At 40.5% G+C, this 222,605-nt stretch overlaps 6 protein-coding genes and 2 long non-coding RNA genes across 15 annotated transcripts in view; 3 read left to right on the forward strand and 5 right to left on the reverse strand.

Annotated features, from left to right (window-relative positions):
* The window catches only part of acanb (aggrecan b), a 17,396-nt gene extending 7,833 nt beyond the window's left edge, over positions 1-9,563 (reverse strand). Inside the window, exons 1-10 of the mRNA XM_034588946.1 lie at positions 9,425-9,563; positions 4,241-4,319; positions 3,004-3,387; positions 2,430-2,604; positions 2,049-2,176; positions 1,659-1,952; positions 1,290-1,544; positions 668-842; positions 398-525; positions 1-279 (exon numbers count right to left, since the gene is read on the reverse strand). The exon at positions 1-279 is cut by the window's left edge and continues 15 nt beyond it. Coding sequence (XP_034444837.1) covers positions 1-279; positions 398-525; positions 668-842; positions 1,290-1,544; positions 1,659-1,952; positions 2,049-2,176; positions 2,430-2,604; positions 3,004-3,387; positions 4,241-4,313 — 1,891 coding nt within the window. The 5' untranslated portion in view covers positions 4,314-4,319; positions 9,425-9,563. The remainder of the gene's footprint in view (positions 280-397; positions 526-667; positions 843-1,289; positions 1,545-1,658; positions 1,953-2,048; positions 2,177-2,429; positions 2,605-3,003; positions 3,388-4,240; positions 4,320-9,424) is intronic.
* Positions 9,564-20,554: 10,991 nt separating this feature from the next.
* Positions 20,555-73,945, forward strand: ppip5k1b (diphosphoinositol pentakisphosphate kinase 1b). Of its 3 annotated transcripts, XM_034588949.1 has the most exons (30): positions 20,625-20,849; positions 28,836-29,404; positions 30,735-30,930; positions 32,596-32,686; positions 33,447-33,532; positions 33,669-33,823; positions 34,121-34,222; positions 35,253-35,414; positions 35,986-36,107; positions 37,408-37,509; positions 38,626-38,712; positions 38,964-39,039; positions 39,330-39,439; positions 41,991-42,076; positions 42,412-42,537; positions 46,083-46,204; positions 47,216-47,398; positions 47,667-47,808; positions 47,950-48,173; positions 48,366-48,493; positions 48,610-48,724; positions 49,528-49,635; positions 49,746-49,862; positions 50,541-50,681; positions 51,403-51,511; positions 54,317-54,466; positions 56,762-56,824; positions 64,959-65,096; positions 65,958-66,071; positions 71,564-73,945. In XM_034588949.1, the coding sequence occupies exons 2-30, from the start codon at positions 29,222-29,224 to the stop codon at positions 71,653-71,655; spliced, it is 3,630 nt and encodes a 1,209-aa protein (XP_034444840.1). In that variant the 5' UTR covers positions 20,625-20,849; positions 28,836-29,221; the 3' UTR covers positions 71,656-73,945. The 3 variants fall into 3 exon arrangements, with proteins under 3 accessions (XP_034444841.1, XP_034444840.1, XP_034444843.1); XM_034588950.1 differs by lacking the exon at positions 56,762-56,824 and having other exon boundaries at positions 20,555-20,849; positions 71,564-73,055; XM_034588952.1 differs by lacking the exons at positions 20,625-20,849; positions 28,836-29,404; positions 33,447-33,532 and having other exon boundaries at positions 30,795-30,930.
* Positions 73,946-80,965: 7,020 nt separating this feature from the next.
* On the reverse strand, positions 80,966-162,179 carry LOC117763640 (microtubule-associated protein 1A-like). Of its 4 annotated transcripts, XM_034588912.1 has the most exons (9): positions 161,874-162,179; positions 152,499-152,600; positions 98,597-98,679; positions 97,991-98,128; positions 92,598-96,501; positions 90,646-92,567; positions 84,921-90,597; positions 84,050-84,282; positions 80,966-83,566 (listed from the first exon to the last, which is right to left on the reverse strand). In XM_034588912.1, the coding sequence occupies exons 1-9, from the start codon at positions 162,139-162,141 to the stop codon at positions 83,411-83,413; spliced, it is 12,483 nt and encodes a 4,160-aa protein (XP_034444803.1). In that variant the 5' UTR covers positions 162,142-162,179; the 3' UTR covers positions 80,966-83,410. The 4 variants fall into 4 exon arrangements, with proteins under 4 accessions (XP_034444803.1, XP_034444801.1, XP_034444802.1 ...); XM_034588910.1 differs by having other exon boundaries at positions 90,646-96,501; XM_034588911.1 differs by having other exon boundaries at positions 84,050-84,277; positions 84,919-90,597; positions 90,646-96,501.
* LOC117763708 lies at positions 143,824-147,209 on the reverse strand. Its single transcript, XR_004614204.1, has 3 exons — positions 147,199-147,209; positions 145,222-145,251; positions 143,824-144,038 (listed from the first exon to the last, which is right to left on the reverse strand). It is a non-coding gene; the product is annotated as an uncharacterized LOC117763708 (long non-coding RNA).
* LOC117763709 lies at positions 154,852-175,632 on the forward strand. Its single transcript, XR_004614205.1, has 3 exons — positions 154,852-154,862; positions 163,021-163,028; positions 175,480-175,632. It is a non-coding gene; the product is annotated as an uncharacterized LOC117763709 (long non-coding RNA).
* On the reverse strand, positions 170,955-184,615 carry scamp2 (secretory carrier membrane protein 2). Of its 2 annotated transcripts, none has more exons than XM_034589023.1 (9): positions 184,335-184,615; positions 181,643-181,720; positions 181,182-181,268; positions 179,752-179,863; positions 177,879-178,007; positions 176,965-177,124; positions 175,641-175,742; positions 173,699-173,816; positions 170,955-172,822 (listed from the first exon to the last, which is right to left on the reverse strand). In XM_034589023.1, exons 1-9 carry the CDS (start codon positions 184,596-184,598, stop codon positions 172,673-172,675), a joined length of 1,200 nt encoding a protein of 399 aa, XP_034444914.1. In that variant the 5' UTR covers positions 184,599-184,615; the 3' UTR covers positions 170,955-172,672. The 2 variants fall into 2 exon arrangements, with proteins under 2 accessions (XP_034444914.1, XP_034444915.1); XM_034589024.1 differs by lacking the exon at positions 170,955-172,822 and adding an exon at positions 175,083-175,135 and having other exon boundaries at positions 173,697-173,816.
* Positions 184,616-185,930: 1,315 nt separating this feature from the next.
* On the forward strand, positions 185,931-195,110 carry mpi (mannose phosphate isomerase). The gene is made up of 8 exons (XM_034589017.1): positions 185,931-185,998; positions 187,361-187,488; positions 189,265-189,465; positions 190,244-190,385; positions 190,543-190,722; positions 191,252-191,425; positions 192,226-192,434; positions 193,876-195,110. Exons 1-8 carry the CDS (start codon positions 185,983-185,985, stop codon positions 194,092-194,094), a joined length of 1,269 nt encoding a protein of 422 aa, XP_034444908.1. The 5' UTR covers positions 185,931-185,982; the 3' UTR covers positions 194,095-195,110.
* Positions 195,111-199,475: 4,365 nt separating this feature from the next.
* Positions 199,476-212,563, reverse strand: trex4 (three prime repair exonuclease 4). 2 transcript variants are annotated; one of them, XM_034589042.1, is made up of 2 exons: positions 212,370-212,563; positions 199,476-200,556 (listed from the first exon to the last, which is right to left on the reverse strand). In XM_034589042.1, the coding sequence occupies exons 1-2, from the start codon at positions 212,419-212,421 to the stop codon at positions 199,877-199,879; spliced, it is 732 nt and encodes a 243-aa protein (XP_034444933.1). In that variant the 5' UTR covers positions 212,422-212,563; the 3' UTR covers positions 199,476-199,876. The 2 variants fall into 2 exon arrangements, with proteins under 2 accessions (XP_034444933.1, XP_034444932.1); XM_034589041.1 differs by lacking the exon at positions 212,370-212,563 and adding an exon at positions 201,910-202,105.
* Between the last annotated feature and the right edge of the window lie 10,042 nt (positions 212,564-222,605).

Genomic DNA, 222,605 nt, shown 5'->3' on the forward strand with positions numbered 1-222,605 from the left:
CGTCATAACGCGAGTGCTCATCAGGGAATCCTGTCTGGTTGGGGTAGGCGTAGATGATCTGAACCCCCACATGTCCGCCTCCACAGTGGGACCTGGGGGTTGTGATGGGATAACGGACACTGCGGTCCATCAGCCAGCCGGGACGGCACTTGTCAAGTCCTTGGTTCCAGGCGGCATACAGCTGCCCGGTGGTGGCCAGACTGGTGTTCAGTTTCTGACAGTGCTGCACGGCCTCATCATAGGAGAAGCTGTCATAGTCACTGGTGAAGAAGACCTCACCTGAGAGAGAATGAGCATTTAGCACCATCCATAAGAGTCCAAACAGGTCAGATACGACACATATTAAAATAAAAGTTGACAGTTGCTGTAGGGTGTGAGAATGGTTAATGCTGCTCACCTTGCAAACGTTCCACGTAACAAAATACATCATAATGTTCGTTGGCCGGCGTCAGGCCATAGGACCTTACTCCTGGAAGATGTGGCAGATTACCTGCACAGTTATCTCTGGGTGACACAATTGGATACCTGGTAATGAAAGAAGATACATCATGTTAAGGCTTTGTGTTGTTGTATATTCCTTTAGGGATTGACTTTAATATGCAAAATGGAACCATTTCCAGTTCCGTGTTCTAGATGTTATTCCCTGCAGTCTATTGATCTGTCGCACCTGACAGTCTGATCACGGAGCCAGCCTGCATCACATTGGTGAAGGCCTTTCTCGAATGCTGCCTGCAGCTGCAGAGGACTGGCAATGACCGCACCAATACTCTTGCAAGCCTGGTGAGCATCCAAAAAGGTCAAAGTGTACCGACCAGTGATGGGCCGATAGTGGAACACCACACCTGGGAAAATCGATGGAGAGAAATAAGAAAGTTGGTGGTGACTTACAGACATGTTGTCTTGTTTTATCTGACTGTATTTTATTTCTTTTTTTTTACTAAGCTTTACCAGTTTACTAACATATTTATGCATATTTCCTGATGCAGATTGTGGTCATTTATTCAACAGAAATAATGGATCTGGCAATAAACGGGCTGTATGCGTGCATTTGATTTTTATTCTCCTATTTTGGTAACCAAGTACCTTGAATGGTTTAACTTGGCAGTCTCAATCCAAAAGCCCATTTTAAGGATAAAGTATCAACAAATCTACTCTAATACCAGAGCCAAATTTCCATATACTCTTTTCGCTGTTGTGAACTTTTTCTTGTGCTGCTCAATTTTTTTCTTATGTTAAAGAAACAGAAATATATCACAACGATTTTGTTATCGACCACAAAACCCGCTCACCTGTGGGAGCCATGGCAGCATCTATTCCTGTCAGCTCAAGTCCAGTCACACGCACAACAGGAGTCACTTTGGTGTATGTGTCTGTCACACTGGGGGGGATGGGCAGTGGGGAGAGCGTGTCCACTCCTGCGCCCCTGATCTCTTCACCCCCAGGGGAGGGAGACAGACCTGGGTACACCCCAGGGGTGGGTGTCATTCGGATGATGTCTGGAAAAGGCGTGGTCCTTAAAGGCATGACATCTTCATCCTCACCATCTGAAGAAACCAGATTGTAATGACTCACACGTTTTCTCGCCTCATTAGTCAGAAACTTAATCGAGAAATTCAATATAGCCATGACCAAATACCTATTTCCCCTAAAGGATTTACCTTGGAAGCAGATGGCATCAAAACGAGAGTCTGGGTAGGGGTATCCAGTCTGGTTGGGGAAAAGGTAGACAGTTCTCACACCCAGAAGCCCCCCTCCACACTGAGGCCTGGCGATGTTAATTGGGTAGCGCACGCTCCTGTCGGCCAGCCAGCCAGCGTTACACACATCCATGCCAGCTTTCCAAGCCAGGTACAGTTCTCCAGTGGTAGCGAGCCGAGCGCCAAGTTTGGCACACTGATCTCCTGCTTCATAGAAAGTAAACTTCTCCACAGACATTGAGTAGAAGACTCTGCCTGGGAGGAGAGACGTGCAGACAAACACATTTACATGACAGGGAGCAGTGGTGAGTACAGTATAGAGGTTTCACGTGGGCCTTGTTTGATGAGTACCTGATATCTTCTCAGCAAAACAATACACGTCATAGGTCTCGTTGACATCTCTCACTCCATAGGTTCTCACACCTGGGAAGTTCTCCTTGTCTCCAAAGCAACGTTCGCGGGGCTCATGGATTGGGTATCTTGAAAAATTAAGAGGCGGGGTTAGCTAAACCTAACTCAAAGACATAACACTTTTTACATTAAAAGTCTGCAATCGCATTAATTATTTTATTCTTTTTCCATTTCCTCTTGTGTTTGTGAGGCTTTTCTCTCACCAGGTCAGCTGGAAAGTCTAAATTTCCCCCTATGTGAGTGTGAATTTCTTTGACTGCAAACTGTCCACAGTGACCCTGAATGAATAAGTAGTTTAGTAGCTGGAGGGGTGAAAATTACCTAACAGTTTGATCAGAGAGCCATCCAGCATCACACTGGTGGTATCCATCATCGTAGGCAGCCAAGAGCTGGGCTGGAGTGGCGATGGTGGCACCGTTTTGGATACAGGCTGCCTTGGCCTTCTCAAACGTCAGGGTATAGCGGGTGGAGATGGCTCGGTAGTGGAACACAATACCTGTGAGATACAGAGAGTGAGCAGAGGACAGAAGAACTGTATTAAAATATTTGCCATTTTGCCAACTCTTTCCAGAGGTGGGGGGTTTGAATTTACATCCAGTTGAACTCGATGGATGGAATTTAGAAAATTCAAAGGTTTCTTTAACCTTATCTTTTTGTCAGAGGTTTTCTACAGATTCTCTTAATCAATAGAGAAACATATGGCTGTGTAAGATTACAGATTATGTTGTACATGTGCATAAAGATAGAATTGGTCGAAATAGTTTGCAATACTTGAACTGGAAAACACACTGGAATTTAGCTTACTTTCAGTTTGGACAAAAAGTGATGAAACATACTACTTTAATTTTGTTTGTAAACTAAAGTGAATAACATTGTTTATCTTCCTGTAGCCTACCCTGAACCAGGATGTCCACAGAGTCGTAGTTATCCTCGATACCGTGCATCACCTCGCAGCGGTAAGTGCCAGAGTCTTTGGACCTCAGCTCTGTTATCTCCAGAGAGGCATCAGTAGGCACCAGGGGATAGTTGACCATCGTCACTCTGTCCAAATACTCTGTCTCCACCTGAAGCTTTCCCTCTGATGCCACCAGAATGGTGGTGACTTTCTCCTTGGTGACATAGGACCACTTGATGCGGTGGGAGAGTGGGGTAATGGTTGGGGCTCCAGGGTCACTGATGGTGTTGTCCTGGAAGTAGCACGGTATCACTACCTTCGCTCCCATCAGAGGACGGAGAGGCACCTCCATCGGGATGCTGACACGCAATGTGCCGTCCATGTCTGTGAAAATGGTATTTCAAGGTTTATTTCTTATTTTTTTAATTCATGGTGAAGATGTATGTTTTGGCAAAATCTCAGTCACATGGGCCGTAGCACAGTCTATATAAAAATGGTAAATTCTTTGGTTGGACTTCTCAGCCTTAGTATGACAAAGCATGATTTTAGTGTGACCTACACACACATTCACACACTAATGATTGCAGAACTTACAAATGAGGCAGGAGCAAACAGGGGTTAAGGGTTTTTGCTTAAAGACAGGCCAGGGATTGATCCACCAGCTATATCTACTATATATGGATGATTTGTTCTACCAACCGAAGAAAACTTAAATAATTATTTCAAACATCTACTTCTTCCCAGCTTATACTGCTTGCTACTTTTTTGGGAGGGGAAGTATTTCTTATGACTTTGAATATGCTAAAATTTAAAAAAGGAACAAAAAAGACAAAAGCCCCAAGAGACTGATACATCAGTCAATACATCTGCTGCACATTTAATTACTTTTATCAGATAGTAGGTTTCATAAGACACAACTTTTATCTTTAATAATAATAATATTGTATGGAGTTTTTCTATTTTCAACTTATTTGTTCTATATTCTGTCTTTATGCTTATTATAATTTCTTAGTACATTTCCCCTTGCGCTGCTACTTCCTTGTGTTGCTCTGTCAATTTTGAATTTCCCCTATGGACGATCAATAAAGGTACATCTCATCTTTATCTTATCTTATCATCTTGTTTCCAAGGCATCTGGAGAGAAGTTGGTAATTTTTACAAACAGATGATAAGGCAAAGACTTAGTTTAATAATAAAATCAAATGCAATGAGTGCTCATTTGATTTTTCAAACTTACCATCATGATTGTCAAATGATATTGTTGCCTGGATGAGGGGCAGGGACACACACAGCAGAAGCAAGGGGGTCATCGTTACCTAAAAAAACAGTGGAATCAAGTAAAACTTTTTTTTAAACTGAAACAAACTTTCTAACCTATCTTCACCAGAAATGCTCATTGAATGAACACTGAAGCGAATGTTTGAATGAATGAATGAATGAATGATTTATTTATCCCTAAGTTCTCTACCTCCAAGTTTTTTAACATTCATTATCTGTGGTTTCCAGCGCATTTGGTGATTACGTCAACCTCGTTAGCTAAAACAAATAGGACGTCAAGGGTCTCTTGTATCATTTGGAAATATCATAGATGCTTGGAGAGGAATGAAAGCCCCTCTCTGTCTCTGGGCACAGGAAATGTCTTTATTGCTAAAATAAGTTCAGGCAGAGAAAGGGCGAAGTATGATTCATTCACCTGAAATGCTTTTTTCCGTTTGTTAATGCAAAATGACTGTTGAAGTGAGGTTTAGTTTTTCCAGCGTACTAACTGTCCTAGTGTTTTTTGTTTGTGTGTGTGTGTGTGTGTGTGTGTGTGGGTGTGGGTATGGGTGTTTGTTTGAGTGGGCACAGTGTGTCTTTGTTTCTTTGTTGACAGTATATTTACACTGCGTGTATACAGGGTAATGCTATATGCTGCTGTCAAATATAATACGATTTGTATAAATTTAAATACACCATACAGGGTGGCCTGTGCCATCCACTCTGACTGAGACTGAGGATCCTTCCCAAAAATAGTAAAAACCTGCGCTGAAGTTGAAATGTCATTGTCTGTCGTGTTGGGTCTGTCAGTCCACAGCTTTTATGTACAATGAAATATTTTCAGAGCTATTGTGTTAATTTTAGTGCAGTCTTGTACAGGTATCCATGGTACCCACCCAGAGTATGAATCCTCATGACTTTGTGATCCCCTCACTTTTCTTTCATTTTCTCCAGGTCAGAATTAAAATTTGCTGAATGCATTAGTTTGTGACCAAATAACGGCAAAACCAAAAACATTCCCATCAGCCAGTTGTGCTCTATCCTACTATCCATTATCTGGGTCTGGAGCCAATTCCTGCTGCCATTGGGAGAGAGTGGCGTAGAACACCCTGGACAGGTCAGCAGCGTATCACAGGTCTAACATACAGAGACAGTTCACACTTGTACGATTGTGCTTTATGTTTAGTGCAAATTACTAAACTAAGATGGTCAAAAAGCTAAGCATTATGCCTGCATTGTCATAAGTCATTGTCAGACATGTCAGAGGCAGGAGGTAACGTAATAATTCTGCTGCGGAAATCACGTGTTTTTGTTTACAGCACATCAACAATGGCATCAGCTCTAGTCACCACAAACTCTCTTGACATCTTCGTCGGAATCTTCTACGTGTGTACCACCACTGTTTCGCTCGAAGATATTTGTTTTCTTTTGTTGTTGTTTTTTCATTTTGCCGTTGTAAAGGACACATTGGAAGAACGTGGGCAGTGATGGTTACATCATTTGAAATGGTCATGTGTCTTTTCGTCCTTGCAGCATAAATGAGCCTTAAGCAGCCTATTGCTGCTGACAGTGTCACAGAGCTGCTAACGTGGTTGCAAGCACCAAAAAAAGTGTAATTGATTAAGCTTCAATAGTCCAAATGCTGCCTCTGAAGGATTTGTTTGTCAAAAAAAGTTTCTTCCTCAAACTATAATCAGAGACTGGCAACTTCAAACCAAAAAGTTTCAATATCACAAACCCACATCTGTCAAACCCTGATAACCACATTGCTTATTTTCTCTCAACTTTCCACTGCTGTGACGTGCAGAACAGTCAAACACACCAAACCTTTGCTGAAGTCCCAACTGAACACTCATTGTGAGGCGTTCACAAGACCTGGGGCGGGCTGCAGTTCATTCCTAACAGCCACAGAGAGACCTTTTGAACCAATAAACCTGAAGCTCACAGTTGTAGAGCGTTTGCAGTTGCTGAACTGAGGTTGGCAGCCCACGGTGGTGAAGGTCCAAAGGAGCTATTCACTAACCCCTCAAATTCAGCATTAAAAAACACCATTATGTGTATATTTTGTATTTAACACACAATCAAGCATTCAAGCTTTATTTGTATGTTATCTTTCATACAGCTTAGTGTAATTCAGACAAGCTGATAATATGGATACAAACTGTTTCCACATGGCTAACTTTTTATAGTCACATTCATGTGTGTGTGTGTGTGTGTCTGTGTGTGTGTGTGTGTGTGTGTGTGTCTGTGGGCTGCTAGCATTCTTAGAGTTCCACAGATCCAGCACACAGTACAGTAGGACTGATATTTGCGCTGCTGTCTAAGATGTGCCTGAGAGTGAATGTTGGCCCAGTTTAAGCGGAAACATAAAATACCGCAAAGTATGTGTAGACAGAGAGAGAAATCCACTTCCTGTAATATGTTTATTATCACACTGTAATGTTCAGTGCAGCATTGCAATGCCATTGTTGTAACTTGCTGATGATTCCTGATTTCCTAGCCTTTTCTGGATTACTCTGTGAAAAATGTCTTGACATAATGTGTTTCGGAGGTAGAAGCAATCAATATTTAAATGTGCAGCCAACAAAAGGAATATATAAAGTTTATCTTCACTGAATAGCAACTGGATATAATTTTATGCAATCCTGATTTTACTTGAACACTGACCACACCCAACCAGCCATCAGTCAATCATGCTGGGTGTGGTCAGATTTTAAAATTTCAACTAGAAAGTGCATTGAAACTGTGCTTTTCAGCCAAATATGACTTTTAATAATAATATAATAATAGGTTAAATTAGAATATATCATTGTTTATGAAAAGGTGATTCATTCATATATTTTCTTGCCGTGACTTTGCCTAAAAAGCCCTATTTTCACTGGGCCTCACCAAAAAGGGATAAAGACGGTAAAAATCAGGCAGTCAATCAAACTCTGCTCACACAGTCCTGATACACACAGAATGCCAGCAAAAGCTTCCCCCATTTCTCCAACCAAGCCAACCAAAACCTCCACGTCGCTCTCTATCCAATCATTGAGCAGATCCTCGGCTCTCTTTAATGCATCATTTAAACTGCGGCCACTTCGTGATGTGCACCAGCATTCGTGAGCAAGCCACGCCAGGGCAGGTCAATCAGCCCTTGCTCCACAGTGCGCCCATTTAGTTCAGTGGGATGGCTGCAGCTCCCCTGTTCGGTCGCTGTGGTATGTTCCACTCCCAGCTGAGGAGGACAGCAATAAGGCCTTGGTCTGTTCCAGCAACGGACAGGGGCAGGGTCTTGGAGGGGTGCAACCCTGCCAAGGTAAACACAAGGCAGGCATCCAGGGGAGCCCCCTCCACCCTTTACCACCACCACCACCTCACTAACTCCCCCCTCCACCCACTCTCCTGCAACCCTCCAAAGTCCCTGAGCAGCAGAACAGAGTCGACATTGATACACACACACACACAGGAACACAGACCAACACTCATGGATCACCAAGGGGATGTGTGGGAGCGCACGTCTGATGCCCCTGGTAAAGAGAGAGTGTGTGTACATATATGAGCACTGACACACACTGTAAGGCCTGTGTTTGAGAACACACACGGACGACACTTGTACAGTCAGATGGGTGGAGAGAAAAAATCATATTCATAGATGCTAATGGGATCATTAGTGCAGTACATGTCTTCTTACTTACTCAGCAGACTACGACCGAAGACATCCATGATCAGCATTACTCAGTTAAATGTATCAAACACATGCACAAGTAGACACACACACACACACACACACACACACACACACACACACACGCTCACACACACACACACACACTGATGGATGCAACAAGTCTATTTAAGCTCTCGCTTGAGAGTTAATTCTCAAAGATAGTTTAGTTATTTGCTTTGACTGACACCTGAGAATTGTAATTATCATGTGCTCACACAGCCTGATGTTACCATAGTTACGGGATGTCACTTTTTGAAAGTAGTTGCCTATTTAACATTGTTTTCCCAAAATTAAAACGCCGCTTTGTACCGCTCAGGTGCTCCACTCAGAATCTGAATTCAAAATTATTTTCCCTCCTTTTCAATTTAGGAAGGATGCCAGATCTCTCTCCAACGTGGCAATGGTGTATGTTAGAGCTTGTGTGACAATATATTGATTCTCTATACTGATCAGAAAAGCAGTGACTGAGCTGTATTACTCATGTTTAGCTCAGTCATATGTCATGCAGGGTCTACTAAGTGCCGTGAGATCAATCTAACAGGGTTGTTAGATGATTATGTTGTAAGAAAGTAGAACAAACATATTCTGTCATACAAAATAAAACATTTTTTAAACATTGCTGGATAATTTGACCTTTCCACGCCTCAAAAGATCATTCAGAAAAAAGATTAAAACCCCTCGCTGTTTGGTTTGAGTGGACAAAATAATTAGACATGAATGCAACCACTGACAAGTAGACGTTGCCTAATTTTACGGTTTTACTAATCAAAAATATTGTGAACATACGATCGATAAATGGGAGTTCATTGAGTACTGTCATTATCTGATCAGTTGTCTTGTACAAACACATTGAATTCAGACACTGAGTGATCATTTGTATTGTCATGCAGTGCCATTCATGCCACTCTTCATCCAGAGAAGCCATCCAGAAAAACTGACCTTGTAAATATGGATTCATTTCCATGTATTACCTCTACTCCTCTTATTTTAGACTCATTATACTGCACATTTGAAATCACCAAGGATACTCTCCCTGGCATAGTTATAGTGTTCTGAAATTTGACCAACAATTCAAACACTGACAATTAGTTGCAAACAAAGTGGATTATATTCATAAAATCAACGCTGCCATACTTAGAAACCAAGTGAGCTTCCTGCAAGTAAATCTCCTATACGATAAAATGTCCACAAAAATGGACTTAAAGTTGTTAACAGTCAGAATCAAATCACATTTCCTTAGTCTTACATCAAACCTGACTTCCATTTGTTAACAGGTAACTTCCCAGGGAACAGAACTGCTTGATATTGCAGAAGAATTTTCCAAAAGTTACCTTTAGTTTGACAAAGTACCTGAATCAATACCTATCCACCAAAGCAAAGGCTGAAGAAGAGTCAGAGTTTCCCCCTGAAACCCACTCACAGTATTCCTTCAGTGGTGAGTCGTAAACGTACCGTTAATGCTCCAAAGCTCCCAGTGCCAGCGACTCCAGGGGCCTCTCACTCCTGCCTGTGTAGGAGAGCAGAAAGAAGCTTTATTCAAACTCCGCTGCACATTTAGATGTTGGACAGAGACACGGAGAGGGAGGGAAAGGGAGAGAGAGAGAGAGAGAGAGAGAGAGAGAGAGAGAGAGAGAGAGAGAGAGAGAGAGAGAGAGAGTGTTCCTCTCCTGCCAGTTGGTGAGGTCATACAAACAGCCTCCAATATCAGAATGCAGAACCAGAGAAAATCTGAAGGGGGAAGAAAGGATCTAATTATCCCAGTGTTTCTACAGTTATTGGTCACTCTGGTTTAAATTATGGTTGATGTTGCTACACACGCAGAGCAGAGTGTGGTAACTACAAAAACTGTAGTCGAATGTCGAAGTCCAAAACCTTCATGGGTGGGTGTGCATGTTTAAAATAAGCTGACAGATATCATTTATTTCAGATTTATTATCAGTGAAACCATTTAAAAGTATTATTAACTCGTACAAGTGGGTTTAACATTTCGAGAAAAGGCATTTTTCAAAGTTTTCAATAAGACATTATCTTGAGATAGCAGATACTGTAGATAATGTTTTGCATCTGCACTGATAGAACAAAGGCGGTCCTCCTTCTCTACTGTTCTACATCATCAAGTTGAAATATGTATACGTTTACAGTGCTGCAGTAAAGAAAGTGGATACTAACTGAATGGGGAAAAAAACAGCAAATTTGAAAATAATATTAGAGAAAAATTAAATGTGTTGATCATATTGTCAAATATCATATCTCAAGTATGTGTATGTATTTGTGTGTGTGTGAACACTGTGCTTGTATGTTCAACTGCAACATGTGTCTGCTGCTAGTGTCTGTGCATTCATTTAAACATGCTAATGTTGACCTGAGGTTGAGGAAAGGCGTGTCTCCTGTTCGTCTCCCACCAAACTCCATTCAGACCCGTAAATACTGGCTGTGTGCTCCGTGCACTCACTGACGCACAGTCATCGTCCACGTCTTCAAAGGGAAAAGTATTAAGAGACGATTTACTCTAATTTTGTGCTTATTTGCAGACCTGCTGTTTGTTCAGCAGCTGCACACAGATGAAATAGAAACACCAGGTTTACTCACCATCATTCATGGCAGTCAGCTGTTGCTGGGTAACGTATCTCAAAGAGCGGCACAGAAAGTTAGACGCCAGATTATTTTTAAACCTCGCCACCTCCAAACATCTATTTTATAGATTTATGCTGCAGCTTATTTTACACAGGGAAAGTTTGCCTGGTAGCACATGCCCTTTATTATCGACATTCTTGTGCACATTCATAGTTATACGGCCTCTACAAGCACAGATTTCTATTGTTTGTGGCTGAGCAGCTCCACTGGAAAGCTGCAAGGCGAAGGCAAGTCAGAGTTTCCCACTGTTCAAGCCAAAAGGTGTGGAGATTTAAACCAGTGATCTGCATTTTAGGTCAAAACCTTTGACATATGAGTCAAAACTCCAAGAAACAATGTCTCTCTGAGAAATGTGTGACATTCACAGTTTTCCTACTTGCAGAATCTATTAATAATCACAGAGAACCTCACATTTGATGTTGCTGTGATCTCAGACAAGCATGTTTTAATTTGTTTCATTTGTCTCTCTCAAGGTATAGCCAAGACTTGTGTTGAGTCAAACCCTGCAGCCACTCTGTGACACAAGAAACTGAATGTCATACAAAGGAAAAATATCAAGGCTCCTTCTACGCAACCATTTTCCATTTCCACTTCACACATCGTGGAAAAACTAAGTCCATAAGTTTCTCTGAAACAGGGAGAGCTATTCAGCTTCTCAAAATCTGACTCAGATGGTCAAAATATCAGTAACAAGGTTGTGTCTATGTAAGAATTTCTTTCACTGTCTGTTGGAGTATAGTCAAAACAATTCCATAAAACAAAAGGACCAATTCAAGCCGACTCCTCAGAGTATGATTTGGACTTTATTGAGTCATTAAGTGCACGGTTCTGCTCACAATCTTACAGCAGGGTTTTGATATAGACCGAAATTATTCAAATCAATGTAGCAGAATGAAAGGTTACCTGTCTTCTTCCAACCGTAAAACTATTGTGCAGTCCACCTTCATGTCCACCCTTGACTACAGAGATATTCTGTGTTGTCATGATGCCCCATCAACACTTCAGTACTGTGTATCACAGTGCATCACGCTTAATAACTAATGACAAATTTGGTACTAACCCTTGTTCTCTGTACCAGAAGGTTGTAAGAATACATTGCCACCTAATGTTATTCATTTATAAAGCTCTACTGTTGCAGCTTCCAAGCTACTTCACATTTAGTTTTACAGTACACGATCCAGTTATGATCTAACCCTAGATAATATGCGCACAAAGATTGGCAGATTGGGTTTCAGGTATTGTTCTCGGTTTAAATGTAATGAGCTACAATCCACCCTCCAAACAGAGTCTCCCATTCCTCTTGGCTTTTTTCTTATTAGATGTATTACTATACATTTTTTTCTTCCTGTCTGTGGTGCTGTTTTTGTTGCTGTACTGCCTCATAAAATGAAAAATAAATAAGATGTCAACCTAAATCCAAAAGTGAGATGCTAAACCTTTATATTTTTATGAATGATAGCTTTGCACAAGTGTTATCTCTGAGTTAGAATCACTGTTGCGACCTCTCACACTCTGCTTATACACTCTGTCACGGGAGCCGTTGACCCACAAGACTTAAAGGCATTTGAGGAACTCACCGCTTACTGCTGGCGTAATAAATGGTATTTAGTTTGAAAATGTTTAAACTTAAGTTTTTTTATTTCACTTGGACATTGTGTAAACCTTAAGTGTACTTTTGTTTTTTTCCCTTGTTAGTGCTAAGGCCTTAGGACAGGACGAGATTATAAGCATGTGTGGACAGCTGCTGGTCAGAAAACCTGCTACAGACAGTCACAGAGGAGTCCTCCCCTTTTGTCCTGTGATCAACACATTTATTATATATTCTGTACATGACATTTGACAGTGACTATTTCAGATCTGCCATGAAATTTACTTCTTTTGTTGCCCGGACAATGAAAGCCTGTTGGCTGTTATCGTTCCATGGCCTGTTACCACCCACAGAACAAAGTTTAACATCTAATGCGGCAGTAGGAACAAAAAATTGCTCAGTATACTTGCTAATTTATGTATTTCTATGAAACTTTTGTTTAAGTGTAAGGAACATCACCGCCTCTAACTGTCATTTAAGCTGTTTTCACACATGTCCTCCGGAGGAACTCTGAAGAATTGGATCTAAACTTCTCCACAGTTTGCCTTTCACACATGAACAGCACAGCGGGAGATTCTCCACTCAGAGTTCACAATAGCAACAAATCCACTGGAAGATTCAGGGGAGGGGTCTTGCAGCAAGCAGAAGCAGGATGTAACATAATCATTCTGCTGCAGAGATCACATGATTTTATTTACAGCACATCGACACCCGTGTTTGCTCTTATCACCACAAACTCTCTTGACATCTTCATCTGTGTCTCTTATACGTGCATGGCACTGCTTTTTTATCCTAAGATATTCGTTTTGTAGTTTTTTTGTTCATTTTTGCATCTGTCGCGTGCTGTGAATCCAGCGGAGGATCTCCTGCTGTATTCTCACACTTTCTGCAGATTTTATACTCGGGGGCAAGAAACTCAGAAGGCTCTCACTCGGACATTTGCGTTAAAAAAAATTTTGTCCATTAAAAAATCTGTTCTCAACGTGATAATGGCTCAACATTACTCTGTTTTTCACCTGAAACATACAGTGCAATTTAAGATTAAACTTCTCCTCCAGTTTGGTTTTTGATATGACCATTACTAAAGCAACAAATTTGAAGAACTGAACCGCTCTTTTGTTCTGTCTGTGGCGGCAGGAAAAACCCCTCCTGTATATGTTATAGTGTCATTGGCCTGAAATTGCACAGAGGTTGTTAAAAGTGTTGAGTGTCCAAGCTCTATGTGTTGGCCGAACTATATATTCAAGCACACAAGGAGTCTCTAGAAAATGTGTTTTCACAGTCTGGGTCGTAAAGTGATTGTGTGTATGGATACAGAGTAAAGCTGACTCGCAAAATCAATAATATTCCCTTTTAAATGGCTCCTGTTACTCACTGGTTTATATATAACGTATTAGATTGACCATGAATAACCCTTTGTTGGAAAAAAATGACATCACACTATTGAGTTAAGTTCATCTAAAATAGTTAATTCTGTATTTGTGTGTTTATCTGTGTCTTTGTGGACACACCTGAACCGTTGCTTGTAGGAACTGGATTCAGCTCATTAACAGTCTCTGTGAGCACAGACCTAACTTGCAACTGGAAGCATTACTCAGTGTGCAGCGCGCCTGAAAGACCTCTCAGAGTGGACGAGGGAGGTCAGCACACAGAGACACTTGTTTTCTCTCCTCTCAGGCTCAAATTATCCAAATATGAGCAGCCACAGGGTGGAAAGCTGCTGAAATATTGCTGACACAGGGAGCTGGAAGGGAACTGGAACCACACTGACGCTTTTTTCTTGCAGGGTGACAAATTTCAAGCTCTGAAAAAGTGCTGAGGTGTCTCTGTCAGTGGATGGGTTGATGCACTGTCCGTTCACACAAAGACGTCACACACACTTGCACGTTCTATCCAGTGTGCAGAGATAAACGCATGGCAGCGACGGAATCAGTTATTGACCAAGGAATCTGACTTGGCTGCTCAGTCATTTATCCAGTGGCTGATCTGGGATTTTTCTTTAAAAAATTACACAGAGGGGCCAATGTTATGTTCAACATCCGTGCACAATTCCTGATTCAGCATGTTGCACATTTACATCATTCTATAGCTTTGTGCAAAGCCACACATCATTGAATATATTTTGAAAATTCTTCAAGCACATCGTGTAATTCAAAACAAAAACGTAGAAGATAAACATTCTTAATAAATTATCATTAATTGTTAGAATTATTTGAAAGGAACAAGTTTATAAAAGTAAAAATGACTGCTGACAGGACTGGGGCATTCTAGAGGCCAATCAGTTCTCAGTTGGGCCCTGTGCACCCCCTTGACCCCACCTCTACGTCCGCCCCTACATATGTCACAGTAGTCAAACCACAATACAACATAAAAAATTGTATTCATGCAACATTGTCCAAGGGATGTCAATGTTGCTCTTTCCATCTGTTTGCTGGTCCCTTCACCACTTTGGTTCACACTGAAATATCACAACAACTTGGTGCTCATGGTCCCAAGAGGATGAATCCTACAGTCTAAAGTGAACCCTTGACCTGGCATCACCAGCAGTTTGACTTTTTTTGTGAAATGTCTGAACTACTTTTTGACAAATTGCCATGATCTTTAGTACAAATGTTAATTTCCCCACAGGATGAAAACTGTTAACGGGTTAAAACTTTTGATTAACTAATTTTCGACATTTTCATCATCCTCAGCTGCAGTTTGTGTTGTGTTAGACCCAATTAAAAAGTGTGTCGTGTGCTATAATACTAAACTAAGATGGGTCAGCATTTAGCTCAAAGCACCACTGTGCCACTGTGCAGCCTCACAGAGCTGACTCTTATTTATTATCTGAAAATAGAATTCTTTCTGATGTAATTTAACACAAAGTTTCTCAGTGATAACTTGGCAGCGCCAATGAGGATGGAAGTCAGGAAATGTAAAGACATACTTTTAAAAAAGCAGACTTACTCTTACAGATTTAGAAACTACTGGAAAGTAGTATGTATAAACATATTATTTTAATATACACAACCAGTATCTAGTAGAAATGCACATGTATATGTGTACACATACACTAAATTTGCATTTGCAAATATTCTGTCATTGAATATATGACTTCATAAATGTCAGTGGTCTGTACATCAAAACTTGTGACGCCTCCACTGCTTGCAGAATCAAATTTGTAGAACCTGATTCTGCACACGCTGTAAACTATAAATCAGTGCGCAAACACACACACACACACACACACACACACACACACGCACGCACGCACGCACGCACACACACACACACGCACACACACACACACACACACACTCACTCACACACACACACACACACACACACACACACACACACACACACACACACACACACACACACACACACACACACACACACAGTCATGTCTCCATAACTTCAGAGGACGTTACATTGACTTGAATTGATTTCCTGGAGACCAACTCTAACCTTAACCATAATTGCTACTTACCTAACCCTAACCTTAACCAAACCTTAACCTAAACTTAATACATGTCTTTACCTTAAAATTGAATGATTTACTTTATGGGGACTTTCTTTTTGTCCCCATAATGTGACTGTGTTAAGAGATTTATGTCTGCACAACTTGAGTAATAATTGGACCACACACACACATACACAGGCACACACATATACGCACACACGCAAGCACAGAGAGAGAGAGACAGATAGACAGAGAGCGAGAGAGCGAGAGAGCGAGAGAGAGATGACACATGTACTTACTGTAGCCGCAGTTTAAATCCTTTAACATGTCAGGTCTCAGTAAAATACAGATACAGGCTTGAGAAACATAAACATACTGTAGATGCCAGAAAATGATAACACTGTGTTTAAAATGTGCCTGAAATAGACAGTCTCACTTTTGCATTTTGTAGCTGCTTGATCACAGTGATTTGGAGTTTCTGCTCACTAACCTAATATCTGTAAGTGCATATTTAGTTACCCCCACAATAACGCATGGTTCCAAAATCTTCCCCAAGCCTTCAGCTGAGTTGAGATGCGGTGACTGTAAAGGTCATAAAAGGTATGATTCACATAATTTTCATGTACTAATCACCAGTCACTGACCTCTTATCATAAAGACATCTGTATTTGTTCTTTGTGATATCTTATTGAAACAAGAGCCCAGAAAAAAATACAAAGCACTTACATACAAAACTAGGAATTCAAATGCATCTTCACTTCTATTAACATTCTTTAGCCATAACTATGTATCCTGTAAACAATTTTGTAGTCAATCCTGCAACTTCTACCCTTGACCTGAAGATGGCCCCACCTCAAAAATATAAGGTGGTATAAGGTTTTCCCTTTCTTCACAGCCAGGGCGGAGGTAACAGAAGTTATTTATATGAAAATGAGTTCTGCTTGTCATGTAATGCGTGTGGGTGCACATGGTTGTGTGTGCATGTGTGTGTCGTGTCATAAGGTGTTCTTTCAACCAGTCCTGGCTCGGCATCTCCTCCTGCTATCCATTAAGGAAGGGAAGTTGAGTGTGTGTGTGTGAGTGTGCGTGTGTGTTGACACAGCCTCTCGCAGTCTATCCTAAGTGGGGAGGCTGCACTGAAGTGAATAGCTGCTTTATGGCCCACTAATTATAAATGTGTATATGTGAAAAATGTAAGCGATTTACAGAAGATCGCCTTCTCATCTTTCTGTGATTGTCTAACTGTAGTTGATGATGTTTTATCTATACTTGGGAGAAGACATACAAACTGATGACTCACTCGTTTGCAAAGCAGGTAAACATGTCAACCGGGTGGCTTTATATACAAATATTTACTGTGTGTGTGTGTGTGTGTGTGTGTGTGTGTGTGTGTGTGTGTGTGTGTGTGTGTGTGTGTGTGTGTGTGTGTGTGTGTTTATTAACAAAGATTCATTGTACAATCGAAGCTGCAGGTTCTTTATCCAACAGTGAATTACTATACGGAGCTCTACTGTTTGTAATAGAAAAGTCCATTTTTATTTTCAAAAGCCACAAAAATGGTCTTGACTCTTTTGACTTGTGACCCTTGTTAACTATTCAAAAGTAAGTTCCACCAAAGAGTAAATTCTCCTCTAAACTTCTCAGAAGGTTTCATTTAATTGTAGGCCTAAATTGTCAAACCAACAAATATCCCAACAAAAAATGAAAAATGAAAAAAGTCCAATGAATCCTACTCTTTTTCTTCTTTCGTCTCCCAGCAGCCCATTGGAGCGGCCTGTCCCACATGTTGGAAAGTTAAACTGCATTGACACATCCCCCATGCATGTTTTGTTCGTCTGTTATTTAACAGGATTATTCAAAACTACAGGCAGACCTGGATCAGTTGATGGATCCAGGACTTTTTTTCTTTCACTTTCACAAACTTTGTTTTTCAACATTTTTGTTGATTTCTCAGACAATAATTCAGGGCTCTTGATGAAGAAAACCAGGCATGTTTAGGGGACTGATATTCATGAGTGTGTGGAACTTGGTGCAGATCCAAATAAAAATCAGAGTCTAGTGAATCTAAATTTGGTTTGTACATATATGAAGTAAATGTGGACTGCTGTATGTATGTGCTTTCTTTGTGCCATTCTAGTTATTATAATGATGATGATAATGATTTTTTTTCTGACTTCGATAAATGGTAGACGATACTTAAGATAATTGTTCTGTATCTCTGTCATGCAGCAGCTATTCTCTGCCATGAGAAATATCAGTGTGATCTCGTATAACAATCAATCTTAGTGTCAGTAAGTGTGGCAGAGTTGATGATCCATAATAACAGCAAAACCTCTGGAAGAAAGTTAGAAGAGGAGGTAACACAGAAACACATTTGAAGAACCCGTTCACCTCATTAGTGGATGTACACATATTTCAGCTATGGAAACTATATGCAGGAAAAGTTTCCTGTTTTGATATTTAGCTAAGGAGCTAAACTGGTCACTGCAGACTCGTTTTAACGACGTCCTCTCCATAGGTATCTACAGTAATGTGACTGTTGATAATCTTGTTTGTCTAATGCACACTTTCCACCCTGTTTCGTCTCTGTTTCTGTACAAGCTGAATGTGACTTATAGGTAATATAAGGGCCTGTTTGTCAGCAGCCGTTAGAATTCCAAAATGGCCGTCTATGATAGTGTTCCCATTGAATCGGTGAAGACAGGATGCTTCTGGGAGCATTTCAATTTATTTTTTAAATGTATTACATAATTTCAGGTGTTTGAAAAAAAAAGATTTTTGGATGCTGCGTAGGTGGTGAGAGGGAGGAGATGAGGAGAGGGAGGGAAGGGGTGGTTACTGGTTTAACGCGAACACTACTTTCTTATACTGCAGCACAGACTGGCTTCTCATGTCCTGCTGCATGATGGGACAGAGAGCCGCTCCACACTCTCTTGACAGGTTGCCAGACTCTCAGCCACACCGGGCAGGTCTGATGCTGGGAATGGCTCAAAGGGAAGCAAAGGGAACTGTGGGAATATGGAAATCCATGTGAGGCTTGTTTTTATAACTGCGATGACTGTGTGTGGTTTCTGTGTGAGACAGCAGGGCTGATGAATAAATTCAGCTAATGAAAGAAAAAGGTTGCATGTGTTATATTCTTCAAATGAAAGAAATTTGATTAACATTTGATGCTATATATATATATGAAGTATTTGGTAGAAGCCCCTATATTAAGCTTACATTAAATGCAATCAGAGGCAATCATTAATTATAGAATCAATATGTTTCAAATCACAGCGTGTAACTTGACAGTTTTCACTTATTGTCAAAACTGTAAACAATCATCAACCTGACTCTATAGTTATTCTTATGTCAACAGAGCATTTTTAGGGTTTTTGAGCCTAGTGTTTTGGTTCCATGGCTCCAACTTTACTGTTTTGTTTTACTTTCAACATCATTTCCAGCAGCAGCAGACAGTAAAAAAAACCTCCCCCAAATCCTCTGGGTGGCAGCACTGAGCAGCACACATAAAGCAACTACTAGGTGAGGGGTATTAAGCTGCAACATGCAACTTTACCACTAGAGGTCACTAAATTCTACACACTGAACCTTTAAGGGGAACAGAGCAGGTTCGCTGAGTTCTGAGCTGTTTACATGCCGAAAAGAGCAACACTGTTTTCACAATTGATTGAAAATGTAAAAACTATCAAACTAAAGTTGACGTCTGTTTTCCACAAAATAATGTTCAAATAAATAAAATCATGTTCAAAATCCTATTGTGCCTCACAGAATATATAGACCTACTGCCCCATTTTAAAGACATTTGTCTAGAAACTTTAATTCAATATATTTCTTAAATTCTTTATTTTAACACACTTTGTTGCTTAACACACAGTTGTTGCCCTCTTACAGCCTTCCCCTCACACACCCACTGGCAGCCACAGAGACCATAGCTACTTTATTGAACAGAGAGTGTGTGTGGGAGGTCTACAGTCTGCAGCCTTTAGATTTCACCCAAGGGAAAGATTGTAAAATAGAACTGAACCAACAGTATTGCATCATAGGCCCCAATCACATCAACCTCTTCTTATAGATTATGAACTAAAAAAATGTAAAGGGCTTGTGTACAGTCTGTGGTCAAGTCTGCATCCTGCAAAAAAAGCAATAACTTTTATTTATTTATTTTTTGCAGCCAAAGAAACAGTCTCCCCACTGCTTAGTAGCTTAGTATAACAGGGCGGAACATCAGAGGTGGCAATTAAACCTCAGCATATATAGAAAGAGTTGTGCTACAGGGATTAATAAATAAACACACGTTATTTCAGAAATAATAAATTATGGTTTGACACTAAAGTATTTCCATTTTATGAAACTTTTTATTTTATTAACACATATGTTCATCTATAGTCTCTGATTTTACAGGGGCCCAGCTTACAAAACAGCAGCATCATTGATTGTGTTATTTTATAGTACACAGGTAAGCTGTAAGAAGTTTTACAATCAAATTATTCAGATGACACGTGTGTTTGTGTGTGTGTATGAGAGAGAGAGAGCGAGAGAGAGAGAGAAAGAGAGAAAGAGAGAGAGAGAGAGTGTGTGTGTGTGTGTGTGTGTGTGTGTGTGTGTGTGTGTGTGTGTGTGTGCGTGCGTGTGTGTGTGTGTGTTCCCGTACTTATATCTTTGTGAGGACAATTTTAAGGGTTAGGGTTAGGGGCTAGGGAATGTATTGTCCTCATTGACATAATTCTATCCTCACTAAGATAGAAGTACAAACATGTGTGTGTGTCTGTTTGTGGTTTGTACATAGTGTCAATGGAAGGGCAAAAAAGTAAGTGAGCGTCCTGTAACATATAAACCTGCAGTATTTATAACAATCTATCTATCTATCCTGCAATGCACGATCTTGACCGCTAGATGGCAGTAACGACGTGGCTGTGAAACAAACGTGTTTGAAAAAAACAACAAAAGAGTAGAAGAGAAAGGAAAAGGAAGGAAGCCGTAGCAGCAGCCGCAGCAGAAGCAGCAGTAGCAGTAGTACTACTACTACTACTAGTAGTACTACTGGTACTAGTACTTGGACCTTTAGCTGTTGCGTCACAACTTTACTGTTACACACAACCACAAGAAGAAGAAAACTAAGTGCAGCAACGAGCAGCAGCTTCTCTACAGAGCAGAGTCCAGCTCAGGAAGTGAACAGCTGAGGGACTTCACTTTGTTTTCCGCCGGTAAGTCTCCTCCATTTGTGGACATGTTGTCTCGTCACCGCGTGGATCTGAGTGCTGAGGCTCAGCTGTGGAGTCTGTGGAAGCTTTTAACGTGTTCTAACTCACCTGCGTGTCTCTGTGTGCGTGCGTGTGTGTGTGTGTCTGTGGGTCTGTGGGTGTGTGTGTGTCTGTGTGTTTCTCACTGGAGCCGTGTGTTCCTACCAGACCTCCGTTTGACTCATTCATTGTGTGTCAGTGATTTGATGCGGTCGTTCTGTTTGTATTAGTCACCAAGAGAACAGGAGGTCAATCATCACGTTGTTGTCAAAGCTCTGAACTAAACTTTCTGATTTTAAGATGAAACTTTACTGTGTGTGTGTGTAAGTGTGTGTAGCTGCTGTGAGTAAGACTATATGTGCCCCCTTGCTCCAGAGCTAACAACTTTGAATATCTCAGACTTACAGTCATTAGAGCTGAAACATTAATCCCAGTTTATCGATACACAAATTAATGGTCAACTATTTCGATAATCACTTATTCGTTTCAGACATTTTATCAATCGAAAGTAGTGAAATGATGTCAGAAGGTTCTCTGTTTCCAGCCTCTAAAATCACTGGATTTTCTCCCCTTCTTTAACTTCAATGTAAACTGAACATTTTAGTTTTTCTACTTGGACTTAAGGTCAAGTACAAGACGCGGACCGATTACACTAACGATCAACTGAAAAATAACCAGCATATTATTGGATAATGAAAACAATCTTAAATTGCTGCCCTTATTGTCATTATGTATTAATCTGATTTATTTCATCCAATAATCGCACCAATGGTCAAACTAAAATGAAAATTGCTTCGCACATTTTCCTAAATGTTAAAGTGAAGTCTTCAAATCACTTATTTTGTCTAGTTCAAAAGTTCCCAAAACAAGAAAATGTTAAGTAATGTGCAAATTAAGGAAGTTGCCTAACCAGAGATGATCTTACAAAAGGCTCAGTGTCTGTTGTTTTAATATGTTATGTCTAAAATAAGGAATGAAATACTAAGGAATGAGGAATAAGGAATAATGAAATACTGTAAACATTAAGACATTTTGCAGAAGAAAAGACAAAATAATAGATCACAAATGGTATAAGTGAGTCACAGACAGATAGAGTTCCATGTTATGTCTGCACTTCTGGATAAATAGAAGAACCCTAGTTGCAGTACAGAGAGTCTGAACAAAAACTACAGACAATATAGTTGAAATGAGAGAAAATGAAAGAAAGTGAAAAAGTGATCAATGGTTGATGTATCATTTAATTTTCAGACTACACATCACATGCTATGATTTACAATGGCATGATTTCTTAAAAATTACTATAATCACATTAAAAAAATCAAACAATCACTAATGTAATTTAATGACATGCAGCTTTTGTTGAAGTTGAATGCACTTATTGTAACAAACTTAACGTAAAGCAACGTGGTCAGTGCACACAGGCCAGTTGGATCCAGCTGGTAACATGATGAGACAGGGTGTGTTTCATCACTTTCGTTGATTGTTCAGATTAAATAATTGATCTTGATGAAAAAAATTTGAGTTTTCAAGGGAACTGATATTTGTAAATGTATGCGATCCAAGTAAAAATCTTGATCTAGGGAAATTAAATGTGATTTTTTAAATAAGGGACTGTTGGGCCTTGTTGGAGGTATGCACTCTACTGAGTTCCACTCTAGTTAATTTATACATAAACTGCTATTATCTATTCTTTTCTGCGCTTTCAAAAATTGTAATTACAACATTCAGGTGCTGAAATTGTCCCCTTTGCACTATATTCATATATAAACTCAACAAAGTTGTATCCTTGTTTGTATTCCACTTTATCCTGGTTATCCTCTGTTTTGTTACTGCTGTGATTGTGTATTATCTGCTGCTGCTGCACCTTAGCCATTCTGAAGGCAACCATTCAAGGAATAGTTCACCCAAAAATGAAAATTCATTATCTGCTCACCACTATGCTGATGGAGGGGTGGGTGAAGTTTTCGACTCGAAAAGGCTAAAGAAAAATTGTGTAAATGATGCTGTTTCGAGTCAAAATTGAAGTTTGAAGAAGTGGTCCCCAGTTACTTCAATTAAATTGGATTTGGCTGCAACACTGTTTACCCCTGAAACTTAAAGTGTTTTGTGGACTCAAACACTTCACCCACCCCTCCATCCGCATAGTGGTGAGTAAATAATGAATTCATTTTCATTTTTGGGTGAACTATCCCTTTAAAGTTTAAATTGATTGTAACCCTGAAAGCTGTGTGCTTGATTAAAGTTATTAGACGCTCAGAGTCAGGAAATTAAAGTTGTGTATCTTTACACAATCCATAAACCATCTTGTTAACCTCACAGAGGTCTCGTCTTCTACAGGGAGAGCTGTTTGCATTGATGAATGAGAAGAGGTAGTGGGCCTGTGGTCGACCAGCAGGCTGATTATGGCCTGTTTTCTGTTGTATTTGCAAACAAAGCTCATTTCTTGAGTGCTCAGTCCATAATGAATCTATAATCTTGTAGAACCAGCTGTAGCTGTTGTCCCACCGGTAGTTCTACCCCGATAACATCACCAGCATGTTATCTGATAATTTATAGTCATGGCTACTGTTTGTGTCCATCCTCGATAACTTTGCTCACTGTAGGATTACGTTTTATTGCTCACAATAAATGTAATAATGATTTAATCTCAAACTCTTCATTCCAATAGAACAGATAGGAACCAAAATAATCAAAACGTCTTGGTGGAATTTCTATCACAAGCACATCATAATATCACTCATTATTTATTTTTCTTATTCAGTCCACCCACAAAGTGTGAATCCATAACAGAAACTCTGACCGTTTTCCCACCGCGTGTCGTCTAGGGTCTCATTTAGCATTTAATCAGGTAAAGGGTGATGGTGAAAAGGATCTAATTACTGACTACCCCCTTCAAAAAGGCGCAGCAGGCCTCCCGTGGCAAACAGTCTCAAAGGTTAAAAGCTTTTTTATTAGTGTTGTGTTGTTGATCTCTGGCTCTGCTGTGATGACCGAGGTGACTCATCGTGGACGAGGGACTGCAGATGAAGATTCTTAAATCAGCCTGCTGACTTATTCATGGTGGACAGAGGGTTTTATTCTGGAGGGTAACACTCTAGATTTAGCCTTGCACAATCATTTAATGTTTGGTTACTCTGTTTCTCTTCTTTCTATTGTCCTCAGTGAAAGGGACATTTAGTAATTTATGACATTAGTCAACATTTGGTGACATACACTAAATGCAACATCACTACTCAGCCCTGGGCACAGCTCATGTTCACGTATAATGGACAGAAATGTGAAAGTCATGCTTTCATTATAGTACTTTGACATAAAACTTTGTAGACAACCATTAGCAATAGTGGGAATGTGGAATTTTAATTTGAGAAGCTTGACCTATATATTTTTAAGGCCAATACATATATTTTACAGTTAAAAAAATCTGAGAATATTATGGCAGATACTAATGTTTTTCATTAATACCTATCATTACCAACATTCCTGATGAGGATCCCTTAGAGTAAATCCATGTAAATTTTACTGCAGCCACATGTGGTAGTTAATTCTATTGGGCTCCATGACCGAACAATTACGTTTTCATGTCGAGAAAAAACTAAGTTTCGATGTTTTGACCAGAGCTCTGACTGAGTAGTCCCACCCACTGAACTGAAAAGTATTTTTTAACTGATCTAAAAGCTCGATATTACTCTTTATCTTGCCAGGCCTGATTGTGTAAATTCAAGCTGCGACTATTAGTCAGTTACACACTTCTCACAGTACCCACTCACCAAAGTTACATAGAGTAAGAAGAACAGACATACGGGTGAGAAGTGGGAATGAATACAGCACCATTGACTATTACAAGTCAGTGTTGGATTTTTCAGATATGTTCTGAACAGTTGAAAATCAACTTGTCAGTGCTTTCTAGTGGACTACATGGCGACACAGCTCCTCAATAACAACAAACGGATCTATAGTGTTTCTGTCGTCTACATGTTGGGACAAATATTCACATAATACCAATATGCATCTGCAGCTCATCTACAATTAATTTGTCTCAGTGCACTAGTGTTTAATGCTATTTCGCCACAAGCCGCTGTATAAGAGCTATGTCAATATGAAATATCTAATTAGAGGAGTACTTCGAGGCCGTGAATGTGACTGAGGCTTCATTGTTAAGATATATGACAATTATTAACATGATTATATGGAAACATTTTTGCTGAAACCTTCATCCTTCACAAGCAGCAGACTCTTCAGTCATTTTAAATTCTATTGGAGATCTGTAGTTTACACTGTGACCGTTGTTCTCTGCGTGAAGAGACTGTCTCTCCACCCAGATACATATTCCATATGTACGGGGAATGACTCCGTACATGTGGATTATGTATCTTGGTGGAGAGATCGTCTCAAGACGATAGAGAACCCAAAGTTTCCAAAGATGCCAAATATGTTATGGCTGCGTTTTGGTCGGGGTGTGTCTTAAATAAATGAACATGACATGTAGAATTTTTCTGTTTGATTTAAATACCAGGAAATATTGATGAAATGCAAAGATGAGCCATGGGCAATTATAAGGCTGAGTATATTGCCTCTCTAGCCAATCATGGCACTGTTTCCTTTTCGTGCAGTGTCAGCTTATCCTGTCTGGAGAGTAAAGGTCATGTCTGCGTAGTAACGACTGAATAAACGTAGGCTTGCAGCAGTTACAGGTGTTTTTTTTCACGAGTTTATCTCTTTTAAGTGTTCTTCAACCCCCGGGCGGTGCAGCCTGTCATCGCCTCAGGGGTTAGTAATGATAAGTTGTATTTGTCATCCAACACTTGTGGCCTGGCTCCACCCCATCCCCTAACATAGCAGAGGGCACAGTTATTTCTGGGTACCAAGGTTAATCTGGGTCGTGTGTGAGCTTTGGTTAAGGGCATGTCCTGGCAGAAAGTCGCAAGATGGCCTTGTCTGCTCTTTAGCTGCCACAAAGTTTTATGGGGCCATTGAAATAATCTGAGCTGGGTGTGAGTGTAAGTGACTTTGACTACGTTCTTGCGGTCCTTCAAAGGTGGCGCGGAGAGCACGGTTGCCTTGTGGGCCGTCTTTGAAAGGTGATATGATCTGCCCATCTGTTTCTGGAGCCTTTTCCCCTTTAGTCAGCTGTCGTGTGTATGTGCTGGTGGAAGTGTTTTTTGGAGGGGGTGTTGGACTATACTGATGACAGACACATGAACAAGCTCTGGCTGAGTCTACTGTTTGAGGACATACTAGTTTACAGTAGCAAGTTGCTGATTATGTAGCCGGGCCCCATTTCACGCATCACTATTAGGCTTTGGCTCAGTTACAAGAGAATGACATAACAGCTTTGTTTCTTTATTTTGTGGTATCAGATAACAGATAAGCAGCGGCCAAACTCACCCATTATATTAAAGCACCGGGTTTGCAAATGCATGGTGAAATCTGAGCACACTTCAATTTAATTATCTCACCTTGGATTTTTGGCAGGCAAGCAATTTTAATCTATTGCTTTGGTGTGTGTGATTATTTACAGTGTTCTGTTAGGTAATCTTTTCACTGCTCGGGAAATTACGCCCCTCACTCAGAAGGCGGTGCAGGTTCTGGTCCAGGTCCTGGTCATCTCATGCCTAGACTATTGTAACTCCCTCCTGGCAGGTCTACCTGCTAGTGCCATCCAACCTCTGCAGCTCATTCAGAATGCAGCAGCTCGACTGGTTTTTAACCTACCTAAATTCACTCACACTACTCCGCTCCTCCGCTCCCTTCACTGGTTACCGGTGGCTGCCCGCATCCGTTTCAAAACATTAGTACTTGCGTACCGTGCTGCGAACGGATTGGGTCCAGTCTACATCCAGGACATGGTCAAACGTTACACCCCAGCCCGTTCACTCCGCTCTGCTTCGGCCAATCGGCTTGTTGCTCCCTCACTGCGAGCTAACCACTCATCAAAATCACGACTGTTTGCTGTCCTGGCTCCTAAATGGTGGAATGAGCTCCCCATGGACATCCGGACATCAGAAAGTTTACACATCTTCTGCCGCAAACTAAAAACACACCTCTTCCGACTATACCTTGAATAACATTTTTAAACTAACAATTTAGTAGCACTTAAATGGCACTTACTTATAGCACTTTGTAGTTTTGCTTTTTTGAAGAAATTGTACTTTCTCTATTCTTGTTGTTCTGGGTTTGTACCCTCATGGTTGAATGCACTTATTGTAAGTCGCTTTGGATAAAAGCGTCAGCTAAATGAAATGTAATGTAATGTCAAAAATTGATTCAAGGAACAGTGTGTTTGTAGTTTTCTAGAAAGCGGTAGCTGTATTTCAATGGTCTGTTAATTAGGCATGATATTTAACTGCTCACACAGTAATACAGCAGATGTATCACATAGCAACAAATTGTTTATGGTGTGCGATAACTGGAAAACCTAAGAGGATAAAGACAGTGAAAGAACAACAAAAATTACTTGTACAAGGACACAAAGATTATCAATATGTTTGGAGATAAAATTAATCAATAAATTGACTGTAAGCTAAACCCAGAGGCCAGCCCACTATGATATAATGATTATGTTTTTAAAAATATCATTAAGACTGTGTCATTCAAGGATGTTTCATAAGTGGAAATGCAAACCAGAGTAATGTGAACCTCTCTCATAAACATTCAGGACACAATAGATAGACAGACTGGCTCCTCTTCTGGTACAGTTTCCATGGCAACACCCAGCAGCGTGGACTCTTGCGAGAATTAAATGTGCTGAGTCAGCAGCAGGCTAACGAACTCGAGGAGGAGACGATGATGATATGTATAATAAAGCGGTTTAGTTGGCGATGATGAGGATTGATATTCATGTGAAAATGAAGTGTGGCTCGTCTTACCTGGAGGAGCTGCAACCTCAGACTAACCCAATTAATGTCCAGTCCTGTATTTATAAGTGACATATAAACCTACAATCCTTCACCTTTGCATCTACTGTCAGACTTATAAATAAAAGCTAATACCCGTGTTTCCTCAAGAAACACAAGTTTTACCTCTATTCTGTGGCTCATGTCACAAACCCTGACATTTATTTCACTCATGATGAATGAGGCACCACTGCACCAGCAGTGTGGTCATCCAGATATTTGTACCAGTGAGCTCACACAGCTTTAACTGTTTCATGTCTGTGCAACTGACAACTGTTGTTTATCTTGTAAACATTCAGACTTAAAAGGGATAGTTCACAGAAAAATCTAAATTCATTCATTATCTACTCACCACTATCTTGATGGAGAAAACACGAGATTCTAAAAATGTTTTGTGGACTCAAACAATTCCCCCACCCCCCCATCGGCATAGTGGAGAGTGGATAATGAGTGAATTTGAATTTTTCGGTATCCCTTTAAGTGCGTCTTATCACTGTGGGCCTGATCTACTAAGATCCCAAATAAAGAGTGCTAAATTGCGTTTGCATTATAACAGATTGCACGTTTAGTTGTTGGCCGTTTTGCGGGTGATCTGCTAAAAATAATTGCGCAAATGATAACAGGTGCAAGCATGGTAGAGGCAGTAGTATTTAAATGAGTGGCTGTGAATGCTCAGTTTTGTTTGGCTGCAGCCACAGATGGCGCTGTGCTGATTAGCACCAACCTTTCAAACGTATTAAATATAGACGCAGTCATAATCCCCGCAATTACTTTCAAATTAAAGTATTTGCATCTACTCCTCCCAGTATTTTCCGCACTTAGGTAAAAACGCCCGGTAATGCATATTCATTAAGGCAAACATACTAAATGAACAGCGTGTGTTATTCTGCACGCAATGCTCAGTGCGCACCGTTAGCAGATCAGCTTGCATGTTTTTTTGCAGGTGAAATCAAGTTTGCACACGTTTGTACCTGCCCAAACCTTTCGGAGATCAGGCCCTGTGAGTTCAGATCAGGCCGCTGAACCTCCATGTTTTCTTTGTACCATTTCTTCGCAGGGCAAGAAAAAGGAGTTTGCTGAGTGAAGAAGCGTTTCCAGACTGGGACATGTCATACCTCATAGCCTTACCTCCTCCGTCCTGACAAACAGGATCCTGACAGTCTACCTCAACACATGTGTCATCCACCCTCTCTCTTCTACCTCTTAGCACATCCCCTACTCCTTCTCTACCTCAGCATGTACTGTAAATGCACATAGCTCTTATCAACCGCGTCAGAAAGTCCAACTGACCCTTCACGTTATCACCGGTGCTCTCGGGTTTCAGTCATCCAGCGATAGTGGAACAGTTGACTGGGTTTCTTCCTGCTTTGCAGCACATAATCACTATCTGACACTGTGTCGGGAGGTGCCTCCTGGAGCAGCCATGTTGGGCGTGGGTTTGTGATGTCTGAGCCCTGCGACGGACCAGCACCAGGAGCTTGGGAAGGACGTGGGCGGAGTGACAGGAACGCTCCTCTGTTCGTGGTTGGCGGTGAAGATGATGAGCAGGACATGGGTCAAGTGGAGACAGGCATGAGGAACGAGATGTTTCGAGAGGAAGAAATGGAGGATGATGAAGATGAGTCGGTAAGTTACAGGTGTTTATTCATGTGTGCAGCATGTGTGTCAAAGGTTTCCTATCTTAAAGGTGTATAATGAGGTGTACCTTGTACCTCAGTTTTTTTTTTACGGTATTAAGATTGATCTTTGTTCTGATATTATTAGTTATACTGTAACTATTAAATCGTTTTTTTTTTTATCATTTGCAGTTTAGGTGGTGAAAAGTCTCAAACAAGTTACAAACTAGTTTATGGTTTCTTCTCTTCTAAATTAGATTTTTATTTTAACATATAATAGTGTTATAGTAACACTATTTAAGCAGTTGGAAGTGAACAGACCTGGACATTTTAATGTTTTATTTGGAATTTGATTGTGGAAATAAATATACAAAGGTTGTCATTTACAGTAGCTGATTCAGATCTAGACACTCAGTAACATTGAATGAAGAGGTAAATGTTCAGTTCATGAAGTGGTCACTGCAACCATGCCACAGCAGCAGAGACTTCTCATATGTGAAAAAAAGAAGACAAAAACAACTAAGTGTAATTCTATGAATGAGATTATTGTGTTCTTCTTCTGAAGATATATAACGTATTTATTGTTTTTAATAAAGTGCTACATTTACAGGTTTTAAAAACTAGAAGCTGAATCATTGATCTGATATGAATTAACAATCAATAATGCTGTCAACAACATTCATAAATCTTTTTTTAGGCTTTAAAGTTTTTATTATTTCTTTCCCCAAATAGTCAACTTGCATCTATATGACTTATGAATGACTTACACTTTTAAATTTGTACTACTGCTACTCCTACTACTACTGCTGATAGTACTACAACTAATAACAATAATTCAATAATAATAATGAATACTAATATAATTATGATCTTTCTAAATATACAAAAGGGAAGGACAAGGAAACAAAACAAACCCACAAAAATCACACGAAACAGACGGACAGTAACAGCTGTACAGTTCATCACGAACCAGATATGAAATTGAAGTATGGGTGAAAAGTGGATAATCCTGGCAACCACATAGGGAAGGTGATGCTGTGATGCCTAAATCAAAAGTTTTTGTTTTCCTATAGTGTCCATTTTTAGATATTTCAGCCTCAGTTTGTCAGGTTCACTGTAAACAGTGTGTGCTGTATGTTAGCATTCAACTCAAAGTCCAGGCTTTGGATTTAACCAAGATCACAGGGATGGTGTTGGGCTGTGCCACTACTTAGTGTAGTGGTCACTGTTGAAACGGCAGTTCAAATGATGCTGTAGGATCTATAAATGTTTATCTGTGTTGACTCATTTTTGGGTCCTTATGTCATGTCCCCCCCCCCCCCCCGCGTCCTCTCCACCAGCCACCGGAGCGACAGATTGTGGTCGGCATTTGTGCCATGATGAAGAAGTCCAAATCCAAGCCCATGACTCAGATCCTGGAGCGCCTTTGTAAGTTTGACTACATCGACATGGTCATCTTTCCTGAGGAGGTGATCCTGGAGGAACCTGTGGAGAAATGGCCCCTCTGCGACTGCCTCATCTCCTTCCACTCCAAAGGTAAGATCATAAGGAATATCTTGCTGTGTGATGACAAATGGTGACAGGGGGCAGGGAAACTGGTCCTGGTATCTTAACTCTGCATAGAGGTGTTGGAGGATGTCGATTTTTGGGGCTACACCTGTGTTTGAGAAATAGTTTTTCATTTCCTCTATGAAGTTTTAATTGGTTTAAGCTTTTCATTTGTACTCTGTACTACTGTGCAAATGCATCTTATTTTATTGAAATAAAAAATCCACCTATAATGAAACAAACTAATTATAAATCAACACTCTTTGCTTAGTATTATCAAACCTCTGTTTTGAAATTCATTTTTATGTTGGTGGAAACAAAAGGGAAATGATGCTTCCCTGTTCCAGTAACCAGTTGGGACTAAGTTGGGTCAGACTAAGATGGGAATCAGATTTCCACAGAAATTAAATGTCATTTCCTGCAACATTGTATGAATCTGTTCAATAAGTTAAATAGAAATATGCAAGTACCTCAAAAGCCTTTCCATATTTTAGAGGAGGGGTGAGGGACAGCTAGCCTTTTTGTGTGTGTGCGATCACTTCCAAAGTTGATATGAGGAATAATGGCAAGTGCAGCTGGGAAAGGAGCAAACACTTTTCTCCTCTGTAAGAAACCAGACGAAATGTGCCTGTGGGAAACAAAAGCTGTTTTCACATATAAAGTATGGACAAGATCATTTGTGTGAGATACATTCACACCTAGTGGAAACTGAGAAATGATGCAGGAGGCAGGACGTCATTAACATGCACCAGTTGCTCACTGTGAATTCTCTGGACATTGACCAGAATGAATCCCACATCATCTTAATTGGACATCACAGAATTTTTTCTTGGGAGCTGGCTAAGTAAAGTCTGTTTAATGTCTGGTTCAATGATCCAGACATTTACATTCAAATATACAGCTCCTCCAGGTTATCTTTGGCACGTAGTTCTTGTGCTGCATGAAAGCAGCTTAAGAGAAATGTCAGACCGGAAACAACTATTTAATGTTTGTAACTATTTGTACACCTCAGCCTACAATATAATGTACTCCATCTTAAGTGATACTTAACACATGTCACTGCACACACATTTACTATGAAGGTTCAAATATTATGCTCTATTTATGTTTTCATCTGGCAGTTAACTGAAAAAGAAAAGGATGAAACCACTGAACAGCATCTTTATAAATGTACATACTGGACATTCATACACTATTCAACTGCCTACTGTTTCTGTGGGTATTTGAGTCAGATAGCACATGGGACTACTATTGTGTTTGTTTATAGAATATCATTTTTTGAGTGTTGGTATGAGTCGTGTTGTTGGAAAGAAGGAAAATAATGTTCCTAAACTGTTTCCGACAGACGTGGATTTTTGTTACTCACTTGCAGAGGAACTTGTTCATGTGGAACATGTGTTTTTAGGCATTAAAGGAACTTGAACATATCATTTCTCAATAGCCCTAGTGGTTGGCTAATTATATTGAAGTAACTTATCCTGCACATGGGGCTGCAAGCCTGTTCAAATAAATGAACTATTGTTGCTGCACTGGTGGGATACAACGTCATCAGCACACTCAATTTTAGTTGTTGGTTGGGCTTGGATTGTTAAACATACTGGACTAAGGTATAAGGGCTGACACAGTTTTTATAAATTTTAATGCATTTTTCAGGATTCCCTCTTGACAAAGCTGTGGAGTATGCCAAGCTCAGGAATCCACTGCTCATCAATGACCTCAATATGCAGTATTTCATACAGGACAGGTACGTTTTACACACGCACACGCACAGACACACACAGATAGTCCCTGCCAGGCTCATAACCATGACTAACAGAGGGGAAAACATTACTCTGGTGTTAAAGTAATTTCACTGGTTCCCAGTCAAGTTGTAAAGTGGGAATTTACATTTTAAAGTTAAACTCCTGATCCTGCTCCAGCCCGAATGCAATCTGAGACCTTGTAATAATTACCAGTCATTCCGGAGCATACCTTAAAACCAAAGGTGTTAGGGCAGCTAAGGTTTTGTAGTCAGACGTTTTCCAAGCTCCTCTGAAAGGTCAGTAATGACCTGATAGAGGAGATCAGGGAAAGAAGCTCACTGAACTCTGGGAATGACAGTGACCTTATTGCTATTTTCACACAGATTTATACACAAATCAGCCACAACATTAAAACATGTAAATGGTTTATATGTTGTGGTTGATCAGAAAAGAACAGAACTTTATTGTCCACCAAAGTGTAAAATTATCTTTGGCTCACTAATAAAAGTGTGTAACCCTTTCCTGCTTTACCACCCAATCCTATCAACACCCACAAACTGACACTTAAAAATTAAAATTCACTCATTATCTACTCACCACTATGTTGATAGAGGGAAGGGTGAAGTGTTGGGGTCCACAAAACACTTTAGGAGGGAATTTAAATTTTTTGGTGAACTATCCCTTTAAAAGCTGCACATGTAGACTCAATATGTTTAATCCACATATGACGTTGTCAATAACAGTTGTTTGATTCCCTGTCAGGAGAGAAGTTTACCGGATCCTAAGAGAAGAGGGCATTGACCTACCTCGCTACGCTGTGTTAAACCGAGATCCCGACAATCCTGAGGGTGTGCAAGAGTTCTTTTTAAAAATATAATATGATTAATTGATAAAATATGAACCCCACAGTTTTATAGCAACAAACATATATCTGTACCATCACTGTTTGTTAAGAATTATCAAACAAAATGTGTCCATATGCAGAGTGTAACCTTGTGGAGGGGGAGGACCATGTGGAAGTGAATGGGGAGGTGTTCCCGAAACCCTTTGTGGAGAAACCTGTGTGTGCTGAAGACCACAACGTCTACATCTATTACCCAACATCTGCTGGAGGAGGCAGCCAGAGACTCTTCAGAAAGGTAACTCTTACCGAGCAAATTGGCAACAAAATGTTCAGTCATTGGCAGATACTTTCAGGAAGGAGTTCAGGAAGCTGCTTCAGGTCCCACAATTTCTAAACTTAGCCATTCATGGACAATCATAAGTTTTAAATGTTGACCAACACAAATATTCCCCATCTCTTTATGTTAATGAAGGTGATGTTGATTTGATGTCTCACTTTTTTTGTTTAAGGCTCATCCATTATTTGATGAGAAAAAGAAAATGTGGTAAACTTAAATTATTTTATTATTTAAAACTCTGTCTCTTTCCTATAGATTGGGAGTCGGAGTAGTGTATACTCACCAGAGAGCAGCGTACGAAAGACTGGATCCTACATCTACGAGGAGTTCATGCCCACAGATGGCACAGACGTGAAGGTAAAGTCAAAGTTCATTTTGCCATTGGTGGAGTTGTTTTATTGCTAGAGCTGACTTTCTCCGGACTTTTCCTTTCACATAAGAATAATTCAGCACAAGATTGTCTGCGTCAGACGTGTTCACAATAAAAGAAAAATCTCCGGAGTGTTCAGATGAGGAGCAGCGCCTGAGGCAGGACTTAATAATATAATAATAATACATTTTATTTATTTAGCACCTTTTTTTCATTTCATTTACCTTTCATACATAAAATGCAGCTCCAAGTGTTTTACAATAATATCAAAGACATGAAATAAGATGTATCAATAAGAACATGCTAGCAATAAAATAAAGACTTAGGATTTATAAAAACCATAAAACTACCAAAAGGTATAAAAAAAAATGGAATAAAGACGATGGTGTTAAAAAAGAAAGATCCAATTAATTAAAAGCAAGATCATAGAAAGGGGTCTTGAGTTGTTTCTTAAAACTATCAACAGAGTTGCTTGTCTGATGTGCGGTGGGAGTTTGTTCTAAACCTTTGATGCATAGCAACAGAAAGCTGCTTCCCCAAACATTTTGTGGTTCGTTTTTGGGATACTGAGCAAGCCCGTGTTAGAAGACCTCAGGGAACAGTTTTGAACTGATGCAAATGCATATTCGTCCACATTTTCTACGTGAGCTATTTGTGTTCTTTTTTTTTTTTTGCATCTGTCTTGTGTTAGAAACATCCTAAACACTTGCTCGTTGTGAATTTTTCAGACTTATTCCTGCTGTATTCTGAGATGGGCTCACTCTGACATTTTCATGACATTTTACTACAGGGCTGGCAGGAAAAGCTCTGGAAATTGTCCACAGCAACTGACTCAGACATTTGTGTCTTCACATACAGCCCCTTTGGATAAGTTCATGAGAATATTTGGTGTTCAGTGCAGATCTTATAGCAGTTTTAATGAAATATAGAAACCGTTATCATATGCTTGTTGACGTTGCCTGTGTTCGTGTGTCTTCTGTATGTGTTCTTATTATGTGTTGGTCCTGGAAATCTCAGGTTTACACGGTGGGTCCAGACTATGCCCACGCCGAGGCACGAAAGTCTCCTGCTCTGGACGGAAAGGTAGAGAGGGACAGTGAGGGGAAGGAGATCCGCTACCCCGTCATGCTTACTGCCATGGAGAAACTGGTGGCTCGCAAGGTCTGCCTGGCTTTCAAGGTAAATCTGCGTCATCATGCGGCGAAGTTCAGCACAGTGATCAAAGATAAAAGATAAGTGGTCATCCTTTTGACCTTTTTTACCTCCCTCACCCAATAGTGGTGGGAAAAACTCCACTGGGGACAATTTTAATGTGCCGTAATCCATTTGTACCCAACACAAACAATGCATCAACTTGCACAAGACCATAAGATTTTGTTCCATTACAAGCCTGATAAATATAAACCTGTGACTGAATAACAGATGTGTGCTATAGTTTTATTTAGCTGCTTTGAAAATATATAAATATGATAATAATTACTTCCATAAACAAAGTGCTGCAGTTACTGCTGACAAAATAGTTTATCCGCAAAATAGTTTATCCGCAATATAAGATAAAAGAACAGATAATCAAATACACAAACTCATTTTAAAAAGTACATACTGTATGGAGCGCTACTGTTTGTTCCTCAGTTGTGTTTTATATTCTTGTTTTATAATCATGTTACGTCTGTCTAATTAAAACATACTGTAAGTGTTTTCTATATATGTTATATGATGTACTTAAACAAATTTTCTTTTTCTTCTTTAGCAAACAGTTTGTGGATTTGATCTGCTCAGAGCCAATGGCCACTCCTTTGTCTGTGATGTTAACGGTTTCAGCTTCGTCAAAAATTCCATGAAGTACTACGACGACTGTGCCAAAGTCCTGGGGTAAGTGACTTTAGCTCACAGACCCACTACTAAATACTGATCTCTAAAGCTGCTTTCAGACATGCACTGAACTCTGGAGGATCTCTGGACATTCTCTGGAGGGACTGCACATGAGAATGCCAATGTCTGAGTTAGAGGCTCCAGACTTTCTCTGGCCAGGCTCCTAATAATATCTGCGGAGAATGTCCGAATGAACTGATGTGAAAAAACAGCAGGAGGTCCTCCGCAGGATTCACCACGAGCGAATGGGCGTGGTGATGCCGTTAGTTACGTACTATTAAAAAAAGTGGCGCCATACATTTAGAAGACACTGACAAAGGTGTCAAGAGAGCCTTTGGTGATAAGAGCCGACACTGTTGTAGATTTGCTGTAAACAAAAACATGTGATCTCCTGCCTCTGCCTGCTGTGTCACCCCTCACCTGAGGACTGCAGAGATTTCTGTTTTGTTGTGAACGCTTCTAAGCGGAGAATGTCCTGCTGCGTTGTTTGTGTGTGAAAGGCAAACTCCGGAGAAAGTCCACACCCAATTGTGCGGGCATCCTCTGGAGTTCATGTCTGAAAACGGCTTCTACTACGTCATTAGATCGCAGGACTTTTGAAGGAGAACTTTGTAATTGCATTTACTATCAGACTTTATTGCAAGAACGATATGCATCATTGTAGATCATGTAATGAAGAAGCAGGCTCTTTTTGTTTCTGATGTTGCCTGACTGTCTTTGAAGCATTGTCTTGCTGTGGCTGTGTGGCAGGTGTAGTTTATCCACAGCTCTCTACAGCTCCGAGGATGCTGTTGTCAGCTTTACATCGTAATTTGTTTCTTATTCATCACCTTCGAAGCTGAAGCTGCATGACTGAAGACTTAAAAATGTTACAAATATAAAGACGGAGGAAGCTTTCCCTCCAGTAATGATAATAGCATGAGCATAATTCCTCAAGGTCCAATTCTCAGGTCCAAGCAGCAAGTCTTCATTAGTTTCTTTAGGGCACAAAACAAGCACCAATAATATCAAAGCGTTAGCGTTTAATTTCATATACTGTGGTTTTTATGATCTGCACTGCAGTAGATTTTTTAATGATCTCAATGTGCCTGGTTTTTGTTGGTTGCATAAAACATCCTTCAGGTGAAATCTGAGACAGATTTAGACTTTGAATCAAGGTGTTGCAATGAAAGTGATTGGCGCAGGGAGGCATGTGCTGAATGAATAATACTTGTTTATTGTTTTTGTTTTATTTACCTATTTACCTGACTCAATTATGATTTCAAGTCATCGTTGTTATTTCTTTCCTCTGTTTCACCAGGAACATGGTAATGAGGGAGTTAGCCCCCCAGTTCCACATCCCCTGGTCCATTCCAATGGAGGCTGAAGACATCCCCATTGTCCCAACCACCTCAGGAACCATGTACGTACTGACAGGGACAATAGGGAAAATGTTCATGTTAATCCGAGGGATATTGCTCCTGTGCCTATGACACGTGATATGAGATGATAAGACCTCATACTGTACTGTCTTTTTTAAATATGTGGATTTAAGAGTTGTATGAAATCTTCAACGCTTTTTATAAGCTATTACTATTGAGCAAAATTTTTCAACCAAAATAAAATGATCAGTTTTAAAATATATTATTTTCTCCTGAATTACTAAACCTTAATTTTCAACAATCATGTGGCCTCACAGGCGTCATATTTCATACCTGACATGTCCTACACTTTTCCTTTGATGAATAAGGTGGGGGGAAATGAGCCCTCACACATGAACGCAGGGTTATTAGGGTTTACTGACCCACTGACCTCCACACACACTCAGACACTCACTGAGTCCTCACTGAAATCTCATCTCTGTCGCTGGTGTCAGTGAGCAATGTGGTTTTCAAGGCTGTAAAAGGTCATAGATCCCGTTGGATCCCCCTGGTATCAAAATTGTCCTGAGTGATCCAATCACAAGTGGTCAGTGGTAAGATCTGAATGCGATCTGAGGTCCGATCACTCAAACCACATTCAGAGGTGGTCTGGGACACGTGGCCACTTCATTTTCCCCATGTGAATGCAAAAAGCCTCTGGGCCACATATGAAGGACCACCTACTCAGCTGACACCTCTAACCTACTACAGTTAAAACATATTTTTGCGCTTCTCAGTGTCTGTACGTTGATTTGACAACCACATAATGACTGGAAAATGGTAAAATCTTTCTCCATAGCTGTGCACATTTATTCATTCAGCCCCTCTGGACTCCTCCAACATAATTTGGTCTTTTCAAACACAAATGACGTACGTGATTATTTGCTTATAGATCAGGAAAATTAGATCCCATCGCAAGTTGTCACAGGAGACCCATTCAGGACACATTTTTATACACACAGACAAACCTAACGCTGACAACTTGGGATCAGATCACTCAAGATGGATGTTAATACGGGGTCTGAACAAGGCCTTAGAGGAGATTTACCTAGATGAACAGTGAAATACCTGAGTTTCTGCTGCATTGTCATCTTGTTCCATCCGCTCCTCTTCCTCAGGATGGAGCTGCGCTGTGTTATTGCCATCATCCGTCATGGAGATCGCACACCAAAGCAGAAGATGAAAATGGAGGTCCGACATCCTCTGTAAGTCTGGATTGCATTCAGTTTTATGATTTGGTCTTCTTACTCTTCTCAGTCTGTTTTATTTTTATATAAAATACAGGTAGGAACTAAATTATCTTTCTGTATAAATGGCCTTGCCAATTGATGCTGCCCCACATTTTTAAGTTCATTTGGGAAATATTTTAACATGTCTCAATGCATTGAACTTCAAAAGCATTTCTCTTGTCTAATCTCCCTTAATCCTTCTACTTTATTCTGTTTGTCTGTCACAGGTTCTTCGAGTTGTTTGAGAAGCATGGAGGCTATAAATCAGGAAAGCTAAAGCTAAAAAAGCCAAAACAGCTACAAGTGAGTGAGATTAATTTAATCTTTTGTTTCCTCTTTTCCCACATGCTCTCCTCTTAGGATTATGAGTCAATCCTTACAGTACTGGGCTCTATAACAATTATGATCAATCTAATAGCTATCTCAAGTCCTGTATCATCTTTTTATAAAAAAAATATTTCTTCACTGTCAGTCTCGTTTTTCACATAATATTCAATCAGAACATTTGTACAGGACCTAGTGTTAGTGTGTGTTCAGTCTGGGTAGTGAAATTAAAGAGAAGTCAAATTGAGGATAGCTGCCTCTGTCTTCAGGAAGTGCTGGACATTGCCCGCCTGCTGCTGGTTGAACTGGGCCAGCATAACGACTGTGAGATCGAGGAGAAGAAATCTAAACTGGAACAGCTCAAGACCGTCCTGGAGATGTGAGTGACACGCACACATCAGACACACACTCTCTCACAAACGCACAACATCAGTCATTATCTTCCTGTTTTCTGCCATCACCATTCATCGACAGTCTTCCACTCTCATTCTCGATTCAAATCCAGCTCCATCTGTCAACACTTCACCAAGGTTCAATCATCTTCCTGATACTCACAGCCAGACACATGTTTACTGTGGTTCACTCCCTCCCTCTTGTCTCTAACTCTTTTCTTTATCTTTTCTTCCCTCCTCCATCCCTCCTCTCTCCTGCTCAACCATCCCTCTTTCTTTTTCTCCAAAAGGGAATCCAGCTTGAATGACACTCAGTACGCACCCTTTTCCCTTCTCATTTTAAAGGATGAGGTTTTATCACGTTCCTTTTCTTTAGTCTTCATAGACTATGTATAAAATATTAGGAATGCTTTGTCTCTTCCTGACACAGACCGAGAGGAATGTATGTTAAAACTGATTTTTCGCCAATGGTAACCATTAAAATTGTCGGAAAATGCGTATAAACTGGGTGAAGAAGGTAGTTTAAGCACTTGAGTTAATATTTGATATTCCTAATGTTTTGTACACAGAGTGAATCATTTCCATTAACATCCATTTGGACACATACACAGTCAAATGTCTCGGATTTCACTGTGTTTCTGTGTGTGCTGTGTCTGCATGCCGTCCTCACCACATATCAACTAGACTCTCAATGTCTTCCTTTCTCCTACCTTCCGTTTTAGCATTTATACTAATGATGGTTAGTTTCTGCTGCACTAGTCACCAAAACCAAAGGAAGGATGCAGCGAATTGTTTTTATCAATCAAGATACAAATCTAAGTCAAAGGAATAGTTGGTTTACTTTTAAAACAGCTGTACGGTCCTGTTCACACCTGGTATTAATATCCGTCCTGAGAGAACCAATCTCCAGACGCATTGAGGAAACATTTGGGTGCATTCAGACCTGAACTTAGGGCTGTGCCTTTGTTAGCATCACATAGCGCTGACCCCAGCAACACCAGGCTCCTGAGAATCTGTTTCTGAATAAGCTGCAGTGTCCATTCTATGTTAATGAAGAAACACTACACCTATCAATGTGTTTTTAATGGATTTGTTGGTTTTGTCCTTCATATTAAAGAAAATCACCAGCTGTAGTCTTAAAGATGTGGGCTCACCTCACTGCATGATCTATATTTATACTTTACATCTTGACAACTTGATTCTTGTGAACAGCTGGCAAAAATATTTTATCCCTTAAATCTATTTCCATAGGCATGTACACCTCAGAGACTTTAAAGCCCGTGACTGTGACCTGCCTGTAACCTGTGCTTTCCCTTGTGTCGACCCTTACTCTTAGTAAACCCGATCCTGAAAGTGTAAACGATCTGACTGATGCCCCCATAGATTCAATCAAATACATACCAAGCCACCACTTTTTTGTGTGATGTTGATTTTTTTCAAGATCGGCTCTGTGACAACAGTTTCAATTCTCTGGCTCCTTGCCAGAGTTGTTTATCGTGGTTCAGTGTCCATCATCATGTGGCTTTGTGAGTCGTCCGTTCAGCTGCCTTTCCTAATACAGAACACTATGCGGTCATTAGTCATGCAGGATGTTTATGACAACACGACATGCAGGGCAAGTAGAGGCCCTTGTTTCTGCATTTGATTTTTGAGAATCATAAGAGGAATATAATTGATGTTGAATTTCACCTTGCACTATTGCAAAAGAGTTCATTGTCATCTTCGTGAACGATGAACTGAACGAATCAGTTTTCATTTGATGAACATGAGTCACTCGTGTTTACGTACATTTTTAAAATCGTATCAGGCCATCATGTGAAATACCAGGAGCGAGAGAAAATGTGTGTGTGCTTCCAGACAACGCGCACACACAGGCCCCCGGGGCTCCGCCCCCTGCCCCCACTCACTTGCTCAGAGCTCGTTCACATGAAGCAGCCGGTCAGTGACTTTGTTGAAGAACAGTGGAAACAGTGAAAACACAGTTTCTCTCTGGTCACAGCTGCTCAGTGATCAGAGCAGAAGCTGCAGTTGATTTGTACCGAGCTGCAGTTGTTTGTGTCCTCCTCCACTCTGACCTGCTCTCACTTTAACTAAGAAACACTCATCACTAGTTTTTAGGACCTGATCAGTTCATGAAGTAATTTAGGGTCTGATTTACTAAAGGTTTGCGCGTGTAAAAACGTGGCAAAATGGCTCAAAAGAGCCATTTTGGTAAAGGTTGCCGACCCCTGACCTACACAAACTCACGCTGAAATAATAAGTGGAGATCTAGTAGAGCTACTGGTCTTTAGCTGCTTCAATCCTAAGTAACAACTGAGTGACTGAATTATCATTAAACCAACTGCTAATACGGTTACTGTGTTGTGTGTGTGTGGAAGAAGTTGTTGCCTTGTTCTGTTCTCTTTGTCAAGCTTTTGTTGGAATGGGTTCAGGTTAAGTCAGATGTGTGTTTGGTGTTAAAATAGTTGAGGATCGGATGACTTGTTTCTTTGTATCTATTTGTGATTTACTGTCTGTCTGTCTATTCCTGCCCACCAGGTACGGTCATTTCTCAGGTATCAACAGGAAAGTCCAGCTCACCTACCTACGTAACGGCCAACCTAAAGCCTCCAGCGAAGAAGAAGGTACAGACACACACACACACACACTCAAACACAAACACACTCACACAGGTAGTAAAACTATTGCAGTCTGGGAATATTTACAACAACGGCAAAACATTTAAAAAGCCAGAAACATATGATTCAAATAAAACATTTTAGCAAATGAAAGGTGCTAATTTATAAAAGGGAGTCCTAACTTGGTTGGAAGAAATAGAAGGTGTAGAGCCATTTCCACTGACATGGCTGAATGACAACTATGCTTTTGCAGTTGCCAAATACAACATTTTATGGTTATTTATGTATTTTTATGCAGTGATTTCTGATAAAAAATTGCAAATCTGCTGCGGTTTTTCCAGACTCTAAGAGGGACGGTCCTTCTCTGCTGCTGGTGTTGAAGTGGGGCGGGGAGCTTACGCCTGCAGGCCGGGTTCAGGCTGAGGAGCTGGGCAGGGCCTTTCGCTGCATGTATCCTGGAGGTCAAGGTACCAGTCTCTCTCTCACTCACTCACTCACTCACTCACTCACTCACTCAACGTGTGAAAAACGGGTTCTTCTATGGTGTCAAATATATATTTTTTTATTAGTCTATACATGGCCCCTCTTTAATTTTAGTTTTTTTTACAAATACAAATCTTTTCTACCCATGCACAAACTTGAATTTGTAATCCAGCTTTATTTTAAAGGTTTACAAATGTTGATTTATAATTTAACAATCTGCCATTTTTTTTAACCTAGTTTGAGCCCATATCCAGTCTTGATATTTTTGTCATGCTTTCTTTGCTTTCTTCAAAGTGATGTTTTATAATCACTGTCTTCACATAAACTTATTCATGATAATAACTTTGTTATGAGAAATGTTTTGTTTTGTTCTTTTTCAATGATACAGATATTCACACTCTGTAATCAAACTGCAAACAAAACCAACGTGGAACTGATAACTGATTGTCTACAAACACCTCGGTCTGAATTTATCTCAGTACACTGTGCTTGTATGTGGGAAAGACTATAAGTACCTACTGTATCTGCTTGCAGTTTGCAAGATCGGTAGTTATTCACTACAAGGCTACTTCTATTATGTTGAAGCGTAACTCTGGGACTCTGATATTCCTTCATCTGTTGTAATTGACATAGGTCATATCATTTATTCATTATGGTCTTAAAAAGGTCAAAAATGTCTGATAAAGAATCAAACTTGTTGAAACCTGCTGAAAACCCTGCTTGAATTAATTATTAATTAATTAATTATTGGACATTTATGTCCTGTAAAATGGTTTGAGAAACAAGACAAACTAGGATGACACTCAGTAAAGTGATATCTCTGCCAGGGCTCAACTGGGTCCATTGTTGTCATGCTTTACCACTCCACAAAATGTTATGTTAAATTGGTTGAGTAGTTTTTGCATAATCCTTCTAACAAACAAACAAACTGAAGCAGAAGAAAACATAACCTCCTCAGTGGATGTGTTACATTAAAATAAAAAAAGTTAACACATCGAATAACATTCTTTTAAAGGGGAACTATTCCCAGGTTGAAAGTACTGCTTGCTCTGCCAGCCAGTGGTTGGGACATACTATAGACTATATAGAAACTATAGACTCACTATAGAAAACACTCCATCCCAGTTGGGTGTGGACATAAGCACACCTAACCACACCCAGCTATGCTATTCTGTGTCTTTCAAAGTGCAATAGTACAAGAATGCATCAAAACCTCGTTCACCATTCAAAACTGTGGGTTTGCTCTTTAATGTATTAAAAGACAACACACAGCACAACTACCCTGACCCATTTAACTTAAAGGGATAGTTCATCCAAAAATTGAACTAAGAAAATTCATTCATTATCTTCTCACCACTATGCCGATACTGCTCTTGTGGTGTCATCCAAGTGTCCGGAAGCCTCGACATTCAATTCCTACTCGAAACCGCATCATTTACACCAAGTTTTAAGCCTAAAGGTCCTCTGATATCTTCCGGCGAGCTGCATTCAGGGACTGTCGGAAATGTTAACGTCCGCTAGCTTAGCCACTTTTGTTGGACTTTTAAGCTTAAAACACAGTGGAAATTACCTTGTTTCGAGTTGAATATGAATGTCTGGGCTTGTGGACACTTGGATGACACCACAGGAGCAGCATGAAGGTATGTCATGTTTTTTTCTGTTGTTTTATTACTTCTGAAGATAGGTCACTAATCGGCTACACTGTTTACCCCTCAAACTCCAAATGTGTTTTGTTGACTCAGACACTTCACCTACCCCCTACCAGCATAGTGAATTTTCATTTCTGGGTGAACTATTCCTTTAAGTCAAATACAGTGAGCGACTGTACAAGCCTGCTGGTTAAATGAAGGACTTTCTCCTCTCTATTTGGACAATTTCATTTGTCAACTTTACACGTTCTATTGGTTTGGGGATTGACGGACTTGTTGCACCAAAAAATCTAAGAGCAGAGTAGAAATCTGAGAGAAGGAAATTTGTCCAAGTTTAAGCTCACAGTTTGGGCACAAGCAGAGCAAGACTAAGCACAAGCAGGAGCCATTTGAGTGCAATCGCGGAGTGAAAGCATTATGAAATCTGAATGTGAAATCATTAAAGTCCTACCCTCCAACTGAAAGACCACACTCTTGAATGAAGATAAGAGTAAAAAAGCATATCTATATCCTCAATAGGATTTAACTGAAGTAACATCTTGATGCTGTCCATCAATCATTCTTTACAGGCTTTCTTTCTGTGTTGCTTTGTTTCATCATGCATGCAAACTGTGCAGAAAAACAACCTGAAGCTGCACTAAACGTATTGGTTAGTAGATGCAGTCTGTCCTTTGCTGCTTCTTTTCTCTAATGAAAAGAAGTCTATTTTCTTGCCGCAGCTACAGTTTTCATTCCTCTTCAACAGCAAAAGGTTTGTCTATTAACTCTGCTCTTCTCTTCTCACCTGTTGTTGCGCTGTCTAAACCACTAGCCGGTAACCGCGGGTCCCTTGGCTGCGAGTCCCCTATTGACTTCGGTAAGAGAAGGGTCGCCTGGATGTCACCGCTCCTCCACGCCTCTCTCCCCGTTCTGCGCGCTTGTCGCTTCGTCCACTAACGCGCTCTGATTTCTCCTCTCATTATGACCGTTTGATTAATTTAATGTAGCAACTAGTCCTGTGTGTCCTACGCTGAAATTGCTGTGTATTGTTTGTGTCGTCGTTGATTTGTTGTCACCCGAGGTGATCCAATGTCTTGCTGGTACATACACAGGCAGCCAAAGTGGCTGTTTGGTGTTGTAAGCTAACACAGGTCATCTCACACTAATCCTACAGCATTTTTTTGTCTTGTTGATTGTTTGAGCCAGTTTGTCTTAGCCTGTATTAGATCCTAGAACAGGGGTCAATCCCCAACATGCACCAGGTCTAACTTAAATAAGGCATGATAACCAAAGTCAACAATATAACGTCAGACTAATTGGCTATAGACTAAAGAAATGCATGATGCATCAGTGTGATTTAGTCTGTTGTTCATATGGAGCTACATGAATTTAAATATATTACAATTTTAAAAGATGCGAGGGATTTAAGAAATGCTTATTGTCTCTATTCAATTAGATAATCTAAAGTCTTTCATCTCATCTGCAGAAAAGCTGTTCACTGTTGGGTTTCACTTAACATCTATTCACTTAACCTTCACTTCATCTTATTGATACTTTAAAACAGACAGTCAGGTGAAATGAGCCATGTAAAAGCTTACATATGTTGAGGTCTATGTATTTGAACTGAAAATGATGTTGCACCTGCACAGGTGGTGTGATGTCTGTACTTTTAAATGGACATTTTTGGGTACAATTACATTTCATTTAGCTGACGCTTTTATCCAAAGCGACTTACAATAAGTGCATTCAACCATGCAATTAATATACTGTTGTACATTTTTTTCCTCTTTTTCTTTTCAACCACCTCACCTGTGACTCAGCTGTTTCTTCAATGAACAGAATCTCAGTGCTGTAAAAAGCTCAGTTAACTGTGATACTTCACTCGTTGTTCAATCTTCCAGGTGACTATGCTGGGTTTCCTGGGTGTGGCCTCCTGCGCCTGCACAGCACTTACCGCCACGACTTGAAGATCTACGCCTCTGACGAAGGCAGAGTGCAGATGACAGCTGCTGCGTTTGCCAAGGTAATTCTGCCTCTGTGCCTGAAAGACTAAACCTTTATGTGTAACTGAAGTTGTTTTTAACACTTAAGTAAGAATCTCTGGGACAGAATATCTCTTATGAGATAAACTCATTCATATTTCAGTAACAAATTAGTGAAAGACTTCGAGTCCCAGTATATCATGTGCACCTTTTGTAACAGGACATACTGGAGATCTGAAATGCTGTCTTTGTGAGGACAACTCTCATATTGTATTTTTTTTACACAATCCTGCTTATGGACAAACAGCAATGAAAGCATAAACTCCTTGGCAGAGATTATAAATGTCCAACCTGTGTACACAATATATATAGTGTATACATAATATTATGTATTATCATAGTGCATACATGTTTTGCTTTGGTATCAGCTGCAGTGGTTCTCCTGAAGTTACAGTATATTGCTTAGTGTCGGTTGAAGTTGTCAGTATCAATTAATATGATGACTATAAGCAGTTGAAAAGCAGTCAAATTTACCAAAATGTCTTCATATCGCTTGATTGGTCTAATCAACAGTCCAGAATCCAGTCTTTGACACAAAGAGAGACAGCAAATATTTACCTTGAGAAGCTGAATTGTCAATTGAATTGAACATTTTCAACAATTCATTGATAATCAAAATAGATACTGATTCATTTAATGTTGATGGACTGAACGTTTCCAGTCCTCCTAAGTGAATATACAGTCTGGGTATGTGAAGTTGTGCTAAATGCAAATAAATACAAAAGTACACCATGTTCAGCTTGAATTGTCGCAAAGGGTTATAAATACATATATATAAATACTTTTTTGAGTAAATAATCCTACAATTAATTTTATTACATCTTTTAAAATAATTAATGTGCCAAAGCTTTAAAAAAAAAACCTGATTCAGATTGACCCTAGCTTTAAACAGTTAAAGTTTATTCAGCAGGTTTATGTATTTTTCCCACAGGATATGGGATAAGTAGATGAGACACAATGGCATCAGTTCAGGTTCTCTGGTTTCTCTGCAGGGTCTGCTGGCTCTGGAAGGAGAGTTGACACCGATCCTGGTCCAGATGGTGAAGAGTGCCAACATGAATGGACTGCTGGACAGTGACAGCGACTCTCTGACTGACTGCCAGCAGAAGGTGAAGGCCAGGCTACATGAAATCATGCAGAAGGATCAGGACTTTGCAGCTGAAGCTTATGAGAAGGTATTTGTAAAACGTGAGATCCTGAAATGAAACTTTGCAGATGATTTGATAAGATGACGACTTGTGCATTGTCCTGTTTGCAAGTAACTTCTCTGAAACAGGGTGTGCTTCTCAATTCTCCATTGCTGAAGTATTAATATTTATCCAAATATAAATATATACTACCTATGCATGTATTGGCAGCAGGTTAACCAAAGTCCTTCCTGTCTGTCCTCTGATATCATGTAGAACATTTAATCAATTTCCTTCTGTTGTCACTGGTTTGCAGTTGGCCCCAACAGGTAGTCCTTCCCTGGTGAACTCCATGAAGATCATTCAGAATCCAGTCAACACTTGTGATAAGGTCTACACCCTCATCCAGAGTCTCACCAAACAGATCAGAAAGAGACTGGAGGACCCCAAGTCTGCAGGTAGTGTGAACCCTTAGTACCTGAATCTAGGCTTGTTCCAGACAGATGTAGCAAAAGTGCAATATGTCCTTATTGTGAAACATTAAACCAGACATTAATTCAGTGTTAAAGATCATAAAGATGCTTTGTGTTTTGCTCCAGACCTGCAGCTTTACCACAGCGAGACGTTGGAGCTGATGCTTCAGCGCTGGTCCAAATTAGAGAGAGATTTCCGCACAAAGAATGGGCGCTACGACATCAGCAAGATCCCCGACATCTACGACTGCATCAAATACGACTCACAGCACAATGCCTCCCTAGGACTGGAGGACACGCTGGAGCTGTTCAGACTGTCCCGCGCCCTGGCTGACATAGTTATACCACAGGTGAAAGCAAAACAGAGTAATTTCTACCAGGTTTTCAGAGAATGTGCCACTGAATACGCTCATTCATCCTGTAATGCTTTTGTTTCCTTGCCCCAAAATATGGTCCATCTCCTCAATGTCATGTACAAGTAGATTCAAAACATGTCAAAACTATTCAAATGGCTTTTTATTCCTCCCCATCATTCATATCAGGAGTATGGCATCAACAAAGCTGAGAAGCTGGACATTGCTCAGGCCTACTGTGTTCCTCTAATGAAGAAAATCCAGCTCGACCTTCAGAGGACCCATGAGGATGAGGCTGTTAACAAGCTGCACCCCCTGTGAGCATTCAAAACTACCACTGAAGCCCAAACATGTTCAAATGTATCTGTGTTTGTTTCTGTAGTAACTGCTGACCGATGATCTCTTGTGTCATTTCCTGTCCCCTGCTGTTCAGGTATTCTCGGGGTGTGATGTCTCCTGGTCGTCACGTCCGCACACGTCTCTACTTCACCAGCGAGAGCCACGTCCACTCCCTGCTCAGCGTCTTCCGCTACGGAGGCCTGCTGAATGTACGCTCTGGTTTTATCCTCTGAAAGATGGTGTTCTTTCTTCTATTTGTCTGATTATGATGCTGATTTGGCAGAAAAAGAGTAGATCTATAAACTTCTGTTTGGAGTTGAAGTCAGCTTGTTGTATATAATGAATATATCTGCAGTAGGATTAAAAAGAGACAGAATTTTTTTTTTTTTAAATGTTCTGAAAACTTAATTGCAGTTTCACTAAATGACCGAGAAAGATTTGTTTGATGAAGTTGCTTAAAGCAGATTTTGGGGACAGAAGCCTTCTGGTTTCTGTTTCTAGTTTGTCTTATTAAGTTTGAACCGGCTTTGGTTTCCCGCAGGTAAACAGTCAAAAGAGGCGGAACACATTAAGCGAAATGATCAGCTAACAGCTTTTTAATTTTCTGCATTCATGTGCAGATGGCTGCCAACAGAGATTTGCCAAAAATCGTCTGGACCTAAAACACTTGACTTGTGTGATAAAAGAAAGAAAGTCCGACTGTAAACGGTGATAGCCAATGGACTCTGAAATTGAATAGCATCTGCTCATTTGTCTTTTCTTACAAAGGTGACTCTCCTGAAATGTAATGCAGTCGTTCACAACTCATTTGATAGTAATGAGCTTTTTGATAATAACTGGTGATTCAGCAACAATTTTAACATAACTGTTCATTTTAAAGCATTACATAATTACTGTTTAATTCAGGCCGATGTCTCACAAATTGCATTTGTTTAATGTGTGTGTGTGTGTGTGTGTGTGTGTGTGTGCGCGTGTGTGCGTGTGTGCGTGCGTGCGTGCGTGCGCGCATCAGGAGGAGAAGGACCAGCAGTGGAAACAGGCAATGGACTACCTGAGTGCTGTGACTGAGCTTAACTACATGACACAGATAGTCATCATGCTGTATGAAGACAACAATAAGGTCAGGCTACACAGAGCTGCATCACTGTGTAGCAATGCTCTTTCTTACTTATATTGTACCAGATTTATCATTTATAAATCATTGTAATTTAAAATATGTGTGGCAAGCAGGACCCCTCCTCAGAAGAGCGTTTCCATGTCGAGCTTCATTTCAGCCCAGGAGTCAAAGGATGTGACGATGAGGAGAATGTACCTCTCGGCTTCGGCTTCCGCCCGGCCTCCTCTGAGGTATGTAAAGGTGTAGGGTGGTCTAGCAGGTTTGCCCACAGTCAACATCCTAAAGCTATACAGATTGTTAAATCTAAAGACAGTAATCAATTATATTCAAACAGACATTCAACGAACACCGTGTGCCTTATGACTGCATACTATGTCATAGTGTGTAGTATGTTTAGAGTACTTATTATGTTGCATACTTATATATTCTCTTCTTATGCCTCCGCACCGGTGACAGCCAGTGGCTGAAGGCATTATGTTTTCGGGTTGTCTGTCCGTCCGTACCATTCCTCTGAACGCGATATCTCAATAATACCTTTACAGAATTTCCTCAAATTTGACAAAAATATTCACTTGTACTCAAGGATGAACTGATTAGATCAAAGTCATGGTGACCTCACAAAGCCCATTTTTCGCCTTGTGAAGGTAATATCTCTGGAACGCCATCAAGGAAGGCATACAACCACAGTTTGGTAATTCTAGTTGTGTATTTATGTTAACTTCTGTCTGCTTTTATGTTTACACCGGGGATCAGAGAGAAACAGCATTTCAATCCTGTCTATGTCCTGTACATATGACAGGATTGACAATAAAGTGGACTTTGACTTTGAGGATAACATCTGGTGATTTCCATTGCATGCAGGCTCATAGTCAAAGTCCTTTCCCTCATGTTTTCTCTGACCACATCAGAACCAAGACAAACAGCCGAATCAGGGCAGTCTAGAGGACCTCTCCCAGGACCAGCCAGACCAGGCAGTTCTTATTTCTGAGCCGATCAACATCCAGCGAAGGTCTCCCATGATCCGCAACCGCAAGACGGGCTCCATGGAGGTACCAGACGGAAATGATCATTGATTAAACAACAGGCAATGTAATCTTAGGCTACATTCATACTACTATGTTTGAGTTAGAAAACTACCTCTGACACACAAGCATTTCAGCTCTGTATCAGATTGTATTCCGGAGTTGATGCTTTTTCAAACTAAAACGTAGTTGTATGGATGTCGCCTTAATAATGTGAAAACCTTGAGTGGATGTGATTGGGTCTTTTCTTCATTTTTAGTTTTTCACAGAGGAGGTTGCCTATGCTCTCTTTTATTTCATATCAAACTGTTTATGTTGTGTAAATTAATGGGAGCCATCAATTACCTGATAAACTGGGGTAACCATCTCAGTCTTACAGGTCACAGAAAAATGAAAATTCTCTCATTATCAACTAACCACTATAAGGATGGAGGGGTGGGTGAAGTTTAAAAACTCTGTGTAAATGAAGCCGTTTCGAGTCGAATATGAATGTCGGGGCTTACGGACACTTGGATGACACCACACGAGCAGTACGGAGGCATGTTGTGTTTTTTTTTCTGTTTTATTTCGTCTCAAGAAGGGGTCGCCTTGGGTTCAACACTGTTTACACCTAAGACTCCTTTAGTGTTATGTGGACTCAAACACTTCACCCACCCCTCCAACGGCATAGTGGTGGTTAGATAATGAGTGAATTTTCATTTTCCCGTGAACTATCCCATTAATCTCATGTCTCCATGACCCTACTCAGGTCCTCTCTGAGACCCCTCCCACCGCATCCTCCAAGGGCGGCACCTCCCATCGACTCTTCCCCTCCTGTTCACACCAGTCTCCTGAGATCAAACCAACCATTGGCCTAGGTGGGCACCTTGTTTGTTTGTATGTATGTATGTATGTATGTATGTACTGTATGTGTGTGTGTGTGTGTGTGTGTGTGTGTGTGTGTGTGTGTGTGTGTGTGTGTGTGTGTGTGTGTGTGTGTGTGTGTGTGTGTGTGTGTGTGTGTGTGTGTGTTTGAGAGTATGTGGGTGTTTGAGAGTAGGTGTGTTAGAGAACTTTTATGCCCACAGACACCGACCTCACAACACATTAATTACCAGCTGTCTTCACTGATCTTCCTCATCATTACAAACCCCCCTCCCACCCATTTTCATATCTCACTGTGTCTCATGCATTTCTTTGTCTGTTTTTCCTTTCCTCTTTTCTTTCCATCACACCCCGCCCCCCCCACCCCCCCCACGGGCTTTCTGTTGGTCACATAGCTTCCACCCAGCTTAGCTTAGCAGCAGCCAAACAGGATCAGACTCCAAACTATGTAGGCAAGAGGTCAGTGGGGAGAGCAGTGTTTGCAGCCAACTGCAGGATCTCTGCAGTGTTCAGAGAGGTACCGATACCCCCACTAGGTGATTAGGTGATAAGGTGACAACATGGGGAACATACTGTTGGTGTTTCCATCTGTTATTTTTTTTATGTCAACACAGGAACTGAACCAAGCTTCACATGATCACACTGAATCATTTGACTGGATTTTGATGACAGACTTTCTAACACTGCTCAGCAATAAATGAGTATTCATGAATATTCATAAAAAAAATATATCAACAAATCTTACTGATGTTTGAAGTTAAAAGTAATAAGTCAACAATAATTTAACAGATAGAATGAAACATTTTTCTACAAAGATTGAACACACAAGTTCAGTTTCTTTAACTTTATTTACTCGGGTCTGAATAGCTCCTCCAATTCCTTCTTAGATTAAAAAACATGTTTATATAGTAAACAATTCAAAACCTGAGGCAGTGTAAACAAATACATATTGTAGCTTTGTATTTGAAGGAACGTGTTAGCTCTCGCACACAAAGAGAGAAGTTACGTAATTGCAGTCTTTCACATGTAATATGCCCATTAGGTTGAGGTTAGATTTCTTGGGTGCTCCAAAGAGCAGGATGACTTATCAACAGTGTTGTTGTCCAGTAAATAAGCTGTTTCATTATGTAAGGATTTATTTAGTTACAGTATTTACTAAGTAACGTATGAAGGTCGCCGTATTTTTAACAGCAGTTTAGTACAGCATGTTCCATAGTCTAACAAGGTTGTGTCTGCTTTCTGATAAAATAATAATTTTAATGAATTGCGTGTAGAAAATGTTCTAAATCACCTGTATCCGAGAAGCTGAATCTGATATAACCTTCCCCCTGTGAAAACAGCACAACACAAGTCCGTCCAAGTTCCTTCGAAGGCTTCTTTTTTTGCTTTATGTACAGTTAACAAGGGCCTGAAACCTCCAACAACCTGCACCTTGACACTCACACGAGCATGAAAGGTCATTAGCTAAATCAAGACGTGTGGGGGAAACCATAAAACCATGAATGTGTGAACGGTCGGATCACTGGATGTTTGAAACAGATGTATCACACTGAGATGCTCGAAACAGCGTCATTGCATAGCTCCATATTACCAAAGCATATGTGATGAGCTTTAAAAGAAAATTATTTATTTGCTCAATAATAATCAAAAATCTGCAGCTCTTTAGCTCTCTTGTGCTTGAGGATTAAATAGTTTTAACAATATTGTATGTTATTTTACAGAAATATAACTGTGATTACAGTAACAGGACAATATAGTCCTTCTGGTTGTTTGATTTGTTTGCATTGGTATTCAATGCTGGTCATTTCCTTTTGTTTTCTCAATTTTGACCTAAAAGAAATATTTGCAAAAAGGAAAGAAGGCAATAATAAGCCTTTCCAAGTTTGAAACAATCTAATACAATCAAGTGTAATCATTAATGCCAGGCAGTCGAGACAGTGCAAATGAGAGCAGGTAAAAGTACAAAAGGGCAGTGAGGCTATAATGCTGCCTAATTATCACACGTCAGAATGTAGCTGTTGTTTCAGTGCGACGTCAAAATAGCTCCTTCTAAAGCCTCTGTTTCCTCTGAGTGGAGCCTGTCGGTTTGTTAGTTAGTGCGAGGCTGCAGAGTGATCCCTCCCTGTCCACGTCCAACACCGGCAACACTGACAGCTCAGGTCACGGACAAGAGCAGCTGGTGTCACGGACGACCTCTGTCAGCGAGCTGCTTCTCATACCGTCGGACTGTTTATAGAACAAAGGAATGAGCAGACTTAACATTGATGCACTTAAAAAATGTTTGTCTCTGTTGTTTCAAACAAAGTATTTCCTGTGTGGTTTAAAACTCAACATTGTTTTGAAATATTGCAATAAATCTATAATCTGTAAAAACATATGAGAATTTGGCAGCAATTACTGCAACTTCAGATGTTTTTTGCACAGTAACAATCCTACTTCCACACGACCTGTTCATCACCCCTATGCTGCTTTTTGCATACAAAACCAACACATTCTGTATACACATGTGCACACACTATTATCCTTGTGTACACACATACATACACCCACATAAACTTACACAGGTCATACAGATGCACTGTTGTGTAAACCATGTAGAAACTTGCAGCCTTGTTGTCAGATTTTACCATAAATATTACCATAAACTGTTTTATTTTGAAAGAAAAACTCCCCATAGCCACAGTTTGTTATGACAATAACGGCATGGTGTGTGATGAAAACTAATGCTAACCCTTCACATCTCCATCCATTTCTTCGCCCTGCACACCTCCCCCCCCCCCCGGCTCCTCCTCACACAGGCTCACTCTGCTCTGGGCTCTTCAGTGCCTCTGCCCTCGGGGTGTCCTGTAGCGCCCCCAACCTGCGGGACTACGTCCGCACGCACCACCACCACCACCGAAAGCCACCCCTGTCCCCCGGCAGCCTGCCATGCCAGATTGGAATGTTTGGTATGTTCACACCGCTGTCTCTCTTTCTCCACAAAGCGGGTCTTTTTTTCCTTTTTTATCAAACCTTCTTTTTCAAATTATTTTTTTTCTTCTTCTTTTTTCCTCTTTAGCTTCAGATACTTTGATCTTTTTTTATTTGGGACTTTCAGATCTGTCCCTGGTTTTTTGATCAAAGCTCCCTTTCCCGAAACAAATCAGCACTTTCAAACTGTTGCATCCAATTTTTTTAGTATATTTTACTTCACAGTGTGCATGATAATGGCTCTGATTTGACCAATGAGAGATTGGCTGTGCTGCAGATGCTGAGCATGCAACCTTGCATCGGATTGTGTGATATTATCAGAGATGGGTGTTCTTCCAGATCGGCATGTCCGCTCACTGATCACCCACTCTTGGGTTCGAATGTGTTGAAATATACTCTCTCTGTGCATGTTGTTGTGTTGGAAGTACAGTTTCGTCTCTCAGGAAATTGAATTCAATAATCCACAGTGGAGTCGTTTGTGTGCCTGGCTTTTCTCATTAATCACAAATTATGGTAATCCTTACATTAAGAAACTCAGCCTGTTATATGGAACAGATATATTTTCAAGACACAATAATCCACCTTTAAATAATCCCCAGTCTCATTCTCCCTCCCCTCCCGCTCAGTTTCATGTTGACAATGGTGAGGAAAAAGGAAGCTCCCTTCACAGCCACCAGAGGTCCTTGTATCAGGTTTAATCATCCCAAACATATGTGTTGAACATCTGTCTCATGGTCACAGAGGTTTAGTAACACAAGTTTTGTTTAGCAGCTTCCAATCAGTAATATGATGCCACGGTTAAATCAGCAGTAGATAATTTCCCCCAGCAAATTAGATGTATGCATATGGTCCAGACCTAAACAGCAGGGAGTTTCTTTTCCTCACTGCAGATTAAAAACACAGGAAACTGAGCTGTTCAATATGTCCACTGGGTGTCACTCTGGCTGCAAGGTGACGCATCCTTTTCTTCTTCTCTGACATCATGTTATGTGCTGCTCTGTGACGCACAGTTGAGGGGTTTGAATTGATATCATCACTGTTCATTTAAGGGAAGACAGAGGGCTTCTTCAGGACGACATCTTATTCTTTTGAGAATAATCCGAGAATGACCAGCAGCGTTGTTGGTGCTTTTGCTTTTTGTCGAACATCCACAGTCCTGTCAGAACCCTTTTCTCAACACCAACTGTCATGTTCCAAATATGTTCTTTTGAATGGATGTAAAACTCGGATGCAATTTACCACAATTAATAATATTAAAGTGGTTATTCTTACAAAAATTATTTTCATAACACAACAGACCTGTAGTGATCCTGAAAAGCGATCAGGTTTAAACGCTATTTTTTTCCCCATCAGTTTTGGTCAAGTTTGTGTCACTACTGGTTGGGTCACAGAAGCAATGTTCATTTCAACGAGGTATTTACCACATTAAAGTAGATATATTACATATTTCACATTAACAATCGATCACATGATTTCTAACCACAGTGAACCATCACCTGACTCTTCTTTTCCCCTCAGCTCTATGGAGCTCCATAATGTCTTTTAGCTCATCATGATGGTTTTCTGCAACTTTACTCTTCTGGTTCACTGTCACTGCTCTCAAAGCATCATTCTCAGCCTAAGCCGGCTGCTCTTTCTGGGGAAAGTGCACCAAAAGTCCATTATTACCTACCTGTCCAGCACCAAACAATGTACAGACAAAGTTAGTCATCATAGTTGAACATATAGCAGCTACTGAGCCAGATATTTCCTTTCGGAGATGGTGATGAGACCAAAAACAGAGCTAAAAGAATTGTATTTGAATAGGTTGAGGAAACAAGAAAGCTTTAGACGTATCATTCTTGGATGAATGAAAGTGGGTAAAATGATTTCCCACAATGTCAAAATGCAGCTTCAAGACAGTTGAGTGTAGGTCAACCAAATGTATATAAAGGGAGGGTGGATTGTTAGGTTGTTTCCCATCACAGACTCATCACTTCTCCTGCATGTTTACTATTTAACCAAAACATTTACGCCATCATCTCCACAACCTTTCCATTTACTTTCTCTCTGATAGCCTATCTCCTCTTGGTCTATTCAGAGATGACTCATTCTCACGCATGTTGGTTGGCAAACGGACATTGATGAATGGACGTCCAACTCTCTCCCTCTTTTTCTCTCTGTTTTTCTCTCATCTTTTATTTTCCTCATGATGACACATAACAAACAGGCAATCAGGCAGACACAGGTACCAGGAGTCCCAGTAACACCAGTTACCTTTCTTATCTCCTCAGAGCTGTTCTCTATGCCGGCAGTAAAGAGATTTTCTGTGTCGTTTGCCAGGCATCCGACTAATGGTATGTCTGCATTTATTCAAGTTCATCTCGACACTCCTCCAGTTTTTCTTGTTATCTTGCATGGCCTTTTTTGTGGGAAAACATTTGATATGTTTTTTCTATTTTTGGGAGTTTGACGTTTGGTTGCGTTAATTACAGTGAACGTCTCTAGGATTAAAAAAATAATTAAATTACTCTCACAGGTTTCTGTTTCTCCACACATCCTCAGTGTTTGTTTTACCTTGTGTTGTTTTCGGCCCTGACCTCTAACACCACCTGCTCTGCCTGCATTTGTTTAATTTGCCTCTCTGATCCGGCTGTTTCTTCACAGGATGGATGTATCTCCTCTATATTTCCATGTGTAGATAATCTCCTGCACTTTTTGTTCATTTGAAATCATTTATTCCATAAATTTCTGAGTGTTGGCTAAGAGTCACTTAAGCCCAGCCTGTAAAACGGTCTGTCGCTGCCTTTTCTGGTGGAAAGTTTCCACGTTCAGCTTCACTGATGGGTGTGATCAGAAACTTACTTTCCTGCACTTGGAACCATGCTCAACAGTGGTGATCACAGACTGAAGTGCTTCCACTATGTCACTTTAAACCACTGGGAGAAAAACAACATTTTCAGGCGGTGAGTCTCATTACAATATGTGGATCAGGAGCTCCTCACAAAATGTACACAATGTGTCTGCACACCCATAATTGATTTGATTTCTCTGTTCTTTTTTTTTGTGGGATCACATGACTGTACTTTGCAACTTTATCTCATTCATGAAATTTGTTCTATTTCCTAATCAGCACTGAAAATAGATTTGTTCTATTGATTGAATGACAATAATCTCCACATCATTTCACAGTACTTTTTAAGCAAAACTTCTGAAAGGAAATCTGTCACTCATTGTAAACTGAATAGGTTTGATTGGTCAGATGAAACAATGCATTTGATTATGTCACCTTTGTGATATTTCAGCGATCAAATTATTTATTGATGAAGTGAGAAAGTAACCACCAGATTCATCAATAAGAAAAAAATGTTAGTTCTAGCTCTATAATTGCAAGTGCCTCTTTGTTTTATTAAAATCCCACCTGATAGTGAGTATTTGCATAACATGCTGGTTGGCTTAGTAATCCACTCCTATAGCGTAGCTTTCAGTTTTAAGTAACTGTTAAAGGCTGAAAAAGGCTCAGGAAATATTCAATTCATTTCTCATTGCTGCTCCCTTCATCTCTATTAGACATTTTCTTATGTATAAATAATTTAAACATTGACACACTTTTCCATTATGTTACAAACTGTTTCTTCACTTTAGTCCTTCCTGGGAGAGGGATCCCTCACATGTGGCTCTCTGAGCTTTCTACTGGGTTTTTTCCCCTGTAAAAATTGTTTTTTGGTAGTTTTTCCTTACTCTTGTGGAGGGTTAAGGGCAGAGGATGTTGCACCTTGTTGAGCCCTATGAGACAAATTGTGATTTGTGAATATGGGCTATACAAACATTATTTGATTGATGAATGATTGAAATAAACAGTTGATGTACAGTTTCCTGCTTTTACACTTAAACATAATTTAGTCTGTTTGTGAATATTGTTCATGTCCTCACTGTCGCTAGTGAGTAGCCAATGAGTTTGATGTTTTCCTTTGGAAACAGCAGCTGTTGGGAATTTAATGAGAGTAGTTTTTATTTTCTGAAAAGATTTCAGGGCAATTTCAAAGCTACAGTTTGATGGTATTCACTCTTAACCTTCTTAAAATGTGTTCGAGGCAGTTTAGTAGCCCCACTGTGCACAGGGAGATCTTTCATGGGGTAGCTTACTGACAGCAGTCCCATTGGATCATTTAGACCCAGAAGGGACACAGTTACTGCACAGCACGTAGCTGAGTCCTGTTGGGATAATCAGATATGACTGAATGGTGTGGAGGGTTGAGATAAATGTCTCAGAAACATTCCAGCGTGTGTTGGCAGTCTGAACAGTGTCAGCTGCACTTCAGCAGGAGAATTTACGTGTGGTCTCGGTGCAAGGGTCATGTGTCAGAGTCCGTGTAATTCAGAAATCTGATCTAATGTTGACAAGCATTTGGACCAACCACTGAGAACCAGTGACGAGTATTTATTTCACTTTGGTCTCAAGTAGCCAGTGTGTCGGCAGTAGAAATGGAAGACTTGAAGTAATAAAATTACATAAATCATCATTAGTTATTTTTTTAATGTTCACATCAGTAAGAAAGAAAAGATATTGTAATGCATATTATACCAAGGTTTGTTATTATAGCAAGAATTTATCTTTTAAAAGAGAGAATGGCTTCTGTAGATAATTGTCTAACTGTAAATGTCTAATCGTGTGTTAGAAAAGCTTCTGCTCAGACTTTGGTGGTACCAAATGTTTTTGGGAACATTTTCCATCGCCTGTTTTCTCTAAGATTGAGTCATAAATCAGTGCAGTGTTATGGAGCGATATGTTTCTTAACTACTGATCAGAGTTGAACCTGACCTCAGACATTTGGTTGACATTTGTGCAGGTAATTCAAACATACACTCTTATTCTCTCACACACACACACACACACACACACACACACACACACACACACACACACACACACACAGTATGAACAACACATACACTGAAATGATAACAGCCTTTAAAATAGACATTTTGACTGCAGGTATGACCCAGAATCATCTGCTCTTGCGTTTTTGTGGTTACCGAGCTGATGTGTCAATTTCTGGCTTGTCACTGTTTATCTGAAAGTTATGGTTGAAGATTTTGTCTTTGAATGATTTTGATGACTGCTTGAGTGAGTGAAGATCTGTTTCTGCTACTGTTTTTCACTGATTCCATTTAACATGTGATTTCATAGGTGTTTGATTTCTATTAGCTTGGGTTGAATAAAGCAGGAAATCCAAAAACTACTGAACCAATTTTATTGAAACTTGGTGCAGGAGTGGGATATGGGCCAAGAAGGAATCCATTATCTTTTGGGGCAGATTCGATTACACTGTCAGATCCTGGAATTTCTTTTACCTTACTTAACATTGCAAGTTTTTTTGAATTTCTTAAGAAATAATGTAGATGTCAGGCATAGAGTGGTAATATCTATCAAGAGTTTAAATTTGCGGTGGATCTGGATCATGATGTTGATGTGTCTGATCTCAATACATGTAAATATAATGATAAAGCGGCCTGTCAATCTTTTTGGGCATTAGTACTCCCTGACCTTCTAGTCTTTGAAAGGACGGTTGACCTACTTCATTCATAACCTAAACGTCAGCACATGTATTTGTTAAATGAAGTCACAGAGGTTGAATCTGCAGCGTTTTCTCCTTTTTCTATTCCAACTCCTACATAAAGCCTCACTGCTCATAGCTCCATGCTCATCTGTGGTTCCTGTCACTCCACAAGCACCACTGTACTTTCTCTATCTCTTCCTCTGTCCCTGCTCTGCCTCTCATCCCTCAGACCCCTCAGTCAAGCTCCAAGTAGTCCATCTTCTACGGGGGTTTCCTGCTGAGCTGGCCCTGCCGGAGTTGGCCCCTCTGGCTGTGGACAGGGCCACGGCCCACCACCTGCATCACTGCCCCTACCACCTCCGCCTCCTCGAGACCTGGCTGATGTCTGGTCAGGAGCTCCCAGAATCCCTCCACGGTCAGCTGCCGTACTCCTTGCTCACGCCCTGTTGCCTCCTCTGTAGACTCGCTCCAGCCCCATTGGGACGCTGCCAGTGCCAGCTGAGCTTTGTCTTTCGGTCTTGTTTTATGTCTGCGATTTCATACATTGATCGTTTAATCCTCCGCTTTCTGCCTGATGATTACATCTGCAGCTCTGCTCAAAGTCCCACTGTAAACCGGTTCCTATTCATTTTGTTTTGCATGTCAGTGGCTTTCAAAGCAGGAAAAAGTCCATGTTCCTCGTCATACTTTAAGTCACAGTGAAACAGCAGTTACTATTTGTTGGTTAAAGCAACACAGTTGACAATTGTACAGCCTGTATATATACTGGTGATATAATAGAAAAGTCTATAAAATATATAATAGTACACTATATTTATTTGTAAGCAAGATTACACAAAAGCAACTGAAAGGATTTTGTTGGAAAGATGTGGTATGGGTCAGTGAAGAGCTCAATACATTATAGTGCAGATACAGTAATACTTTTTCCCTTTTTTCAACATTTTCACTGTTTTCCCAGGGGATAAATCACACACATTTACAGAACTGATATCTATGAGTGTTTGGAATTTGGTGTTGCTTGACTGAATGTAGGGGACTGTTGGGTCTTGGTGTTTGAGCTCAACTGAATGCCATCGCAGTGATGTCTTTAAGCCTGTTTTCATTAGACTTTGTCAAATTTAGTTTTTTAATGGTCGGCCAACTTTTAGACCTCAGCCTAGTATGATTCTTTGTTTAAATGCAAATTGAGAATGTGCACGAAAACGTGTGCGGGAAATGCAAAGCTACTACAACTGTTACTACAAACACAGGTTTTTATTTCACTGTGGCTTTAAGTTCTCGGGTCCATTTTGTCTCTTGTCCTTCTTTATACAAAATTAGACGCTGTGTTGTTTTTCAAACTGCAAAGATATTATTCCGGCAAATGTCGCTGAACCTTTATATTTTCATTCGAAATATGAGAATGTGCGGAGGACTAATTGCTCTATGCATACTGGGTGGACAATTGATGACCTTTGAAACAAACTCTTTGGGAGAGGAGTATTAGACTGGTCTAACTGCCTTCTTGAATGGTCCATCCTGACTAATGGTTGTCACGTGCCCCTATTCCACCAAGGCAGTTCAAGAGCCAGATCGGAGCCACTGGCTACTGTCCAACCAGTTCTTTGTGTTTCCACAGTCTAAGGCCCAATCCCATTTCACCCCCTGTCCCAATACCTGTTGGGACAGAGGGGTAGGGCCGAGGGGTGGGGCTCTATACCCCTCCAAACCGAGATTTTTTCGACCCTCACTACAAACCTAGGGGTGCCCAGAATGCCTTGCGAATCAGCAGCAAGCTGGGAGAGAGACCCACAAATGTAATATTTAAGATCTGTCTCTCCAACCAGAAAAACTGGTCCGACTCTGGCACTAACACTTTTCTGGTTTAGAGAAAGGAATGCTTGCTTAGGGGGCTGAGTGGGAGGGAATGTCTTGGCCAATAAGACCAACCAAAACCAGTCGATTCTAGTGTAGCTGGGAAATCAGAGACGTATACAGTGGCGTAATGATGAGGCTCTATTGTGACTCTAGCCCATGGAAAAGCAAACTGGGTCTTAACAGGTTCACAAGTTGAACCAACTCTGCAGCAACTGACCAGCAGTAGCATCAGGATTACCGTGGTCATAAAGGGGTAAAATGGTATTAGTGATGGGGGCTTGTTCACTAATGAGCTCTGTGTGTAGACTAGAGTCGGGAGTTGATGGCAACAATTTGGCCTTGGTACATTAAAGCTCAGGTCTGAGCTTCGCTGTGTCTCCCAAAGTGCTCTCCTGCCCAGGTGGCAGGGATTATAGTCTCAGTTAAGAGATGGGGGTCGTCATTTTATCCCTCATCTTAATTAGCTCATCAACTGGTGGCCTGTGTGTAAAGTGATTTTGTAAAGTTTTTCTAGAGCACGACTTGGCACGTTGTGTCACCTTAATGAATCTGTGCAGTCAACAGAGATGACTGCAATAAATTACAAATATTTTTCTTGGTTACAAGAAAGTATAGGTTGAGATTTGTTTCAGGCTTCTCACATAAACTTTTATTACCATGTTTCTTTTGTTGGTTTATGTATCATTGTGCTTTCTTTCCTTTCCGTTCTGTCTTTGCTTGTGTCAAAGAGTGGATAGTGCAGTGTAGCTTAGTGTAGCGTTTCCCACTGCATTTCGTATGTGAGCTGAATTTGAGATCCACACGAAGAGGCTGCCGTGGAGATGGGGAGCAGAGAAAGGTGATGAATGCCAAGTCATCTTCAGTGTTATTCTTATACAACTCCTGCCTAATTATACAGTCTAATCAAAGACAGAGCAAACCGTCGGAGGTGATCAACATTCACATCGTCTGCTTTTCCTTTCTCTTCCAAACCTTTGCAGGACAACCTTTTCATGTTGAACAACAACCATGGCTTAGTCTAGTAGATAAGATGCTTTGGCCAACAATGCATTAAGAATAAGGTTTACACCTTGCTGCTGCAGCTGTGATATGACAATTGGCCAAAGGTCGACAAAGGAGTGTCATGTAGAAATACAGTTTACATTGCAGACGTATAGAAAGTGGAGTGACTGCAGAAAAACTGCTTACTGTCAAAATACTTTTTTTTACTTTCTTGGGGCTTATGCTACATACTGCACATGGATGATCCCATGAGAAATATTAACATTAAACAACTCAGCTAATGGTCAACTTGGGAATTCATATATTGGCCCCTTTAAGTCCTCTGATGGTTCTTTTCCTTTAAATGATGACTGCAGATCTTTCCACTAGTGTCATTATATTAGACGAGTTGTTCTAGGGGAAAAAATCTATAGTTATTGTCAGAGATCTTTCCTCTTGAGGTCTATCTAGCATTAGGCCATGTTTCTGTACACAGGTAACACTCATCATTTACTGAAAACAATTGTTCACTGTTAATATAACAGCAATGGTATTACTGATACGGTAAATAATCATAACAGCATCAGTCACTCATGGTCAGTGAGTCTCTTAGTCGGTTACTGATATACAACACACGTCTGTGCCCCTGTGAGGGTAGAATTCCCTGTTCATAAAACCCGGGTGGTTTTACACAGTATTAAATTGTATTCTTCATCTCTCTTCTCCTGGATGCACCGAGCATCATTAATAAGCCTTTTTCTCTGTATCTCCTGAACCTTCCTCTAGCAGCTCGCTAGATTTTCACATCAGTCGTAGCACATTAGTCATGTAGAGGAAACATAGCGCTGATCAGCATGTTCTCTGGAGAGGTTGATGAATTCGAAGCACTGCGCCTGTTGTTTATTTTTTATGGAATCACTTCATCATTGTGTCTGTTATTGGTGGCATTGTGTGGTAAAAGGCAAAACACTTTTTTTTTCGTTTATTTTTAAATATGTTTGTATACAGGGCTCTGTTCGGAATAAGATTTTTGGCCCATGTCAGTTTTCAGCTGCATATCAGTATTATTTATTTTTTTAGAATATAGGATGAGATGGTCCCTTGTACGTTTGAAGATCTTCTGCACAATTTAGGTTACCAACTACCAGTTGATGTTAGCAGGTGTTAGTTGTGCACCTTAGCGTCATCAGGTGTTTCTGCCTTTTAATCACAAGACACCCTCTTCTAAGGCAGGCCCACCACAGGCTGATCAGACCTGGGTGCATGTCCCTAGCATCTTGGGGCCCAGTTGGGATCTTTCCTCCTGATCCAGAGCCATTGGCTGCAGCGTTCTGCAGTGTGTGTGATGTTTCTTTGTTGTTTTTACTTGTTTACACTGCAGAAACAGAGTGTGATCCTTTATTATTGTTGGCAGCACTTAATTTTTGACTTTTTTCTTACAAATATGTGGGATCTGAAATCTTGACCATTAAAGTAACCATTTTAATATCAGCCATTGTAATGACAGTATGCAGCTGACCGTAACTTATACTTATATGATTGATCACTGTATGCATCACCTGGTTGTAAATTAACAACCAAAGAAACCAGTGGACACAGTAATATATGCTATAATCTCCATCACTTTCTTTACAAGTCTGGAGCCAGATGTTTGTCCAATATTACAATAATGTCAAAATGATAAAGATAAGAAATGATCTTCCTTGTGGTTGCACAACCATTTCACTGTATATGAATGATACGTGATAATTTTTTGTTAATATGGGGTCACTAACCACAGAAGGAAATTATCATCAACCATATAGCTGATGGTACGTTTGCTGACAAATATTTTAGCAGCTGAATTTATCTTCTTTACAGACTGTGTCTGTTGTATCAGCCACTATTGAAAAAAGTAACAAGGCACTAACTTTAGATGTTGCAGTAGCCTCAAAACTTTGCGCTGCTTGCTAACAAATACAAATGGCTGCCGCGCTGAGTGAACTGAATTGAACAGCCAACATGCACAGAGAGCTGTCATTTCACCACTCCTCCTTTCAGGGTCTGATGGAGAAGCGGTACAATGTTTCTGTCTGTCCTGTCACTGCTGCAGGTTTTGAAGGCTGCTCCATGGTGCCCTCTATCTACCCGCTGGAGACGCTGCACAACTCGCTGTCATTGAAGCAAGTGGACGAGTTTCTCAACACGGTGTGTGAGAGCAGCAGCGAGGCCCACGCCAAAACCATGAAAGGTGGGTCCACACTGTGAAGCAGCAACTACATACTAATCATGAAATACAGATGAACTAGTATTTTACTTATACATTGATATAAATACATTTAAATCAAATTGACTAAAATTATTTAAATAGCTTAGCTACCCATGTAAAAAAAAAAATCACACGCACAAATTTATTCAAATGTATTTATTAATACTCAGATTGAAATTTTGTATTAATGCAACAAGACTTTGTTTTTCTGCTGCAAAGTAAAGAGGAACTTTCTGCGTATTTAGACAGTGACTAATTTAGCGGTTTTGGTTCTATACTCAGCACATTAGGTCTTAGTAACCAGCTTATGACATGTGATATTTATTGTTAGTATTGTTTGAAAGTTTATAAAAAAGACTACTGATAGGACAGGAGCGCTTCAGGGACCAATATAATTTCAGCAAGGACCAGTGCCCCCCTGGCCCTGTCTCTGAATCCACCCCTGCTGTTAACTGTCATTTGTCAGTCACCTGACCTAAATCCAACAGATCATGGGATTCAATTAATGAAGACTGTGCAGAAATTCCTCATAACAAAAGACTGCTGAATGAATGAGTGACTCAGCATCATCACCAGTAACGATACAAATTGCTGAATGTTGTCAGTGTCTGAAAAGTGTTTGCCGCCAAATATGAAATATGACAACTGCTTGAGTTAATAAGTTGTTCAGTCCCATGTGGTGCCATTCAAAATTGTAGATTGTTTTAAGTCTGAAGGTTCCTGTGATATCGATTTGATCTTACACCAGAACTTTACGATGCTTTTGCTCCATCGAGTAAAATTAGCTTTGGTGTGTGACATTTGGGAACTGATGTTAATGTGTTTGTGGCGTCTCCACTGCAGCGCTCTCCAGCCTGTTTGACTCTCAGAGCCAGACGTCTCTCTACAGCCCACAGCAGCCTCTGTCCTCCTCTGGATCTGAGACTTCTCTGCGGCCGCCAAGTCAGCCTCTGTGGCGTGAGTGTTTTTAAAGATTTTTATGATGACCTCCTTTTAGTTGTTCTGGTAGATGTCTGCACAATACAGTTCATAAGACATTAAGAAAAAAAATATTCAGAGTAAGTGTTATGTATGTCAAAAATACTTATGGGTGGGTATTGGGAAATAATATGGTGTAGACTCGTCATTTAGAAATTAGATCACTTATGGGTTTGAACCGAGATCATGATTTTCTTACGGTTCTTATGTGCAGCTGGAGTGTTACATTAAGTACTAACTTGACCACATCCAAATGCTGCTGTTAAGCTAAATATCTAACTCTTAGTTGATCAGAAAAGTCTCAAGATCTTGATGACACTCTATTGGGAAAATTGTGAGTTTTTGGGAAACGGTGTTGCACCGGCAGCATGGCAAATGTAGAATCTATACAGAGTCCCTGTCTGAAGTCATCTACATGCTATTATTCAGTTGTAGCACCACCTACTGGCAACAAGAAGTACTCCTCATGTCACAATCATCATTCCATTTATATGAAATTTTCATGGTCTGGTCTACATGTTATACACAACAAAATACTTGTGTGGTGCATGTTCTTCTTCGCACAGTGTTTGATTGTAGTGACGGCACAAAGCCATGTCAACCTGTGTCCTGCCAACTCTGAACACAGCTTTGATTGTCCTATAAATATAATAACTGGTAAAAACTGGTAAAATCAGAATGAACTCCCTAAGAATAATTCATACTGCCTGAAATAACACATGAACATGTTGATTCATTTAGTGCGGTCACCAAGCAGTTTCACATTCTGCCTTGAACATGGCTAAACTCCTCAGTAGTTCCAGCAGAGCTGCTTGTCATGGTCCTGGGCAGCTGCCACGTGTGAGGAGGAGGAGCTGAGTACGACTGAACAACAGAGTGACGTCGGAAAAGGGTGTCGGCTCAGCAAAACCTTGTTCACCTCCTTCACATTCAGCATGACCTTCATGTTGAAGGTAGCTGATAGATTCAGTTATCTGTGCTGACCCAGTGGTTATACATACTCACTGAATCATAACACAAAGGTCACATCTCAGTCCCTCATCAGTTAGGAGGCAAACGTCCTTGAAGAGAGCTCAGAACTGAAGCTGCAGCTATCAATTATTCCCATTAATTATTAGTCTGCTGATTATAATTTTCTCAATGAGGAGGAATATTAAGAACAGCTGAGTTTTAGATGCTGACAACTAATCCACCAGTGTTGGTGATATTTATCACAAGCTCCCAAAATAAATTAACGATTCATTTACATTAACAACAGTGACACCTTTCGCTCAGCGCTTCATAGGGCTCCAATGAGAAGCTCTGAAAATGTGAAATGTAAAAACAAATGAATTTGTGTACTGTGATTGCACACAGGTTTAACTTGTTTCTTCTTTCAGTTTAGCAAATATGAGTATATAATAAATAATAAATAATAAATGTCACTCAGTAGAGAAAATGTCTCCACCAACAGACCCCTTATGAAACCACATTTAAATTCACTAGTTTCGGATATTTATTTGGATCAGCTCAAAACTTCACACACACGAATATCAGTTACGTAAACATGTCGGATTTGTCCGAATTTGTTCATCAAGCTACATGAATTATTTTCTGACAAATAAACAAAAATAATGAAAAACATCACACAATGTTAAAGAAAGTAAAAATAAAAGGTAATGGATCTGCCCCCTGATCCATAACCGCACCAAAATACACTGCTCCAAAAAATGGAGGGAACACTTAAATCACACATCAGATCTTGATGAATGAATTATTCAAGTTAAAAAATCTTTACTGATGTACATTGTATCATTTGTTGGGAACAAAATGATGTAACAACGGTCAATGGAAACCAAAATCATCAACTCATTGAGGGCTGGTCATGCTCCTGATGAGTCGGCGGATGTTGTCCTGGGGGATCTCCTCTCAGACCTGGATCCGGGCATCAGTGAGCTCCTGCACAGTCTGTGGCGGTACTTGGCGTTGCGGATGCAACGATACATAAAGTCCCATAGGTGATCAATTGGATTTAGGTCAGGGGAATGTGAGGTCCAGTCAATGGCATCAATGCCTTCGTCATCCAGGAACTGCCTCATCACTCTGGCCACATGAGGCCCACTAGAGGACGTCGGCCCCTCATGCCACCCTCATGGAGTCTGTTTCTGACAGTTTGGTCAGAAACATGCACACCAGTAGCCTGCTGGAGGTCATTTTGTAGGGCTCTGGCAGTGCTCCTCCTCTTCCTCCTCACACAAAGGAGCAGATATACATGTAGATCCTGCTGCTCGGTTGATGCCTTTCTACAGCCCTGTTCAGCTCTCCTTGTGTAATGGACGGTCTCCTGGTATCTCCTCCATGCTCTTGACACTGGGCTGGGAGACACAGCAAACCCTCTTGCGACCCCACGTATGGTGCTATACTGTGACGATTAAGTCCCATAATTTTTAGGGAGTAGTGTATAATGGGTTCTTCCCTGACCCATACAGCATTCTTACACCAAGGATGGTGTTAATCTGTCCAGTAGATTTTTGCATTATCCTGCACACAAATCAGATCAAACTAACAGAAAGAAAAAACCAAAGCAGAACTTCCTTGGCAGAGGCAAAAATGCTTGTGTTGTCTAATCCAACCATTAACAAGCCCAAAGGTAATTGATTTATAACATTAAACAGGGGAAGCAGCAAATGATTCTAACTGCATTTGAGCTGAAACCAGTAAATATCTGTCCTTACTATTTGATAAATGACTTAAATGGCTATTAATTCAATTGAGATTGTTTTGTTACTTCTTCTGTTTCCAAGGTGAAGATTAAAAATGTCAGGCTCCACTTGACTGATTAAATGTTTATCAAAAATATACAGAATATATTATTTGTCAGTCGCCTGATGATGATGATGATGATGATAATGACGATGCATGGTTTCAGCACTAAACCAACCTGAGCAGGCTTTGAAAGATTCATCTAAAATGACTTGAGTAAGATAATAGGAGGTGGCTTCTCACAAAGTGAGTTGCATTTTATAAAAAAGCACCAAAACTGTCGGATGAGCTAAATAGGAGCAGAGCGTAAATGCTTGGCAGGCCACCGTGTTGGATCAGCATCTTTTATTAAACCTAAATAGGACTTGGAGAGAACATCACAGCCTCTTTAACAACCTGACCCCCCTTTTCAATGTTGTCACCCTTTCTCTTCTTTCTCCTCCTTTCTTCACTCTGTTTGTTTTTGTTTGTTTTCATCTTATCCCCCCAGGTCCTGAGGAGATAAATTTATCCTCTCACCACTGCTGTTGATTGATGAAGCCTCTGCTCACTCATCTCTCTTTCACTTATCTCCTCTTGTTTCCTCGTTTCCGTGCACCACCTCTTGTGTATGTTATTTACATGGGGCTCACTGTGGGGGGTGTTTCAGTTCTCTGTTCATCTCCCCATCGTCCTCGGTCCCATCGGTACCTGCTCCAGATGTGGGCGGCTGAAACTGCTCAGAACTCATTAGGCCTTGTTTATGAGACAGTGAACAGACAGGGACGCTGGAGGTTAGAGCTGCATGAATGGGACACTTGTTCTGCTGAGTGTGGCAGTTACAGCTGTTTGTCAGAGCAGGGCTACAGTCAGTCACTCAGCAAGACCAGACTCTCACTGGATATCATCTCATATGTCAAAATCGTGATGATATGATTTTACTTATCCGTTTAAAAGGGCCCAAAATAAAACATTGAAGAAATAGTAGGTAATCTGTTTCTGAAACCCTTTTTTATCTTATTTGTTGACATCGTCTTCACGTCCTGATAGACATCAATAAATAATGTCATCTGAAAAAAAAGAAAACCGTCTGTAGCCCTCGCAGGACTGTAATAAACATGATTGGAGTCTTCAGACGGGAAGACATACACTGCTGAAGCAAAGACGATTTGTACATTTTTTTCAAAGTGTAGCCTGCTCTAGTTTGCTTTTCCAGGATTCCCAACCCTAGCTCTAACTCACTGATTCTTGAGACATGGGACAAAACACATCCAGCAGTTGCAACTGCTATTAGGTTTAAAATTAAAATATTTTCAAATGTAGATGTTTTGAGGGATTAAGAATAGAATGTTTTCAACACAATTATCTTCTTCAATTTAATTTAATAATTATTATATTAAATCTATGACACTTACTGTCTTCCCACTACATCTAAAACAGCATGTCCACACAGAAGGGTTCAATCAATCAATGTGCAATAAAATGGATACAAATATTTTTAATGATTGAAAATAGCTTGTTTCATAAAAAGAAAAAAATAATATCTTATATTTCATAAGGTTTCAAAGTTGTGTGCCCACTTTTCTTCAACCCCGTCAGACATTCATTAAAATGTAATAAAATCAGGCAATATAAGGGGCAGCACTCACTCTGAAAGACCCATTTTCACATTCCAACTATGCAGAGTGCATCTAGGGCAGAAAGGGTCAAATAAGTTTTATAGTTTTATAGTATTTTAAATCTTGATGTTAATATTTCCTGTGTGGCAACATCTGTCACTGGAGGAACGAAGGAGGAGGAATAGAGAGTATCAAAAAAGCAGAGAGAGAAAATCAGTACACAGCCAGAATTAAAAGAAGAAATTCTAAGACAGGAGAGACAGAGATGGAGACAGAGAGTTAGAGAAGGAAAAATAAGCAAATAAAGGATTCGACTGTAAGAGAACAGAGGAAAAGGAGAAAGAATTGGAAGCATAGACAAAGAGAATCAAGAAAGTGAGGAAAGGAGAGAGGGTCAAAACAAGACAATCTAGAGAAATACAAAATGTAAAGAGCAAACTCAGAAATGCTCAAATTCAGAAAGTAGGTATGGTGTATAAAACAGAAAACCCAGAAGAGCACACCATGTGAATCACCAAGAGAGACACAGAGAGAATGCTGCGTGGTAGAAATACCAGCTCTAAGAAAAACCTTTTGTTCCACAATGTTCTAATGAAAGAATTCAGTGAAACAAAGTCCAGAACCCCTTCACACATCTTGTGCAAAATCAAAGAACCTTCTGTTGTCCAGATTCTTAAAAAATACCGGCTGCTGAACAAAATGAGGCTATTTGGTCTGACATTCAAAACGCTGAGGCCAAAAGAAATCCAAAGTCAAAAGGCCCATGCTCATGCCCATACATATACACACATACACTTGGCTTGATGTATCAAAATGGTTTTATTATGTTCTCCATGGCAACAGAGCAGAAGATGATTCGGCGAGGGGATGGCGTTGCTCCTCCCCTCAGAATGACACACATACAGTATCACAACAAACACGGCCTCTCTCTGACTGGAGCAGGTGCTCCGGTTCGACAAAGAGATTAACTGTTCCCTCGGGGGCTGACAGAGGTTTTCAAAATAAATTATTTGTACAGATGTTTTCAGACATGTTTGTTTAATTTGTGTAGATTGTTGTATGTGTTGGGATCATCGTGTATTTTGAGTTAGATAGAGAATTGACTGAACTTTCTTTCTTCTTTTTTTTCAGATGGCAGCATCCCCTCTAGTGCTGTGTCCAGCGCGGGCCCCTCTTCGCCAATCACAGAGAGCTCTGGCCTGAACTTCAGCTTCAGTGAGTAGACTGACGCAAGGACTTCTGGGTATCTGAGAGGGGACAACATGAGGCCCTTGGTTTGTTCGTCTCCGTGCTTTTCTACATCTTTCTTGTTGTCCCTCCGCTCACGAGCCCAAAGAAACACTGGAGGGAAATGATTCTGGAGGAGTCCAACCCTGCCTTAGGTATTACAAACTGTTAATATAACCACTCACACTCAACACAGACTCTTCTGGTGCAGCCAGACCACAGCTCTACCCCTCCTCCCCTGCTCCGCACTGTAAGAAAACTCTGCACCTTCACCAGTTCTAAACCTCTCATCACCTGCATCTTCCTCTTCAGTTTCGCTGCAATTTCATCAAGCCGCTGCAACTCCTTCAACAGTGCATTGAGCCAAAACTCAGACCAGTGGTGCCTGTGATGTCATTTTGATACTGCCCACATCAAAACCCAATGCTTCAACCACCAGCTGCCTCATGAAACTACCTGCACCTACAGCTGAAATGCAAGAGACTGCCAGTCAGCTGTCATATAGTCACATTTGAGAATACAAAAGGTAAACATGTCTCTGCTGCATTACAGCTGTACTTTTAGCCAGTCATTGTCCAGCTTTAGAGAAATTAGTTTTTTGAGCATGAAGTGGGGGAGAGAATCAAAGCTTTGAAAAAATACTTTAAACTTGTGGAAATGAGAGTTAGATAAGTGTGTTAATATCCCTTTGATCTGTTAGTTGAATATGATGAAAAATCTGTTGGCTTTGCACGGTACAAAGAGAGAGGAGGTAAACGACAAGTCTGTCCAAAAATAATGAAACACCTCCTCTAATCGACACGTTTTATCTGTTTGTGATTTGTATAAAATTGAAAGTGTAAAGAACAACAGTTTGGTTTTATTTGCAGAAGCTTTTACACTGCAGTTTATGTCTGAATTAAATAAATTGGATATAATGTGTCATATCCCATTTGCAAAATGTATCTTCACATTCCGTGTGCAGACATGAGGGTGACACTGATCTTCTCATCTAACTCTTGGTAAGAAAGCAAAGATGTGCTTACCTGTGTCAAACTATTCCTTTATGAACTCGTGAACATTATTTCACAATGTATATTTGGTTTGTAAAGATTATTTAGTTTTTAAAGGCAGAAGTTGAAAACCTTTAGAAATAACGTTTTATTCTCAGACCTTTTCAAACTTTTGTCCACCAAAGCAGCAGCTGCAGCCTAAATGTGTCCGACACTGTGACATACAGAGAATGGGCATCATGCACCATCAGGACTCGGATTACAAAGTGCTTGATTCGACTGCCATACTCTTTATTTTTAATTTTTATTATTTTATGATCATCTGCTGTTAAATGGAAACGCAATGAATGTGTAAATGTGCCTTTAAATAACTTGTGAGAGAAATATTGAAGTGTTTCACACACTGTTGGTTTCCTGCTGTATTATATTATTTTTATTTGAGGGGTGGTCACAACTGAGGTTTGATTTCAAGAAAATCTTTGGTTTAGATTTATTTTAGACTTAAAGCGAAACCTCATTTGATTGAGTAGTATAAATGTAATTCTATATGACGACTACCTGAATACTGCAGTTTTCAGACTGTGTGATACCACACCAAATTACTTGTGTATTTTTTTAGTGTTAAATTAATCAAGTGACAGTTTGTGAAGACAAGTGATGCTCAAGTAGACTTGTCAGGAATCTGAAAGTGGAACTTTTTTTTATCATTAACATGAATGAACCAGGGGTCAATTCACCTTCAGTTGGTTAAATTAAAATCTCAAAATAAATACAGATACTTTTATAACTTTGACCAAAACAAAGCTCCATGATAAAGCAGTGACTTGCAGTTTTTTTTAGGAGTGCGGTAATAAAGAGAACTGCATTCAGGCAGTGCTGTCAGCAACACCAAAGTACAAATGAAAGAAATAAAATAGCTCCCTTTTTAATTTCAACCTAGTTTAACTGAAAATGATCTGAGCCCAAACTCCTGCTGTAGAACAAACATGTATATTTTAGCCAGAAATAGTTTGATTTTAATATTAAGATTCATTCTTTTTCCTTCCATTCTTTTTTTTGTTGATGTAGGTAATTGTATGTATGTGTATTTATGTTATTATTTAATGTTCAATTTAATGGCAGCCACAGAGGGGTGTGTATGTTTTGTGACGAGATTGGCTGCTGGAGAACAAAATCGGTTTAACGTGCAAATTCTGTAACATTTCTTTTTCGATGGACGTTTAGGTCGAGACGTGATGTTGGAAAAGAAGAAGGGGAGGAAGGGGGTTAATAAAAAAAAGTGAAACAGTGAAAACATTGTTCAATATGTTGTAAAGAACAACAAATCACATGGGCTCACACCTGCCGTGTGTGTGTGTGTGTGTGTGTGTGTGTGTGTGTGTGTGTGTGTGTGTGTGTGTGTGTGTGTGTGTGTGTGTGTGTGTGTGTGTGTGTGTGTGTGTGTGTGTGTGTGTGTGTGTGTGTGTGTGTGTGTGTGTGTGTGTGTGTGTGTGTGTGTGTGTGTGTGTGTGTGTGTGTGTGTTATTAATGGCACAAAGTCCAGTCCAGACACATAAGCCTCTTATTGCTCCATAAACAAAGCTCCTTGTCACTGTTGTGCCAACACCTCTCTCTCTTTTGTTTTTATCTCTTGTCCTTCTCCTCTTTGCCATCAATCTTTTCCTCCCCTCCCACTCTTCTCTTTTTCTTTGGTTCTTTCCTTTTATCCCTCCTTTTAACTCCCATTTTCTCTTCTCCACCACCAACTTTTCCTCCTCCTCCACTCATCTCTTGTTTTTCTTCACTCTGTTCTTTCTTCCACTCTCTCCTCTCCTCCGTCACTTTAATCTCCTCTTCTATCTCCTTACCTCACCTGGTTCCCTCCTCCCCTGCTCTGTCTTCCTCTTTATTTCATCCCCACTCATCTATTTTACCTCATTGGAAATTGACCTCTCCTCTCTTATTCTCTCCGCTTTTCTGTTTTTCGTCACCCGATTCTTCCTATTCTGCTGCTTATCTCCTTTTATTTCTCCTCCTGTTTCTCCTCTACTTTCTTTGACTGCTCTCCTTTCTCACTCCCCTGCCCCTCAGCTCCTCCCCTCTTTTGTTTCCTCTCATTTTGTATCCTCTCCTCACTTCATCTTCCTCCACCTTAATCTCATATTCATCCCCATCACCCTCCTTTTTTATGATCCTCCTCCCCGGTGGAGTTATTTTCTTCTGTCCTCTCCTCCCATCTTCTTCTCTTTTGCTTCCACTCCTTTCCTCTCCAAACAGCTTTTAAGAATAGCGATGACTCATGCCTCCTCCTATTGCTCCCATGCGTTGCCATGGCGGCGCCCCCAGATGTAATAGACTCCCCCTGAGTGGCGCTGGGTGAACGGAGAGAGAGACGGAGACAGCCGACTCACTGGAAGCCAAATGCTGATGTCATTCACTCCGTCTGGATGACAAGTCTTTTTCTCTGCCTTTATTTCCTAGACTCAACACAAAACATCCATTCATTCCGTCTCTATCGACACACACACACACACACATGTATTTCTATCTTTGTGAGATGCCCTTAAACAAAGTCTTACCTCTTTAAAAGCCCCTTAACACAGACACACACTTTCATCAGCACACATCTTTCGTCGTACACAGTTGATTTACAGTTTCACAAGATGAGAAACAGACTGCAGGTAGTTTTGTGACCTTTATCAGAGTGTAAAGAAAAGCACCCACACACATTTAATTAATGCTGTAGGGTAAAATAAATGTTACAGCTCAGTCTTAAGAGATGGTATTGAATATAAAGTTGAATGAAAAAAGCCTACAGCTCACGTCTCTGTGTGAAGGACCCACTGTGTATGTGATGTGTCTGGAAGCTAAGTTCTGCCCTGTTTGGTTTGGTGCCGACCAAAAAGAAACTGTGTTGACCCCAGAAAACGACTGCTCTTTTCCTCTGAGTCTTCAGGCTGTTTGAAACCTGGTCTGCATTTTTTCAGAGTTCTATGGACAAGAGCTTAACCTTCTACTCTCCATCCTTCAGCTTTGCTTTTGTTTTTTTATGTGAGGAAAAAGTCTGAAATGCCTTCGCATGAGCTGTTGGGATTTTGCACCAAAGTTCAGATTCATACCCTGCTCCCTTCCCTCATTGACGACGGTCACACCATTCTCACTGGTATTCCAAATAAACTTCTAAAATGACTCCATACCCTCCAAAACTCTGCTGCTAGGATCATCACCTGCACCAAATCTACACACCACACCACTCCTTTGTTGTAGAGTTAGTTTGGATGGTATGTTTAATGCACAGGAATTATCCATAGATATTTGTAACTATATAAGACAGGTCATTTTATTTTATTCCAGGTTGCTTTGGCCAGGGACAACAGATGAAAGTTAGCTTATGTAGCTAATTCTGGCCTCATTTACAGTATTTTTTCTGATATTAAACAAATAAATGAATTTGATGAAAATCTGTGGAATAAGCCTACAGTGCTTCAGACCCATGGCACTTGAAATTGTGTTTAGGAAAAAAAAGTAAGCAGTGGCTTTGCTGACTCATGCCTGAACCATGTTGACACCACGTATCGCTGAAAGCCTCTTATCAGAAATAAGATTAAAAGATGCACTGGATGTGCTTTTCCTGGTCCAACTATCCATTCCCTTTTCAGTCGTAGCCCTCTGAGAGATAAGTCAAGGAATGAAAAATAAACTTAAATCTGTGGTTTACACATATTTTTCAATTCAGGCTTTCTCCCAGCTGCTCTTTCCTTATTTCCTTTACACGTGTATTTTCCACTGTAGGAGGTCACAGTGTCCCAATGTCTTGACCTATCTACTGTTCAGTGACTTAGCTCACGCTAATTGCTTAAAATACAAACATAAATGCAACGAGAGAAGTGGGAGGTGAGGGCAGGAGATGAGACTATTAGTCATCCTGATGAGAGAATTACCCTCCTCGAGTCTCTGTATCCAAACCCAACGGAGACGGGGAGGTGCCCAGTTAGACCTCCAGTGCCACCTCCACACCCACACCCTCCACTCCCCTCCTCCAAAATGTGTCGCTATGGCAACTGGGGGAGTATTTTTCTTGGCAGTGTGGTAGCTGAACAGCAATGTGTGGCGTCTCACCCCACCAGAGATCCAAACTGCATGAAATAGTGTCACGTCCAAGGTGAGAGAGGCCGCCAACGTGTGTCAAAAACAGACCAAAGGGGTTCTTCTTTCTCTGTTTTACTGTTTTTCTTCCTGTGCTATTCATACAAAACAGAGAAAGGCTCCAGGGTGACACACTTACTGCAATAAAAGGGCAGACAGAGATAATATCGAAGCCATTCATCACTGGCTGTAATGAATGCAACGTGTGTGCATGTGACTTCTTCAGGTGGAGATGTGGATCCATCCAGTTGGTTTGTGGAGCCCACATTGATCTGCCACCCCTCCCACTTGTAGTGTTTTTTCTTTGCTGTGTCATACTCACTCATACCTCACAGTTAAGTCGTGTAACAATCAAACAGAAATCCTTTCAGTTTTTTTGACAAATGTGGAGTGGAAACATAACTTTCATCCTTTCACCTGACGAATCAAAGCTGACCTGATCAATCCTGTTATCTCCAATATTAAGGCCAATATCAAATTTCCTTCCCTCATGTTTAACTCAGAAAACTTTGTTTTGTACAAAAGACTTTATTGAGTAAATGCACTTGTATAGTTTGGACTTATGCCTTATTATCAAGTCTTTAAAAATAGGATAAATCATCTTTCTCCAATTAGTTCACCAATACGCTTTTTATCAAAGATTTTGACAACAGCATGTATGTATTTGCAATTTGTCAATTTGAAATTCTTAGCTTAGAGTGTGAGGGAGTTATGGCCGTTTCTGGGAAATGTATGCAGAAAGGATCTCTAAAGTGCAATCTCCAAATCAGATCATCTGCTCCATTTGGGGTACCCGTGGTGTAAGTATGAATTTTCTACTATACTTTTGTATGTATGGTTCTTTAGTTATTGTGTTCAAAAGAACAGATGACTACATAATGTCCCACATACCATGTCCTACCTATAAAGCTACAATTTTTAACTCAAAAGCATTTAATGTATGTTTTGGACTATACAGAATAAGACTCCTGGGTAATATTAGATAAGTTTTTCAACGTGTGTTCAGGACATATTAACCAAACTTCACAAGGTATTAGGAGGTTTTCAGCTTCAACTGTCTTTTACTAATTAGCAAAGCATGCTAATATTTTAAACTAAAATGATTATCAAATATCATAAAAACTATATAATATAATGGCAAACATCAGTATATCAGTGTGCTAAGATTAGTATTCAGCTCCAAGTACTTCTGTGGCAAGGCCTCACAGTGACTAGTTACCTGATATTTTGTGACATTGTACAGTTTAAAGACTATTTACAGTTTTTGTATTAGTGCAAATTAAGTAATAAGGTAAGACTTATAAAAACTTCGATCGACAAGATTAGTGAGATTAGAATAAAGGAAAGGTCACATGAAACCAAATTTCTGTCTAATTTCCTCCACCACATTTATTCATTAACTGATCTAAGTGTGTAAAGTCATGCTAGCGGCCCAGTGCGGCTGTTCTCAAGCATCCTAAAGCTAAAGGCTGACATCAGCAAGTTCATAATGAAAACGCTGTATGACTTACTGTAATTCAGAGTCTGAAATATCAGGAATGACTTACTGTACACCAACAATATTTCCTGCTTTGTGACATGTCAGCAAACTTGACAGAATAATGTGCCACCACATTACATTAAAATTAAATATTAACACTAGTACAAACCATTAATGTAAAGGCACGTTACTCGTTTGTTTGTAGCTGTTTCACTTGGTAATGAAGTGCTATGAATACATGACATAATACAAGTTGTCTGTTCATCTATTTGTTTGGTGCTAATCTTGTCCAAGTCACATCTGCTACACTAACTTGAGTTATACGTTATGCAGGTACTTTCTCATAAATCAAAGTGTTGGACAAACGTTTGAACAAATTATGCTGTTAAATGGATTTTTAGAGGAAGAGTAGAGCAGTTCATCCTCAGGGGACAATGAATGTCGGGACCAAATATCATGATAATTCAACCAATTTTTGTTATTCTGGACCATAGTTGTGGCATGGCTAAAAATTATATTTTTCAGCCAGGTATTTTACCGTGCATCTTTCATTTAGGTGTTTTGTCTTGGAAAGAGTAATTTTATTTTCTTTATCTTGTCATACACTGAAGATGCAGTCGGGCCAATTAAAACTAAATTATTGATGAGTCACTGTTTCCTGGAACAGAGGCAAAGGGTTGTTTGTTCACCAGCTAGAACCAATCAGAGTTAATGACAACGACCAAATGAAGCAATAGAATGAAAAAAAACAAACAGTCGAGAGTTCGTTCATTTAGCAATGAACTAGAATTGGTTTCTCGATTAAGTGCTGAAATTCGCTTTAGACTGCAGTTCTGTCTCATTACAGATAAATAATTGAACCAGCTCATATTATAGTTTATTCACTTTTTATCAGTGCAATGAAAAACAGGCTTGTTGCAGAAACACAAATTAAAATCATCATATTTAAAGGTTTAGTGTGGAAGATGTATAGATTGAAACTACACTTTAATAAAGCTAGTGTGTGACTGAACTTAAAGATGCTCAAATACTCCTCTCTTACAATTATATCTCTATTAGTCAGGTGACAGCAGGTGTTCCATATGAATAAAGGGAATTTGCTTTTATTCTATATCCTATACTTTTTTTTTCTCCGAGCGGCACTTGGGAAAATGGAGTTAGACCTTTTACCTCGTTGTGTATTTAAAAGATGTAAAATGAAAACCCACAACACATTCAGATTTAAATGTACTTTAATTGATGATCACCAGGCTGTTTCCCTTTTACAATGAATCTGCAGTAGTTCTAGTTTAACCAGTTAGATTTAAAGAGACAGAGAGATATTGAATATTGCGCTGAGGAAGAAAAACAGAAGTAAGATTAATACAATGCAAAAAGAAAAGAGAGAGAGATAGAGAGAATAAAACAGAACTACCAATACAGCGTCTTCTTAGCAACATGTTAATAGGGCAAACAATGAAAGCACAGCCCAGTATTATATTACTGTAAGTCATTTCAGTACCAGTTAAGACAATTAGCTTTTTTCAAATATACCTCTTTAAAATAGCATCATATTTTTTGTTATTATTTCCATGTTAAACAATTACATTCAGGATTATAACTAAATAAATCACATGCAGAAAGATTAGATGGACGGATGATACAGTATTGTGATCAAATAATATCTTCATGACATTGAACAGAAAGATGCACATTTTTTTTTCATTCTGTATCTTGTCAGCGTTTTGAATATATTCCTTGGTTTATAGAACAGTAAGCAGTGTTGATTGTATACTGTCACTAAAGTCAGCTAAAATGAACACGTTTCACAAGATGGATAGTTGTTATATCTTTCATGTGTTCTTTCCAGAGCGTCTTGTGTACACTTCCATGCACAGTACATCAGTGTACATGTAGAATTTGTTTGATTTTATTGATAGTTTTTGAATCTGCATGTTTTTCAAGTCATATTCAGGAAAGGGAAAAGTTTCAGCTGCATGGTTATTGTTAATATACGTTTGTTATGGGATCTCTGTTGAAAAATCTGTCGTTTTCTCCTACTTCGGAGAAGAACTATTACTGAGATGACAATTTGCCAAAACAGAAAATAGTATCTCCCCACCCCCCCTTTGTGCTCCCTTTAAATTGATTTCTGTCTAAGTTGGTGCGAGTATTTTATTTATATTTTTTTGTTTTTATTAGTTTTTTGTCTATTGTTTTGATCCAGCAGCATTCATAAGGTAGTACCAACTCTACATTCAGAAAAATATATCTCCTGTATAGTGCATTCAGCTTCTGTATAGTTTTACAGTTTCATTACTGAGTGATTCACAGCGTTGAGCATCTCAAGACCAAGTATTTGGAATCTGCCAACTTAAAAACATCACTGAAAGACAGTACGACGCATCAGAGCGTCCACAACATCTGACCCATACGTCAAAAGCTTCTCCCTGTTTTTGGATACGTTTCCATTCAGCAGCGAATAAAAGGGTGGAAAGGACTTTTTGCTTGATCGTTTCACAAACATTTGGGTTTCTAAGTAACAGGGAGTAATTTTGAACTTTCACTGGGTGCACGTCACGTGTGCACTTACGCTAATTAACTCCCTCCAGACTAAGGGCACGGTCAATCATACGTGAATGTAGCAGTGGTGAATAAAACTTTCGCTGCCTATAGCGAAGCAAATTCGCAGCGTGGCTTCACGTGGAGATCAGCTTTGGTTTACTTTGACCCACAATGTTTGCCTACGTTCGTGTATGTGTGACCGTGCCGTAAAATATGTCTGTACGTGTGAGTGAGTACCCAGCTGTATAAACTACAGCTAAAATGAAGAAGCCTCTAAAACATCCCAAAGAATGAGATGCATATCAAGGCTTGCAAAGTGCATAATTGTGAAGTATTATACTAAAAGAAAAAATGATCTATCTTTGATTTGAAAGAAAAAGTGTAGGCCAGGCAGAGCAAAGCACAGAGGCTTTGGAAGATGAGGTATAAAAAAGTAATGCTTGTGTTGTGAGTTTTACGGCAAAAAGAAATTGGCACTGATCCTATGCAGGCTTGTACAAGTTAACAAGATGCTCAATCCTTCTCAAGAAAGTTTTCCATTTTTTGAGTCAGAGAACCGGGTGAAGTTAAACTGTGCGAGCAGAGGATCCTCTCTGCTTTTAGTTGGCAACATCCTGACGAGCTGTCGTCAACAGCTCCAACAAAGTCCTGTCTGGAAATCCAAGCCTGCCCTGCTTCACCCAGCCTGGCCCCTCCTCCAGCCTCAGAAAATGAAACCAGAGCTTGATGTTTTAAAATGTAAATCTGAAAAATTCATGTGAATTGAATATGAGCTAATTGGGCAGTGAACAAGCAGAAAGACCTTTCACACTGAACCCACAGAAGAAAGTCACTCGCAATACAACCTACAGAAAACGAACCGTGCTGTGTTTATAAAAACAGCTACTCAGTGTGCATCGTATGCTCTCACACGTACAGAACTACTTCTACAGCATTCCTACTTCATATCCAGTACAATCATAATTATCACATTCATGCTCGTTCTATAAATAATACTCTGGGATTAATATTAGGTCATCGCTTTGTATTAGAGATGTCGTCCTTCAAGAGCAGCGAGCTCAGTTTGGAGGAACGACTCGTACATTATGTCATATGACAGTAAAAAGTTAACTTCTGCTGCTACACTAACTCTCTGTGCTTCAACTTTAAACAAACCATTGAAGTCTAAACCCTCCTCTCCCTCCTCAGAAAAGTGCGCTCGTATTTGGTGCAATACCTTGCTTGACGACATTCATGTTGCTTTGGAAATTTTCCAAAATGGCATTTCAGGATGTGGAGTTAAGAATTGGATTACATAGTGCCAACGGTTTACTATCCTTGGTGTGGATACTGTTTGTATTTGTACTATATGAGTTGATTGGTCCTCTGTTTAAAAGTCCTGTACTCGATATACCCTGGTTTCTTGGTCTGCTTCCAAATGTCCTTGAAATATTTTGCTCCCTCCAAAACCACAAGCTAAAGGCACATCAAAGAAGCCCCCTGTAACATATTAAACACAGATGTTCTCCTGAAAAATAAAACCAACAGTACACACAGATATTGCAGGTCCTAGCATTGTTCCCTCCAAAGGGACGAACAGACAAGCTTTCTTTGCTACATTTGTCACAGGTCACTGCTTGTTTTTTCCACCGCTTTGTGATTTTGACAGGGACAAGAAAATGTAGTTGAACAGGAGGAAATGAAGGAAATATTCATTAAAATTTATCAAATGCACGATCCAAAACCCTGCATTCACCTCAGGGTCCTAATTTGCTTCATCATCACAAAATAAATAACCTCTGTATTGATATACAAACATTTATGTATATATCATATTATGTATACTGGAGTACATACAACCAACAAAGACCATGATAAGAAGCAGAGATATGAATAGTGTAAAAACATTGTCCTCTTGCCTTCCGCCTGTTGGATTCACTTTAGCATAGATGGCCAAACAGTGTAGAAGCCTATCTACGCTATACTGCAGTCCACGCTTGAGCACTGGCTAAATGAAACATTAACCCTAAGCATGTGTCTCTGAAAGACTCCGAGCTAAAACACAAGCATCATGCACCAGCGAAGCTGTGAAAGCCGAGAAGAAACATTTCAAAGGGTGGCAACTTCAGACACCTTCTAAAACTTCAGCACAAATGACAAGAAGGAACATTTTGTTTTTTTTTCTTTCTTTTCTTTAAACATAACATTGATTTTTGTCGTTATTGAGTTTATCCAAACACTAGTGTAGTGCGAGCAGAAGAGCAACGGATGAGTTTTGTCATGTGCACAGATGGAAATCAAAGAGAACATTTTTTGTCTGTGCACTCTGCGTATAATCTAAAGCGACTATTGATGGTTTGAGATTATTTGGGAGATATTTTGGTAAAGTTAATTAGTAAGGACTCATGTTTTGGCATTTTTTTGGCCATTTAATAGGAGATTTTCCACATGGGAAACATAACATTTTCTTGATTATAATTAATATTAATATATTTGTAGGATGATGATGATGTTTGTCTATTTCCTGGATGATTTAACTTTTTTACTACAACTCTTAGTCCTAGTTTGAGACGTGTGTTAGGGCAGGCATTTAACTCACTGTCGAAAACAAACAAACAGGGCTCATGAAGCTCAGAATTCAATCTTGCAGGCGGGGAAGGACTCGTCCTGCATGACTACGGTGCTGCTGGAGGCCAGAACCATGATGTTCAGGTCCTGCTGCCTCTCGTGGGTCTGCTGGTACCACTCCCGGGTCACCTCCGTGTCGTGGGTTGGGATCAGAGTCACCTGACGGGGACACAAGGAGAGATAACAGGTGACACTAACTTCAGGAAAGGGCATTGAAGGAATCAAAGAAAAACATTTTGGCTTTTTTGGGGGGAGTTAGACGAGAAGATTGACTCCATTCTCATGTCTGTACAGTAACTATTTGATGTAGCTGGAGCCTGCAGCTATTGGACGACATGGTCTTGGCCATCAAGAAACTCCAGAAGCGAGAAGCTCTCTACTTCATACAAAATCTCTGTCCTGACGCTAAAGTGTGTGTGACGCTACTGGTGTCGTTGCTCATAGTTAGACGAGAAGAAGTAAACAGAGATTCCACCTTACATTGCTGGATGTACATGATCACACCCTACTACTCAATCGTCTGTAAAAAGGAGCCAATACTGTGGATATGATTTTTTTTAGAATTAAACACACATTTGTGCAGAGCATATAATAAAAATGGCAGAGTAGATAGACAGATAGAGATAGAAAATAATTAAACACCTGTAAATTGGAGCCCCACTGAGCCTTGCCCTCCAGCAAGGCGTCCAGGACCCCACGACTTGGCTCTCCACTGCCCGGGTCGTTCCCGCTCACCACATAGTAAGAAGCCCGAACTCTCTTGAAGAATTCCTGGTCCACATTCTTTGCACTGCAGTGATTAGGCACGTAGGCCAGATCAACATAGACAGGTGGTCCAGTGGGGACGGCTGAACTTGTTTTCTGTGAGTTGTTAACTGGATGGGAACACGGATATAAAAAGACATTGGAGTATAATAATAGTACTTAAAATGTATTGTAAAAAGCACATCAACAAGTACTATCTATTTATGTGAATTAAACACATGTTGTGATTGTGTAAGTTTAGGAGCTTGATCACATACAAAAACAAGTTATATAATAAAAAATACATAATTGGATTTTTTCATTTTAGTGGCTAATGGCCTAAATTCAATCAGATTTATAGGTTTTACCTAATTTGAACTTAATTTTTTACTATTTATAGATTATCAAGCTTTTTCTGGCATTAAAAAGATGATCCATCATACTGGAAATTCCACCCTCTATTATCCCTGACTGCCGATGATATTTGTTGAGGAGATATCTAACAAAACATTTTTAGACAAAATTCAATAGAGGTTATTAAGTTTAATTTACATAAACATATGAAAATGATACGATGAAGGGAACAAAAGTGCAGTAACCTTTAATTCAGTGTACACAGTTCTTGATCATATAAGGCTCAATTATAAGTCCTGTTTCAAATTAAATCTATTTTTCTAGTTAAATACTGGTGTGGAACCACTTTGAATCAGACCAGGAATTGGTTGGAAGGTAGGTTAATGTTAAGTTGTTTTTACAGCCTGTTACCCACCTGAACTGCTCTTGACACCATTGACCAAGCCTTTCCCTGGATTGTGGACCTCGGTCCTGGAGCCTTGACTCTCAGACATCTTGATCAGCCTGGAGCTTCGCTCTGTGTCCTTCCTCCTGAGGGAGGATGATCGTGGTGACGCAGAGTCCTTAGCCTGCTTCACTGGAGTAGAGGACCTCTTCCTGACTTCTCCCTTACGAGCAGGAGAGGCTGACTTGGGTTTACCCTTTCTGAGGCCCTTGGTGGTCTTGTGCTCCTTCTTGAGAAGCTTCTCTGTGCTGCTGTGGTCGTTAAGAAGAGCCTCTGGATCCACCATGCACACATCTGGGTGGGGAGGATGAGGAAGAGGGTCCTTCATTGGAGTGGGGAGGGGATCATGACTCCTCTGAGCAGATCGTGGTGATGGAGGATGGTGACTTCCTCCAGCTCCAGATGCAGATGATTTGTCCACAGGCAGATGTTCAGCATCTTCGTCTGAGTCCAGATTTCCTTCAGCTGTTATGGATGGACATTCCTCAGTTTCTGGAGGGACGTCTGAGTCCGACTGTGATGACAGCGATTCGCTCGCTGATGTGGGAGGGGTTTCCTCTCCAGCTAACGTCACAGCCAAACCAGATGACATGGGCCCAGAAAGATTTGCCCCCTGACCAGTGTCTCCTTGGGAACTCGGAGTGTGGTGGTGCCTCTGCTTGGTCGACCTCCTTTTCACAGAGTGCTGCTCTTGATCATCCTCGTCCCCGTCTTGGCAGTGGTCACTGCAGCCGTCCTCCTCGCCCTCGTCACTGGAGAGCTGATGAGGACTGGGGTTGATGAACGATGGAGAGAGTTCTCCTTTGCGATGTTTATACTCACATGAGGAGTAACCTGGAGGGGAGGCAGAGAAGGAGGTGGCACCGGTGTTCAAGTCCGTGGGACGATCAGTCTTAATAGCTCCTTCACTCGATGGTTCTGTGTAATGAGAATCCTTTGAAGAGGATATAGAGGTACTGTGGGCACTGGCCATCCATTCCATCTCTTCCTTTACCTCCTCTTCCTCTTCCTCATCATCATCACCATATCCTGGAGGAGGGGCACTTGGGCAGTCATCAGGCTTCTGTAGTAGCTCCCAATCAGATATACTACTCTTTCTTCTAATTTCTAATCTCTCTGGTGGTTTATCCAACAGGCTTCTCTCCTCTCCTCTTTCTGCCTCTCGTTCCTCCCCACCATCTGCTTTTTCACACATCTTTGTATCAGCTGTAGCATTCTTCTCTTCTGTGCTGTCTTTAGATGTCTTTACTTCTACTTTCTTTTCCTCTTTTTTCTGCTCAGTCTTTGGATCTCCATCACTTGTTTCTCCTACTCTAACCTTGGCATCCTCCTTCACAAATGTAATAGCTCCATTTCTTTTTTCTTCTTTTGACTCAGATTTTTCCTCACTTTTCTCTTTATCCTTTTCTGTCTTGAACACTTCTGTTATGGCACATGCGGTTTTGCTGGCTCCACTATCACTCAGTAGAGTTACAGAGGCTGTCTGATGGGTTGACGACACCACTTCAGGTTTAGACACAACAGTTGTAGAGGTGATTGTGACAGTCTTAGTCTCTGCGGAGTGTGTGGTGCTTTCTACCACGCTTGACTCTGTTATTGATGAAAAAGTCTCTTTTTGCTCAGCCACTTTGATTTTTTGACATTCAATACGACATGGTAGGGTGCTGTCCTCAATTTCAAGTGTATCAGGCTCCTCATCGTCTGCTGACCCCTGGGACCCCCTGTCAGAGGAGTCAGCCCTTTGGAGGGGAGAGCAGTCAAAGCGAGCCTCTAATGTGGATAAGCTCTCTGACATCTTCACCGGTTCAGCACACTGTGGAGATGGTACTGTGGTGGATGTTGTAATCTTTGTTTCTAGCGTATAAAAACTATCAGTGACTTGACTTTCAGGCTTTGCAGAGTCGATATGATCATCAGTCTGTTTGGCAGTGGCAGACTGGACTGGAGACGATGGTGTGGTCTCTTCAACCTGACTGAGTAAAGACACTTTTGTTGTAGGTTTCATTGTCACCTCCATGTACTCATCTCTCTGAAATCCTCCAAAGCAGGAGCTTGTAGATGCTTTCGTGAAGGAAGGCTCCTCTTTGAGTAGAGGTACTTCAGAGCTCGATATTGTAGTGAAAGTTTCCACTTTGTCTCCAAGCTGTTTGCTAACAGGGGCAACAGGGGCAACAGTTGAGGCTGAGGACGAGTAACTATAAGATGTGGAAGAGTATGTTGTGGCAGAATATGTTAATGTGCTGTATGTGCAAGCTGATGAGGTAGTTTCCTCATGTTTCGCGGTGATATCTGAGGTCTGCCTCTCATCTAGACTTTGTTCTTGGATGTCTCTTGATACACACAAGTCATCTGAGAACTTGTGTGTTTGTGTCTTATCGTCTTTCAGTACTGCTTGACTGTGCTCACTGTGCAAATGCTCAGAATAACCTCCAGATCTGCTCTGTCCGATATCAGCATAACTGCTTGTTAGCGGAGGGGGGGGACTAGATGAAGGCTTGGGCTCTGAATGATCAGTTTGCAAAGAGATGCCTGTCGAGCTGCTTGTGGACTTTGATTGACAAGTTTCCTCTGACATAAAGCTTGGAGAAGACTTGAGTACTTCAGAGAAGGTTATGTCCTCTGACGATGACAACCTTCTCTTTGTGATTGGTTCGGGGGATAAATGCTTTTTGTCTGGATCATCTGTTTTCTTTGTTTCAGTAAGTTTTGGGGCAGCAGGTGTAGCAAAACTGATTTCATCCATTTTATGAGCACTGGGGCCCTGTGACGGAGATGTTTTGGCTGCATCTTCACTCTTTGTCTCTGGAGGTTTGGATGTAGCTGTATCACCAGAGCTATCCTCTTCTTTGACTGGTTTCGTGTCAGGAGATGGTGTTTTTTCACTTGCATCCTGCTTGTCTGTCTCTATGACTTTGGAAGCTGAGGCACCATCAGGTGTTGGTTTACACATGGTTTCCTCCTTAAGGGAGCTTGATTCAGGCAACTGAGATTTTTTATTTGAGTCCTCTGTTTCTGCTAACTTGGCACTACCATCAGGACTGCATCTGCATATTTCTTTTTCAGACTGCTCTCTTGCACCCTTTTCCATATCTACATCACTTAACTCCTCTTCCTCTTCTTCTTCTTCCTCCTCATCTTCATCTTCATCATCATCATCATCATCATCAAAATCTTCCCCCTCTACAAGTAGCCGTTTATCTATCAGGCTCTCCTTTCCCTCAGAGAGGTCTAACGTGGATCTACAAGTGGCAGAGCTGCTAATTTGACTGTTATCAGAGGCAAGAACATTGTCGTCTATTCCATGTCCTAAAAACGTGGTAGCAGGGGCAGCCCTTGAGTCAGCGGATGTTTCCATTCTCTCCAAAGGTGAGAGTTGAGGTAAAATGTCTTTTTCTGCTGGTGAGTGCCGACCGGATGGTGAGCCTTCTCTTTCATGATCAGAGGACATGATTTTCACTTTCAGTGACTCAGCGGATTTTTCCCTCTCTGTGAATTCTCCAAAGGCTACAGGAGGAGCTGAAGCTTGGGTACCAAGATCTGACTCCTTCAATGAATGAGAGGGTACTTCTTGTCTTAATGGTAAGCCTGCCGATTGAACAGCTGTAGCTGCACTTCCTCCTGTTGCCCCAGGTTGAATTGCTGCTGCAGCACCTTCCTCTTTCTCTTTCTCAGATTTCTCCGGTTTGTCCTCTTTTGGAGTGAAAGAATAAAACTCAGCAGCTTGGGACATTTTGTTGTCCTGTAGGTCTATGGTTGAAAAGCTCTTGTCAACATAAGGAGTATCTGGTCTTTCCTCTCTCTCACTCTCCTCCTCTTGGCCTTTCTCTCTGTCTTCATATTTCGGGGAGGTGCTTGGACTATGGTGACTGCTCCTTTCACTCTCTGTGAGGGACACCGGGCTGTAGTCAACTCTGCTAAATGAAAGAGGCTCTTCTTTGTACTGATCATCAAGGAGAAACATGGCTCCTCCCGCCTCTGCCTGGCTTGTTCTTCTGTTATCATCAATGTCAATATCTGAGGTGTGATCAAAACCTAAAGAAACTTCACTCTCTTCTCTAGAGTCTAGATCATGATCTTTTGGGATGGGCTTTTCATATGGATCATACTTGGATGCACCAAAGGTTTGCTCTTCATCTTGTAGGCCCCCACTGCCTATCTCCTTCTCAGAGGTTATTTTTTGGCCACTCTCCACTTTTGCAGTGTCTAGTTTTACAGCATCGGTGTGTCCAGCATCCTCAGCCTCCTCTTTGTCCAACATAAAATATGCACAAGGCCGTGAAAATCCTGGAGAAGCCACCTCTCGTTCTCCTTCCATCTCCCTTTCTGCTTCCTTCCCTGGTTTCTCAGGTTGATTTGTCTTTTCTGTAGCTTTAACTCCCGGACTCAACTGAGATTTAATCTGTTTCTCTCGTTCAGGTATTTCCTCCACACTGGACTGGCTCTCAGTGCTCGAAAGTGTACAGCTCCTGGTTTGACTGTCTGTGCTTGATACTGTTGACAACGTAGGGTCTTTCTCGGTCAAGTCTAACACTGGTTCTGCTTTAGCAGCTGGGATATGAGAAACTGGTTCTTGTTTTGGAATGAAGGTCGTCTCCTCCTTTGTGTCACTATCAAACGAGGACTCAGGCTTAGCGAGAGGCGCAGGTGTGATGTCTGTTTTCACAGCATCTTTGTCTGCCTCAGGTAGAAATCTGGATTCTTCTTTGTCAGACTCTTTGACGTCTTCGTCAATAGAGGGCTCCTGCATTGTGAGAGTAGGAATGATCACTGTTATCTGTTGTGGTGGTCGTGGTTTAGTTTGGTCACTTGTCAGTGCAGTCTCGTATGAAGGCAGATCTGCAGAGGAGATGTCATGGTCTGATTTCATTAGCTCCACTGACAAAGGTCTAGAGCCAGCTCCTCCCATACAGATGTCTTCCTCCTCTTCGTCTTCTCTGTCTTCATCAGAGGACTGAACCACAAACACCGGCTTGAAATCTGACTTGGATGTCACTGCGTCTCCTGATACTGTTTGTGCAGGTTGTTTAATGGTTTTGTCCTTGTCTTTTTCCTGTAATTCCTCTCTCTCCCATTTCTCCTCTTTGGTCTGATCTGCATCAGGGGAGTCAAACTTTTCTTTTTCTGTGATCTCATCCATTTTTGTGTCAGCAACATATTTTTCTTTAATCATCTTTTCTTCTTCTGTTGGTCTGGTCTTTTCATCTTTATTGTCTTCAGTCTCATAGCTATAATCTTTCTCTTGCTCTTTTTCCATTTTCTGTTCTTTGCTCAGTTCAGCAACATGCGTGTCATCTTTTTCTTTTTCTATCTTCTCTTCTTGACTAATAATGACCTCTGCTTCTTTATCTTGTTCCTTTTTCTCCTCCTGGATGTAATGGGGAGTCACATAAATGTAATCTGACACTGGTTTCAGGTCTTCGCTTGATTTGGTTACTGAAGGGTCTTGTTGCATTTCTATTGATGCAGCACCAAAAGTTTTGTGCTGTTCACTAATGTCACAAATATCATCCTTTTTTGTCTTCTCATCTTCCAAGGTCTTATCGGCCTCTTTTGTATCATCCTTCTTCGGTTCTGACTCAAAAAGATAATCATGTTTTTCTTTTGTCTCATCTTTGGCACTAAATGTTGAAGTATACATCTCCTGTTCTGTCTCCTGTTTGCTGGATTCTGCTTCACGACTGTCCTGTTTGAGTGCATCTTTCATTTCCTCCTCGATGGTTTCAACCTTAGATGGCTCTTTCTCCTTCACATCCTCGGGCTGCTCAGCGGACTCTTTCTCAATGTCCTTTTCAGATTCCTTATGCTTAAGTTCCTCCAAAATGGGTTTGTGGTCAGAGACGTCACCCTGCTCTTTAGCCGCCTCTGTTATTATTTGTTTGTCAGGAATGTCAATTTTGTCCACCTCTTTTTTATCATCAATATCCATTTCCTTCTGCTCTTTAATGGATACCAAATCAGATAAACTGCTCTTTTCTTTCTCTTTTTCCATTTCCTCTTCTTGCACCTTGGTTTCTTCTTTTGGTGTTTCTTTTACGTCTTCCTTGATAAGCTTTGTATCTGATGTATCTTCTTTCACCTCAGTCTTCTTCTCCTCATCTTTGGGGGGTGTTACACCAGCATTGTATTTGCCCACTTCCTCCATGGAGGGTTTGATCTCAGACAATTCTTCCTCAATTGGTAATGTGTGTTTCTGAATTGTCACTGCTCCTTGCTCAGAGGTTTCCTCCTCATCCACTGCTTTCTCTTTTTCTTCCTCTGCTGTTTTGCCAGCACAAATGTCAGCCTTTTTGCTTGTTTCGTCCCCGGATGTTTTGACAGTGGAAATTATTACATCTTCTTCCTCCATCGTAGCGAGTTTGACAGCAATGACATCTTTATCTTTACTCGTCTCTTGCTCCTTTTCTCCTATGATTGGTTTGACAGCCTCTTCAACTGTTTCCTTTGCTTCTACCTTTGTTGATGTGGCAGAGAAATCATCATCAGCTTTACATAACTTCTCTTCCTCCATAGTGATAAGTTTGATGTGAGCAGCATCATCTTTACTTTCCTCTCCAAGTGTTGGTTTACCAGCAGGTACATCTTCCTTGCTTAAAATTTTATTTTTGTCCTCTTCTTCGGTAACTTTTATCGCGGCAGTATCAACTACATCATCTTTGCTTGTCTCTTTCTCTTTTTCTTGCTCTGTGGTTGGCTTGGCAACCAGAATCTCATCTTTACTCACTGTCACATCCTTTTCCTCGACCTTGATGAGGCTAACGGTTGAGATAGCATCTTTACTAATCTCCTGCTCCTTTTCTTCTTTCATGGTAACAGCAGATGTGCCATCCTTAACAATAATTTCTTCTTTGGTGAGTTTAGTAACAGTGATGTCATGCAACTCTTTCTCGCTTTCCTTCTTCTCATCTGTAAAGGGCTTGGCGACAGAAAAATCGATCTTTTCCTTCTCTTTCTCCTGTTTCTTATCTTCAATCAACTTGATGTCAGATGTTTCTGTCTCTTTTTTCTTCTCCTCATCTTTTGGCTCAATAATGGGCATATCATCCCTCTTTGCCTCTTGCTCCTTCATATCTGTGGCATTGGCCTTTTCTATCTCTTTTTCCTCAACCTTTATAGAGCTAATATCAAATGTATCTGCCTCTTTCTTCCCTTCTTCTTTCAAAATATTACTATCAGACACATCGTCCTTCTGAACATCTGTTTCCTTAACCTCACCTTTGGGTTTAAAGTCAAAATCATCATCTTGTTTTGCCTCTTTTTGCTTCTGCTCATCTTTAACTTGTTCGGCCTCAGAAGCAATTATTTTTATCTCTTCTGCTTTACAAGTTTTGACTTCAGGAATATGGTCTTGTCGAGGCTCATCTTTAATGGGTCTATCAACGGTGACAGTGTCCTTTGCAGTTTGCTCTTCTTTGACACTTTTAATATCAGATGTGTCGGCCGTTACTGCCTCTCTCTCTGCTTTTTCATCCATTAAAGACTTAGTGATGGAAACATCTTCTTTAATGATAGATGTGTGTTTCTCCTGATCCTTGAATTGTTTGACATCGGAGGTGTCGTCCTTTTCTTTCTCATGTTCCACCTTGATGGTTTTAACTGCAGATTTATCATCGTGATCATCGTGATCATCGTGATCATCATCATCATCACCATCATCATCATCACCTATGAAATGACTGTCCCCCTCTGGCAATTTACCTGAAACAGGCACTTTAGTTTCTTTGTCTTTGAGTCCAACACCACCATCTTTATCATGTTGTTCAAATGAGATGAAGGAGTCTCTCTCTGACACTGGAGGCTGACTGCCTGTTAAAGATGCAGCAACATCAGGGATTGTTTCTGTCTGTTTGCCTTCATCTTTTTGCACTGGTGATGTGTCTTTTTCTGTCTCCTTTATCTCCGGAACCTTTTGAAGGTCCTTGTCAAATATTTTGTCCAAGGATGTTGCAGCTTCTACTTGATGCTGATCTACCATCTGTTTGTCAACAGCTTTTTGTGTGTCTTTTTCTGATTCAGCTTCCTTTTTATTTTTGTCTTCAATTGCTATGTCAAGGAGCTCTTCTGGCTTCTGCAACTCCAAACCAGGGAAAACCTTTATCTTGTCTTCCACTGGGGACTGACGGATTGGAGAGGGAGCTGCACTTGATGGACCAGAGTGTGGAGGTGAGGCCATTTTTACAGTTATGTCATCGGGACTGAAGCAACGCTCCTCGCTCTCGGAGGTCACAGAGTCCGATCCAAAAGGTCTGGTAGGAACAACAGATGAAATATCTTTCGGTAAAACTGCATCTATATTTTCCTCTTCGACTGGCAGGTGGACTGGTTTGATGTCTTGTGTAGGTTTTGAAACAGGAGACACTGCGCCAGCTAGCTTTTCAATGTCTCTCTCTTTATCCTGTAATATTTGGGATGAAGCATAGCCCTCTTGGAGTTTTTCAAGTGAAATATCAACATTAGGAGTTTGGTCTTCTTCATCCTCCTCATCTTCTTCCTCATCGTCCTCCTCTGCATCATGAGCTTTATCCAGCGCCTTCAATTCTACAGCAGGAGGCAGTGCGTCATCAGATGGAGACCTGGGTTGTTTGTCGTCTTCCAAAGAAGGTGGTGAAAGAGTTCCTGCAGAGAGTGGCTGCTCTTTGCCTTGTGTAGCATCAGTCGGGCTTGACAGGGGATCCGATGTTTTGGGTGGTTCATCAGCCTGAGGTGCTGTGACAGATGCCACAGATTGATCTTCAGCAATAGAAGTAGGGAAGGAGGACATTTTGTCATACTCTGTGATTGACGTCGCAGAGGACACATGCTCCTCTTCGGCCAAAGGAGCGGTCATGATGTTTGTGAACACAGAAACTTGTTCCTGCACAGCTGGGATAAACCCTTTTTCACTCATAGCTGCAGCTTGCATCTCCCTCATGCCGTGAATGTTTACGAATGATTCAGTCTGATCTGGAACAGAGATGTCGTAGGCACCTACATCATATTGGAGGTGTGGTATCCTCTCCTCTGCCTCTTCATGAATCTCCTCGTCAGAGATGGTCTGCTCTGTCTCAGAGTAGCCAGGGATGGTTTCATCTTGGATGTAGGACATGGCTTCACCTGCAGCAGCCCCTTGAGCTACCGAGGTAATGGGAGCTGTGGCCCCTCCAACATGAGACAGGTAGCCTTCCTCCTCTTCTTCTTCATATTTAGCTGTGGTCGAGGTTTCAGCAGTTTTGCTTTCTGTGACCATTTCTTCTTCAACCGCATCTTCAGGTTTCACATTGATCTCTTCATCTGCTATGACATCTAAATCTTCCACCTCCTCCAGTTCAGCTTTCTCTCCTGCCTCCTCCTCCTCCTCTTCCTCCTCCTTGGGTGGAGTCATCTCCAGATCCTCTCTTGTCACAACCTTAGCTGAGAGAGTTTCTGATTTCTCCATTTCTTCAAGCTCATGTTTCCTGTCAAGTCCATCATCCTTTGCCTCTTTCCATTTGGATTCATCCTCCTCTTCCCCTATTCCCATATCCTCCTCCTCCTCTTCTGTTGTCTTTTTGGCAGGTGGGGCCTCTTCTTCCTCCTCTTCCTCTTCCTCATCCTGAGATGCTGCTCCCTCATCCTCAAACTTTTGAGCCTCCTCTAATTCTCTTTCTTGTGTTAATTCCTTGTCTTTGTCCTCAATTTCAGCTTTCACTTCTGGGGCTGTTGCCTCCTTTTCAGGAGACTTTGTGCCAGCTGGAATCTCAGATACATTTTCTTGTGCTTCCTGCTTCTCTTGTGCTGTTTGCTCAGATGAAACGTCAGTACTCTCTGGTGGTTCTGCTGACACAAGTACAACCTCAGCTTTTTTCAGTTCTTCGAAATCCTTGGTGAGGTCTTCGGGTGGGGAGGGAGCAGACAGGCCCTCAGCAGCTCCATTCTCTTTAGGTTCAGCTTGGATTGTTGCAGGTTTCAGCTCCTGCGGTTTGGGTTCAGCAGGTTCAGACTTTGCTGCTTTAACTTTCCCAGTTTTGGCTTTAGTCGAAACTTTAGCTTTATGTAATGTCTTTCTTACTTCTGGTGTCAGTGGTTTTAGGTCAGGCTTTGTAATTTTTCTCAGCTCAGGTTTGGATGTGTCCTTCTTTTTGTCCTCTTTGGATTTACTATCTTTCTTCTCATCTTTTTTAGCTGAGTCATCTTTCTTTATTTTCCTTATCTCTTTCTTTTCCTTGTCCTTTTTCTCATCCATTTTTGACACCCTTTCCTTAGAGTGCTTTTTTAAGGATTTTTCTTTCAAGAGTTTCTTCTTTTCTGGAACATCAGTTTTAGATTTGATAGTTTTAGTTGGCTTTTTCTCTTCTTTTTTCTCTGATATAATTTCCTTCACAGACTCGCTCTTTACCTCTGTGGCTGTTGACACAACATCTTGTCCTTCAGTTTCTTTCTTTGTAACCTTTGCCGTGGTTTTCGGGGAGGATTTAAGACTCTCCTTGCTGTCTGTTCTTTGTTTTAACTTGGTTTGTTTTATAACAGAGGGAGGAGCTCCTGAGGCAATGTCCTTTTGTGTGGCTACAGGGTAGCGCAAGAAGTCAAGGTGCTTTAATTTCTCCAGCCCCTCCAGGATCTTGTTTTGTGGTGCATTCCCAGGGAACAGCACTCGGACAATCTTTTCTGCAGGGTTGGCAGGGAGCCAGACGACTAAGGCTGTAATCGATGTCAGGTAGGGAACAGATATTTCTCCCTCTTTCCCGTTGGGCAGCACAATACCAGTTTTGGCCTTGCTGTTACCAGCCCACTTCTGCATTAGAAACTGCATCTCTTTACTGTCTTTAACAGGGTTTAGAATATACATGTCTAACCTGCCCACACCCATTTTGTGGAACAGAGTAATGGGCTCAATAGTGTTGCTCACCACTCGACAGAGAGGTTCAGGTTTGATTCCTAGTTTGCTAAGGTACTGTAGAGTTAGTGATGCCTCTTCGATGCTGCGTTTTACTTTGAGATTAGATTCTGGCATACGAAGCTTCTCTGGTACATTGAAGAAGACCACGCCTAGTTCAGGGGAGATCAGGTTCTTCATCCAGTCGCTGTAGTTGGTGGAGCCTTGGGACTGCTCCTCTTCCTGTTCTGCTATCTTCCTCTGAAGAAGCCCATTGATACCTGGGAGATTGTCAGCGCCAATGTGCGTCAGTAGAATTGAGTCGATGCGGTCCAAGTGACGGACAAGTTTCCAGAAGCAGGATTTTCGTTCAGAGCCTCCATCCACTAAGATGTTGAAGCCATTCACAGCAAAGAGAGCAGAGTCTCCTCGTCCGCCAGGAAAGATGTAGCAGCATGGCTTGGACAGTTTCAGGAAGCCCCCAGAGGTGGGTGGCTCCAGGAGGTCAAAAGGCAAAGGCACATCGACCGTTTCAGAGACGTACTCTGTGAACTCGGTGATGCCCTCCATCTTGCGGAGAACAGGTTCAGGGTTTAGTTTACACTGCAGGAACTCCTGTAGGGTCTGCTGCTGTCCCAGGGAGGTCCAGCCCACCTCCCCGCGGCAGGACACAGTGAGTGTAGCCCGCTGCTTGGGGGCTGTTGTGCCCAGTAATTCACTGACCTGCAGGAGAGACACACCCAGACACATCAATCAGGGATACTGACAGGAACATATTGTGTTCACAACAACAACAAAGGAATTTCTTGGATTAATTAAAAAAATTATCAATAAAACCCTCCTTCTGTCTTTCTTTGTGCAATATTCTTCTGCTTTTTGACACATTTCTATATGAACCAGTTTCTATTTGTCAAGGGACCAACAAACATTTAGAAGATGAAGCACCTCAACCCCATCACATCTGAGCTGGTTCTAGCAGCCTTTGACCACTTTGAATGAGGAGGATTGCACACAGGCACTCCTCTTGTCTCCTTGTTTAATTCAACAGTATACTCGACTGGTTTTTAACCTACCTAAATTCACTCACACTACTCCGCTCCTCCGCTCCCTTCACTGGTTACCAGTGGCTGCCCGCATCCGTTTCAAAACATTAGTACCTGCGTACCGTGCTGCGAACGGATCGGGTCCAGTCTACATCCAGGACATGGTCAAACGTTACACCCCAGCCCGTTCACTCCGCTCTGTTTCGGCCAATCGGCTTGTTGCTCCCTTACTGCGAGCTAAACACTCATCAAAATCACGACTGTTTGCTGTCCTGGCTCCTAAATGGTGGAATGAGCTCCCCAAGGACATCCGGACATCAGAAAGTTTACACATCTTCCGCCGCAAACTAAAAACACACCTCTTCCGACTATACCTTGAATAACATTTTTAAACTAACAATTTAGTAGCACTTAAATGGCACTTACTTATAGCACTTTGTAGTTTTGCTTTTTTGAAGAAATTGTACTTTCTCGATTCTTGTTGTTCTAGGTTTGTACCCTCATGGTTGAATGCACTTATTGTAAGTCGCTTTGGATAAAAGCGTCAGCTAAATGTAATGTAATGTAATATACTGCTGAATTAAAGCCTCAAACGTTTAAGTTTACATCTTCATCAGGAGCCAAACAGTAATAAGCAGAAAAACACTTTATAAACATAATACAAAGCATCTGATAGTATAATTACATCATTCAGCATTCAAATCATCATCTGTGTCTTTTGCGTTGTTATTATTGCTTTTCTCATTGTTGCACCATCATGTGGTCAAATAGAAAAAAACAACAAAACCTCCAAACGTGCTATTATTGACAAGATAAACATTTTTTTTAGCCTGTAAGAAAACCTAGAATCTAAATGTCCATTCCATGGTGAATGTGTTCAATTTATATATCCAAAATGGTTCTCCTTCCAAAAGCAGTGGATCCAGATTACCAACCGACCAATTTCATTTGAGAATGTATAAAGGTTTTTTTCTGATTATTGCTCCTCTTGTGTGTTTGAAATCCTCCTCCTTAAAACTATGGACCAACCAATAAATTACTTACATATATTAAAATATGGACTTATCCTTTCATATTGAACTATTTTAAACCACAAACATGATTTCACAGTATGAACTTTAAAACGTTCATCATGTCGTCCCAAGAATTTGGCGATGGACTTGACTCACCCCAGGATCAGTAAAAACGTGTGAAATGTTCTGGTAGGTGAATACCCCGGTTTGAAGGAGAAGGCCACCGTGATCTGAGCTCTGGCCACTTAAGACCAGAAGCTTGTGTCCTGCTGAGTCTGTGACTAGAGACTGGATCTGAGACAGAGACACAAACAGAAGAAGAGAGAGGGAGACAACCAACAGTTAAAGGAAATATAAGAATGCTGAATTAGAATGACAAATACACAAGTCACTGACAAAAGAAAATGCACTTTAATGTGTCAAAGAAATATTTATCAATAGTACACAAAACAAAAACAAAAATGTTTCATACTTCCTCAAAAAGGATATTGGGTGAATTTGGTGATTAATATCTAATAGAGAATCGGGTTAGATATAGGGTACAGATACAGCGCTGACCAGCCACCTGGTGTGCTCTACAATGGTCTGAGTGTCGCGCCTGAGCGCTCGTGCCACAGAAAGTGAACTGCACCTGCTGCGCAATATTGGTCATAGGAATCTCTTCCACCGGGATCCATTTGGGATCTTAGAAGATCATGTATTGTATTGACACATACAGTCCACTGATTTGTCCCATACATCTGAATATGAATGTTGATGTACCTCTGATACAACAGTGTCCTCTGAAGGGTTGACAAGCACCACCGTCTCTAGGACATCACTTCTGTGGTAGAGAGTCCTCTGTCCTGTAGGAGAGAGAATTAAAAACATTCAGTTAACTTCTTTCATGAACATCCAACCTCATCAAGGCATGACGGTGATGAGGGAGATTCACTACACTGCATTCTCTATCATATGTGGGGCAATGACTATATAGAGACAGGCAACCCACTTTTAAATTAATACAAGAACAAAAGTTGGAATAGGAAATAGGTCACGGATATCTGCTGGCTGAAGTTTAAAATTTAAGCCATGACAACAATACACACTTAGTTAAGACCGATATTTCAGCAGTCATATTAGATATTAAACTGGATTTCTGGATTTGTCTTTACACGACTTATCGCACTGGACAGAAATATGTGCCACTTGCAGTGTGTTGCAGGAGGAGATTTACATTAAAAAACCAAAACAATACTTTGAAAAAATAAACACTAAACCACATACGGAAATATCTCATAATGAATTCGATTTTAAAGCACATTCCCATTCTCCTTTTACACATTCATCATCATTATGCATCAACACTTCATTCCACTCAGAGGTGACGTTTTTAATTCCCTTTTGTTTCAGCACAGATGCAGGCGCTAATATTAGAGAGGTCTAATAATAGTGGGATCTCTGACTCTTCAGTGCATCCCCTGAGTTTGAGGTCCAATGGTATCTTTTTAGGGTCTGGTCATAATCGCTGGCAGAAATCATATAATCAGCCTCAGATGCTGTGGTGGCAGAGGGACTGATACATTGGCATATTATAAAGGACTATCAACAGTTAAGATGCAGGAGACGGTGCAAGAAAAGTAATTTCATACATTAAAAGATAAAAAAACTTCACAGCTACAGTGTCTCTCAATCAGAGTGGTGCTTACAATTCTGCACCAGAGTCAGAGTCAGAGGAAGAAGTGCTCATTATGTAGCGGATGACTGTCCTTCATGCCCCTTTATGCTTTCTTACTCTTCAGTGAAATAAATTATATTAACATTATAACTGAGGAAAATGTAAGCAGATTGTTTTTTATAGTCAACCACACTCTTATCAGGGAACTATCCATCAGTGACATTGTCATAAAAATGAAATGTCGTTTTTTTTCTTCTGCTCTCTCAGTTACACAGTCCAGTGCAAATCTATTCAGATCATAGCACTTTGTGCCAACGCTGCTTTTCATATTTTCTGGCAACAAAAACAGAGTGTTAGTAGAATAAATAGGCACAGAAAACCAAAAGCTGAGCTATCTATTCAGCTTTTCTCAGGTCTGTCCAAAAATGCCCTTAGGAAACTACAGTTTGTCTTTGGACTGTGGGAGGAAGCTGGAGAATCTGGAGAAAACCAACACAAACATGCAATCTCCACACAGAAAGACCTCAGCCGACCCTGGATTCGAACCATAACCGTCTTGCTGTGACGCTTACTAAAATGAAAATGCTAATAGTGAAAACAATGCTCAAAATACACACCCATATATCCTTCTATTTAAAAATGTATACTTTTCATAAATGTGTGACATCTATAAAACAACAATATTTATTTCATTGTTTCATTATTCCCTTAGATGCAATGCCACAGGCCTATAAAGCACATGCTCGGATTGAATGCGAAGCCAGTAAAGCACCATTCCAGCAAATGGTTTCTGGTTTCGGAATGGAAATGTAAATACCCCTGGCTGAGGTGTGACACTATAGATGTTCACACTTCAAGAAATGTTGGAAGAATACTGGATTTACCAGAGAAGCAATAAACATGAGAATCTGGGCTCTTACTGAGCAGTCAGGGAAGTCAACTTAATGCAACAGCAGGCTGACTCCTGGTTTAGTCACATGTGAGGACATTTATCAGCACGAAGATGACGTTGATATGGAAAAGCACTGGAAGATGTTATGATGAAGTGGCTTTGGAATGCAGGGATGGCATCTAAGACAGAACAATGAGGCTGGAAAGCAATAGTTCTCCAAGTGGAGCTTGGCTGCAGCGGTTTTCTCGCAACAGCCACCATAAGGTTGCTCAAAGAGTCAAAGACAAACTTAGGGACTGGAGAACGGCCCAAACACCAGATGATGCTGAGGTGCACAGCTGATGATATGTCCCTAACATCTGATGGTGATCCCTGCTGGTGGTTGAAATTGCATCATCAAACTACTGTGGATGACCTTTAAAAGGGATACGCACCATCTTGTCCTATGTTTTAAAATGGGTACGACATGGGTATGAGGTGATGACTCCCACATTTTGCTATTTAGCATCACAGGATAACTGGCCAGATGATATTTGGCATTTTCCATATGTGAACATGTTTTAATCTAAAACCTGTTAAACTGAGTTGTTGACTGCTAACCGAATCCTGTTTCATTTAAGTTTATATAATTTTTGATCTTCTACATATTTCTTTACTCTTTAATCTTATTGATATGACTGTCTGAACAGAGAATGAAAATAGTCTAAATAAATAAGAAACTGAGAATCCAAGAAATCAATGTTGCCAGTAAAATCAAGCAAAACTAAATGAAATGTATTAAAACTCAAACATTCAGAGAGCGTCAATGAAACAAATCAGAGGATGTGGCTGTTGATGTTACCATAGAAACTGACGCCCATGTTTTGATGGCCTGCAGACACACTGCAGTTACATCACTAATATGAGATATAAAACAATGATTTGTACTAAACTGCAGCACAGAGGTAGAGAGGAGACTGCAGGGTGTGTGGATGGAGGTGGAATGATACCCTTTAGTGTTCAGATGAAAATACAGCTGCAGCAGTCAGGAGGATCTAACGCTTCAGCAGATCTGCCCACAGACGCGTCCACTTTCACAGCATCATGACTAAGCTGCGGGGGGAGGGGTGATTTGCAAGTTTTTCTTTTATACTTCAAACGCTGACAAGTGCAAAACGATAACACAGAGGCAACCTGATCGATACAAGTGCCGGAAACGCTGGCGTCATGCAGCTATGAATGTGCGAATCCTTTCAGGAGAATGAAGCCCCGAGAGACGGTGTGTCCCTTTGACCTCCCAATCTGCTTTTCTCAGGTGAAACAGAGGAGAGCAGACTGCATTAGCGGCTGTTGATGGCTTCCTGCAGGGTGACTGCTCGCTAACGCTGCAGACTGGAACGTGATACGACAACAACAAAGACACAGTGAGTCAGTCGGAAACACTGCTGTTTGGCCCCAGAGGTCAGAGGACCTCAACGATAAGGAGCATTTGAAAGGGCTGTCACTGTCACTGAGGGCCGGACGTCTCTCAGGTCAGGTTCACTCTCACTACCACACACAACTAATGGGCGGAGATCTGTATGTGACTCTGGTGGTGTGGTTATACATTATCAGTGAATTGTTCTTAATCAATGTAATTTATGTAATTGCAAGTAAAAGTGTTGACATTGAGTAATTTAATATTAGATCAAGAGCTGCACTATTTGTTAATTCCTGAAATGATTAACACCCTATCATGTATTTCTTAACAACTACTACAACTCCACCAGTGGGCACCCAGAAATGGTGTCTGCTGTATAATTTTGTTTTAGAATATTGACAGTCATTATCTGGACTGTCAATATAGTAAAACAAAATGTGTGATTATAAATGTCTTCATATATAACAGAGAAGCTATAATTGTTAATAAATACAAAACGTGTTATATATGCTAAATTTGTGAATTGGCTCCTTTGTTGTACATGAACTTCATGTTCTAACAACATATTTGAAGATGTCACTTTAGTTTATGGAAATTTAAATTTAAACAGTTTTAAAAAATTTGGGGTATTTTATGGAAAATATATATATTGGCAAATAATCAACAATCAAATAAATACTTAGTTGTCCTAATGCCCTGTGATGGATATGGTAAAGTGAAAGAGTACGGACGAACTGCACAGCATGACATACAAATTCAGCTTCATATAGCATGGAACTATTGAATGATAATGTGAACCTCAGGTTAGGAAATCTGATTTTATTAACCTACTTGGCACATGAAATATATTCAAAATTAGGTTTGAAAGGGTCCAAACTATTCATCTTATATAAGGATTTGACTATAGATGAGTCATTTCTTTATATTGTGTGGATCCACACCCACCTCGTCTGTTTTAATCAAAGACCTGCTTAGTGCTCATGTAGGATACGATAACACAGCAGAGGGCTTGAGTTGGTTGCAGGCGAGTAAATGTTAAAGCTCAGTGTTTAGTCATCATTCCTACTGAGGACATAAAACAGCAGCAATAAAACGTATTTATTTTCTCTTAATTCTCATTAACAGTACTTTTTAGCGACAGTGCTATACTGTTAAAAAAGGTTTTATCACAGCGTGTATTTGTGTGTCATCAATACAACATGTCCTGATACATGTTAAAACGCCACAGGCATTCGATTTACAGTTTGCTTTAGCAATAAAAAAGCTGTTCTTATCGTCAACTGTAGTTTTGTGCTTTTTTAAGGAAAAAGTATCAGTTCTGGCAACGGTTAGGCAGTGATACCCAACCTTACTCAAACCCACAAATGTCAACCTTGTAGGGATTGCCAAAGTGTTAAGGACTGGACTGTGTCATTCCTTGAGCCACACTGCTGCATACAAATGTATTGTATATCTGCATATTAATGTATCTTTTAATAGCTATTTGTTTATGTAGGTCAATGACATATGCTACCTTATCTGCATCATTGTTAAAGTTGCTTATTGACAAAATTATAAATGTGCTCAGCCTACAGGAAGCTGTCAACTGGTAAGACTGATGGATTTTCTCAGAGACTTAAGTCAAGGTTTTAATCTCTGCAGTGCGTCACACACGCTTGATTCAATACATATCCACCTACTACAAGTCTCCACAGCAGTCAGCCTTGTGTTCTCTCTTAAGTGAACGCAACATTAATTAACTACTTAATAGAAGTCTGAGATGAGCTCTTTTTAAATAAATAACATCCCTAGGTCCAGGGAAATTTGTTTGCTGACAAAGAAAACTCTGTGGTAGACACAACAAAAATATCAAAACATATACCTTCTTTGCCATTTCTCAAGCGCTCAGTGGATGACAAGCTTTGCAGTTGACGTGTATGTTGATGGAACCAGCAGCTTAAACCCTGTGCTCTGCAATATGTAAGAAAAACCAAGGCTGTTACTGAAAATTACAGTAAAGTATCCTCAGGCAGGCCAAATGTGTTTGTTTATACAGACTACGTTCCGCCAAGTTGCCCCCAACTATTCATCCCTGTGGCTTCGCTTCATTGGCATCCCAGACAGTGAAGAAGAGGCATCCTATCAGATGAGGAGACATTCAGCCGAGGGCATTTTGAGAATCACAGTAAAAAAAGGAGACAGATATAAATGTTCATATTTCTACTTGAATGCGTCTAATTTCTGCAAACTTCTGTTTTAGGCTCACTGCTTTCTGTTTGGGCTAAATCAATCCTAACTGAACTCTCAGCTTCTAGTCACATCAGTCAACTCTGTATATTGTTTATATATCTGGGATTTTCAACACAACTCTACATATCATTATCATTTCATTGTGACATACTTCTGCAGTTCACTAAGGCCACTGCATTAGACAAAGAAACTGCATTTGGGCTTAAAAGACTAGACTAGTATTTGCCAACAGTGTTTTGTCTGAAACTTTCTGAATTTTAGAAAGATCAAAAGAGATGGTCTCAGTCCGGATCAAACTGAATAATGGTTCAGATCGTTTGCAGTTTTTTGGTTAGTTCAGACTTTCGGAACAATTGCAGGAAGTTGAGACAACATAAAACAATAGGAAAAAAGTGGTTCGAAGGATTGCAGATAATTTTGCTGTTAGTAGAAACATAATGATATTAAAGTTATTAACAAAGTGAACCAGTTTATTAATTTGCTCCATTCATTGCTCTGTGTCCTTGACTTCTAGATTTGTAATTATACTTTTTGGGTTATTAACCCTAACCCTAACCCTATACTGAACCCTTAAACCTGAATTTGTCCTGTCATTGTCTCATCTCATGTCCTGGTCCAGAGAAATGTTCAGTAATGTGTCATCCAGCAGGAGCATCTGTGTCAAACAAGGTCACACATCTGCAATGATCCACTTTCTTGACAAAAATAACTTTGGTGGCAGAGTAGACACTGTGCATCATCTGCTCCGCTTTAGTCCCTTGACTTGGGTCTTGGTGTTGTGGAAGTGAACTCTTGGCTCCCTTTTGGTCGTTTGCACATTCATAGCTGAGAGGCCCCGGAGGAAGGAAGGTCGTTTGTCAGACAGAGCTTCCTCAGCTGACCTGTTTGATATAAATATCCACGTCTGAACTCCCAAAACGAGAACACTCTTTTTAAAGTCGGAAAAAACTGCCCCTGCACTGCTCCAGATAGCATGTTCCACATTTACAGTGACAGGCGGGTGGTGGGAAGATGGTTTAAGGAATTTAAAGACTATAGGTAACAAAAATACAGCAGAAGCTGCTTCTAGGGAGACAGATTCAGTATGTAGCTGAGTTCATTTTTATCTATTGAAAATAAAAGCAGTGATTCCCATTGAAAAGTATAGGTCTAAGGCTTCTGATGTACCCTGAAGCATAAAATCTCAATGTTTGAGATACATTTTTCATCTACAAATGACTTTAACTAAAGTCATTTAACAAAATAGCTGTTTCTGCCAATCAACTAACTGATGACTTGACCAATGATTGAAGCCCTGTCAATTAGTTTGCCATTGAAAGGTATATCATAGTCCTAATATACCTAGCTTACCGAGCATTTACCTCCACAGGGACACATAAGTGTTGCCTCTGGATATAAGGCACTAAAGCCCAGTTTATTTAAAATGACTTGCAATAAATGTATTGCTGACACATGACATGGAAGAATGTTAATGAGGTTCGCAGAAATAGAAATATGGCAGGTGAAAAAATAAGGTTTCTTTCAATGGAGCGATGCTTGCGAGCTACTTCAGGCAGCCAACTCGAGCTGCGCTGCTCCAATCATGTGACATTCATCGGGTGTCTTCAGCCCCTCCACCACCCCAGCATCCACCTGTAGGCTCCGACGTGAGTTTGTAAATATTTGCTCATCACTCTAATCATATCTATGCAATCATATCTAGGGGAATGATGCAGACGCCAAACACTAACATGTTCTACTGTTGTAATAAACATTTTAACGTGAGTGGTCTGACTGAATTGAAACACTGAAACACTACATTATTATCAGACCAACCCATCTTTGAATTGAGGTTATAAGTCAGCTATGCACACCTAAAGTTTTGTAACTATCTTTCACAGTTGTGATGCTAAAATGGTGATAAAATCTGCCCACAGACATATAAACACCTGCCAAAGTACTGTCTCATTGAAGAGTTGGTCCCTCCAGGACCACATTTAGCAATGATGACAAACACACACAAACACACAAGGTACAAACAACACCGGTCACTCTGTTGCACCTGGTAAATATTTTCTACTCACTGGTCGTCTAAATGTCCTGCAGCTGTAACTCCTTGTTTCTGTTAAAAGTTAATCCGGTAAAGTTAAGTCAAGTAATGCAATGAGCTGATTAATGAAGCTGAACTGATGCCACAGGCCTCATCTCCATACTCACGTTAGATCAACAGATGTTGATTGAACCTGACATCAAAACGTTATTACCCCGCTCTTAATCTCATTTTCCCAATGTGAGCTCATTCTTTCCCCACGGCTCAGTTCTATTGTCTGAGCTCAGAGATAAAGTCATGTGAAGTGGGATGGAAAATTAAAGGAGCCACTACAGACCCGATTGTCTCGATGCTCATTTCAGCACTGCACTAAAGCAATGCATCAAAACTACAAGTCCAACCTTTTGTTTGTGTCTAAAAGCATCAAGTGTCTGCTGAGTCACTGCTGCAGTCTGCAGTGCCGACCATTAAAATGCAGCTCCTGTAACTCTGAAACGTGTCAACTTAATCACAGCGTTTTCACTGGTCTCCACGGTTATTATGTCAAATTGTGCACAAATAAAAAAATATATTAAAAATAATGGATTGTTAATTATATTTGATTGCTTTTTTGAAGAAATGAGCAGGCAGACACAATTTTTAATTGCAACCTGTTTTTTACTGTAATAAATGCATAGATGCTTAAATTTGTCAATGTCACCCACTGTTTTCAAACTTCTCATGCAAAATAAATCAATGTATCGCAACTTTATCAAAGATCTCAAGAATTCCCAGGATTCAAATTTACACCTTGTGCACCTGGGGCATTCACAACAGCAACAGGAAGCCAGAGTCTTAGTTCCTGATGCTAATCCTGGTCCTGTGATTTGGCAGTGCTGAATGATTGGGTTGATAAGCCAGTTAAAGCCTCTGTGCAACTAACCACTAGCTGATAATCTGTCTGGTAAAAGCCAAAAAAACTAGTATCTATCCATTTGAAGTGGTCAAATGAACTCAAGTAAACTTCCTCAAGATTGATTTGTTTGTTTAATTTGACCCTGATTAGCGTCCGCCATAAAAGTATGTAATAAATACATTAAACAAAGCAACTGATCTTGATGAAACATTTACAAATGTCAAAAAAATGTACATGGCAATAAATGGTTCAAATGACCACCCCAGAATATTAACAAATAAGGGACACAAGTGTTCCTGGTCTCTCTCTCCTCTCTCAAAACTACATTTGATCATCCATAACAACTACGGTGATGTCAGATAGAAAAACAATGAAAGTTCATGCATTTGTTTCCACGTAAACACCATTTTGATTTTCTCATACTTTTTAGTAACTTGTTACGATATATAGGAGTGAAAAGATTCTGAAACTTATATAGTGGCCCTTATATACAAAGATAATTTTAAGATGTTAACTGAGGTTTGATACTCCACAGTTTAAGCATAAACTTTATAATAAATAATTGTAAATAAAAATAAACTAGAAATACCGTACTGTGGTTGTATGCATCCGCCAACCAGTGCAGTTTAAGTCCAACAAAAATGTCCACACTCATAATAGGTCATAGTGGCCTTTTACCACTAAAATCGAAACAACTCATCTTACAGTCCAGTTGACAACCCGTCAATATATTGTAAAACTACCTAAAGGCAGACTTGAGATATCATGTTCATTCCCTTTGGTTCACGAGAACTCTCTGTCTGTAAAAGGCTCAACCGATAAATCAGTCAGGGTCTAGTTTTAAGAAATCAGTCTTGGGTGTGAGGATAAGTTACTGTTCCCAATAGAAAAATACTAGAGATGTGCTTGAGTCTGACCATACTGTGGATTAAATAAGACTGAAATACTAAGCAGGTATTATTATTTTCAAGCATTATACCGTACTGGCTCCTAAATGGTGGAACGAGCTCCCCATTGACATCAGGACAGCAGAAAGTCTATACATCTTCCGCCACAGACTAAAGACGCATCTCTTCTGACTACACCTAGGATTAAAATTTAAAAGTAGTAGTTTGTAGTTTGGCTTTTTTTGAAGCAAATTGTACTTACTTGGTTCTTGTTGTTCTGGGTTTGTACCCTCATGGTTGAATGCACTTATTGTAAGTCGCCTTGGATAAAAGCGTCAGCTAAATGAAATGTAATGTAATGCAATGTAAGGAGCGATTACAGTGAATATCCAAACCCCTGCAAATCCATCCTGATTTAGAAGAATCAGCTGGTGTGTATCTTATCTTTAAGAAATGAAACTCAAGTCCCTTTTGTCACAGCTTAAGTCTGTACACAGAAACATCAGTGGTGGGTTTCCTCCAAGCTAATCCCTCTCCCAAATACACACCATGGTAAATCATTGCAGATAAATAGTCTGTTATCTGTGTACTAGGCGAGCATGCTGATAGCTCCAGTATAATCATCTTGCTTTGGGTCAACACTGAGCCACAGATCTGCAAGAAAGTAGGCCACATCTGAAAACTCATCAACGTCCAACAAACACGTGGTTATGTCTGTTTGGGTACTGAGAGCACTGCACAGGGCCGCTCTGAGGCCTAAAGCTGCAGGTGGGTTTACATTGTCCAGTTATTGATCCAATCACTTTGTCTAGTTTTAGTTTAGATTAGTTTTAAGCAAGTTTAGTTGTACTTTTGAATTCACAAGTCAAAGGTTGCATATGAAACACAAAAACAAAGACATGCATGTTTGCATCCATCCATTCATCATCTGTACTGCTTATTCTCTGCAGGTCGAGGGGGATGCCAGAGCCAATCCCTGCCGACATTGGGTGAGACATGGGGTACACCCCTGGACAGGTCGCCAGCTTATCTCAGGGCTGACATATAGAGACAAAAAAATATTCACACTCACATTCACACCTACAGTCAATTTAGAGTCTCCAAGTGAGTACAATTAACCCATGACCTCTAAATGCATGTTTTTTGACTGTGGGGGGAAGCCAGACTGCCCAAAGGTAAACCGAGGAGAATCCAAGACCCCAGCCCGACCTAAACCTGAACCTTCTTCAAACCCTGTTTGTATGAGTATTGATAATCTGATGAAATAAGACTTTATGCTATTAACAGCCATAGTTCTGCAATAAGTGCATTTTCATTTCTGGACCTTTAAATGTAACAGAGTCCACAGTCCTTCAGGTTGTGTTCTAAAATAGCTTCCACTCAGAGAGAAAGAACATTGGCCAACTGGTTGCCAAGCTCTTTACGGACTTATTCAGTCTTTTCAGAAGAACTTTTCACCTGATTTCACGCATGCCTGAAGTATTAGCTCATCCTCATCCTCTCTGTGACATTAAAAGGAAGAAATCAATGGGAATAGAAGGAGAGGATAGTGTCAAAAGAGTCAGAGCTCTTAGGTATTTCAGTGTGTAAGATTCACAGTATTTAAGGCCAGACTTATCCAGAGTTAGTTCACCTCACATAACACCAGTCGTCCCAATCACCTCCTTTTCATGTGTTCCTGGAAGGGCCTCTGAGCTCCTTTCACAAGTCTGTTCAGTCTTTGTTGCTGACTGCCATGGTGTTGCCCCACAGCTTGCTCTCACACACACACACACACACACACACACACACACACACACACACACACACACACACACACACACACACACACACACACACACACACACACACACACACACAAAATATACAGGATATTTTTGTCCCTATTCTTTAACATGCATATTTATTGTGACAAAAACACATGCGTCATGTTTTGTTATCAATATCAGCCAAAAAGTCCTGATCAGATTTTTTTAAATGCTGAAATATCAATTACCATGGAGTATTAAATCCATGCCAAAAACAAATCTGAGTTTTCGAGAATAATTACATAATATTACGAGAATAAAATTGTGATTTAAAGAGAAAATATTGATAATATTACAAATAAAGAATAAAGAAAAAAAACCTCACTGTTTCTTGAGAAACTGTGGAACTCCTTTGTATATCACACAGATGTAACCAATGATAACCTCACAGTCGACTACCACTGAACATTTCCTCCTCCACAAAAAAGGCCTCTGAGTCTGTGTGGTTCTTTCTTTGGAGTAAACAACCTCTCACTCAATCTGTTCAAAGTCTTTATGTGTGTATTTTGTATTATGAGTATTTTGTTATTCGTGAAACGAGTACTTACTTATGTAAAAAGATGCTCCACATTCCTGATTTTAACACACTGATAATATTACAACATTTTTCTTGTAATATTTCAACTTTACTCTCGATATCTCATATTTTTTCACCTCAAAGTTGCCCTAATACTCCCTCATACAGTATAGCCCCCCCCCCAAAAAAGCTATACTACTAAGTCTTTCCCAAAACTGCAGTTACAATAAAAACTAAATCCATACTAACACAACCAGAGAACACAAAAACAGTTACACGATCAATTCAAATACATATTTCATAGTTTTAATGAAGCCAAAGCCCAGACAGATCAATATTGGGTGGATAAATATTGAAGAATCAATGGTAGTGTGATAAATCAAGCAGCTGAGTGTACACAGACAGAACTTCACACTGAAGTTGAAGTTGTTGATGGACTTACAGTAACATTTGCAAATAGTTTGACAAATAAACCAGTTGGTTGAAAGACCTGTAGGAGAAGAAGTAAACAGAGTGTAAGAGAGAATAGATTGAAAAGCCTACCGACCACCCTGAGTGAGGAGAGGCATGAAAATGCACTGAGAGCTGCTGAAAGAAACGGGCAGCGGGATATTGGCAAAGTGTCTCTGTCTCTTAGAGTTCGGTCCACATCGTGCCAACCATGACATCAGTACTTCCCCCTGTAGTCCTCCCACGTCTAAAGACCCAGAGAGGCACTGAAAGCAGTCTAAGTTCAAACATGCACTCTCTCTCACACACACACACACACACACACTACAAGTCATGCTGCCAAAACATCACACTAAAATGTGTCGGACCATCTTTTTAAGGCCACGACAAACACTGTCCAACAGTATAAATACCCACAGTAACTGTCCTTTTCTGCATCTCTAGGACAAGAGGTCACATTCAGACACGTCGGCTTTATTGGTAGCATAATGAGCTTTTTACAACGAATGTTGAGCATTTACAATTTTTGACTGTTACTTTGAAGGGGAGTTATTAATATGTTTTTATTAAAGCAAATAGCCTCTAGATCAGAACTGTAATGCACAACCTCTCTCTAATGTAAAGGTCCTTATTAAGCTTATTTTCAAAAACTTTTAACAGTGCATTTAGTGAAAGGTGTCATATGAACACAGGGTTTACAGACAGCCAAACATTCTATATTTCAACAGAAACTTTAAAAACTGTTTCCTGAAATATTTATATTGCATTTCTACAACAGAGTATTTGGTCCATCTTTCCAAAAGGAAAGTAATATCTGAGTTTGGAGAATAAAGAAAGTGAAACTTACGATGAAGGGCAATCATTTCTTTCATATCCAGGCAAAAATGATTGTACACTGAAATATCCTAAACTAAATCGATATTCAAACAAATCAAATGGAATCAAACCCAGCCCTTATACAGAAATTACCAGTGCATCTGGGAACTGTTAAGAAAAGGTATAACAAGTGTATTACTGCGGTGCCAAAGGGCGCAGTAAAATATTTTAGGTGCACCTATATTCTGTGCTGGTGCACCTAAATGACAAAAAGAAAGTCAATGCAACCAATTTTAAAAGTTAGTCTGGAGCCCTGATACAAAAGTCATGAATTACTTTGATCAGAAACAGGATCTCAGACTTCACCCTCATGCAGAACGTCTCTCCCACCAACCTGGTCAACTCACACAAACACCACACTCTGCCTGGACCAGCTAGCTCCCATTCAAACCAGCTCTGTCTCCTTCACCCACTCCACCCCCTGGTTCTCTGACGAGCTGCACCAGCTGAAATCAAAGGGACGCCAACTCTCAACACTACCAGCTCTGCATTTTACTAATTAATCCAATCTGGCCGTGACAACCCAAGAACCCTTTTCTCCACCATCAACAAACTCCTCAAACCCATGGACAACCTCTCTCACTCCTTCACTGTTGACAAATGCAATGAATTGTACATTTCTTCCAAAAGATTTTATTCTTCCAAAATAAAATCGACTCTATTCACAACCAGCTGGCCTCCCCCACCCCACTTGGACCCGAACCTGACCCCCCCAAGCAGACAGATCACACCCTCTCATCCTTCACTGAAATCTCTTCATCTGACCTATCCTCAGTGGTAGCCAGTATGAAGTCCTCTACAAGCGCCTTGGACCCATTCCCCTCCACCCTTGTCAAAACATCTCTCCCCACCCCGACTCCCCCATTAAGTACCGGCCAATTTCCAACCTGCCCTTCCTGTCAAAAGCACTGGAGAGTCCAGAATCTAATCAGATCAAATCCCACCTTGACTCCAATAACCTATATGAGCCCTTTCAATCTGGTTTCCGTACAAAACACAGCACTGAGACTGCTCTGATCAAAATCACAAGTGACCTATTGTTATCCTCAGACTCCGGTTCCATCAGCATCCTCCTGCTACTCGACCTCAGTTCAGCTTTTGACACCATTAACTATTCCACACTCATCACATGCCTCAAAACCACCCTCGGCATTACTAGCACTGGCCTCTCCTGGTTCCACCCTACCTCTCCGACAGACATCAATTCATCTCAATCAGCAACTGCAAATCCATTACAGTTCCTGTCACCCATGGTGTCACCCAAGGTTCGGTGCTTGGTCCCCTTCTCTTCATCATCTACATGCTACCACTTGGGCAGATCCTCCGTCACCATGGCCTCCAGTTCCACTGCTATGCTGACGACACTCAGCTCTACTTCTCCTCCAAGACTGCGGCCACACACTCCACCCTCACCACTTGCCTAATGGACATTAAAACATGGATGCAAAGAAACTTTCTAAAACTCAACTGCAATAAATCAGAAATTCTAATTATTGGCCCCTTACACGCCCCATTCTGGAATTCAAACTCAATATTGATGGCTCCATTGTCACCCCCTCCACCCAAATCTGCAACCTTTGAGGCAGGAATGAGAGGGTGGGGTCGAACCCTCTCATTCCTGCCCTACAGGATAACCTTCAAGATTCTACTCACCACCTACAAGACCTTCAACAACCTGGCCCCCTCCTAGGGACCTCCTTCAGGTCCCTAGGACCAAGCGCTGAACCTGGGGTGACAGGGCATTTTCAGTCGCCGCCCCCTCTCTGTTGAACACATTACCACCCCATATCAAAAATGCCTCCACACTGCTATCATTCAAAAAGGCCCTCAAAACCCACCTCTTCAGACTTGCCTTCCCAAGCTAAACCCCCCCACCCCATGCTTGAATTTTGTTTTTATTTTTTTAGTACCTCACTATCATAATTTTTTATTTTATTAAAGATTTTATTGTTTCCTTATTTTTATCCTTCACCATGTACAGCGATTTTGAGAGCTTTGGAAAGCGCTATATAAATACGATGTATTATTATTATTATTATTATTATTATAGCAGTTATTTTTATGCACAAATTTCTCAATACAGAGGTAAATTCTTTACCCCAAAAAATATCTTTTTTAAAAACCCTCAGAACCCCCATTTTCACTGTTGGCGCAGTTGTCAGATGGTGGGAAATATTAGTGACACATCGAAGACCTTGACTGACAGCCAGTGTGAAAGAGAGCAACTCTAACAACCCTAACCCCATAAACGAGAGAAAGGTGGGTAAAAATGGATGATAACAAGGGTTTTGCATGAATACGAATCCAGGTGTGTCTAGCGCAGAAAGAGTTTCAAAACCACTGCCTTAGAGGTCTGTGGATCAGAAGGGAAATCATAACGATAACATCTGTGATGTGTTGCAAGAAAGTGCAGAAAGACAGATCTGCAAATTGTGGTGCATGTCCAATATAGAACGTCACCTTCTGGAGGAAACCTGCACACACACATACATACTAAATGCCCACACCTGTTTAAGAGAGGACATCTCTGAGGTCTTGCGGTGTCAGGAGCGAGGCACACGGATTACAAACTGGCTGTCAGCAACATGTTGACAAGAAGGGACATCTCATTCATCACGATGACGGATAGAGGACAGGGTCTCTGGGTCAGACACATGCAGGCGAGCGAGAGGAGGGCTTAGAAACATAATTGTGAATGTGACCTTCCCTCGCACAATGACGAAATATTCAATCCCTCAAGGTGGAAACAGCCAAAACAAAGGAGAATGGAGAGAAGAGGCTGTCGTCCCCTGACAGAGAAGACTCAAGATAAATTACAAGCATGAGAATAAAAAAAAATGGGTGTGGAGAGGTGAAATAAAAATGCCCATCAGAAGTCACAGGCTGGTAAATTGGCCGCAGATAGACTGCTATTTGTTTGGAGCCTTTTTTTCCTGCAGCAGCTCTCGGATAAGAGAGATTGGTCCTCAGGGATTTACTCTCAGCTGAAGGTGGTTTTAAAACTGCCTGCGTGTGGGTTCAGTCTGGTCTGTAATAACAGCCTATCAGAAAGTACAGCCACATAGATACAGTTTGTGGCTTTAGTCGGAGGGTGACTTGGATGCTGATCCAGACAAACATATACAGAAGCTTCTTTTATATAATGCTGTATGTTGCAGTTGAGGCTCAGTTGGACTATTCCAGCTTGGCATGGTGGAGGTTTTTTTATTCTGCTGTTCTGTCCACAAGGTTTATGAGTCAGCAAGAGGATTTGAAGAATAAGGTCTATGATGTTTGAAAAATGTAACCCTGACACTGATAAAACAGATCAATGAAGCATTAAGCTAGTCTTTAGTTGTTTTAGTATAGATATTTTTGGACTCAACATGTATTCTGAAAATAATGTCTGTCTCAGCTTTATCACAGCACACAAGCCAGTGAAGTTATTTCACATGACATTACGGTTAAGTGAAGGACAGGTTACCATGGACACCGGCCCCTCATTAGATACTGTCTCCCTCCTCATTTGCATTTGCTGTGCACATTTTAAACCTGCTTTGTTCAGCAACATGCAGGCGCTCAGGTTAAGCTTCGTCATCATCTCACACATTGTTTTCTTGTCCATGTTTTGACTAAAGATCACTCACTGCATCGCTCCATTAAAGGGATCCAGTAAAACACTGTTCTACTGGATCCTGAAGCAACACTCATTCAGTCCAACTCTCATCAATTAATCTGTTGTGAGGTGTTGTGATCCACTTCACTTCACCTCTCGACCTCCATTGTGCACATCCTCCTCAATGTTTTATCTCCAGAAAACACATGTGGCATATCAAGGGGCCATAAAGGGGGCAGGGCCACCCATGGTTCTATGTCCTACATCCATGCACAGTTCCTGATTCAGTAAGGTGCACATTTAAGTCATTCCGGGTTTTATGTTAGCCCTATAGCTTTGAGCAAATGAGCCACATATCTTCTAATATACTTATGAACGATTTGTTCTTTGTTCAAGTACACTGTGCTTCAAAAAGGTTTAGAAAATAAACATTCTTAATAGATCATAAAATGTATTGTTATTTCCCTGTGACTGGCCCAGTCCCTGAGAAAAGAACAAATTTAAGCTGTGGATTATTATGTACATACAGGTGAAAAAACTAACAGCAACTTTACAATATTGCTTTCTGGTCTCCTGGAGCCACAGTCTTGTTTCTGTTCCACTTTCCAATTTAAAAAGCGAAACCCCCTGGGAAGGCAGACTGTTGGAGAAATGCTCGCTAAGAGCTTGGGAAAGAATCAGGCTCCACATAGACCAAATGATTGTCTAACGTCTAACATCTAACAAGTCATTTTTATTTGGAAGGGCAAACTTACAGATTTGTTTAAAATCTGTTCGATCATCTGACTGCTGGTGTTTCTTGAACTTCATCTTCCTGTTGTGTCTGAGGATCTTAGCCACTGATTCAATGCTAACAGTATGTTGTTAATATAACTGACGGCTCCAACTATGAAAATAAAACTCAAGTTATAACAAACCAAGATCCTCCTTGGACTACGTAGCACCACATCATCTAAACTTTGAATACTTTGAATAAACAGGTGAACAGCTCTTTGTGCAGCAGCGGTGGTGCAGCTTCAGGGCTCCGTAGAGTCCTGCAGCAGGTCTTTACTTGCTGCAGCTCAATTACTGCTGGTCACTTCTAAATTTCCAGAAAAGAAAGCTGCAACCAGCATGGATCACATGACAAACAAAAAGCTCCCTCCAAACATAGTAGTGTCACTAATAGCTGTTTGATAAAAGGTCTACTTGTGTTAATGTGTATTTTTCTTTCCATGTATCAAAAGATGAAAATAGTAAAAGGTTACATTGACACTGCCCTTACGTTGCCTGGCTCACTGAGGTCAGTCCCCTCAGAGCCTGGGTGTGTCAGACACATTGGCTACATGGCGACGCCTCTGTCAGCAGATCGGAGTGGACACAGGGATGGAGGATGGGGCCTGTGGGATCAGCCCCTGATGGAGGGATCAATGTTTACTGCTGCTCTGCACCATCAGAGAGGGGAATGGCGTTAGACACTAAGGCTTCACCTCCACACTCCAGACCAATATGGCTGCTGTCAGGACAATTGCCTCTCTGCAGTGTGACTACTCTCTCACTCTGGGTGCAGTCCATCCGTCTGTCCGTCGATGTCATTTACTGTCGTTCAGAGTCTCGCTCTTATTCAGACTGTTATTGTTGTTATTTCCTTTGGTCACTCTGTCTCTCACTGTGTCATACTATTTTAGTTCCTTCTCCCGTTTGCTTTTTTGCTTTGTCATTCTGACTTCCTCTGCTGCAGCATAATGATGTTACTCTATTTCTGTTCATACATCTATTCCTCTCTATCCCCAGGCTGCATAAAGGAGAAGAGAAACTGAACGAAATTAAGCCATTCGGTTTTTAACTCCTCCGTCCCTATTTCGATCTACTGGCTGGTGCTGGAATGTTTAAGAATAATGGTATGGGGTTTGCACGGTTGCACTGGTATTTAAAAAAAGAAACATCAGAGGGAGAGCTTCTGTAAAGAAGTGGGCTCATCAAGCAGAACAAAGAGACTGTGGCTGAGCGGCTTCTGCTCCTATAAGGACTATATTTTCTTCAGAAAAACAGAAAATCTAATCTCAGCAATGGGTATTTGGGGATCGGAGGGAGGGGCACATCGTTTCGTCACATTGGTCTGTATTTAGTGTTGAGACAGTCTCTATTTACGATAATATAATACAAACACAGCATACCATGTATCTGTACATTTTCTCTCGCACACACACACACACACAGTAAAAGCAGGGAGGACTGGCTAAAGCAGTAGAGCAAACAGGGAGGTACAAAACTGCAAAGACAGACACTGCTGCATTATCCAAGGCAGAACCTCCCCTCTTTTCTTTCCATTATTGTCAGTGAGTCCTGAGACTCTGGGCTCAGTACCTGTTCCCCCTGATTCCCTCCTCGTTTTGTTAGATCTACTCTTTTGTTAGACACAGAAATAATACACAGATGATGGTGAATTGTGCCTGCTTCTATTTCATGTAACTAGAACAAAAATATCAGCAGTAGACATGATTCACTGTTATGTGTCAATTGTGCAGCAATTATCAAGACGCTGTTGCAAGGCTGTTCACAAGGTTTTATGAAAGTCTGAACCAAAGTATGGTAGTATGTTCCATGTGTTATATTTTAAAACCCCTTTTTCTTTTTGATTTCTTGTAAATCCTTTTAAAGTTTTTAAATCGCTGATTGGGGGATGTGTTGGTTAAAAAGTACACTGAGCTTCTCTGTTATGTGGTTAACATGTCAGAACCAGACTGGGTTCTTCCTAACCAACCAAATCCATCTTTGTATTCTCTTGTTCAGAGCCATTTTCTGCTTTGATGTTGTTTTACATTCTCTGTATTTGGGCAATACAGAGAAATTGTATTGCCCAAAAAAATAAATAAAAGTAGCCTACTCACTATTAAGTCTACCACAAAAATGAATCTAGTTAAAGCTAGGGTTGGTAATCCTAGAAAAAAAAAGCTAGAAAAAGCTAGAAAAAGCAGGCTACACTTTGAAAACATGCAACCAATACATCCCACCTCCTCCCAACAGCCCTCTCATCAAAGCTACACCCCCAAAACACATGAACGTGCACTGACTGACAACTGCAACTTCTCTGTGACTCTCGCTTGCTAACTTCTGACTATCATCCCTGCTTCAGCACTGTATGTCTCCACAGATGTGCAGGGAGAGCATGGGCAGGGTGCACACAGGCAGGCAGGTTGGTGAATGACAGATATGTATGCTAACCAATAATTTCATTTGGTCTGACTAAAATGATTGGCCGTGTTTATTACATTACTGCAAGGGCTACAGACACCAGCTTTTTTACATTCTCTTTACACACAACTTTATTTATTGATTACTATCAGTACGTGAGGAGGATTTCAGCAAATAAGATAAAAATAGTTTCAGAACCAAAATACCATAACTTCCTTTAGTGGGACACTTAATTCTCTTTATAAACCTAAAAGATTTTTAGGCAGATCAGCTGCTGTATAAGGTAAATAACTCATATTAAGGTCAAAATTATCCTGAGCTGGCAAAGTGTTGTTAAACAAATAAGTAATTTGCAGGTATCAGCCTTTCTAAACCTGTTTATGAGAAATTCAAGTTTGTGTATTTGCAGAAAAGATTTGTAAAACAAATAAAGACTGTAAAGATCAGTGGTGAGGATACACAAAGACAAAAAATGAGGGCTTATTGTGAGCATCTGTGAACTGAGCAAGAAACTGTAAAATTCTGTGCTCAAAATCTATTACACCTTTCAGGTAATGGAATCTTCTAAAACCGGACTCTGTTTGCGACTTTATTGTCATTGACCAATGAGATTCAGGTGTGAAGGTGTAACTTCAGCATCACACAATGTTTGGGAACTAAGCACTGAGCACTCAGTTTAACACACAGTTTTTCAATTTGTATCTGTACGCAGATGTTAACAGAAGCATTTATTTGTGTGACCTCACCCCTCATATAATTTGTAGGGAAGCAAGATATGGATTTTTCCAGCCAATACCGATAACCGATAATTACATGCTTCACATGGCCGTTACCGATAATAATTTCACGTTTCTTAAAAAGAAGTTCATAGCCTGTAGTTTATGCACACCTGAGGGTAAAATTGCAAAATATTGTAAGTAAATATGGATGAATTGATATTCCATTCTTAACAGAACAAAAACAGTTGTGACTCGGTTCTGAGTGTTTGTTTAGTACTTCAGAAAACTTCAAACAACTTTAGGTGGAGGAGGAAACTTTCTCCTTCAAAAGAATTTTAATTAAATATTTTGAAATCTCAAATAAGACATGTCAATGAATTAAAATAGTAATTCAGATAAAATAATGTGCATTTAAAAGTAAAGGCTATTATATAGCTGAAAGCCTGATAAAAACTGACAAAAGCACATAAAAAGGTTGAGGATAGCTTATTTCCGATAAATAAATAATAATATAAAATTCCCATTATCGAGCCGATAATATTGTGAATCCCTAATAATTTAGAAGCAAAGACTGTAAGCAATCCTGCAAGCCACTTCTGTGTATTTTCTTCTTCTATTGTTTAATGCTGTCTTCACTCTCTGCAATTGATCCAAAAGTCCAAACTATCCAAAAAAAGTGTTTTCATGCTGCCATGAATGATCTTAACCATGGTTCAGTTTGATCTGGACCGAGACCACCTCTTTTGGTCGGACTGACTTTTGGTCCGTTTGTCCAGAACATGGTCCGAACCAGTTTTGGTTCAGACTACATTAAAAAGTCTTAAGGTCCTGTAATGGAAAATTATATAATCATACTATACTATGTATTATCTGTGCTTATGCATGCTTACGTAACCACACTATTATCTGTGCTTATGCATATCATGTTTGACAAGATGACTGTACCATGTGTGACCTGACAAGACGTCCGTTGGTGACCTGCCTCATGGCAGATTTATCATTACCTTTATCCACTAGATTTACTAGGCACCGGCCTCTGAGAGATCCGGACATCGGAGCCACTGGGAATCACATTGCTGACATCTCCAATCTTATCCTCTGGGGGTTAACTTCGTACTCCATTCTTACACACACATACTTTATCTTTACACACACACATATCTGCTTTTTATGGTCATACATCACCTCTTTCTGCATAAAAGAGCACGCCTGAGAATGCTTCTTTGTCTTACCCATCTTCACATGTCCGCATGCTGTGAGATCTGTTTGACCTTCTTTGCCAATGAATAAATGTGCAATTAAAAGACCGTTATGGTCTATTCTCTTTATTTCAGAAGTCTCGCAAAGTAAAAAAATCTTTTTTCCTAGTAAGAGCAGGTCTTTGGCAACATCCCAAGAGGATCACTCAAAGTCCAGCTGGTATGCAAGAGAAACTAGTTCAAGCGGATTTCAACCAACTCCATTTTAATGATTGAGTCGGTCACTAATTTGAAAACCATCTCATGTCCCCATGTGAGCATTTACCCAGTGAAATAAGATGGTTACTACTTTAATAATACAGCATAATGAGGTATGTCAACAATCACAGTGCTCTGCATCTCAGGCTCTGCCAAGTCCTGGGAGAGTCATGAAGGCTTTGAGGCTCTCCGGTGAACGGTGGTTAAGTAATTTAGAGACATCATTAATAGGATGTGTGTGTGTGTGTGTGTGTGTGTGTGTGTGTGTGTGTGTGTGTGTGTGTGTGTGTGTGTGTGTGTGGGTGTGGGTGTGGGTGTGTGGGTGTCTGTAAGGGTGCGTTCAACCATGAGGGTACAAACCCAAGGAAGCAAGAATCATGTAAGTACATTAGCTTCAAAAAAGCCAAACTACAAAGTGCTACATGTAAGTGCAACATATAAGTGCAACTTGACTTAGACCATCTTCTTAGCCAAACTGTAGTCGGAAGAGATGTGTCTTTTTGCTGTCCTGATGTCAATGGGGAGCTCGTTCAACCATTTAGGAGACAGGACAGCAAACAGTCATGAGAGTGGCTAGGTGTCCCTCGCAGTGAGGGAGCAGCAAGCCGATTGGACAGACTGGGGTGTAAGGTTTAACCATGTCCTGGATGTAGGCTGAACCCAATCCGTTCACAGCACGTTACGCAAGCACTAGTGTCTAGAAGTGCATACGGGCAGCCACTGGTAACCAGTGAAGGAAGCTGAGGAGCACCCAGGTTCCTTGCGGTCTGGATGGCGGCAGCCACAGAGTTGTCGATGGTAATGGTCAGGTTAAAGGAAGGTGCCTTTTAAGGTTTGAAGGAAGACAAGAGACAGGTCTGTAGTTGTTTACTTCAGACAGGTTGAGGGTGGGTTTCTTGAGGAGAGGGTTCACTCATGCCTCTTTAAGAGAGTTAGGGAAACAGCCAGTTGATAAGTAAGTGTTAATAAGATGGGTGAGACAATGAGGGTAATAGACTGGAGAATGTGAGAAGGGATGGGGTCAAGGGGACAGGTGGTTGGGCCGGGGTTACCATGGTAATAACTTCATTTGGAAACAGAGGGTAAAAGAGGATAAAGTAGGGGATGCAGATGTGGTTGATGGAAAGGTAATTTCAGGAGTTGAGTTGGAGAATGAAGAGTGTCTATCTTTTTTATAAAGTAGTTGACAAAGGGGCTTTGTAGAACTTCATCTAAATGAGGTCTGTGACCTCTGCTGCGATCATTTCCAAAGATACTCACCTCCCCTCTGCTGCGCTAAGCTGCCCAGTGGCTAATCTAGGAGAGTGAGCGAGGTTCATTGTATCCATCAAAATCCAAAATCCTTGCAGCTTAACAAATAAGCACCCTCTCGAGTAGGTGGGAGTTGGTGATTTGAGAACTTCAGCTGGGTCTGTTGAAGCTAATTATTCATAGGTCAAATAACTGTGGTAATCACCAGTGTGCTTGAATTAATGGTGGAATAAAGTCAGATCACCAGATCAGACCTGACCTGAACTGACCCGCCAGTTTTCCTAAAAAAAATAAAAAAATTCTAATATATAAACAATTTTGTTTCCAGTTTGAGTCCAAACTACAACTAAAATGATTGATTGATATGTTCATCAATATAACAAAAATATGCAACAATTTTAACAATCTATAAATTATTGAAAACAAACATCCCAACATTCTAAAGCAACTTTAATTTTTCCTGTATGATAGCAAACAGAATTTTGTTGGACTTTGGACTCCTATTCAGACAAAAACAAATGTGCTGTGGGAACCGGCAAAGATTTTTTTCTTTCTGACATTTAGTCAACTTATCAATTAATTAAAAAAAATGAATGTTTGTGCCAAATTCTCTCAAGTTGTTTTGGAGATATTGCATTCAAAAGGCAAACAATGTACTTTGTAATGTCACATTGACCTTGACCTTTGGCCACCAAATTCTATTCAGGTCATTCTTGAGTCAAAGTGAATATTTGTACCAGATGTGATGAAATTCCCTTCGGGCATTCCTGATATATTGAGTTCAAAACAACGCATGGTCATGTGACCTTGACCTTTCTTGAGAAATCGAGTACCGGAATGGTACGGACGGATGGACGTACTACTAATTGGCCCTCTTGTCAAAGCTACGCCCCCAAAATCTCACTGACATACCTTTAAAACTACTTAGTTTCACGTTTCCAGAAATGGTTGTAATTTTGTTGCCATGAACGTCCATGTAAACCCGGGGCACTAAAACTATTTGTTAGATGGCATGCATCTTTTAAAAACAATTCTAGACAACATGAAAATAGTATTAGTGTGTTTTGTGCACACGCTTGATTACAGCTTAATAAATGAATAAGCAGTTATTCCTCTCAGCATGCTTCTTTATCATCAAGGACACTTTCTAGAGTTCAACCTTTGAGCCAGTGTGCAATGTGAGGACTGAATCGAGGGCATTAAATGTCCAAAAGTGACTCAGCACTCTCACTGCAGCTAGCAGAAGCAGGCCAAGAAGTGAAACCAACTGTATGTTGAAATGCGTTGCTTGGTTGTAGATACGAATATTGCAGTTTAAAGCCTGTTTATTTAGAATGTATACATTGCACTGACTGCGCTACATTGGGGAGCAATGATTGTCAAACTGTGACTCAGCAATTTTAGCTAACCCTACCTCTAACCTTTACCATCGATCCTACAACCAGCTTTGCCCCAATTGGTGATCAAGGCTTTTGGCCAATAATTGGACAATAAACTGGATTTAAGTTGGACATTTTTTCACAATTGTGGCCTACACAGAAACACACACAGTTTATTACAGTGGTACACAACTAAGCTGAGTTAAACTCAGGTCCTGGCCCCCAAAGAGCCTCATTTTAGGACATACCAAAATATATATATTTTTTTAGTAGAGTCATGGCCTGACATGCAGCATCCTTCACCAACCATAATCTAAACTGCACATCAGAGGAAATATTTTGTAACACTGGACTAAATAACTGATTGCTCAGTTTTACCCCAAAATTAAAATTGAGATTAGTATGCAAAAGAATAATAATGGAGAAACGGCCATGTACAATCAGAGTTTATATTACAAGAGCCGAAATAATCCTGTGTACACACACACACACACACACACACACACACACGCACACGCACACAGTACCTGGCTCATACAGGAAACTGGAGCAGTCTATTACATGCAAATAACTCAATAACACAGGATGAAAATTTACTGATATTGAAAAATAAAGGGCTTTTTGCCATTTCATCTCACAGACAGCCCACTACACACACACACACACGGTTGGTTGCACCTCAACACACCAACAGCAACATCTGTGGCATGAATGAATCATCAGAAACACAGATCTATCTATTGAAATGACGACCGGTTCTTCTGTAACCAAAACACATAGAGCCCACCACCCACACACACACAATCACTGTCTCTGCTCCCTCACCACCTCTTTGCACACTCAAACCTGAACCTGCACAGTCATTTGTCCTCCTCTGAACCAAAACACAGCCTGAGACTGACTTTATCCCATTACATTACCATCTACGCCAAATGGAAACCATAGCAATGACACTATGCCATGTCTGCAGGGGCACTGGGTTCATCTGCATCACCTGCATTTATTATACTCCTCAGATTTATCCAGATCCACTCACCATGACTGAGCAAAAAAGGGCTCATTTTTGGAACCAATCCTGTGTCCTTGCATCAGCACAACAACCTTTGAATAAGACTCATATAATAATAATAATAATTTAAGTATATAATATTTGTTTTAATAAAAGTATAGGCTGCAGTTATAACTATAAAAGCTCATGCAAATTTGCAACTGATCTGTAGGCTCGTGTATACAGTGCAATACAACAGTGAAAACACGCTAATCATGCGCGTACTGTTCGATCACCTTCATTAATCCCGTTACATGGATAAAGAACGGACTCACTCAAATCCCCTGACTGAACCTTACGTGCCTCTTCTTATGTCATGGTCGATTTAAAAGGACTGATTGTTTAAGGAGTTTATGCTGTCTCATGCCCTAATTTCTTCCAGACATGTCCCTTTCCACTACACGCCATCAACAACACACTGCGCATAAAAGTAAATGCTTCGTTGCCTGGATGTTGGATGCTTGGATGATATTACGCAACAAAAAGAAAAGCGACCGACAGTCAGTGGTTTTAGGTGGAAAAGTCTGGTCTGTGCGGAAAGAGAGAAATCAGAGCTGGGAATAAACAACCAAAATACGCATCAGCCCACTGAAGAAACATACGGTCGCCATCCACTCCGCGGAATTGAAAAAGGAGAGTAGAACATACATGACACAGTTGGAGCTGTGTATCTCATGAACAGGTTACGTACCGATGAGGATGATGAGCCACTTTCCCGGAGAGTTGTGTGTCTAGAGAAGCCCCGAGTGCAGCGTCGGCGGTGCGTGTGCGTCAGGCAGAGACGGGAGCACAGTGGAGGAGATATGGCACATTTGAACGCAACCTGCTGGCGGAGCGAAGCGCATGCAACGCGCCGGGATGCGGCAACATCCGTCTGCAGACAACCAGCTCCAACCAGGGAGGGGCGCACCACACTCACACTGCACCAGCACTAACTCATTCACTGCCGAGGCGGTGTGGGTGGGTGCACTGCTTCTATGAGCAGAGAGAGAGAGGAGCAGGTCTATCTGTCTGTGTGTGTGTCTGTCTGTGTGCGTGCGTGCCTGTGTGTGTGTGTGTGTGTGTGTGTGTGTGTGTGTGTGTGTGTGTGTCTGTCTGTGTGTGTGTGTGTATTATGCACCACACCACAGAGCGCTTAATAAAGACATATGTTGTCAGCCAATCGTCAATGATGTGAGGATATAAGCTACCTCTCTATGTCAAATCTGATAGACTAAACAAGACACAGGAAAAAAGCACATAAAACTATGTCAGATTGTTATTCCTGACTGTATGGAAAAAGATAGTAATAATATAGGGGGGTATAGATAGGAATGAACTTCACTTTTAACTAGATGTGGACTCCATCAGGTACATCATGACAATGCAAATGTAATGTCCCGCTATATGTCTCAATAAAGGTGGGGAAAGGTACATAACATCACCGCTTATTCTGTACAGGCTCATACGCAGGAGCAAAGCAAATCACGTGAGACAGTTGCTAATGCCACCAAAAATGATGACAACTAAAATTGTCACATTTTGTACTAATGCTGGCACTAGAAACGATGAGGGACTCACCAAAATCCTTAGAAATCATTGTTGGACCCAAACTATCAAAATCACATTTCAATGGCAGCCAGATAGGATAGGGTCACTTCAAGCAATGATGCAGCACTTCTGGCCATCTTGTGGCCCGCACAAAATGGATGTGTGCCTAAAGTAGCCCACTTGTAAAATAGGAAATGTGGCCCAAAGCTAGTGTGGGCCCTTTTGGACAAACAAGCAGTACTCTAGGCAAGGTGTAATCTGGATGTGAACCTTAAGTGGTAACACCAACACTGTGTTTAATTAGTGTTTGTTTGATTCGCTCCAGAGTTTATGAGGCTGGATTTAAACATCATGAAAAATGAGTCGTCAACATTTTGTTCTCAGTACAACATGAGACATGACACACACAGCCAGGACTCAGTATTAAAGCGACAGATTCATGATCCAACACTATCGATTAATAACTAAATACATGATGGTAAGTTTGCCATCTAAACCATAATCATCCCAATAAAAAATAAACATAAATGAACAAATGAACGTGAACTTGTTCGTTTTTGGAACTATGAACTTTCATCTGCATGAACTGAACTTTAAACTAGCTCTTTTAAAGTATGAACTGGCACAGCACTGCACCCAGGTGCCATCATTCCTCATGGTATGTGGGCCGGATGTGGGATGTGTGGGATGAAGGATGTAAACCAAATCTGGGCACAACAATTTTGCTATGTAGGTAAGAGGGGCCCCAACAGGATAAATACACCTGTAACATCCTAAAGTACATTTCAAATTGGTTTTCCTCTAAAGAAGCCTTTTTACTCCTGTGACCAAATGACAGTGTCACTGTTAGTTCGGTAAAGAAATGGTTTGCACTTTTTTAATATGAAAGAACTTGGCTGTCCCACAAAGAGCTCAAACACATCCAACATCTGCAACAACAGTGTACATTTCTAATAACTGTGTAGTTGAACATAGAGTGTCATCCTAGTTATTAGAGAGAAATAGAACAAAGAGCAGTGCTGTGGATGCTCACTCAGTGCATAATGTCCGCCCACAACAGTGATAGGTTTGTTGTTGACTCATTGTCACATGTGACAACTAAGAGCAGCCCACCATCTCTCTCACCCCCTCTCTCTCCAGTCTTTAATACCTCGCTCTGCCATTCCGTGTAATTAAATAGCTTAAAAGTATTTATCAAAGTAACTGATGATATTGTTTTTACGCTCCAATTAACAGGATCGTGGGACTGTGTATATGTGTGTACTTGTATTTATATGTTTGTGAGGACCATTTAAGCATAGACCCTACAGAGTGAGGACATTTTGGCCGGTCCTCACTTTTTCAATGGACTGTTTGAGAGTTAAGACTTACTTTCACAAAGATACAAGAACATCTACCCTCCCTCTTTCTCGTTTCTATTCCCTTTGTCACTGGAATAAAAACCTGTTGGCTGATCACATCACATTCTGGCCTCCTAGTATAAAGTCTGTAGAAATCCAAGAGAAGTCGACGTGTGCACACACTGAAAGAAATAACTTAGCAAGCATTTCCTGAGTAAGGTTTACTGCTGTAATATCAGGTACAACTCATTGCCAGTGTCAAGTAAAATGTACTTAACCCTAAACCCAACATTTGTGAAGATATTAAGTAAATGTTACTTGATTGTTTTTTAGTTATAAGTTATATTTATTTAAAATAATTAGGTAAAGTTAATTAAATTTTTTCAGAGAGGAACATTGCTGTACTCAAAATATTAAGTTAATCTTGCAATGTTTGTTATGAAGTACATTAGTAGAGTTTATTGTACAAAGTTATTTCACTCACTATAATTATGTAAATATTGCATTTCAGAATTATATTTTGATAAATGTTACAACAAATCACACAACAAAAATACTATTAGACTATTTATTTTATTAAAAAGTTATTCATTTAAAAAGGGGCCTTCAGTAAAATTGTTTTGAAAGACAAACATGTCCCCCAAGGATTGGAGCCATTTTTATAAACAAGTGAAATCTTAGCAGCCATAAACATAATTGTAACAGTGGCATGCAGGCATTAATCAACAAAACATTCATACACCACTGATATAGACAGGTCATGGAAATTGAACATTCATATTGATGCATCTTACAAACAGCTAAATAGTTTTCTAAGTTAACCATATCAAAGTCCTGGATATATTTGACCACATCCAACACAGTCTTTTGTTGTGTCAAAAGGGAAGGAGGACAATGCAAGTTGATGTGTCAATTTAAAGACGAGCTGGTGTATGTGAGCGGAGGATCTGATGGAGCCGACGGTGTCTTTGCAAGTAGTGATTACAGTCATTTGCAAGAAGGAAAACTGAGTATGGGTCTACTGTACCAGCAGCTGAGATTGCATCCTAGCAATATCTCCTTGCCTTCAGGAAGGATGGATACATTCACTAGATCCTCTCCATCAGCCCCATAACCGAGCAGGATCTTTAGGATTGTGTCACAGCGGCTGACCATCTGCATACAATGTACAAGAAAAAAGTAAGAAAATACTATTTGGAAAAAATGAATCAATCAATAAATTACAATATAATAATTGAGTCAAAAATATTTTACAATAAGCTGGCCCTATGGCTTTGTAACCCCAGAGCATGTTTAACTTTTGTGATTAATTTCCTGGGTAGAGGCACTTCATCGCAGTCTCTAGGGTTTAGTTACTCTTTAACATTTTAAACCATAAAATATATTTTTTTTTTACATGCTTTACCTACCAGGCAATCTTCAAAAAGTTCCTCTTCTTTTTTGCCAAGGTACAGTATGAGGCTAAAGACAACAACTTTGCGTCTCATTTCAATGCTTTGGTTCTGTGAACAGATTAATATTGTGTTAACTGTTAATCATACACAATGAACTGTCAAGTGAAAACACAAGATCATACATGTGCAAAGTGCAGTGATTTGAGCACATGGGGCAAGAGCCATGTATGGAAGGATGGAGCGTGAACAGAAGCTACTGAGTGTGAGGATTTGGGCAGTATTTGCATCACATGGGAGAGTGTGCGTGTATCTGAGAGGCAGATAAACAGTAGGACAGATGGACGGGACGGACGGACGGATGGATGGATGAACAGACAGACAGACGGGAAGAACAGACAGACAGATGGACAGACAGACCCACAGACCCTTACGTTGACTTGGCCAGGTGATTTTTTTCCGCAGGAACACGGCTAGCCACCATAGAAGTTAGCTAACAATATTTCCTCTCCTCCTAAAGTCCCCTTTCTTTGGCAACCTTTATGCCTCTAGTTAGTTAAAACGTATGCTAGGTCAAGCAATCACATGTCTGAAACAGAAAGGCAATAACTCACATTACAGAGAGAGAATCCAGCCGGTGCAGCTCCTCCGTGAAAATCACTGTTCGAACCGTCTCTGCTCCAATGCTGAATTCGCGGGAAATCTTTGTGTACAAAGGTGCATGCACAGATTCAAACGTGCTATGAACACTTTCAGATCAAAAAATATTTTCTATATCTCGGTTTATGTGCAGTGACTATAAAATATTTAAATACTACGTGCAAATCTATAGTAAAACTTACTCTTCCCACACAGTTCATTTATTACTTGAATAAAATGTGTACATGTTTTTTTACTTGACAAAATCTAGTTCTCTATGAATTTAATAATTCTATGTAGAAGATGTGACAGTTAATTTAATATAATTTACTACCCCACAAAAAAAATGTCAGTGCACAGCAGGGGATCCCCGCTGGTTTCACAGCGAGCGATTGGGAGGGTTGACGACGCTTCCAAAATGCAACAGACACAGAAGTAAAAGAAAAACGGTGACACACACATAGAGGACACAGACAAAGATGTCAGGAGAGTTTGTGGTGATAAGAGCTGATCTGAACCTTATTTTCTCAGAGAGGTTACTGTGCAGTGTTCGTGACTCGAATCAAACCCTGCTAATTCAGCCCGTAAATTCTCTGTCTGCTAAAAGGATAACGCACTATCTATCCATTAGCTAAACTGCTTATCCCTTGAGGGTCATGAGTACCCTGGAGCCTATCCAAGCTGACATCAGGCAGTAGGTGGGGTACAACACCTTGGACAAACCTATAAAGGCCATTTAGTGTTGTCAATTCAATTGTCTTTGGACTGTGGGAGAAAACTTGTGTACTGTACCTGAAGAAAAACCCAGGCATGCATGCATAGTCTTAAATGAATAGCGATCAAACACTGTTTACCCCTGAGACTCCTAAAGAGTTTTGTGGACTCAAACACTTCACCCACTCCTCCATCAGCATAGTGGCGAGTAGATAATGAGTGAATTTCATTTTTCGGTGAACTGTCCCTTTAACCAAGTTTGTGATGGGCTCTGGTACTTTGTAGAAGACAAAGGCAGCCCAAAGGACATTATGAGGAACTGAACCAAATGCATTAGCAAGATCGAGGAAGATGACATGTAAATCTCTCTTCTCACTCTTGGCTGATTGGATTTAGTGCCAGATCATGCTGGTGTGTGCTAAACATCCAGAGAACCACGGAATTCCAGATTTTTTAAATATTGTATCCACAAGTTTGTTTTTCACCAGATAGCTCATCAACCTCTGGGCTACGACGCTGAAGAAGATGAGGCCTTCTACATTAAGGAGACTGATGGGCCATAATTCCTTCCATTTTAGAGGGCTCACATCTGTTTGGTGTTTTGGCTGCTCAATGGGTGGGATGTCAGATGGAATTGCTAATGGTTCATGACTCTTCGGATCAGAGTGATCCTCTGCGGCCTGCTAAAATGTGACAGTGTATTGTAGAGCTGTTTAAGGAAGACTCACTAATGATAAGGAATAATTCTGAAGTAGCTCTTGAGCATTAACACAGGCCAAGCAGCCCATTCCACACAAGCAAGTTTACAACAGGCACTGCATTAGTTCTATATTAAGAGGTCAGTTCAGCTCCCATGACACATCAACTATAGACACAATGTCACAGAGACAGAGCAACAAAAATCATGTGATTCATCAAGCTGTGTGTCATCTTGTTGCGTCACCTCTGCAATTAGCATTGCAGCAAATTATTGTGCAAATGGAATTTGAAATCTAACACTGCAGTAACTGAGACAATGCAACATAATCCATAAATAAGGATCAAAAAGCCCAACAGTCATCACAGATCAAAGACAACAGGGTGAGCACTTATTCATTATTTATTGAGTTTAATGAGTTCAAAATTGTCTGATTTAAATAAGTACAGCAAATATTCTGCGTGTTTTACCTGAAAATTAATTTAGACAGGGGCTCTCATCACACTTGGTCTTAAAAAATGAGCTCGGGTAAGAAAAACATCTATTCATTGCCGTAGCCTCTATTTTCCTCAGAAAAGAAATTAAACTTGAGCATAAGAAGGTAATATAACGCCACAAATACACATCCTCGCTTATGGCTATACAGGAAGGGTCAGGCTGATATCTAACAGATATTGCAGGGGAGTAGTCCATGATGACGCTGCAGTTTCAGCACTAATGGATTAGCATCAGTGTGCAAACAGTTGTGGATTTATTCAGGTTTATTCAACACACTATGGAGCTATGTGCAAACACACTCCAGCAACTCAATCACGAAAGATTTACATGTAAATGTGAGGACCCGGCATCATCACCTCAAATGCTTGATGTCGGAGGAAAAAGATTGCGGGGCCTGGAATATGAATATGTGTATGACTGGCTCCCCTGAAATCAGATGTTATCCTGTACCAGCCAAACTACCATGGACTGTTCATCAGGTTATGGGCAGGGGACTTTACTGCCTCTAATAATCTTAATGAAAAAAATTAATATGAGGTTCTTTGATTAACTTTTTATTAGGAATCTGTAAAAAGGGATGTGTGGATTTGTTTTCTTGTAAGAATTGCAAATTCTGGGGAGATGCAGGTTCTCTACTATAAAATCTAATTTCAGTCTTTTTAATGTGATGTTTTACAGAAATACAAGACAACTTAATAACAGTAAAGGTTATTATTATGGCATTTGGTTTTAAATATCTGTAATTTATCTTTTCTGAGAAATATTTTCTTCTGTTAGCTTGAGCATTGTGTGTGGCAGTAATTCTAAGTGAACTAGTCTGTTCAAGACAGCTTGACAAAAATACCATAACTAGAAACAAACATGAGCTTTTGCTGTTCCACTATCCACTGGAGCCTCGTGAACTTAAGGGAATTTAAACTCTTCACCCCACTCACTGCCTCCGGGCACTGGGGAGTGTTTTACTAGAAAGCACAAGACACGACGATGTGCAAAGAGGCAAAAAGAAAGGAGATGACTAAGCACAAAGGGCCTTTCCATGCTGCTTCAATGCAGGGCCAGCGAAATGGAAACCAACAGCTCCAATGTCAAGCATAGATGCTGATGCTGCACGCAGAGAGTGGTTCTCTGAGTGTGTGCAAATGAACATACAGTACTCACATAATCCTGTATTTATAAGTGATGGGATATGTGTAATGCTAACAAATGACACCAACACCATAAAACTAAAAGAAAAGGGACAAATATGAAAGACAAACCCATCCGTTACATTATATGGAAAACACACATAACAACAAACTTATACTTGGACTGAAAATAAATACATACCACCTTTTACTGCTTGTGAGCTAAGAGAGGGGTTTGCATCTTGTAATGTCTTCGTTGGATGACTTGTAATTGCAGAGAGATAACACTTTAAACCTTGCGAGGTAAAAATATTGATCAGTCCGTTCATGCCGATTATACAGGAAGTGACATGTAAGAAATTAAAATACTAGAATATGTAGTACACAAACTCAAGATATTAAAATAGAAAAATGTTATTTATCAAAGGTTAATGAAATAAATGAACAATGCAGCACACAGACAGCTTTGCAACTGCAACTACAGTTGGTTCAATGCCATCATTGTGGACATTTTGACGTTGTGAGGACATTTTGGCTGGTCCTCACAAATTCAATGGGCCATTTGAAGGTTATGACCTGGTTTTAGGGTTAGAATTAGGTTTAGGTTAGGGTTAGTGTTAGGTATTTAGTTGTGATGGTTAAGGTTAAGGTCAGGGGCCAGGGAATGTATTATGTCAATGAGTCTCCTCACAACTATAAAGAGACGTGCACAAACTAGGGCCAAAATATTGAAATCTACAAGTCCCCTACGGGCTCTGGGCTCAGTTGTAACCAGGGGTGAGTGGGTCTGGATCGATCTTAAAAGGGATAGTTCACCCCAATGTGAAAATGTTCTATCTACTCACCAATATGCAGGGGTGGGTGAAGTGTTTGACTCCACAAAACACTTCTGGAGTCTCAGGGGTAAACTGCGTTGCAGGTGAATCCAATAAAATTGAAGTCAATTGCGCCCACTTCGCCACCAAGTCGGGGGCAGACACCAGCGAACCATGCACAGCTCCACTATGTTTTTAACAGTTTTTAGGGTCTCTGTCAGTAGTTTACTGACAGTAGCAGTTTAATGCTCAAGAGCTACTTCAGAAATATTCCTTATCATTAGTGAGTCTTCCTTAAACAGCTCTACAATACACTGTCACATTTTAGCAGGCCGCAGAGGATCACTCTGATCTGAAGAGTCATGAACCATTAGCAATTCATTTGGTTCAGTTCCTCATAGTGTACTTTGGGCTGCCGTTGACTTCCACAAAGTACCAGAGCCTGTCACAAACTTGATTAAAGGGACAGTTCACAGAAAAAAGAAAATTCACTCATTATCTTTGTGTACTGAAGTGTTACAGTACACAAGTTTTCTCCCACAGTCCAAAGACAATTGAATTGACAACACTAAATGGCCTTTATAGGTTTGTCCAAGGTGTTGTACCCCACCTACTGACTGATGTCAGCTTGAATAGGCTCCAGGGTACTCATGACCCTCAAGGGATAAGCAGTATAGCTAATGGATATGTTGATGTTATCCTTTTAGCAGACTACAGAATTTACAGGCTGAATTAGCAGGGTTTGATTTGAGTCCCGAACACAGTAACCCCCCTAGAAAATAAAGCTCAGATCAGCTCTTATCACCACAAACTCTCTTTGTATGCGTCTTCTATGTGTGTGTCACCGCTTTTTTTTGTCTTTGTCATTTCTGTGTCTGTCGCATTTTAGAAGCGTTGTCAACCCTCCCACTTGCTCGCTGTGAATTGTGTGGGGTAGTAATTATATTAAATTAATTGTCAAATTTTCTACATAGAAGTATTAAAATTCAGAGAGAACTAGATTTTGTCAAGTAAAAAAATGTATATGTACACATTTTGTAGTGCGTTTGAATCTGCGCATGCGCCTTTGTACGCGAAGATTGCCCACGAATTCAGCGTTGGAGCAGAGACGGTACGAACGGTTATTTTCACGGAGGAGCTACAAAGACATGGAACCCATGTTGGGGATCGGGTCCAGACCGGAATGATAAGGCCTATATGGGCCTTTAAGAGCCTGCCTCGAGTTGTTTCCTGCTGTGAGGCCGAAAAACACCCAGAATGCTTCAGGGGACCCCCATGTTTTTTAACCGCCGCCCGAGTTTAAACTCGGGCCTTCCATTGGCTGAGAGCCAACAGACCCCACGGCCCCCCCTGGAGAGAGGCCGGACACTTCTCAGGTAATAAATACGGAGAATCCCTTCAATTCATTGCTTTTTTCCCGTGCGCTGAAGATAGGACCAGAACCTCTCCCGGTTCCTCCAGATGATCCAGACACTTAAAGGGAGCAACCAATCCAAACGTTTGTATTTTTATTTTTTAACTTAAGTTCATTCTTCCCCTTTTTGTGAACTTCCTTTTTTACCTGAACTTTATTTTGAAACGACCGGGGCAATGTCTTTCACTCGCCGGCCGAGTTCCCCAGACTTTTTTCCGGATCCACAACCACAGCTGCTCCTCAGCTGTTCATACCTGCAGAAGGGCAAGAAACATTCGCCACGAAAGGCAAGACACATTCGCCACGAAGGGCAAAACACATTCACCAAGGAGAACGAGACGAATTCTCTTATCTTATCTTGAATTCAATCCTACGTCAAATCACATGGTTAGACCGCCATCTTGAATTCAGTAACACGACACCACGCGGTTAGACCGCCATCTTGAATTCAGTAACACGACACCACGCGGTTAGACCGCCATCTTGAATTCAGTAATACGACGTCATCCCCTGTGACTTCGTAAGCCATCTTGACTCCCCCTTTTCTCTCTCACACACACACACACACACACACACACACACACACACACACACACACACACACACACACACACACACACACACACACACACACACACACATAGACCTGGATGTAGACTGGACCCAATCCAATCGCAGCGTGGTACGCAAGTACTAATGTTTTGAAACGGATGCGTGCAGCCACCGGTAACCAGTGAAGGGAGCGGAGGAGTGGAGTAGTGTGAGTGAATTTAGGTAGGTTAAAGACCAGGGCCAGGGCCTGGACCAGAACCTGCGCCGCCTTCTGAGTGAGAAGGGGGCGTATTCTCCTGTTGTTGTGCAGCATGAATCTACATGGTGTTCCAACATTTCTTACTAAAAGACACACAGATCACGAAGAATACTTGAAAGCCTTTTGCCAGCTGCTGTTGACATAGTGAAACATCTGACACCTCACTATCCCCATCAATGTATTTGGACATTCTGGATTCAGCCTTCGGCACTGTTGAAAATGGAGATTACCTTTATTACTTCAGCATATCTTCAACGACTGAAAGTGATGGGACAACACTCTGATTTCTGAGCTAAAGCTAGAACAAAAGAACTATAGAACGGTCGAGACTTCAAAAGCCTCTTTTCTCCCAGGTGGCATAATGGCTACAAACGGCCGAGCAAGTCTCTCATCCAAATCACCCTGCCTGAAAAATGAGTCAGATCATGACATCACCATCTCCCCAAAGACTGTGATAGCTGAAGTGAACGCTCTTGAAAGAGTTCAGCTCATCACAACCAACAACTCAGACCCTACCACTAAACCTGACCAAAAGCCAAAGAATGAATTCAACTTTGGAGACTCTCCAATACCTAATGAGTGGAAAGAACGGATAACAGAAAAGCTGAATCAATGCCAGATGCGTTCACACTCAGCATATCTTCAATGACTGAAAGTGATGGGACAACACTCTAGCTAGAACAAAAGAAACACAACCCACGCACTTTTGCAGAACTCTTAGTGCTATTTCATACTAAAGAGGACAAACGTGACTCCAAAACATGAAGCAGTACTCTGGTGCCTCAAAGCAGAAGGTGTCCTCACACTTCCAGGGTTCCTGGAATCAGTATGATGAAGATTGGAATACATCATCTCACAGACACAATGAGCCTCAATCTGAAATACAGGGCCTGAAAAAACAGATGGCTGAGTTACAGTCCCAACTCTAACAAATCAAACTAAAAGACAATAAAACTCATTCAAACAAACCATCCTTCAAAGCGACAACCACCAAGTCCCAAGCTAAGAGTCCCAAGACCACAAAAAGCGCAGTCCAGGGACTCTGATGTGAACAATAACCACACGAACAAACCAAGACCCTGCTACTGCTTCAGGTGCGGTAAAGATGGACACATAAAGTCTCGGTGTGAAGCTGAACAAAACCCAACAATAGTAGATGCAAAGAGACAGCTGCTGAATGAGAGACAGCTGGAGTGGGAACGAAAAAATGGTTCCTCCACATCCAGTCAGTTAAACTAACGTCAGTCACTATTGAGGGACAAATAGGGGCTGAAACACAGCAAAACTGTCCCAAAAAGAAATGGCGTGCAACATCTGCACACTAACACTCAAGACAACAGACAGTAACTCTACCAAAAGGGCTCATTGGAGCCAAAACAACTGCACAAGTCATTATAGCAGAAAAAGACTGTAACTGCTTGTTAGACACAGGTTCAAGAGTGACAACGATACCAAATTCATTCTACAAACAAAACCTGTCACATTTACCTATTGAGTCCCTGAACGACGTGCTTGAAGTGGAGGCTGCTAACGGCCAAGATGTCCCCTACTTAGGGTATGTTAAAGTAGATATCACATTCCCCAAGAGTTCCCATGGCATAGATGTTTAAGTCCCCACTTTGGCCTTGATTGCGCCTGACATGCGCTCAACCTTGTCAAATGTTTTAATAGGCACCAATACTTTAGACATCCTGTATGAACAGTACTCAGGGGCTGCACCTCATGACCACCAATCGTTGTCACATGGGTAAAAAGTTGTCCTCAACACCCTTGAAATGAGACTAAGACAGAAAGTTGACTCCAGCCTAGGAGCTGTAAGACTGCTCAGCCATGATCCTGAGAATATCAGCCCTGGTAAAATCAGAGTTGTGGAAGGATTGATCAGTTGCAGAGCGCCAGATGCTGGAAAGTGGGTCACGGTCGAGACTTCAAAAGCCTCTTTTCTACCAGGTGGCATAATGGCTACAAACGGCCGAGCAAGTCTCTCATCCAAATCACCCTGCCTGAAAAATGAGTCAGATCATGACATCACCATCTCCCCAAAGACTGTGATAGCTGAAGTGAATGCTCTTGAAAGAGTTCAGCTCATCACAACCAACAACTCAATTCAACTTTGGAGACTCTCCAATACCTAATGAGTGGAAAGAACAGATAACAGAAAAGCTGAACTCAATGCCAGATGTGTTCACACAGCGCAATCTTGACTTTGGGCACACTTACAAGATAAACCATCACATAAAGCTCAGTGACGAAACACCATTCAATCACAGAGCGAGACCCATACATCCACAAGACATTGAGGCTGTGCGTAGACATCTCCAAGAACTCGTCATCGTAGAAATCATCCGTGAATCAGAGTCACCTTTCTCCTCACGATCGTAGTTGTCGGGAAAAAGAAGGGTGACATCAGGCTCCTGACAAATGCAGATTATTTCAGACCTCTGTCAAGTATCTAGTACACGTTGTTTCAAAAAAAGGCATCGAAACAGACCATGACAAGATAGCAGCCCTTAAAACCTGGCCAAAACCAAACAACCTGAAAAAGCTCAGGACCTTCTTGGGATTCTGCAGTTATTAAAGACTACTCAAAGATTGTGAAACCTCTCAACACTCTTACTGCTGGATACCCGCCCTTGCGGAAAAGCAGTGACTCCGGAGCTAACATAGAGAAATACCACAACCCTAAAGACATATTCAGAGACAGATGGACAACAGATTGTCAAAGAGCATTTGAGACCATCATCAAAAAACTGACAACTGCCCCCATCCTTGTGTTTGCAGATCCCAAGTTACCCTACATCTTGCATACAGATGCGAGCACAGTCGGGTTAGGTTCTGCTCTGTACCAGGAGAAGCAAGGACAGAAACGTGTCATCGCTTATGCAAGCCGTGGCCTCTCACAGTGTGAAGCCAGATACCCAGCACACAAATTGAAATTCCTTGCCCTTAAATGGGTAGTGACAGATAAATTCCACGACTAATTGTATGGAAGTTCATTCCCTGCCGTAACTGACAGTAACCCATTGACCTACATACTCACCTCTGAAAAGCTTGATGCTACAAGCTACAGGTGGCTAGCTGCTTTGTCAACATTCAACGTTCAGCTGCAGTGCAGTGCAGGAAAGCAAAACCAAGACACACGCAAGACAGACAAGATGGCCCCACCTGTAAGGGCAAAGACCTTCATCCCTTTCGCGTCTGAGAGGACTGGCGCCCCCACTAAACTTTGGTTGGATTTTGGTAACTCGCTGCCAGAGTGGTAGGAGTATCGATACATTTTCTTTTGTACGAACTTGACTGAATGAGAAATTCATACATAACTGAATTGGAAACAAACTGTGATTTGCAGAGCCAGCCCATGTTGAGCTTTAAAAGTTATTAATCAAATCTTAAAATCAAACCTGAATTTAACTGGTAACCAGTGAAGGGATGCAAGAATTGGCGTGATATGAGCCCTACGGTTTGTTTTTGTTAAAATACGAGCAGCAGTGTTTTGAACAAGCTGCAAACGAGTAACAACGCCTTGGCTGAGGCATGTATACAGTGCGTTGCAGTAATCCAGGTGGGAGAAAACAAAGGCATGTATTAATTTTTCTAAGTCCAGGAGAGATAGAACCGATTTGATTTTAGAAATGTTTCGTAGCTGAAAGTAGCAAGATTTAATGATTTGGTTAACGTGTTTTGAAGTTCAGATGAGAATCAAATGTGACACCTAGATTTTTAGCTGTAGTTTTAATATTGGCTGCCAGGGGACAGAGAAATGATAGGGGTCTGCCGGCTAGCTGGACTGAAGATTATTATTTCAGTTTTATTTGAATTTAACTGAACGGAAGTTAAGTGAAATCCATTCCTTAATAATAGGCACACTGTTAGGACACTGCACGTGGCTGACGTTATCTGGCTTTAAGGACAAGTATATTTGGGTGTCATCGGCATAGGAATGGTATGATATCCAATTAAAATGGCTGATGACGTTTCCTAATGGGAGCATTTAGAGTGAAAATAGAATGGGACCAAGAATGGAACCTTGTGGCACTCCGATCAGTGGGGCCAAGGATAAGGTGTTATCTCCAATGGAAACTGAAATTTGTCTATCTGAGAGAAATGACTTGAACCAATTAAGGGCAGTTCCAGATATGCCGATGCATTGCATTAGTCTATTGATCAGAATGTTATGATAAATAGTGTCAAATGCGGCACTGAGGTCAAGGACCAGTAATACGGCGCAATCACTAGCATCGGCAGTCATTATTAATCATTAGTAATTTTAAGGAGGGCGGTTTCGGAACTGTGTCGTTTGCGGAATCCTGAATGGAATTTGTCAAAATGTAATTGTTCTCACACACATCTAGCAGTTGGGTCAAAACCACCTTTTCACGAATTTTGGATATGAATGGGGGTTTTGAAATGGGCCTATAATTTTGTGGGAGTGAATCATCAAGATTTGGCTTTTACAATAAAGGCTGGATGGTGGCTTTCTTATGATAATCAGGGACTTGGCCAGAAGAAAGGGAGCAAATAAATAATTCTAAGAAGGCTAATAGTACTGATTACTCCTTTTAGGAGTGATGTGGGAAGGATGTCGAGAGGGCTTGAGGACGAGCGCGTGTGCAGCACAGTGTCGATGAAATCAGGAAGCGAAACTTGCTGAAAATAGTAAAAAGCAGAATGGGATGGGCAGGATACTCTGCTATATTTGGAATGATGGTGGTGGATTGTTGAATGTTGGTTCTAATGTCTTGAATTTTTTGGTTAAAGAAAGATAAAAACTTTTCATAGTCAGTATGTGAGGTGGCTAGAAGGGCTGAAGGAGCAGGGTTTATAAATCTATTGATGGTTTTAAAAAGGAATCTGGGATTATGGTGATTACTGGTGATTAGATTGGAGAAATATTTAGCTCTTATAATTTTACTTTTGTTATTATAGGAAGTTAAGAGGTCTTTCATATAAAAATAGTGGACATGCAGTTTAGTCTTTTTCCACTTCCGTTCGGTATTTCTGCACAGTCTTTGAGTTCTTGTAGCCTGTCATCAACCCATGGAGAGGTGTTAATAGGTGATTTCATTCTTGTTTTAATAGGGGCTATGAAATCCAGTGTGGTTTGACAAATATTATTGAAGCCATTGAGTAAAAAATTCGGATCGGATGACTCGTAGGGGTTACGGTCAAGACCTGTGGAAAAGTTAGATGAGAATTCTGAGACACTTTGTTCATTTAAAATACTTTATGTTTTCAACCCACTCAATTTGACGCAAGAACTGGTCCAGTAGCATGAATTGTGCTATATATTAGAGACAAGTGCTACACATGACCTAGTAGAAAAAATCCCAGATCTAGGGACAGCCGGAGAAAAAATGGATACGATTTTGGAGAGAAATCCCAGCTATACATTTTTTTAACGAGTGGATGAGAAAGAACAGCTGGATATTGTTTAAAAACAAAAAATCTACTGATTGTAATGACATTGACATGTCATTGGTGAAGAATGACATTTATGAAATTTCAAAACCATTAAAATAGATCTGTATTGTTCCCAAACCAAATGAAAATAGCTTAAAGAGATAGTTCACACTTCTGGAGTTTCAGGGGTAAACTTTGTTAGAGCAGAATCCAAAACAATTGAAGTCAATGGTGAGTCCTTCTTCAGACGTAATTAAACAACAGAAAAACCATAACATGCCTCCATACTGCTCCTGTTAGTGTCCGCAAGCCCGGCCATTCAAATTTTACTGATCAATTAAGTTTACATTGAAATGAAAAGTGCAATAATAAAGGGACATGCAACAGATTTGCTATATTTATTTTGTATGTATATTATATACATAAACGGATTTCTTTACACAAGTTGGTCTGCCTCCCATCTGGATTATTCCATATCATCAGCTACATGGATTAGTGGTCCCTATTTGGGGGGGGGCACCATTAGTGATGTCATTGAGCCCACGGTAGTTGATGCAGGGTCTCAGCGACTTGTCTTTCTCAATTTGACCTTTCACACAAATAGTGCCGTGCGCCAAAACAAGTAATGTCATCCCAGTTGAATATCCAGTTTTTCGCTCCAATATATGTGGGTGGTACAATGGCAGCACAGTCTTGTCCTTTTAATTTAGTGTCCCAGGCGGCAATGTGGTTGTTTGGGTTCCCTTTTTTCCAGAAAGTGGCATCTAATTGGAGTCCTTTGTTGTTGACCCACACAAACACGCCCTCCTGCAAAGAGTCCATCAACCCGATCCATGCTGAAAGCAAAACCTGGGCAGAATTATTCTGTTTGAATTGAATAGTCAGGTTGGTCAAGAATTTCTGGTCTTCCACATCCAAAACAACTGCCAGGTCAGCCCCCTGATTATAGCAATCCTTACGAGCATCTTCCCAGTTCTTGGTGTCCGTGGGTATAGAAAAGCAGCGTGAGGCATGCTCCTGCCAGCCTGGACTGCAACGTGGAGGAATCTCCGGTTTCTTGGGTATTAATGAAATGTGAACTGCCTTTAGGAGTCTAAATTCTACTTCCAGTTTTGCAATTTTTGCAGCGCTGATCTTATCTTCATTCGATCTGTTCCTTATCGACAATTCTTTGTTCATATCAATAGCAGCTTTCAAATTCTTGCTCACTTGTATGTTTTGCTCTATCAAAAGAGCATTCAGTTCTTGTAAAGCGGTTTGCTCTATTTTCTCGAAGATCAGAAGCCCGACCACTGTAAGAGAGAACAACCCAAACATAATTTGTAGAAAATGACTCTGTTTAAGCTGCATTATGCCGATCTATTAGAGCCAAACGGCTCAGCTAACATGAATACATGTATGATAATATATATAAGTTAAAGGCTATTATACAGCCAAGATCAAAGGCCTATCATAGATTTGGTTACCATTTGCTGCATGTCCTCCCCCAGTCTCTGTCTTCCCTTGCTCTTCTTCCTATCAATCAAAGGCAATAAAAAGCCCCAAAAATATGCTTAAAAGAAATTTTGCCTGTGACCATTATTTTGCTTGTGAATGAGCATGCAATGATGAACTTCAAAGTAAAAAGCTTGCAGCTAACGGCTTATTACTTAAGAACAGTATAAACGCCATCCAGTCATTAAATCACTATAATCATCACTATATGACATGGTCCATTTAATGGTCACTTTAAGAATAAAATAAATCACCAGAAGAAAACAAGAGCCACCTATTTGTCAGGTGCATGTCACACAATAACACATTAATTCACATATCAAGTTGTCAATGCACACATTTCCCTGGAAACATTCTAAAATTGCTGTTTTCCCACATTAATTGTAAGATATACAGAATAGTGTAAACATAAAAGATTTTGATTCAGTGCTTAACATAAATGTGCAATATTCAGCTGAAAAAAAACAACAGCCGCAAAAACAACTTACATTTCCAATCATTTGAGAGTTGATTTTGGAGTATGGGTAGCTACCCATTGAGTTGTGATAATCGCAGTCTGAAAAAGAGAGTCAATTTATTATAGTCACACAGAAAACACAAAGTAGTAAAATAGATACAAAGAAATATAATTATTAACATGAACATAGAAATAATAATGCAGCATGGTTACATGAATGTAGAATGGGTCTTTGTTTGTGTGATGCAATTTACATAGTATGAATATGTGCACCTGCCTTCCTGTATGTGTGCATCTTTGTATACACATTGTTGTTCTGTGGTGGCATGAATGCAGGTGAAAAAAATATTAAAATAGGGAGGCAGCAATGGAAAGACATTAGTATTATTTGAATCCATCACAAGAATCTCTCTTTCTAACATATCCTCTCACAGCCAGTGTATGCACTTGGGCAGGAAGTAATAGTAAAGGATCTTTAGATAAGAAAGGGAAATATGTAACTGTTAAATTACTTTGTTAAAGGATACAGTAATTACAGCGTATTTTGACTATTTTGGTTTTGGTGACTTTACCCTCTCACAGCTACACAGTCCTTGCTTAAGACTAGTCTTGGACTGTTTTAAAATTGTACTTCTTGTGCTTTTGACTTCATTATGTCCACAGTCTTGCACCCACAACTTTTTTGGGGTTTTCCCAATTGTCAAAATGCAAAGGGAAACCTTGCTCACGTAAAATTGAAATGATTTTAGTTAAGAACAGAGACAAAACTCTTTTGGAACCTTGAAGTCTTTAGAAATATAATGACACTTTTCAGGTCTACTGCCCAGTGTATGAAGGTAATAAGTGTTTGACAAAGTAGCAATGTACAGTAGCATTTCATTGACTAGTCAGAGGAATAGAAATATTAGTAGTTAGCCACAAGTCCAAATGTCATTTCTAGATCTAACTTGATGTGGTATTTGCTGAAAATCTGGAAAATAGTAAATGGAATAGTGATTAAATCTTTTGCTGCCACCTAGGCAGTTGGGGGATGAAGAAAACATTTGAGAGTCAACATATATACGAATGTTACTAAAATCTTTTCAAGGTTACACTTATGAATACTTAAATCTATCTGCCAGGTAGAGAAATACATAACTAGGGCAGGAAATTCAGTTTCCCATATAGGCACGTGACAAGTCATGCTTTCAAAGTCAACAGTCCTATAAGTTTAATAACATCTTTAAATCCCTACAAATTGGAACTGTTGTAGAAAACTGAAAATGTTGCCAATGTTGCTGGTCTCTTACAGGGTTTATTTACAGGGTCTTACCTGGATACTTTAGTGAACAGCATTGATTGGTGTGTGAGTGTGGGGGAGATGGTCCTGGTGATGAATGGGTTGTGGATGCTGCTGTGGTAGGAGCTGGAGGTGCAGGTTTAGTGTACAGTTCGGCGGGTTAGAAAGAATAAAGATTAAGGACAGGGTGAATACATTTTGATGTATTCCAGGATGTCGACTGAAAGGTACTTGAATGTTAGTAAGATTAGACTTGTAAACATAAAGAAAAAGAGTATTGGATCGTCCACAATTTTATGTTGCATGCAAGAAATGCAGGTTTTCATACTGGCATTTCAACTGAAAGGGAAAAGAGAAGGAAATATTAGAGTACATCCATCAGAGGCCATATTATCTTAAGAAAAGTCTTTCAATAACTATAGTCTCCTTCTACTAGTGACCAATTGGCTCGGAGTACACAGTTTGTCAAGAATGTCAGAATAACATTAGCTTCTGGGTGTGCAAGGGCAGAGTTAGGTATCTGAGGGAAAAACGGACAAAACTGAGATTGCTATAAAACACATATTAACTTATTAACACTCATTAACAAATTGCAGTTGGAAATAGTGAGCAGGATAAAGGATCATAATACCCTGGGTACGGTTTATTGGCAGGTGGAAACCTACGTCAAGGTGCATTAGGGAATATTACCTTAGTTCACCCACAGCCACTAGAAGCATAATTCTGATTTAAATAGCTACTCCTACATAATTGTATATGGAGAACATTATTATTATTATTATTACATTATTAGAGCATCTCTTAGATCGAACACAGCCATTCTACCTGTAGATCGTTAACTCATAAGCATAAGGACATCCCTGAGTGAGAATCCTTGACTCTGAGCTACTTCCTGGACATATATATATATATATCTGATATAGAACTAACATTACTGTCCTCTTGGTATCTTGGGGTTTTTATGCTCAAGAAATAGAGTGAGGTACAAATGGAAACTATTTGAATTGACTGTATTGGCTACATTTATGCTATTAGCCTATATATGATACCATAATATAGCATTACTTAATATCACAGTGCTAATCAAATTTAACTCTTGGACGTGACACCTTATCTTACTTGAACACACTCTGGGGTCATGTTAATATTACTTCATGTGTTAGCCTAGTCTGTGCAGTTAACTTTAGCAGTCAAAACTGACTAATGTTTGTCTTCACACCACCGTCAAAGAGAAGAAACATTTTTAAAATAATCCAATTCATGCAGACTGTCCCATTAATTAACAATTTTCAAAGAACTGAGTTTTGCATTAAGTATAATTAGTATTTAAAGATGAACGATTTACTTACTTTTCAATAATGAGTGACCTCTAGGCGAATGACGCATTCTCATTGGTTTGCATTCTCAGTCGGTAGCGTTGACCCCACACAACATCTACATCTGTTCCATTGTTTCAAATTACAAGTAGATGGAAATCATTGCTAATTTGCAGATTCAAAATATACACTTAGTTTGCTCTCACAGTGTCTCCTTTTAGTGAAGTCCTGTTGTGCTCTCCCCTCTCTTCTCCTGGGACAGTCGGACCATCCATTGCAGTGTTTGGTTCAGCCATTCAGCGTCCTGACTGGGTAGCCAGAAGAAAACCTCTAAAACTCAGGGAGGTTAATAATATCAGACGTCCCAGTTTGTCTGTTGCTGTTCCGGGTTCCTTATCTAGATATCTATATAACATTAAAATGTTTTCAACTTTCACTACCTAATTTCCCAGGTTTCAATCAGAATCAAAATAACAATTACATTTAGCATTACATATCTTTTCAGTGCTTACATGTAGGGTTGGCAGGTGTCAAGAAGGATCGAGATCTCACCACTAGCAGCATGAGCTAAGAGCATAAAGTAACATGTAGAGTTATTTAGCTGGTTTTGCTTATGTACCCTTTTAAATTTTTTAAGGGAAACATGTTTAATACAGTAACGGCTCATATCAATTAAAGTGAACCTCTGATGAAAAAAATTGGAAATGTAATCAGTAATATTACCTCTTTTATAGTTTAATGTTTAATACTCTTTAAAACAATGTTTAATCTATTATTTCTTTCTTAAAAGTAACAGTTTAAGTTTAACATTTGTGACTGTGTTGAAACTATTATGCTTGTTGAAGAGTAATGGGTTTGTGTTCAACCATGAAGTGCTCAGCACTGCAGTACTACAGTATGTGAAGCTAGATGGAGGAACTGAACAGAGCTAGTGTAGGCCTTGAGCTGATGCAACCACAGAGCAATGTAACATGTTTGCAACGTGACATGACACTGAATATGTATGACAGAAACAGCAGTTGCTTGATTTTTACCATATAAGTTCATGGTCCAAGACTAACTATTTCTATTGGTAGTGTGTCATTGCATACTGATGAGTTGGCAAGCTTTGGAGTTCAAGAGAATATAAATAAGATGTGAGAAGGGTGTTGGTCGGATATTCTATGGCTCCTTTCTACAAGACAGGACGAAGACCCCTCCTCAGCCTACAAGCAAAAGAATGGAGAAAACGGACCATTCTCGACATAGGGAAACATTTTCTACAGAAGAAATCTTCAACTTGGAAAATATGCACAGAGGAGAAGAAACCTTTAAAAATAGAGAAACACTGCTTCCGACCTACCATCAAGAGACTTTGACTTTCAAAAAAGGGTTTTGGACTCTGTACTGAGTTTTGAATTTTTAACAGAAATCAAGTTTCTGGTAGGAAACGGGTGTAGGCTGCGGCCGTGCCAGCATTCACTCCTTCTCTCTCACTTAATTGATATTATATATCTTAAAGCTGCAGTATATGTAACTATTCTTACTCTTTTTTATTACTTTTCACTTTTTTAACTCTTACATTTTTATTACTCCAATTATTTATTATTTAACTTTTTTCTCTTTTTATTAATTTAACTTTTATCTATTTTTACTTATTACTTTTTATTATTCTTACTTCTAACACTTTTTTTTAATCATTTTTACTTTTTATTATTTATATTTAAAATTTACTTTTGTTTTAATTATTGCTGTATGCGTGGCCTTGCTTATTAAATGCAATAAATAACAAATTCAGATTTGATTAAGAAGTTGTGGACATTAGATTTATGCTTTCAGTGTGACAATAAATGGGAAACTTGGCTGTTGTATAACAACTTATTGATTCTTAAAGGTTACTCTAGTCAAACATTTTAACAGACCCTTACAAAGCCACTAAATACTTTCCTAGCACCTACCAAGTACACTGATCATGAGAGGAGAGCTGCCGTGAACGGGCGTGGCTGGAAATTATATTTTACTAATAGGGCCATTCGGTATAATACTTTTCCAGTGGAAGCAGGGTAGACGTTCGGATAAAGGCAGTTAGAAGCTAGGCGTCTCTCCTCGCCATCAGCTTAAATAAATTATAGTGAAACTCTAATAGGGTAAATTCCTCTAGAACCTGAAACTTGGACCCTTATAACGGAGAGCTGATCAGGAACCCTTGTACTGGGGTACACTCAGATTTAACACAGATTCTGGTGTTCTTTTAGTTACTAACCCAATAAAAAAACGTAAACAAAACACTGATTGGTCCGTGTGGTGTGTAAATCAATTGATGTTTTGTTTTCAGTGCTATTGCTAGCCTATGAGTGTGTAGCCCTCGCTGACAGGACCTGTCTGACAGGAACCTGCATGGCCTGAAGATCCATCAGGCCAGGATGAAATGCGTGCAGACGGTGCAAGTGGCACAGTGCTCAGGAATTACCCCTGGTGAGACGCAGGATGAGCTAGGCCTGGAATCAACCCACAGTGCCCAGAGGCTCCAGGTGACGTAAGTCCCAGATCCCCAGTAACAGAACATGGGCAGGTCAAGTGGCCCCAAGCTAACATGAGAAGGAGTGGATCAAGTTCGATGAAGACCCCGATTTCTATACTATGAACAACAGAGAGAGTAAGATCCACAAGCTCCGGCAGGAGCTGAAGAGTTTAAGGTGGCAGTTCAAGCAGGCATGGAGGAGGAAAAGGGACCTCCCACAGGGCTGCGCAGCATCCTCCGCAAGAAGCTCAGGCCAAGTGGCATAGGAGGCAGAGGAAGTAGAGGGCCAGGAAGTGAACTGCTTTCCTAGCGAACCCATTTGGGTTTACAAAACAGCTGCTTGGGCAGGAGCTCAGTGGTCAGCTCACCTGCTCCAAAGCTGAGATGGACCGCCACCTCAGAGATACCTTCAGTGATGAATCCAGGGAGCAAGATCTAGGCCACTGTAAGTCCTTGATTAATCCACCTGCACCAACTCTGGACTTCGACGGGAAGGAGCCCGGCTGGAAGGAGGTCAAGGAGGTGGTCAAGAAGGCAAGAGCAGGAACGAGTGGGGTACCTTACAAGGTATACAAGAACTGCCCAAGGTTGCTCCTCAGGCTCTGGAGGATCCTGAAGGTGATCTGGAGGTGAGGCAAGGTATCTCATCAGTAGACGCACGCAGAGGGGTGTGGATTCCAAAGGAGGAAGAGGAAGTTCAGGGACCTAATTCTGGACTACCACAACAGCTTCAGTCTTAGAGTCTCTGCTGGGTCTTCAACCTCAGACCCAAGCTCGAGAAGGGAATCATTACTGGACGTACCATTTCAGTGATCCTTTTCGCACTCGCCATGAACATGCTGATGAAGGCTGCTGAGGTTCAGTACAGAGGGTTCAGTGCAGAGGGCACCGTCTGGTGTCAGACAGCCCCCTATTAGGGCCTTCATGAATGACATGAGTGACAACAAAATGTGTCCCAGGGAGCAGGTGGGTCCTGAAGGGCCTTGAGGAGTTGGTCACCTGGGCTCGTATGAGCTTCAAGCCGGTGAAGTCCAGATCCCTGGTGCTGAAGAAAGGAAAGACAACTAACAAGTTCCGCTTCGCACTTGGCAGCACCCAGATACCATCAATGACAGAGAAACCAGTGAAGAGCTTGAGAGAGGTGTTTGGCTGCAGCCTGAGAAGCATGGCATCCATTCGAGCTACCAACCACGAGCTGGAAGCCTGGCTAGCTGCAGTGGACAAGTCGGGCCTACTTGGAAAGATCAAGGCCTGGATTTATCAACATGGCATCCTCCCACGGATTTTCTGGCCCCTCTTGATCTATGAAGTCCCGATCTCTACAGTCGAGGGCTTTGAGAGGAGGGTCAGTAAGTTCCTACGGAAGTGGCTGGGACTGCCTCAGAGTCTGAGCAGCATCGCCCTGTATGGGCAGAGCAACAAGCTGAAGCTCCCCATCAGCAGCCTGAATGAACAGTTCATGGTGACCCGAACTTGGGAAGTGCTGCAATACTGAGAGTCCTGTGACCCAAAAATCTCCCAGGCTGGTATCGAGGTCAGGACAGGATGGAAGTGGAGAGCAGCAGAGGCCGTGGATGTCGCTGAGTCGAGGTTAAGGCACAGGGTCCTGGTGGGCGCAGTGTCTCGCGGAAGGGCTGGACTTGGTAGCAGCACAACACCTCGCTACGACGAGGGACAGGGGAAGGACAGGAGGTCGCTGGTCCAGGATGAGGTGATAGTTTCGGTTGAGGAGGAGCGAGCCAGCAGGATGGTGGGGATGCGGCAGCAGGGAGCCTGGACAAGATGGGAGCAAGCGCTGGAACCCAAAGTCTCATGGGCCGAGCTTTGGAAAGCCGAGCACCATTGAATAAAATTCTTAATCCAGGCTGTCTATGTCGTTCTACCAAGCCCATCCAACTTGTTCCGCCAGGGGAAGGTGGAATCACCAGCTTGCCCTCTGTGCCTGAAGAGAGGGACCCTGGAGCACATCCTCAGCTGCTGTTCGAAAGCCCTGGGTGAGGGACGCTACCTCTAGTCAGTTGCTTTCCCAGGTCAACTTTCATGACCAAGTCCTGAAGGCCATAGAGGACACCATCTGCAGTGGGATTAGCCACTGCAAGAGCCTCGGCCCAGTGAAGAAGACCATCGCTTTCGTCAAGGCTGGGGAGAAGCCAACATCAGCTGCCAGGATCACCTCCTTGGGCCTCCTAGCAATGGCACAAGACTTGGACATGAAAGTTGACCTGGGAAAGCAACTGAAGTTCCCAGAAGCTGTTGCCACAACAGCGTTAAGACCAGACATGGTGCTGATCTCGGAAGCCTCCAAGCAGGCAATCCTCCTTGAACTCGCCGTTCCCTGGGAGGGCCGTATCGAGGAGGCCAACGAGAGGAAGAGGAAAAAGTATGGTGAGCTAGTCAAAGAATGCCGAAGCAACAGGTGGCGAGCGGGGTGTGAGCCCATTGGGGTGGGATGCAGAGGGTTTGCAGGCCAGTCTCTGCAGGGCCTACAACATGCTGGGCATCACAGGAGCCAGTAGGCGAAGGGCCATCAAGGTGGACACCGAGGCAGCAGAAGTTGCATCAAGGTGGCCGTGGATCAGGAGAGGAGAGCCGTGGGTGGGGTAGCGCTACCTGGACACAAGCCTGGGCTTGATCAACCCCGGTTGGGTCGCCTGGGTGAGGATGTCTGAGTGTTGAAAGACCTGAAACACCTAATGAACCCAGGTAACATCCCTGATGATGTGTCCAGGTGCATCACAGGCTGATGTATTTCACAAGTCACTATCATCCTAATCAAAAATCCTTTATTTTAGGTTTTGGTAGTGTTTGTAAATCTCTTACCATCAGAATAAAGTGTCAATGCGTGAGAATATATCCAGTGATCTCTTCCATTCACTCCACTGAACTAAAAACCCTGTGGTGAACCATGTTTCCCATTCTGCGAAAGTGAGAAGGTAGAGTATGTCTACATCTCTCTTCTGGGAGTTTTGAATAACAGTGTTGTCTGAAAAATGTCTGAAAAATATATAGGATTCAGCATCGTACACCTCTAAGTCCGTTTCTACACGAAAAATATATAGGATTCAGCATTGTACACCTCTAAGTCCGTTTCTACACGATAGGTCTCTCCAGACACCGATCCATCCCATTTGGTCCAGAAAATGGGCTTAAAGTGTACGAGCAGACATTTTCTTTTATGGGCCAAACGCAATAGAGCATCAGATAATTGGATGCGTCATTTTGGAGTAAAAAAACCAGAATCAATACCTCTATCTCCCATGATTGCAGAGCGTATGGAGGAAGGTTCCGGTGAAAAGGGTCTCAGGCAGGATATAGGGGATGTAGTGGTCCTCTCAACATTGTTTGGTACAAAACAGACACACATCGGCAGTTTATAGTAGAACAGCAACAAGACCAATCCCTAAAGGCCTCATACAGTATTCTAAGGACCACGTGATCAATCAATCAATCAATCATTCAATCAAATTGTATTTGTATAGCCTATATTCACAAATCACAATTTGTCTTATAGGGCTTTAACAAGGAGTGGCATCCTCCGTCCTTAACCCTCAACAATAGTAAGGAAAAACAAAAAAAAATGTTGGTCTCTTTGATGGGTGTTCTCACACCCAACTTTGGTTCAGACCTTCAAACTTTTCAGTCCAAACCCCAATAACAGGTGTGAAAGGTGCCTCTGACACGGACAAACGGAGAGACAACCTTTTTTCTATGCACTCAAAAAGGTTTTTACAAAACCTGAATTTGGCAACACACTGATTTTGGACCCACACCCGTCTACAAACCAATCCAGATATTAGTTAACGTAGCCCATATAAGTGATGAGGACACAAGTAAACATTGAGCTACAGAGATGGAATACAACTATAAAACAGATGTGCAATCAATAGGACATTGAAGAGACTAGAAACATATTTTTTTTTATATTATTAAAGAAAACACAGATTTCTGACAGGGTGTTCACTGGACACATAGCCAATGACACTTACAGGTCATTTTACATTATATGACAGCGCCTTTAGGTATACCAATATATAATTTAGAAATTCCTCTCAAAGTAGTAAGAATGACAAGTTATTTCCCCTGAAATAAAAAGGAAATCAGCGAAAGCAAAAATTTAAAAAATGTAATGTGTATGTTCCCATCATCCTGTGTTCAGAGTTGAAGTGTTAATGTCCTTGTATGTCACAGATGGAGCAGACCTGAGGCAATTCATCACTATACCATATCAATAAAGAGCAGCATTACCATGATTGAAGGTGACTCACTACTGTTTACAGGGGTCGAGGATCTCTATGTAAAAGTACTTAGGACACAATGGATGGCAGTTGGGTAAAAGACTCTATTATATTATCTCTATTGTTATAATATTTATCAATATATTAATAATGACAGTAACATATATTACTATTAATAATATTAATTATTTTTCTGTTGCCTCTGAAGCTGTTTGTCACAACTGTGCTGAAAAATGCTGTGTCATGATCTGCTGAGTCCTGCTTTGCACTTGCCGCTAGTACACTATCCTGTGGTAGTCGGTTTCCCCAAATCTGTGTGTGTGTGTGTGTTAGTGTGTGTTTGATCCGATCAGGCCATTCCCTGTCAGAGGATAGAAATAAGTCCCTATTCATCATCTATTGTACTTTCAGACTGGGCTCTGAGCCCTAAACCATCACATGACATAGACACAAGCAGGCCGACACAGACACACACACACTCCTTTGATCTTGGTCGTAGGAAATATTTTCAGTAGGAAATACATTACAGTTTCTAGCACTCAAAATAACAATAAAGAACACATAGATCAAATATGCCTGAATCTGTAGAATTTTTCTACAGTCTAGCTGAAGATTTGTTCATTTTAATCTTTAAAAGTAAAAAAAAAAAGTATTCTCATCCACAACTCAGCAGTGCATTAAAGTTTTTCTCAGAGCAAAACAACTCTTATCTGTCATCAGTGGTCCATTGGTGCCAAATCACACTGACCTGTGACCTCAGAGGAGAAGTGGGCGGAGTGGCGGGTTATAAACAGCTGCAGCTGCTGATCAAGGTCGCAGCACTGGAGGTCGACATCCCAGGATCGAATTCCTGTAAGGAAGGATGAGAGAGATTGCATGGGGACAACAGCATGAGGCACTGAAAGACAGACTGTTGTGAAATTGAGCCTGATTTCTTAAAAAGAGTTTCTGATGAACCAGCAGCACATTGTGCATGCAAGTCATAATGCAAGGGAAACGTAATGCTCTGCTAAAGCATCTTGACTTCCTCCCACCTTCTCCTCTTGGCCCTGTCTAACTCTATTTGGGCTGCGGGGAAGGTCAAGGTGCAGAAGACTTTTTTCAGGTTCAAAACGTCCTGAGACCGATTGCACTGCAGTGCATTTTCACATCAGCATTCCAAAACGCTGGTATCATATTGTGTTCACTACTGTTTTCTTCACTACCTCCATAGCTATGCTCAAATATTTAACTACATCTCACAAAATTCAGTTTTTGGATTGTGGATGTTGTACTTTATGCTATTTAATTTAATAGCACTAGTAGCACCAGATAACTTAATCTTTTACAATGCATGATTAAAAAATTCTCACTTCTGTAAATAACTGAAGAGCTGTGTCTCATTTTAGGGGCCACATCCCTGTTGACTGCATTCGTAGACAGATTGCATCACAGCGGCGCAACTAGACTGTCCCAATCTGAAGGCACCTCCAAATGCATCTGACAAATGTGTCTTTCCAACGCAAGCAACGGAGGCTCCACCGGGTGGACCATTGGGCTTCAGTGCCAACCTGTTTTTCAAAGAAGTAATGGCAGCAAGAAGCGAGGCGAAATGACAGGAGAATTATTTTTTAAATGTAAGTACTCAATCCAACAGCTAATGATACACATCTTAAAAAAACATCTTTTCTATATTTTTAATCAACCGAACAACCTTTTCGTCCGTAGCTTTTTTTGTCTATAGCTTTGTTGGAGGATGCAACCTGCGTCGGCTAGGTAGACCGGGTCCTCCACAGAATGCGGCCACTGAATTGAGACACAGCTATTATTTAGCCACTTAGAGGCAGCAGAAACATGATTTAAATACAATAATGCAATATCATCAACTAAGGAATATGTACATTTCATCAAACATACAGTAGTTCTAAAATTGAACACACTCATAATATCGGTCCCCTAAACATGTCAAATTTTTTAAATCAAGATCCATGAATTATCCCCTAGAAATAGAAACAGTGAAATTGTTAGAAAAACATCCTATCTCCTCAATGTGTCAGAAAGTGAAACAAAATCCTGGATCCACCCACTACTTCGAGTTCTTCCTTGGGTCATGTCCCACCCCCGCCATCTCCCACAAAATTTTATGGACATGACTCCAAGGTTCCTCACAGTGGAGCTGGGGCCAAACTAATACCATCCCAGGTGACTATATGGTCAGACAGTGTTTCTCTGAGATGCCAATTACAATGACTTCCATTTTGTCTGAATTTCGAAGTAAGAAGTTCTTGGTCATCCATATGTACAGCTGCGTGTCATCTGCGTAACAGTGGAGGTGTACGTGGTGCTTTCTGATGATGTTGCCTAAAAGAAGCAAATATGAGGTTAGAAGTCCAAGGACAGAACCTTGTGGAGCTCCATGACTAACTTGTTTGTTCATGGAGGAGTCATTGTTAACATTAACAAATTGAAATCTATCTACTATATATAAATATGACTTAAACCAGCCTAGTGCTGTTCCTTTAATCCCTACATTGTGTTCTAGTCTCTGTAACAGAATATAATATATATATATCATGCAGTATTTGACAGACCAATGGGATAACTATAGTCAGTCATGCAGCGCTCGGTTGACCAGTGGTAAAACTACAGCCACTCACAGACATAGATGTATCACTGGAGTGGGGTCAGTCCAGCCAAAAAATAATTGTTCTTCTCTGGATCAGTAAGGCTGACTCAGTAATGAAATGCTATCCACACTGACTCTCACACACACACTTTGCAACTTTATCAGATTCTGAGCAGACTTCAGAGGGAGCATATCTCATGCAGCAGGATAGAAACCAATGCACACACCTCTCTCATCAGATTACCTTGGCTCTTTCACAAACGAGACTTTGAAGATCGGTTTGTCCTTAAATGACTAAAAACTGTTCCCTTACTGTAGACACAGGTTGGTTCCCAGAAATAATGGCACTGTTATTAATGTTTCGTTAGCATTCTTTGGCAAATATCTTTCTTTTTTCCCCTATAGAGGTGGCAGCAAACTATGGGAATAAAGGCTGCAATTTTCCTGGAGGAAAGGATGGACTGAAAGCAGCTGTTGATGTCCGAACATCTTTTTCTTGGACATTTTGTTTTTGTGCTTGTAGTTGTCAGTGCTCAAAGTCACAGGGTCACCCAGACTTGATCATCAGTATGCATTCTTTATGATGGCCCAGCTTGGTACTTTCTTATCCACTCTGTTGGAGACGATGTCCCCATTGCTTTCCATTAAAAAGATTATAGGGAGCTGATGAGGTTGATAAAACAGGATGACGCTGAGTAGGGATGTCATGATGTGAAATTTTGGTGCCACTAATATTGTCAATATCACAGTGTTAAGGTTTTTATGATACTATACTATTGATACTATAGAAGGAAAAAGACACGACAGGCAATATATAGCTAATAATATAACTAATGAACTAAATTATTTATTATTATCATCAACTATATCCAGTTAGTTTGTATAGTGAAACGTTAGTTGCCTTATTGTGGAAGGTTGCTCTGTGAATTTGTGTTTCTTGTCATCATAAGCAGTGTATCTGAATGGGACTTTTATTGTGAAAGTCTTACGAAGTAAGCGAAGCGTTGACTAGTTGTGAAAAAATAAACGGGCATACTATCCTGGTTCAAACTAACATTCTTCATGTCCTAATTATACGCATTACCTCTCAGTATAGGTGAATTAAACTCTTGGCTACATTCATAATGGTTAATAGGAAGAGAGAGAGAGAGAGAGAGAGAGAGAGAGAGAGAGAGAGAGAGAGAGAGAGAGAGAGAGAGAGAGAGGGGTGTGTGTGTGTGTGTGTGTGTGTGTGTGTGTGTGTGTGTGTGTGTGTGTGTGTGTGTGTGTGTGTGTGTGTGTGTGTGTGTGTGTGTGTGTGTTTCAGCAGGTCAGAAACCGAAAGGAAAAAAAGATTTCTCCTCTCACTGTGAACTCCTCCGATGGAGTTTTTTACCCTGCGTTGGTGGAAATAAGGCTGCAAAGTCAGTTCCCTCTCACCAACTAATGTAAACTAAACTGACGCGGGAGAAGCAGGACACCATAGTAAGATATCATAGTTTTGGTCAAATTGGTTAATCCCGACATCCCTAAAGCTGAGTAGCTGGTTCTGTGATAAGTTGAAGTTTATGTCGAAATTTGTGAGGGAGACCAAAAAGAGGGGAGTTACAGTAATCAATGCAGGATGAAACTAGGGTGTGAACGAGAATGGGGGGACAGGGGGGGAGGCGATTAATGTCACGTAGATGGAAGTATGCAGACCGGGTAACATTATTGATCTGAGCTTGGAAAGATAGTGTGCTGTCAAGGATGACACCCAGACGCTTAACCTGAGGGGAGGGAGAAACTAAAGAATAAATCTAGTCCATCCAATATTATGATTCTAGTTTATCTAATCTATCTAATAGTTCTAGAAATCCATCTGCCTGTCTGTATGTGGCTAGCTTATCTCAAGTATCATTCTTCTCATTGTGGGGTGTGTATTGTTAAGAGCCGAAGGAAGTGCATTGTTGAATTTGGTGGAATTTGGACATGCAATAATTAATAGGCATCCAGCGCTTTGTAGCAGTGGCACCTGGGACTCAACATAAGGAACGTTGTCAATCACAAAAACAGATGGCACGCAGATGGCAGCGACAGCTCATTCTCCACTTCAGGTAGTGCTTCACTGAACTTTGAATAAACAGGTGAACTGCTCTTTGTCCAGCAGTGGTGTTGCAGCTTCAGAGTTCTGTGGACAGAGTCCTGCAGCTGGTCTTTACTCACCATGGCTCAATTACAGCAGGTCATTTAACAGTTTCAGAAAGAAAACTGGATCCAGAATATCTGTGAAGGACAAAATGTCTTTTTACAACCACCTTTAACCCTTTTGAGGGGTGAGAGGTTGATACTCAAAGAGTGGAGTGTCACTTTAAATCCAAAAGTAACACTAGACTGAAAATATGTACAATTTTAATAAAGGTATTAATGCAGTATGTAATCTTTTAAAAGCTCATCAGATTCAGAGTCATTTACTGCACGTATGTCTGCACATTTTAGATTTTCATGCTGCTTAATTCTCTACTTCTGTTATGGCTTCAGATGTGTTAAAACTAAAAGGTATTGAGGATGAAAGTTTCTTTTCTCTGGAGCAGTAATTTCATTTATTGTAGGAACAAATAAGAGTACTAGGAATTTGGTGGAAGAACCAATACATGGTGCAGAAAGTGGCCTCAAATTTTTTGCAGATGATTTTTTTGTTTGTTTGTTCTAAATATAGAACAAGATGTTAAATATCCTTGTATGTTTGAAGCACTTCTGCACAATTTAGGTTTCCAACTACCAGTAGATGTAATCAGGTGTTAGTGGCCACCAGCGGATGTTAGGGACATAACTTCCCTTAGCACCCTAGCATCATGACATGTTTTGGCCTTGTAATCAATGATACAGGCAGAACTTGAGGGTACGCTGAGTGTAAAGGTAAATCTGACTGGTTACTGGCTTGTATGGCAGTACTATGAAAGTCATGTGGCCCGCTCAGTAGATCAGACATCATTACCTCTAAGCCTTTTTAAAGTAATTGCTTTCCCATTTTATAACACAGGGCAAGATGGAGAATATCCCTCGTATGTTCTACTACACTCTAATTAATGCCTACCACCAATTGATGTTATCAGATGTTAGTGACCACCAGCGGATGTTATGGACATATCTTCAGTTGTGTAATTTAGACCCAATTCCGCTTAACTCCCCTTGGCTCTACCCCTACCCCTTGTTTTCAAGGGTTATCTTGCCCCTTGAAACAGAGTCACAAGGGGTAGTGGTTGAAATCTTCCCCTACGAATTGGGACAGCCCTTCAAGAAGCCGTTACATCATTAGTAGTCGTCGCGAAAACCTGACACGTCATCAGTAGTCGATGCGAAAATATGGGATCATCATGCAAAAAAAGATCGCTAGCATGCTAACGCTAGCGTGCGCGTGATCTTTTTTTCTAAGGTTGTTGGGAAAAAAGCGACCATAATACATTGAAATGATATTAAACTAAGATATAACAATCTTTATTGTAATTTTTAAATCCTTAATAATGGAGAAAATTCTACATTTGTGGGTCTCTCTCCCAGCTTGCTGGTGATTCGCAAGGCATTCTGGGTACCCCTCCGTCTGAAGTGAGGGTCTGAAAAATCTCTGTTTGCATACTGCAGCCTTTTCATCTCATTCGCTTCAACAACATTATCCTCCCAGGGTACTGTCAATTTTACAAAGTAGACGATGCGCAGGGTGTTAAAACATGATTATCAGGTCAGGTCTTAGGGTGGTAGTGACAATATGTGATGGTAAGTCGCTGGCCCACGTCCAACAACATCTCCCAGTCTCAGGCTTGCTCCAACTGACCACTCCTTGCTTGTCGAGTTGCTTCTTTTGGTGTCCATTTCCGTCCTGTTGTCAGTGATGGTCCAACAGCCCATATAGATTTGTCATGGGACTCTGAGAGGGTCATCTCCAGCCTTGTTTTGGTGCATTTAATCTCCTCTACAAAACCTGAAATAGGCAGCTCGAGGATGCCGTGTCCATACAGGCCGATGTTGCTCAGATCTCTTGGGACTCCTAACCACTTTCTCACACACACTTGCTTATTGAGATGCTTCTTGAATTTGATGGATTGATCCTCATTCTGGCCCATGTGATATTGTCTTCGTAGTTTCCCTAGCAACCGTCTGGTGCATGGTGCTGTTGTGGTCAGGGTTTTCATGTCGTCCATGTAGGGCCTGGTTGGTGTTTGTCGCTCACCACCTACTACCCATTTTAAAGCTCTGATGATCACCTCCAAGGTGAACGATAGTGGGGAGATGCCATGATGCCCTCCTCGAGACACTGCCATATGGTGGTAAAATCTGGTGTGGTGAAGCAGAATTGCAGATCTTTGAAGTAGGTTTTAATACAATTTGTGATGGGCTCTGGTACTTTGAAGAAGTCAAAAGCAGCCCAGGGGACACTGTGGTACTGACCTAAATGCATTAGCGAGATCAAGGAAGATGACATCTCTATTCTCACTCTTGGCTGATTGTATTTTGATGCCAGATCATGCTAGCTTGTCAGCCTTTGGGCAATGACGCTAAAGAAGCTCTTGCCTTCTACATTGAGGAGACTGATGTTTGAGGATTCCTCCTCTTTTGGTATCAGTACTCCTCCAGTTCTGCACCAGGCTTTGGGTAATGTTTGCTTCACCCATGCCACTCATTAATTTCCACAAGAATTGTAGAACATCTGGAGCCTTTTTGTATACCCTGTATGGGACACCGTTCGAGTCAGGGACTAGTGACGATCTTGCTATCCTCACTGTGTTCTCCAGTTCTTTCAATTTCGGAGGGCTCACATCCATTTCAGAAGGAGTAGCTATCGGATCATGTCTCTTTGGATCAGAGTGTGTTCTTTCCAGGTGCTTCAAGGTCTTCAGGGTCCCTCCCTTCTTTGTGGTGAAGAGAGATTTCATGAACTTGAAGTGGTCTTTCAAGAAACACGTTTTTCGCTTGTTCTCTTCTTTTCCGAGCCGTTAACTGAAGCCTTAACAGTGTCATAGGTTAAAAACGGACAGACTTTAAATGAGTTTCTGCTCACTGTACCAGTCTAACCCTTTAAGCATAACCGCAGCTTAAGTTTAAAAAAGCTGCTGTGTTTCATGTCGTCATGTTCACTAAAAGTTTCTGCATCACAAATGTTTGGAATAATAGAAGAAACCCCTTTTAGGACAGCTCTGATTCCGGAAGTAAATTGCCAAGTCATTTTCTCCACAGACGTTTCAGAAAATAAAAAGATACTTTCAAGCCTGGATCCAGGCAGACCAGCTACGAGATGAATCGTGATCATAAAACATTTGATTCTGAACAGAAAAAATTGGAAAACAAAAGAAAGAAAGCAAAAGTTACAAGACTGTGATCATAAATATTTAAATAGTGAAGGAACTACACATCCCATAAACCATTGCATTTGATCCCTTTTCAACAACTTCCAGCAGCTTCTTCTTGAATTTAATCTTGTTGTGATTTTCACCTTTTGGACTCTTTCCTCATCTCTTAAACTGCAGCACATTAGAAAGAGAAATCATGGCTGCTCTGTTGTAAACATTATATAACCCTAAATAATCTGATCATGGCCATCATGATTTTCAATTGGTTAGAGTATTTTTTCTTGATTGAACTTGCGCTTCGCTTAATTTTTGGACATATACTTGAGGATTTACTGCTTTTCTATATCAAATATGCTTATTTTACAGTTTTGTATTTAGATTTTTTTGAAAAGGATAATAAGATGTTGAAACATGATCGTGGGCGGCGTATAGCGCACCTGATAGAGATGCCACCCCATGCTACTATGTGCCTCTGTGGCAGCCCGGGTTCAATTCAGCCCTTTGCTGAGTGTCGTTCCCCTATTCTCCCTGGCCGCCATTCACCACTAGACTCTCTCTCTTTCCTATCAAATAAAGGCCATAAAAAACATACAAAAACTGGGAAAAATAACATAACTGCCATGCATAACATTTCAACGTTTGATCATTTAAATGATGAAACAAAAAGACTGTCACATTCATTGTCATCATTAGTTGAGGACATGACAGGAGGATTTTAAGGAAATGAAATGGACAGTGAGGGTGACATGTCGTGGGCCTGCAAAAAGGACCCTGCAGCTGAGATTTAGAATGAGAGTCGATGGTCGTTCAGATGAGTCACACTTAAAGTGTCGATGCTGTAATGAGCCGAGCGGGTGTGATACCAAGCTTGACACAGAGCTGTCGACTCGCTAAAGGCGGTAAGGTCAGAGGGGATGGACGGGGTTGATGTGGCATCGCATAGCAGAAGATTGCTGACTGTCATACTCAGGACTTTTCGACACAACTGCTCCACAATGTGTTTACATCCCCAAAACTTCAGACAGCTCTCTTACTGCTGCCTGCTGCAACTGCTCAGGAGGAGGAGCAGTGATTTGACTCAGAGAGCACTCAGGTATTCAGCTGAGTAATGATGAGTGTGACAAAATAAGAGTCCAACCGAGCCTGAAAAACAACGTCTTCTTTGTAATATCTGAACAGTAGTTGTGTTGTTTTTGCTGAGCACAGTCTGCAGATTTATTTACTGCTTTGAGGGTGTATGACACCACATCCTGGAATACACCCACATAGGGACACAGCAATCAACAAGCACATACACATTATTGTCTTTCCATAGTTGTGAGGACACTCATTGTAATATTGCAGTCCTCAGCTCCTTTATCTAACCTTAATCATCAACTAAATACCTAAACCCAACCGCAAATCTAACACTTAACTAACCCTAACACAAAAAAACAAGTTTTAAGCCTTTTCAGTTTTGAGGACAGGCCAATATGTCCTTAAAAGGGTAGGGTTAGGGTTAGGGTTAGTCATGTCACCAAAACCAAAGTTGAATTGCCTTACCCTAACCTAACCCTAACCTTTGCCTAAGCTACTTTTAAACATAACCAGAACCAGAACCCAACCCTTAAAATATGTCTTCACTTTAAGATATAATGATTTACGTTATGGGGACTTGCTTTTTGTCCCCATAGGAAAGACAAGTCTCCATAATGTATATGTGTTTAACAAATTTAGGTCCCCACAACAAAGGTAACACCTGGACCATACAGACACAGACACACACACGCACGCACACGCACACGCACACACACGCACACACACACACACTTCAAGCTGCTTATTGAATGGCTAACACACTACAACACACACTGAATTGTTCTGCAGGTTGTAAATAAATCCTTGTACTTATTTATGCAGCCATGCTAATTGCTCGGTTATTTATTGCTAAAGGTTTGATGGGTTTTTTCTTCAGTAGTTTAAGACCCAGAGGAAAACTGCGCATCCGGTGATGCCGACACTCTGCTCTATGACAGTAAACAGACCTCTGCAGCATTCACAGTTTGAGTCTGCAGTTTCACAGACAGCTCCACAGTGGCTGGAGGAGAGATGCGTGTCCCATGGTGCAATGCTGCAGAAACCGCCTCAACCTATGGAGATTCGTTGCGTCAAAACATGTCTCTGCTGTTTCTAGATTTGAACCTTGTACCAGAGCTGCACACTGATTCTCACTCACCCCGCTCTATGTGCTCTTTGGCGGCTTCCAGCTGCTGCTCCGTGCCGATCTCCCCGATAACTATCAGCATGTAGTAGCCGCCCCGGTTGAATGGCACCCCTCGCCGCCGTCTCCCTCCACCTCGCCGGCACCGTAGTCGCTCCTCGGACCCCGGCGGCGGCGGCGCGCTGAAGCCCTCGTCCTCTTCCACAACCGGGAGCGCAGCTCGCACCGGGATCTCCATGGTAACAACCCGTGGAGCCGACGCCGAGGCTGACTCCATCGCCATGACAACCACCGGTGCGATGAGAGGGGTAGAGTGCGGTAATGCTGGTGGTGGTGGTGGTGGTTTGGGGGGGTCAGAAAGAATTTCCGGCGGAGCTTTCACAATAAGAGCCCTTTATAGACTGTGAGACCACAGACTATATATTATATAGAGATACATCTTTATATATTAAGAATATATATATATATATGTGAGCCGACAACAGACTGTATACAAAGACATATCTTTAATATAATCTTTATATATACAGATAAAAGATATATTTTTTATATATCTGTGAGCCGACCACAGACTGTATATAAAGATACTGTATATACCTCTTTTCACACCTGTTAAATGCATGGTCAGTAACCAGTTACTAAGGAGCAAACTACCAAAATAATAAAAGCAGCAACACAGTCACAGTCTTTTATTTCATGCCACCATCTCATATAGATTCTGCATTACTGGATTGCTCAAATTATTGACCCAGGCCTCTGTACTTTGATTCAGTGAAATGGTACAAAAATTAATAAAAACGGATTGTAAATTAATGTTTATTTATTAATGTTCCTGTTGTTCAGTGGCAGGTTTCACCTCGATCTGAAAGATGAACTGGCTACCGAGAATGATAAAATGCAATTATATACAATATTATTGAACAATATTTAAACCCAATATTCACAAAGCCAGTCAATAACAAGAATTAAACTTTTCCCCTGAGGTTTGCCTGAAGCAATGTACGGGCACAGCACTGAGGCTCATGCTTAGAATGTGTATAAAGATGGATGACAGCATAGCTCCTCAATAGTCAAGCCAAAACATCTTGATGGCTGGCTGCAGTATGGGCCATAAACCCCGCCTCCTATGTGTTAGTTGATGGGACATTCGCCTGAATAAAAGTATTTAAAGTAACCCATAAATACAAAATTTTGAAGACGGTTCCTATCATTTAAGGCAGTTCTTATAACACTGATGTTTGGTCATTTTTTTCAGGTAAATTTGGTTTCAATTTCTTATTTAATGATATCAAAACTGGGAGAAATGAATTAATTTATGGCTGAAACCGACTCATGAATTGCCTGCAATATGTATCACCTTGACCTTAACACCGTGGCTCCATTTCCCATCAGCACAAGATGGCAGAGTTCGTATCTGGGATATTTTTGCTTTATTTCTGGATAGTGGGAGGGAATGGAGACTCATAGTCCAACGGTAGCCGAGCGAGGCTGAGAATCGATTCAGAGTAAGTGCATGGCGTTGAGGAGTTTACAAACAAAATATCTGTTGGTTTCTTGGTCACTTGACTCTCAAGGACATTTTTGTGACAAAGGTGTCAGGAACTGACAGGGGAAGGTAGAGACCCAAAACAGAGCTAGAAGAGACTGAATATCATTGCAGGCTTAACTCATTACTTGTAATATTTTCTGTAAAAAAATGGCATGGTATGTACAACTAAAACAGTATTCTAGGTTTTTTTGTTGTCTTTCGCATTACAGTGGACAGGACGGCAGATGCAAGTTTCTGACTTGAAATACTATTCAAGTCCTCTTTCAGCTTATAACAAAAATTGGACTGCCACAATGTTTACTTCAACAGCCAAAATTTAAGACACATGCAGCTGATAAAACAGGCCAGTAAGAGGTTAATTCGATTTGTATCGACCTCTTAAAGCAACACCCACTAATTTGAATCTCTTAATGTTCTTGTCAATGCATGCTCTCATCTGCTAGTTTATTAGGAGTACCTAACTAATGCACACTAATGCAACAGTCCTGCAATGAATGGTGCCATTTAGATGTGTTACATTACATAGAGGTGTACACAAGTTTTTGTGAACCAAGGTTTTATATCAGTGAGCGTAGAGTAAACAACAGAAACACCTCTGTGTATGTCCACACACCACAAACGACAGCATCCAAAAGGATCATTAAATTGAGCCAAAACTTGTGTAAAGCAGTTTAAACAAAAAAACAAAATCAGTTCGGATTTATTGGCAGACTGCATTAGGTTGTATGTACTCAATACATTTGCAACTGTGTGCATGTTTCAGTGCAGTGACTGGGGGGGATCAATGCCCCTGTTTGTTACACCAGACAGAAGGACTGCACTGCACTAATATACTCCCTGGCATTTAGCAAGTACTGTATATCCTGTCATGCACACAAACCCTATATTGACATAATACTGCATTATACTACTGTACTGTTATGTAAAATGTACATGTTCCATACAATAAGGATTACATAAAGAGCCAGAGGTTGATGGTAATTTAACAAAATTGTGTTGGTAATAGCTAATTCAATTCTTAAAATTTGTGATCCAGTCAGCATTGTTTGCAACAGACACTGCCAGAAAGAAAAACTGAATAAATAAACTGTATATAAGGACATAAATACAGAAACATTATAAAGCTAAATCATGTTTGTTTGTTTTTTTACTGCTAGTTTCTCTGTCAGTGAGTCAGCACTTCACTTCACAGAGCCCCCGCACCACAGCCATGCTTCCCTCTAGTGGTAATAAACCAGCATCTCAACTTACTACAAGTTCTTGGACGACGTAGACCACAATAGATCTATAGGTTATGGCTGAGAAAAGGTATAATTATACAAATGTATGGCGCCAAATCAAGGCCAATAGTTTTGATCATTTGAAAAAAAAAATTGAATGTATTACTGTTTTTTGGGGGGTTAAATGTATATTTGATTTAGTTCTGGAATAGTTTTGAATAAAATATTAATTTTCAATTTTCACTTTCATATATATTTTGGTTTTTAATCTTTTTTTCACTTTCAGACTTAGGTCCTTGATCTGGCGTGGGGGGCGTGGTATCAACTGAGAAGGCCGTGCCATCTTCAGTGACAGCATAACAAAGGGTGACTCAACACTTTCTATGCACCATATTCACATAATTGGCAGTGGAAAAACTGACGCCTGTGACCAAGTTCTGTTTAGCAAGCTGTTTTAGACCATAGTTGGCACGAATCACAGTATAAGACCAATAAACTATGCCAGATTGTGCCGTTCAACAACCACACTTTCATATTTGACATTTCGCACTTGCACGTAGCACTGTGCACGTAGCATGGTATCCAATTGAGATGGCGTCCGCTCCACCCGGACAAGGTGCATTCAGGGACCGTCGGGAACGCTTTTGTACGCTAGCTTAGACAATTCTAGTGAACTTTTAGCATAGACTGTATATAAAAAGACTGTTTGGCTTAAAACACAGTGTGTGAGTCATGCAAGTTGGGGCCCAACTTGCATGACTCCACCTGGAGCGGAAGGTCCCGTGAGGACAGCCATACCTTCTGTCCTTGTTTGTATTTGGGAGCCGGGCTGCATCAGTGGTTGGCCAACCGCTCGTTCCTGGCGGCCGTGCGGACTAATGCTGCCCGAGCCTTCCTCCAGATCTTACGGCAGTGGCGCAGGTGAGACTGAACGGAGGGGAGGGCCACAAACTCCTCCTGGGAAGGAAACAAAGGGGGTTGGAAAGCATACATGACAGTGTAAGGTGTCATACCTGTGGCAGAGCTGGTGAGGGAGTTATGCGCGTATTCCACCCAGGCCAAGTGGGAAGTCCATGATGAGGGATGTCGGGCAGAGACCCAGGGTAGGGCTGCTTCCAGGTCCTGGTTGGTCTGCTCGGTCTGCCCGTTGGTCTGAGGGTGATAATCGGAGGAGAAGCTCACTGACACCCCCACCGCCTGGCAGAAAGCCTTCGAAACCTGGGACGTAAACTGGGGCCCTCGTTCTGACACAGTATCCCGGGATAGACGTGTAGCCGAAAATATGCTTGGTTACGAGCTTGGCGGTCTCCAGGGCTAAGGGGAGCTTGAGAAGAGGTATAAAGTGCACACCTTTCGAGAAACTATCCACTATGGTGAGTGTGGTAGACATTTGATAATGACAGTTGATAATTACTTAATCGTTTATGTTAATAATCAAACAAAAAGGCCAAACAATGGTTCTAGCAATTTGTGATGAATATTTTGTCTATTTTTAGCAGATTAATCTAAGGTTTAATGGATAATTACACATTCCTCAGATGAGACCCCTGGTTGGATTGATTTTTATAGCCCTTTTGTTATTGTGCTTGTAGTTGTCAGTGCTCAAAGTCACAGGGTCACCCAGACTTGATACTCAGTATGCACACTTTATGACGGTCCAGCTTGGTACTTTCTTATCCCCTCTGTTGGAGACGATGTCCCCATTGCTTCCCATTAAAAAGATTATAGGGAGGAGGCTGAGCGCTGCCCTTTAGTGGAGTCGGACATTAATCTAAATGGACATGCAACAACAACGTCTCACCTTTAAAACTGTCTCTTTTGTAAAACTTACAATCACACTGTTTACTGCTAAATTGGTTGGAGCTGGAGTGGAGTGGATTCAGAGTCATTTACTGCACTTATGTCTACATTTTAGATTTTCATGCTGCTTAATTCTCTAATTCTGTTATGGCTTCAGATGTGTTAAAACTAAAAGGTATTGAGGATGAAAGTTTCTTTTCTCTGGAGCAGTCATTTCCTTTTTTGAAGGATCAAAAAAGAGTAATTGGAATTTGGTGAAAGAACCAATACATGTTGCAGGAAGGGGCCTCAAATTGTGTGCAGAAGATTGTTTTAAATATAGAACAAGATGTTGAATATCCTTGTATGTTTGAAGGTCTTCTGCGCAATTTAGGTTTCCAACTACCAGTAGATGTAATCAGGTGTTAGTGGCCACCAGCGGATGTTAGGGACATAACTTCCCTTAGCACCCTAGCGTCCTCAAATGTTGGGCCTTGTAATCAATGATACAGGCAGAACTTGAGGGTACGCTGAGTCTAAAGGTAAATCTGACTGGTTACTGGCTTGTATGGCAGTACTATGAAAGCCATGTGGCCCGCTCAGTAGATCAGACATCATTACATCTATGCCTTTTTAAACTAAATGCTTTCCCATTTTAGAACACAGGGCAAGATGGAGAATATCCCTCGTATGTTCTACTGCAGTTGATGTTATAAGATGTTCGTGGGACATATCTTCAGTTGTGTAACTTAGCGTCATCAGATGTTTCGGCCTTTTAATCACAAGACACCCTCTTCTCAGGCAGGCCCACCATAGGTTGATCAGACCTGGGTGCATGTCCCTAGCATCTTGGGGCCCAGTTGAATCTTTCCTCCTGTCCAGACCCATTGGCTTCAGAGTTCTGTAGTGTGTGATGTTTCTCTTATGGTCTGGCGGAGGGCTAATCCATGGATCCCCAGATCTTTGAGCAACCTGATGGTGGATGTTGCAAGGATGCAAGGAAACCCCTGCAGCCATCCTCCACAGGTCAAACTAATGCTATCCACCCACAGTGCTCTGCCTCAATTGCCATGTCTGCATACCGCAGCCTTTTCATCTCATTCGCTTCAACAACATTATCCTCCCAGGGTACTGTCAAAACATGATGGACAGCTCTTAGGGTGGTAGTGACAATATGTGATGGTAAGTCGCTGGCCCACATCCACCAACATCTCCCAGTCTCAGGCTTGCTCCAACTGACCACTCCTTGCTTGTCGAGTTGCTTCTTTTGGTGTCCATTTCCGTCCTGTTGTCAGTGATGGTCCAACAGCCCATATAGATTTGTCATGGGACTCTGAGAGGGTCATCTCCAGCCTTGTTTTGGTGCATTTAATCTCCTCTACAAAACCTGAAATAGGCAGCTCGAGGATGCCGTGTCCATACAGGCCGATGTATTACACAGATTGACCCGATGAAACTGAACAATGCCAGTACAAACACAAGCATATAATAATAATTCTGTTAAATTATTTAGATTGAGGACATCACACTTGCTTCTGAATTTAATACAATTTGTGATGGGCTCTGGTACTTTGAAGAAGTCGAAAGCAGCCCAGGGGACACTATGTGGTACTGACTCAAATGCAATAGCGAGATCAAGGAAGATGACATGTAGATCTCTTTTCTCACTCTTGGCTGATTGTATTTTGGTGCCAGATCATGCTAGCTTGTCAGCCTTTGGGCAATGATGTTGAAGAAGCTCTTGCCTTCTACATTGAGGAGACTGATGGGCCGAAATTGCCGGATGTTTGAGGATTCCTCCTCTTTTGGTAACAGTACTCCTCCAGCTCTGCACCAGGCTTTGGGTAATGTTTGCTTCACCAATGCCTCTCATTAATTTCCACAAGAATTGTAGAACATCTGGAGCCTTTTTGTATACCCTGTATGGGACACCGTTCGAGTCAGGGGCTGCTGACGATCTTGCTATCCTCACTGTGTTCTCCAGTTCTTTCCATTTCGGAGGGCTCACATCCATTTCAGAAGGAGTAGCTATCGGATCATGTCTCTTTGGATCATGGTGTGTTCTTTCCAGGTGCTTCAAGGTCTTCAGGGTCCCTCCCTTCTTTGTGGTGAAGAGAGATTTCATGAACTTGAAGCGGTCTTTAAAGAAACACGTTTTTCGCTTGTTCTTTTCTTTTCCGAGCTGTTAACTGAAGCCTTAACAGTGTCATAGGTTAAAAACTGACAGACTATAATATGAGCTTTTGCTGACTGTACCAGTGCAACCCTTTAAACAAAAACACAGCTTAAGCCCTTGGGTTTAGTTTAGCCATGATTCTAGAAGTGTAAAAGCTGCTGTGTTTCATGTGGTCATTTACACGAAAAGTTTCTGCAACACAAATAATTGGAATAACAGAAGAAACCCCTTTTAGGACAGCTCTTATTCCGGAAGTAAATTCCCAAGTAATTTTCTCCACAGACGTTTCAGAAAATAAAAAGATACTTTCAAGCCTGGATCCAGGCAGACCAGCTACGAGATGAATAGTGAAGGAACTACACATCCCATAAACCATTGCATATGATCCCTTTCCAACAACTTCCAGCAGCTTCTTCTTGAATTTAATCTTGTTATTTTCACCTTTTGGACTCTTTCCTCATCTCTTAAACTGCAGCATGTTAGAAAGAGAAATCATGGCTGCTCTGTTGTAAACATTATATAACCCTAAATAATCTGATCTCGGCCATCATGATTTTGCATTTAGTTAGAGAATTTTTTCTTGAACTTACACTTCGCTTAATTTTTGGACATATACTTGAGGATTTACTGCTTTTCTATATCAAATATGCTTATTAAAAATAAAAAATATGTGTTTGCTCAGACTAGAACAGAAATTGTTATTTAACTAATTTTAATTGTTTTTTAAATCTGTGCTCGAGTGTGTGTACACTTTAAGGACAAGATAAAACAGGAGTACATCAGTTAATTTTATATATTATGGTTTAAATATATAAATACATTTAAATACATTAATTAGTGATAGTTGGGTCTCACTTCATATACAGATTAAGATTTTGAATCCAAGGTATATGATGAGCCTAAAAAATATAGTGTGATTCTTTGCTTTTTAATTAACCAGCGGTGTATAAAGTACGTAAAATTAACCCCACACTGACAAATTACAGCAGTAAACAATAATATATGAATGTTTCTGAATTGTGTTGATAATACTTACAGAATTAAATTGTATGATGATATTTATTCCACAGCAAGAGAGGAACAATACGTCAATTCACATAAAATCACTTACTGCTAGCCTGGTTGCACAGACCACAGGGTGGTTAGTAACTAGAATGGTTGGTAAGTAGTATGCTCAAGATGGTGACCCTCTCTCTCATTACTACGACCTTGCCTGCAAAACATAAATGTTTCTGCTGCATCCACCATGCACTATAGGTGTGTGTGTGTGTGTGTGTGTGTGTGTGTGTGTGTGTGTGTGTGTGTGTGTGTATTTATATATGAGGGGTTGGATTGTGAAATTAAATTTGAAATTGTGTGGATAATATGTTGATGATGAATGAAATTGAATGAGAATGTGTTTCATGAAATTATGCCTGTGTCGCATTACAAGTGTTTATGTATTTTTCTTTTAACAATGTTAATATGACCATACATTCAAAATAACAATAACAAATAAAATATATAAAAATAAAATAAATATTGGGTACTGCATTTATTTGGTCTTGTTTTCAACGAAAATGTCTTTTAAAAAATTTTTTTTTTAAAGTACTTATTACAATTGGGATTTGATGCCAAATGGCAATATTTAAACATCCACCCCTCCCCCTTTAAAAAACACATATTTTTCAAAGATATCTATTATATGAGCACATTTAATTAACAAACACATCTAAACATTTTTAGCATGTTTAAGTAATAATTAATGTAATAGAGGGTTAATAATAGAAACTTTGATTTAAAATATAAATAATAATTTGCAGCACATTTGACCTGTAATAAAAACTGACTGTCCAACATTAGCGTTAGCAGAGTGAAGCTGCGGATGGCCATGTCTAATGGGAAGTAGCTGCACTTATTCTGGCTGGAGGAACATAGTGACAGGCAGGTGGAGTGACAGATAGTTGAAGCAGCAGTTTCAGTGCAGAATCCCCCCACAGACACAGAGCAGTCACAAAGGTCCTCATTTCCTCTTCCTTCAACCTTCTTAAACAGAGCAGAAGGGAACTGGTAGTAAAGGCCTAAAATAATCTAAAGCCAATAATGTCTGTGTTGTTTACTGTATGTTTTAGATGTGGTGTTGTCTTTTTTCAAGACATCCTCTCAGCTGAGGGCAGAACAACTCTAACTCTGCTCAGCAGAAATAAGTCGGAGTGAGTTGTTGGCCGGTTTCATGACGTGTCTTCACTTCTGCAACATTATCACCTTAAGAGCCGGTGTAAAAAGGAGCTATTCATCAAGAGAATGCTTACAATTTTATACAAAGATTTTTGTTATACTAAATGGATTGTAATCATAGATTGTGATAAAGAAAAAACAATTACAGCTTTAAATGAAAGCAAAGCATTTTATTAGATGCTATATCCAGTATTGAAATACAAAAGACACTGACTTCTGTTCTCCTAATACGATGCATTTCAGAGATGTGTAATTCTGTGATTTTATAATGGATGTAAGATTGAACTTTAAATTAGACACTCGTCTGTTGTAACAACACACAGATGATTTGAGATTGCAGTTAGGAACTTGAGGAAAAGCTGACATATTATATCCAAGCTGAAGTTTTAAAACAGTACATCAAGTCAAACACATTCCAAAATAAGAAATCACGCAGAAAAAAATACATCAGTACTCAGATTATTTAGGGCTTGGTGGTCTTAACGATGACTTGTGTATTGAAATTCTTCGGAGATGAAATGTTTAGAAAGTACGTGAAAATATGATCCGTTAATTACAGATACAAATGAGAGGAATGTGAATTACTTCAAACGATCGACTCTGTATGGACTAATGTCAATTTATGTATTTTATAGGGAATATCCATTTTTCATACTCAGTGTTGCTTGGTTTGCTTAGAAGCACCTCTTAAGGAAGGCCTCTGTTCGAAGATGTGACTGAAGCTACTTTGAAAAAACATTACTATTATCATAATGAAAAAAAAAAACATCAGTTTATTGCTTTGATTCAAAATAAATTAGCATCCACTTAAATGAATTAAATGAAGAATAAGACTCTAGTGATCTTAAATTACTAACAGTTGACTCACTGTAAAGCACTTCCACCAATTACATGATACTACGGTGGGTGTTAAAAAAAGCAGAATTTTGGTTCCAGACAGAAGTCAAAGACACATGTAAAAAAAATAATGGCAAAGTATTAAAGCCTGAAAGTTATGAGGGAGGCTGCTGGAACATACTTAGTATTTTTAATCATTCCAGATGTAAATGAATAGTTACAGTAAAGAGTGTTATCCAAAACTGTAAGGCCACACAGATTAACCACAGGATTTATTTCTTCTGTTGTCTCACTTGTTTCAATGATATTTGGAGTACATAAACACAAAAAAAAAAGTTTTCCAACTGGGTTCAAAAACATAAAGAAATGCTTTTCAAGACCGAAATCAAACACACAGAAACACTTCATCTTATTTATATTACATGATCAGGTTCCGCCATCAACGTGGAAAAAACACAAGCATACTGCACCCATGTGAATATACAGTATGTGACTAGCATGCCAGTACCCACACACACGCACACACACGCACACACACGCGCGCACACACACACACACACACACACACATTAGACTGAAGAGCGTTGCCAAAAAGTGCACACAAAATATACAAAGCCAGGAACCACTGAGACATCAATCAGTCAACTTCATTCCTGCTTTCCACGTGTGAATTTACTCTCCCGTTGACTGCCCTTCAATCAGTGTTGGACCAAGTCAGTCTGCAGGAGACACACCGAGTGTGAAAAGCAAAGCTAACATGGGGAATTGCATGTGCGTTGATGGTGAAAGGATAACTTAGCCTCACATAGCTCAAGGTCTATACATTATAAGGTTAAATTATAATTTGCAGCCACTTGCTCCGAAGGGCAGGAGCTGCTCCCAGAGGAATATTCCAGGAATGATCACTGCTACTTTGGTGGTCTCAGTGAACATAAACTCCCTCAATGATTCAGCATTAGTTTAGTTTAATTGTGTAAACCTTAAAAGATATAGACCTTGACCTGTTGAACGGAGCTCATCTTAGCTCGGTCTACCATTAGTTGCTTCCCTGGAAGGCTCCCTGGGCGGCGGCAGAAGCTGCACCAGCGGTGGCTGTTTGGAAGGTTTTATTGGTGAAGACGCCCTGTGAGAATTCCTGCTGGGCCTTCTGGAAACTGGCTCCAGTACGACGGTACAAGCTGTGGGTCTGAAGAGGAGAAGAGCGTGAGCTAATGACTGATGAGGGGCCCCCTGACAAATGCTGTACCCAAAATGCTGATATATGATCAAATAAGATAAGGTGGTGCAAATTTGACAATAATACCTTTAACTTTATAACGTATAACTTAACAAAATGGTGATCTTCTGATATCCCCCTTTTTAAAATGACCCATAAGCTAATATTTTAAAATTCAGATTTTATTCTTGTGAAATTATGACTTTATACTCAAAATCTCAGATTTTGTTTTTTCAACATAGTCCTAATACATCATTCTCATTCACTCGTACCAAAGCTACTCTGTGCTCATCATATAATAGAATTATCATTAAACATCATGTGAACGTCTTGTGGTTGTTATTAGAAATTGGATAATTAATATATAGCTACTGGAACTACACCTCTCTTCCAACCTTCACTCTAAACCATCATGCTACTAACTGGTCCAAATGTATACCGATCTGCATCTGAAAAGAATCCTCACCAAAAGCTCTTTTTGCTCCTAAGTTAATAGTTGCTCAACTAAACTCCAATTTTTATCCTTAATTTTCTTAAAAACTGCAATAAAACAAGTGAGACTTTCTGTAGCAACTAACACAATTTCCATTGCCTTTATAATTAGTGCCAATTTGTATCGATCTTCCTATCCTATTGTAGTAATTAAATATGGGAAATTACCGGATCTATACAATTAAATGTTACCCAGTAACGACAGTGAAAACAAGTTTTTTTTTCTGCAAATATAAAGCGTTTAATTTAGAAAAGATCAAGATAAAATGAAAGACCTGTAAAACTTAATTCATCCTGGTCAAACAAAGTCCCCTCAGAGTCTGAAAATAAGAAGAAAAGTGAACAAACTCTCACCATCTTGAGCAGGATGATAGTTAGCACAGCGCACATTGTGAAGAGGATGGCCACTGCGATCATGATGGCTCCCACTGGCTTGTTTTCGCTGAGGGCCGTGAAGGCGGTGATCCAACCGCTAGAGTCAACAAACATCATTTTACATGAACTCATTAACAACATGAGTTGAACTGAAGGTCATCTTCAACATTATGATCCATTCATACACTTGCATGCAGTTTACATGAGTCCTAGATGAGAGATTGAGGGATAGAAAAAGATTTTGAAGAAGCTGCATGAAAAGCTGAGATGCAAGAAGAAAATGAAAGTCAGCAATCATAAAATTGTGATGAAAAAAAGATTCCCATCACTAAATGAATGAAACATGAAATATGAACACCATAATGATGTGCAAGATAGAAAGTGTGCATGTTGCTTGATTTGGGATAAGAGAAGCACGGGTCTGTCTAAGTGATGATGATAGTAATGGTTATTATTTACTGTTAGAATAAATAACATTGGTGGTGACAAGATGAGGACAAGTATTCACGCGTCTTCTCTTATTTTTGTTTATTCATTAATTTATTAATAAAGTTGATATATACACACACACTGACTGTGATATATTGTCTTGTGATGCATTGTTTTTAAAAATTAAAACAAGTTTAATCCCAGTTATAAAAATAAACAAACAATATATAATAAATCAATGATTTAAAAAAAATACTGAACACATTTTCATGTTAATATCCCTAAAACCCTTTTGTTGTTATTGTTAATTAGAATAAGTAGTTAAAACGTGGCTTTGTGATTTGCATCTCATCAGCACAGAAACAGCTGCAAGTTCACTAATGTGACGCTGGCAAATATGAAAAGACAAGAAAGGATCCCCTTGCCTTCCTTTTTGTGTCATCACTCAAGAGGCTCAACACGGTTTCGGGTTGAAATATAACATTTTAGATGAGAGATCAAATGTAAAAATTGAAAGGCACGCACGCACGCAGATTTTGAGAATAAAATTGGAATATTATGAAAATAAAGTAAAAATTACAAGCGCAGGAATATCAGACGATACACTTTTTGCCTGTGTTAAAATGAGAAATGTGGAGCTTCTTTTTAAGTTATACTTTAGTTTAAGTTTCCCAAATAACAAAATAACCAACCTTTTGGCTCATTAGCACAACATTATCATATGTGTCAGCATTTTGAAAAGGTTGTGTAAAAAATTGGGTCTATTCAGAAGAAAGAAACACACACGCGAGTGTGAACTGATAAAGTGTGAAGCCCATCCATTTACCAATTCTCTTGTTTTGCCGAAAACCAAAATACACGTGTAATCCTATGTGAAAGAAGCGAGAAGAAAACGAGTGTTGGCAGAAGGCAGCAGAAGGCAGCAGAAACTTACAGAGTTAGCAGCAGACAGAGAGCGGCCGGCTAGAGACGAAGGATGGAAAGTCTCTGTCAGAAGAGATGGAAGAATGTAGAAAATAAGAAAAGAAAAGAAAGAGGAAAGCAGCTTATAGGCCACCTAACTGGTAGTAATTCAGACACTTAAGGCAAGGCACAATAAACAGAGAACCACCTTGAATCATTTGAGAAAAGTTTAAATTACCAACAAATCCAGTTAATAGACATTAACATGATCAGATGATTCAACTATTTGGATGTGAATAAATTCTTAGTTCAATTTTGTTATATTATAAGTGTTAATTATTCAAACGAGGATGTGTAATAGTTTAATTTAGAGGTTCAATCTAAAAATTAATATTTTAACTTATTATATGAATTTTATCTAACCAAAGTGGAAATGTTGCAAGATACACAAGACAACAACTGGCTTATCACTCCCAAACCTGGAGCACATTTTAAAGGCATTGAGGATCAAGGAGTCATCAATCCAAACTATTTATTAACTTCATTTTTTTTAAATGTTAACAACAAAAACATACAGTGTGTGACTCACCTGTTCCCCCAATGGGGGATACCTACAGCCTGGATGACGGAGATCACCGCTTGGCAGAAAAACACGAAGAAGAAGAAGAAGAAGCTGAAGGAGCTGTCAGTCCTAAAAATGAGAAAGCATAAATTTTATTAAAAACATTACATTTTATTCATTACAAATATTCTCAAAGAAATGTAGCCCGGTTAAAAATTAAAGTGATGACTTCATCATCTAATACATTGTTATTAAGGAAGCACAAATTATCTGGAGACGCTGTATGTGAGAACGCAAATGTCCAAGTCTGTTACTGCGTCTGAGTTTTTCCTGCCAGCCCCCTAGTTGAAACTCTGCATAATGTCTGAGTGAGCCCATGTGAGAACACAGCAGGAGATTATCTGGAGAGTTCACTGCGAGTGAATGGGCGTGTTGAGGATGTTCGTAACACGCGACAGACGCAAAACTGAAAAGAAAAAGAAAAAAGGAATACAAATATCTCAGAATAAAAAAGGTGTGATACACATAGAAGCACAGGTGGGTAGTAACACATTCCATTTACTCCGTTACATGAACTTGAGTAGTTTTTTCAATAAATTCTACTACTGAGAGAAGTTGGTTTGCAGAATACCTTTTACTCCTACTCAGTTAAATTTATGATGAAAAAAAATTACTTCTACTCCGTTACATTGGGCCACAGACTTCTCACTACTTTTCTGTAACTAAAGCACTGGTGGCAACCAAAGAACTGGTGAATATGTCACTTTATCAATTACAATCAATGTGCACTTTGTATTACCTCTTAATATCCTGTTTGAACGCAATACACTCTAATGAGGTTACTCAATACTTGAGTAGTTTTTTATGAGATACTTTTTTACTCATACTCAAGTACTACTTATTTTTATGAGTACTTTTACGTTTACTTGAATCATTATAATTTTTAAGTTACAATACTTAAGACAGTACTTAAGTGAGTACTGTTTCTGTTTACTCTACCCACCACTGCGTAGAAGACACCAGTGAAGATGTCAACTTGGAGAGATAACGAGATTTGAGAGCTTCTGGTGATAACGGCTGACGCTGGTGATAATGTGCTGTAAATGAAAACATGTGATCTCCGCAGTGGAATGAATACGTTGCCTCCTGAATGACGCTTCACCCCTCAACTGAGCGCTGTGGAGTTTTCTGTGTTGTTGTGAATGCATCTGACCACAGAATCTCCTGCTGCAATCTCCAAATGTGAATGCGAGACATTTTCAGACATTCTCCTGCGATAATGTCAAACATTCTCCGGAGTTCATGTCTGAAAACGATATATGTATCAAAGATTGACAGCTGACAGACTCACTTGAAGGCCTTGTAGATGGGCCGGTACCAGCAGAGGAAGGAGCAGGGGGTGAAGAGGATGAGCCAGAGAATAGAGAGGCCAAAATCCACACCGTGGCTTGTATTCGTGGTGAACGAAGCCAAACAAGCCAGTAGATTGAGGAACAGGGTCACACAGTTTACTGATGAATCAGTGAAGAAAACCACGTGTCAATCACCCAATCAATCGATTAATAATAACATTAATATCAGCATAATCTTCATTCACAGTGTATAAACAAAAGCCACTCCATTACAACTGTAATAAATATTAGCAATGTCATTACATTCGGGTGACTGTTATGAGGCTCTTATCAAACAATGCATTGTTAAGAGGTACTACACCCAAACTGGACTCAAACAAGATGAACTGGAAGTTAACAGTCTTAGTTGAGGACTAATAAACTCAAATCTCAAGGAACAAAAAAAAATAAAAACCTAACCCTTAAATGTTAATGATTCACATTATCATGAGTTAGCAGAATGCATGTGTAGCGTATTTATGTACTGTGAATCACAACATCAGTGATTACAGTTCCAATGAACCCCAGTGCCATTTATTGAAACACAATATATGTTGGTGCAAAATTAAGTTAAATACAAGTTTTAAAATGTTGAATGGTGTGACATCTCAAGTGCCATTTTCTGTATATAAGAGTAAAAATGCTAATATACAACTAGTATTACCTCCTGTGGTTGTATGCGTCTGCCAACCAGTACAGTTTAAGTCAACATACATTTTTTTTTTTCCAGACTCAAATGAAGTCATGGTGACCTTTGACCACTGAAATCATAAAAGTTACTCTCTGTGTACAAAATTTGAAGACTAATATGAATTTCCTCTTACATTTCAGAGCTAGCGCACTAAGTCAAACATGTCATTATTTATGTACTTACACATCCAGAGATAATATATCATCTTGCACACTCTCTGATACTCGGGAGGGATTTCCTCTGAGAAGTCCTGATAGAAACAGGGTTTGATGGGGAAGCTTCTGGGTAGTGGAGGCCAGTTGTTCTGTTTACCTGTCAACATAGAAACAATATCATCCCTGTTAGAAAGGAAGCTCATTGTCTTAAAATAAATATACCACTGTCCGAAAGGCGGGAGTCAATAAACAGAACCATATTTATTCTGGTAGGATAGATGATGTCCCTTAATAATGGTTATTATGGATATTACATTGGCCAACATATACTAGGCAGCACAGCAGTTCTAGAAGTACCCATGCACTCAAACACAACTGGTAGATTTTCCATGCATTGTGGCATAAAAGAGGTATTTTCCGAATATTGCTGTTAATCAAGTTGTGCTTTTGGTTGTAAATTTGGTATAAACGCATAAAAACATTTGGCCAAAAAAAAACTAACCTAACTCACTAAACTCTACCAAATATAGCTGATGTATGGATCTACATATGGCCACCTCCACATACATATCAGTATACAACATTGTTTTCAAATATTTCTTTTTTATAAATTATTGTTTTTAATTTAATTGTCAAACTAATGACAAACATCCATCTGGAATAACTCTAAACTGATGAGGTGGAAAATAATGGTAAAAAAATAAAGATATTAAATGTAAAAAGATATGAAAAAAATAAATACAATTTTTTTAATACAATTTTAACATCTGGGATGTATGTGTCTGTTTCTGTGTATGTGTGTATATCAAAGTGAATGTGTATGTGTGCACAAGTATGGGTGTATTTATGTGTATATCTAAGTGCATGTGTCAGTGTACATCTATGTATAGGCACATGTATATTTACGCATATATGTGTACGTATATTTATGCATATGTATGTGTTAATCTATGTGTATGCATATGTGTATGTGTACACTTGGCATGTCTTTATTTGGAAAAAATTATCTGAATTAAGAATCTGTGACCACAATTCAGTGATTTTGAGGACGTTGTAGTTTTTAGGTTTAAAATCCATGTAAATATAAAACAAAAGTTATAGTTGATGTAACATCTGTAGTCGTCCTTTAACATTAAACACTGTCACTGATCACAAGTTCAGTGATGGTACAGTACTTGACGTTGACTTTGTGTTTGTTTGATTGATTCGCTCTAGAATTTATTAGACACATGTTTAAACCTGCTACACAACACGAGACGTAACGTGAAGCACACAGACAGGACATCAGGGTTAAAGTGACCAGAACGATCCGGAGTCATGATCCAACATCATTGATTCATAACTAAATACAGTTGGTCATCAGTTTGTGTGTGAAGAGGGACAGAGACGAACACTAGCGTCATTAGTGTCATACACTTACTGTTGTAGTCAGCTTTTTTAATTGAAAACCATATTTTGTAAATTAAAGCACACTTGTAATAACAGTCTATAATTCTTTTAAAGTACTTTCTAAATAGAAACTGAGTTCATATTTGTCTGATTGTATTAACTGATGAAAAAGCAGCTAGAAATGTGCAGTAATTTTGAAAATTGTGGATGTGAGACATTGTAATGCATCGATATGCATCGACAATCTTTGACTGCTGAATCGTAATTGAATCGAATTGTGAGGCTAGTGAAGATGTACACCTCTAGTGTAAATGACACCGTTTCGAGTATTCTCAATTGTATTGAATTGTACACTGTTTAACCCTAAAACTCCAAAAGTGTTTTGTGACCTCAAACACTTCACCCACCCCTCCATCAGCACAGTTGTGAGTAGATTAGTAGTTAATTTTAATTTTAGGGTGAACTATCCCTTTAAGAGAGGAGAGGAGAGGAGAGGGTTTGTCTTTAATGACCTGTCGGCCCTTTGCTCTGGAGCTCCTGCTCTCTGCGGTCCAGCTCAGCAGCTTTTCTCTCCAGCTCCTCCTGCTGCCTCAGCAAGTTGGCCTGAGCTGCAGCAGCCACTACCTGAGTGGAGAGAGTCACAAGCACTTAAGTAAACAAACATATCAGATGTACAGACATATCAGCAGCCCACAGTACACACAAATTAGGAGCTTAGACATATTGCAAAGCAATAATCCAAAGTAACAAGGAGTACAAATATCAGCCAGCACATATTCAATATTTATTATATTTAACATCTGAAGTAGGGATTAACCACTGTAAAATAAATATTACACAGTAACAATTAGATGACAAAAGCCTTTCTGAGCTTCTTTTACAGATGTTTATATGAGTATATTCCTATCTTTATTCAAGAGCATGGTCCTTCAGTTTTAGAGTGGGTGTGTTAGCTTTCCCTTAACCAGGATCTTGCCCTCCTGCCTTACACAATGGTTTCTGGTCGTCACTGTGCTTGACGGTAACCTCAACCACACTGAGGACAGGCCATTTCATTCGTCAACACTTCACCTAGCAGTCAGTCGAGACTCAGAAATAACATTTGTGGTAAACTTCCTTTTAAGAGTCTTAAACTGCAGTTCTCCCAATAGACCCGTTAGTGTGTTGTTGAATGCCGGATTCTCTTATATGCAACAAGATTTATGTATTTTCATTCATGGAAAAATTACCCTTGTAAGAGGAATGAATCTGTGACCTTTTTCCCCTGAAATTTTTTTTTATTTTACCTACTTTATTTAGATTTTCTTTTTGAGTTGTTATCTTGGTGACAACTCCTGCACCTCCCTGTCAGTTTTTCCTGTGTGTTGTGTGTGTGTGGGTTTCCTGGTGGGAGGAGCTAGGAGCATTAGTGACAACCATGGGCACCTGGGGCCCAGAGCGGCAATAAAATATACAGTTTATGACACCTGATAAAAGGAAATACTGTCCTGTAATCTAATAACCTCCACCAAAGAGGTTTTGCTTTCGCCCTGGTCTGTTTGTTAGTTAACAGGATTACACACGAAAACTTCATGACAGTTTACCACAATACTTGTTGGAAGGATGCAGTATGGATCAGGGAAGAACTCATCAAATTTTGCTGCAGATCCAGATCAGGCGGATGATCCAGGAATTTTTTTACCTTCTGTAACAATTCGACTTAGGGCATTTTTTTAGTTTTTCACTATTTTCCCAAGGAATAATTTGTGTATCTTGATATTAAAAAAATCTGGCAAGTTTTGGAAACCAATATCTATGAATGTGTGCAATTTGGTGTTTGAGCTTAATTGTATATAAGGGGATTGTTGGGCCTTGGCAAGGGTATGTGATCTACTGAATGCCATTCTAGTTCAACATAGTATTATTTCTACTGCAGCCGTTAAGGGGAGAGTTTGTGACGCACCTGTGGACTGGGCTCTGTAGATGGCTGTAACACAGCAGGCTGGTAGGGAGAGGTGGCGGCTGGAGTTGTGTTACTCGCTAGGCCATCCTGAAAAATAATAAAAGCAAAAAAACAGTGGAGGTGTATGAGCATGTGACAACAAGATCAAGACAAACATGCGAATGGAGGAAGTCAATCGAATTAAAATTGCAAATGGTAAGACAAAGCAGGAGGATAGAAAATAGGTAAAAAAAAAAAGGTGAAGGAAGAGAACAAATCCAAAACTTGCTGACAAAACAGTGAGTAGGCGATGACAATAATGAGTAAACAAGAGGAGAAAAAGTGAGAAAGAAGAAAAGATAGAAGAAAAGTAAAGACAGAGATGAGCAGGGAGAAAGAGGAGATAAAAAACAGGAAGAGAAGGAGTGAGACAAAAATAAAAGAGCAAAATAAGATAATGCAACAGTTTTGAAAAGTCTTACTGTGGGATGGCCAGGGAAAGGGTTGTACTGGTCAACTGTTTCTATACTGGAGTTCGTCACTTGTGTGACAGAAGGATCCTGAAAAAACACACGTCACCATCAGCTCATCCTCATCACCACACACCCAAACTTGAAAATTATACATATGACAAAGACAAACAAAGACCAAAGCAAACAAGTGAAAAACAACAGAACAAAAACGTCATTTAAGAAATAAGAAGGAATGCTAAGGAATATTATTAATAAGGAAGATAAAAATGTGTCAATTCTGAAACATATTTCACTTTGTGAAAGTCCTTTATTAACTTTTGAATTCTTTCCTTGCAGAGAGCACCAGACGCTGCTGCACCTGTTGACTTGAATTCACCCTAAACTTGAGTCTGAGATATTTGACCTCTGAAGAACACAAAAGAAGACCTTTGGAACTTTCATTTCCTGAAACACTAAATGTAAAAGTAAAGTAAACTTTTTAAAAACTGCTGTGACCAATTTGTAAAAGTGAAGTACAATAACCTCCAGCTATTGTTACAGTAACCCCTGAAGGTACTGTTGAATCATTACCTTTGAAAAACGAATTTCTTAACAGGAGGCAGCTACAGACCATTGGTAAACATTCATTGACTGAAATTGTTGCCTCACTCAACATTACTTATCCTGTCTCGACACACCTGTAAAACTTCCCAGCAGAAAACATGAGGATGACGTTACAGTTTATACTTAATACTTAACATTTGGGTAAACCTAAACTTAAATTACTTTAAAATACATTATATACTTGTTAAAGTGATCATCCCCCTAGATTTATTTTACATTATGCCTGTTAAGGGAGAATTCTTTGTTGATCAGCACAGCCTATGGAGATATTCAAAACTTTAGCAGAATGAGTTCACCATATGGAAAGGCCAGAAAAACATCCTGCTGATTGACGACTGAAGAACTGCTCATTCCTTTTGATGACGCATGTCAGTGAATTAAGAACTCTATAAGTAAAGTGATGACTGCCATTAAATCTCTAAGCTGGGACAAGCTAGTAGTGGCGACACACACACTTTTCTATTCACATTATTTTCTGAAAAGGCTTTAAAATTTTAAGTATCTCTGAACCAGGAAACAAGATTTATTGTTATACCCTTTGAATACCTGGGTGTGGCTGAATTAAACATTTCATAACTACAGTAGAATATTGCTACTAAACCAAATTAAGCCGCTCGAGTTCCACAATCCTACAACTTAAAGAAATACACATTCGTAAAACACAGCATATTGAGGGGGGTGGGGGGACACATTTGAGTTTTTAGTGTCCTAATTATTTGGTCAAAAATTTGAAAAATATTAATATTTTAATAGCAGGCTTTAACAGGGTCATGTTGAAGTGCACAACATGGCATTGAAAGCATATTACAGCTGGGTTACTAGGTTATTTATTCAGCCACTTCCACACCCAGCAGACAAACAGAGGTCCCCACTGACGTCACAGCATTTGTGCACCTGATACTATAACACACTCTGCACCACTGTATAAGTCACAGTGTTATGTAATGTTATGGGAAAAATTTCATATGCTCTTAATTTAGATTTTAGATTTTGTATTCTATCATTTGCTGTCTTTGATTTTAAAAGACATTAATTTGCTTCTGAATTGTCTTTGGAGCTTGACTCATATTTGGGACTGAAGCGGGGTGTCACAACCATTGCTACTTCTCGGTTGATAATTTTTCCTTTAATGTGCCCAACCTTTACAGAAGTGCAATATTAAATCCGCAGAGGCCCACATTAAAAAACAATGTTAACACTATGTAGACAATGATACAATCAGATTGAAACATATCCCAAATTGTTGTCTGATGTTAACCATCTGTCTGGCCTTGCGTCACTCAAAACAGTGAGCCAATCAGTGGAGAAACACTGAGCCCAAAAAGAAGCCAGGCCCGAAGCCTCTCCTCTGATTGACTAACCAACCTGTTGCTGCAGGAGCTCCAGAGATAAACGTCAAATAGACACAAGAACGGTGGACCTTTAATAAATTAACAATTCTAATTATTGAATCACTGTTTTCATTTTTCAAGAAAATATGGCCAAAAAAATGTCAATTCTAGTTTCTTAAATGAATACTTTTTAGGGCACAACCACAATGAGGGTACAGTGCTTTCTGTAGACTGGACTTGGAGGCTACATCCTGCAGATTATAAATTATATGAGCAGCACCACTGCATGTACGTAGGTATGGATAGTTAACTGGCAGTACAATTAATGTCCATTTATAAACTTCTACTCAACCTCATTTCAGAGGAAAATGTTGTCCTATTTCCTGCACTACATTTATCTGACAACTGTAGTTACGATTAACTTGTGTCAAGAAGGGCATACCAAATATGATATATCACATCACATTCAACATCTTAGAAATTCCTCACAATGATTCCTTCCTCATCCAAAGTGAACAGTGACACTTGTAATGTGACTAAAAAGGTTTGACACACATTCCTCACAGTCTACAATTTAACTTCCTGCAACTGAGCGCAATTGATTCCCCGCCCCATTCTCTAGCACAGCTCGCTGATTGGTTAGAGCCTTGTCAATCAGCCGGCTTCGCCGAATGCCTTTCAAGGCAGCAGCAGTAGGTCCCGCCCCGACATCAGCAAGTTTCCGTTTATTGAATATGTCAGCACCAACAAACTGCGAACACACTTACATTGAAGGGGTTGTCACCGGCGGGCTGTGCGAACGGGTTCTGGTCAAGTTCCGACATTTTGAAGAAGGCGGCGGGTCTCTCCTCTGTGAGCGGGGAACAAACAACTCTCTCCTCCCTGGCGCTGCGGTTGTGTCTCCTACCCACTTCCTCGAATGGAGCTGACTGCGCATGCGCACTCAGACAGCTGGACAGTGACGTGTACGTCAGTTGACACATGTAAGCACGTCCAAACCAGAGCACGCCCCCTGTGGCCTGTGTTTTCATTCATTCTTCAAGGTGGAGCTCTGTACTGTAGATAGATGTAGATGTTGGTTAAAGACAAACCCTTCACGCTTTTGAGTATTTAAGTATTGAATAAAGTCAATACATAATTTTGTAATATATAACATTAATTGCATAGTTCACCCAAAAATAAAAGTGCACTCATTATCTACTCACCACTCTGCCGATGGAAGCTTGAAGTGTTTGAGTCCACAAAACACTGTTTCAACAGCGTTGCAGCCAAATCCAATACAATTGAAGTAAATGGTGACCATTTCTTCAAACGGGTAAAAAAAAACTACAGAAAAAAACACAACATTTCCCCATACTGCTCCTGTGGTGTCATCTGTGGTGACATCTGCTGTTATCCAAGGACAACAGCAGTTTATTTTTGTGTTGTTTTTTTCCAACCAGACCAGTCAGCAGCTCATCTTAATTCACTTTTACAGATGTGAATGGTTCTGGCAATGTCAGGCTTTAAATTGATGTCAAAAATAGATATATTAAAAATCATCATAGTAACTTAAAAAAAACTTAGTCCATTTAAAAGCATCTAGGAATAATTGAACACAATTTAAAAAATGTTGCAGGGTTTACATGCAGAAAGGGGCACCTAAACTGTTTAAAACAATAAATTGATTTTGTCCTAAAAACCTACCGTGAATAAAGAAAAAAAAGATTGAAAAAGCTATTTAATGATTTTGAGTGGTATTTTATTCACTCCTTTTTAATCTTTTTTTTAATCTTCTTTAAAAGCATTTTACAGCAATAAACCTGAAAAAAACAATGGATAAATAAATGAATAATAGGACCATAAGACAAATAAGATACTAGGTGTGCACATCCAATGGCTATAATAAAAGAGAAATATACAAATTGCAATTGGGATTAAAAACGGAAACATGTATTAATTAATTAATTAATAAATAAATAAAACTCATATCAACATACAGATACCATTTAAAGGTAAACAAATATACAAATAGAAACACATCAAATTGTTAAAATAGAAATAAACAAATGAAAAATACACGACAGAGATTAATAAATAAATGAAGGTTAACATGTCAAATATAGATAACATTTAAATTTAGATGTAAACAATTACACAAATAAGAAACATGGCGTAAACATTGAATGGGTATAATTTACTAGAAATAAACAAATTAAAAAATATAAATATAATTGAGATGAAAAATAAAGATTAAAAACTGATTCGAATTGGTATAGGGTACTAAATAAGGTGTTTCAAGTCACCCATATTGATTTGTCCAAAAAAAGTAAAATAACAATATGTATTTAGTTTTTGTTTGTCCGGAGTCTTATTTGGACAGAAAACCGGGAGGCCCGTGACGTCACTGGCGGACTGACAGCCGACGTTGCAGTAATGGAGGAAGTGAGAGGTGAGTGAGATTTTCTCCTTCAGTCACTCTTTAATTCGCGTGTTTTAATCCATGAACGCGTAGTTAGCTGCTGGTGCACAGGTCCGCACACACCACACGGTACCGGAGGAAGCTTTGTAACCTGGTGTGGGTGAGCTAACAGCTCGCTGTCAGCCAGCATCCGCATCCTCAGCCCAGCCCCGCTCGGCTCAGCTCAGCCGGCTGATCGCGAGATAACACGACGCAGATACACTGTGTGAGGGAGGCAGCTACATGGAGCTCAGGCCTGTGGCACCACGTTTACGAAATATCTGCAGCTATGCGAGCCTTTCTATGCCCAGTCGATTCGAACGGGCGAACACACTCGAACGCAAAGCTGCTTAGTGGGTCAGTCAGCTGACACTGCAATGCAATGCATCACTGGTGGAATCTGTGTATTTACTGATTTAAAACGAGGATATACATTTACTCACACTGCGCCTGTCTGTGTAAATGAGCCATACCTCACTGAACTAACCTGTTATTACACTGTGCAGGAGCAGAGATACATGTTCTTTGTGCTTTTCTCTCATTTGCAGTTTGGTCTGGTTTAGGAGTTTGGCTGTTATTCAAATGCCATCCATTGTAACACCCTAACATTTTGCAAGGATATTGGAAACCCTTGGATTAAGTTTTTGTCGTTAAATATTACATGTATATATATTTATAAAGTGTGAGAGACATGATTGTCAGGAACCTGTATGAGACAGACACATAATGAGGCAGGCGTCAGTTTGGAAGGACAAAGCAAGTCATTTGGCTTGACAGCAGACTATCATTCAAAATTCATATTCAACATCTGACCCAAACATTTTAAATCAAATTCAGATTCTTGTACAAAATTAAAGGATGTTTGTCTTCTTCCGACCGTAAACCTATTGTACAGTCCACTTTCATGTTGACTGCAGAGATATTCTGTGCTGTCATCAACACTTCAGCAGTGGGACTAAAGAGAGTTGGGATTTTTTAGTTGTAACGGAGACACCGGAATATACTGGATTTGGGCAAAATGTTGTTTTCTTTAATAAACTGCAGTTTTTTTTCTCATTCAATTGATTTGTCTATGAAATGTGTGAATACAATAGATACATCTGCCTGTATAGTTACCTGGTTCAATTTGACATCTACACATATGTTTTTATCCAGTATTATCCAACCAGTTATGAACAACCTAAATATGTTCAATTTAAAATCACATATGACAAGAAAACCATCCAATGTCCACAAATAAGATTGATGATTAAGATATTTGCAAGTTAACTGTGTCCAGCCACCAATTGATTAATAAACTAATCATTGTAGCTTGATATTACATTTGCTCACTAACAGTTGTTCCCTCCACAGTGTTTCCCCTGACCTGTGCCGTGCAGAATTATGCATGGGGGAAAAACGGGCTGGACAGCGAAGTGGCCAAACTGGTGAGTGGCGGAGATCCGCTCGCCGTGATAGAGGATGGCAAGCCCTATGCAGAGGTAAGGTACCAGTTCATTCAGAAAGTATATCAAAGCACGTACATCAAAACTTGAAAACACAAAAATCAGAAGACGAGAATGTAAGCCTACTAGTTGATGCTCCCTTAAACTTATTTTATTATTAAACCCACCAGGGAGGTAAGATACATTTGTTTATTGAAACATCAACCAGTGTGCAGACATTCTCGTCTTCTGATTAAGGGTCTGGTTCATATCACCAGACTGGTCCTTGAGTAAGGCACTTCACCTTGGTAATCATAAACACGGATGTATTGTATCAAGTGCATATAAGTCGTGGTTGAATGATTGTCACTGTAACTGGACTAATATATACAAAGTAAAAGTTGGACCAATAATACTGGAGGTAGAATGAGTTAAAAGTTGTATGATCAGTAGCTTTCATTTTATTGCAACAGCAGCTGTAGGTCAGTTACAAAACACAAGAACAGACTTTTCAGATTTTGACATTTTGCTCCAGTGTTCCCACTTGACATCAGTACAAAGATGCATCATTCCTCCCAAATTTGACAGACGAAATGATAAGTATGAAACTAGTTTAATTGTCCGGGTTTTAAATGTGGTGGTGTTGCTCTGTATCTTGGCTGAGTGGCTCGTTCTCATGCCTGTCATATGTCTTTTCTTTATTTAGCTACACAAGCTCTGCATGGTTCGTCCTGAAGGTCATTAGTTCAGGTTATGGCAGTGCTGACATTTTCACACACTGCAAGCCACATTAACGTCACATGCAGTGGTTGGTCCCATTGGCTTTCATGGTTATCTGCAGGGATAGTATGGATGTCTGCACCACAGTATGTAACATACTGTTCAGCATGTCTGTGCCATGTTAAGAAACGACATAAAGGGACATAAAGCATGTGTGCATCTTTACTGCTCAGGACAGTAATTATTTACAAAGCAGAAATATGTAAATACAACAAAGAAAGATTAAATGTATATACTTTCAGTAATCTCTTTCATATATTCAATTAATATTTGTAGAGCGCAAAATCACAACATACATTATGTCAATGCACTTGACATAAATAGTAAGGTCGAGACCTTGCAATATTATAGAGAAACCCAACAGTTCCCACAAAGGGCCAATTCCCTTTTAAAAAGGAGAAACTTCCAACAGAACCAGATTCAGTTTGAGCGGCCACCTGCCTCGACCAGTTGGGTTGAGTACAATGGTGGAGAGAGAGAGGGAGAAATAAGAAAGCCAGACTAGGAACAGTTGTGTAGCCGTAAAAGTGATACTAATAGAAGTAATGATGCTGCATCCATCCATTATCTGTTGTGTGTATTCCTTGAGGGTGCCGGGGGGACTGGAGTCAATCCCAGCTGTTTTTGGGTGAGAGGCGGGGTAAACCCTGGACAGGTCACCAGCTCGTCACTCATCAAAAAAGGATCCACGAGTCAAAGATGCATTCTGTAGCTTTTATTGACACTTAAACTTATAGCAAACATGACGATCAACAGAAAAATATCGGAGTCCTACTGTGTGCTTTTTGTATGTAACCGGCCAAACTAATTAAACTTGTGAAAAAGAAAAGAGAAACCACACCCCCTGTCCCTCTTACCCAGACGTTATGATAAAGGTAATATCTGCTGCCTAAATAAACAATTAACCAACATTGGCTAAATATTAAGTTTGGCTCCTAGACATGCAGGGTGCATGTCTTCTGAGTCCTACTGAGTCCCTGGAAAAAAGAAGTTCAGGACTGACCCAGGACACTAACTAATATACTAACACCAGAGTAATGCTTCCTGTTTCAGCTCTGGATGGGCGCCCACCCAAAAGGCGATGCCCAGATTAAAGACAACAGGATTGCGCAGACCACACTGGGCCAGTGGATCGCCCACTTCCCTGCCTGTCTGGGCTCCAAGGTTAAGGACACCTTCCAGGGTCAGCTGCCCTTCCTCTTCAAAGTGCTCTCTGTCAACACAGCTCTGTCCATACAGGCCCACCCCAACAGAGTGAGTTCACAAACACACACCTACACAATGTTCAAATACCGGGACACTGTTTAGCAGATAAAATTTTTTTAGTAGTTTCTATGTTTGAATCAGCAGTATTCCATGAATAATTAAATATACCATGTTATTCTTTACCACACACAATATGTTATGAGTTCACACCAACTGTAGACATTCTTACTCACAATTTTACACTTTAGTCTATTTACAGGTCTGGGCGGGGTACTAATGCATATGTATAAATACAAGTTGTGGCTCCAGAGGGAGCAACAACCCAAGGGTACATTAGTTGATGCGAGCAAAACACAACTTTGACAACTTTATAAAAACGCAATGCTAATATTTAAAGACCTGTTGCCTTTACTACGAAAAGAGGACTATATATTGGGGTGCATTAAATTATCACATTTACTCTGCAATTTAAAACGTATATTACGATTCAGTATTAAATTCGATAAAATCCTAAATTCCTCGTCTAAAATCCTAAGTCGTTAAACACATTTTAAACTATCACATTTTTATAATGCTGTGTCCTGAAATGTATATTTGGAATTAAGGGCATTCAAAATAATTGAAGACAAATTTAAGCACTGCCATCCAACAGTTACCAAGATAGTGATGTGCAGAAATCTACATGTATCCTTAGAAACAAGGTTTGAATTGTTTTACGATGAACTGCAGGCACAGTAATATTTTGAGCATACTGTATGCCACATTATTTAGCACAGTTTGTTTGAGGTTGTGACCATTGACCTTTCTGTCATCATCGTTTGCTCAGGAGTTAGCCGCTCGTCTCCATGCTCAGTTTCCGGAACACTATCCAGACAACAACCACAAGCCAGAGATGGCCATTGCGCTCACCCACTTCCAGGGCCTCTGTGGCTTCAGACCAGTGGAGGAGATCCTGGGATTCCTTAAATGTGAGTCCCTAAGTCCCATAGGGTGATCATGGATTGATTTCGGTTAGGAACTGGAGGAGCAGAGGCATACAAGATGACATAGTTTTATATACAGTAGATAAATATTTCATAAAAGATTTATTCATATCTCGTGCATTTGTGTGTGCGCATCCATCAGGTGTCCCAGAGTTCCATGCTCTGGTGGGTAACGACTCGTCAGTGGAGCTGCGGTGCAGCATGGGAGATGCAGTACGTACAGGCCAGGTTCTGAAGAAGTGCTTCACCAGGATGATGAACTGTGAGAAGAAGGTGTTTGTAGACCAGCTCAACATGCTGGTGAAGAGAGTCACGGAGGAGGGTGAGGACACTCAGGAAACCAGCTTATGAGCAAGAAACGAATGGAATTCTAGGGTTTAATTAGCTTAAGTCAGTGCTGACTCACTATCAGCACTTGCACTTCAAATGACTGCATGGAGCATTAAGTTGTTACCCACCATTTTCACAGATGTGCACGTGCCTCCTGTTTTACTCAAAGATAACCTCAGTTGGAGTAGCTACAGTAGAGCAGACATTGAAAATGTAAAAAAGCCTTAAGATAGATCATTTTGGTTGAACTGAATTATTTACTCTGTACACGTCTGTGGAACATATATAATGGAATTTAGGATTTGCTTTGAATGTGTGCTACATACTACATACTACATACTATATACAATGCTAAATACAGCATAGAATTTTGTTTGCACAAAAATGAGACAATCTTGAGAGCAATCCATTTAACATTTTATATTCCTAAAAATAGGGCTTTAAAACACATTTAGAAAAAAGCCCCTGTCAGTTATTCAGCACTTTTGACATGTTTTACTGACGATGTTTGACACATGCAGGTGCAGCAGGGAAGGATACGTCGAGCAGCAACGGTGACCTGGTGCTCCGTCTCCATTCCCAGTATCCTGGAGACATTGGCTGCTTTTCCATCTACTTCCTCAACCATGTGTCGCTGGATCCTGGTCAGGCCATGTTCCTGGGAGCCAATGAGCCTCATGCTTATCTTTACGGAGGTTAGCAGGTGCCATTTCTTTACGTTCAAAGTGAGATTTAGCGTACTAGATTGTATCCAAACCAGATAGAATGAGTACATAGGTAGAATGTGGCTGTTGACACTCTCTGCAGTGCTTCTGTATGACAGGAAAGCTGCAGGTGAAGCATTAAAGGATAGGACTGATATTATTTTAGAATTTGTCTTGTTGTCAGCCAACCCCTTGAAAAGCCAAAAACCAGCAATGAATTAGAATTACACTCAGTATAACACATACCTCCGCCAAGGCCACACAATCCCCTTAAATTCAATCAAGCTGCACCAAATTTCACACACTCATAGATTTAGTTCACTAAATATGCTGTATAAGTACAGACAATACATAATATCAATAAAAGTAGATAGTAACTTTGTTTCTGTGTCTATCAAGACATTGAAATTTAATTAGATTTAAATAAATAAAAAAATTATAAAAAAAACAGAAACGGCAATTCTTGAGGGTGTAACCCAGCAATGATGAAGTCACATCATGGATTTCCAAAGCATAAGCCATAAAATCCTTTTCAGATATATAAAGTATCAACAGGAAACATGATATTTTGGTGTCAGTCTTTCAGAGACACAAACTCAGTGCTAGGTCTCAAACTATAAAAGAAGATGAGCGCAGCGGAGGAGAGGAAATAGCTCCTGGAAGTCATTTAACATCTCAGGCTGATTGTATCCAAGATCGTATCTGATCATATATTTTTCAATAAGAAGGAAAGTTCAGTCTGCTTATTTAAAGCTCTGTTTCCTTTTCTGTCTATTCATCCATCCATCTAGACTGTATCGAGTGTATGGCCTGCTCAGACAACACTGTGAGAGCCGGTCTCACACCGAAATACATCGACGTCAACACGCTGTGTGAAATGCTGAACTACAGCCCTGCCCCGGCCAGCGCCAAAATCTTCCCTTGTGTCCAGGACGCCTCAGATCCCTGTGTGTCACTGTATGACCCCCCAGTGCCAGACTTCACCGTCATGAGGATACAGGTAGGAATGTTCAGTCGATTAGGTGTTTACGATGTGGTAGGTTCATTCCAGGATGAAAAGTGAGAGGTGATTACAAAAAGTAAAACCCATCAGTTGTGTACTGAGTTTCCACAGGGTCTTTAAAAAGTCTAAAAAAAAAAGATAAAAAATGTATGTAATATTTTTTTAGGCGTTAAAAATCTTTAATACGTGAAAATATTATGTGCTGGGTCTTAAATATGTTTAGGTCTTAGATATGTTAATGGTGACATGCATATGTTGTAATGTCTCTGTTTGCAGTACAAGCATTTGTAGTTCTTTCTCAATGATACAGATATTAGCACGCTGTAATAAAACTACAAACAAGACCAACATGGAACTGATAACTACACTCAGCTTGACTGTGGGAAAGATGATGGATACCCTCCCAACTCTGCTTGTAGTTAGCAAGATAACGATCATTCTCTACTCGGCTACGTCATCTTGTCCTCAATTATGAGGAAGTGCAAAAAATTCTGAGACCGACATTCCTTTATATCTATTGTACTTCACATAGGTCTTAACTGTCATTCATTATGGTCTTAATAAAGTCTTAATATGTCATAAATTTAACTTGTTGAAACCTGAAAAAAACAAGTGTAGTGGATGAAATAATAAATAATAAAATGGCAACATTTCAGATAAAGAAAATAAAATGCTTGATGATAAAGAGAGAAAAAAATACAGTTTTTGTAAAATTTTAGAGATAGGTAAACCATCCTACCTAACCAACCTATTTTGTTAATATAAAAAAGAGTCAACAGGCCTTTTTGACAGCAGTTACCAAGTTGGTTTGATCACCGAGACAAACTTTTAATACAGGTTTAAAAAAGCCGTAACTGTACAAGTCAGTCATGAGTGTGTGAGCCACCATGTTCAGAATAGGACCCTGAAACTGAAGCAGCTCAATGAACCATATTTATTTGTGCAGTTTCATGTCTAAACACTTTTTTTACAACACACAGTCAGGGACTGTTCTAGTAAACAGTCTCACCAAGCCAGCCCTCATAATACCTTCAATTGTTAAACATGCATTGAATGCAGCAAACAACAGGACTTGTTGCACTTGCAGTTTTCCTGCTATGACATCATAATGCTAGCCGTGGAAACAACTTGATTTTGACGGCCTCAAAGGTTTAGACCCACCCACAAGTGCACAAGCAAGGTGGTTTAATAACAGGCTTGTCAGAGGATTTCACACATAAAAACATCATCCATTAACTTTTATGTAACTTCATATAAAACATTCTCACATTTGTGATCATTAGAACATTTTAAAAGTGATCTACTTTAGTCTAAGAATTTAGGCATTTTCACACAAGGTAACACAGAAGGCTGTGTATAATCAACAATTATTTAAGTTATTCGTAATATCTTTCATATACAGATATGCTCAGCTTGTTCTTACCCTTCCTTCCTCCAGGTCCCAGCCTCAGTGAAGCAGTACACTTTAGCCCCAGTCGACAGTGCCAGCATCATCCTGGTCATCGAAGGCGACGCCACGGCAACCTCCACTGCTGCTCTCTCTGATGTCACACTGAGGCGGGGCACCGTCCTGTTTGTCTCAGCCAACGAGAGTGTGTCCCTGCACATCACCTCCCCGTCAGGGATGAACATGTTTCGAGCCTGCTGCCTCCTGTAGTTGTGAGTCTGTGGCTGTGTGTAAAACCTCATACTACCTGTGCTCAAGGATGCTGGACAAAGGACATACTTAGAATTAAAGTAAAATATACTCACTTGTCAGTTTATTAGGTACACCTAGCTAATTGGACCTGATGCAGTCCAATACAAAACAGCAATAAAGCGTACCTTATGAAGTTCATAGTGTTCAGTTTGTGTTATGTTCACTGCTGTTTGTGTCTTTTAACAGGACCACTTTTCAGTAAAATGTCCTTCTAGCACAGAGAAATATTTCTCTTATTGACCCTTCTTTTTTTTTTATGAAACGGCTGGACAAAATAATGGAAACATCTCTCAGTGTCACACAAAACTGCAGCCTCCAAAATGAGTCTAAGTTTATTTCTAAAACAACAAAAAACGACTATAAGTCTGCATAAGTTCTAACTAGGTTTACCTAATAAACTGACAACAGAACCTGATTGTTTATGAGGACGTTCAAGTGATCAAATCTTGAGAATTAAAGTTCTTGACCTTGAAATCAGCAGTTGAGAAAACAATCTTAGCTGAAGTCCATTTAGTTACTGTGCTCAGAAAAAACATTTCTACAACGTCTCCATTTCAATAAGGGAAACACGACCTGCTGATGAAGGTCAATCTCTACAACTAATAAACTAACCTTTTGTTGAGGTAACTTTTTTTATTGGGAACAGTTCAGTGTTCCTGACTGTTTCCCTTTTTATTCTAAGCACAGCTTCTGCTGTACATTCTTATAATTTTCAGTCAGAGATGACTCACTAACAGCGACCTATTAAAAGACCAGGGTAGGGGACAGTGTCCTGCTCAGGGCCATTATTGCAAACCCGCACACACCCACGCCCACAAAGCTCTGAACCAGACTCGACCTGTTACCCACAATTATCACCAAGTCAAATCAAGACCTGCTACACGACCCATCACCTGTAATTAAACACACATGCTACATATACATCCACTCACATTAAATGGGTTATGGCCTCTTTTTCCTCCCGTTGGTTGAGTTGTGGCATTAAACGTTGTGGCTGTCAAACGGCAATACATCGTGGCTCTTTTTACTAGCAAAAGTTCTACTGTGAACGTATTCACCACCAGCTATTTCTGTCTTTGATGTGATTCATCTTCATGTACTGTACAAGCGACTTCCCTGTGGGCAGTGACAGTTATTTTCATGGAAGTGAAGGTGTACACAACAAAACAAATCCTTGTAGCTGACTAGCTGATTTATCCGTTAAAAAAAAGAACTGCACAATTGTTTTGATTTCTGATTGCTCATTCTCATCTGATTTCTCTTTAAACCCCTGCCTGTGAACTTATATGAAAATATTTTTAAACGTTACTCAACCCCTCCGCAGGTTACCCGTCGGCGACCCGACCCGGTGCAGGACTCTAGTAGGGGATACGTTCATGCTGGTGCAGTACACCACCACTCACTGCTTGTACGACTATGTCACCACACCGCTGATGACTAAGCATGTCTGCCCAGGATCACTGGTGCATCTAACTGCTTTATCATTTAAACTTGAACAAGTAAAAATACATTCTTATATCAACAGTTGAGAATATATAGTGCAATACAACTGAGATGCCTGTGCATGTTTAATTTAGAACAGTAATACTGGGCAGGAACCTCTTTTTCTGTGACAGTGGTACAAACCACACCAGTCACACTGTGGAGTATTAAAGCTTTTAACAGTTATCAGCGCATGTTAATGGTCTGGAAACTTCACATCCAAGTAGTGAACAATCCTAAAGTTAAAATTTAAAAAAAAACAGGACGGGCCTCTAGCTATAACTGTCACATTAAGCATGACTACATGGGAACCAGGAATGCATCTTCTGCTGCTTGTTACATACGTAAAAAAAAAATTTGGTCCAAGCCCGCCCACATTTCCACATCTTGTAAATTTGTACGACTAAATGCTGCATTTAGTTTTTCTATTATAGGAACAAACATGTCTGTATTTCTGAGTATTTGAAGCAACATTTTTTAGATTTTGTATGTTTTGTTGTTTGTACTGATCTGTCAATGAGGCATTACATACCGAGAAAATATCCCTGAACTGGCTGTATTATAAGGTTTTACCTGTACATTATGAAAATCAATGAGGTAGTGGTTTATCTTTACTATACACTTAACCTGTTGGTACATTGTTTTATCTACATGTCAGCATGGTGCAAACCTCCATACGAGGGTCGATCTGAATTGAATCAATCATGAGGTCATTGATTTTCTTGTAACAGTTTTTATAATTCATCTTGAATCAAATATTTGAGAATGAAGCCGGCCGACCTACCAGTAATTAAATACTCTTCTTTATAGTTTGACCTAAATGAAGAACCAGTGTATTGAGCCGAACCCCACTGAAGCCTTTACCGACTTCATGACCATGTCAGTAATGTGGGTTGATCTGCAAGCTTATCCCCAATGCACTAACCCTTTAGTTATTTGTTTGTGCTAATACTGTTGGAAGTTTAAGAGACTAGAAAGATGTTAACATCAGTGCAGATTAAAGAAATGTTATTCATCCTTCCATATCTTTAAACAACTAAAACAAACTATTTGCTAACTTTCATAATTGTTTTCGTTTGCTGACAGTCTTGAAGGTGTCACTGTTTAAAAAAATGGATTTTGAGTTTTAACCTTTAATCTAGCACATCTTTCTTACTGATGTTATTTCAAGTCATCTTTATAGTTTTAATAATGTACTTTGCACAGAGATCTTGTTTGATTTTTAGTTTCTTTTTTTTCTTTTAACTCATGTCCTTCATATGCACACAATTCTGAAGGCCACAGTGGTTTATTTAAATGATTCTATTCATCTATTGTTAGAAGATTGCTTGGATTATTTCTCTAGTGAGGGCATGGTTAAGCATTTTTGAATATGGTGATGCTGTAGCATGGGACTGCAGAGAACGTGTATGCAACAGTGGTTTAATAAAACCTTGTTCTGTTCCTTAACTGTCTAAACTCCTTGTTCTGTTCTGTCTGTAATGTTTCATTGTTTAAACCTTTAAGAGTCAACAAATCCTGAAACTTGTATTTTGACATCAATGCAAGATCCAGATTTTGGGGGGGCAAAGTCCTTAGTCCTATTAACTCTGAACTAGCTTGAGATTTGAGATAACGTGTGGTAGTATAAAACCTATTTGAGTGTTTGGATTGTCGGACTGGGACAATAATTCAGGCCGGGAATTCGACTCGTTTCCAGGCCAGACTTCACGCAAAGGACCAGGGGTCTCATTTATAAAACAGTGCGTGGGATTCATACTAAAATTGTACGTGCGCACAAAAGCCAGATATGGCGATTTATAAAACCGTGTGCATGCACACCTGAACGCAATGTTCACTTTATACATCACAGTCCACCTGGAAACGTTTGTACTTGGATCTGCCTCATACTCTGCCCTCTACACGCCCACTTTCAACCATAAATGGTCAATGCAAAGCACCTCATGAATATTAAATTATCCTGCTGACCAATGGGTTTCCACGGTGAGTCATGACAGAGTCACGGCATCAAGCGATAAGAAGAGGAAGCAAAACTTTCTGACACTGACATCGAGGTGTTTGTTGGTGAGGTGGAGGTGAAGAGCGATTTTATGGGACAGCAGTGATGTCACTAATAAGGAAAATACACTGATACCCTGCTGCTGCTGTGGATAATACAGTGAGTGAGAGTGAGGACAATAGTAAGAACAGCCTGAAATAAAAAAAGATCCAATTCAAAGGTGGTCTGACACACTGTCAGAATGTGAGGGGACTTGTATCTCATGTTCAGGTTTTAATCATCCAAAACTGCAGGATTATTAAATTCAGAGACAGCTGTGATCTCCCTAATCTATAGAATTTAACAGAATTATTATTATTATACGCTTGTGTTTGTACTGGGGTGGTTTGGTTCCGTCGGTCCATCTGTGTGATGCTGGACTCAGTTCAGCACAAACTTAAAGATGTTACTTTACTTGTTATATTTATTTACAAGATTTACCATATTTATAATATTTACCTCATTAAAATATTTATGATATTTACATGTGTCCAAAGGGGGAACAAGGTGAGGGGTTTGTTTTGAGGAGGAGGAAGAGGGTGAGGGAGAGGTGGGAGTGGGAGGAAGGGGCAAGGAGGGGAGGAGTGGGTGAGGTATATGGGTGAGGGGAAACGGTTGAGAGGTTTCAGGACAAACTATCTACTCATCCCTCTCTTCTGTGCAATGATTTGTCTGCTGGTTCAGGAGTTTGTCTTCGTTCTAAACCTTCACTGTCGCCCGCTGCTGCGCCTCTCTCCTCCACATCATCTCAACACTTTCCAGCTTGTTCTCTGTCTCACTCAGCTTTTCAAAGAAGGCCAGGTATGATTTGGTGGAAGCTTGTCTCTTCTTTGTTTCAGTCTTTATCAGCTCGTCCTTATGTCTCACTACCTCCTCCAGCTTCGTCCGTTCACTTTTCAGTTGGTGAACTTGTTCTTTTACCTGTTTTCTTTGTTGACGGCCTCCACCTTTCTGCAGCTCAGTCCCTCAGTTGGAGTCGTCTCCTGCTGCAGCTTCACCTCCAGCGTCTCTGCCCGACTCTTTTTCAGCTCCTTTTCTTTGGCGGCCAGGCAGTCGATGTAGGCGTTGGTACGAGTTCTCCTTTTCTTAGTTTCACTCATGCTGAGCTGATTCTTGTTTGTGAGCTCATCCTCCAGCCTCCTCTGTCCGACCTTCAGCAGGTTGACCTGCTCCTTCAGAGCCTGGGACTCCTTCTCCACCTCCACCTCTCTGCTCCAGCTTGTCTCAGGCTGAGGTGGCTCCTGGTGCAGATTGCGTTGAGACTCTTACACTTGACCTGACACTCAGTGAGCTCGACCAGGCAGATGTAGGCTTGGCAGCGAACACACCGTTTCTTGGTCTCCTTTTGTAAGAGACCATCTTTGTCTTTCAGTCTGAAGCTCTGAAGAAAATCTAGTTCAAACAGTTTTGCAGTTTTCTCTCGTCGGCTCAGTTGTTTGTTGTCTTGTTGTCGGTTGGTGGTTGTCGAGGATTCGTTCTCTCAAGAAGCTTCTACTCTCGTCTGCATCTTAGAGGTAAATGACGTTTGTCTGCAGGTGACAACATGAAATTGAGTGAAAGGCAAACTCTGCAGAAAGTCCTGACCAAATTCTTTGGAGTTCCTCTTCTTTAAATATCCAATTTCTTTTAAATCAAGTACTCATAAGAAAACTATACAATTTGGGATATATACATTTATTAGCAAATTCATTTACCTCAGATAAAATTATTCATCAAGTACAGTTTTTTTTCACGAATGAAATCATATACAGGATGTTAAGCAAATTACCACCAGTGGTTGCTATTTCCACAATAAATTCAAGTGAATATTTTGGGAATTATTACATAGGATGTTCATCTGATTTTAAAGATAAACTCTAATAAAAAAGGTCTGATTGAACTAAAGGTTCTATGAGGCCCAGTTGCAAGTGTTGAAAGGAGAAGTACTGTGTGATGTGTTGTGTTCGTACTCTTCCATCACCTTTGACAAACTGTTGCTGGATTTTTCCTTGTTTTCCTTGTTGCCACAATAAAGAAGATGAGCATGTTTGATGATAGCATTACTGACCATTCATGTTCCACCATCAACCTGTGGAGGAAAAATGAGCCTCTTGTTATGATGCGGTGAGTTTTATTAGTTCTACTGTGGGACACAATGTAAACTGTACGCTCTGGTAGGAGCTGCCAGTCTTCTGGCGTATGGCCTATTCTGTTTTTCAAAAGTTATTGATGTAAAATATCTTATAATCCATTAACTTCTTCATTATTGTCCTCTGCTTTGCTCTCTGTGATCTTCACCGCCTGTCTTAAGTGCTCCCACAGGGGGCGCTGTCCTGGCATCTGACAGGACACTTTAGCTTTGGCAGCTTTCACACCTGCTTTGCGTTCCATGGTGTCCAGAGTAAACATATGCCTACAAACTAACTCTGGTGTGGGCTGAAGCACACTGTAGAGAGCCTGCAATGCCCGCACATCCTCCAAAGCATCATGGGCCTTGTAGGTCACACCCAGCAGCTCCTTCACCAGAATCTCCTGTCGAAAACTCTTGAGGCAGCGGTCCCTCAGCATCTCACGGGCCAATGGAAGAGTGTCGACGCAGCCCGAGATCGATGAGTTAAATCCTGCTCTGAGGTCCAGTTCGTCAAGAGCTCGAGACAGCAGACGGCAGTCGAAGCGACGAATGTTGTGGCCGATGACAAGCGGGCGTCCGAGCATTCGAAGGAAAGCTATAAAGGAGACCAGGACCTCTCGCAGGGAATTGGTGAGGACAAGCTGGCGATGGAGGTACAGCCTCTGTCTGCGAACCCTGAAGCCAGTGACTCTGGCTGCTCCCGGCTCCATCCGACAGCGTGGGAGGACGTAAAGGTTGAGCAAGTGTCCTCCACTCACTGCCGCCAACTGGACGATGTCACAACTCTGACCTGGTGACATAAAACCAAGCTTCAGAGGAGTTATTAATGGGGCATGGAAGATAAGTGCAACATCACACTTTCACACATACTATGTCACGCTGGAATAGTAAATTACCTGGAAAAATCTAGAATGTCTGTTTAGGCTAATTCAGTGAAATACACCTGAAAAAACAACTTTATCACATTTAAGACAAAATGACACAAAAATGCAACATGACATTAACTGACCTGCTCGTTGGTTTGAACCCCTGCCTACAGAGATGTACCAGACTGAGAAATGTAAAGTATAAATACAATGGCAGCCAAGTGTTTAAAGTCTCACAGTATTGTCATGGTTTTATTGTCTTCTTCGCCCACTACTAATGACAGTTATGAGAACTGATGAATCCTCTACGCCCTTAATTGAGCAAAAATACCAGAATTTAGCTATTTTAGTCCTTCTTTCTTAGTTAGCAGGCTTATGCAAAAACTACTGAACTGATTTCCATGAAAAATTGGAGGGGTGAGGCATGACCTAAGGAAGAATCCATTAACTTTTGGTGCAGATCTGGATCAGTGGCAGGTCCAGTTTGAGGTACAGTGTTTATTTATCATTTTCATTGGTTTCTCAGGGAATAATTAATGAATATTAATTAAAAAAGAAAATCTGGCACATTTAGGGAACTGATATTTATGAGATTAATACAAATCTGGATCCTGTGATTTTGATTGTGGTTTCATAAGGGGACTGTTGGGCATTGTTACTTGTTCCTAATGATTGAATTAACAAATTCTGGATTCACAGTGTGACAGCAACACACAGACCCATAGCCCACAATCTGACACACAAACATTTCACAACTAATAAGACATTTCTGAAGTGAATTAAAGATTTTTTCAAATATGTAAGACCTTTTTTTCCCTAACACCTGCAGTTCAAGGAAGAGGTAGAAGTGACACAGAAAGAACTAAAGCCTCTGGCAGTGTTGTCTGACCGGGTGGTGGGAGGTAAAAAAGTAGCTCTGGTATGACCTTCCTGTTATTATTTGCTAAGTGGCGACAATTAAAAAAGGCCCCTTTAAAATCTTTAGCCCTCGATTTCCACAATTTGGGTCCAACATGTGAACATACACACACATGACACGTTTGTGTTGACTCTGGACATTATCTCTGGAGGCGACAGCAGAACTTGTGTGCGCATAATCACGAACTATTAGTCATTAGTCCATCCAATAACAGGGGCTGCTGATGGGGAACTATTTTCCACAATGTAAACAAATATAATGTCATATTATTAGAACATTAGCCGTGAGTAGAATGTGTCAGAATGTGAGGAAACATGATAACTGAAGTCAGTCCTGTTACTGGTGTTAGTGGTCTTACCCAGTCCAGTCGTCTCCAGGTCAAAGAAAACCACAGACTGTGACTCCTGCATCACGACACACTTTATAACACCTGCCTCTCACATGCTGTCCATACATAAGGCAGAGGTACTGACAGCTTGTATAAACAGAATGTGTATAGCTTATATACAGCGACGTGACGCTACGTGTGTTTCATCATGAAAACTCTCCCTCCATGTTTTAAACACCAGCGACGGCCTCGACCGGAAATCCCAACATTTTCAAAATAAAAGATTCATTGCAACGCAATGCAGAACCGCAATGACTTACTATCTCATAAGCATCACTGACTTTCTCATAATCATCACTTATTTGCTCATTATCATCAATTACTTTCTCATCATTTCATAATTTCAATCTCATAATTTTAATTTAGCATTCACCATTCATTGGAAGAAATGAGCAATACTGACAAAATAAACCAGTTGAAATTTTAATTTAAGTTATTGCTTAAATGGTGAAATAAGTCAATAAGATGTATGTTGATGTATCAATCATTATTGGAGCTAAATCTTATTATATATGCATTTACGTACTCACGCGCGCACACACACACACACACACACACACACACACACACACACACACACACACACACACACACACACACACACACACACACACACACACAAAGGGCATGGGTAAATCTCATATGTTGTTATTTAAACCCCTGCAGTACGCAGACATATTCAAACTGAGCATAAAGTGTAGAATAAGAATAAAATTGACCACTTGTCTGTAAATACACTGAGATAATATCAATATAAAAAAAATTGTATAAATCCAGCAAAACATCTGTATACATTTCACTTAAAGACAACATATTTACCTGCTGTGCATGATACTAACTGATGTGCACACTGTGTTTATTCCACAGAGCTTCACTGAAGGTCATCCTGGGAAACTACATTCTACATTTAAAGACTCAGACTCACTTCTTAGTAATGGCTGTAAAAACCTATCAGAAGCATAGGAGGCTACTGAATATTTTTGGGTATTTGAAATTATTATTCTGACACAAACACAGAGCGAGTCATTATTACACAAATCAGCATAAAAACCTACAGTTACACAACCTGCAGTACGAGATGAAATTGTCTCTGCTCATTCCTGACAGAGGTTTCCTACATTTCACAGAATGCATTGCAATTTCCCTTGGAAAAAAGACTTGGAGATTTTTTATGGATCAATGTCATGAACACAACTGGTCAGCAGTTAATAGAAATAATGGCAGTCAGGGAAAAATGTGACCATCAGGGTCCTTAAACAAAACACAGCATGTTCTATGGAGGCGACTGTGGAGTTAACCCCCATGTATGATTGTTGAAATTCAAAAAATACAAACATGACAAGGAAGGTTTAACAGAAATGGTTTAATGACTCTTGTAGGAACACAATCCTGGAATAGGCTCCACACCTGAGAGTATAAAACATGATACTTAGTATCATTTAGTACAAAACTAAAAGAAGAAACAACACACACAAAGTACCTTTGATTTAGAGATGTAATATGCATTATTTGTCTGCCATGACAGAAATCTTACTTGCCTGTCATTTTCTATCAATCAGATGTTTTTCGGGGTGTGTTTTTTATAACATTAGGGATTCAGTAAAAAAGAAGCTCTTTTGATCAGGATTCCATATCTTGTACAGCTCCTGTAGCATCCTGGCATCCTCCAGAGCATTATGAGCGTCGTAGGACCGTCCAAGGAAGTGACTGACCATAAACTGCTGGGAGTGTCTGGGCAGATTAGGATAGAGCCACTTGCTCAGCAGTAAGGTGTCCAAATACCCAGACACCACCTGCTGGAACTCCTGCAGGAGGTGGTTCTGCAGCAGCACTCTGGTGAGAATAGGGGCATCAAAGCCATTCGCATTGTGGGCCGCCAGCAGTACAGGATGGTGAAAGGATTGAAGGAAGGCTATAAAAGAGGTGAGAGCCTCGTAGACAGGGGTGGTGTACAGAAGATTCCCACGGAGAAACAGGCCCCCATTGCTAACGGTGAAGCCATTAACCCGTGTGGTGTCCTCGCTGATATAAATTCAAATATTTATTTTTTTTCTGCTCGTTGTGGCTGCATTTAGAGTTCTTCTCAAATGTGTGATACAAGTATTACAGAAATACTAATAAAGTATTTCAATAATTATTGATTAATTGAACTACAAAAATAAGCATGAATGCATTTGTTATCAAATTATATGTTGATCTATAAATAAATACACTAGATTTTAAAGTAATTAATTGAAAGATTTTAAATGGGTAATAAAGAAAGTATAAAATATTTACGAATGAAATATTAATCGTAAAATTATGTGTGTGTGTGTGTGTGTGTGTGTGTGTGTGTGTGTGTGTGTGTGTGTGTGTGTGTGTGTGTGTGTGTGTGTGTGAGTGCATGTGGCAAGCACACCCTCTGCCCAGTGGTCGTAGCTATTTCCTTTAAATTCCTGAACCTTGATTTCAGAGTGCAGATACAAACTGAGAGTGTTTTGACGTGGAGCCTGAACACTGAACTTTCACATACACAACAACCACAACAACAAAGAGTGAGGCGGACACGCCCACCAACTCCCTGCAACAACTCCACACACTGGACCAACAGTAGCTTTCCATCCACAGAAACTCTCTGCCAGTACTCATGAAGAAATGTGGGTTTGTTTTAACAGCAGCTTCTCTACTCTACTCAAACATGTGTCCATCACAACAACACACACACTTCCTGATCTCTGATCTGTTTTGTTTTTTTATTTTAAGAAAAGTACAGCATGAAACACAACTCGTTGAGATTTACTTTCTGTTTCTCGTTGTTGTGCTTCCTTGAATTTAAGAGTTTGAGCCCAGGACCTCCTGCTGCGTTCTTCACGTGTGAAAGACGATCGCCAGAGAAAGTCCAGTCCCAAGTCTTCTTCTCCTTCTTTATTCGGTTTATTGGCAGGTGACAACCAACGTCAAGGTGCATTACCGCCCTCTACTGTGTGTGTCAATATCCTACTTCCTCTTCTTCCCCATTCGGTAGCGTATCTCTTATTACCCTTGATATTTGATAGCTTCTCCTTCGTTCAGTTGAGTGGCGGGTGACAACCTCCTGTGTTGGAGTGTATATCAGAGTTATCTAGCTCATATTAAATCAGTTTGTCCAATCCTGTCTCCCTCAGCTAATGGAACATACTCCCTATTCCAAAGGTAACTACTATTTCCAAGCTTAGTTCTTCCTCTCTGCTTTGCACTTTTCCTCTTGAGCTTTTCTCGTTCTTGAACACACTTATTAAAGTGAAGCATTACATGCTCCACTGACTCTTCTATAAAATATTTCGTGCGGGGGGGTTCAACACACAGTGGAAGGCGGTAATGCACCTTGACGTTGGTTGCTACCCGCCAATAAACCAAACAGAGAAGAAGAAGAGGCTCGAACATCCTCCGCAATTCATGACTGAAAACTCCCTTAAAATAACAATGTCTTTGAACAAGAGGCCAGGCTTTCTATTAGAGTCACAATCTTTTTGTGGCTATGATCTTCAACATTACTTGAGATCTTTAAAATTGTCTTTGGTTCTTTATCATGTCTTTGATGTGTCTATATGACTTATGGTTGGAAGAAGATACCATTCATGTTCCGTATCAAGGGCGTTTTGTACTACCTTGGTCAGCAGCGCTAAGTGGAAAGAAACGGATCAAATAGACCTAAACCCAGATATGGAGGAGACTGCAATACAGACATTCACCATGGATACATCTAATGCATTGGAGCTTCCCAGCATGACAGTTGAAACTATTCGCATGCAGATTGAGGATCTTTATACCAAGTTGACTGCGGAGCAGTGGGAACTGTTAAAATCAGAAACACCAGACAACGTCACAAGGTTTCTGTTGGCAGAACTTCTTCTGAACATGACTTTGTCTGTGTCCTCAGACCTGATCACAGCACATGGACACAACGACTTTCCCTTTACTGCGGAGAGTATCCAGTCCAGTCTGGGAGACGCTCTCCGTCAGAGTTTAGCACCGGGCAGCTTAAAAAAGTCTGTGAGTTTGGATCAACTCACTGAGTTGGTTGCAGAGGAGATGACAGAGAGGGTCAATTCCAGCCGGTCTGAGTGCTCCACCAGCGGATGCTCCACCAGACTGCCACAGTGTCACCAGACCACACCCAACAAACTTGAGAAAATGGTCAATTGTGTTTGCAAAGTGTTGAAGAAATCTGCCGGCGACATCGAGGGCTCGTTCAAGCCGAAACTACGCAGTCAAAAGACATTTGAGCTGATAAACGAGTTCCCTAGGGGGAAACCAACCTCTTCACGCACTGACTCTTCATCACGCAGTTCTCGCTCTGACAGACGAACATCCTCAGAATCATCAGTCCGCAGCAGTGACTATAGGACAAGTGAGGCCATCCAGGAAATCATCGGGAAGGAGGTGAGCGACATCATCAAGCCCCTTGTGGACGAAATGTCAGAATCTGACCTGAGTGGGCTGATATCTGAATCTTCTCTGGAGTTTAAAGCTGCTGCAGATGAAATCTATCAGATAATTAGTGAAGAGGAGAGCGTCAGATCATCTGATTTGAGTAGAGGCTCCAAATCCTCAAAGAGCCACAAGAAGTTTTGGAAAGGAGTGGGGAAGAAGATCAAGAAGCTTTTTGCAAAGTTTTTGGCGACAGCATCGATGCTCAAGATGGGGACACAAGTCAGGAAGAAGTTCAGTAAGGAGACCCAAGTCCCGAGCAGTGAGTCAGTCAAGTCTCTGATGGATAGTGTGGAGTCTCTGCTTCTGACAGAGACCGAGGACAGAGTTTCACCTGCAAACGCCCCCGTCCTTACCGATGTCCTCTATACGTACATCACAACTGACATTTTAGTGGCGAGTCCAGCTGAAGTGACGAAAGTGTCTGTTCCTAAGTCCCACAGAAAGATGTACGCGGACATAAAGGAGAGAGTGATCAATTTCCTGCCATTGATGAACTGGTGGTTCTCAAAAGAGGCCGGTGACTACACCAAGAGGGTGACCTCCGCTTTAATGGAGATTGAGCCCATCGTAGGATCTCCGGTCTCAGAGATTAACAGTGCAACGGAACGGGCAGAGCCCCGCAAAAAGATGTATGTCAATCTCGTCATTGACCAGTTCGTCACTCGAGTGTATGCAAAGTCCAAAGTGAACTTGTGTGACGAATCAATACACCTCACTCAATACCTGTTTGAAAAAACATGGGCCGAAGTCCAAGACATTGACTTAGACATGTCCCCAGATATAATCAATGTCCTCCACAAGGCCGTGTTCAAGGACCTGTGTAAGATGTGGGACTGTCCAGAAATGCTGCTGCTTACCATTTATCGAAAAGAACCAGAGGTCGAGAAAAGAATCGCCGCCTCTATGGAAAGCCACATGTCCAAAAAACCCGGCAGAATGTCCAGATTCTTCTCCTCTTTGAGCAGATTCTTTAAACGGTAGAAATGCTATTGCTTTAAATGAGGACGTGCATATACGTGTCTTCTACTGAAGGGGTGTGGATTCACTCTGGGAGCTTCAGTTTACCACATCCAAACAAAAAAAAAAGTCTGCATGAAATGTTTTCTGTAACCATTTTCTGTCACAACTGTTAAAAAATAATAAAAAATAAGAAGATGAGTCGCAGAGGTTGTCCTCTTGGTGTGAAAGCAGCCAGTGTGTGAGGAGGACCATGCAGGAAAGAGGGGGGAGAAGGGGGAGCACAGGGTGGGGGGTCTGCTTCATTAGAACCGAGCTTTGGTCCCATGAGCTCTTTTCACATCTCATAGCATGAAGTTGTGTGTGTGTGTGTGTGTGTGTGTGTGTGTGTGTGTGCGTGTGGCAAGCACACCCTCTGCCCAGTGGTCGTAGCTATTTCCTTTAAATTCCTGAACCTTGATTTCAGAGTGCAGATACAAACAGAGTGTTTTGACGTGGAGCCTGAACACTGAACTTTCACATACACAACAACCACAACAACAAAGAGTGAGGCGGACACGCCCACCAACTCCCTGCAACAACTCCACACACTGGACCAACAGTAGCTTTCCATCCACAGACCTCTCTGCCAGTACTCATGAAGAAATGTGGGTTTGTTTTAACAGCAGCTTCTCTACTCTACTCAAACATGTGTCCATCACAACAACACACACACTTCCTGATCTCTGATCTGTTTTGTTTTTTTATTTTAAGAAAAGTACAGCATGAAACACAACTCGTCGAGATTTACTTTCTGTTTCTCGTTGTTGTGCTTCCTAGAGCCAAGGTCTGAACCATGGTGACTCCCCCTCGTTATTGACCAATGAAGTTATACCTACTATTATAAGTACTGTACCCGTCGTCCGTTCGGGGCGACTCTTGACTACCACGTGCTACTAGAAAGCCGAGGCTGTGTATTGAGTGCCCATAGCTATGTGCACATAGCTATGCTGTACCTTTTCATTGCTTCTGAATAAATACTTGTTGAACCAAACCGAGACCGGCTCTTCTCATATCTCGGGATAAAAGCACACGACAGACTACGTTGTAGCACTGAACGGGCCCGAGCACGCGCAACTCGGGACCTGTCGCGGTCGGTGGAGAGAGCGATCTGCGAGCGGGCACACGGCTCCGCGTTGCATGCGTTTTGCGCACTGCGGCAAGGATAAATGCTTCACTTCCTGCGTCCGTCACGCGACGTTGATCCTTGCCTACTAATTGTGCAATACAGTCCACGCTATTAATTTCAGATCACACGATGACAATTTTATGTATATTGAATGATAGTTGTAAAACAAAGCTTACTTCCTGTTGCCAGTAGCTAGTCAGTTATTTTGCCACGCCCATTTCAAATTACTCCAGAATACAAAAATATCCGTGGTTCTTGAATTTCCTGCAAAGTTTCATTATTTTTTTAGCATGTCTCGGCCCTGAAAAAGCCCCCCAAAAGGGAAATAATAATAAAAAAATCCTTCGAAATTCAATAGGGCCTCCCACCATCGGTGCTCGGGCCCGAATAAGTTCATCCTCAAGTTCAAGTGAATATTTCCACCAAATTTGAAGAAATTCCCTATAGGCATTCATTAGATATTGCGGACGGACAGACAACCCGAAAACATAATGCCTCAGGCACTGGCTGTTGCTGGTGCATTAATAATATAATCTATGGTGGCTTCACCAAAAAAGTGACTTCTGCTTAGATCTTACCTTTGAGGTTGCGTCCCCGCTGCGTGTTGGCTGATCCTGTTGCAATGTTAGCATTGGAGCTGTTTTCCTTCTTCCCAGAGTGAGTAAAGTACTCACTGGTGTTGTACTTTGTTCAGTTGACTTTCATCTTGACTTTGATCTTGACATACTGCACCTAAACCAGACGAGTGCTGAGGTGGATCCTGGTGCAGATTGCGTTGAGACTCTTACACTTGGCCTGACACTCAGTGAGCTCGACCAGGCAGTCGATGTAGGCTCTGCAGCGACCACGCCGTTTCTTGGTCTCCTTTTGTAAGAGACCATCTTTGTGTTTCAGTCTGAAGCTCTGAAGAAACTCTAGTTCAAACAGTTTTGCAAAGTTTTCTCTCGTCGGCTCAGTTGTTTGTTGTCTTCTTGTCGGTTGGTGGTTGTCGAGGATTCGTTCTCTCAAGAAGCTTCTGCTCTCATCTGGATCTTAGAGGTAAATGACATTTGTCTGCAGGTGACAACATGAAATTGAGTGAAAGGCAAACTCTGCAGAAAGTCCTGACCAAATTCTTTGGAGTTCCTCTTCTTTAAATATCCAATTTATTTTAAATCAAGTACTCATAAGAAAACTATACAATTTGGGATATATACATTTATTAGCAAATTCATTTAACTCCGATAAAATTATTCATCAAGTACAGTTTTTTTTCACGAATGAAATCATATACAGGATGTTAAGCAAATTACCACCAGTGGTTGCTATTTCCACAATAAATTCAAGTGAATGTTTTTGGAATTATTACATAGGATGTTCATCTGATTTTAAAGATAAACTCTAATAAAAAAGGTCTGATTGAACTAAAGGTTCTATGAGGCCCAGTTGCAAGTGTTGAAAGGAGAAGTACTGTGTGATGTGTTGTGTTCGTACTCTTCCATCACCTTTGACAAACCGTTGCTGGACTTTTCCTTGTTTTCCTTGTTGCCACAATAAAGAAGATGAGCATGTTTGATAATAGCATTACTGACCATTCATGTTCCACCATCAACCTGTGGAGGAAAAATGAGCCTCTTGTTATGATGCGGTGAGTTTTATTAGTTCGACTGTGGGACACAATGTAAACTGTACGCTCTGGTAGGAGCTGCCAGTCTTCTGGCGTATGGCCTATTCTGTTTTTCAAAAGTTATTGATGTAAAATATCTTATAATCCATTAACTTCTTCATTATTGTCCTCTGCTTTGCTCTCTGTGACCTTCACCGCCTGTCTTAAGTGCTCCCACAGGGGGAGCTGTCCTGACATCTGACAGGACACTTTAGCTTTGGCAGCTTTCACACCTGCTTTGCGTTCCATGGTGTCCAGAGTAAACATATGCCTACAAACTAACTCTGGTGTGGGCTGAAGCACACTGTAGAGAGCCTGCAATGCCCGCACATCCTCCAAAGCATCATGGGCCTTGTAGGTCACACCCAGCAGCTCCTTCACCAGAATCTCCTGTCGAAAACTCTTGAGGCAGCGGTCCCTCAGCATCTCACGGGCCAGTGGAAGAGTGTCGACGCAGCCCGAGATCGATGAGTTAAATCCTGCTCTGAGGTCCAGTTCGTCAAGAGCTCGAGACAGCAGACGGCAGTCGAAGCGACGAATGTTGTGGCCGATGACAAGTGGGCGTCCGAGCATTCGAAGGAAAGCTATGAAGGAGACCAGGACCTCTCGCAGGGAATTGGTGAAGACTTTTTCAAATATCTAAGACCTTTTTTCCCTAACACCTGCAGTTCAAGGAAGAGGTAGAAGTGACACAGAAATAACTAAAGCCTCTGGCAGTGTTGTCTGACCGGGTGGTGGGAGGTCAAAAAGTAGCTCTGGTATGACCTTCCTGTTATTATTTGCTCAGTGGAGACAATTAAAAAAGGCCCCTTTAAAATCTTTAGCCCTCGATTTCCACAATTTGGGTCCAACATGTGAACATACTGTCGTGTTCTTTTATCCCGAGATATGAGAAGAGCCGGTCTCGGTTTGGTTCAACAAGTATTTATTCAGAAGCAATGAAAAGGTACAGCATAGCTATGTGCACATAGCTATGGGCACTCAATACACAGCCTCGGCTTTCTAGTAGCACGGGGTAGTCAAGAGACGCCCCGAACGGACGACGGGTACAGTACTTATAATAGTAGGTATAACTTCATTGGTCAATAACGAGGGGGAGTCACCATGGTTCAGACCTTGGCTCTCCCTTGCTGGTGCGCAGGCGTGGTCCCATCCTCTTGGCCCTGGAGTCTGCGAATGATGAGGAGCCGCTCCCAGGTTCGCCCCTCCTGTGACAGTAGCTGGGAAAATCTTCACATTCTGAAAGTGTTTGGTTTCATGTTTTACAGACAGGCCTTCAGCTGAAGCCTTGTGGGTCTTCAGTATTTTTGCAGATATGGTGTTGTTGTTCATTGGAGTGAGAAACCTTGCGTTGCGTTATCGGCTGTATGTTCTGTGTGCGTAAGCATGCGCATTTTCTAGACAAAACAACGCCTTTCCTATCTGTCCTTCAGAACCTAGTGGCAGCTGCTTGAATTCTTTCTAAGGGTAGGTCACAGTTTCTTATGAAAACAGTGCATTCATGCATGTGTGATGTTTGAATAAAGCTAATGGAGTTTAGGCTGTAATATAGTAAGTTAGGTATGAGAACAAGTTAAAGTACAGTGTATTGTATGCCACAGATGTAGTCTCCACAACAGGCATTATCAGACAGGTGCGAGACTGAACTGCGATGTGACGCACACACACTCACACGCACACACACTAACCAACTTCAAGATTAAAACCAGCCAGCAACGGCTACTAAAAGTCACTATGTGAAGGCCACACATTCTCCCACATATTCAGCCCAAACTGCCCCAAATGCAAACTGCATTTGTTAGAGTTCAGTTTCATTGCCATCTTCACAGACACACACACATTAATTCTTTCTGTTAAGGTACAAACATGGTGCACGTAAAATCCATCCTTTTCGGGGCTATAGTGTCTAATTATATTATTAAAATCCTAACAATACACACACACGACACATGTTTGTGTTGACTCTGGACATTATCTCTGGAGGCGACAGCAGAACTTGTGTGCGCATAATCACGGACTATTAGTCATTAGTCCATCCAATAACAGGGGCTGCTGATGGGGAACTATTTTCCACAATGTAAACAAATATAATGTCATATTATTAGAACCTTAGCCGTGAGTCCCAGTCAGGATGTGGTGAGGCTGGGACTGAATGTGAGGAAACATGATAACTGAAGTCAGTCCTGTTACTGGTGTTAGTGGTCTTACCCAGTCCAGTCGTCTCCAGGTCAAAGAAAACCACAGTCTGTGACTCCTGCATCACGACACACTTTATAACACTTGACTCTCACATGCTGTCCATACATAAGGCAGAGGTACTGACAGCTTGTATAAACAGAATGTGTATAGCTTATATACAGCGACGTGACGCTACGTGTGTTTCATCATGAAAACTCTCCCTCCATGTTTTAAACACCAGCGACAGCCCCGACCGGAAATCCCAACATTTTCAAAATAAAAGATTCATTGCAACGCAATGCAGAACCGCAATGACTTACTTTCTCATAAACTATCACTAACTATCTCATAATCGTCACTGACTTTCTCATCATTTCATCATTTCAATCTCATCATTTTGATTTAGCATTCAACAAATTTTTCTTTTCTTTCATAATTAAATGTTGTAAAAATACTCCTCACACTAATTTGTTTCTACTAATACTCTTTGCATGTAAAAACATATTTTAATAAGGGCGTTTTATAAGGTATTTTATTGTTGTTGGTTTTGTGAATAAAGTGTAGAATAACAATAAAATTGGCCACTTGTCTGTAAATACACTGAGATAATATCAGTATAAACAAATTAGTATAAATCCAGCAAAACATCTGTATACATTTCACTTAAAGACAACATATTTACCTTCTGTGCATGATACTAACTGATGTGCACACTGTGTTTATTCCACAGAGCTTCACTGAAGGTCATCCTGGGAAACTACATTCTACATTTAAAGACTCAGACTCACTTCTTAGTAATGGAAGTTAAAAAACTATCAGAAGCATAGGAGGCTACTGAATATTTTTTGGTATTTGAAATTATTATGCTGACACAAACACAGAGCGAGTCATTATTACACAAATCAGCATAAAAACCTACAGTTACACAACCTGCAGTACGAGATGAAATTGTCTCTGCTCATTCCTGACAGGTGTTTCCTACATTTCACAGAATGCATTGCAATTTCCCTTGGAAAAAAGACTTGGAGATTTTTTATGGATCAATGTCATGAACACAACTGGTCAGCAGGTAATAGAAATAATGGCAGTCAGGGAAAAATGTGACCATCAGGGTCCTTAAACAAAACACAGCATGTTCTATGGAGGCGACTGTGGAGTTAACCCCCATGTATGATTGTTGAAATTCAAAAAATACAAACATGACAAGGAAGGTTTAACAGAAATGGTTTAATGACTCTTGTAGGAACACAATCCTGGAATAGGCTCCACACCTGAGAGTATAAAACATGATACTTAGTATCATTTAGTACAAAACTAAAAGAAGAAACAACACACACAAAGTACCTTTGATTTAGAGATGTAATATGCATTATTTGTCTGCCATGACAGAAATCTTACTTGCCTGTCATTTTCTATCAATCTGATTTTTTCGGGGTGTGTTTTTTATAACATTAGGGATTCAGTAAAAAAGAAGCTCTTTTGATCAGGATTCCATATCTTGTACAGCTCCTGTAGCATCCTGGCATCCTCCAGAGCATTATGAGCGTCGTAGGACCGTCCAAGGAAGTGACTGACCATAAACGGCTGGGAGTGACTGGACAGATCAGGATAGAGCCACTTGCTCAGCTGTAAGGTGTCCAAATACCCAGACACCACCTGCTGGAACTCCTGCAGGAGGTGGTTCCACTGTAGCACTCTGTTGAGAATAGGGGCATCAAAGCCCTTCGCATTGTGGGCCGCCAGCAGTACGGGACGGTGAAAGGATTGAAGGAAGTCTATAAAAGAGGTGAGAGCCTCGTAGACAGGGGTGGTGTACAGAAGATTCCCACGGAGAAACAGGCCCCCATTGCTAACGGTGAAGCCATTAACCCGTGTGGCGCGCTTGCTGATAGCGCGGAAGGGGAGGGTGTAGACGTTAAAGAGCCTCTCTCCACAGACAGCAGACAACTGGATGATGTGACACCTGTTGGTGTCTGAAATTAGAGGAGGGTCTGATTAATGGGGGATATAGGAAAAATAAAATATAAATACAATTTTTTTTTTTTCTGCTCGTTGTGGCTGCATTTAGAGTTCTTCTCAAATGTGTGATACAAGTATTACAGAAATACTAATAAAGTATTTCAATAATTATTGATTAATTGAACTACAAAAATAAGCATGAATGCATTTGTTATCAAATTATATGTTGATCTATAAATAAATACACTAGATTTTAAAGTAATTAATTGAAAGATTTTAAATCGGTAATAAAGAAAGTATAAAATATTTACGAATGAAATATTAATCATAAAATTATTATTATTACAGACGTGTATTCAAAATCAACATTAAACAGCCAATACGTTTTAGAACCACATAACTTTATTCATGTCTAAATAATGAAATTTGAAAATCTATTTGAAATTGCAGTTTAAAAAAAGAAACAAATCAATGGCTCCACAAACTGAGTTGAGAATATAGATTTTAATCAAACAGTTAAAAGGGCAACCTCCATTCCAATTTTCCGTTTCCCTGCTGATCTTCCGTTCGCTCGCTATTTGATCGGCTGAGTCATTTAGCTTCTCTGTGACACTGAGTCATACTGAGGCAAAACAATGCAAACGAGGAAGACACAGACCTTCAACAAGGCTAATGCCCTATCTCGCCATTTTCCCAATTAATTATCTGGACTATGGTGGCTCCCTATATTCTAATTTGCCCAGTTTCATAATGAAGCAAAACATTTTTTAAGATTAGAGATCTGCCCTGTTTTTTTAACTGTCCGCGGACATTGCACTGATGTCATTGTTTCTTTCTTGTTTTGACTTGTTTTGACCTGCTCTATGTGCCTTTGAATTGCCCTGCAAATAAAGGTGTTTGCTGCATTATTAAGCTGAGTACAGGTTTCATTCTTAAGTCAGTCTACCAGTCACTGGGAATCTGTTGCACATGAGAGCGACCTTGATGCACGTGTACCACTGCTACTACCAAAGATTTAAACACTAACACAGTGACATCAGGCACATCTGTATTCTCAGACTAGGTCAAAACAACATCATTTGGGCTTCAGAAAAATGCAATCAAAACATGTCTGGGAAACTCAAGATCTTCTTGTTTTGAACTATATTTCCTTTTTTTCATCAAGATTCACGTGACAACTCGAAATCATTGGATCACTGGATGATGCTGCATTCTTAGAAAAAATGTTTTACATAGGAAAGTTAGCAGGGTCTCAACAAAACTCCTGCCTAAAGGTGAGGGGCCATATATGCCATATATGCAGATGCCAAGTTAATGGTTTACGAGGGTATAAGTTAAAAAAAACTGAAGAAATGTTAGGTGTCTGTTAGAGACATAAACCACACATTTGATTTACTTTCCACACTAAACATTAACAAGTAAAATGAAAAGGTATATTGTTATTTATTTATTTTTTTAAAAAGGGAAGTCAGCTCAATTTTCAGTTTGTCACTCAAAACCGGCTCCTATTAAATATTGTTTTTTAAAGAAATGCTTAAGAGGTGACAAAGAAATTTTCACCTCACTCTTGTTCATGGTGACCCCCACTGTCTGTATGTCAAGTTTCAAGAGATTTTACGGTAGAAATGTTAAGGAAATTAAAGGGAAATTTGGATAGTTTTTCATTATGGCATTCATAACTTACTCCTATTAAATACATTTTTTTTAAATTGTCAAGAGTTGACAAAGGATTTTCACCTCACTCTTGTTCATTGTGACCCCTTATGAGTGCCATAATGAAAATTGAGCTGACTTTCCCTTTAATGCTCTTAAGAAACATACATATAATATTCCATTTCATTATCCGTGTTTATGTCTTGGGTGGAAAGTAAATCAAACATCCATAATAACTAACATCAAACTTTCAATGTCTGTTTTCAGCCTTTTTTCCTCCGAGCACCTCGACCGTTACACCTGAAATATATACGCATCAATTTTCAAGCTGGCCTCACCAGGTTTTCACAAATGACCACATGGCCGCAGTATATGTCATATAGACATAACAAAACCTATTCATCTAAATGAATTCAATAACTAATTCTAGTGTCATTATGAGGGGTGCATTCTCACATCCGTCGTCATGTCTGTGGTCTCAAACGTTTTCAAAATCAGCTAAGATTTGAAATCCTCTCGTGTGCAACAGGCATTATCTGCCTGTTGCACACTAGGGGCGTTGTAGAGTTTCACTCGAAGTTCTGACCAGAATATTCTAGGTCTTTCCATAACTGTTTTTTTTTTTTTTAAGTTGAAGCGACACAAACACTGTTTCAACTTGTATAACAGAATATACATGAGAAGAATAACATTTACCACATAGGACTGTGCTATAGAAAATATCAATAATTATTGCAATAGAATTTTCATCACCAGCAATATTACATATATATAGAACCTTTGTAATATATATATATATATATATATACACACACACACACACACACACACATCCACAACAGTGGTTGAACATTACAACAATCTGTTGCTCTTATTAGATTATTTTTTTAAAGCTTTGAAAATTACTGAAAACTTCCAGTAAGTGGACTAAGCTTCAAAGATCAAGTATAAACCTCAAACCGGAAAAATGAAAGGTTACTTTAAAAAACACAAAAAATAATGGGCACATATTATAGCACTAAGTGTTCTAATGACATAATGAAAAGGTCATTTTGAGTTTAATAGGTGATATGATGACCGATGAGGAGTGAGAAACTTTTACCTAATCCAGTTGTCTCCAGGTCGAAGAAGACGATGGTAGAGTTGTAAGACATCTGTAGGAGGGGCAGAAAAGAACATCAGTGTTGAATACAAATTAACTCACAGTAAGATATCTGTTGAAAGTAGATTTGGAAGCTCTCCGGGTCACAGCAGAGAGCGGGACAGTCAGTCAGCTGAATAAACTCACTTTCTAGAATTATTTCCCTTTGCTCTGGTCGCTGTTTCTCCGTGCCTGTCTTTCGTGAACTGAAACTAACTCCTCTTTTCAGTGAAATGGAACTTACTCCAGTTTTCGTTTGGTTTCGGTTTCCCCCCACCCCCTCTGTTGGCGTTTGTATATTGTTCCACCTTCTGGTCTCCTTGATGCATCAAGTTTACATTAAACTCTTCTGCAAAAGACATCAGCTGATGCTGGAGTTCTCTTTCACCAGCTTCCAGAAAACTTCCATAACAATATACAATACAAAGTAGGACTTGTTAGGATTTTAATAAACTAATTAGACACTATAGCCCCGAAAAGGATCGATTTTACGCGCACCATGTTTGTACCTTAGCAGAAAGAATTAATGTGTGTGTGTCTGTGAAGATGGCAATGAAACTGAACTCTAAACAAATGCAGTATGTTAGACAGGGGTGGGGGCAGGGGCAGTTTGGGCTGAATATGTAGGAGAATGTGTGGCCTTCACATAGTGACTTTTAGTAGCCGTTGCTGGCTGGTTTTAATCTTGAAGTTGGTTGGTGTGTGTGTGTGTGAGTGTGTGTGCGTCACATCGCAGTTCAGTCTCGCACCTGTCTGATAATGCCTGTTGTGGAGACTGTACATCTGTGGCATACAATACACTGTACTTTAACTTGTTCTCATACCTAACTTACTATATTACAGCCTAAACTCCATTAGCTTTATTCAAACATCACACATGCATGAATGCACTGTTTTCATAAGAAACTGTGACCTACCCTTAGAAAGAATTCAAGCAGCTGCCAGTAGGTTCTGAAGGACAGATAGGAAAGGCGTTGTTTTGTCTAGAAAACTCGCATGCTTACGCACACAGAACATACAGCCGATAACGCAGGAACAAGGTTTCTCACTCCAATGAACAACAACACCATATCTGCAAAAATACTGAAGACCCACAAGGCTTCAGCTGAAGGCTTGTCTGTAAAACATGAAACCAAACACTTTCAGAATGTGAAGATTTTCCCAGCTACTGTCACAGGAGGGGCGAACCTGGGAGCGGCTCCTCATCATTCGCAGACTCCAGGGCCAAGAGGATGGGACCACGCCGGCGCACCAGCAAGGGAGAGCCAAGGTCTGAACCATGGTGACTCCCCCTCGTTATTGACCAATGAAGTTATACCTACTATTATAAGTACTGTACCCGTCGTCCGTTCGGGGCGTCTCTTGACTACCCCGTGCTACTAGAAAGCCGAGGCTGTGTATTGAGTGCCCATAGCTATGTGCACATAGCTATGCTGTACCTTTTCATTGCTTCTGAATAAATACTTGTTGAACCAAACCGAGACCGGCTCTTCTCATATCTCGGGATAAAAGAACACGACAGACTAAGTTGTAGCACTGAACGGGCCCGAGCACACGCAACTCGGGAGCTGTCGCGGTCGGTGGAGAGGGCGATCTGCGAGCGGGCACACGGCTCCGTGTTGCATGCGTTTTGCGCACTGCGGCAAGGATAAACGCTTCACTTCCTGCGTCCGTCACGCGACGTCGATCCTTGCCTACTAATTGTGCAATACGGTCCACGCTATTAATTTCAGATCACACAATTTTATGTAAATTGAATGATAGTTGTAAAACAAAGCTTACTTCCTGTTGCCAGTAGCTAGTCAGTTATTTTGCCACGCCCATTTCAAATTACTCCAGAATACAAAAATATCCGTGGTTCTTGAATTTCCTGCAAAGTTTCATTATTTTTTTAGCATGTCTAGGCCCTGAAAAAGCCCCCCAAAAGGGAAATAATAATAAAAAAATCCTTTGAAATTCAATAGGGCCTCCCACCATCGGTGCTCGGGCCCGAATAAGTTCATCCTCAAGTTCAAGTGAATATCCTGGTGCAGATTGCGTTGAGACTCTTACACTTGGCCTGACACTCAGTGAGCTCGACCAGGCAGTCGATGTAGGCTTTGCAGCGACCACGCCGTTTCTTGGTCTCCTTTTGTAAGAGACCATCTTTGTCTTTCAGTCTGAAGCTCTGAAGAAACTCTAGTTCAAACAGTTTTGCAAAGTTTTCTCTCGTCGGCTCAGTTGTTTGTTGTCTTGTTGTCGGTTGGTGGTTGTCGAGGATTCGTTCTCTCAAGAAGCTTCTACTCTCGTCTGCATCTTAGAGGTAAATGACGTTTGTCTGCAGGTGAAAACATGAAATTGAGTGAAAGGCAAACTCTGCAGAAAGTCCTGACCAAATTCTTTGGAGTTCCTCTTCTTTAAATATCCAATTTCTTTTAAATCAAGTACTCATAAGAAAACTATACAATTTGGGATATATACATTTATTAGCAAATTCATTTAACTCCGATAAAATTATTCATCAAGTACAGTTTTTTTTCACGAATGAAATCATATACAGGATGTTAAGCAAATTACCACCAGTGGTTGCTATTTCCACAATAAATTCAAGTGAATGTTTTTGGAATTATTACATAGGATGTTCATCTGATTTTAAAGATAAACTCTAATAAAAAAGGTCTGATTGAACTAAAGGTTCTATGAGGCCCAGTTGCAAGTGTTGAAAGGAGAAGTACTGTGTGATGTGTTGTGTTCGTACTCTTCCATCACCTTTGACAAACCGTTGCTGGACTTTTCCTTGTTTTCCTTGTTGCCACAATAAAGAAGATGAGCATGTTTGATGATAGCATTACTGACCATTCATGTTCCACCATCAACCTGTGGAGGAAAAATGAGCCTCTTGTTATGATGCGGTGAGTTTTATTAGTTCTACTGTGGGACACAATGTAAACTGTACGCTCTGGTAGGAGCTGCCAGTCTTCTGGCGTATGGCCTATTCTGTTTTTCAAAAGTTATTGATGTAAAATATCTTATAATCCATTAACTTCTTCATTATTGTCCTCTGCTTTGCTCTCTGTGATCTTCACTGCCTGTCTTAAAGGGGACATAGCATGCAAATTCCACTTTGTTAGTGCTTCTACAGGTTAATGTGGGTATCTGGCATGTCTACCAACCCAAAAACTCTGGGGAAAAAACACTCGCGCGTTTTGTTATGGTTCCTCTAAGTCAGAAACGTCATGCTTGAGCGACTCGATTGAGCTTCCTGGGTTTTGTGTCGTAACAAGGTACTGGAAGTCTCCCTACATGGTCTTGGCCCACCCCCCACCTCATCCCCCCCCCGTCCCCCCACACTCATTACGCCGGGTTTACACCGGACGCAGCGAGGCTGCGAGGCAGCGCAGCGCCGTTCCCAAGCGCGCAGCCGCCTGGCTGTTCACACGGGACGAGCATTTCTCCGCTGGTCAGCCCGCGATTCACTCACATGTGGCATTTGTCTGGATCGTTGGGACTGGGAGGCTGCAGCAGCTGCTCGGGAGCGACCGCTCGCTCTCCCGTGCGTGAGCTGGAATTTGTGTCAGCGCCACACAGCCAGCAGTGTGGAAGACTTCCGCAGTGTTCAGCACTACTGTACGCCGGGTTAACACCGGACGCGGAAGCGCCGCTGAGAGGCAGCGCAGCGCCGTTCTCAAGCGCGCAGCCGCATGGCTGTTCACACGGGACGTGCATTTCTCCGCGCTGGTCAGCCCCATAGACTGTATATATAAGGTCAGCCCGCGATTCTGCTTTCTCCGCTTGTTGTTGTACCCGTTGAATGTCGGGGTTCGGGGGTAAATGATGGTCTTCATAGCCCCCCTCCCTCTCTTTCTCTCTCTGTCTGTCTGCTTGTGTGCTTGTGTGCTTGTAGTGGATGGGCAGAGGGGGACATTTAATTATGTGATTGGGAAAATTAAAACTCCAGGACAACAGAAGGGGAATACAAAGTATGGGATGCATATTTGATAATTTATATCATATAAAATATGTAATTTATATCGTTTAAAATCATGGGGGGAGAGGGGGGAGCTGGCTCATTAGCATTTAAAGGAACAGGCACTCAAAACAGGTCACTCTGTGGAGGGCTGTTTTATACAGGGTAAAAAGGGTGCTGTTTTAAATGATCCTTGTGGTATTTTGACCAAAGTATGTTACAGACATTTCATTAAGACCCCAAGGAACCATATCAACTTGTGGTAAAATGGGCATGCTATGTCCCCTTTAAGTGCTCCCACAGGGGGCGCTGTCCTGACATCTGACAGGACACTTTGGCAGCTTTCACACCTGCTTTGCGTTCCATGGTGTCCAGAGTAAACATATGCCTACAAAGTACCTCTGGTGTGGGCTGAAGCACACTGTAGAGAGCCTGCAATGCCCGCACATCCTCCAAAGCATCATGGGCCTTGTAGGTCACACCCAGCAGCTCCTTCACCAGAATCTCCTGTCGAAAACTCTTGAGGCAGCGGTCCCTCAGCATCTCACGGGCCAATGGAAGAGTGTCGACGCAGCCCGAGATCGATGAGTTAAATCCTGCTCTGAGGTCCAGTTCGTCAAGAGCTCGAGACAGCAGACGGCAGTCGAAGCAACGAATGTTGTGGCCGATGACAAGCGGGCGTCCGAGCATTCGAAGGAAAGCTATGAAGGAGACCAGGACCTCTCGCAGGGAATTGGTGAGGACAAGCTGGCGATGGAGGTACAGCCTCTGTCTGCGAACCCTGAAGCCAGTGACTCTGGCTGCTCCCGGCTCCATCCGACAGCGTGGGAGGACGTAAAGGTTGAGCAAGTGTCCTCCACTCACTGCCGCCAACTGGACGATGTCACAACTCTGACCTGGTGAAATAAAACCAAGCTTCAGAGGAGTTATTAATGGGGCATGGAAGATAAGTGCAACATCACACTTTCACACATACTATGTCACGCTGGAATAGTAAATTACCTGGAAAAATCGAGAATGTCTGTTTAGGCTAATTCAGTGAAATACACCTGAAAAAACAACTTTATCACATTTAAGACAAAATGACACAAAAATGCAACATGACATTAACTGACCTGCTCGTTGGTTTGAACCCCTGCCTACAGAGATGTACCAGACTGAGAAATGTAAAGTATAAATACAATGGCAGCCAAGTGTTTAAAGTCTCACAGTATTGTCATGGTTTTATTGTCTTCTTCGCCCACTACTAATGACAGTTATGAGAACTGATGAATCCTCTACGCCCTTAATTGAGCAAAAATACCAGAATTTAGCTATTTTAGTCCTTCTTTCTTAGTTAGCAGGCTTATGCAAAAACTACTGAACTGATTTCCATGAAAAATTGGAGGGGAAATGCATGACCTATGGAAGAATCCATTAACTTTTGGTGCAGATCTGGATCAGTGGCAGGTCCAGTTTGAGGTACAGTGTTTATTTATCATTTTCATTGGTTTCTCAGGGAATAATTAATGAATATTAATTAAAAAAGAAAATCTGGCACATTTAGGGAACTGATATTTATGAGATT

This window comes from Hippoglossus hippoglossus, chromosome 6, assembly GCF_009819705.1.
Source record: "Hippoglossus hippoglossus isolate fHipHip1 chromosome 6, fHipHip1.pri, whole genome shotgun sequence".
NCBI classification, from domain to species: domain Eukaryota; kingdom Metazoa; phylum Chordata; class Actinopteri; order Pleuronectiformes; family Pleuronectidae; genus Hippoglossus; species Hippoglossus hippoglossus.

Coding starts and splice junctions, on each gene's coding strand:
- ppip5k1b (XM_034588949.1), top strand. CDS start 29,222: ATGTCTGAGCCCTGCGACGGACCAGCACCAGGAGCTTGGGAAGGACGT. Junction 33,824..34,120: donor GCCAGAGACTCTTCAGAAAG/GTAACTCTTACC, acceptor TCTTTCCTATAG/ATTGGGAGTCGGAGTAGTGT. Junction 46,205..47,215: donor CAGCTGCTGCGTTTGCCAAG/GTAATTCTGCCT, acceptor GTTTCTCTGCAG/GGTCTGCTGGCTCTGGAAGG.
- LOC117763640 (XM_034588910.1), bottom strand. CDS start 162,141: ATGGCGATGGAGTCAGCCTCGGCGTCGGCTCCACGGGTTGTTACCATG. Junction 152,601..161,873: donor CAAAGAGCACATAGAGCGGG/GTGAGTGAGAAT, acceptor CCTTCCTTACAG/GAATTCGATCCTGGGATGTC. Junction 84,283..84,920: donor TGGTGTCAAGAGCAGTTCAG/GTGGGTAACAGG, acceptor GTTCCCATCCAG/TTAACAACTCACAGAAAACA.
- scamp2 (XM_034589023.1), bottom strand. CDS start 184,598: ATGAAAACACAGGCCACAGGGGGCGTGCTCTGGTTTGGACGTGCTTAC. Junction 181,721..184,334: donor CCGGTGACAACCCCTTCAAT/GTAAGTGTGTTC, acceptor GTGTTTTTTCAG/GATCCTTCTGTCACACAAGT. Junction 181,269..181,642: donor CTTTCCCTGGCCATCCCACA/GTAAGACTTTTC, acceptor ATTATTTTTCAG/GATGGCCTAGCGAGTAACAC.
- mpi (XM_034589017.1), top strand. Junction 190,386..190,542: donor GATCCTGGGATTCCTTAAAT/GTGAGTCCCTAA, acceptor CGCATCCATCAG/GTGTCCCAGAGTTCCATGCT. Junction 190,723..191,251: donor GAAGAGAGTCACGGAGGAGG/GTGAGGACACTC, acceptor TGACACATGCAG/GTGCAGCAGGGAAGGATACG.
- trex4 (XM_034589042.1), bottom strand. CDS start 212,421: ATGCAGGAGTCACAGACTGTGGTTTTCTTTGACCTGGAGACGACTGGA. Junction 200,557..212,369: donor CCTGGAGACGACTGGACTGG/GTAAGACCACTA, acceptor TTATGTCACCAG/GTCAGAGTTGTGACATCGTC.